This window comes from Gopherus flavomarginatus, chromosome 1 (assembly GCF_025201925.1).
Source record: "Gopherus flavomarginatus isolate rGopFla2 chromosome 1, rGopFla2.mat.asm, whole genome shotgun sequence".
Taxonomy (NCBI): domain Eukaryota; kingdom Metazoa; phylum Chordata; order Testudines; family Testudinidae; genus Gopherus; species Gopherus flavomarginatus.
In genome coordinates this window covers 141,656,912-141,945,269 of record NC_066617.1, presented here as the reverse complement: position 1 = coordinate 141,945,269, position 288,358 = coordinate 141,656,912, and the positions used below count along the sequence as shown (strand labels likewise).

General features: G+C 42.8%; 4 protein-coding genes across 10 annotated transcripts in view; 1 reads left to right on the top strand and 3 right to left on the bottom strand.

Moving 5' to 3' along the window:
- The window catches only part of PRMT8 (protein arginine methyltransferase 8), a 124,608-nt gene extending 103,511 nt beyond the window's left edge, over positions 1-21,097 (top strand). For 2 of the 3 annotated variants that reach the window (XM_050966211.1, XM_050966200.1), the window contains 3 exons: positions 9,920-10,070; positions 16,312-16,433; positions 18,661-21,097. In XM_050966211.1, the coding sequence (XP_050822168.1) occupies positions 9,920-10,070; positions 16,312-16,433; positions 18,661-18,744 (357 nt within the window). In that variant the 3' untranslated portion in view covers positions 18,745-21,097. Of the gene's footprint in view, positions 1-9,236; positions 9,305-9,919; positions 10,071-16,311; positions 16,434-18,660 lie in introns of all 3 variants that reach the window. The other variant, XM_050966207.1, reaches the window with a different exon arrangement.
- A 28,485-nt stretch (positions 21,098-49,582) lies between these two features.
- On the bottom strand, positions 49,583-144,818 carry CRACR2A (calcium release activated channel regulator 2A). 2 transcript variants are annotated; one of them, XM_050965312.1, is made up of 18 exons: positions 144,602-144,818; positions 125,206-125,436; positions 122,218-122,329; positions 119,200-119,371; positions 111,876-112,022; positions 101,507-101,597; positions 97,411-97,506; positions 81,742-81,929; positions 78,424-78,495; positions 76,657-76,702; positions 75,632-75,723; positions 73,610-73,940; positions 65,061-65,193; positions 63,537-63,618; positions 61,636-61,750; positions 59,018-59,119; positions 53,756-53,832; positions 49,583-52,442 (listed from the first exon to the last, which is right to left on the bottom strand). In XM_050965312.1, the coding sequence occupies exons 2-18, from the start codon at positions 125,404-125,406 to the stop codon at positions 52,352-52,354; spliced, it is 2,148 nt and encodes a 715-aa protein (XP_050821269.1). In that variant the 5' UTR covers positions 125,407-125,436; positions 144,602-144,818; the 3' UTR covers positions 49,583-52,351. The 2 variants fall into 2 exon arrangements, with proteins under 2 accessions (XP_050821269.1, XP_050821279.1); XM_050965322.1 differs by lacking the exon at positions 144,602-144,818 and adding an exon at positions 144,352-144,438.
- A 24,051-nt stretch (positions 144,819-168,869) lies between these two features.
- Positions 168,870-195,620, bottom strand: PARP11 (poly(ADP-ribose) polymerase family member 11). 4 transcript variants are annotated; one of them, XM_050966272.1, is made up of 10 exons: positions 195,516-195,620; positions 187,403-187,506; positions 184,529-184,657; positions 184,316-184,436; positions 182,872-182,947; positions 182,488-182,560; positions 182,273-182,403; positions 177,914-178,065; positions 176,944-177,423; positions 174,955-175,884 (listed from the first exon to the last, which is right to left on the bottom strand). In XM_050966272.1, exons 2-9 carry the CDS (start codon positions 187,415-187,417, stop codon positions 177,110-177,112), a joined length of 1,011 nt encoding a protein of 336 aa, XP_050822229.1. In that variant the 5' UTR covers positions 187,418-187,506; positions 195,516-195,620; the 3' UTR covers positions 174,955-175,884; positions 176,944-177,109. The 4 variants fall into 4 exon arrangements, with proteins under 4 accessions (XP_050822222.1, XP_050822229.1, XP_050822221.1 ...); XM_050966265.1 differs by lacking the exons at positions 174,955-175,884; positions 187,403-187,506 and adding an exon at positions 168,870-169,461; XM_050966264.1 differs by lacking the exon at positions 187,403-187,506.
- A 22,110-nt stretch (positions 195,621-217,730) lies between these two features.
- Positions 217,731-254,982, bottom strand: DYRK4 (dual specificity tyrosine phosphorylation regulated kinase 4). The gene is made up of 13 exons (XM_050936451.1): positions 254,878-254,982; positions 251,678-251,824; positions 248,896-249,037; positions 244,205-244,368; positions 243,651-243,787; positions 241,103-241,243; positions 236,563-236,701; positions 235,729-235,810; positions 233,314-233,486; positions 231,884-231,944; positions 230,177-230,306; positions 218,704-218,873; positions 217,731-218,179 (listed from the first exon to the last, which is right to left on the bottom strand). The coding sequence occupies exons 1-13, from the start codon at positions 254,980-254,982 to the stop codon at positions 217,920-217,922; spliced, it is 1,851 nt and encodes a 616-aa protein (XP_050792408.1). The 3' UTR covers positions 217,731-217,919.
- Between the last annotated feature and the right edge of the window lie 33,376 nt (positions 254,983-288,358).

The window sequence follows — 288,358 nt, the reverse complement described above, 5'->3', positions numbered from 1 at the left end:
GGTATCACAGCAAGTCCTGGTGCCTGTGGACGCCTGGACAATGCATCTGCATCTACATTGCTTCTCCCTGATCGATATTGAATGCTGAAGTCATAGCTAGCCAAAGCAGCCACCCATTTTTGCCCTGTAGCATCCAGTTTAGCACTTGTTAACACATAAGTCAGTGGGTTGTTGTCTGTCTACACCTGGAACTGAGCCCCATACAAGTAGTCTCGAAATTTCTCAGTGATGGCCCATTTCAAGGCCAAGAACTCCAGCTTGTGGGTGGGATAGCGGGTTTCACTATCAGACAGTCCTCGGCTGGCAAAGACTACAAGTTTACGCTTGCCTTCCACCTCCTGGTACAGTACTGCCCCCAGACCCTCCAAACTGGCATCAGTATGCAGGATAAATGGCTTGCTTGGGTCAGCAAATACTAGGACTGGGGCATGAGTTAGGCAAGTAATGATTGCTCGAAAAGCCCTTTCACATCTCTCATCCTACCGTGGCCCAAAGGGTTCGAAGGGGCCATAGTGTCTCTGCATGGAAGGCCTTTTATTCTTGGTCTTAGATTTGTCCTTGCTGGACTGATATCCCCTGGTAAGATCATTGAGGGGTTTTACAATTGTAGCATAGTTTTTCACAAACCTGCGGTAATAACCACTAAACCCAAGGAAGGTCTTGAGTTCTCTGTAGTTGCTTGGACGTGGCCATGTAGTGAGTGCTTCTATTTTATCAGGATCAGTACTCACACCCTCTTGGGACACGATGTGCCCCACATACTTCACCGAGGTCCTGCAGAACTGGCATTTGTCAATTGAAAGCTTCAAACCATAATCCTCCAGCCTATCAAGCACTTTAAGAAGTCTTTCTTCATGCTCCTCCAAAAGTTCTTCCAAACACAATCAGGTCATCCAAATAAACTAACACTTGCAGTAAATACATGTCTCCCACAACTTTCTCCATAAGATGTTGAAATGTGGCAGGTGCTCCAGAAATCCCTTGGGGCATGTGTTCGAACTGATAAAACCCTAATGGGCAGATGAAGGCTGTCTTCTTCTTATCTTCTTCACCCAGAGGGATCTGGTAGCATCCACTCCGAAGATCCAATACAGAGAACCACTGGCTTCCCAGCAAACAGTCTAAGGCATCTTGAACTCGAGGCATTGTGTACTGGTCAACCACAGTACGGTGGTTTAGGGTGCGGTAGTCAATACACATCCGGATTTTCCCATTTTTTTTACGGACCACCACAATGGGCGAGGCGTATGAGCTGAGGGACTCTGTAATGATGCCATTTGCAGCCAGCTCTTGAAGATGTTGTCGCACATCTTCCATCTCGGAGAGAGCAAGCCTCCTAGATCTCTCTCTGAAAGGTCGAGAGTCATGTAGTCTGATGTTGTGCTCTACTCCTTTTGCACATCCCACATCCCACTCATGCAATGAGAACACCTTGGATCTTTCACAAAGTTTCCTTCTTAGGCGATCTTTCCACTCCTCGGACAATGGTGAATCTCCAAAGTCAAACTTTGCTGGGTCTATTGTTGGCACTTGAGTCTCACACTGGGGTTTTACAATTGATTCAGGCTCAAAGAGGTCTGCTATCTTTTGTCCTTGCCTCACAACAACATTTCTACTTGTTTCATTAGCAATCAGTATAGTCACCTTTTCCTGGGCTTCAGCAGGTAGGGTTATGACTCCACTGGGGACCAGCACTCCTTCCGGGAGCTCTCCTTCAGCTGGCTGCTCTATCATTGCTAATGCCCCTTTACTGCCTTTCAGCCTGGTACTCATGACAAATACTTCTTGCTCCGTCCTTGCAGGCACTACTAAGGGGGTTGTACCCATGTACTTCAGTGCCCCAATCGGTAGCTCAGATGTCTCCGTTTTAGCGCTCTCAATTTTCCTATAGGCTTCAGCACAAAGCGTATGGATCATCAGGGTACTCAGGTACTGGTCCCCAGCCCGTTGTCTGCAGTAATCTGCGAGCACCTTGAAGAGGCTGGAGTTGGTCCCTATCAGCACAGACACATCAGAGGTCCCTTTCGGGTCAGGGCATATTAAGGCAGCGGTGTCCACCTCTTGCTTTACCTCAGCAACCTCCTCTGGGAATTCCAGGTGCACTATGACATACCCTTGATAGGGGTATTCATCCATGCTGAGGCCACACAGACCAATGCCAGTCAGTGGCTGTATGGGCAGGTGCCTAAGCATCTGTTGGTAGAATGACTGAAATATAATAGTCACTTGAGATCCAGTGTCAAGCACGGCTTTACACTCTGCCCCTTCAATCCTCACCATGACCTCTGCTCGAGGCCCTATCAGTCCTGCAGGGATCCCAACTGGATGGTCTCTTCTGGGGGAATCTTCAAATCCTCTAGGCCTAGGTGGTCTCTGTCCCCGGACCTTCTGGCAGCTACTGGATCTCTTCCAACTAATCCTCAGCTTTTCATACACTAAGGAGGGGTTCTCTTCCTTATGGCAGTTAGCAGCACTGTGCCCATCCTGACCACACCGGTAGCAAAAGAATTGTCCTTTCCCCATTCGGCGAGGTGGGACGGTGACTCTAGATACTGACTTCTCTATCATCACAGTCTGAGGTTCCTTATTCCTGGAAATCTTAGCTCGGTCAATGATGCTTTGCAGCTCAGCTATCCGTTCTGTCAGGACCTGCATTTGTTGGGCAAGTTCCTCTGTGGTGCTCACCATCAGTACACTGGCCATTGGCGGTGGCGTCGTGCTGGCTGGTTCCAATGTTTGGGCTTCCCAACACTCGCTGGCTGCCTGCCTTTCTTCTTCCCTGACCTCCTTTATCAGCTGGGAGTAACTTGGGGGATGTTCCTGCTGTTCTCTTAGTCGGAGATGAAGTAGGATTGGGTTCCGATACTGAGTCCCTCTTACAACTTGAGCCAGTCTGGTCTGATCCATCTGCTCAGCAGTCACTGCTCCCCTCATAACAGCTCTCTGAAGTAGTCTCTCCAGCCTCTGTATATAGGCTGAAATTTTCTCACCCCTTTGCTGTCGGGAATTAATGAATTTACAGTAACTGTCCTCAGGGCCCTCTACGCTCCCACAGGTATTATCAAGGGCCTCTAGGCAGTCCTTCACACTGACCTCAGGGTCAGTGAGCTTCAGGGTGTGAATTACATCTAATGCTGGGCCACTAAGGCTCTCTATTAGACATCGTCGCTTTTCTACATCGGGTACAGCCCACTCCCGCAGCATTTCAGTAGTATGCTCCGACCAGAGTTCAAACTCCTCTTCCCCATCAAATAACCTTAACTTACGACAAGAGTTTGACGTAGCATAGGCCAACACAATCTTTTCCAATATATGCCCCAGTGCTTTTGCCCAATCATAGGCTGAGTCTGCCGCCCCTGAGCTAGAGGCTGCAGGACTGGGGCCAAAAAAACCCGACATATTAGCCATTATACAAACAGTAGTTTCCTCAAAATATAAACATAATTATTTCCCAATACAGTGGAACACTCAACAGGTGCTTGCGAGGGGTACTGACCCAGGGATCCCGGATGAGCCCCCAAAAATGTAACCATTCTGCCCCTCTGAGTTGGCAGCAACAAGGGCTGGGTTCAGTATCCAGGGGTTCCGTTTCAGTAACACAATGCATAACCGGCTCGAGCCCCCACCCAGTGACCTGGGACACTCACATACCACACCCCCCTGGGCGCCTCTAGGAGGCAATACTTCCCCTCTCGCAAGCACGGAGTCTGAGTGTAGCAAAATCTTTTTAATAAAGGAAGGAATCAATGCGGCATCCCATTGGAGAAACACCACAAACAGAGTTATAACACAAACCATAAACAAAAACGCACCTCCAAGTACTTTTGGCACTGTCCTTTTTCCCCTTAGAGTTTTAAGTCCAATCACCCCAAAGTCCAACAACCCAAAAGTCTCTGGTCAATGCCACCCCAGAGTTCGAGAGTTTATCTGTAGAGGTCCCTCCCCCCAGCCTGGGTAGAAAGGGGCACCTTACGTGGTCCGGGGCCAACTGCCCTGCCTCTCCGTGGGTTCTGCTTCTGCCTTCTCCACGAACTGCTCCGCTTTACCAGCTGCTCCACTCTGCTCCTCCAGCCATCCTCCGAAACTGCTCCGCTCCACCAGCTGCTCTGCTCCATGAACTGCTCTGCAAACTGCTCGGCTCCGCTCGCTCTGTGGGCCGCTTCACCCGTCCCACAGCTACTCCGCTCCGCCAGCCGCTCTGCTGCCACCAGCTGTCCTGTGATCCGCTCCAGCCATCCCCGCAACTGCTCCACTCCACCAGCTGCTCTGTTCCACAGTATAACTTCAGGCTCCCCCACTAGTTAGCACAGTACTTTCAGCTCAGTTATTTCAGCTCTTTAGTGATTTCAACTCTTACTGACCTCAGCTCTTAGTGGGGGAGCCCCAGTGCTAGTGCACCATTAGCCTAAAGTGAGTTCAGCTCAGTAACCTGTATTTAGATTCTTGAGGGAATAAAAAAAAAAATCAACTCTGACATGCCACAGTGGAGAGGAGGGGGTGGAACTGGTGCTTCTGGCTCCACAAGGAGCCTACACCACCAAGCACAAATACTTGTCCCCAGCTTCTCTCAATTCACTGGGTTTTGGAACCCATGTCCCTTGTCTAGTAAATACCACCCAACTGAGGGTGAGTCATTTGTCACCAAGCAGTCCCACAGCTCGGCAGTCTGGGATAGGGTAGGCGTGCCTATGCAAATACAGTCTCTGAAATTCTTTCCACCAGATGTCAGGGTAGAGCTTATCCTGACTCTGCTTACATCAGTTTCTGCTTCCATGGCTCAGAAGTGGAAATCCTCCTACGTGCCTGGTACTGTATCTAAAGCTGCCCAGCTCCTCTAGTAGAGCCTCCCCTCCCTTACTTTTCATTTTAAATTCTAGTGGGATCCACATTTCTCCCTTGCTAGGCTTCAGATAGAGAGGTGCACTGTCCATTTAGTCCACCCAATTCTTTCTTTGGGGGCTGCAAGGTGATGTCACACTAGTATCCCTAACCCAGTCTGGGGATGTCTTCTGAAGGGGATATTTGGGCCAAAGCCTTCAACTCCTTGGGCATACTTGTTCCTCCATTCACAGTGCCACCCCACATTAGCAGTGAGCTCTCCATTCAAAGTAAGCTGCAGCATGACGTCTCAGCTACCTCACTCCTTCCACCTCCCTTTCCTGTTGATTGCTGCCAAGGGAATGCTGGGAAATGTAGTTCTTTCCCTGCTCCAGGGCTGGCTCTATAGTCAGGGAGCTAACGAAGGAACTACGGCTCCCAGGGCCCCCTGTTGGTTCTCAGCTCCATGCTGGATCCCTGCCACCCCTGCAGATGTGCTGCCCCGAGCACCTGCTTGCTTTGCTGGTGCCTAGAGCCGGCCCTGTACATAGTACAAGAACAGATGGTTGAATAGCTTGATTACCCTGGTACCACATAATGTGAGAGCTGCATGTTTGTTAGCCCAAATCTAAAACCTTTAACAAAAACTCATTGAAATCAACAGGGTGTAGAAAGACAGATTGAGTTCCTGGTCTTAAATTTGCTCCTATTCAAGTTTGTGCTATGCAAGCTAGTACTGGAGTAAGAAGGGAGTAAAAAGTTGCAACAAACCTGCTATTGTAAGGCTTTTCACTCCAATATTAGGTAGAATTTTCTACACTCCAGTCAATGCCTCTCCAGTTAGCTGCCCAGAGCGTTTGGATTAGCAGCATAGGGTAGGTGAGTCCCCACTGCATTACTAACTCAATTTCAGCAGCTCTCAGACTTCAACCCACATCCCCAGACAGGCCCGCTAGCTTGAGTTTAAAGCACCTCTTAGTTTGAGCTAGAGATCTATGTGCATGCACAGGAGTAGAGCTATGGGCACCACTTAACTTATACATTGAGTCAACACTGCAGTGAAGAAAAGCCCTTAGAAAGAAAGCGAACACCATTTCTATGAACTTTTCTAGAGTGGTCTTAAATTTAACTGCTTATATTCAAAATGGAAAGTGCAATAAACTCTGCATTCACCTAACATTACAAATGCTTCTTCCTTATATAACAGTTTCCTCTGAGAGAGTCCACCCACTTGCATCTGTCATGAGGACCATGCCTTCTGAGCAGCAGGCATCATGCATTCAGCAGGGGTTAGCCAATGCTTCTATATCATGATGCCAACTTTTCCCAAGCTAGTGCTAAAAATTTCCCAAATCTGGTGAAAAATTCCCAAATAAAGTTTTGTACAGCGCTTCTGTATCCTGGGAAAGTTCTCAAAACATTTTACTCACAAATTCCCAGCTTTTGGGAAACTTCCCAGGATATAGAAGCACTGGCAGTGGGAGGTAGAAGTGAAAGGAGAAACTGCTACCAGCCAGTGCTGCACCCTCTTTCCTTGGCCATGCCTCTTCTCTCCTGCAGAGCTGGTGGGGGAGGGCCCCAGAAGGAGCCACAGCTGCAGGCTCTTGCCTGCCCAGCAGGATGACACTGATGAGGGCCCTGCTGGCATGAGACTACAACTGCAGCCACTTCCTGTTATTGAGCCTATTTGGGAGGCCAGCATGGAGGCAGGGTTAACAGAGCACTGAGGCAGATGCACAAAGCACCCTCAAACTCTCCTTCTTTCCTCTCCACAGCCACCCAAAAGGTCAGGGGCTGAAAGTGGGGAGCGTGATTCCCACTCCTTCCCTTCTAATTATTCTCACACCATTCATGCACTCTTGAGGTGACTAGTGCCACTTGTGGCACAAACCAAATCTTCCAGCCTCCTGACTACAAGAACTGAGTGGGACACATAGCAGGGCAGGTTCCTTATGCCCATATTCCCCTCTGTGCTTCTCCAAAGGCCCCCATACTCAATCTGGTCCTAGGTAGTTAGCTGCTGTGTTTATCGGTCTTACTATTTCTCAACTTTACACTTTATTACAATTAAGGGCTCTATTTGGACCAGCCCTGTGCTCAATTATGCCCAATTTTTGCATAATTTAGAGAGAAATGTGGAGGAGCATGACTTTTCCATCTAATTTTATGCAGAATTAGCATTCAGCCACCTGGGATTTTGACTGAGAAGCAGAACACACATCTAGTATAGGAATGTGTGGCAGTTTAAATGGAGGTTAAGAACAGGAATTGAGTCAGTATAAAATTGTACAAATTAATCACTACCAAAAATGTTTTTAATCTCCTACTCTGCATGGCAAATTAAAGTATGGTTCTGCTCTGAAAAAATGACTAAAAATGGCACCTTTTTACCAGTATTTTTGTTCCCCACAGATTTCCAGAGACATTTTTACTAACTTTGCTGACAAAATAATTTTTTGTATTGCTTTTGATTCTGCTTCACTCTGCAGAGCCAATGCAGCTCAGAGAGGGGAAGCTAGATTCTAGACATTCAACAATAACAAAAAATATATGCTTAGTTCCAGTCAGTTACATCTGTGCAAATCCACTGAAGACAATGGAACTGCAGCTGTCTCTGAAGGCTCAATTTGGCTTGCAGAATCTTTGGCCAACATTTTGAAAAGTGATTAGTTGTTTTGAGTGCCTTATTTGTGCCTAAGTTTTTGGGTCGCCAACTGGAGATCCATTTTAGGGGTCTGATTTATACAGAGCAGGTGTTCACCACTCTTTGCAAATCAGACCCTTAAAGATGTCTCAGGTCAGACACTCAAAAATGGAGGCATCCAGAATCGCTACTTCTTTTTGGGTGAAAGCCATCAGTACTGGTGATAATGAGGGAGAAGGACATCGCAGGTGGGTTTGCAAGGATGGCAGTTAAAAAAATGTTTTTACTTGCAGATTAATCACATTTGAAAAGGTATTATTGAGACAATAAAAGCAGAACCTCTGCAATGCCTTTTACGCAGAATCACTTTTCAGAGAAGTACTGCACTTTAAAGCAGTCAGGCAGCTTTCATTTATACCAGTTATAAACATGTGACAGATAATTCAGTGTTTCCACATGGCAGATACTCAATGACCTTGGACGCAGAATACATTTTTCATATGGTTGAACTGTTCCTGAACAATATCTCAGGCCAAAACTAGAGCTCTGTTGTTAAAGATGCAGGCCATCTTACCCTATGTTTTCATCTTCTTGGAAAAACCTATGAATTGTGTGGTCAATGCAAAGAAATCCATTTCTGACTAATAGCTGAGTCTGTCTGTGTTTGTCTTACAAAGCTTCTCCTATACTATTGCAGATTCTTGACAAAATATAGAATTGTATTCTATATAAATGTGCAAGATTCTGATCTCCATTATACTGATATAAATCTGGAGTGATTCCGCTTCAGTCAATCCAATTACTCCAGGTTTACACTGATGTAATGGAGAAGAGAATCTAGCCCATATGTTTCCTTTTCAGACTTCAGTTGTGTAGAACAAACTTTATGTCTCAGAATGCATGAACAGTTTCTGTCTTTTTCTTTATTTTAATATTGAAATTGATTTTCCTCCTTTTGATATGAAGAGTATAATATATGGTGTATTGGACTCATTACCAAATAGTTGCGCCTGGCCACCAACAAAAGAGGAAGTGAAGGCAGATGTACTTACAGGGATATAATTAAAATCCACCATTTGAAATATAGGCTATCCCATACCATCAGATATAACCAATGGTATACCAAGCCTTGTATCCTGCCTCACACTATCCAGTATTTGATGCCTCTGAGAAAAACAATGAACATGCATAATACACCATCCCAACCAACTGTGCAATGCTGTACATGTGTGGGGAGAATTCATCCCAATTACTGAGGCAATCAGCTTATGCCCTGAAGCGTGAGATCTGATTTGAGCATCAACATGAGCACACTGTCTTGGAGACTGCATCTTTGTTATTGAATGCCACATTCAAGCCATATTAAGACTTACATAATTTTCTTCTGTGGTCTAAAAAAAATCCTCTGCCTAATATTTGGAATCTATTCTTTGATACAAGGTCAGAAAGCATGATCGGGGGAAGTGGGCCCATGTCACCTACTTTGCAGGTTCTACTTAGCTCTACACAGCTAATGCATATTCCCTTCTGTGACGAAGATCCAAGAGTGAAAAAAGATGCCCTTACGAATCAAAATTCACAGAAGAGGCCTTAGATATCAACAAATTTAACCATGTTACCAAGTAGAAATTAGAGGTAGCAAAGTCTACTCATCTTACTCACATCCCTGCCAATGCTGGGTTCTCCATTACACTGTGCCCAGACATGGCTAAAGCAAATACATTTAAAAATTCAGATGAATATTCATGGAATATTTTCTGCATTATTCACTCAGCTATATATCTGTGTGCAGTTCTTACAAGTGGTGAAAACTCCTTCCATCTCCTCTCAGGCCTGACCCAGGTAAACAGATGTGTTATGGCTTAATTTTCTTGCTCTCTCTGCTGCCAGCTTTCATGGCCCTGCCTCCTTTTTTAAAGTCCAAAGTCTGATTTCTTTCCAACCCCTAAGGCTTATGCCCACTCCTACAGTAATATTAACTGTCCTCTGCTGGTTATTGAGGATCCAATTCTGCCACCCTTTCTCATGCTGAGTAATAATTACATGAGAGAGTAAGGTTCTCACAATTGGGCCCTAAAGGCTCCCTCTTCTACTTTTCCTCTATATTTCAAAGCATATTTTCTTACCTTGTTTCTAACTATTGCAACCCCCCACGGCAAATTTTCTTTCACTGGTTGGCCTCTCCATTGTTCTCTGTTGAGCTTGTGAGTTAATTGGCTGGTTGCCTGTTGTAAGATCCCCCTTCCGGGTCATTTGCTGATTTTGTGGATGCTATTCTTCTCAAACATGCCATTGATTTCTTACAGAGCAATGGGCTGCTAGTAGCCTACATTACTGAGCAATAAATAAAATGTTTAAATACATCACTCAACGTGTAAAACAGATCTGCTCACCTAGTCTAGTCAAGACATACAGACTTCTGTTATGTAAATGGCTTATTCTTTTTCTTCAATGCAGGAAGTGGATATTTATACAGTGAAGACTGAAGAACTGGCATTTACATCTGCGTTCTGCCTCCAAATTCAGCGCAATGATTACATTCATGCCTTGGTCACCTATTTTAATATCGAATTTACAAAGTGCCACAAGAAAATGGGATTTTCAACAGGTACGCCATCTCCTTACTGCCACAGTTCCATTGTGTGATAATTCTGAAGGCGAGAATGTGAATCCTTTATTCACATTGATGAACAGATACTTACTGGAGTAGCTCTATTCTTGTGAACAACTGCTCGCCAAAGTGAGTAAGGAGTTCACAGTCTTGCCCTAGCCAGTATAACTTGTTTTTTAAAAAGAAAATCAAATAATTGACTGACTGTATTTAAAGGGACAGGATACCAAAATATCATTGGGCCAGATTGTCATTTGCACTGAGACACCATTATTCAGCTGTGGCAGGCCTTAAAGTGACTGTAACTTAGATCTTGACAGAAAATGCCACCCCACCAGAAAATTTTGACTTTTCAGTGAAAAATCCAAAAGCAAAATATTATGTTGAAAAGTTGAATTTGATTCTGAAATGCCAATGTGGTGTCTCATGGTAATTGTAGTTTGAGTGCCTCATGCACCCATTCTCCTCTATAATGTGAATTCTCAGGTCTGACTACATCTCCCATGATGTACCAGGGTTTCACACAGAAGGCGTGGCATCCCAGGAAAATGAAGTCTGGCTGCATAGCCTGAACCATAGTGGAGGATAGCTACATGAAGCTACTGAACTACGACTCCCATGAGGCACACCTCAGTGGCATACCCAAATCAAAATATTTTAATTTTCAACTGAACAATTTTTTTTGCTTTTTAGTTATTCATTTTTTGAAATACAATAAAAAATCAGACACTTGTAAAAAATTGTTTAGTCAAAAACCCAATTTTCTGTCAAAAATAGTTTTGACATAATTTTTTCAACATCCCTAATATAAATGTAATTTATAACCAGAGCAGAACAAAGGGGCCTTAGTGCAAATTAAAATGTGGCCCAATGATAATGGAGAGAGAGAGAGAGAGAGTGAGTGTGTGTGTGTGTGCGTGTGTGAGAGAGTGAGTGAGAGAGAGAAATTTGTATTAACTAGAGACACTGGTCCAACCCCTCAATTGGTGTACATTGGCAGAGAAACACAGATGTCAACAGAATTACACTTATTAGCCTCATTTAGGTATTTGGCACATCATTATTATATGTTTTTTAAAATGGGTGAATAGGCTGATATTTGCTTGATAGATCTGAGCATCAATGACTACATGCCTCCATCTATTCAGACACAGCACTCTCTTCAGCTCAGGGAGAACAGACGGTCAAATTACCTCAATCTTCTCTAAGGAACATTAGGGATGATTTGAACCCCCTGCACTCTTTCCCCACAGTGCATCTGTGCTGGGTCATCCCTCCTGCACCTGAACTCTGATTTTGTGAGCATTCATGGCCCGCCATACAATTTCTATTCCCAGATGTGGCTCTTGGGCCAAAAAGTATAAAGGTGCATATAGTGGCATATTCCCATCAGAGAAGGGGAATAAGCTCTCCTGACATAAGGCACATTTTTACTGGTATAATTACAACCACCCTCGGGGTTGTGGTGGTATATCCAATTCAGCTAAATAATATTAATTAAAAAAAAATCGTACCCCTAAGCAAAATGTTTATATTGGTACAAAATCTGTGAGCAGACCAGGTCTCAGCATCTTTCTCATGAGTTTGATTATGTTAATGTGATCTCAGTGAATGCATAATAATAATACTGGAAGAAACTCAGTTTGGCTTGTCACAGACTGTTGCATTTTTACTATGAAGAGCACACTGAACACATATCACTGTCTCCAGCAGACAACAATTTAAATTGACTCTTCTTAGCAGAAAGAGAGAAGCAGGCTGCTATGAACCAACTGACAGACATGCAAAAAGACTCCTGAATTCTTAAGTGTCTCTCATCTCTCTCTCTGGTCTTATTGACCCAGGCTCGCCAATAAACACAAAGACTCATTTACCAGAGAAAAACATTCTCTCTCTCTGTTTTCTTTTTATAAATAGCCCTTCTGGCATTTTCTGGTATTTTCAGCTTTCAGTGGAATGCCTTTGGGGTGTGTGTCTTAAATACAGTATCACATACAAGTCTTAAAAACATTTTTTATTGTGTTAAAAATATGCTTGAAAAATATTGCTATGGTTTATATGACTCACTTACTTTGGAAGATCATCTTTCACATTTCCACAGAGCCATTGGCCCTTCTCCTCTCATACCAAGGTAAATAAGGAATGATTGGATTGAAATCAACGGAATTATACTAGGTAAAACCAGTGTGACAGCAGAATCAGACCTCTTGATTACAATGCATAAAACACATTTACAAGCACAGTATTTCAGAGAGGCAACATCTGTAGATAATCTGTGTAAGAAAAGTAAGGAGTAGCAAAAGGGCATTTAGCACCATATACCAGCCTTTTGTTAATGTAGATTTTCACCTTACATTCCTGCTCATCCATGCTCTTTGCTCCCATCCTTTGGTTGGTAATTTATTCTCTGGATCTGATTCTCCTCTTGCACCAGTGTCGCTCCATTGACTTCAGTTACTCCAGATTTACATTGTAGTATGTGAGAAGAGAGAGATCTGTGGGACATGAGAGCTAATCGGAAGAAGCATGACATTGTATTTTAGTTCCATGGAAGTGAGAGGTTAAAATAGATATAATGATGGAGGAAGTTAGGATGTTTTTCAATAAGATTTGATTATTTTAATAGCCATGAGGCTAATGAGCTGGGAGGAAGAGGTGGGTCTTAAAATGGTACCATATCTGAATAGAGTCATGGGATTGGTTATTTTAGTGCCTAGGGGCCACAACTTGAGATGAGGGCCCCAGTGTGCTAGGTGTTACATAGGCATCTGAAGGTTTGTCTACAGAGCCCTGCAGTTCAGCCTATGAAGGTGTGAATAGCAGTGCACACCAAAGTGCAGCACTGTAACTCCCATGTGGACACTACATGTGTGAACTAAAAGGTTCAAAGAGGATTAGAGTAATGTGAAGCAAGAACTTTTTAGTTTGCAACCTGTCATAAACGGATAGTTAAGAGTTAATGGAACAGAAGTACTTCATATCTCTTTTGCCTGTAAAGGGTTAACAAGATCAGTAAGCCAGGCTGTCTCCTGACCACAGGACCAATCAGGGGACAGGATAATTTCAAATCTTGAGGGAGGGAAATTTTTGTGTGTGCTGTTAGTTTTTGGTTGTTGTTCACTCTGGGGGCTCAGAGGGACCAGACGTGCAACCAGGTTTCTCTCCAATCTCTCCGATACAGGCTCTTATAAGTTCAGAATAGTGAGTACTAGATAGATAAAGTGAGTTAGGCTTATGTTTGTTTTCTTTATTTGCAAATGTGTATTTGGCTCGGAGGAGTTCAAATTTGTATTTTGCTGAAAGGATTTTAATTTGTACTTGTATACTTAGGCTGGGAGTGTGTTCCCAGTGTCTATAGCTGAAAGACCCTGTAACATATTCCATCTTAAATTTACAAAGATAATTTTTACTGTTTTTTCTTTCTTTAATTAAAAGCTTTTCTTGTTTAAGAACCTGATTGTTTTTTATTCTGGTGAGACCCCAGGGGACTGGGTCTGGATCCACCAGGGAATTGGTGGGGAGAAAGGAGGGAAGGGAGAGAGAAAGGTTAATTTTCTCTCTGTGTTAGGATTACTTTCTCTCTCAAGGAGAGTCTGGGAGGGGGAGAGAGAAGGAGGGGGGAAGGTGGATTTTCCTCTCTGTTTAAGATTCAAGGAGTTTGAATCACAGTGATCTTCCAGGGTACCCAGGGAGGGGAAGCCTGGGAGAGGCAACGGTGAGGGAAAGGGTTTACTTTCCTTGTGTTAAGATCCAGAGGGACTGGGTCTTGGGGGTCCCCGGGCAAGGTTTTGGGGGGACCAGAATGTACCAGGCACTGGAATTCCTGGTTGGTGGCAGAGCTACAAGTACTAAACTGGTAATTAAGCTTAGAGAAATTCATGCTGGTACCCCAACTTTTGGATGCTAAGGTTCAGAGTGGAGAATTATACCGTGACACAACCGCAGGGTCCAGAGGGGGCAGTTATAGTGCAGCACTTTGGTGTACACTGCTATTCACACCCCTGTTGTCTGAATGGTGGGGGAGTGTAGACACAGCCTCACTGGAGTCTCTAGTTACTACTGTGATTGGGAGTAAATGACAAGTCTCTGCTGCAAAATTTGACAATGCAAATAGACAAGAAAAACAAAGTGAGAAAAAGGAAGTATTAATCCCCCAATTTTATAGATAGGAAACTGAGTCACAGAGACTCTGTTAAGTGACTTGCCCAAGAACCCAGATAGCTGTCCTAGTAAGGAATGTGTTCATGGAAATCATCAAGAAGTGTTGTACAAGGATATCATAGTTATGAATGCAAGCTTGGGAAATCAAAATATCTAGGCTAAAATTTTCAAAAGTATCCAAGTGATTTAGGAGCCTGAGTCTCATTTTCAAAACTGACTTAGGAGTCTAAATGTTTTTGAAATTCAGTGAGACTCAGGCTCTGAAGGTCCAGATTTGTGAAAGCAGTGGGAGTTAGGTGCTTAAATATATTTGAGGGTCTTGGCTTACCCAATTTTGAAAATTTTACTATTAGAGAGAGTAAAATGCAATAGGAAGAAATATTCAAATCCATCAGTATGGAAAAAGCCTAGAGAAGCCTAAAGGAAGGTCTGCTCCAAATCTCAAGGTAGTTAATAAGATCTGTTGAATTTAATGGATTTTGGATCAGGGCCTAGAGGTACAGCAAACTCCCTGAACTAGAAGAATGCAAGAAATAAAAAGGAGCCAATGCAGGTTCACAAGGAGCTTCTCAAAAGATCTGCAAATAAAATTTCAAAACCATACAGGAAATGCAAAAGGGGAACAGAAGACAAGCACATTCTGTTGAAGTTTTCGGGGGGAAGATATGGACATGAATAAAGGCCAGGTCCATCAATCCCTCAAAGCCAATGGAGTTCAAATGCAGCGGGTTTGCAAGGTCAGGCCTCTAGTGCTAGCCAAAGGAGCAAATGGGGAATAAGAAGTGTAGAAAGAAGATCCATCAGTAGATTAATGGGTAGAAAGAAGATCCATCAATACATTAGAAGGATTTGTGTGTGAAATTAATAAATCAAAATGGTTGAGATATTGAATCATCTTAAAAGATACCCTGTAATAGATAAGCTTTGGATCACATATCTGCATGTGGTCATTCAGTGTAAACTCCTCTGGGAACAGGAGAGAGGGTTACCCCAATCAGGATTACCCCCGTCATAGCTCTCTTTTGCGTTGAAAAATTGAACTTTTTGCTCAGAAATGATCTCTTGAGGTCCCTTCCAACCCTAATCTATGATACATGAATAACTATAGATTTCATGATACATGAATAACTAAACATTAAAGTGGATGTATAAGATGTATAAGAGACTGAGAGCCATTGATTTCAGTGATGTTACGCCAGCAGATAATTTGGGTCATAGTCTATCCACTTTACCCCTCAACTTGCCATTATTAGTTGGGTAGATTCTTATAGACATCATAGTTTTTAGGAACATGGAGAATTTAGAGACTATTGAAGATTGGATGGAAATGGTTTGCCCATCATGGGAAAATATTGAAGAATTGAACATTTTTTCCCCATCCAAAACTGGGACAAAGAGTCAAAAAGCTGAAAAATGTTCACAAAGCAAAAAACCAATTTTTTTTTGTTTCAATCTATTTAAATATTTTGTTGCAAAATTCAAAAGTTTTGGTCAACCATTTTTCATATTTTTTTAAACATAATTAACTTAAATTTCAAAACTAAAAGTATTTTCAAACCAGGAAATAAAAATTTGTCATTTAGATGTCATCAAAATGGGACATATTGACAATTTCAGACCCTCCCTCCCTCCCTTGCCTCTTGTTGAGGTGGACTAATTAAGCCAATGGGAGAGCGTTGTCCTGTTAGCATAGCGCATTTTCACCAGATGCACTGCAGCTGCACCAATGTAGCACAGTAGTGAAGATACGCCCTTAGACTCTGCATGCCTTAATTAATCCACCTGGAAAATTGTATAACGATACTTATCTTTCTTGTAAGTGCTCTGAGAGCTTTAAGTAAAAGGCACTATAAGTGAGGTCCAATTCACTTCTGATTAACACCAATGTAAATCTAGAGTAAGTCCGCTGAAGTCAATGAAATTACACTATGGTAAGTAGGAACCATACAAGTGTTATATTATCTGAGTTGAAATCTGCCATGAGAAGAGAATTTTTTCCAATATTTTCAAAGTCTAATGTATTCATAGAACAGACACAAATGCCTAATTCATATAAATGCCAACATCTGTTTTGTAGCCCCTGATGCTCCATATACCCACTGGAAGCAAACTGTCTTCTACTTAGAGGACTACCTAACTGTGAGAAGAGGTGAAGAAATCTATGGAACTATATCAATGAAACCAAATGCAAAAAATGTGGTAGGTTGGCTTCATTGGTTCTAACTTGGGGCTGTAATGCTAGATGTACCATACACAAGACTAAATAGAGTGAGCCTGTTAAAGGGTCTAAACTCATGATCAGTCACAGGAAGTCAATGAGCTCAAACTAGCTACAGGAATAAAGGGAAACACGAAGACTTTTTATCAATACATTAGAAGCAAGAGGAAGACCAAGGACAGGGTAGGCCCACTGCTCAGTGAGGAGGGAGAAACAGTAACAGGATATGGCAGAGATGCTTAATGACTTCTTTGTTTTGGTCTTACCTATCTCATAGAGCTGGAAGGGACCCTAAAAGGTTATTGAATCCAGCCCCCTTCCTTCACTAGCAGGACCAAGTATAGATTTTCCCCTGGATCCCCAAGTGACCCACTCAAGGGTTGAACTCACAATCTTGGCTTTAGCAGGCCAATGGTCTGAGGTAAACAGGATGAAGTTTAACAAAGACAAATGCAAAGTGCTCCACTTAGGAAGGAACAATCAGTTTCACACATACAGATTGAGAAGAGACTGTCTAGGAAGGAGTATGGCAGAAAGGGATCAAGGTTTATAGTGGACCACAAGCTAAATATGAGTCAGTGTGATGCTGTTGCAAAAAAAGCAAACATGATTCTGGGATGCATTAACAGGTGTGTTGTGAGCAAGACATGAGAAGTCATTCTTCTGCTCTACTCTGCACTGGTTAGGCCTCAGCTGGAATATTGTGTCCAGTTCTGGACACTGCATTTCAAGAAAGATGTGGAGAAATTGGAGAGGGTCTAGAGAAGACCAACAAAAATGATTAAATGTCTTGAGAACATGACCTATGAAGGAAGGCTGAAAGAATTGAGTTTGTTTAGTTTGGAAAAAATAGAAGACTGAGAGGGGACAGGATAACAGTTTTCAGGTATCTAAAAGGGTGTCATAAGGAGGAGGGAGAAAACTTGTTCACCTTAGCCTCTAAGGATAGAACAAGAAGCAATGGGCTTAAATTGCAGCAAGGGAGGTTTAGGTTGGACATTAGGAAAAATCTAACTGTCAGGGTGGTTAAACACTGGAATAAATTGCCTAGGGAGGCTGTGGAATCTCCATCTCTGGAAATATTTAAGAGCAGGTTAGATAAATGTCTATCAGGGATGGTCTAGATGGTATTTGGTCCTGCCATGAGAGTAGGGGACTGGACTCAGTGACCTTGCGAGGTCCCTTCCAGCCCTAGAATCTATGAAGTCTGTTCACAACCTCACTGAAACTGGATGCAAATAACTATGTTTATACAATGCAATGTTGCACTATTAAAATGGCAAAAAAATCAGGATTGGGGAAAAAAAGAAAGGTTCCAAATGCAGTGCTAAGTCAGTTGTACAGTGTATCTTGTATGTTTTATGGCTCTCACTTTGTGACATAAGCAGGAAGGCCATGTTTCTTCTGCCGTTGAAATCAGTGATAAAATTCCCATTGCTTTCAGTGGTGGATGATCAAGCATAATTACTTCAGTTATGCATTTTGGGCCATATTTTCAAAAGAACTGACATCTGGCAGCTCCCAATTGGGCACCTAGGTAAGGGGTTACACATTTTCATATGCACTCAGCTCGTGTATAGGTTCTGTTTGTCTCAATGGCAGCTGTTGGCTGATGAGTACTTTTGTAATTCTCCCATCTCAGCTGGGTGCTAAACTGGGACCTGAGTTTTGTTTGAAGAATCTAACCCCAGATGTGGATGCTGAACTCTGAAAATGTGACCCTCATAGCCTAATCCAAAAAAGAGCAAAGGGACTGGAAAGACTCCCATTGACTTCAGTGGGTGTTGGGCTACTACATGGTAGAGCAGGTCAAAAACTTTCCATCAAAACTATTTTTGATGGAAAATTGGAATTTCATTTGGAAGTGGATTAAGCTAAATTGGGGTAAAAACACTCCTATTCCAGACTAAGTGTCTCCACATAGGGGTTTATAACTGTTCTAGAATAATTATTCCAGAACAGCTATTTTGGTAAATTCCCAACAAGCCTATGAAGAAACCTCTGAGAAGAATGTACAAAGCTTCCACTGCTGTAGATTACCCAATGAATGCTGTTGGGCCATTTATTCTTACTTCATTGGTAAAAAGAACACTGTGTGCATGTCTTTCTGAGTCTGCACTCTTTCTTAGGCTGAGTAAAAATAATCAAATTTGCACACAAAACTACTTACTGTCTTACTTACATATTACGTCTAAATCTTCATTACAGCGTGACCTGGATTTCACAGTAGACTTGGATTTTAAAGGACAGCTGTGTGAAACATCTGTATCTAATGACTACAAAATGCGCTAGCAAAAGAACCTCTTGAGAGACAGAGAGAAGAAGAATTGCATCAAATCTTGATCCACTGCACTTCAAGCTAGAAACAATTGTTTGCAGGTCTATTACATTAGACCCTAGAAAATGTACTCTGGTGAAAGTTGGTAACCTGATCCTTCCTGTTGGTGCCACATGGAGATAGGATCCTGCTATGAATGTACAGTATACAGAATCATAACTTTTGTCAATTATATAGGCAAAATAAGCAAACAGTCTTCAGTACTCTGGTTAATTTTAGGAGGGCAGAAGATGCATAATCAAATTGTACTATTTACTGTGAATTTCTGGTTCTTCCAAGCTTTGCATGCTGCAGGCAGTTAGGACAATTACTTTAAAATAGAGGACCACTGAGACACATCATCATGATAGCATTACTGAGATCATAGTATAAATATATTATAAATATAAAACTATGTTGTACATCAGAAGGATTCTATTGCTTCATAATAGGAATTTGTGTTGTGATTAGTTTTTCCTTCCATTAAGCAACAATAGAAAGTTAGCTGTACTGGCTCTGATGTTAATCTAGCTAGGCATATGCTCCAGCTGTCATTCACTGCCCTTCACTGTAGCTTTGGGGAATATTGCATATTGATTATTAGTGTGAGCTAGAAGGTAAGAGAAAAGCAGCAGCTGTATTTTAGAGTATCAGTTAGAAAACATACATCTCTAACTTTCACTATTGATTTCTGTCCCATTCACAGATTGACATCTGTCAGTTATTTAGAAAACAAGTTTAACTTTTCATCATTTGGGAACATTTTGTGATGAATTGTTATAGCTGGATTTTGCATGAGACCTTCCTAAATTTGGCATACAGTATTTGAATGAGATGAGCGCAAAACATTTAAAATGGTAGATTAGTCATGCTTTGTTGGCCATGTCACATCTCAGTTTCTCTCTCAGCAACCATCTTAATAAAAAGTAATTTTAGTTCTGAATAAACAGGGGGTTGGTGTTTACTTTTTTGGTGGTGTTGGACAAGTCACTTTAAAGTGCAGATATTAGTCTCAAAAGTGCAGTGATTACCTTTGCTGAAATGGGGTAATGTTTATTTAAAAAAAATCTGTGGCTTCTGTATTATGAAGATGTCTGTAGCTTTTTTTCACCTTCCACTTATTTTACTTTAAATATATTCTGCTTATAGTTAAAATATTAACTGATTATATTCCTTGAGATGTATGTATCAATTTTTTTTTACTATATATAAATATTGGGCATTTACTCACATGTAATTTATTAAATTGTTGCATCATCATCTTCATCTGTATGTCTTCCAGCCACCAAAGGTATTAGGCACAAAAAGATGTTCTTGTCATATACTGGATAAAATTGACTAGTTTTCTGTCTGAGATACTTTCTTCATCAGCTGCAAATGAAACAGGCTAGAAGTTGTGAAAAGCTAACAGTGCTGAAGGTGTAAACTTGTCCGTAAGCTTTTCTTAGGTTCCTGTTTTGTCAGTGTAATGATTGACTGCTTTTAACCTTTTAGATATGTTTCTATTGTTTTTCACTTCATCTGAGAGATGTACAGTACTTCCATTTTCTTATGGTCTAAAGATTATGATCTTGGGATCATGGTACATGGTATCTATGTAGAATGAAATTAAACTGTAATTTGGCAGTAAAACAAATTGTTCACTCTGCAGTTAATTATGATTCCTTTAAAGCTATTTTTACTGTTTTCTTTGAGCCAGATGCTAATGTCTTTACTCACCCTGAATTGTATTATAACAGAGTGGCCTGCCTCTTTTAAGACCAAGTGGTTTGGGAAGCAGCCTGCCTGATTCTGGAGAGGAGTCCAAATCATCCGACTCATTTGGGCAGCATCAGGTGATTAGGTTTGATGAATCCTAGCTAGGAGATATAGATGTGGGTTTCAGCCCCATGAGGGAGCTTGGGACCAGGACAGAGCTGGAAGAACATTTCCTGTAACTGCAGCAGAGGACTGAGAGGCCCTGTGAACACCTGTAGCCTGGGTGGAGGCTTTGACTACTAAACTTCCCGAGATTAGGGGGTTGGCAACAGGACTGTCACTTTATGTTTTCACTCCACATTTCCTTTTTTTGTGTTGGACAATAAACAGAGCCCTGAGGCCAGGGCTATGAACTGATGTGGGTATGGCCAATTATTTTCCCCAGGTTGGTTATCGAGTCCACCAGCATGTGAAACCTTACTCCTCAGAGAGTCCTATCTGTTTAAGTGGGACTATTCATGGAGTCAGGTACTTCTGAAGGTGAGGAAAGAGATCAGAATCTGTCCCTGTTTCCCCAATGTATATTGGGATGCACCTACTGTTTCACAAGTGGTTACTGTGCTGACTACAATTGACCAGGAAAATATTTGCTCAAATTGTTTTACTTTGTGCATTTGACAGCCCTTTGGCCCAGATCCTCAAAGGAGTTTAGAGGCTTAACTCCCTTTGATTTCAATAGGAGTTAGGCACCTAAATACTTTTGAAGATTTGGGGCTGTGTGTATAGTCATTCGTGCCTGCTGTTTGTGGTGGGTTTTCAGACAGCAACATAAGAAGGAAAAACCTTTTTATAAAATAGGAAAACCACAAAAACTGACAGGAGAATTCACAAGCAGACATTGGACCCAAAACTATTTTATTATTCATTTTGAAATTGACTAGGATTCACGTTGTTGGTGTTGCTAATAACATTTTAATCCACTGATAAAAAATTTCTACGTTCATTGAATATGTGACAGTGTCATTTGGCAGAACATCTTGGAACAGAAATATCTGGGAAGACTTAATCATAGCCCTGCTATTAACCAGTGCTCAAAATGGAACATAAAAAGTGATGTATGCTCCCCTTTCAGCACACCTTCTTCAGCTAGCGCAGTGAAATGTGTGTCACTATTCAAGCATTGCTATGATAGGAAGGCTTGCTACTGCTCCTGCTTAAGTTGATGGCAAAATTATCATTCACTCTAACATCCCAAGATTAGGCCTTTAATGATTTTCTTATCTAGTAATGGCAAATGTCGAGAGGGTGATGGTCAGGATCCCACTAAACTGATCTGGACTACAGGTGTGCTCTTTTCCCCCAAAAGGCGTATTAAGAGTACCATACATTTATGGCCCAATTCTTCAGAATGCTGAGAACCTCCCAGGAAGTGCTGAGCATTCTCAACTCTCAAAGAATAAAAAGAAAGTTGAGAGCACCTAGCACTCTGCAAGTAGTGCTCATCGCTTTGGAAGCGACTGGGTTTTGCCTATGGCATCTTCCATCAGAGGGTCTTAGTGTGCTCTATAAACACCAATTAATTTACCTGTCCTATGAGGTTGGTATTATTGTTATTCCAATTATATTCAAAATTTCTAATATAAACAGAAGAATATGACGAACAGAGATTGGAGGGAGGACTGCCAGAAGAGGAAGGAGATATGGAAGAATGTGACCACAAGGACAAAGCAGAGGAAGAGACCAGCAAGTAGTGGCAAAATTGAACTGAGTTACAGACTTATTGTACTGGGGAATGAGAAGGAGAAACAGGCAGAGGATGGGTTGGCAAGGAAGAAAAGAAGAAGCCAGTCCTTGCAGGAGAGAGGAAGAAATGGAGACAGCCAGGGACCAGAGCCTAAGGAAAAATGAGGATAGGACTGCAAGAAAGAACATAAAACAGATTTATAGCAACGTCAGGAAGAGACAGGTCTGGGTGATCGGGGACTCCATATTCAAATGAATCAACAGGCCTGTCACCAGACCAGGTCCAGAGAACAGCAGAGTCTGCTGTCCGCCAGGAGCAAGGACACGAGATGTGGATGTGAGGCCAAAGAGGATCCTGATGGGGATGGGCAAAAATCCCCTGATTGTGCTGTATGTTGGGATGAATGACAGCCCTGCTGGATTCCCATTGGAATGGATCCAGGATGACTACACTCAGTTAGGTGAGATGCTTAAAGAAGTGGAAGCTCACATGATTTTCTGCAGAATACGCCCAGTGCCTAGAGAAGCTGGGCAAAGACATAACAAGATAATGGAAATGAATAGTTGGTTCAAGGATTGGTGCTATGAGGAAGGTTTGGGGATGAATGATCACTGGGAGACATTTAAGGAAAGAAGACTCTTCTTGACTGATCTACTCTACTTGACAGAGCTGTAAACAGGGAAGTTTCACTGGGAGTTCTGTTGGAGGAGCAGGTTTTTGTATATTGTATTTTGTAGTTTGTATGTGTGGAGGCTGATTGGGGCAGTGTGCTGGGAGAGAAGCTGAGCCCTGCTTAGAGGGTGGGGCTTATCTGCTTAGGGATCCTATAAAGGTAGCCAGCCAGTCAGGCAGCAGCATAGACAGCTGCAGCGGCACAGCAGCCAGCAAACATAACTGTAAACAGGGGAGTTTCACTGGGAGTTTACAGAGGGAGTTTGTGGGGGAGAGTTAGAGACCTAGGCAGAGGAACTGACAGCCTAGTGAAGAGAGAGTGGTTAGCGGTCTGCCAGTGTTCTGGTGCCTGTTGGGGGTTTGGTTTGGTTTGTGTTTCTTTGACTAACAGGTTTTACGTGGGAAGGCTATGACCGCTACAGAGGCAGCAGTGAAAGACACAATGAGGATGACTGGAAGTGGAGGCTGCGGCATGTACATGATCCTGGAGGAGGTACCTGAAAAGAGTTTCGTCTGCATGAAGCGCCGCCTGATAGAGCTAATGGAAGAAAAGATCTGAGGACTGGAGATGCAGGTGGAAACTCTGGTTGAGTTTAGAAGGGGGTTCAAGCAGATGATGGAGCAAAGACATGAGGAGGCTGAAGGGATAATATCAGACTTGCAGATGGAAGCAGGACCAAAGAATTCAGAGGGGAGACCGCTGGGAAAAGTGGACGATGGAAGCATGTGACTAAGGGAACCTGGCAGAGGAAAAGATGGGACAGTGAAGGAGAAATAAAGCTCAGGTTTGTGGAGTTGAAAAATGAAGAAGAGGCACATCAGGTGGTCGCTGAAGGTGAGAGGGCAAGGAAGAAGAGAAGAGCAGCTGGCCCTACAGGAAGAGGGGAAGAGTCAATGGAGACAACACCAAATATGAGCCCCAGGAGGATACAGGATGGGTTGTGGAGGATTGCAAGGGTGAATAGGAATCGAGAGGACTTGCAGCCAGTGGGAGCAGAGGGTAGACTGGAGAATCACACTGTTACCAGGAAAAGGCAGGTCTACGTGATTGGGGACTCCTTACTGAGAAGAATAGACAGGCCTGTAACTAGAGCTGATAGACAGGCCTGTAACTAGAGCTGATAGACAGGCCTGTAACTAGAGCTGATCGGGAGAACAGAAGGGTGTGCTGTCTGCCAGGTGCTAAGATATGGGATGTGGACCTGAGGCTGAAAAGGATCCTAACGGGAGCGGGAAAGAATCCGTTGATTGTCCCTCATATGGGAACGAATGATATGGCTAGATTCTTGCTGGAACGTATCAAGGAAGACTATGCCAGGCTGGGGAAGACGCTTAAGGAAATCGAGGCTCAAGTGATCTTCAGTGGGATTCTGCCTGTTCCTAGAGAAGGGCAACAAAGGTGTGACAAGATTATGACGATCAACAGATGGCTCAGGCAGTGGTGCTATAAGGAGAGATTTGGGATGTATGGCCACTGGGAAGCATTCATGGACAGAGGACTGTTCTCTCAGGATGGACTTCACCTGAGTAAGGAGGGAAATAGACTTCTAGGATGGAGGCTCGCCCAACTGATTAAGAGAGCTTTAAACTAGGAGATTGGGGGAGATGGTTGTGAGATGTCCAAGTAATCTCCACGCTGGAATTTAACACTGAGAGGGAAGAAAAAGTAAGAGGATACAGCCATGGGCAGAAGAATGGACATAAGGGGGAAGGGTAGTGTAGATACCAGTGTAATAGGTGATACTGGTGGTAGAATGTCTGTGCCTAACCGAATAAAGAAAGTCAGTGAAGCCAAAACGGCAAAAATTAAGATGTCTGTACACTAATGCGAGGAGCCTAGGTAACAAAATGGAGGAACTAGAGCTATTGGTGCAGGAAGTGAAACTGGATATTATAGGGATAACAAACATGGTGGAATAGTAGTCATGACTGGAGTACAGGTATTGAAGGCTATGTGCTGTTTAGGAAGGACAAAAATAAAGGCAAAGGTGGTGGAGTAGCATTGTATATCAATGATGAGGTTAACTGTAAATAAATTAGAAATGATGGAATAGATAAGACAGAGTCTATCTGGGCAAAAATCACATTGGGAAAGAAAGCTACTAGAGCCTTCCCTGAGATAGTGCTTGGGGTGTGCTACAGACTGCTGGGATCTGATTTGGATATGGATAGAGACCTCTAATGTTTTTAATGAAGTAAACACTAATGGGAAATGTGTGATCATGGGAGACTAACTTCCCAAATATAGACTGGAGGACAAGTGCTAGCAATAATAATAGGGCTCAGATTTTTCTGGATGTGATAGCTGATGGATTTCTTCACCAAGTAGTTGAAGAACCAAGGAGGAATGCCATTTTAGATTTAGTTTTGGTGAGTAGTGAGGACCTCATAGAAGAAATGGTTGTAGGGGACAACCTTGGTTCGAGTGATCATGAGCTAATTCAGTTCAAACTAGATGGAAGGATAAACAAAAATAGATCTGGGACTAGGGTTTGATTTCAAAAGGGCTAACTTTAAAGAATTAAGGAAATTAGTTAGGGAAGTGGATTGGACTGAAGAACTTGTGGATCTAAAGGCAGAGGAGGCCTGGAATTACTTCAAGTCAAAGTTGCAGAAACTATCAGAAGCCTGCATCCCAAGAAAGGGGAAAAAAATCATAGGCAGGAGTTGTAGACCAAGCATCTTGGAGAGGGGATTAAGAAAAAGCAGAAAGCCTACAAGGAGTGGAAGATGGGCGGGATTAGCAAGGAAAGCTACCTTATTGAGGTCAGAACATATAGGGATGAAGTGAGAAAGGCTAAAACCCATGTAGAGTTGGACCTTGCAAAGGGAATTAAAACCAATAGTAAAAGGTTCTATAGCCATATAAATAAGAAGAAAACAAAGAAAGAAAGAAGTGGGACTGCTAAACACTGAGGATGAAATGGAGGTTAAAGATAATCTAGGCATGGCCCAATATCTAAATAAATACTTTGCCTCGGTCTTTAATAAGGCTAATGAGGAGCTTAGGGATAATGGAAGGATGACAAATGGGAATGAGGATATGGAGGTGGATATTACCACATTTGAGGTAGAAGCCAAACTTGAACAGCTTAATAGGACAAAATCGGAGGGCCCAGATAATCTTCATCCAAGAATATTAAAGGAACTGGCACATGAAATTGCAAGCCCATTAGCAAGAATTTAATGAATCGGTAAACTCAGGGGTTGTACCATACGACTGGAGAATTGCTAACAGAGTTCCTATTTTTAAGAAAGGGAAAAAAAAAGGTGATCCGAGTAACTATAGGCCTGTTAGTTTGACATCTGTACTATGTAAGGTCTTGGAAAAATTTTTGAAGGAGAAAGTAGTTAAGGACATTGAGGTCAATGGTAATTGGGACAAAATACAACATGGTTTCACAAAAAGGTAGTTCATGCCAAACCAACCTGATTGCCTTCTTTGAGAAGGTAACAGATTTTTTTAAACAAAGGAAATGCAGTGGATCTAATTTACCTTGATGTGAGTAAGGTATTTGACACGGTTCCACGTGGGGAGTTATTAGTTAAATTGGAAAAGATGGAGATCAATATGAAAATTGAAAAGTGGATAAGGAACTGGTTAAAGGGGAGACTACAACGGGTCGTACTGAAAGGTGAACTGTCAGGCTGGAAGGAGGTTACTAATGGAATTCCTCAGGGATCAGTTTTGGGACCAATCTTATTTAACCTTTTTATTACTGACCTTGGCACAAAAAGCGGGAATGTATTAATAAAGTTTGCGGATGACACAAAGCTGGGAGGTATTGCTAACACAGAGAAGGACCGGGATATCATACAGGAAGATCTGGATGACCTTGTAAACTGGCATAATAGTAATAGGATGAAATTTAATAGTGAAAAGTGCAAGGTTATTATTAGGGATTAACAACAAGAATTTTAGTTATAAATTGAGGACGCATCAGTTGGAAGGAAAGGAGGAGGAGAAGGACCTCGGAGTATTGGTTGATCACAAGATGACTATGAGCCGCCAATGTGATATGGCCGTTAAAAAAGCTAATGCGGTTTTAGGATGCATCAGGAGAGGTATTTCCAGCAAAGATAAGGAGATGTTGGTACTGTTATATAAGGCACTGGTGAGACCTCATCTGGGATACTGTGTGCAGTTCTGGTCTCCCATGTTTAAGAAGGATGAATTCAAACTGGAACAGGTTCAGAGATGGACTGTTAGGATGATCCGAGGAATGGAAGACCTGGTCTTATGAAAGGAGACTCAAAGAGCTTGGCTTGTTTAGCCTAACCAAAAGAAGGTTCAGGGGGGATATGATTGCTCTTTATAAATATATCAGAGTGATTAATATTAGGGAGGGAGAGGAATTATTTAAGCTCAGTACCAATGTGGACACAGGAACAAATGGATATAAACTGGACACTAGGAATTTTAGACTTGAAATTAGATGAAGGTTTCTAACCATTAGAGGAGTGAAGTTCTGGAACAGCCTTCCAAGCGGAGTAGTGGGGGCAAAAGACATATCTGGCTTCAAGACTAAGCTTGATAAGTTTATGGAGGAAATGGTATGATGGGATAGCCTAATTTTGGCAATTAATTTGGCAATTGATCTTTGATTATCAGCAGGTAGGTATGCCCAATGGTCTGTGATGGGATGTTAGATGGGTTGGGATCTGAGTTACCACAGATAATTCTTTCCTGGGTGCTGGCTGGTGAGTCTTGCCCACATGCTCAGGGTTTAACTGATTGCTATATTTGGGGTCGGGAAGGAATTTTCCTCCAGGGCAGATTGGCAGAGGCCCTGGAGGTTTTTTGCTGATCATAATGGTCCCTTCTGACCTTAAAATCCATGAGTCTATGGGTTATTAATCTTCTGGGATAAAAGGTTGGCACAACTGATAAGAAGGTCTTTAAACTAGCAGATGAGGGGAGTAGTTTGGGAGAGACTTGTGAAATCTCCACACCTGGCTTCAATACACAGGTTCAGGAAAATCAGCTAAAGGAAGATACAGTAAGGGATAATGGAATACCACGAGCTAGAAAACTGGTTGAGGTCTGAGGGAAGCAACTGAAATTCTTGTACATGAATGCAAGGAATCTGGGTAATAAAATGGAGGAACTGGAACTACTGGAGGTCAAACCAGATATTGTAAGGATTACAGAAATGTGGTGGAATAGCATTCATGACTGGAATACAGGTAGTGAGGGGAATGTGCCCTTTAAGTGAAATAGAAATAAAAGTAAAGGTGATGGTGCAGTGTTGTACATCAATGAAGCAATAAACTGTAAAGAAATAAGTGATAGTATGCACAAAATAGAATCTGTTTGGGTCAAAATCACTTTGGGGAAGGATTAGAAAAGAAGTTCTGTTGGGATTGTATTAGGGGTTTGCTATAGATGTCCAGGTTGGACTTTGATGTGCTAGAGATCTCCTTAATATTATTAGAGAGATAAATAATTTTGAGAATTGGGTCATAATGGGAGACTAACTTCCTGAGCATAAATTGGAGCATAAAAACTACTGATGATAGGGCCCACTTATTTCTGGATGTGATAGATGACAGTTTTCTTTGTCAAATTGTTGAACCAACAAGAGGTGATACAGTTTTAGTCTTGGTTTTAGTTAGTGGTGAAGACATCATAGAAGAGATGGCCAGAGGAAATAACTTTTGATTGAGTGATCATGAGTTGATTCAGTTTAAATTAAATGGAAGGATAAGCTAAACCAGGTGATCAACTATGGTTTTTTATTTCAAAATGGCAGACTTTGGGAAATTAAGGGAATTAGTTAAAGTAAAAGCCCCAGGCTGTAGGCTGTGTTAAGGGCCCAAAAAAGCATACTAGGGCTGCAGAGGGGCAAACCAGGAATAGGCAGAGGCAGCTGGTCCAACCTCTCTTGCTGATGATTGGTTTACAGGCTGCCGTCTGCCTCAGTGAGCTGGGGCTAAATGGAGACTGGCAGTAGCCACTAAGGCAAGGTGGGGATAGGGGGTGTTCCCTTGGGAGAGGAGACCCAGAGTGAGGGGATACTGCAGAGGGCAGAACCCCTGGGCAAAGGGCACCAGGGTCTGGGAAGGACACGGGGCCAGTGGCAGGCGAGACACTGGCCTGCAGATGGTGCTCCGGGCTGGAAAGAGCTAATTCTCAGGATGACCAGCAGGGGCAGGGCAGGTGAGTCGTCGCCCCGCCACAGGCAGATTGAGCCAGGGGCTCCGAGGTAGCACCAAACAGTCTCTCTATCAGGGGCTGGGCTGGCTGGGTCTTGCTCACATGCTCAGGGTCTAACCGAACCCTCTACATAGGGTTGGGAAGGAATTTTTCCCCAGATCAGATTGCCAGTGACCCTGGAGTTTTTTTGACTTCCTCTGCAGCGTGGGGGTGCAGGTCACTTGCCAGGATTATCTGCGTATATCTCACTTAATCATTTCCCTGCCATTGCAGGGGCCTCAGGAGTCCCTCCTACTCTCTTCCTGGGGCACATAATTTAGTCTCCTGTGGGTCTCATTTACTTGGGCCACATTTTTGTTGGGTTTAGTGTGTGGGTCCTGGGTGGTGGTGTTGGCCTGTGATATTGAAGAGGTCAGACTAGATTATCTAGAGGCCCCTTCTGGCCTTAAACACTGACTGTGACATAATAGCAGGTACTTATTAAAAAAATAAAAACGCTACCAACCTGAACACTCCACTGCACATGCAATTCTCTTCCTGGGGAGAGGACGAAAGAAAGAACAAACCACATGTGAAATACGTTACTCATGCCACTTAATGCACTCAGAAACCAGACAATGAAGGTGATGACAGAACCCACACAGAATAGAATAGAAACTGAGACACAAAGGGATCAGGGGCCTGGTCTTGCAAGAGGCGAGGCACTTCCACTGAGATGGCAAACACCATGAACTCCTGCTGGTGTCAGAACTAAGCCCCAAGTAACGAGTACAAGGATGTGTATGATGTAGCAGAGAGTAGGATCCAGGTGTATTGCCTTCCAAAACTGTGCATTAAGCACTAACCACAAAGCCAACAATATTTAAATTCCCCGATAGAGCAAGAGTGTTTGTACTATATTTTGTCTCATACATAGAAAAAGAAGGGTCAAGAATTAGGAAGAGAGGAAAAGAAAGAAAGTAGAGCAGAGTATTAGAACAAAAGTTCATCCCATCTGGCTAACACTGATGAAATGCGAGTGGAGAGAGAGCAGCTCAACTCATTCTGAAATGGAGGCCAGGTCTAATGCCTCCATGATCATTACAATTAGATATAATGATAATTAATAACATTAATTACAACACAATTTCTTTATATGTAGCCTACACACAGGAGTGCGATTCTTTGTCATGCCCTTAAGAGGCACAGCACAAAACAGCAGCCCAGGGTAGGAGGAAGGTGTTGTAGTGGCTTTAAACCATCCCAATCCTGGGCAGTTTTGGGGATTGGAGAATCCCCTGTTGTAATTTAGACAGCACTGAAGATCTGTCTACATTATGGCAGCCGCTGTGAGTTTCTTTTCTAGAGCCTTTTTATACCACGCTGGCCTTTTAAGATGGTGCAAAGGGGCTCCAATGAGGATTGGGATCATACCCAAGATTTCAATGAGCTCTCATTATAGGGGAAGTTTTAACAGCCTGCATTATGTAATTGTTTTGTTATATTGTAATTATGGATGGGGCTGAGTCCCTGTGATTGGCATTATCAGTGTGGTCTATCTCAGGGCAGACTGCAAGAAATAGGGCAGACAATCCCCAGAGCTGGTGGTTTACTCTGTAATTAGATTCACCAAACCAGTAATAAGAGCTTCTGTAGCACCACACTGGTTAACCAGAAGCCAAACAGTCCCCTTTAAGCATTCCAGCCCTTGGCTCCCATCCAGGTTATTGAAAACCCTTTTCACCATTTGTGGAGGTTCTTTCTAATCCCAAAGGATCAGATGCATATCTCTGGGTGAGTGAATCTCAGATCTTACCAAAATATCATACTGTCAGCCAATCTTTAGTAACTAAGCAAAGATAAGAAAATAAGATTATAAATGGTTAATAGATCACATCCTTACAAATAATTGCGAAGTCCTTATATCAGATTTGTAGCAGTGATGGAATGGACTGTTGGCTTGTGACATCTCTAATAACTTCCGAAAGACTGGAAGGTCCTCAGTCCAAGATGCTCCTTTTAGTTGTAAATCCACAGTCCAGAGAATCAGAGCAGGAAAGAGGCAACATGGAGATGTTTAGGTGTCCTTTTATATCTTCTGCCATGTACGCAGAAATTTACTGTCCTAAACAAAAGTCCACAGCCCAAGTGAATGGAAAGTTATTAGCCAAAGATGGAGTCCAGGGTCACATGAGCATATCACATGTCCTTACATGGTTTGCTGAATCACAGGAGGTAGCCATTGTCTCCTCGCTGTGTGAAGCATCCACAGGAAGACCTAGTGGGTGGGATGAGTTTCTTCAATGGCCCATTGAGAGAGTGGAGTGTCCTTGATAGGCCATCCACACATAGCTGGGGGACATGGTCAGTGTTCATGTCATCCTCCCTGTCAGTACTCGGCCCAGGCCAGGGAAACTAATGATCCAACCAGCGGACCAAATTCAATGATGAATTCTGGTTACATGCCACCAGGGGCATGTTGCACCTATGCTAAGAAGAACATATAGCTGCCTAACCTTAATGTGAATTCTCTTGGGGGGGAGAGGTGTTACCCAGGAATACCACGCAGGTTTAAGATGCAAGTACGGAGCCAATTTTCATAACTTCAGATACAGAGATGATATATGCATAGAAACAGGATAAGCATGCTTAGCAAATCATAAATCTACCATTGACAACTTACATGACATACTTTGTCCAAGATTTGTTGCAACTGTATAGCAGTGGTAACAACAATCATACAAATGGTCATCTTTAATCATACAGCTTCACAATGGTATTGTTATGTAAAGATTGCTCAGTACAAAAAAGATCTTACACAAAGTACTATATTTCTCATTTCAAAATTAATGTGAACTCAGTCCAATTTACAACTCTAGATTTACTTGTAAATGCTCAAAATATTAATTCTTCACTCAGAGTGTGTTAAGATTAATGAGGACATTATATTCTCCATACATAAAGAAATCAAATCCCTGTTTTAACTACAAAGCTAAATTCTACCTTAACAAAAGAGTCACGATCAGCACTTCCACAATAGCATCATTTAAAAAAAGGTTTATTGTACCAAAGCTGACATTTTCACTCAGTACAAGTACATTTAATGATTTCACAGTTATTGCAGATTATCAGAGTATAATTTTCAGTAAGAATGTATAAATGTCATGGATTGTAGTTTCACTAGTACTACAGGTCTGATTCTAATCTCGCTTAAATTGGTGTAAGATAAAGTCAGTAGGGCCTGATTCTGATTTACACTAAGGCACCTTTTACAATTGTAAATCAGCTTTAAGGTAAATGAGAACAAGGCCCAATGGAGTTATATTGGTGTAAACCCGATGTGCCTGAGAGGAGAATCAGTCCTTGGCACATGAATCAATACACTCAATTATTGTCTATACTTGCATTGGAATTTTTTTCCATGATCAGAAATAAGGATGAACATATATTTCAATGGAGATGATCTAGCAATCAAAACAACTCAGTATTATGCTTACTATCAAAATACTCTACACCTTTAAAAAAACAACATGTTGGAAACTCTGGAAATTAATATTTAAAAGTTTGACAGTTCTCCCCTGCTGTATTATCTTTCATCATTCACTATCCTCCCACTTGCCTTATTCCATCCATCTGATCTTAATTTTGCTACCTTATTTTCTTCTGTAATGGAAATGTGCTGCTGGATGTAAATTGTTGATTTTATACATCTGTAACTTCTGCCAGGCGTTGTTGGCAGCAATAAAAGTTTGGTTCAACATCTAGTGGTTCCTCTTAAGAGCACAATGAAAATAATGTCTCAAGTCCCCACCCAGAAAACTGCTAAAACTAAATACATCCCCTCAGCACCCTTAATAGTCAAAACTTCCCCACTTGCAAGCACTGGGTCTTTTATGTGGGGGAGAAATTAATTCAGGAAAACACAGCACCAATGTCTCCAAAGTATGCCAATAATTAGTAAGTCACCCACCCCACAATATCTTGGGCAGTAGTCCTTTGCTTCAGTTTCCCCACCTTTTGTTGTGAAAATCCAATGGACAAATATCCCTTTAATATGCTACTACACCCTTCCTTTCACTGTACCCCACTTACAGATTGTTGTCAGATGTGAGCAAAGTCCCAAAGTCCAGGGGTGCATTAAAGTGGGTTCACCTCCAGTTCCCCAGGAGGAGGATGAGTATGCTTGGCTCCTGTGAAGAGATGCTTTGCAGCCATTTTCTCATTGCACCACTGGCACCTCTCATCATGCCACCTGGAGGAACTCAAATATGAAATTGCAGAACTACTAACTGAGGTATGTAACCTTCCATTTAAATTTGCTTCTGTACCAAATGACTGGATAGCTAATGGGCACCTTGTTTAAAAAATTGGTGTCCAAGAGGCGATCCTGGCAACTACAGGCCAAAAAGCCTAACTTCAGTACCCAGCAAATCATTTGAAACTACAGTAAAGAACAGAATTGTCAGACACATAGATGAACATGATTTGTTGGAGAAGAGTCAACACCATTTCTGTAAAGTGAAAACACGCCTCACCAATCTACTAGAATTCTTTGAGGGGTCGCACATATGGGAAAGGGTGATCCAGCGGATACAGTGTACTTGGAATTTTAGAAAGTCTTTGATAAGGTCACTCACCAAAGGCTCTTAAGCAAAATATGCAGTCATGGGATAAGAGGGAAGGTCCTATCATGGATCAGTAACAGGTTAAAAGATAGGAAACAAAAGGTAGGAATAAATGGTCAGTTTACAGAATGGAGAGCGGTAAATAGGGATCTGAACTGGGACCAGTGCTGTTCAACAAATTCATAACTGATCTGTAAAAAAGGGGTAAACAAGGAGGTGGCAAAGTTTTCAGACAATACAAAGTTACTCAGGATAGTGAAGTCCAAAGCTGACTGTGAGATCTCACAAAACTAAGTGACTGGACAACAAAATGGCAGATGAAATTCAATGTTGATAAATGCAAAGTAATGCACATTGGAAAACAATCCCAATTATACATACAAAATGTGAATAACTCTCTGAAATCATCCACTCAACGTTTCTGACTGCCACTGCACATTAACAGAATGTTACAAACCACTAGGAAAGGGCTAGCTAATAAGATGAATATCATAATGCCACTCTATAAATCCACAATACGCCCACATTTTGAATGCTGTGTGCAGTTCTGGTCGCCCCATCTCAAAAAAGATATATTAAAATTGGAAAAGGTGCAGAAAAAGGCAACAAAGATGATTAAGGGGAAAGATTAAAAAGACTGGGATTTTTAAGCTTGGAAAAGAGACAACTGAGGAGGAGTATTGTAGAGGTCTATAAAGTCATTAATGGTCTGGAGAAAGTGAATAAGGAGGAGTTATTTACTCCTTCACATAACACAAGGAGGAATGAAATTAATAGGCAACAGGTTTAAAACAAACAAAAGAAAGCACTTCTTCACACAGTGCACTGTCAGCCTGTGGAACTCCTTGCCAGGGGATGTTGTGAAGGCCAAAACAACAACAGGGTTCAATAAAGAACTAGATAAGTTTCTGGAAGATAGGTCCATCAACGGCTATTGGCCAGGAATGGCAGGGATGTAACCCCATGCTCAGGGTGTCCCTAGTCTGATTGCCAGAAGCTGGGAGTGGACAACAGGGAATGGATCGTGCAATAATTCTCCTCTTCTGTTCATTCTCTCTGAAGCACCTGGCATTGGCCACTGCCATAAGACAAGATACTGGGCTAGATGGACCATTCTTATGTTCTCTTGCTGCTGCTGCCACCACCATTACTTTTTGGCATCTCTCAACTCTTACTCTGCCTGTCCACTCTGGTCACATAGTGCATGAACACCTACCTCAGCTCTTAGAAATCACAGCTGTAAAATTGCTAGATAGTGGTTGCCTCTCACCACTAACTCTTTGGTCAGTCTTTCATCATAGTGATTACAATTCTAGGGACTTTCCTGGGTAGGAGGGAACCTCTCTGCTTCATTTTCTAAGCTATATTTCACCACAACACTATCTACTCTCCAGGTCTAAGGTTCTACTCTCCGGAACAGCTATTGGTGATTTCAGCTGTAATGATCACTGGGCCAAGAAAGGAACTCTCAGATGAGTCTATTGAACTCTATTTTTAAATTCTATAGAGAGGGTTTAAATAACATGTATAACCCTTAACTAAAATCCACATCAACAAACAGAAGCACCTGTCCCTGCTTTCTTTCACTTGGATTTGGGCTCATTACCCAGTGCTTTGAAGTTGAGGTATACATTATGGAGACCCCTCAATCAGGGCACATTACATACAGTTCTGCTTCTCTTTGGGCACATAATAGGGATAGCAACATTTCATTACTCATATATCCAAGATTGAAGTTAATTTTAACCCAAAGTGGCCAAAAATGATTACCCCAGCACAGTGGATGTTGCCTTTGCAAATGAGGTTTGTGAGGTCTTTTCCTTCTGCTCATCAATAGATGGCAGCAGATAGTTCACTGAGACCATTGGCTTACATACTTTATATCAAACATTTAGTAAGGATTATACAAATAATATAACCCCAGAGTTCAGTAATTAAGGCAGAGTTCTATGGACTCTCATATGTGGCAGAGCTCTGACCTTGCCCCTGGGGGTCCTGCACTTCTAGGCAGTTTATGCTAGCCTCAGTGGCTCACTGTGACCCTCCACATAGTCCTTCTCTCTCTAGGGCCAGGGTTACAGTCTATAGAGCCCTTTTCATTATAGGCCAGCAAGGAGGTTGGTGAGAGAACTCTCACAGTCTCTGTTGTCCCTGGGGCTTATTTCAGAACAGTTTAGCTTCCTGTCCTGACAGGGGCCTGACTTCCCCTCCCAGGAGATGTTCCTATAGTGGTGGGTTGAGGGGAACCCCGGCCCACCCTCCACTCTGGGTTCTGGCCCAGGGACCCTAATGGTAACAGCTGTTTCACTGCCAGAGTTGCTACATTTCCCTGCGCCACTTCCCCACAGCTGTCCTACTTCTCCCTTATCTTAGGGCTCCCTTACCAATGGTTTGAGGGTGTCTTCATTAACCACCCCTTTAGCCACACTTCCTCTCCTCTGGCTCTCTTCTGCCTGACTGGTGTGAGCCCTTTTTATAGTATCAGTGAGGCCTTAATTAGAGTCAGGTGGTCACATTAGCTTAATGGCCTCACCTGACTCTTTGCAGGTTAATTAGTCAGGTGTTCTCTTTAGCCTGGAGCAGCTCTTTCTCTGGTCAGTCAGGGAACAGAAAACTGCTAATCCAATGGCCAGTATATCTGCCTTCTTCTATACCCAACTGGCCTGGGTCTATCACACATAGTACATTGTGTTGGTGGAGTAGAAGAAAGTTGTTATGGGTGATCAATCTGTTTGGGGTATGAAATGTGTTGTTCATAAGTTGGTGTAGGTTTTGTACAAGTGTATGTAGTTTACTAATTTGTATATTTAACTATATCATACAATAACTAACCTGCTGTATATAGGTGTTGGGTATTTTCTTTTAATATGTAAGGTGAAATCCATATTAGTGTTATATTATATTAGATCCTTTGCACAGGAAGTATGATTTTATGTTTTTTTTCCTTCTGCATGTATTGTTTCAAATTTAGTGGACAAAGTCAATAATGAGTGAAATGGTGTAAGCTGGGTGAGGTAATATGATGATAAGTAGGAAGGAATAGGATGGATCCCTTAATGATTTCCAGACTTTGGAATATTTGAGTTTTTTAAAAGATGCATATTTTTTGTTCTGTAATATTTTTTCTTAGTTATCTGGTTCCCACTCAAACATACTTTCAACCTTAACTCTATTTTAACGAAGTTTGTGTATATGAATGTTCCCATTTCTTTCTTTGTAACCAAACATGAGTGTTTTAAGTTAAGTTGCCATATAAGAACAATTTAATTTGCTAAGTTCCTTCTGTGCTGTTACAGACATAAAGATGCCATAGAAGGGCAACTAGGGGGTTCCTCAGGACATAGGCATTTCTGCATAAGGTGAGGAAAGAGCATCACAGGGGCACAAGTGGCAAGGCTGAAGTGCGCTGCCTTCTAGCAGTCTTGAGCAAGTTCTTCTTCTGGCCAGTCCTGGTTCTGTGGGATGAACAAAGATGGCATAGGAGGCCACAGAAGCACAGCTGCATTCCTCCAGAAGTTAGCAGATCTATAGGGAGGGTGTGGTGATGAGAGTTATGCCTGGATCAAATAAGGAGGTACTGATGGTGAAGGGAAATGAAGGAGGAGAAAGGAAGTTTTTAACTACATGAATAATTTTAAGCACTCTGACCGGCATCCTTGAAAGTAAAATTTAGATGCCTATCCCATTGATAGGACCCTACCAAATTCACGGTCCATTTTGATCAATTTCACAGTCAAAGGGTTTTTTAATTGGTCAGTTTTGTGTTTTCAGATGTTTACCTCTGAAATTTCACAGTGTTGTAACCATGGGGGGGGGTCCCTTTTCTCGCAGCAGGGACTCACAGCTAGGAGCCCTCCAGCTGGGGCACTTCCAGCAGCAGAGGGAGATTGGACCCACATCCACAAGCCTCCTCCAGCTGCAGGAACCTTAGGGCTGTTGCCCAGCACTGGAGCTTCCTGTAGCAGGGGGTGGCATTTGAAGGTGGGTCTGATCTCCCCCCTCCTAACCCTCGAGAGTTGCCATGCAAAGGAAGGACAAGTCCTGTCCCTCCCCAGCTGGGGGGGGACTTGTAGCTAAGAGCCCCCTGGCTAGGGCACTCCCAGCAGCAAGGGGGAGATCAGATTTCATGGGGAAAGGCTTATTTCATGTTCTGTGACATGTTTTTCACAGTCATGAAATTGGTAGGGCCCTACCCATGGATTTGAATGGGAATTAAGAACCAGATCCTCAAAGGTATTATGACTCCTAACCTCCACCTGCTTTTCCCAGTCCTCACTTTTTCTCCTAAGGTCCACTGCACACAACCCTGCCCCCATATTAACCACCCATCTCCTTAGGCCCCTCTTCCATGTCTTTCTCTTTGTCTGATTTTTACCTAATTTTCCATAAAGACTGCACTTTGGAATGAGAAGTGGCATGAGAAATGTGAAGATAGAATTCTTTGGGGGAAGTTTGGAGGTGTAGTGGATATGTATGAAAATAGGATTTATGATGTAGAGATAGCTACAAGTGTAATTATGAGATGACTACGTCCGCTTCGCTGTGAAATCTTTAATTCTCAAAAAACACCCCATTTTGGGTCACATCTCCATGATTCTGTCTGGAATTGCCAGTCTATCACCTTTCTGGAGCACAAAATTAATTAAAATTGAGGCTGAGAAACTGATGACCTTTTTTTCAGTTGTGTTGTGGAAAGCAGCCATTACACCCTGTTCTGTCTTGGCAATTCAGTGCTGTACTTTCATCTCTGGCCCAGGTTCCACTTTCACTTATACCTGTGTGAATCAGGAGTCACTTCAGTGTAAAACTGGTATGAGCTCAGAAGCAAACCCTTAGGATTACCCTCTCCACTGTACTTTAATCACCAACTATACTTGACTCATCATTTTGTTGCAGAAATATGAAATGTCAGTCCAGAAAAAACACATGTAAGTCATTAGATTAACCATAATTTATCATGCTGATCACTGAGCAGAAATATTTTAACATCAAACAGTAGCATATTTTTCACATTTATTGGCATGACAGATCAGTGATTAACTAATGAGGCCTGATTAAAGCAAACTGCTATTTACTTCCATATTCAATGGATTATCCCATAATTGCTGTTATCACACCACCACCACAGCATCCCAGTGAAAGGAAACAAATCACTAGTTTTTTTTTAAACGGACATTTGCATTGTGCGATGCTGGGGTAGTGTGATGTGACATGTGGCACTGATACACCTCTGGGTCAACAATGTGCACTTGCAACATGACTCTGGGTTTTAAGTAGAAAAATGAGGTCTCTTATTTAGTACATGGGAGAGGCAGAAAGTGCAGCTGGTGTCCTCCACAAATCAGGATGAGAAGATCACTAACATGATGGAAAAGCTTCTCAGAATATGCAGCATATGTTCTAGAGAGAAAAGTTGGGAGAGGTAATATCTTTTACTGGACGTCTGTTGGTGAGAGAGATAAGCTTTTGAGCTTACACAGAGCTCCCCTTCAAGTATCTTCAGCATATCTTTTGACAGGCATATGTGTTTGGCTACCCAGACAGTAAGTCCAGTTGAGCCAATGAGATGCAATGAATCATCTGTCTGATATTTTCTGTGAGCTGTGTTGGATAACTGTGACTGGTCAGATATGTCACATGTTATTACTTCTGTTTTTTGATTGGACGAGTGCAGAGGCATTTCCAACATAAATGCTCACATGTATGAATGTAAAATTCATTTTTTTAGACTCAAAGAAAAAGAAAAGTAGCCAATCACTATAAATCATATTTTCCAATCCTTTAATTATTTTTGTAGCTCATCTCTGAACCTGCTCCAACTCACCAACATTCTTCTTGAATTGTAGACACAAGGCCTGGGCACAATATTTGGTAGCTGTTGCACTTGTGCCAAATACAGAGGTAAAATAACCTCTCTATTTGTACTCAAGATTGCCCTGTTTATGCATCCAAGGATTGCATTAGCCTTTTTGGTCACAGTGTCACCCTGGGAGCTCATATTCAGCTGATTATCCACCATGACATCCAACTCTTTTACAGAATAACCACTTCCCAGGATAGAGAACATAACATAAGAACATAAGAATGGCCATACTGGGTCAGACCAAAGGTCTATCCAGCCCAGTATCCTGTCTACCGACAGTGGCCAATGCCAGGTGCCCCAGAGGGAGTGAACCTAACAAGTAATGATCAAGTGATCTCTCTCCTGCCATCCATCACCACCCTCTGACAAATAGAGGCTAGGGACACCATTCCTTACCCATCCTGGCTAATAACCATTATTAGACTTAACCTCCATGAATTTATCTAGTTCTCTTTTAAACCCTGTTATAGTCCTAGCCTTCACAACCTCCTCAGGTAAGGAGTTCCACAGGTCGACTGTGCACTATGTGAAGAAGAACTTCCTTTTATTTGTTTTAAACCTGCTGCCCATTAATTTCATTTAGTGACCCCTAGTTCTTATATTATGGGAACAAGTAAATAACTTTTCTGTATTCACTTTCTCCACACCACTCATGATTTTATATGTCTCTATCATATCCCCTCTTAATCTCTTCTTTTCCAAGCTGAAAAGTCCTAGCCTCTTTAATATCTCCTCATATGGGACTCATTCCAAACCCCTAATCATTTTAGTTGCCCTTCTCTGAACCTTTTTCTAATGCCAATATATCTTTTTTGAGGCGAGGAGACCACATCTGTACACAGTATTCGAGATGTGGGCATACATGGATTTATATAAGGGCAATAAAATATTCTCCGTCTGATTTTCTATCCCTTTTTTAATGATTCCTAACATCCTGTTTGCTTTTTTGACCCCCGCTGCACACTGCGTGGACGTCTTCAGAGAACTATCCACGACGACTCCAAGATCTCTTTCCTGATTAGTTGTAGCTAAATTAGTCTGCTATCCCATAAGCATGACCTATGTTCTTTGATTCTAGATGTATGACATTCAGCCATATTAAAATGGCTATTCTTTGCTTACAGCAGTTTACCAGATTGCTCTTTGTTAGTGTCCTATCCTCTTTATTATTTTACCATTCCTCCAGCTGCAAACTTTGTGTCAGCTGCAAACTTTATCAGTATTGATTTTATGTTTTCTTCCAGGTCACTAATAAAAATGTTAAGGGCCCTGTGGGACCTCCCGCTAGAAAAAAAACCCATTTGATGATAGTTCTCCATTTACAATTATGTTCTGAGATTTCTCAATTAGCCAGTTTTTAATCCTGACTATGTTACTTTTGTATTGTTCTAGTTTCTTAATCAGTGTCGTGCAGTACCCAGTCAAGTGCCTTACAGAAATCTAAATATATCACATCAACACTATTACATTTATCAACCAAACTTGTAAACGTATCAAAAAAGAACAGGGACTATCTTTATTGTGTGTGCAGTACAGCACTGAGCATGTTGTTGATGCTGAACAAATACTACTACTAAATCGTGCCTTTGAAATTTCATTTCCCTTAGTATTGGTGCCAGTAATACTCAATCCCTGGAATGCTCAGGGGAAGCACTCTCCAAAAGGGGCATAAACATGACAGAAGTTAAGACATTTGAAAATCGGAGTGAATATTTGCAGGGTATTTTTTTGCACTATTCACCCAGCTCTAGCAAATCATCAGAGACCACTTGCTTTTACCAGAGGGCAGGGTTGCAGGACTGATATGGAATTTGAAACCTAAAAGGCAATATCCCCAAACTAAACTTGGTTTAGCCATAGATTTCAAAGTGCCTTACAAAGGAGGGTAAGTACCACTATCTCCATTTGACACAAGAGGAAACTGAGACTTTTAGAGTTCAAGTGATTTGCCCAATGGGAATAACATCCAGCTGGGAATAACATCCAGAACTGAAAGCCTGACCCCATTGAAATCAATGGCAAAATTCCCACTAACTTCAGTGGGGCCAAGAATTCACACTAGGTCTCTTCTTAGTTTGGTACTCTCTGCATCAACTTGCCCCCCGGTTATGTGCCGAACGGCTGTCACTGTGTAGAGTATGCCTGTCTGGGGATGTTACCCAACCCCTCAATGATCCAAAACCACCAGTCCTGACACCTGAGCTTAACAAATGTAGGGGCTGTTGTACATAGACCAGGTTGCAGAATGGAAGGATCCTCATAGTAATCATGCCCCCACCTATTTTGCTTGCAGGGCCCAATCCAGGAGGTGTGCTGAGAGGCAAACCCCTTACAAAAGACTGCCGGGGCACTGATACCCCCTTACCCTCAAATAGCATTCCTGGGACGTGCAAGGCCAATGTGCTGTCTAATTTTTTCCATCCATGTGTGGAATGAATTTTGTTATGTGCACCAATATTGAGATATGTGGGGATGTGCGCCACCAGTAGAAATAAAAAACCTGGAAAGAATATATATTTTTTAAAAGTTACCATGGGGATAATTACCCCAGCTAGGACAGGTTAGGCATTTTAGAACTCATTAGTCAAAGAATTAAATTTAAGCATAAGAGAGAAATAAAATTATGAAATGCAGAGACCAATCAAACAGCATTTCGAAGGAATAAAATTACAGAGAATATATGTGCATTGCAGGAAGTACCAAGAAGTAACACCACTATCACCACAAGTATGTGTTGGGAGGTGAGTGTGAAAGAGACTTGTGTGTGTGTGAGAGAGAGAGACACACACACACACAGATTGTGTGTGTGCTGGCTGCTGGGGAAGTCTATGAGAGACCGTGCACTGCCTCTTTAAGCTGCCAGCAGCTCTCCTGCTCCTGAGCCCTGTCTCTCCTTCCCTGTTCTGCAGAGCTGGGGTACATGGGTAGGAGGGAGGTGGGGGGAATGGGGACACCTGGACATCAACACCCCCTCTTTCTCCCCTCCCCCCCCTAGTCTGCATAGCAAGCAGGAAGGTCCTGGGAGCAGCTGGCCAGGGGCTCCAAAGCAGAGGGCAGGAGCAATGTGACAGCAGAGCAGCGAGGGGAGGGGCACCTGAACACACACCAACATGTGTGGCTCTGCTAAGGAAGTGCACGGCACTTGATTCACTCCTGGACGGCCGCACATCTGCACAGTGTAGAGGGAACACAATGCGAGACCCAGCTTCAAATCTTTCCCCTACCTGATTTGGAGCTGCGATTTCAACCCACATCTCAAGTGAGTGCCATTTGGCTATTGGCTATTGGGAGGAGGAAGGGGAGGAGCTCTCTCAGTCTTTCCTGTTTACATAAATATTTATTGGGCCAAAGAGCATGAGACTGACTCTATAGCCTGGTGTATAGCACGCTCACCCAGGAGGGACGCGACGCAAGGTCCAGTCCCTGCTTCAGTAAAATTGGAGTTAGACACCTACGTTTCTTTGAGGGAGGGGATTAGGCCCTACTTCTCTCCTCAGCATTTCCTACTGACTAGTCTAGGTGCCTTCCCACTCAGCTTCTAGCTTCTGTGAATCCCCCATTTAGGTGCCTAAAGCTATGTCTGCTTTTGGAGCCGGGGGTGTGCTTCCCAGCATGGGTAGATGTGCTCGCACTGGCTCTCATCTGAGCTAGCATGCTAAAAATGGTAGTGTAGCAGGGGCAATGAATCATAGAAGATCAGGGTTGGAAGGGACATCAGAAGGTCATCTAGTCCAACCCCTGCTCAAAGCAGGACCAATCCCCAGACAGATTTTTACCCCAGTTCCCTAAATGGCCCCCTCAAGGATTGAACTCACACAACCCTGGGTTTAGCAGGCCAGGTCTCAAACCACTGAGCTAGCCCTCCCTCAAGGAGGGCAAGCAATGGCACTGGCTATTTACCCAGAATACCATAGCTACACTACTGCTTTTTGCATGCTAGTTCTAAGGACCGGCAGTCCAAGTATGTCTCCTCGAGCTGGGAATCATGTCCCTAGCTCACAGTGTAAACATAGCCTAATCCCCCCATACAGTCTATAGGGAGTTTGGACACCTAACTCAGGGCTGTGAATTCCACCAGGAAGCAGGGTGCCTAGAAGTTAGGCATTGCAGCACCTATGTCCCCTTTTGAATCTAGCCCTACTGGTCTAAATAAGAGGCTGAATTTTTTTATTAAACCAGAATAATAGAGAATTGCGACAAAATTTAATGTAAGAGGCTAAATATATGCTAGAAAAGTATTGACTGTGGAAATAGCATGGGAGGTTTATCAAGTAGGGTTTATTAAGATACTTGACTAGTTATTAGAGAGTCGTTCCCCCAAAAGATTAACATCTTTCTAAAAAAAAACTTCAATAACCCCAGAGAAGACAATGGAGTAAAACTCAGGAGAACTGACACATTGTGAAGGAGGCACTAATTATCCATCACACATGATGAGATTTACTTTAACTTGATTGAGATAGTATTTCATATTGATCATTTCTGATTAGGGCCTCTCTTTTCCCCAAATTGGTTAAAATGCCATCCCTTGCCCCTGCTCTTGGAGCACCAAGGGCCCCACTAGTGGCCCAGGAAGGTGGTAAAGGAGGAAAGTAGAGGAGGGGTCTGGGTTTGCTCCTCACTCTGAGCCCAAGTCCCAGCCCCTCTCAACCCCCATGGATATTTAGAAGTCCCCCAGAATATTTAGAACAAATGGACTACTAGAAGCAAAAAGCAAGTTCAAGAAAGAATTGATGAGAGACCACTGCCAGCAGAAGAAAACAGAAGATGCTGTGATGATATTTTGGGAGGCAATCCAGACAACCACTGGGCTGCAACTTTGGGGTATCTCACTGTGTCTTGCTGCTGTACTCCCACTGTAGTCGCTCACAACAGCCTTCCAGCATCCAGATTACACCTTGAGCATCTGTGTGTAGCTGCAGCCTGCCAGCCACACCTCAGTCACTCTCTGGCTTCCACAAGCCTTAGTTATCAGTTGCAGAGAGACTTCAACACACTCTCAATATCAGACCTTCCCTAAAAATTTGTATTCTATATTACTGTGATACCAAGGAGCAGTGGGAGAGTGACAGAGGGGAAATATATAAACCCTAGGCTAATTAAGGTGTGGTTCCCTGTAGATTAGGCAGGGTGGCTACAGGTTAATTGGACTTCCCAGAACCCAATAGGTACAGGTTAATTGGAGCACCTGCAGTCAATTAAGGGCCTGTCAGGAACCTAATAACAACACCCCCACCCCCACCCCCACTTCCCGTTTCAGGCAGAAGAAGGAGAGAGGACTGGAGCTTGGAAGTGTGCTTTGAGATTTGAAAGACTAGAGAACCAAAGTAAGAAAGACCCTTCCTCAGCATCTAAGGACTGAACGTACCCCACCCCAGGTGGAAGAGGATAAGAACTCATGGGGGTTGAGAGGGGCTGGGACTTGGGCTCAGAGTGAGGAGCAAACCCAGACCCCTCCTCTGCTTTCCTCCTTTACCACCTTCCTGGGCCACTAGTGGGGCCCTTGGTGCTCCAAGAGCAGGGGCAAGGGATGGCATCTTAGCACCCTCAGCCAAGAAAAGCACAAGACCCACCATACTAACATTGGCCATCTTGTCACAACTACACTGTCCAGCCCTCTCCTGGACAGTTTAGATAACAAAGGTCTATTGTCCCTGACAGGGACAGTATAAAACAACTTGACACCTTAGCTGGAGTTACCCACACAGTTTGCACCATTGGATCAGTTTTGATTAAAGAATAAAGCAAGTTTATTTAACAAAAGCAGGAAGGATTTTAAGTGAGTACAAGTAATGAGTCATTAAAGTCAGAAATGATTACTAGAACAATAAAGATAAAAAGTTTCCTAAATGAACAAAACATAACAAACTAGAGCTGGCTCAAAGTGAAGGCTCCACAGGTTTACCCCTTTCAAATTAAGAGCTTATGATGATTTAACTTTAACTAAGCTGAAGTACTAGCTTTTAAAGTTTTCAAAACTGCAAGTACTCATTTCCATAAATTTTGTCATTTTAAAGATCAAAAGGGCATCTTTCCATTTTGTCTGAGATGAGTTTAGGAAGATGGTGCTAATCAGCTATATTTGCATATATCTACTTTGTAAAGCAGATTCCCACTTGTGCTGACGATGAAGTGGAACTCTTCATTAATGATCTCTGATGGAGTAATATTCTCCTGCCATAGGATTGGGCATATAAAAATATCACTTCCATAATTATTGTCACTGCAGTTAAAGTGATCCTCTTCATTTACAATATACATTATCGAGAGCAATCAATAACAAGTGCTTTCATACAGATTGAAATGACTCTCTCTACTTTTCATTTTGTCTGTCAATCACACTGTCTCCTGTCAATTAACCACAGTGTCACTGGGAAGTGATACAAGTTTAGCTGGGTCTTGCTTACTGTGCATTTGTGTAAATCAGGAATAGCTCCACTGATGCAATGGATTTACAGAAGTGATCATCAGAATCAGAGTCAATGAATCTAACACACACTTCTTCAGTGGAGTATCTCAGTCCTGAGATTCCAGCATCATTCAGATCCAGGGAACACAAGCTGCTGTTCATCCCTGGAGGATCTCTATTAAAATCAATTGTTACACCAGGGATGAATCTGGCACGCTGACTAGAAGTAAATGTCTGATGGAAGACAGAAAATAAATAGTACTTAACAAAATCCAGTAGCAGAAGTGTTCTGCAGAGGTCTGGAGTCAAGGACTCTGAATCAGCAATTCATTCACATCACATGATACTGTTATTACCCCCCAAAAAATTTGGCCTCCTGAATAGAAGTAGATACAGAGGCCCCATTACATCTATGCTCTGCTCCCCCTACTGTTTCCTGCTCCAGTACCAGAATATTGTCTTAGCCTTTAAAGCATTAGAGGAATAGCAGCAGGTTACCTTAGAGGCCACCCTCATCTGTGATCCTCTAAGACAACTCTGTTCTTCATGGAACCAGAAATTAGGGGCCTGATTCTGGAGCTACATAAGGGGAAAGCCAGTGTTGGTGAGATTAGAGTCAGGACCTAAAACCATCCTGCCAAGACAACAGAAACTGGATAAAAGACATTAAGTTCTGGTTACAGAAAGTAGGATGTGGGTGGCCATGCCCAGAAGTTGGAACAAGAATCAGCTGCCAGAAATAGGAGCCTAGGGTCAGGTTAAGCTTGAGTAAGACAAGGCAGGCACAGAAGCTAACACAGCCATAGGCAAATTCTTTGAGCAGCCAAATTCTTTGGCTGCTGCTGCTGGGCTTGAGAACTGGCCTGCTGCCTCTTCTCACCAATCAGGCAGGCTACTACAGACCAGCTGTGCTTGTTTGCTTGCCCAGAGACTGGCTCTGCAGCTGGCTGATTTCTGACATCTGAGTGCTGGGCTATGGAACTCTGAACCAGAGGAGAGCAGAATGTGCTTGAGTCTGAGGCATTGCTGCATTGGAGATTTATCCCTAGTGTAGCTGAAAGGCAAAGCCTTTCCTTGATCTGGTGACACTTACCCCAGTTTCAAGCTGGAGCAAGGAGCAGCTTTCCTTTCCAGAGCTGGGCACTGATGGCTGTCATTATGGCAAATCCTCAGTGGGAACAACCTTCAGAACCCAATGAAACGGTAATGTGTCCCCTCCCCACAGTAGCTGATGTCCAGAAAATGGTTCTATATATAAAGACACAACCCTGAGAAGCCAAGGGAATAGCCTGCCCTCATTTGGAATGTTGTGCTGCTCTTCTTCACTGTATCTCAGGCTTGGTCTACACGACGCGTTTAAACCGATTTTAGAAGCATTAAACCGATTTAACGCTGTACCCGTCCACACTACGAGGCCCTTTATATCGATATAAAGGGCTCTTTAAACCGGTTTCTGTACTCCTCCCCAACAAGAGGAGTAGCGCTAAAATCGGTATTACCATATCGGGTTAGGGTTAGTGTGGCTGCAAATCGACCTCCGGGCGGTATCCCACAGTGCACCACTGTGACTGCTCTGGACAGCAATCTCAACTCGGATGCAGTGGCCAGGTAAACAGGAAAAGCCCCGCGAACTTTTGAATTACATTTCCTGTTTGCCCAGCATGGAGCTCTGATCAGCATGGGTGGCGATGCAGTCCCAAATCCAAAAAGAGCTCCAGCACAGACCGTACAGGAGATACTGGATCTGATCGCTGTATGGGGAGACAAATCTGTTCTATCAAAGCTCCATTACAGAAGATGAAATGCCAAAGCATTTGAAAAAAAAATCTACAGGCTACACAGTGCTGCGTGACAAGCGTAAAGGGAAGTCAGAGACTCAAATGGACGCTCATGGAGGGAGGGAGGGGATACTGAGGACTCCAGCTATCCCACAGTCCCCAGCAGTCTCCAAAAAGTATTTGCATTCTTGGCTGAGCTCCCAATGCCTGTAGGTTCAAACACATTGTCCGGCGTGCTTCAGGGAATCGTCAATTTACTGCCCCCCCCCACGTGAAAGAAAAGGGAAAGAAATCGTTTCTTGACTTCTTTCAATGTCACCCTATGTCTACTGAATGCTGCTGGTAGACGCGATGCTGCAGTAGTGAAGAGCAGTATTGGCTCCTCTCCCTTTCCCGGTGGCAGATGGTGCAGTAGGACTGGTAACCGTCCTTCTTATCAACCCGTGAGTGCTCCTGGTTGGCTTCAGGTGAGGCTGGCTGGGGGCGCCTGGGCTCCATCAGCCCCCTCCCTTTCCTGTGTAAAGAAAAGATTCTGTCCTGCCTGGACTATCATAGCAGCGGCATTCTGGGCTCCTCTCCCCCGCACCGCTTAATGTCCTGCCTGGACTGTCACAGCACCGGGAGGCTGCCTCCCCCTCATTTTATCTCACTAACAAATCGCTGTTTCTTATTCCTGCATTCTTTATAACTTCATGACACAAATGGCAGGGACACTGCCACGGTAGCCCAGGAAGGTTGGGGGAGGAGGGAAGCAATAGGTGGGGTTGTTGCAGGGACACCCCCTGTGAATGGCATGTAGCTCATCATTTCTACGGGATCTGACACAGAGCAGCTGTGCTTTCTGAGACACTGGTTCTCTAGTACACTTGCCCTATATTCTAGTCAGGACTGACTCTATTTTTAGAAACCATAAAGGAGGGATTGACTCGGGGAATCATTCCCAGTTTTGCCTTTGCGCCCCCGGCCGATCTCAGCCAGGGGTACCCATGATAGCAGCAGACAGTACAGAAGGACAGATAACCATCATATCATTGCCAATTTACACCGGTAGCAGATGGTACAGAACAACTGGTAACCATCTCTGCTATCATGCAAAAGCAAATGAATGCTGCTGTGTAGCGCTGGAGTATCGCCTCGTCCGCGGCATCCAGTACACTTACGGTGACTGTAAAAAAAAAAAGCTGAACGGGCTCCATAGTTGCCTTGCTATGGCGTCTGCCAGGGCAATCCAGGCAAAAAGGGCGCGAAATGATTGTCTGCTGTTGCTTTCCCAGAGGAAGGAATGACTGACGACATTTACCCAGAACCACCCACGACAATGATTTTTGCCCCATCAGCCACTGGGCTCTCAACCCAGAATTCTAAGGGGCGGGGGAGACTGCGGGAACTATGGGATAGCTACGGAATAGCTACCCACAACGCAACGCTCCGGAAATCGAAGCTAGCCTGGGACCATGGACGCACACCGCCGAATTAATGTGCTTAGTGCGGCCGCATGCACTCGACTTTATACAATCTGTTTTATAAAACCGGTTTATGTAAAATCAGAATAATCCCGTAGTGTAGACATACCCTCAGTTGTTAAACACTGCAGTGGGGATTCTCAACCTGGGTGTCATAAACCCACCAGAGAGGGAAAGATTTGCAAGCAGGGGTTAGATGGTCATGGAACATATTGCCCATCTGACAGTACTAAATAGGAATTAGGTCCCATCTTGATGGAAGGAGAGGTTCTGGCTAGACCTAAGCTATTTGGGAGGGTATCAAAGTGGGTTCGCCGTATGGAGAAAGGGGTTGCTCTAAGGAAAAGTTTGCAAACTCCTGTTCTACAGTGACTGGCATCTAGAGGAATATTTTTGAGAGACACATGTTCAAACAGCATACTGAATTACTTTAAAGGTTTTATTCAAAAAATAAAATAAAGTAGCTACATATACAACTAGTGTTTAGCCTTTTGGTCTTTTATAAAAGCACAGTCTCTTATTTTTAATTAAATTGATTTCAAATCTATTTATTATTCAAGTTTAAAAAAACCCAAACTTTGGAAAGTTAGAAAATGGATTGAAAATATAATGTATAAATCATCTTTCTTTTTTTATAGCAACCAATCTTCAGTTTTCTTCTGTTCTATTGACAAAATAAACTGAGACAGGTTCTGCTTCTTCTGTGCAAGCTCATTCATATTTACAACAACTCTTGAAAGTACAGAAGTACCACTGTGTGCAATACAGAAGAACACCATCAGGAATTATTCAGATTCTTGCTGGAAGGCCAGCTCTGAAGTTGCTCATTTCATTCATATTCCACCAGGGTGTCCAAAGGGAAAAATGAATTCAGTGTGTTGTTCTAGGCCAAGATTTTATGATGGGTCCCTAAAGTTAGGCACCTACTCAGGCCTGCCAATGTGGGGGGCAAAGGGGCCAATTGCCCAGTGGCCCAGGCGATTTAAAAGCGCCTAGGGACCCCCAGGCTTCCTGCCCGCCCTCGTTCTGTGCCGCTCCTGGAAGTGGCTGGCACCTCCCTGCAGCCCCTGGGGAGGGGGTCCCTGCATGCTGCTGCCTCCACCCTGAGCACCGACTCTGCAGCTCCCACTGGCTGGGAACTGTGGCCAATGGGAGCTGCAGGGGTGGTGCCTGTGGGCAGCGGTGCGCAGAGACCCTCTAGTTCCCCTGCCTAGGAGCCACTGCCAGAGGGGTGTGCCAGTTGTTTTCAGGAACCGCCCCAGTAACCACCAACCCCCTGCCCCACTCCTGCACCCCAACCCCCTGCCCCAGCCTAGAGCCTGCACCCAAACTCCCTCCCAGAACCTGCCCCCCAACCCTCTGCCCCAGCCTAGAGCCCAAACCCAAACTATCTCCCAGAGACTGCACTCTGCAGTGCCTCCTGCACCCGAACCCCTTGCCCCAGCCCAGAGCCCGCACTCCACATCCAAACTCCCTCCCAGAGCTGATCCCTCCTCCCCTTCAGCACCAAAACTCCCTCCCACAGCCTGACCCCTCACTGCCTCCTACACCCAAACTTCCTGCCAGAACCTGCATCCCACACCCCTCCTGTACAACAACCCCCTGCTTCAGCCTGGTGAAAGTGAGTGAGGGTGGGGGAGAGTGAGAGACAGAGGGATGGGGGGATGGAGTGAGCAGGGCTGGGGCCTTGGAGAAGGGGCAGGACAGGGGCATGGCCTCAGGGAAAGGGCAGGGTAGGTGGCGGGGCAAGAGTCTTTGGGTTTGCGCGATTAGACAGTTGGCAACCCTACCAGTTGGGCATGTGAAAGCCCTGGGGGCTGTGCCGGAAGAGCACACTCAGCAGCACAGCTGGCAGTTCTCTGGGCACCAGTCAGTGCAAGCACAGCACCGCCAAATGTCAGGCAGACTGTGTCTGTGCAGGCATAGCTTGTGTGTGGGGGCCCATTGACTGTTCTTCCCGGAGCCCCAGACTTGCTGCCGGCAGGCCTGCACCTACATACAGGATGTGATTCTTCAAGTGTTGTGACCCCTGCAGCTCTGATTAAAGTCAAAGGGAGCTGCTGACTGCTCAGCACTTTTGAAAATCAGGGCATTTATTTAGGTGCATAGTGAGGATTTTTGTAAAAGCACCTAAGGAATTTAGGCACACAAATGCCCTTGGATTTTAGCGAGATCTGTGCTCCTAAGTCCCTGAGAAGCTTTTTGAAAATTTCTCCAAAAACATTGGTTTAACTTTAGGTAGACAGCTTCAAAAATTTTGGCCCTGGACTCTCTTATGCTAAACCTTCTGTGATGGAGCCTTGTGAGAGGGAGGAGTTGTGTCAGCCATAAGTCTGATACAACAGCCACCTGCCAGTGACATCTGAGAGCATGGCTTGCTGTATAGGCCATTTGTAAAACCCGCACTGGCATTGGTGGAAACCACAGGAATCACTGAGTCACGTAATGGCACCCCAGCGTGAGTTATGGGCCTACGATGAGGACCCATGTGCAAACAGTTTCACTAGTAATAAACATACTAGAGATGTGTAGTGTGGATCAGTTAATGTTACTCTGGGAATCCTGACTATTTTTTTCCTTCACTCTTGTATATTGACACTCAGAACCTTAACACAGAGTTTTACATTTTGTTGTTTGTGCTTAAAATTTAAATAATAATAATAATTTAACCCCACTCCCCTAAACCAGACACAACTAGAGAAGATCAACATGGAATCAAGATTTGAGGCTACAAGATTAGGGATCCAGTCCCGCAAACTCTAACCTTCTATGAGCGATCCCACTGAAGCCAACTGGACTACTCAAAAGGTAAGGGCTACTCAAGTAAGGGTGTCTATGGTCAGGCCCTATGAGAATTAGCTTCCTGTTCTAAGTAGATTTCTTATTCCTATTTCCTATTGGTATTGCGGTAGCATCTAGGAGCATAGTCATGGATTAGGGCCCCATGGTACTAAGTGATATAGAAACACATCACAGAAAGATGGCCCCTGCCTTGAAGTCTTTACAGTTTAAGTAATCCTAAGGCCTCCACCTTTGCAAAGAGTGAGAAGTGAGTGTGCATGAGGTTCTTAAAGGTTTTCTGCTGTTACATTCACAACGTAGCATAAGACGTAGTTTGAACATGAGGCAGATGTGTTGATGCACTGTAGTGTGACGTAAGATGTATGATTGTTGTCTAAATGTACCCTAGTCTTCTACAGTCTGATACAACAAGACTTTTTCTTTGAGTCTTGCAGCAGCTGAACAGTCTTTTCTTTCACTTTATCTTCTTGTTCCTTTAAAATCCTAGGAAAGAAGCAAAAAGAAACTACTCTCAGAAAAAGGCAATAATACCTACACGAAAAAAATCCACACCATCACAGTCGGACATGGCTAATTTGCACTGTGACTGGGAGATTAATTGAAAACAACAGAATTTTGTGAGTTAATGAGTAAGTGAGCACAGTTTATAAAACAAAAATCAAGGCTCTTGTATTGCAAAATCTATTTTGTTCATTTACTTGGAAAACTGCAGTTAAAGCTTATCATTGGCAACTTGTGAATATTTTTGTGACTCAAAGCAGCAAATCGTAAGCTGAGTGGGAGGGATAGCTCAGTGGTTTGAGCATTGGCCTGCTAAACTCAGGGTTATGAGTTTAATCTTTGAGGGGGGGCTGTTAGGGGGATGTGGGGTAAAATCAGTACTTAGTCCTGCTAGTGAAGGCAGGGGGCTATACTCAATGACCTTTCAGGGTCCCTTTCAGTTCTATGAGATAGCTATATCTCCATATATAAGAGTCCATTGCTGTTATTTGGGGAGTTTGTGTTATTCATTGTTTGCAGCCACTGGGTATTGGTCACAAAGTTCAAGAAATCCCCAAAGTTTCACCTGAAGGTTCCTGCCAGAAAATACAGCCTCTAATATCTGCCATTCATTATTAGTTTCGCTCCTGTTCAAAGTGTATTGGGGGAGCTTTACAAAAATGCCAGTAGGATTTAGGAGCACGTCACATTTAATTTCAGTGGGATTTGTGCTCCTGAATCCCTTAGGTACTTTTGAAAATATCCTCCTCAGTCTTTCAACCAGGTAGAAGAACTGAACTGGCATGGGGGTAGAAGCACACCCTGTACCCCATGAAGAGCATAGCAATGTCCATGGCTGTGTGCATTTCCCCAGCACTCCCATAGTCTGCCTTTGGGAGCCATCACTGGTGTTGCACCTCTACCCACATTCCTCCTCTCAGAAGCCCTTGTTTTGCAACTGACTCTGCATAGACGGGCCCTCTTGCCTGTGCAGAGCCTCACTGACTCCAGTGGAGCTCCATGTGGGCACTTCTGTCCACTTGGAGCTTCTTGCAGGATCAGCACTATTGACTATAACGGAAAAGGCACAAGACAGTATTCAGACAGCAAAAGGTTGGTTCTTATCAGAGACAATTAATTTAGCAAATAGAATCCATTCAGTCATCAATGATAGGGATCAATAAAGTTCACTTACAAATCTTCTTGCATTGAATTTTCTTCTTTTTGAGCCCTTTGTGGCCTTCATTTCACCTAGTTTGATTTTTTTACCCCTGCAATAGTCCATGTTTTAAAAAAGCAAAAGCTGTTTTCCTTACCTAGCCAAGTGAAGCACTGACTCCTGAGTATTATGACCGGAACAGGCACTGCATTCATAGAAAATTAAATTGTAATCCTAGATCAGACAGAGAGACCATTTCAGTCAACTTTGCATAATGTGCCAATCAAGCTTTACAAGGCACCACGGAAACATTGGGAGATAAAAGGGAATACACATTGGTCATTTGAGTCTCTCTGATTATGGGAAAAATTGGGAACCTGTGTTCTGGGGTAAACCTTAGACAATAAATAAAGATGTCACCAGAACAACAACACAACCAACATCCATTTCTTGTCAGACATGGAGTCCTTTGCAGTTTATGCAGTGGTTTTCTTTGAGCCCGTCTATTTTAGAGGTGTGTTTTTTCACTGTTTTATTTTCTACATTTTGATGAATGTCATGATTTTAATTTATTATACTGCACCTAGAGAGGCCTGATAAGAAAGAAAGATAGATGGATTAGTAATATTGGTTTAAATTTGTATTTTTGATAGCTGAAAAGCATGTAAAAGTTTGGACTATTAACGTGCTGAATAAGTGTTATGATGACTATACGTACACACACACACACACACACACACATGCACTGAGGCTATTTCTAGCTTATCTAGGGACAGTTGTTGAAATTTCCTGGTTAAATAGCTTAACAGTCACACAAATACAAATTTGACATCTATTATAAGCTCAGAGCAACACCCTTTGTTCTTCTATATAAGAATGCATTTAGACCTGTAAAAGAAAATCTAGCCAGCATGTGGATGATGCACATGAGCCTGACTGTGAGTGGCACTGGCCTTCCCTTGCTCTTCTACAGCACATCAGCATCTTGTATGAGGAGAAATCACACACATGATACTGACATGAATCAGAACTGATTTCTCAGCAAATGCCACATGGCAGAGCAAATCCTTAATTTGAGATAATGAGTTACACCTAACTGATGCTAATCATTCATCTTCATCACTTTGACAAACAGATCCTGCTCTTGATGACACATCCAACGAAGTGGGTATTCACCCACGAAAGCTCATGCTCCAAAACATCTGTTAGTCTATAAGGTGCCACAGGACTCTTTGCTGCTTTTACAGATCCAGACTAACACGGCTACCCCTCTGATGACTGATGACACAGTCAGTCCTGCAACAGAAGGAGCCATGCCTTTGAACTTTGAAGGGAAAATTCACTGACAGAATGTACAGTGGAAACCCTCAGTAGCAGAAGGTAAGTTATGTCTAATTAACCATCTGAGATGCATCCTACACTATCAAGGGTATTGGCTAATGAACGTATCGTGCCACTGACAATTATTTTTGAAAAATCATGGACAAATGAGGAGGCACCTAAAAAATGGGGAAAAAACAAATCAACAAACAAGGAGAGAAGAGAAGTGACTTTGGTGGTTACTGTCCTGTAAGTCTAATTGTGGAATAGCCTCCTGAAGTAACGAAGGCAGCAAAACCTTGTTTGTCTGAACTGTTTACTGATTAGGAGATCATGCCACAGTGAAACTCACTGAATGGAAATTTCTTTGTAAATCTACTAGAAAAGGCAAATGCACTTGTCTTTTCTCTATTTTGCTGATAGTAGTGGTGACAGATATGGCAATTTCCTGCAATGTCCCTGGGACAGCCTACTGAATTGAGTTCACATATGTTTGGGGTTCATTATACTAAAGGAAAGGTTTAGGTTTATTGTGGGCTGGGGTGGTCAAAGGCCTATATTGAACAATGTGTCAGACAAGAATGGATTTATGGGACAATACATGTGAAATGAATTTCCTGGGAAATATCTAGGGGGAAGTGAATGCAATTCCCCACCCCCTTTGCCTCTGGTTATGCAAAAAACAAACAAACAAACAAACAAAAAGTTAATAGAGAAGTGTTCTTTACCCTTTCCCACAATACTAAAACCCAGGGCCACCTCATGAAATTAATAGGCAGCAGGTTTAATGCAAACAAGAGGAATTACTTTTTCCACACAACAGATAATCAACCTGTGGAACTCATTGCCACAAGATATTGTGATGGCCAAAAGTATAACTGGGTTCAAAAAAAAGGATTGGAGAAGTTCATGGAGGTTAAGTCTATCGATGGCTATTAGACAAGATGGTCAGGAATGTATCTTCATGCTTGGGGTGACCCTAAAACTCTGACTACTAGATGTCAGGAGGGGAAACCAGGGGTGGATCTCTCCAAATTGCCCTGATCTGTGCATCCCACTGAAGCTGTGGTATCTGCTTCTGTCAGAGACAGGATGCTGGGCTAGAAGCATCACTGATCTCACACAGTATGGCTGTTCTTATGTTTTTAATGTGTTCACCTTATGACTAAAAGTGCTTGCTTAGAAAGAGCTGTGTGGTGACTTGTAACTGGCAGCAATTACAAATCTTCATAGCCTCTGAAGAGAGAGCAAAGTGCAGACAGTGGCCTTTTAAGCAGTCTGGCTTGCTGAGCATATCTCAGTATAGGCAGGGAACTAAGCAGTCTGAAAAAACCCCAGCCAGGAGTTAGTGAGACTTATCTGTGGCCAAGAGAGGGGATGGCTGGAAGCCTGAGTGTGAGAGCCCATGGAGGAGGAATACAGATGCAGTTGCTCTGATCTGGGACAGTAACTCTACTACCTTCTTAGAGAGCGCATTTTGGACACTATCAGATTTATATTAAACATGAGTACTTTTGCTTTGAGGCTATTGCTCCCATTCTGCAACGCTATGTCTGCATATCAGACGGTGTTGTTTAATGTTGGGGTGCTTGTTCTTTCATGTTGCTGATTAAGCTTTCTCAAGGTCTAGCTGCCCCCCCCCCCCAATCATTCCCACCAGGGCCTTCCCTATCCTTGTTGGACATGCTATCTCCCTTTATCCATTCCCTGAGGTATCGTACTGCATCCTCCAATCCTTTCAAGTGATGAGGATTTGATAGGACTTCCTTTGGTGTGCCAACATTGCAATGTTAGGCATCTTTAGGCATGCTAGAGGGGTTGCAGGAAGGCTGCCCTCCAGTGGGAATCTCCAGGAAGACTGGCTGATTTCTACACCACATTATCTAGCTAGTAAGACTCCATGCTGCTAACTACCAAAGTTTCATGAAGCAATGAGAGCTGCACTACGTGACCCACAGTACTTTAAATGTGATCCACCAACGTTCTTGAAAACCTACTGACAATGAGGCAGATCCTCTGCTGGTATAAATAGGCCTAGCTCCTTTGATGTTAATGAAGCTGGGCAGATTTACACCAGATGAGGATCTGACCCAGTGCAGTCTGAGTGCCCAAGGAGTAATTCATGTAAGTAAGCTACTCAAGTGGATTCGTTAATGGAGATGTCATATGTGGTTTCCTAGGAATTACATTGCCATTTAACAGTAATTAATATCCATTGAAATAAATTATTATAAGCTCAACAGGCAAATTGCTATAATTTAATTAAATCTCTGCAGCTTGTCAGATGACAAATTGTCACTGATCACTCCTTACTTTTGCTCCATCAAGCAATGTATTCTAATGAGTATTCATTCATTTGAATGTTATCATTTTTCATTTGACATTGTTCTACGTTACTTTTGTAAAGCATTTTATTTCCTTACATGCCATGTTACAGCTAATGACCAGGTGGGCTGCAAGTTCTGCATCTCAGCATGATTCATCTTCACTTTACTAGTTGCCCATTTTTAAAAAGAGCTAAATGACAAATAGCCGCCTACTCCCTCCATTTACCTTTCATGTGTCACTTGCTTTTTGCATAAGGCTACAGTAATAATACCTTGGAGTTTTTCCTAGAAAGTAATCTGCAGGGCCTGAAATTATACCTGCATTTGGATTCTTACACAAAAACCAAACCGATTTGCTAAATACAGAACCTTTTAGGTCCTGATAACATGGGAATTGAAGTCAATGGGAATTTTGTAACTCACTACAATAGGAGTAAGATCAGGCCCTAAATAAGAAAGCACCCTTCTTCATCTTATAAACACAAAATAAAAGCCATATAACAACACAAGACCTATATATGGCAATGTATTATTATCAGTCTGTGTATAGGTCAAAAGTAGCATATAGCCCCAACTCTTTAAATTATATTCACAGGGCCAAATATTGCTTTGTTATATTGGTGCAAATACAGAATAATTCCATTGACTTCATTGCATTTTGGACAAACTAGTAAATCCATTACCAATAAGTAATGAATAATGGGAAAATGTATTTGCAGACACATTCATGGAATCCGATATCTGATTTCATTCAGTCATATTTCTGCTCCTTTTAGTTCATTTTTCTCATGAAGATTTGGACAGCTGATTTCTATGTAGATGAATCTTTTGCAGGTATTATTTATATGAATTCATATTCACTACACATCTGAATGCAAAAATAATTTCTGTGTGTAAGCAAGTGCTTTTGTTATTTGCTAGTCCATTTAGGGTGCCCAGATAGGAAGTATGAAAAATCGGGACAGGGATGGGAGGCAATAGGTGCCTCTATAAGAAAAAGCCCGGAATATTGGGACTGTCCCTATAAAATTGGGACATCTGGTCATCCTAAGTCCACTGGTTCTCAAACTATGGCTCATGGATCACGGGTGGTTTGAAGAACACTTGTGGGTACTCCACAGAGAGCTGCTTCTTCTTGTTGTTTCCAGCTACTAAATCACAGTAAAAGAAGCTAAAAATACATAATTTTCTGACATGACTTTCCATGGAAGTAACTGCTGTAGATGTCACAGGGAAATTATGGGATTGTAAATGGAGGGAGGTGTCCACAAAACAATTTATTAAGAAATTGCCTATGCAATGAGGAGATAAAAAGAGAATCCCTAAGGAGATATACCATCATTCACTCTTCGGTGTTCATCATTCATTATTCTCCTGTTTAAAAGTTCATCATCCAGTCATGGATCAGAAACACCACCGTATGATTTAGGTGACCAACCACCCATTAATAATTATCAGTAGTTACAATTCACAGGGAAAACCACAGGCTGTAAGTTGTTCTGATAAATAATTTGACAAACAATTACAAATAATAACAAATGCAGGACATTTTTCAGGTAGTTCACTAAGAGACAAAATTAATCAAATAATTACTCATTAGAAATGATTCACCAAGATCGACTAATAAATATTAAAGTTTTTTTTCCCCTTCTAAAAGCGATTGCCCTCTTAAAAATAACAACTTGTATTTCTGAGTTTCTAGATATAATCTAACATCCATTAAACACTTTTATCTTTTAGTTTTATTACCGATTCCCTTCTCCATACTGTACCTTGGCTAGATGTTCTCCTAGTCCACGAGGGACTTCTCGTTCTTTTTCATTGTCGGTTTTATTACCCAGCAAAAGGACAGGTATATTCTCTCCAGTTGCCTCCTGCAGAGCAAAGAACAAAACACCATACTGCACACAATATGTCAACATCATTAAAATATTTTTTTAAATGATTACAGATGAAGCAGAGCCGAGACCCACCAGGTGCCAACATGAAAATGAAAATACTGAAGATGAATCAGGCAAGTAAAGTGTTATTTTATGAAGAACTATATCAGGCATCAGAATTGGAGAAAAGGAATAAAGGAGATATTCTGTGCTAGAAATGCATTACCATCCTTGACATTCCTTGAATAACAGAACAGCTCAGAAATCATTCAGACGTAAACAATTAAAAAAAAGAAAAAGAGAGAAAAATACTGTGCTACATAAAACCACAGGTATCTGACTCTACTCTTCCAATTAGATAAGCATGAAAACAACTCATTTGGATCCAATCATACCAATCAACATACATAATGTAAATGGAGATAATATATTTGATGAAATGTAATTCTGAAAAGTGGTAATATATGTTACCAAGTAAAACACTATCAGAATGAGTATATTACCAAAAGTACACCAGAGATTAAGTATGCACATTACCTGAGTTAAAGACAATGGATTTGGCCATATGTCTTGAACTCAGTGCTAGTTAACATCTCCCAAAATTAGTCAGTCAAGATGAATCAAATATGTAAAATATTGAAATTGAAAAGAAAACCATGTTTCCTTATCAAAACTAAAATTCTCTTCTAAAGCTATTTTTTAAAGTGCTGAATTGTTATAAATGTTGAATTGTTCAGAAAACATGTTAAATAAGGGCCTGATCTTGCAAATACTTAATATGAGTTTACTTCAATGCAACTACTGACAGTGGTCAGGGCTACTGACAGTGGTAAGTATTGAACAATTGGGGCCTAATAAGGTCAGATTAATGCAGGGGCTTTAGGGCTGCAGTGTAGACCCTCAGGCTAAGGGGAGACCCTGCAAAAATAAATCCCAATTTATATACAATTCAGTGGTCACCAACCAGTGGTCGATCCTGAAGCCTCTTCCAGTCAGTTGTGATCTCTGGGCCACTAAAAGTCCAATGGCGCAGTAGGGCTCAGGCAGGCAGCCTGCATGCCATGGCCCCACACTGCTCCCAGAAGTGGCTGGCTGCTGGCATATCTCTATGGCCCCTGGTGGGAGGGGCAAGAGGCTCCGTGTGCTGCCCCTGCCCCCAGCACCATGCCTGCAGCTCTCATTGGCCAGGAACCAGCCAATGGGAGCTGCAGGGGCAGCAGGCGCGGGCAGCACATGGAAACATGCTGTCCCTCTTCTCCCAGGGGACACAGATCTGCCAACAGCCAGCCGCTTCTGGGAGCGGCATGGGGCTATCACAGGCAGACCAGCAGCCTGCCTGAGCCCTGCTGCGCTACTGGCTGGGAGCTGCCTGTGGTAAGCCCATCCTTGCCCGAGCCTGCACCCCGCGCCCTCTTCTGCACCCCAATCCCCTGCCTCAGGTCAGAATCCCCTCCTGCACCAAAATCACTCCCAGAGCCCGTACCCCTCACCCTCTCTTGCATCCCAACACTCTGCCCCAGCCTGAAGCCCCCTTCTGCACCCAAAATCCCTCCCAGAAGAAACTCATATAACAGCTGTTTTAAGGTAAGAAGCAGGCTATTTTGAATTAACTTAACTATATTCTTAATGTAACCACAGAGTGGCTTTATGTTAATTAAAAGGCAAGTTTAGTATAGTGTTAATAGCCTTGATGCCATAATTGTGATCATTTTGTTTTAAATTAGGAAAAAGACTTGTATACAGGGGCCTATAAAATCTAATAGCCCTGGGCCCACAGGAGAGTTAATCTGGCCCTGGGGCCTAACTCTGAAGTACAGATACAGTGTTTCACATGTTAGCATACTGTGCTTACTGCCAGAAGATCTGAATAGACAATAGCATTTTTAAGTCGCAAAAAGCTCACTGGGGCAGGGGCTATGACTGGGTGTGGGCAGGGGGAGAAAAACAAGATGTTCCACAGAATTTTTTTCAGGAAGCTGAATCCTATAAAATAAACCAGTTTTACAGCATGTACAGTGGATACTGTTGATTTACATGAGCAACCTATTTAAAATCTCCTAACTTAAAGATGTAGCCGTTGCAAAACTGTTTCTTATGAATTACATCACTGCACTGAAGCATCTTTCAACTCCAATGACAATGATCAATGTATACTGATATGGGAAGCAGAGGAGTGCATGCTGGGAATTCTCTCCCTCAGATTAAGCCAGGTACCAGGAAAGATGGACATACATCCAATCAATGGTGGCCACTGAAGAGAGATTCTCCTTGCAATTTTAGAATGACTATTGTTTTCCTATAAAATGGAAGTAGGGCTTCTGTAAAAAGCTGGCTTGGGGGCTCTGTGAACTGAAGTCCTATATAAAGCAGAGTAATTGCTACAGCGCAAGAAGTGGTAGGAACTTACTTCCTCCTTTTTGACCTGCCTGTAACCCCCACCTGGAGGGAATGCCTCAAGAAGCTAGAGCATGTGGCCAGAGTAGTTTAGATTGAAAGCTACATCCTCTTACCTCAATGCTCACCAGCCATTGTTTGACAGCTGTGAATGTGTCTTTTGCTGTTATATCATACATCACAATGACACCATCGGCTTTTCTGAAAAACTGCTTGGTAATACTGCGGTACCTGCAAACAAGAATCTGTTTATAGCCCTTTGCCATAGAGCAGTAGCAATGTAACAATATGATTACAGCATAGTAGTCAGAAGCTGCACACCAACCCTTCAGTCCTGCAGCATTGAAGATTTATACACAAGGATGTAGATAGAACATTTGTATTCGTTTGAGCTCAGTTTGGGCCACAGATATGGGCATGTGGAGCCAAATACCTTCTTAAATCAGGGCCCAGTTCTGCATCCCTTATTCACATGTGTAATTCCCACTCACTCAAGTAGTCCTATCGAAGTCAATGGGATTACACACATGAGCTGTAACAACAGTACGTTGATAGCTCTTTTCATCTCTAGATCTTACAGTAATTTACAAAGGTGGTTAAGCTTATTACACTCATTTACAGATGCACAGTAAATGGAGGTATAGGTAGGTATAAGTGGCAAGTCAATGGCAGAGATGGAAAAAGAGCTCACCATGTTGTCATACTAAGGTTTATTCACATGAGTAAGAGCTGGAGGACCAAAGCTTCATTTACTTAGCTTAGGCCTGGTCTACACTAGTGTGTGGGGTCGATCTAAGAAATGCAACTTCAACTACGGGAATAGTGTAGCTGAAGTCGAAGTATCTTATTTCGACCTACCTCCCGTCCTCAGGGCGCAGGATTGACGGCCGCGGCTCCCCCTGTCGACTCCGCTACCACCGCTCGCCCTGGTGGAGTTCCAGAGTCGATGGGAGCACATTCTAGATGCGATATATCGATCCCCGATAAACTGATCGCTACCCTCCGATCCGGCGGGTAGTGTAGACATACCCTTACATATGAATTTACATTCAGAGGACACATTTCTGCTCTCTGACGAGCAGAGTGGATTTTCTTCCTACTTATTTTACACATGAAACCTCCATTGTTATCGCTGGGAATCCCATGCACTAGATGAGTGCAAAATTTGCAATAGAGTGCAGTGTAGATCTGAAGGGAAAATTGAGCTATACAGTGAAATACTGCGAGGGAACAAATCTAGTGCTTTGTGGATTTATCAGTCCCCTTTTTATCTACTCCTATAAAGTTCATTCTTTTTCTCCTTTAGTGGCAATCCCATGTATGGAATGCACAGTGTCAGTGACTAAAAGATCAAGTAAACAAAAATGTGCAGTAAGCGTTTTGAAAAATCCTGCTGCTGACCCTTTCCCTTGTCTTTCTGTTCTTGTACTACCAATGGTCGCACGTATGCTCTGACCCCTGCCTCGTGTCCTCCGAACCTCACCTTGTGTGTCATTTCAGGAATTCCTCACTCCTCTATGTGAAAAATTTTTCAGGCTTCAATTGAAAAAAAAACCCAACATTTCAATTTTCAGCAACTGAAAACTGCAATATTTTTTTCCAGACAAAATTAATGTTTTTCATTTTTCTTTTTTTGTCTTTCAATGAAAACATGAAACATTTAAATGGAAACAGGTATTTTGTGTGTGAATATTTCCTTTTTGTTAAAAAGTAATTTTCTGTTGAAAAAACCTTTCTGACAGAACATTTTCAACCAGCTCCACTCCTTAATAGCAGCTTATGGGACTATTTTTTTAAGAGTCTCTACAACAGGCTGGCAGGGTTTGCCTGAAACACCCCACCCTGTTAACCAATATTGATCCTTCTGGGAAAGGATCAAAGGCCTGCTCTCATTTTCATTGAACTAAATGAGAATACGCCCATTTCTCCCTACTTCTGGGGAGCAGGATTGAGCCCAAAGGCTGCACTTTTCTAAATGCACAGAGTAGGAGAGTAGAAAGTTAAGACATTTTCTCACCGTTCCTGCCCAGCAGTGTCCCAGAGCTGCAGGGCTACCTGGCTGGTATCCACTGTCACTGTTTTCACACTGTAATCTATACCTATAAACACAGCACAAGTTGTCTTAGGTTCATTCTGATGGTCTGATCAGGTTCATGGTAGTTTAAGATAATAGTGTCATGTTCAAACAAGCCACAAATATTGCTAACCTGTGTTCATTGGTTCAAAAGGCATGCAATAGATTCTGACCCTTAACAACAGGTTGATAATAAGAATAGGCAGAAGCTTTTATTTGCCATAGTTTTAAAGCAATAACATAAACATATTAAATGCAAATGTGTTAAATTAATTTAATTCACAAAAAGTCAGGATGAGTAAAATTTTCAAAAGAGCCCAAGTGATTTAGGATCCTAAGTCCCATTGAAAGTCAAGGTAATTTAGGCTGCTAAGCCATATAGGCACTTTTGAAAATATTGCCTAGTATGCTCAAATAAGTTCTCCCTAGCTTTGGTTTATACACTTTTTGGATATTTATAATGATACTTGCTCTAACCATTAGATTACACTGCCCCCTTCTGCAACATGCTTCTAAGATTTGCTCCTGCTAGACTGATGTCAATGAGAGTGTTGCTACTGAGTTTAATGGATCTGGTCCTAATGCCTTCAGCGAGTACTCAGAACATTCAGATGGATTGTAGAGGATGTTTCCACTACCAAAATCTAGTTTCATGGAAGTGGGTTTGAGTTGCATCTGGGTTTGTCAAGGTTTTGAATGACCAGCTGTTCTGCACAGTCTGCTCTATCAGTCTTATCAGCAGTTCTTATTTTTATAATGTTACTTTTGGCTTATCTGTATTTGCAGGCCAGCCAAATAACCCACTTCCTGGTGTGACTCACACAGATAATGACTTACTGTTGTGCGTTAGAGATTATATTTAAAAACTTGCCATCTAAGCTGCAGCTCCCAACATCGGTGCCTTCCTTCTAGAAGCCCCAGGAAATTATGCATATAGTCTGAAGGTCTGACTTGTAAGTGCAACAGTTACGAGCACAAGCTATCTTGGCTCCAGTTAAGCACCCAGCTTTGTAAATTTATCGCTAACATTTTTCTCTTTTGTGCTGTACAAAGCTTTTTTCCCTGGAAAATTAGGCAATTATGATTTCAGTGATGGTCATAAGGACATTTGACATTTGCTAAATCTTATTAATCTTTTGGGATGCAGTGTGATCTAGTGCCTCGGTTACTAGACGAGAAGCTGGAGACCCGAGGAAAAATCCTGGCTCCACTGAAATCAATGGGAATTTTGCCAATGACTTCAGTGAGCCAAGGATTTCATCACTGGGTTCTAATTTCAGTTCTGCAACTAATCTGCTCTGTGACCTCAGGTAATCCATCACTTCTCTGTCCCTTTGCTTCTCCTCTTTGGGACAAGGACTTTCTCTCACTATGTATTTGTACAGTACCTAGCACAACAGGGCCACAGCCTTGGTTGGAACCTCTAGGTACTACTGTAATCATCATCATAATGTTTCTTAAACTTACCTACGGTAGCAGATGTGTCTGGGGAAAAATGGCCTTCACAGAATCGCCTCAAAAATGAAGTCTTTCCCACACTTGAATTGCCCACAAAAACAATCTTGAATAAGCGATCAGGGGCAGAGTATATTCTCTCCTCCTTCAAACAAGCACAAAAGTTAGTTGACAATTTAAACTCTAACTTTGAACTCTGTTGCCCTTTCCAATTTGTAAAGACTTAAAGATGACCTGCAAAGAGGAAAAAATTGAGGCTGTATCCTTCCTTCTTGGTGACATATGAAATAACCTTAAGAGTTTTTTATCTGGTTGATTTTTTTTTAAGGAGTTTTGTTTGTTTTTTACCTTAATGACATTAGGAATGTCCAGTCTGGCCTTCTTTGGTTTTAGTGGAAGACTCTGTAGAGGTCTTAGCTGTGAATTGTGAGCCTTTTTGTCACATAACAGAAAGGGTGAAATATTGAATTTTTATCAAAGTTGTATTTTTCCCCCCAAGAATTTCTAGCATCTTTGAGCTCAATTTTTTGAGTCAATGTCATTTTATTTTTAGTCCAAAACAGAAAAAAATACAACACTCCTGCTGATTTTGTAAGCCCATGGCCTTAGCAAATCTGATTCCCAGCCAAATTTTGGGGTGCAAGCCCCATGTGAGCTGAAACAAAAAGGTTTGAATTTACCTCTGCAAGTCCAATCCAACAAGCTCTGCACAGCTCTGTCCAGAGCCTCCCCACACTAAACTTTATGCATATCATAGACTGTGTGTCTTTACCTCGAGAACGCAAGCAAATTTATAAGCTGTTTTATACTATTACCTGATTGTGCTCTCAGTTGTTATTGGTGTAGATCCAGGAGCTTCCTGATTTACACCAGTGTACAATTGGTATAAGTGAGAGGAGAATCAGGCCCAGTTAATTATGCAGTTAATCTTTGGCAGGGTGAAGGTGATAACCTCTTAGCTTCTCAAGTATGAGGGAATTTTCCATGCTTTGTAGATTAAATTGAGTAGGGATGCTGGAGAAGACTATTTCTGCTCTATTTTAGGTACACCTCTACCCCAATATAACACAACCCGATATAGCACGAATTCAGATATAACCTGGTAAAGCAGTGCTCTAGGGGGCGCGGCTGTGCACTCCAGTGGATCAAAACAAGTTCGATATAACGCAGTTTCACCTATAATGCAGTAACCTTTTTTGGCTCCCGAGGACAGATTTATTTCAGGGTAGAGGTTTACCTCATTATTCCAAAAGCCCTTCCCTTGTATTTTCAGCTGCAGTGGTTTAGGGAAAAATGGAGCAGCACCAGTGAGTTTGCAATGGGGGCCAGAACCATCCTGCTGCTCTAGGATAGAGGAGGCTGAAGGGGGAAGGCAAGGTGGGGAGCACAATATTAATTCTGTAGAAAAAGAGGCAGGGTGAATCCCCCTATAATGCAAAGTGAGCCCTCCAACATAAGCACAAGGGTGCTGGGGGCTGGCCCAGATCTTCCAGCAGGTAGCCTGCCTGGTGTTCCCGTCAATGCAAGGTAGAAATCCAGCCCACCAAATATTCTGTACTGCTACGAAGAAAATGGTGAATTGTCCTGGGAAAAAATAGTTGTATTTGTATTAGAGAAAAAGCCCTCCAATGTGCCCCTTAACTGTAAGAAATCCATTCACCGGGATCAACATTTGAAGCAAATATCTAGCTAGCTAGCTATCTTCATGTGTTAGAATAACAGCCATTGTTATCACTGTACTGAGATCTCTTATCGCATCGCTCCCTTATCCTTTTAGATTAAAAACTCAAACTGCATTGCACATTTAGGCTTTTAGCAATATGCACGCTTCTATGTATGTAAGGCAGCTTCTTACATCTGCTGAAAATCACCCTGAGCCTCTATCCTGTTTCCAACAGCAAGTATCATGGTGTGTGTGTGTGTGTAATCTGAGTGCTGGGAAATAACACACACACACACATACACACAGACAGCCGCCCACCCCAGCTTGGACTGGAAGGCCCTAAATTGCAACTCTATTAGGTCATAGCAATAGCTCAGTTAGCAGTTAGCCAGCGTCAAAAATCTTGTCCTCAGTGGACACACATAAATTGGCAGGGTTAACAGCCTGAGAGCATCACTGGGTCTTGGCTCAACCCACTGATTGCCCAGTCAGCCATTTCCCTATGAGATGCATCCGGCCCACTCACAAGGGAACCTACCTTTGTAATCAAACATATGGCTCCAATGCCACGTCCAAACCGAGCATAAAGATGAATACTTATGACAGGACCAAGCCATCCAACAGCTATTGCTAGTGATTCCAGCCATGCAAGCTGCAAAGAAGATGCAGCTGCTAATGCCTCAAGCTGTTTTTTGTTGAGCTCTTGGCTTCAGATGACTCCCTGCTGGATGCCCCCGAAGTCTAACTCTATGCCCTGAAAGGACCGAGCAATCTTCCTGTGGGCAAAATGTCTTCCCCCATCCTAATGTGGGAATCAGTCACTGCTTGGAAGCCTATGATTTGCAGAAAAAAGTTACAAACTCTCCCCAGATTATTAGATCTTGAATTGGAAAGGTACTTTGCCATATGCTATTGGAATATACATTTCTCTTAGGTCTCCAATATGGTCTCAGATTTTTATCTTGATGTTGTCATAAACAGATAGCTAAGGGTTAATGTCTCTTTCACCTGAAGCACCTGACCAGAGGACCAATCAGGAAACCGGATTTTTTCAACTTTGGGTGGAGGGAAGGTTGTGTCTAAGTCTTTGTTTTCTGCCTGCCTGCTTTCTCTGAGCTTTGGAGAAGCAGTTTCTACCTCCTAGTCTTCTGTTTCTAAGTGTAAGGACAAAGAGATCAGATAGTAAGTTCTATGGTTTCTTTTCTTTGGTATTTGCATGAATATAAGTGCTGGAGTGCTTTGATTTGTATTCTTTTTGAATAAGGCTGTTTATTCAATATTCTTTTAAGCAATTGACCCTGTGTTATATCATCTTAATACAGAGAGAACATTTGTATGTATTTTTCTTTCTTTTTATATAAAGCTTTCTTTTAAGACCTGTTGGAGTTTTTCTTTACTTCAGGGAAATTGAGTCTGTACTCACCAGGGAATTGGTGGGAGGAAGAAATCAAGGGGAGATCTGTGTGTTGGATTGCTAGCCTGATTTTGCATTCCCTCTGGGGGAATAGGAAAGTACTTTTTGTTTCCAGGATTGGGAACAGAGAGGGGGAGTCTCTCTGTGTAGTTTCACAGAGCTTGTGTCTGTGTATCTCTCCAGGAGCACCTGGAGGGGGGAAGGGAAAAAGGATTATTTCCCTTTGTTGTGAGACTCAAGGGATTTGGGTCTTGGGGTCCCCAGGGAAGGTTTTTCAGAGGGACCAGAGTGCCCCAAAACACTCTAATTTTTTGGGTGGTGGCAGCAAGTACCAGGTCCAAGCTGGTAACAGGAAACAACATTCAAACCTTGGAAGAACTGAACCTCCTCATACAAATGGAGCAGTTCTTGGATGGTGTTCCTGAAGACATCACACGGTACATACAAGATGGAAATCCCAAAGATATCGCTGAGGCGGGGGAGATTGGAGCCAAATGGATGGAACTGGCAGAAAGCAAGAAAGCTACTGTCAAGGGGAACGATTACCCCAGGGGGCACACAGACCATAAACCCTACAACCCATGACATAACCTTAGTCCCAGATTTGGACCTTAGCGTCCAAAATATGGGGGTTAGCATGAAAACCTCCAAGCTTAGTTACCAGCTTGGACCTGGTACTTGCTGCCACCACCCTGCACTCTGGTCCCTCTGAAAAACCCTCCCTGGGGACCCCAAGACCCAAATCCCTTGAGTCTCACAACAAAGGGAAATAATCCTTTTTCCCTTCCCCCCTCCAGGTGCTCCTGGAGAGATACACAGACACAAGCTCTGTGAAACTACACAGAGAGACTCCCCCTCTCTGTTCCCAATCCTGGAAACAAAAAGTACTTTCCTATTCCCCCAGAGGGAATGCAAAATCAGGCTAGCAATCCAACACACAGATCTCCCCTTGATTTCTTCCTCCCACCAATTCCCTGGTGAGTACAGACTCAATTTCCCTGAAGTAAAGAAAAACTCCAACAGGTCTTAAAAGAAAGCTTTATATAAAAAGAAAGAAAAATACATACAAATGTTCTCTCTGTATTAAGATGATATAACACAGGGTCAATTGCTTAAAAGAATATTGAATAAACAGCCTTATTCAAAAAGAATACAAATCAAAGCACTCCAGCACTTATATTCATGCAAATACCAAAGAAAAGAAACCATAGAACTTACTATCTGATCTCTTTGTCCTTACACTTAGAAACAGAAGACTAGAAGGTAGAAACTGCTTCTCCAAAGCTCAGAGAAAGCAGGCAGGCAGAAAACAAAGACTTAGACACAACCTTCCCTCCACCCAAAGTTGAAAAAATCCGGTTTCCTGATTGGTCCTCTGGTCAGGTGCTTCAGGTGAAAGAGATATTAACCCTTAGCTATCTGTTTATGACAGATGTCATGTGCTATTAATGACCTTCCTACACACAGCACACAACCAAAGTCATGTGTGTCGGTTTTTGGCAGATTTCATAGAAATGTGTGGGGCGGAAGGCATATACACAATGGACTTGATTTCATCTTGTTGGAGCAGAGGGGAGAATTGTACCTAACTGTGCCTGCCTGGCTTGCAGCTCCTTAGATGATTCACCAGAAGGAGTGCAGATGATGGGCTTTTGATTGGGAGCATAGTTTTAATCTCTAACTGAGTCCCCATTAAAGGTTGCCTCAGCACGTCCTTGGGCACCCTAGCTACAACATCCCAGCCAGTGTCACCCGCTTTGAAGATGGGCTGACCAGCTATGGGTCCTTCAGCAATGCGGAGGTTGCTGGCACGTTGCACTGCTTCAGTGCCCTCTCCGAGAAACTTTCCATCTGTGCTCGGGACATGATAACCTGGGAATGAAAAAGACTCATTCATTTCTAGAAGAGAACTGATTTACACAAGCTCTACCACCCTTCTGATAAGGGCTCTCAGAGTTGATTTAGAATGTCAGGTGATTAGGGAAACTTACTACCAGTGACCTGGAGCTCCTTGTACTCAGTGTGGAAAGGGCTGGGACCACAGAACATATCGTCATAACGGTGTTAGACTTCAGGAGAGCAAACGCTAGGGAATTAAAAACACCTAGGTCTCAATGCTCCCCTCCCCAAGGCAGAGTGGAGAACAGAAGGATTTCACTGTTGAACAGGGCAGGGGTGCCCTTAGGGGAGGGCTATATGACTATAAGGTATAATTCTGCCCCCATAACATAGTCACCTCTAGACCGTGCATGGCATTTACACCGAAGATTCACTGTATAGCATAATATGGGATGATCAACTGGAGAAGGAGGGGGACAGCCACTCTTCAAGGTGCGTCCCCCAGGGGACTCCTTGCAACTTACAATGCAGTGGCAGAAGCAATTCCAGAGGGCAGCTGTATGCACAGACAGTAGGCTGAAGGGGCCCTAACTGATGGAACAGCAATGCCCCCAGCCCTGCTGCCAGTGGGAAAAGCCAGAAGGGAAAGGGAGGTAGAGTCCTAGCTCGTGGCTGGCCGCTGCAGTTTAAATGCTTTGACTGTGCCATCTCTGAGGCTATGGAGAGGTCTCCCCAGGGAAGAATGGTAAGTTCCACTGCTTGGGAAATGTAAAGCTAAACTAGAAAAACAAACTTCAGGGCCAGATTGTGGCTGCTCTGAGTGAGTGTGCAAAGGGATAGGGGAAGCACTAAGAGCATCTAACCTGCCCCCCCCCCCAACACCTTATGCTTCACAGGCCGGCACTGGTCACACTCGCAACCTCTAGGCTTCACTCAGTACAGGGACTGCTCACTGCTAGCACCCTGCTTGGGGTGGTAATCACCTCAAAGAGAGCTGGAAGAAGACAGTTTCCTGGGCCCACACCCTCCAAACTTATCAGTGGGCTTGTTTGACTATACAGAGAAACATGTGTTGCAGCCTCTTATGAGATAAAGCAAAGGGCATGCGCCCTGCCCTGAACCATGCTTCCCAGGGAGCCTGCTGGGTGAGGATGCTCTGCGTGACCTCCAGTACTGGGGTTGTAGGGCTATAATGAGACAGTCCTTTACTGGAAGTGAGCTGGGTTAGTATATAAAAAGCACCAGTGGAGCAAAATTCATCCCTGGAGTGCTCATCAATAGCTGTTATTGATATTAGTGGATGCCAATGAACCCATGTGAGGGTAAAAAATTGTGGCACAGATATTCATTCTAGATCCTAGAACTCCCAGCTGAGGTTGGGGTTCCATTGGGCTAGGCACAGTACAAACACTCAGCACGAGGCAGTGCCTGCCCCAAAGATCTTACGCTGTAAATAGACAGGACTGACAAAGCTGTGGGAGGGAAAACAGAATCACAAAGAGGGGAAGTGACTTGCCCTAGAGCCATGGTTCTCATTCCGTGGCCTGTGGGCCACTGGCAGCCCAATCAGCACACAGCTACAGCCTATCCTCAGGGCCGTACAGGTAGTTAGATGCGGCCCACATAACACATTGTGGGCCGCAATGGTAAATAGTTAGGAATCATTGCCCTAGAATCACCCAGCAGGTCAGTCACACAGCTGGAAATAGAACCACAACCCTCTGAGTTCTACCCATGTGGCTGAGCTGCTAGACTGTGCTACTTCTTGAGTAAAATTACTGCCTCTCTCTTCTAAAATACAAAGACTTAAGAGAAATCCTGAGCAATCTCAATATTTTCATTTCCTAGTATCAATTTGTTTAAGAAACCAGCTAACAGATTTTCCAATTGTTATTTAATGTCACTAATAAGCTAATTCTCTGATTTAAGTCTTTATAACATCTCTACCCTGCTATAACGTGACCTGATATAACATGGGTTCGCATATAGTGTGGTAGCAGCGGGGCTCTGGTGGCACTTTAAAGGGTCTGGGTTCCGGCTGCTGCGGGGAGCCTCGGGCCCTTTAAATCACTGCTGGAGCTCTGCTACTGCTACTTCGGGTCTGTGGCAGTGGGACTCCACTGGCGATTTAAACGGCCTGGGGCTCCCTGCGGCCGGAGCCCTGGGCTCTTTAAATCACCGCTGCAGCCCTGCCAACGCTACCCCGATATAATGGTGTTTCACCTATAACGTGGTAGGGATTTTTGGCTCCCCACGACTGCGTTATATCGGGGTAGAGGTGTATGCACTTTATGAGAGCTAACTAGTCCTAGGACATTTTACTGTTAATTAAGTAGCTAGTGAGTTCAGTAACTTTCTTCTGAGAAGAGTCCACTTGATCATAAGTGAAGAAAAGGTCCAGCTGTCCAGACTAAGTAATACCCAGTAATTAGGATTCTTCTCTTTTGAGAAGAGTACAAAGTACCTTGTGACTATATCGCATTAATGATCTAAATAGTTTTGATCAGCTTTCCTTTTTTTTAATGGAAAGGTATTTCTCTATCTAGGTTATACTTTGTAACAAAGTGCGCCAATTATAACAGTTATTATGTAATCATGGCATCATTTTATGATTGTTTTAAAGATGTGCATAGTACCTGTTTCTTCTAGAAGTGCAAGCTATGTAATTAAGACTGGGTATACCTATTTTTCCATACCTTAATCTTTTTAATATATACTTCAGGAATCAAGCAATGGATGACACTTACTAGCTATACTAAAATTATCTAGTAAGCTAAAGGGAGTAAGAATGTGAGTAAGGTTTTTGACTGCAGAGTTGCCCTTTCCTGGATGTTATTTTATAAAGTCTGGACTGTGCACACAATTCAGTTTTCTGATAGGAATATTAATGTGAGAGTAGAGCTAGAAGAAGTTTCCTGAATTTTGATTTTTCAGTGAAAAAAATTGTTCGCATTTTGTCCCAAAAAGGCAGGACACATTTGTCGCATAAAGTTTTGCACACACACACAAAAAAATCCCCATCAGCTATAAAAACTTGTTCCAATCTAATCAAAATTTAAAATGTTGACCAAAAAAAGGACAAATTTGTCACGTACATGGTCACGAAAAGCTTCCTCTTTTTTATCCATCTCTACCCGTTAGTGGATCTTCTAGTCCCATTTCCCAGTATCATCATTAGGTCTTATATTTGGCTCTCGTCTCCACTTTGAACACATCCAGTGAGATTTTTCCATAAACACCTTTAGTACCTTGATTTGATGCTGACCTGATTGTGATCTCATAAAGATGTAAGAAATGGCCTCATGCGATTATACAAAATGTATAATTTAATTCACACAATTGTTCGGTTCCTCACTATCGTAATTCTTGGGTATATTTTCAGCTGATGCCTGGCTTCCCTGTTTTACACCTTCAAAATGAATTTTAGGCACAAATCTGCATTTAGGTACCTTATGCAATCAAGTAGCCAGAGGCCTAAGTAATCAGATTTGCATGAACAAAATCAGTTAGAGGTATCAAAATGTGCATCTAAATTGTATGAGTGGAACTTGTGTCTACAAAAGGGAAGCCAAATGATTGTGGCTTGTGACAGTAATTTATTACATGATACCCTCCACCTCTATTTAAGGTAAGTTGTCCCCTTACATTTGATTGTGTTTCTTTCCCTACTGGCTGCTCCCTGAGAGACAATGGTGTGTGGTCTAAAGATGTCACAATTTGCTTCTCATCCATTTCCTTTTCTGGGGAGACGTTGTCATTTTCTTCTGTCCACTTGCTGTACTGCTTCTCAGCTGGCATCTCAAGAAGCTGGGGTAAGGGATCTTCTTCAATGGAGATTATTCTCTGCAGTTGTTTTGTTTGAGTCATGCCCCCATTAGTACCATGGTCAGATTCTGAAGAAAGATATCCATTCAAACCAATAGAATTCCTCCTCCTCATTAAGTTATTGAAAACATCATCTTCTTCGGAGGACTGGCTAGATAAAGATCAGATATAAGTAGGTTACAAAATAACAGCAGGCCTAATTCTTCTCTTATTTACATTGCTGTAATTCCATCCAGTGGAGTTACTCCTGACTTAAATTAAAGTAACAGGCTGCACAATCAGATCCATTACACTATCTATTATGTAAAGCAGAGTTAGACTGTACAATCAATTGACTTTTGAAAAGTAAGTGAAACATCTATTATATAAGAGTGTTTGTATAAAATCAGTATAATACACATGTATCCCATACAGAAGGTAATATAGCAAATATTAATATTTTGACTGAAAATTCAGAGACGAATAACAGTGGATTTAGGCTCATCCTAAAATGGTGAGAGTAGAATGAACAAAACTTTCCATCTGTGACATAATTCTGGCTTGAACAGTATGGGCCAGATCCTCAACTGCTATAAATCAGCACTGAAATCTATGGAGCTATGCCCGTTTATGCTAGCTGCATGTCCATATTCTTTCAGACTTTTGCTGTGGTCCTTATCCCCAAGGTGACATTCTACTGCTCTTCCCAGGTTTTTTTCTTTGCCGAAAAGAAGCTTGTTAATATGACATGGAGGCCTTAATCCTGTTCCCATTTATTTCGTATTTATGATCACATAATTCAGATTTAAATTCTGCATGGTTTTATGTCTTCTATCTATCCCATGTTCTTATGCATCCCAGGTAGTCGGCTACTATCTGCAGTAAGGGGTGCTGTGGAGGTGCACTCCTCCAGCTGAAGTTCCTGAAGATATCATGCCACATTAATGCTGATCTAAGTAACACCAGGTACTGGACTGGCTTCTGCTGTTCCGACAATCTACCCATGCCCAAGCAGCACGGTCAGTGTATTAACTGTAGCTGAAGATCTGACCCTAGATTTCTAATTTTTTAAAAAGAGCTCTGTAACTGGGTTGTCTAGGCAGCCTGTCAGGGGATGACTCCGCTACTGCAGGTCCCTGATGATTGTGTCACCCCTCTCAGAGCTGGTGCCATGGTGCCTTCACCACCCCAGCTAAGGCACACTGGAGTCCTACCATTTCCAGTATGTTAGATGACAAAACAAAAAGTGACAAACAACAGTGAATTAAAAATCAGGTGCATCTGAAGATTTGTTAGCAGGACGCTACCCTTCTGCTCCAGGCTTGTCTTTGCATGTGCCTAGTCCCTTCATGCCCATCTTCCTGGGCCTAGTCATCCTATCCCCCACATGGTTTATCCACTTAGCAAGCTGCCTTATGCTCTTGACTACAGCCAGACTTGCCTTGTTGAGAGAAGTTGCAGAGCTCTGCTCTCCTTCCTGGTCAGTCCTCAACTGGACTAGATGTCCTTCTTTTAACTCACCTCTCCACACCTGACATTGGCCACAGACACAGAAAGGTAGGGTCAGCTGGATCACAGGCTCTCCTTAATCCTTTTGTAGCCAGTGTGTATTCTATCTACCTCATTAAGCTGCGTGTTGCCAGTGTGGGTCCTATCTGCCCTCATCACAGATACTCAGACGACATACTAATCGGCACCTTAGAGATCGATGCAATATCAATATTACACTTACAATTCCAAGCTTTAGTGGTTTCAAGAACAATCATGGTGAAATAAGCATTCTAAGCATCCAATAAGCACATCTTTTGTGCACTTTCCCTATAATTGTCAAACATATGCCAAATAGCAAAATTAAGTCCTTACCTCTTAAGTGATGCCTTTCCTTCTACATATTTGCCAATGATAGATCCTGTTCTTTGTTTCCAGTTGGCTTTTGGAGCATTTGTTTTACTTTTCTGGAGAAATATATTATTTATTTTATTAATTTACTCTTACTATTCATTATGGTTAATAAAACAGTCTATTTGTTGCTAGTGTTTAGACAATACAGTGATGAGAGCGACAGAAAGTAATTGATGGATTAGCAGAGAGGCAAATATTTCAAAATTTTGAGTGATAAATAAAAACATGGAAAATCCAGATTCTACAATAATTAATCTTCCTTATAGACCCAGTGGGCCAGACCATAAGCCAGTGTAAATCAGCAGAGTGCCACTGAAATAAATGAAACCAACAGAGCTATGCTGATTATACCAGCTGACAATCTGACTCAGCGTCACTCCTTCTTGTAGAGAAAGGAAACACAGATCACCTCTGCAAATGATTAGACATCATAATTCTGAATTATCTTTAGTACAGAAAAGGAAGCCATGATATCTCTCAGGTCCTGGGGACCTAGTCTCCTGCTGCAGGATACAAAGTCAATGGGATTGACTTGTATCCATTGGCAGGAGGATAGGACTCTTAGAATGCAATTATCTTTGTTCAGTACTCAGATACTGCACTGATGTATAAATGTTTAAAGAGATGACTATTGATTGGATAGATAAACACTTGAATTTTAATTGTTCCATTTGAAGATTATCTCATTCCCTCTTATTGTCTCCTTAGCTTTTTACAAGCTAGGTTCATTAGTATTCATTCCCTTCCCCCAAAATTGCTTGAGTTTTAGTAACCTAACAATTTGGCTTCCAGTGGCTTTTAGTTTTATTTAATAAGTACCTTTTGTTGCCATAAATCTTGCTTTTTAACCGGGAAGATGGCAGGTGTGGGAGGGAAGAGAATGACACAAGAATCTCTTCCCCCCCTTCGACATTCTGGTCCCCATATTTTAGACCATTCTGATCTCTGTTTGATAACTACTGAGTTATAAAATGGTATTTGTGTACCTGTAAAAACATGTCTCGTTCGTCTCTGAGATGTTTGTTCCTTTCTCTGTAAGGAAAGGAAACAAGTAAAAGAACCAGCAAACTATGGTAGAAATTTAGCATCTTTACTTTAATGTCTTTAATATATTTTTACATTGATATTTCTCCAAAGAATCATAGAAATGATAAGTCAACTAGTCTGGTCCTCTGCACTCAGGCAGGATTAAGTATTATCTAGACCATCCCTGTTTGTCTAACCTGTTCTTAAAAACCTCTAAAGCTGGAGATTCCACAACCTCCCCTCTCCTGAATTCTTTTTTCCCTTAGACTTGCTTCCCACTAGCTCTTACCTACCAAGTCTCTGCGTCTGATCAAATCTGCCTTCTTGAAGTGCATTATCTTTATTCTGCTGTTTTCATCTTTGACTTTAACTCATCTATATTATCATAAGGCCAGATCCCCAGCTGGTGTAATTCAGTGGGGACTACACTAATTTAGACCATCTGGTTCTCAATCTACAAATGTCAAAGCAAAAGCTTCTAACGTGGAAAAAATACCCATGAACAATATTTCTTCATTTACTCTAAATCAAGGGGTTTCAAACTTTTCCATAGTTCAGATCTTAATAGAGAGCTTGTTTGGGGCACGCCCTCCCAACCACAGCGGCATAGACCTTTCGCAACCATGTAACATCCCTGTGACAACTACCATGATTGCTCATGTAGAAGAGCAGTTTTAAGAAAATAACAAATGTGTTCAGCTTCTCTTAATGCGATTTAGCTGCTGGAAATAATGGAGAAGAGGCACGCCATGTGATAAGCCAGCTGTCTGCAGATCTAAGCCTCACCCACTCTGGATGGTACTCTGTCACTTTCTCATGGTGGATGGGTCACACAAAGACATTAATGGCTCTACTATTGCCGTGGTTCACAGAAAGACCCAGGTCAGCTAGCCAAAGCTCCAGCAGGCTCATCCACCTCTATCTGTGACCCAAACACCAATGGAGGGGGACAGAGTGCTGCTGTACATTGGCAAATGCACTGCAAACCAACAGTGGGTCTCAGGCTACGATTTGGGAGCCTCTGATGTAATTGAACATGAGTCCATCTGAAATATTTTTAAATGTACATTGGATGAAAGTCTGTTGCTCAAATGCACATATAATTAGCTCATATAAATTGAATAATCTAGTAACAAAAATGAGGTGATAATATTTATATTAGATACTATTTCACATTACAAAGGAATTAAACAGTACCCCAAACTAGCTTCAAATGCTGGCATTATACTAATATAAAAATGTTAGGCAGAAAATCAGCCATATATATTATATATATATTTAAACTAACAGTCTCTATTCTGAATGAACTACACTTGGTGCAGCAATGAAAGGCAAAAGGAGCTTTAAGCCGCCTTTGAATCGCCTGTATCCAAGGCCTGGCCCACTACAAAGTCAGGGCAGCCTCACAGCTGTTTTGATCTGCCCTTGGCTGAAACAGCCTCCTAGATATTATTCCATAGCACAGAACAGCCACAGTGCAGCATGCTCTGACAAAACCCCTGTCTTTCCTTGACAATCCCCCTATGGTGGGGGGCAGGGAGCTCTGACAGGACAGATGCTGTAAGAATATTCCACTCTCTCTAGGACACTGAGGAATTTCTATATGCTGGGATTAATCCCAAAATGACATTTCTGTTGGTTTGGGGTCATAGTTTATGAGCTTTAAAATAAACACACAGTTTTATAATGATAATGCAAGAAATCCTGCAAATGATAGTGTGTGTTACCTTAAGAAATCCAGCTGCTTAAGGAGTCCTGACTTCTCTCGCTGTAAAGTTTCTGTCACCCTGTATACCTCCCTATAACAGAAGGAAACAAAGAAATATCTGTCATGGACATTTTAACATAGTGGTTATAGGCTGCTTCCTACGACCCTTAGAGAATGCCACTTTAGGCTCAGTTTTGAAGTCCTTACTCTGGCCAAACTGTCACTAACGTCAACGGAGCTCAGCCACAGTAAGGACTGCATGATCAGGTTAGTCTAACTTTTTTTTTGTTAGGTTGGATTCTACCAGTAGTAACTAACAACCAAGGAGTTAGAAGGAGATTTTCCTTTTTAAGATTTTCATCCAGTCAGTTGACTACACGGTGATGTTGGAGCTGGCGTCTTTCAGATAAGACTTAAAATTAAGGCCCTAATTGCTTGTGGTCATTAAAGATCCCATGAAACTTTTCACAAGGCTAGAGGGGTTAGCCTTCCTATGCTGGCCAAGTTTCAATACAGGTAATGACATTTGGCTAACCCAGTTTTCCCTTATTGGATATATTATTCCTCTCCATTTCCTGACCTAAACTGTTGTGCAGCATTAAACACATGGAGATCCTCAGATGACATAAATCAGTATAACCCCACTGATTTCAATGGTGCTACATGGATTTACACCAGTTGAGGGCTTGGTCCATGTTGTTCTCTGCTTTTTAATGGTGTGTGAAGTGCTACCTGTGGGTGCCCTGAATAGTAGATCAGTTTTTAACAGCTCAGTTGTGCCTTATAGTCTCTGGCCTGCCCTGGAGGCAGTGCTGAGCCACACCATTGCAGGGAGAGCTGAGCATGATCGACTGCTAATTCCATAAAGTATTTTGGAACAGAAAGTACTTTACAAATTTAAAATCATCATCATCGTTCAGTAGTTTGACCACAAGTATGGAGAACAGCTGAGATACCACCGACCAATTTCCTGCCGGTTTCCTCACTTCCTTTGGAATCAGCCTGCAACTGATTGCAACACTGCCTTTGCTCTGTAGCTCACAAGTGAGCCCCTTCAAAGAGGAAATGGTCTTGGGGTGGAGGGAGAGGGAGATAGAAAGGGGAGAAGTACTGCCATTGTTCACTTCAAAACTATAAATGAAACATACAAATGTAAAAATGAGGCAGCATGAAAAACTCAGAGCTATGCCCTCAGCCGACAAAAGTCAGCTGAGGATTTGGCCCTTGTGTTTGAAATGGGCTTGGTTCTGGGTGGCTATAGTCAAAGGAATATTCCTCATATGTTCAAAACAGATAAAATTAGCAATAGCTATGCAGAGTTTGGGCCAATGGCCTTCTGAAGAGAGGAAGCATTATTTAGTCCAAGATGATGCATCTCCTTGAGAGGTGCTGAGTTCTCCAGTTCCCGGCACCAAGTTACATATCTGCAGCTGAAATGATTGGATTTCGGGGAGAAATAGTCATGAAACTTTTGCTAATTCTGAATCCAATTCAGGTTAGCAATGTGCACACTTTCTCTGATTGTTTTTCATGAATATTAGTGAGAGGTAAGACTCATTAGGAATAAATGCTCATGGAAAGAGAATTTGAGGCCTGTAGCTGGCCTTCATTTAGGGCCAGATTTTCAAGTGCTCAGGATCTGCAGTTGGGACCAGACTTTCAAAAAAGTACTCAGCACCCAGCTGCTCCTACTGTGACACTTAGGGTGTTTTAGGTACCCGTATGGAAGCTAAACTCTTGAAAATCTGGCCCTAGTGGTAAAAATCTGAACCCTTCTGAAAATTCCAGCATTAAGGTATAATTACTCCACCGCAGAGGGACAACACAAGACTTGTGTTTCACTTCAGTCCAATTTCCATCCCCTAAATATTTGGTCTGGCTGGAAAATGTTTTTCCCTGCAGAAAATTTTGAGTTTTATGCAAAAAATTGAAATCCAAAATATTTCAGCTGAAAAGAGAAATTCTGAAATACTGCCACAATATCTCCTGGGAACTGCAGTTCCAGTGCCTCATTCTTTCATTTTCCTCTATAGGCTGTGCTCTCTGGTTGGACTAAATTTTGCACGTTCCACCATGGTCTCCTCTCTTGATTAGGGAAGGTGGTGCATCATGGTAGTCCTATAGCCATGATGAATCATGAGAAATGTAATATGACCAAAAAATCCAACCAATAGAGGAGAATGGTCTCCTGAAGCAGACAAACTATAGTTCCCATGGGGAACCAAAAGGCATTTCTCAATTATATTTCAGCGGGGATATTTTGGTTTTCAGCCAAAAAAATACTTTTTGGCTTTCAGGTCTTCTGGTTTGTTTTACTGAAAAACTGAACTTTGTTTCAGAAAGCAGGCACTTTTCATGACAATTCTGCTTAATTGAAAAAGCCAATTTTCTGTTGAAAAATAGTTTCAGTGGAATTTTTTTCACCAGCTCTAATAAATATTCCTTTAAATGGACTTAAGTGTTGTACAGGCCTTGTTCTGCTCCTCTGGAGTCAAGAAAATCAAGAAACAAATGACAGTTTTGCCCACCTCTTCTTGTGCAGCTGGCATAGTTCAGGATCTGGTTCACTATGTTGTGGTGTGGTGTGCAATACTATTAACGTTGTCTATTTTAGTACATAGCACTAAGAATTTACTTCCTTAAAGCAAAATACAGGAAATATTTAAATAAACATGGTACAAAAAGTGGAAATGATTCTCTACCATTTTTTGTAGTCACTATATGTAGCTGGTGAAAAGAGTGAGTTCAAAACAGGTATAAAACTTTTGGCGTTTCGGTAGTGCTCTTACAATTCTCAATCACTGTTGGATGTCTGGCATTCAAAGCATTCTCATAAAAGCTCAACTGAACTGGTCGGGGCATCTCATCTGTATGGTCAACTTAAGAATATCCAAGGCCATATTGTATGGTTAGCTAAAGTCAAGCTCGTTCTTATGATGACTAATACAAATGATATAAAAACACACTGAAGTCAAACTTGACAGTATGTCAGTTGACCCCCAGCAACTGGGAAGCAACAGCCCACAACAGTGCAAGGTGGCAGCAGAGTTGTCATTAACCACTTTGAAGCAAGGTATATTAACACCTTATGTGAAAAATGTAAACGAGGTAAAGCAGGGATACAACAGCCTGCTATGGCTATGGACAATCTTGTTTGTCCCATATGTAACCAAGTTTGTAGTTCTTGCATTAGTCTGACCTCGCATACTACTCCATCAGCATCACATGCATTTTGGACAGGTGTTAAAGTCCCTCCACAAGGTGCTGTGCATGTGGAGAATCAGGCTTGCTGTCACTTCAAGCAAGCATACTGGAGCCACAGGCAGCTGTCACTTACATTTCTTTTTCTTCATGTAGTCTTGAAGCCTCTTCCTGGAGCGTCTGCAATTGTTGCTGGGCGACTATTAACTCCTGAGACGTTCGTTCCAGTTCCTGCAGCAGCTCTTGGTTTGTTAGCTTCAGCTTGGTGTTCTCCACTTTAGTCTCTTGTTTGTCATTGTGGAGTTCCTTACACTGACCCTCCAGCTAGAGGTGGTGGGAGGGGAAGAAAAGGGAAAAAAAAATGCCTCTGACTCACTGAGCTATTTTAGCTTGGCGTCAAGAAGGCTTTTAAATTTTAAAACCTAAATGAACCCATTTAAAATTATACTCATTCTCCAAAGTGGAGGCAACAAAAGAATGCACTGAATTTGATAAGAAGGTAACAGTAGCTCCTAGTGTGTATAAATGAGTCGCACAATGGTTCAACCTGCTACTGCCTGGATGAAACAGCAATGGTAAAGTAGGTTCGGAGAGTCAGGGTAGCAACTTTGTTTGGTCCATGGTTTTTTGAATGCAGCATGTATTTATTTTATGTTAGGAGATGGGACCTGTTACTTAATACATGTAATATCTACTTAGCAATATTGAGGGCTAGATTGTCAGTGTGCTCAGTAAGCTCTGACTGCAGCTGATGGGGGTTGGAAAAGGTTTGAAGAGGGTGATTATTGGACTTGTTCTATGCTGACCTTGGCCCTGCCTTAGTTTTTAGAACCACCTCAGAGGTGCTCTAAACCTGTTACTGCTTTTTCTCACCCCCTACACTAGGGCTTGAGGGGTTAGAATTACAGCTGACTACGCCAGCTCTTCACCACTGGGGACTCCCTCACACCAGGAGAATTCCCATCTGGGTTGATCTGGTCAATTTACGGCCCTTTTGTGCTGGTCCAGTGGTGCAAAAGGCCCCTAGTGTGGGAGAGCATCTAACTGTGGCAGCAGAGGAGGAGAAAGATGTTGGGAAAAGGGAAAATGAACTAAAATTATAGACAGCAAATTCCATCCAGAAATACATAAACGCTCTTCTTGTCTTGTGTTGTTAGCAAACAAGTTTTTTAAAGGACATCAAGTGCATTGTAAGCTTTAAAGTGATACTAGATCAATCTTTGAGACAGACACACAGAGAACGAAAGGACTGGAACACAAATTCTGTATGTCTCTGAATTTTTGTGCTCTTGGAAGACAGAGACTGACAGCTCCTGGGACAGAGTGGGCAGCTTTACCTACACAGCTCTGCCAATTAGTGCTAAATGATAATTGATTTTCCAGTTCCGTGGCTAAACCAAAAAAATCCAGAAATATTTGTTTCTATAGAATGAAACAATTCGCTTTCTGGATTTTTCTTTTCCTGGCTGAAATCTGCTGAATTTGACTTAAATTTAAGACCAGTTTTAGTTGACCTAAGACTATTTGTCCAGAAAATTTTGCCCAATTCATCTACCAACTTGTACCTCAGCCTGGAACACTTCTATTGTTCCAACCATGGGTCCCTGCTGAGTGTAAACAACTAGGCCAGGGTTTCTTCAGATGGCTCACAAACAATTCACCAGGAGTATCTATTACCTGACCATTGAAAGTTGAGCTACATTGTTTAGTTTTGATCACACAAGTTACAAGGCATTGTTTTCTCTCCCTGGGTGAATGAGGGAAACTTTTATAACTAAGCAAAGGCTTGAAGCTTTTGATACATTGGTACAGTAAATAGTGACATATTTTATAAATGCTTATAGACATATGCTAAAAGTCTAAATACTAAGATGTGTGAACTTGAGTGCCTGGTGTTAAATGAGGATTTTGATATAATAGGCATTACAGAAACTTGGTGGAATGCTGATAATCAGTGGGACATGGTAATACCAGGTGTGATAAAGTTCCTCCTCTACCTTGGGGAGTCCTGCACTTATTGGCTAGCCTCAGAGATCTTCCTGTGTTGGATCAGGAGTTGGGAGGTTTTGGGGGGGAACCCAGGCCTTCCCTTTACCTTGGGTTCCAGCCCAGGGTCCTGTGGACTGCAGCTGTCTAGAGTGCCTTCTGGAACAGTTACACGACAGCTACAAATCCCAGGGCTACTTCTCCATGGCCTCCTCCCAACCTTTGTCCTCACTACAGGACCTTCCTCCTGATGTCTGTTAATGCTTGTACTCCTCAGTCCTCCAGAAGCACGTCCTCTCACTCCCAGCTCCTTCCACACACCTCACTAACTGGAGTGAGAGCCTTTTGTCCTGATTAGCTTTAATTAATTCTAGTAACTTCCCAATTGGCTCCAGGTGTCCTAATTAGCCTGCCTGCCTTAATTAGTTCTAGAACATTCCTGAGGGTTCTGGAATAGTCCCTGTTACCTTACCCAGGGAAAAGGGATCTACTTAACCTGGAGCTAATGTATCTACCTTTGACCACTCTCTTGTAGCCATCTGGCCTGACCCTGTCACACAGGGCACACAGTATATAAGAATGACAGAGTACGTTGCACTAGTGGTGGAGAGGCACTATATGTGAAAGAAATAATATAGTCAAATATAGTAAAAATCTTAAATGAACCAAACTGTACCACAGAATCTCTATGAATAGAAGTTCCATGCTCAGATAAAAAACTATAGCAGTAGGAATAAACTACTGATCACCTGACCAGGATGGTGACTGTGAAATGCTCAGGGAGATTAGAGTGGCTACTAAAACAGAAAACCCAGTAATAATGGGGGATTTCAGCTATCCACAGATTGACTGGGTACATGTTATCTCAGGACAGGATGCAGAGAGAAATTTCTAGATGCCATTAATAACTGCTTCTTGGAGTAGCTAACTTGGAACTCCCAAGGGGAGAGGCAAGTCTTGATTTAGTCCTAAGTGGCGCAAAGGATCTGATCCAAAAGGTGAATATTGCTGAACTGCTTAGTAATAGCAGCTATAATATCATTAAATTTAACATTCTTGTTGGGGAGAAATGTCAGAGAAATCCATCACATGAGCATTTAACTTCAAAAATGGGAACTAAACAAAGTGAGGAAAGTCGTTAAATGGAAATTAAAAGGAATAGTCACAAGAGTGAAATGCCTGCAGCCTGCATGGAAACTATTTTTAAACATCATAATAAGGGCTAAAACTAAATATATGACAGTCCCTCCCCTGCAGTAAGAAGACAAAAAAAAAAATGCCTCCGTAGCTAAACAGAGTAAAAGAGGAGGTTAGAGATAAAAAGACCTCCTTTAAAAAGTAGATGTAATATCCTGCTGAGGAAAATAGAAAGGAGCATAAACTCTGGCAAAGTCAAGTGTAAAAGTTTAATTAGGCAGGCCAAAAAAGAATTTGAAGAATCACTAGCAAAAGCCACAAAAACTAAAGAGCAAAAGTTTTTGAAACACATCAGAAGCAGGAAACAATCAGTGGGGTCACTGAACAACTGAGGTGTTAAAGAAGCACTGAAGGAAGACAAGCCTATTGCAGAAAAGCTAAATGAATTCTTTGCATCGGTCTTCACTCAGAGTATGTGAAGGAGATTCTCCCACCATTTTTTTAGGTGACAAATCTGAGGAACTGTCTCAGATTGAGGTGTTAATAGAAGTAGTTTTGGAATAAATTGACAAATTAAACAGTACTAAGTCACCAGGACCAGATGGTATTCACCCAAGAGTTCTGAAGGAACTCAAATATGAAACTGCAAAACTACTAATTGTAGTATGTAACGTATCACTTAAATTAGCCTGCGCACCAGATGACTGGAGGATAGCTTATATAATGTTGATTTTTTACAAAAGGCTCCAGATGCTCTCCTGGCAATTATAGACTGGTAAGCCTAACTTCAGTACCAATTGAATCTATAGTAATGAACAGAAATATCCGACACATAGATGAAAACAATATGTTGGGGAAGAGCCAGCACAGCTTCTGTAAGGGAAAATATGCCTCACCAATCTATTAGAATTCTCAGAGAGGTCAACAAGTATGTGGACAAGAGTGATCCGGTTGATGCAGTTTGCCTAGATTTTCAGAAAGCCTTGGACAAGGTCCCTCACCAAAGGCTCTTAAGTAAAGTAAGCAGTCATAGGATAAGAGGGAAGGTCCTCTCCTGGACCAGTAACTGGTTAAAAGATAGGAAACAAAGGGTAGGGATAAATGACAGTTTCACAATGGAAAGAGATAAATAGTGGGGTATCCCAAGAATCTTTACTGGGACTAGTGCTGCTCAATATATTCATAAAGGATCTGAAAAGGGGGGTAAATAGTGAGGTGGCAAAGTTTGCAGACAATGCTAAATTATTCAAAATAGCTAAGCCTAAAGCTGACTGTGAAGAGTTACAAGGGGATTTCACTAAACTGAGTGAGCAACAAAATGGCAGATGATATTCAGAGTTAATAAGTGCAAAATAATGCACATTGGAAAAAAATAATCCCAAATATACATATCAAACAATGAGTTCTAAATTAGTTGTTACCACACAGGAAAGAGATCTTGGAGTCATTGTGGATAGTTCTCTGAAAACATCTGCTGATTATGCAGTGCCAGTGAGAAATAGCTAATAGAATGTTAGGAACCATGAGTAAAGAAGTATATAATAAAATAGAAAATATCATAATGGCACTACATAAATCCAAGGTATATTAGAATTGGAAAAGGCAACAAAAATTATTAGGGGTATGGAATGGCTTCCAGGTGAGGAGAGATTAAAAAGACTTGGACTACTGAACTTAGAAAAGACATGACTAAGGGGGTTATGACAGACATTTATAAAATGATGACTGGTATGGAGAAAGTGAATAAAGAAGTGTTATTTACCCCTTCATATAACACAAGGACCAAGGGTCACCTAATGAATCACAGAAATCTAGGACAGGACTAAGTATTATCTAGGCCTGTGGACTGGATCCATATTTAGTTTGTGATCCACTATAACTTCCAGATCCCTTTCTGCAGTACTCCTTCCTAAACAGTCATTTCCCATTTTGTATTTATGCAATTGATAATTTCTTCCTAAGTGTAGTAGTTTGCATTTGTCTTATTGAATTTCATCCTATTTATTTCACACCATGTCTCCTGTTTGTCAAGATCATTCAGAATTCTAATTCTGTCTTCCAATGTGCTTGTAACCCCACTCAGCTTGGTATAGTCTGAATGTTGTAAGAGTACTCCCTTTGTCATTTAAATAATTGATACTGATATTAATAAGACCCAGGACAGATCCCTACAGGAACCCACTTGATATGCTTTTTGAGGCAATCGTGAACCATTGATAACTACTCTCCAAGTACTTGTTTCCAGCCAGTTATGAACCCACTTTTAGTAGATTCATCTAGGCTGTATTTCTCTAATTTGTTTATAGGAAGGTCATGTGAGACAGTGTCAAAGTAGAAATAGCAATTAATAGGCAGCAGATTTAAAACGAACAGCAGCAAGTACATCTTCACACAACACACAGTCAACTGTGAAACTTATTGCCAGGTGATGTTATGAAGGCCAAAAATATAACAGGGCTCACAAAAAAATTAGATAAGTTCCTGGAGGATAGGTCCATCAATGGGTATTAGTCAAGATGGTCAGAGATACAACCACATGCTCTGAGTACCCCTAAACCTCTTGCACTGTTCTGTTCATTCCCTCTGAAGCACCTGGCACTACCAACTTTTGGAAGACAATACTGGGCTAGATGGACCATTGGTCTGACCCAGTATGGCCAGTCTTGTGTTCTTATGTTCTCTCAGGGAGAGGAGCAGTTTTGGCAGAGTTAGCAGAATAGCATGATATAGGAATTTTAGAAATGCTCATACCCTTTCTTTCCTGACACAGGTCCATTTCCACCTAGAAAAATTAGGCTTGTGTAAAAGGTATTATCTGGGTGAACAGCTGAAATTTATTTCCCTCCCTTCATATTCCCACCAAGTAATTGCACATGTGGTCCTATTTGTGGATGGTGCAGTCAGATCCTTGCCTTAATTAATTTCTTCTTTACCAGAGCTCTGGTGAGAAGTTAAAGGAACACCATTATCTTTCTATGGTGCATAGTGCTCTGTCCCATTCAAAATGCATCAAGAACCTGGATTTTCAGAAGTACTGAGCACTCACAGCTCCCACTGAAGTCAACAGCAACTCAGTTACTGTGAAAAATCAGGACCAAATACATTTCATTTGCTGGTTTGTCTTTTTCTGTTAGGGATACAGAACAGGGTATCTCTGCACTGTCAGTAATAAAATAATTGCATTTGCCTCTGAGCATGCAGTCCTGACTGTGGAGTGTCTGCTTGTCTGATTGTATTACTGGCTTTCTGCCAGGTGCTCAGATATTACAAGGCTGGGGACTGTGCAGCTATATAAATAGAATAGTTAGGGTTTTGGCATATGATTTTGGGTAGCCTGGCCCACAGCAGTGTCCTGTCCCACGTAAAATGTAACATTTCCAGTGCACATAGACTATCAGGGTTGAGAGGGACCTCAGGAGGTCATCTAGTCCAACTCCCTGCTCAAAGCAGGACCAATCCCCAGACAGATTTTTACCCCAGTTCTCTAAAGGGCCCCCTCAAGGATTGAGCTCACAACTCTGGGTTTAGCAGGCCAATGCTCAAACTACTGAGCTATCCCTCTTAGCACATGCACAAGAGTGCAAGTTTCAGATTTGCTTTCCATGAGATTCGTGCAAGTAAAGCAAGACTGTGTGACTGTTCACATCCCTGCACGGAAGGCAAGCACAAGGCCTATTCACCACGTCAATCAGAGGTGGCTTTACCAAGGGTATATGGATTCAACTGCACCCACAGGAATGATGAAACCCAGAGGCCAAACCCGAGTGGCGCTGTGACCTCATGTGCCAGGTCACAATGCCTGGAGTGGGGAGCTGGGCCCAGCCCTGCGAGACAGGAGCCACTGCTGTGGAGTGAAAGTGGAGCAGGCAGGGGGTGGGGAGAAAGCTCACTCTCTAGCCCCTCTTCCTCCCCGCCCCAGCATTCCTGCCACACTGGGCCAGGATTAGGAATCCAGTGCCAGGGCAAATGGTGCTGCTGAGAGTGATCAGTGCTCTGCTTGACTACGGTAGAGTGCACCCATTGAACTGGGAGGTTACATCTGTCCCTGACTGAAATCCCATGAAAGTGGGACTGGGTGAATTTCACCCAAAGAGCAAACCGGAAAGAGACATGAGCACAGCCCAAGCAAACTCACTGGCACATTCGCATGAATACTCACGGACAATGTTTTGCCATATTCACTCAGCTCTGCTTGTGAATTGAATCACAATCGGAATTGGCTCCTGTCTCATCAGAGGAAAGGCTACACACAGTGGTTCTCAACCTATTCACCAGTGTGGGCTGCCCTCCCACTTTTTACTGGCCACAAGGGTGAGTGATGAGGGAGAGGGGGCAGAGAGGGGTGAGTGGGGCAGGGGCCTTGTGGGGAAGAGGTGGTGCAGGAGTGGGGTCTCGGGGAAGGGGAATTGCGAGGGTCAGGGGCTCAAGAGAATGGGCAGCACAAGGGTGGGGCCTCAGGGAGAAGAGGCCATGTGAGGAAGGGATCTCAGTGAGAAGAGGCAGCATGAGGGCGGGGGCTCAGGGAGAGGGAGTGGTGTGGGGGGTGGTGCGTACGGGGAAGGGGCAGTGCAGGGGCAGTGTCTTTAAGGGAAGGAGTGGCCTGGGGGAAGAGGCCCCAGTTTGGGCTCCGGTAGCCCCCTACACTTTTAGGAAGCTTCTGTTGCTCCTGACTCTAAGTATATAAGAGCTATCATACTGGGTCTGTCCGTGGTCCACTTTACCCAGTGTCCTGTCTCTAACAGTGGCCTGTACTGGAGCTTCAGGGACAGCATACAGAACAAACCAATTATGAAGTGATCCACCCATCTTCCACTCCCTGCTTCTGGTGGTGAGAGGTTTAGAGTCATAACAAACAGGGTTATATTGTTAACCATCTTGGCGAATTCTATCCTCCATGAACTTATCCAGTCCTTTTTCGAAGCCAGGTATACTTTTGGCCCTCATAAGGCAATAAGTTCCACGGTTTAGTTATGCATTGTGTGAAAAACACATCTCACAAACTGCTTTGCACCATTTCAGAGACACAAAAGAGGGGTAAACCCACTATAACTGGCTGGTTAAACAGGGGCTTTGACTGCTTTGCATTACCAGAGCAGCAAAAAGAAGCCAGAATTCATCAGTGAATCTGGTCTAGAAACTTACTTTTTTAAAACTGAAATGTTAAAATTTGCAGAATATTGGAGAATGTGGAAAAAATTGCTGAAAGACTCCAAAATTGTGGAGTCCAAGGTCCCCCCCCCCACACCAGTAGTGGTCTCCCATCCTCGATGTTAAGGTACTTTTTTTTCTTTCAGGAGACAACATAAATAAGGCTGTGGTGCGGTGTTTAATGCCTGTTTTGCTTCAGTCTTTACATTGTGACCAGACAAGGGAGAAGGAACAACAAAAGGACAGGAACGCAAGCGAAACCAGGGAAAGAACAGGTTAAAGAATATTCAGATGAGTTAGATGTATTCAATTCAGCAGGGCCCAAAGACATATACCCCAGGACACCTAAGGAACTAGCTGAAGCATCTTGGAACAGTTAACGATGATTTTTGAGAACTCATGAAGGATTTGTGAGTCTCAGAGGACTGAAGAAGGACAAACATAGTACTTGTCTTTAAAAAGGGGAACAAAGAGGACCTGGGGAATTATGAACCAGTCTGCCTAACTTCGATACCTGAAATGATACTGGAACAAATTATTAAACAATCAATCTGTAACCACCTAGAGGATAACAGATAATATGTAATAGCCAACATGAATTTGTTATGAACAAATCATGCCAAAATCAACCTAATTTCCTTCTTTGACAGCGTTATTGGTCTAGTGGATGGGGGTGGGAAGCTGTAGACATGATATATCTTGATTTTAGTAAGGCTTTTGACACAGTTGCACATGACAGTCTCATAAGCAAACTAGTGCTTGAAAGACTGAACTCAAACAGTAGTTGTCAATGGTTCCCTATCAAACGTGGAAGATGTAACTAGTGGGATCCTGCAGAGGACAGTCCTGGCTCTGGTACTATTTGATATTTTCATTAATGACTTGGATAATGGAATGTACAGTATGCTTATAAAAGATGGGAAGGGTTGCTAGCACTGTGGAGGGCAGAATTATAATTCAAAATCACCTTGACAAATTAGAGAATTGTTCTGACTTCAGCAAGATAAATTCAATAAAGACAAATGCAAAGTACTACACTTAGACAGTAAACATCAAAAGCACAGCTACAATATGGGAAATAACTGGTTAGGCAGCAGTACGGCTGAAAAGGAGATCTGGTATGTAGGGGGTGTTATAGCAGATCACACACAGTCAGCAATGTGATGCAGTTCAGAAAAAGGCTAATATCATTCTGGGGTGTATTAACAAGAGTGTCATATATAAGACACAGGAGGTTACAGTCCCACTCTACTCAGATCAGTGAGGCCTGTGTCCATTTCTGAGCACCACACTTTGGGAAGGATGTGGACAAACTGGAGAGAGTGCAGAGGAGACTGACAAAAATGATAGACGGTTTAGAAAACCTGATCTGGGAGGGAAGGTTTAAAATGGCATGTTTAGTTTTGAGAAAGGAAGACTGAGGGGGAGCTGATAGTCTTTGCATATATTAAAGGCTGTTATAAAGAGGACGTTGATCAGGTGTTCTCCACATCTGCTGAAGGTAGGACAAGAAGTAATGGACTTAATCTGCAGCAGAAGGTTAGAGCAGGGATAGGCAACCTATGGCACACATGCCGAAGGCGGCACCCAAGCTGATTTTCAGTGGTACTCACACTACCCAGGTCCTGGCCACCAGTCCAGGGGGCTCTGCATTTTAATTTAATTTTAAATGAAGCTTTGTAAACCTTATTTACTTTACATATAACAATAGTTTAGTTATCTATTATAGACTTATAGAAAGAGACCTTCTAAAAATGTTAAAATGTATTACTGGCACGTGAAACCTTCAATTAGCGTGAATAAATGAAGACTCGGCACAGCACTTCTGAAAGGTTGCCAACCCCTGGGTTAGAGTTAGGTTTGATATTAGGAAAAACTTTGTAACTACAAGAGTAGTTAAGCCCTGGAACAGGCTTCCAAGGGAGGTTGTGGAATCCGCATCACTGGAAGTTTTCAAGAACAGGTTGGGCTAACACCTGTCAGGGATGCTCTAGGTTTACTTGTTCCTGCCTCAGTGCAAGGGGCTGGTCTACATGAGCTCTTGAGGTTCCTTCCAGCCCTACGTTTTTATGATTCTGTGTTTTAATGAGACAATTTTTTCATGCAAATTGTCTCCATACCAAAAGTTTGAGAATAGCAAAAGCTTCAAGCAGAGCTCAAGCATAGAGAATCTCAGTGCCAAAAGGCGAATATGTGAGGAAGTTATGACCATCTGAAAACAAAAGTTTGCAATGGTAATTGGTTTGGAAACTTAATTATAGCAAGTACTATGGAGCACCCACTATAATACTGTAGTAACACAGGTACGAATCTTGGACATGATGACTAGTGGGCATGGCACAACTGTGAGTACAGAGTGATTCAGTTCAAATTTTGCATGGTTGTAAATGGGTCAATTGGACATGATCAGACTGAGAAGTGAGTATGTCACAGAAATGTGTAGCTTTATGCTAACATGGTAACACAAATTATTTACATGACCCTGGCTAAGTGTTGGCCAGACATTGGACTAGAAACTTCTAATTAGGCAAGTTTTCCAGTTGGTGGAAGGAATTTTTGGGTCAGAGTATCAGCTGTTGTAAATCAGTGTAGGTCCAATGAAGTCAGGGTTCACTGGAGCTAAGAATCTGGTCCATCATAAATCCTGCTGTTACCCCATCTAAGACTTAACTGGAAGGCAAGATGAGACCTAGCTTAAGCAAATGTTGCAACCCTGCCCCACAAACAGTTCTCCTGTAATTGCCTCCCAAACACACACAGCGGCTGACATTTCCCTCCTTCTGAACTCAGAATCCCCTTCATTTCCTTCTTCCTCCCTAATCACAACCCCCTCTTCTTCCTTATCCAGCCCCAACTTACCCTCCTGTATGCCTAACCAGATCCACACATGCCTTCCCCTTCCCGGCCTAGACCTCCACCTAACCGTCCATCCAACCATGCCCCTCCACCCCCACAGGGCAGAAACTCAGCTACCCTTTATCCCAAGCACTGATCCCAGCTACCTTCTTCTCCCAGTGCAAGACTTCTGCTGAGCCATAGTACAGTACTGTGCTGCCCCTCCATATAAACACACATTATCCAGGCAGGCCCAGCGGTCTCTGTGCTGATCCCTGCTGCCTACTTTTTGAAATGCCAGCGTGCTATGGATTTGGGGGTATTACACATAACACGCCTGTCATAAACAGATAGTTAAGGGTTAATGTCTCTTTTACCTGTAAAGGGTTACAAGCAGTGAACCTGGACCACCTGACCAGAAGACCAATCAGAAGACAAGATACTTTCAAATCTCGGTGGAGGGAAGTCTTTGTTTTGTGTTGTTTGTTTGTCTGTTGTTCTCTCTGGGTTCTGAGAGTGACCAGACGTACCTACAGGCTCTCTAATTTTCTGTTCAAATAGTAAGTACAAGTAGAAAGGCGGTTTAGTCTTTTTGATTGTTTTCTTTATTTGCAAATGTGTATTTTGCTGGAAGGATTTTAATTTGTATTTGTGCTGGGGGGAAGGCTTCTTTCTAATGTCTATAAGCTGAAAGACCCTGTAACATTTACCATCTTGATTACAGAGACAACTTTTACTTTTTTCTTTCTTTTATTAGAAGCTTTTCTTTTCTAAGACCTGATTGATTTTTTCCCCTTGTTGAGGCTCAAGGGAATTGAGTCTGCACTCACCAGGGAATTGGTGGGAGATAGGGAGAGAGAAGGGAGGGGGGAAGGTGGAATTCCTCTGTTTTAGATTCACGGAGCTTGAATCTGTATTACCTCTTGGGGAGGGGAAAAGAGGAGGGGGGAAGGTGCATTCCCCTCTGTTTTAAGATTCAAGGAGTTTGAATCACAGTGATCTTCCAGGGTAACCCAGGGGGGTCCTCTGAGAAGGTTTTGGGGGAACCAGAGTGTACCAGGCACTGCAAGTCCTGGTTGGTGGCAGCACTACAAGATCTAAGCTGGTAATTAAGCTTAGGGGGATTCATGCTGGTACCCCATCTTTTGGATGCTAAGGTTCAGAGTGGGGGTTATACCATGACAACCCCTAAATTATGCAGGATGGGAGCATGCTGACAATTCAAGAAGGTGGCAGCTGGCAGAAGAGACTGAGCTGAAGAATCTGTTGGCTTGCAGTGGCTCACTGTCCCTGAACCATGATCTTGGACCTACATTTGAGAGGAGATAGGCCCCTCTGTATTTGCAGAGCCACACTCTGTTGGCCTCTGGGTTCCCTGTCAGCACAAATTTGGATCAGCATTTAATCCACCCTTGTCCATAGACAGCAGCTCTGACAAGTGATCCCTAAGGGAGCCTCCATCTGGCTGAGACAGTAGGAGCAGCCCGGAGCATTTCTTGGCTGGCAGTTTCTTTTCACATATTTTACAATTCCTCACACTACAGGAAAAAAAATGTCAGAACAACTTTGCCTAATTAATGCAGTTTGGAAAAGGGAATTTGCATTATTCTCAAGAGGTTCTTTCATAATCCAGCAAGGATGTTGTAATTAAATAAAGTTACCATCACTCATTCAAAAAATAAATGTAATTGGCAAAAAAGTCCATTTCAATTTAAGAGGAAGAGAGAAGGAATTTGACTTAGGCACAAATTAAACCCTGAGGGCTTGATCTGAATTACACTGATGCTGGTGTAAATCAGGAGCAACTCCACAAAATCATGGACAGTATAGCATTATAAAAACAGGTGTAAAAAAGAAGGAGAGTTGGGCCCCAAATGCTGAGCATGAGGAAAGAAATAAATGTGAACATTAAGCTCTGTACTGACTACCCTGAATTATGTTGTTGGGTGGAAAAATCTGAGTAGACTACTCAGCTGGAGAGCAGTCACATATTATAATTTAGGCTGGCAAAGGGCACCACTCAGCTGCTAATATGACAAAGGTTTCAACTGCAGTTTATTATCTGACTAAATATACCTTTCAGTGACAATAAAAATAAAAGAAGAAAATCCTGTCTATCCAGGGCTGGTTTCAACAGCATGCCCATAAAAATAAAAGAGGCATTTGGATTTTATAGTAGTGAATAAATCCTGTCCTTCAACAGCCTGGTTCTTGGCCTGGTATGTGTGTGTATAAAACTGTCATTTCAGGTTCCTCAGTTAGTTGTTGGGGTCAAAATCATGACGTCCTTACTCAGATAAAACTTCCACTGAAGTCACTGTAAATTTTGTCTCAGTAAGCAAGGATTAAAATCCAAGTATAAAGATTTCAAGTTTGCCCAGGCTCTTACACCAAATGGTTTAGAAGACAAATATATAGATGAAGACACAGCTAAAGGCTTTCGAAGAACAACCTTTGTGTAACTCATTGATAATGGATGTCTAAATCTACTTGAAAAGCAAAAGATAGCAAAGATTAAAATAAAACCATTATAAAATGATGAGTAATAATATCCTACATATGTAGTCAGTTGCATCCTGAAAGAACCCAAAATGCTTTATAAGCCTACACACACAGAGAGAGAGAAACTGTTCATTTAAACCACTGCTGAAATACAATTAACTCTTGGGTGGTATGTGGCAGATATTTAGCATGCAGCACTGCACAAGAGGCTTCAACAGGCAATGGAGAAAAATACTATGATTTATAGTAATAGGATATGTTTACATTTCAAAGAAAAACCTGTGGCAGCAAGTCTCAAAGCCCAGGTCAATTGACTCGGGGCTGCGGGGCAAAAAACAGCAGTGTAGACATTCCGAGCCTGGTTTTGGATGCTGGGCTCCAACCTGAGTGGGAATATTTACACTCCTGTTTATAATGCTGCAGCCCAAGACCCGTGAGAGTCAATTGACCCAGGCTCTGAGACTCGGCGTTGCAGGTTTTTCTTGGCAGTGTAGACTTATCCACAGGTAATTACCATCAGTTGGCTGTTTGGTGACATATGAAATAGAATGATTGTCTTAGTTCAGTTCCCTAGGGGGCAGGTCTCCACATAACACATAAAAATGCGCTATCACAACTAGCAAACTAAAAACCCAGTTATCTGTCTGGTACCCAGGTGCAACTCCCATTGACTTCAATGGGAGTGGGATCAACTCCTTAGAGGAGAATCCAAACTCTGCATAACCAGTGGAGACTGAACTTCTTTCACTCCTCACTAGAACGGACCTTCAGGTTAGCACTGCCAGAGAGAGATGGTTATATTTACTCTGTAGTTAAATAGAGGAGATTTATCTCCAGAGCTGTCAGTCTCAGGCCTTTCACCAGCAGTGAATTCACTTTTTAAATTGTATTAAATCCGCCCCCCTGGATATAGCTTGCAGGGATTTATGGCAATTTTACAGAATAAAAGTACTGTGCTTCCCCAGACTGTGGAACAAATTACAGCAGGCACTGATATGGAAACATGACAGGCTGATGAGAACTGTGAGCATCATTGCATTCTCACCTATGTGTGTTTAAATCGGGGCTCTCCAGTGGAGATACGCTGCCATAAAACTGACATGTGACTGAAAAGAATCAGGTCCAGTGGGTTTAGAAGAGACTATTTAAAGTTTATGGCACTGATTCTCCAGTACAGTCCAGGAGCACTTGGAGCAATCTGGAGTGGAGGTGTGCACCGATAGCTTTAAGATACCATAGCAGTCTCCAGATCGCATGCCATCCAGGCACTAGAGTAATCTCTGCAATTAAAGCAGCAGGAATCTGTTACAGCTGCACAGCACTCATCTAACATAGTGGAAAATCAGGCCCATTGTTTTTATGATGCCTTATGAGAGAAATCACTTACTTTAGAAAGCAGAGGACAATGGGTAAATTTTTCAAAAGCACATACATAAGTGACCTGGGAGCCTAAATCCTATTTTCAAAAGTGATTTAGGGGCCTACCTCCATGACATTTAGGTTGCTAAGGGAGATTTTTAAAGGCTTTTAGACAGATAGGTGGCATCTTTTAAAACTCTACTAAATGTTTATCTGCCTAGGTCACTTTTGAAATTGAGAGATGGATGCTTTTGAAAGTTTTATCCTGTATGTTTATATAACATAGCACATATTAATATTGTTTTATCTCTTTATAAGGAGATATATATGCTGTTCAATACAAAAATCAGTAAAGAGAATATATAAATTACGACATGATCCACCGGTTAGATGTTGAAGCTAGACAACTTCAGATTGGAAATAAGGTGTAAATTGCTAACAGTGAGCATAATTAACCACTGGAACAATTTACCAAGGTCATGGTGGATTCTGCATCACTACCATTTTTACATCAAGACCGGATGTCTTTCTAGAATATACGCTCTAGGAATTAGTTTGGGGAAGTTCTACAACCTGTGTTATACAGGAAGTCAGATTAGTTTATCTCAATGGTGGCTTGTGGCCTTGGAATCTATGAGCCTCTATGAATTTATAAAGGACTTCAGTGTGGAACTGCAGCTTTCATGGTGACCAATCACTTCAAATGGTTTTTATTTTAAAAAAATTCTCTGAGTTGAAATATTGCTAAATATATGAAGGAAAGAAGAGAAACTATGAAGGAAAATCACAGGGGCAAATCAAAATTATCTACAGTTCTCTGCATAATGCTGTTAAGTACCCTTTTCTGTTTTTGAACCAGTTGTTCCAGCTCCTGTTCTTTTGAAATGAGTTTATGTTCCAGCACTTGACTGCGGGACTGAAACCGCTCTGTATCCTGCAAAATCAAAAGACATGAACATTAAGCAAAAAGGCAGGGTCTTCATCATCAGGGCAGCATGGTCCAGATGACAGGGCATAGGACTAAGAGTCAGACTTGGAAATAAGAGGTAGATTTTTAACAGTGAGGGTTACTAACCAATGGAACAGGTTACCTAAGGATGTGGTGAATTCTCCATCACTTAGGAGGCCAGACCCTCAGCTGATGTAAATTGGCATAGCTCCATTGACCTCAATGACTGAAGTTAGTACATCTATGCTGCATTACACCAGCTCAGTTTCTGACCCACATAGGAGGTAACATTTTCAAAAGTGCTTAAGGGACTTATCTTAAGCCCCATTTTCAAAAGTGATTTAGGCACATCTGAGCCTATGTCTGTGAGACTTAGGAGTCTATGTCACTTTTGAAAATGGGTCTAAAATTGCTAAATTGCTTTCACATGTTTGAAAAGTTTACCCTGGATGTCTTTCTAAAGGATTTCCTGTAGTTCAGCCACAAGTTACTGGGCTCAATACAGGTATTACTGAGTGAAATTCTATGGCCTTTCTTATGCAGGTTATCACAAATGGTGCCTTCTAGCTTTAAAATCTATCACTTGCAATCAGGAGCAACTCTGCAGAAGTTAACAGAAGTGGTGTAAAATTGATGTAAGTGAGAAGAGAGTTAGGCCCTGGGTGTTTACAGACCTCTCAGTTGCTGCAGTGGCCAGGGTGGCTCTAGGGATTTTGCCGCCCGAAGCACGGCAGGCAGGCTGCCTCCAGCGATTTGCCTGCCGAGGAAGCCACGGGACCAGCGGACCCTCCGCAGGCAAGCTGCCGAAGGCAGCCTGCCTACCGCCCTTGCGGAACCAGCAGAGCGTGCTGGGGCCTGGAGCCACCCCTGGCACTGGCCCCACAAGCAGTTGGTTACCAAAATAGTCTATAACAGCATTTGAATATATGAGAACCCCTCCTTCTCTCATTAGGAATTACTCCTTGCGACAGAATCTCAGATGGTGTAAACAGAGGAGGATTAGGGGTTTGTGGTGCCCTGGGCCAAAGGAATTGGGGACCCCTCCCCATCCCTTCCACCTGCAATCCTCCCCCAACTAGTGGCAGATTAATCACTGGGCCAACAGGCCAGTGCCCCGGGGCCCTGGGCATTTGGAGGTCCCTGAAAATGGGTGCCCCCATGCCCAGACCTGCTGCTGAGAAGCGGTGGAAGCCCCCACACCCTGACCCCGCTCTCTGCAGTAGTGCTGGGGAGGGATGAGGAGGGTGTGGGGGGACCTGCAAGCTTGCTTTCGCCCAGGGCCCAACAAACCCCATATCCGCCGCTGCCCTCAGCGCTCCTGCGGGGAGTGGGGTCGGGACATGGAGACTTCCCCCATGGGGGCAGGATCGCTGGGTGGGAGGAGGGAGTGGGGCAAGCTCCTGTGCCCTGACCCTGCTCCTTGGCAAGAGTACTGGATGGGTGGGTGGAGTAGGTCTGGGTGTGGGGGTGCCCATTTTTCGGGACCCCCCCATTGGCCAGGGCCACTGGGCACAAGCCCCATTGGCCCAGTGGCTAATCCACCACTGGGTGTAAATTATCAGAGCTCTAGTGGCTAAGAATCTGCTCCCTTAGTTCTTCAGGAAAATTCCTTTAGAGAGCGATCAAACCTCCCTCAAGGGGGTGGGGGCAGGAACACTGAAATGTTCCCCCACTACTCCTCTCACTCCTAACAATACATTTAATGAGGCAATTTAATATACATTAACTGGCTTATTATTCAGAAAAATACATATCCAAATGAATAAGACATAATAACCATTCCTCTAACACAGTCCTTAATCAGCAGGGTACCAAACGTCTTAAATAGCAACAGTTTGTACTTATTTGCCTTCTTAACCATTTCTTTTTATGTATTTTTCAAACGCTATGCTCCTCCCGAGACAGGCAATTATTTTCTTCTTCACATGGCATCCGGACGTCTCTGCATTCTGTAGGGCCTTTGTGAACTTTTGCTTTAGGGACAGAACTTAAAACTCCAAACACCAAAAAATAAATTAGTCACATGGAGAAATAACACTTCTTGAGTGTCTGTGGCTGCTGACTAACTTTTAAAGAGCTAAATTGAGGTTTACTTGGCAACCTACAAAGACCTGTGATAGGGATTAATAATGGAATTGCTTATGCTACCTTAATGATAAAGTTAATTACCTGTTATTGGTAATATAGGTTCTTATAGGTTAGAATCTTAACATCTTATTTTTGGATCTACAGTATAATTTAAATAGTGGCACTCCTTTTATTGGAGCATACAAACCAATCTCTTGCATATCAACCTTCATTATAAAAGACAAAGCATTTTACAACTTTTCAAATGCTATACAACTCTATACAAGGAGATCATCTGACCCAACATTGAGATTCACCCAGCTCTGGAGTGGAACACAGCTGCTCTGTAAAGATCTAATCCAATACTCAATGAAGTCAGTGGAAAGATTCCCACTGTTGATAGTGGGACCTAACTGTGCAAAATTCACACTAAACAACAGTTTAGAGCAGGAAGTAAAGACAAATGTATCCAGTTGAGACTACAGGGCAACTTTTAGACAATGTGTGACATACATGGCATTGCTCTGTATTTCTGAATACTGTGTTCGCCAGATTATTGGGATGTTTACTGTATTGGTTTAATCCAATAGGGATCTGTATGGAAAAAAAAAAGCAGGAAGTGAAACAATTGCTGAAGATAAAATACTAGGGGTTAGGAGACAATGCTGGATAGGAAAAGCCTGGACACCAGAACATCAGAGGGACTATGGCAGTTTAAAAAGAGACTCTCTCTGCAAGGGTGGGAGTGGGGTGCTGTTTAATAGTTGTTGAGGAGCTCTTCAGCGAGGAACCAGGCTGTGACACCAGCACCCATTGGGGTGTCTGAAGAAACTAGGCCCGCGTAGATTATCATCAGGGATGGTGAGCCTCTAGGTACGATAGATGTGTGTGTGGACTTTTTGTTGCTTTAAAATCCTTTTTCTCTTATGCTTTGTTCCTATTGAGGTAAATACTTTGGTTTCAGATGTCTGTCTGGTCACTCTTTTCACTTCTGGCCACAGATTCCCAAACAGAAGGTCGGCAGGTAATGAACCCACTTGGACTTGCTGGGTGAGCACAGCAGATACATAGGGCAATGTAGGACTCAGTCTAAGAGTGCGAGAATGATGGAATTCCACCCCAGGATAGGTAAAGTCCTGAGACCTGTCACCTGAAGAGGTTCACTCAGAGAGAGCAGGAAGGGGACAGAGGTGCTCTGTAAGAATGACACCAGAGAAATTGTTCAAGAAGGAATTTGGCCAGAACATTGAGACTAGTGCTGCTGTGAAAAGTTCCAGGGGATCTTTTATGATAACAAGTGGTCAGGACTTTGATTTTAAAACCCATGTAAAAGATGGCACCTCCACCAGCAAAGTGGGCTATGGGTTTGGTAGTTGTTCTGAAGGCAGGGCCGGCTCCAGGCACCAGTGCAGGAAGCAGGTGCTTGGGGCAGCCAATGGAAAAGGGCGGCATGTCTGGGTCTTTGGCGGGAATTCGGCAGCAGGTCCTTCAGTCCCTCTCGGAGGAAAGGACTGGCTGCCAAATTGCCGCCAAAGAATGAAGTGGCAGCAGTAGAGCTGCCACTGAAGTACCGCCAATCACGGCTTTATCTTTTCTTTTTTCCTTCACCGCTTGTGGCGGCAAAAAAACTGGAGCCGGTCCTGTCCGTAGGAATAACACCACCTCCTGAGTGCAGTTTGTGGGTGCGCCTTGGTCTCCCATCCAAGTAATCAGCCAGCCTGAGCCTGCAATCTGATGAGATCACTGGGTGAGGTAGTAAGTGAAATTACATTTTATCTTATATTTCTCTGTAGACTGCCATTTTGGGGGCTTTCTTTTGCTCTCACACTGGCTGAAATCAATGGAGTTACACTGGTGTAAAAACTAGTGGGAGAGCAGAATTAGGCCTTCCATATCTATAATAAAGAGACACAGTCACCTTCAAGAGAAACTGCTCTTTCTCATTTTTGATCTGCTGCTCCATTTCCTCATAGAGATGTTGAATTTCTTCATCATAAGCAGCAATTTTCCTAATAAGAGATAAAAGCACACGGAGCGGGTCTTTGTAGCATTATTTCAAGTAAAAGACTGACAATTTACCAGCTTAGCATCACATTTCTGTTTTTGCACAAGACTCAAGGGAATGATCCCAAGAGCAGAAAAAAGTATGTACATACAGCAGGGTCACAGATAAAAACCAAATTGTTCCCCATGGGGGAGAGCAGTAACTGCACTAAAGCTAATAAGGCTGTTTATTTGATGTTTTAAAATTGCCAGCACAATATATGGTGGCTGTTTATCAGGCACTCTTAATAACTGTGAAACCTAAAGCTTAAGGAAGGGAGAGCCTAGACGTGACACTAATAACAACAATGAAAATACTGGAAACATTTCTAAATTAGAGCTGGTCAAGTAGGAATGAAAGTGATTTGTGAGTATTTTCAAATTGCAGCTTTGCTCTACTGTTATTTATGAGACTGCATTATTCATGGGTATTCTTACAACGGATGATTTATTTCTGAAACCATTAATGCATCCCAAAAGTTTCAGCATAAAGAATGACTTGTCTGAAAGTTCATATGCTACTGTGTCTTTATGTGTCTTTCTCTATTCTGACACTTGTTACACACTTGTTTAAAGTTTTAGTCACCCAGTCAGGGAACAGTTTAAGAGCACTTTGCACAAGTGCACACGACTACACAAAGAACAAGGGATTGTATAATCAAGCCCACTTTTTTGGATTGAGATTGAAACAGCTGGTGTAGGCATCTAACAGGATTGAGACTGAAACAGCTGCAGTTTGGCACCTGGCCTGGACAGAGCTTGTGTAGACAATTAGAGAGACTTCGCTAGCTTTTGGATGGGTGGGGCGAGACTAAAAATATATTTTTTGAAATGACCAGCAATTGAAAATTCATTTCTCAGCACATTCAGAGGATTTTTAGTAGAGTCTCTGTGACATCACTGAACATTCTCCCCACATGTTCTGGTGAGAATGGTGAGTAACAGGTTGTTACTCAGGCAATTTGCAGAGTCTAACTGTCCCAGAAATCCTCAAAAGTCTTCAAATCAGGAACAGAAGGAAAAATAGGGGGTACAGAAAAAATCACTGTATGATTTGGGAATTTCCCTGTGAGTTTTCTTATATTCTGCAAATTCTCCTCTGAGTTACAAATAGCAAATCAGGAACAACTCCAGTCAAACTAACTGATATAAGAATCAGGTCATTTTTTCCCCTCCAAATGTTCACAATGCCTGTCATTTATAACTTGCATTTTTCATCCCCAGTGTGTAGTCTCAGAATTGACTCTAGTGATAAATGAATGTTGCGCTATATTGACACAAGAAAACAAAATTCCTTATGGCTGATTCTCCACTGCCTTGCACTTTGCATGGTCATTTACATCTATGCCAAATGAGTTCAAGCTGTGTGTGAAATGCAGATCCCCTATGGAGGCTGCTAATCCCCACCCTCCCTCATAATGCAAGTAAATAGTGAGGAAAATAAGGGGACATTTTATGCTTCCTTACTCCCTGTCATAGGTGCACAGTCAGATTTACATACTGGCCCAAAATATCTAAGGCACTCTATTCTAAGAAAACAATAATCCATAGAGCAAATTCAGAGCTTCCTTGAGTGGGTGGAATTCCATGAAACCATACAAGACTTGATAATCATTTAACAAGATAGCACATGAATGCCAAGATCACATCTGTAAATGCTGTATTTGCCCAATAATATGTCACACTGAGCAGTTAGGCTGGTTATATAATGAAATACCCTATTACGGTGTATATAAAGAATACAGTAGTCAATGTTGCCATGAGAACCATAACTGAATTTTCTTGCTTGTTCAGGTTAAAAGGAACAACTTGAATATTGAATTCATACACTATTGTTTTTAGCATTGGATTTTCTCTAACTTGCGTTTGCAAGGGCAGAACAGGGCTATAATCTGAACATGACATTTGAGAGACATTTTAATATCATGTTTGTTTGTTGTCTGCTTAGCATACGACCAGGGGGATGACATCTGCAGGCTAAACACACCCAAAGTTTTAATTATTGGTTTAGTCTCCATTCTTAAAGCTGGTCAAATAATAATAAGAAGATAATTTATCATCATTATTTAAAGCATAACATAATCATGAATAATTTATCCCACAAGCAGTGGGAAAAAATTATCAGATAAATTATTTGCTAAATATTTGTCAACCATCTGCAGAGATGGTAGAATAATGGAAAGAAATTATAACAAAGTGATATATTTAGTAAAAAAAAAAGCCAAAATTCATCATCAACCAACAACAAAAACCCCAATTCACCCTGAATAATTTGACCAGCTTTAACTGTCATATAATTCCAACACTAGTGCTGTAGTGCTGCTTTGTCTTTACTAATGTTTTTGTTTTGTTTTTTTGTTATAACAAATTTACCAAACTAGATCATAACTCTGGTTAGGATAGCTAAGGTGACATTTTCTGGTTATTATGTTCTGGTAGTGAGGTTAATGCATACATGGGATGGTTTCATTTCTGCCTATTATTTTAGATGCAGTATTTGAATTTTGTCCACCATTGTTTACACAGACATTTGGTCAGAACAGCCGATACTTCAAATGAAAATTGGTTAGTGTGTTGGGTACTTTATGGGCTGATCCTACCAGGTTCCAAATGTCCTCAGCCTTCTTTGAAGTCAGGCTCTGCTACTGACTTGCTTTTGTAACCTTGGGAAAAACCACTTCACCTCTCTAGGTGACATTCACAAAATGACTATGCCCAACATTTAGGAACCATTGCCATTCGCAAAACCCCCACTCAGCTGCCACCTAACCTGGTAGATGCCTAGGTTTCCAAATGTAAAGTCCCCCAAGATGCTTAAATTTCAGCAGTTGGGCATGTGCACAGTGCTAAGTAGAGTGGTGTGCCTATATCTTAACATCACCTCCCCAGATATGGGCTATAGGGTGTTCTGGAGAAGGCCTATCTTAATGTCTCCTGTTGAAGTGGTGCCGCTCTGTATAAATAATATTCCCTGGGCCAGAGAAAGAGTGAGAATGACTCTCTAGCTCAGTGAGTAGGGCACTCTCATGTGATGTGAAAAATCCAAAATCGGCAATCCCAGCTTCACATCAGGCACATGGTAGAACTGAACCTGGGTCTCCCACACTGAACCCTAACCACTGGGTTAAAGGTTATAATGTGGGGAAGGAGGGACTACACCTTCTTCTACCTCCTCCTCAGTGTTTCCTTGAAGAATTGCTGACTTGATTGAGGGCTTGTCTACACTACCTTGTGGGGTCGATACGCAACTTCAGCTACGTGAATAGCGTAGCTGAAATCGAAGTACTTAGATCTACTTACTGCAGTGTCTTCACTGCAATAAGGCGACAGCTGATGCTCTCCCGTCGACTTTGCTTGCGCTTCTTGTTCTGGTGGAGTACCAGAGTCAACAGGGAGTGCTCAGCGGTCGATCTATCGCATCTATACTAGATGCAATATATCGACCCCTGCTGGATCGATAGCTGCCCACTGATGTGGTGGATAGTTAGACACTTAACTCCAGGAGAGGGTTCACAGCTGTGAATCCCAAGTGAAGGGAGATGCCTCCTTCTGGCCTGAAATTAGATGCAGGGAAGCTGGAACAATTTGTATAGTGGGGGTGCTGAGAGTCATTGAACTAAACTGTAAACCCTGTATATGATGGAAACCACTTCAGGCCAGGACGTGCTGTAGCACCCCCAACATTCTGAGTTGCTAGCTTTTCTGAACCTCTCTTTTAGTTACCTAATGCTCTAACTCGGGGTTGTGAATTCCAGTAAGCAGCAGAACACCTAAATCTCCTCTGTGAATCCTACCCTGAATGCTCATGTTTCTCCTCCCACCCTTTGTCTGTCTGTCTTGTATGTCTAGACCAGGGGTCTCAAACTCAAATGACGATGAGGGCCACATGAGGGCTAGTTCATTGGCCCAAGCGCTGCATCACTGACACACACACCCCTCGCTGCCCCCAGCCCTGCCCCCACTCCACCCCTTCCATGAGGCCCTGCCTCTTCCCATCCTTTCCCTGCCCCCATTCCAACCCCTTCCCTGAAGTCCCCACCCAACTCCGCCCCTTCCTTGCCCCCAGAGGGTGCATGAGGGGTGTGGCGGGGGCTCAGAGTAGGGAGTTAAAGTGCAGCAGAAAGAAGGTTGAGGTGCAGGCAGCAGGCTCAGGGTGCAGAAGGGGTGTGGGATGCAGCAGGGGGCTCAGGGCAGGGGGTTGCGGTGTAGGAGGGGTGTGGGATGCAGCAGGAGGCTTAGGGCAGGGGGTTGAGGTTCAGGCAGGGGGCTCAGGGCAGGGAGTTGGGGTGAAGCAAGGGGTTGGGGTGCAGGCAGGGGGCTCAGGGCAGGGGATTTGGGTGCAGAAGGGGTGTGGAATGCAGCAGGGGGCTCAGGGCACGGGGTTGGGGTGTGGGATGCAGCAGGGGGCTCATGGCACAGGCTCAGGGCAGAGGGTTGGGGAGCAGCAGGGGGTTGAAGTTCAGGCAGGGGGCTCAGGGCAGGGGACTGGGGTGCAGAAAGGATGTGGGATACAGCACAGGGCTCAGGGCACAGGATTGGGGTGTGGGGTGCAGCAGGGGGCTCAGGGCAGGGAGTTGAGGTGCAGGCAGGGGGCTCAGGAGGGCTTCAGGCTCCGGGGTGGCAGCGGTGCACACCGGGGCCAGGGCAGACTGCTAGCCCCGGCGCTGGCCCCACTCCGGGAAGTAGCTGGAACCATATCCCTGTGTCCCTCCCTTCCCAGGGGCCGCAGGGCTCCGCACGCTGCTTGCCGGGCCTCCAGGTACCTCCCCCGAAGCTCCCATTGGCCACGGTTCCCTGTTCCCCGCAGCTCCCATTGGCCGGGACTTGATGCCAACTGCTTCAGGAAGCAGCGTGGGGCTTGAGGAGGGCAATCCTGCGGCTGTAGTTTGCCTAGCCGCATGTGGAGCACGGGCCGCGTGTTTGAGACCCTTGGTCTAGATTGTAAGCTCTTTGGAACAGAGAATGGTCCAAACATTATGTGTTTGTATACATTCACAAGTACAATGGAGGGCCCAGTCTCAGCTGAAGTGCTGCTGTTCAATCCAGGTGCTACTGTAATACAAATTAATAGAAAAAGTTGATATTTGCATTAAAGTACAGTACCAACTTTGTGCACAACACTATGGCGGCTGTGAAAGCCTGGACTCCAGTCAAGTTTATAAACCTTGAAGGAACTCCTGAATAGATTATAAAAGGTACCAAAAATTCCACTGAGATTATGAACTCTTCAAGGACCTATGTGGCATTTAATAACACAAATATATTTTGTCTTTTCAAACCAGCAAGATACAAGTACATGAACAGCTAAAGGGATAAACCCCCTCAAAACATCACTGTATTGTCCAAAACGTCACGGTATGATTTAAAAATAATTCCCACCAAGTATTCAGAAGCCAGAAATTCTAAATTAAGATAACATTTAAAAGAAAAATGTTGGAAAGTGAGTGAGTTAGCAAACACTGGGAATACAGAACATCAAATACTGTGTAAATGCCAAAAGCGTGAGTTTTGGATTTGACCAGCTTGTTTCATGTGTTGGGCTATTACTACAAGTGGCTATCCCAGGTGTGAGGCTACCAGCCCAGCTATCTCTTTGAATAGAGAAGACATACATATAATGTTTGGTTTAATATAGTCTTGCGGGGTAAATCTTTTCTAGTATTGTATAAATAAAAAAAAAATTACATAAAGAGCAGGAAGTCAAACTAGGTGATTATAAGGTCTCCTCTGGTTTTGAAATCTATGAAATGAACATCACACATTCATTAGGGAGAAACTCCAATGAAAAAAACATTTTGGGTTACAATGCTACCAATCTGATTTATTTTCTTTACGGTAATTCAGTTTTCCTAAAGCAGCCAGGAAAAGCAAGCCATCTGTCTTCAAACTGTGATGGTATTTAGTTTGGAAAGACTAACCAGACTTGCTTTGTGTGTGCTCATCTGAAAATTCAGGCCAAAACAGTTTACTTTCTGTTCAGAAACCTTTGATGGAGTTGTCTGATTAAACGATAACCCTAATAGAATGTGAGTTTGTGCTCCAGTAATGATCTAGAAGTGATGACAGAAAAATATTGATGCAAACCATTATCATTTATCTAAAACCAATAGCTAGCAAATACAGAAAGGTTCAATTTAGATGAAACTATAGACATTAAGTGGAGCAAAATCTCTCATTCTGGTTATATTTGGCATGATTAGTTGAAAAACAGATGTGATAAATCTGTATGTTTCTATGGTTCATTTCTTCAGAGGACATCAATACTAAGATCTGGAACTATGTCAATATTAGCCAGTCAAATCACATATGCAAATGTATTCTTCTTAATTTGCTCCTCAGAGACCAGTAATAGGTTTTTTTCCCCCAGGACCACAAACTTTGTTTACTCTTTAAAGGGTTAGAGATTTTTTTTTTATTTTATTTTTAAACATGCTATGTATAAGAAATTCATGATTAGATCAGATCTACTTTTGGGATATTAACATGCATCTAAACAAAAGCCATATGGATGAACACAGTTCTCAGTGAAATCCATGAGGTTACATAGGTGCACAAGTAGAATTTGTGCCAATATGGGCTCATTACACTAACTGAACATAAAAATCACATACAAAAAACTACATTAAAAAAGATAAGTTGGAAAAGTCAGGGAATGCTAACGTTAATATTGCCTGTTCAATCTTAACTCTGCCCCTTGGTACATATACAGAATGATACAGTCTTTAACTACATGACCACACAGTAGTTTTTCTTCAGGATCCCTGCCCCATTCAGTGCAATAGATGGGATGGTGCTTAGCAATGAGTCAAATGTTCAAAAGTTAAATTTAACCTTATTATGCAGACTGTGGCCTCATGCCTCATACTCTGCAAACCATCCAGCACCAGCACTAAGGGGATTGGCAATCTATCTATCAGGGATCAATTTATTGTGTGTAGGGCAGACGTGATAAATTGATCCCTGATCGCTCTCCCGTCGACTGCTAAACTCCAGCTTGGTGAGAGGCAAAAGCAAAGTTGATGGGGGAGCCGCGGCCATTGATCCCGCGCCGCGAGGATGCGAAGTAAGTAATTCTAAGTCCATCTAAGATACATTGACTTCAGCTACACTATTCGTGTAGCTGAAGTTGCATATCTTAGATCAATCCCCCACCAGTGTAGACTAGGCCTGAATCAGGCAAGTCTCCCAGATTAAAAAGTGTATGATTGTGTAATTAAAAAGACTGTATCATAATGTATTCACACCCAGAGCAGGGGGAAGGATCTGTTTGAGTAAAGGTTTTATGAGGTACTTGGACATTTCCTGAATTTTGAGTGCTTCATTTTGCAACCTTAAGGTTATTTTAATATATATATTTTTATGGAATTTCCTGGGAGTTGGTTTTTAAGAGAAAATAAAACAAAGAATTTCCATCATGTGCAACTATTTGCTAGACAGCAGCAGAATGATCTGTTCAGTCCTATACACTATATATGTTTTTAGATATCACATGAAATGAAGCAGGGCTCTTTTGGAACTCAGCGTCCTTCTTTACACACCATCACAGATCATAATCCGCAGCAGGGACTTGGCCAGAATTGTTCTAAGGAGAGGGCCCACAGCTCTCCCTCCCCTGCCTCTATCAAGCCTTTCCCACTGCACCCAGCCCCAGACACTCCACTACTGCTACCCACACCCAACCGCACACTCTTCCCCCCACATTGCTCTGCACCCAGCTTCAAACTCTGCTCCCTCTACTTAGCTCTGAGCTCTTCCCACCCCACATCCAGCCCCGAGCTTTTTCCCAGAGAAGTGATCAGGCTGAAGAGCATCATCCCCACCATGGGTTAGGCAGTTCTGGGAGCTCCAGACCCCATCCCGCCTCCTGTGTCTCCAATTCCCCTGGAAGCACCAAAAGCTGGATCCAATCCTCTCCCCATCCTGCAGACTAGGGGGTTCCTGGTGCCCCTGCTCTGCTTCTCCTGGAGTGTCAGGCACCATGGCTGCTGTAAGGACTGCAAAGATGGAGGTCGAAGCAGGTGCATGGGGTCACAGTGCCACTCATATCTGGACCTGTTGCTCCTCTGTTCTGAGGGGTTGTGTGTAACTGGGCCAAATTTCAGTGTGTAGCATTGTGACCCAGCACATGGGATTGTAACACCACTCAAATTTGACATGGCCTCCCCTCCATCCTGATGTGGGGTGGCTGGGCCAAATTTGAATAAGTGGCATTGTGACCTGGTGCGTGAAGCTGCAGTGCCATTCAAATTTGGCCTGACCTCCCCTCTATCATGACAGAGGGGTATCTGGGTCAAATTTCCAGTTCCCATCAGTGGCCAAGGGGCAGAGAGTGGGCCTGGGTCCCCTGCCTGCACACCTTGTGGTGCCCTTGATCCAGGTACACCTTCATATAAAAAATGATATTCCACTCAACTTACTTACGTATTCACAGTTCCAAAACACTGTTAAAAGATTACCTACTCAATGGAAATTTCCATTCAGGTTACACACCATGCAGGCATAGTGTCAATGCAATGTACATGGCAGTTCACTGACACCAGTGTGCATGCTTGCAATATGCTCTTTCTCTTTTGACCAAAGGGCAACTGATTTTCACCAGCATATACAAAGACACTCCTGGAAGAGGGGAATACATGCCTGTCAAATTTCAGGTTCGCATCATGGGATGGGGTGTTCTTCCACCACACATACACTTTCCTGGAAAGGGTTAATGCAGAGTGAGAAGGGGGAATAATTAGCCCAACAAGTCACAGCTCAGGAGAATCAGGTGGCCAAGGAATTCCCTAACTGAGTGAGGGAGCCCAGCTGAGAAGGAAGGAGCTGGGCTGGGACTATAAAGACAGGAAATTGGAAGCAGAAGAGGGCTGCTGGGAAAAGTTGCAGTCACTCTTTGGAAGAAGGAAGGAGTGTTTGGAGGCTACAGGGACAGATAGCCCGCAGTTGTTCCCTGGGAGAGGGGAGTAAGGAGACTGGCAAACCCAGAGAGGATGGAGTGCCAGATGGTAGGAAAGGGCTCAGGGAAAGCCAGTAAGGTCCAAGAGGGAACCTTTACTGCTGGCTAGAGGGTCCCTGAACCAGAACGTGAAGTGGATGGTGATCCTGGGTTCCCCTGCTAGCCACTGAGGGAATGGCACCATAGGGCAGTGAAGGAGAAGACTGTCTGAGACTGCTGATGTGGAGAGACACTTAGAAAGACTTTGGTATCCTGGAAGGGGGAAGCACACAGAGTGACCTGGCTGAAGGGCTAAGTCATGAAGAGGCAGCAGCAGCATGTGCAGCGAGAGGGGAGCCACTGACCCAGAGAGACAGGCAGAGAGATGGTGTGCAACTGTGGGAAGGGGCATTGACCTGGCTAGCTATTCCCCAGCATGCCCAGGAGAAGGTGCCATCCTAGCCGTGAGTGGAACATCCCATCACACACCACATTCCCCTAAGGCACAAGAGCTGTCTCTTATTTCACTCTCTTTGTTCTCAAAAATGACTATATCATTTCTGCTCAAACTTTCCAGGAAAACACACTCCTATGCTGGGAATAAATTGGTTAAATTTCAGCCTGAAAGGTAAAAGCTTGCCAAAGTTATAAGCATCTCAAAATTACATTTCATAATGAAAACATATGTGGAACTTTAACTGTAAGCATTACTATGTGCTCCATTTGTTTTATGTATGACTTTACTCTTCCAGAATTTTAATTGAGTATAAAGGCTGGTCTGCATTTTCATCATACTGGGCCAGGTTCACTGGAACTTTTTGATTGCTTTGTGCTGCTCCATCATCATAAAGCAGCTGTAAATCAATGTAACCAGCAAGTTAAACTGGGTTTACAGCTGTTTTGCATGGCGTGCTGCAAAGCAGCCAGAGTGTACCAGTGAATCTGATACATTATGTTCTTGTAATCATACTTTTTTATGCTGGCTGTCTGGGAATGGCCACCATAATTGTAGCTGTAGTTTGCTAAAACCAGAACGAAATAATAGACATTTGTGAAAGAATTTCAGACAAGACAATTAGTGAATAGGAAAGGAAGAGCTAAATTCAGCCAATTAGTTCTGTGTTACAAATAATTTGACCAGTTCTAGTGATGACTGGCTAATGTTTGCTTTAAAATATCTCTGATCAGTAGATAATCTTCAATTCCCCAGCAAGCTGATTCGTTGATGAAACCCCTGTTGGATTCTGATGGCAAATAGCACATAATACATCCAAAGCACTACAGAAAGAACACAACAAACAGATGTACCAACTTTTTCAGGGCACACTCCAATTCATTCTTTTCATTATCGGCTTCTTGGAGCTGGGAGAAAACTCTGACCAAGAACTCTTCAAAACTGGAAAGTAAATGAGGTTCATCTTTTCTCAGCTGCGACCAAAGTTGTCTTATACTGCTCTCGCTGAGGGATGAAAAGAAGAGAGAATAAAGTATGTTAGGAGATAAGATTTTTCAGGATGGAGTAAATGTTTGCAGCAGCCTAGTAACACAAAGAAAATTTCAGCAGCTCATTGGTCAGAACGTGAGGCTTGTCATCCGCATGGGCTATTTATACAGGTCCTGATTGTGACTGGCCCTTGTGCAGGTGCCCAGGATGGGATGGTTGGAGGCAGATGCAGAGGGATTCTTTCCATCATTTGTCTTGGCAAAGGGCCTTATTGTAATCTCCATCCTTGTGCATGGGGGAGCTCCATGCACCCCAGGGCACATCTCATCCTACAGGGGGCAGGAAATGGAGAAGGTGGGGGGCATAAATCTTTATCCTCTGCATAGGCCTACAGAGCAAACCGGGGTACTTAGAGAGGACTTCGCCACCTGTGCATTCCCCAGTTCACCAGGAAGCTTGGGAGGCGGGGAATGGACTGTATCATCTATTTATCTGCCCCTTTCCCCCATCACAACTAGTCTGAGCATGATATACGTAAATAAACAAAATGCCACACTTAAAGTATGGACTCTCAATACATGTGACTTCTTTAATGAACATATGGAACAATATTCAGTTCTTTTCAGTTATAACAACGGGACAATACCTGTCAAGAATGTGGGGTAGGGTAGATATTAAAATCCTGTTTTCCATGCAGGGCCCTTTTAGTGCAAGAAGATTCTGTCTGCCCATTGTGGAATAGTGTATGTGAGCGATTTCCAGATGTCTGTTACAGAGTAACACACTTTGCACTATCTAGGCCTGATACTCAGCTGCCTGGTATCTGCTGTACTCATTTACACCTGCATAAAGGGAATATAAATGGGGGTAAAACACCACCACTGTGATTTGGTAGCATTTTACACCCACTTTGCATAGTGCAGGGCTGTGGAGCATCAAGCCTTCTCCCTCACATGTTCATGGAGAGTTGCATTTATTCCTTCTTTGTTCTCTACTTACCTTATTCTGAAATAAAAGTCATGCTGATGGGAATTACGTGTTTTGCTCATTAGGCTTAATTTCCAAAGCTATCTATGTATCTAAAGAAGCACATGGGCATCTAATCTGACAATTTAAGTGGATTAGGCAAACTGTAAAGGCAACAAGGAAGAGAAACAGTACAGAATATCTATCTATAGAGGATTACATTGGAAAGGAATAACAAGCAACTAACAGTTACACATGAAAAACTACTAGGGTAGAGTGTATTATATTTATAATTAAAAGACACATTTGTTTCTATGGAATAATTTGGAGACTTTTGTGGAATGAGTTAGTTCAAATTTGAGGGGCCAGCCCATAAAAAGTATTGGATCCCTACTGAAAACCTGTACTAAAATGCCCAGGGATCAAAACTGAGCCTACATGTCAATAGGGACCATGGCTCATTTTAAACATCCTCCTGAGATCAGAACACCGAGCCAGATTACAGTTCTGAATGAATCATGAAGAACATTCACTTCTACATCCAGCCACCGTTTGTAAGCAGAATCACACACACACCTAGGGCCTGATCCTGTGAGGGGCTGAGCATCTCCAGCTACAGTGGGAATTGAGTGCATTTAGCACCTTAAGAGAGATGTTTACCCTCTGGGAGAATCAGGTCCCTGAAGACCTGAAGCTCAGCTTGAACTCAAGGTGTTCAAAGAAACATATAATCCTACCAATTTAGTCTGGAGAGCTAAAATAGGACTTTGCCATAAGGTTTCCTATATTATCCAGTCCAAAATAGCAAATTATTAGGCCAAAATTGCTTCCTTTAATCTCTGATAAAGACAGATTTCATTCACACTCAGTGATATACTTAGTCCACCAGGAGAACCTATGGAGTCAAACTAGACCTAATTAGCTTAGGCCAGTTCCCATTAATCCCTTTCCCCATTCAATTAGAAATCTCTTACCCTAACTTAGTACAAACCAAAGACATTGGGCCAGATTCTGATCTCAGATGGACTAGTGTAAATCAGAAGTAATTTCACTGAATCCTACTCTGTGAAAGTGTGGTTTCTGACCAATTTTTCATATCACTTATTAAGTGCAGGTAAATAGCATTGTAAGAATCTGGAATCTCTCCTGTTCAGCCTCACATCATAGGATTTGCCATACCAGATCAGATCTTTGTTCCATCTAGTCTGGGATTCTCTTTCTATCTGAGGACAACATCTGATGCTTCAAAGGAAAGTGAAAAACCTGCAGGGCAAATGGGAAGAAAATATCTCCTGCCCCTGTAAATTACATTATGAAGAATGGAATTAGATTATTTATCTGTGATGCTGCTTATATGACACTATTACCATAGGATCTGAACACCTCACAAACATTGAATATATTTATCCTCACAACACCTCTTTGAAGTGAGGAAGTCCTATTATTCTTTGGAGGCACTGAAAGACTGAGGGCTAGAGGCACAAGAATCTTAGGCCTGGTGATGCTGAGCATTGCCTAACATCTAGGTGCTAGAAAATCACTGAGATTCACAAAGCCTCAGTTAGGTGCCTTGGCTCTCTATACAATGAATGGAGAGAGATAGACACCTCAGAATGGGATTCACGGAAGTCAGCATAGAATCATAGAAGATTAGGGTTGGAAGAGACCTCAGGAGGTCTAGTCCAATCCCCTGATCAAAGCAGGACCAACACCAACTAAATCACCCCAGCCAGGGCTTTGTCAAGCTGGGCCTTAAAAAACTCTAAGGATGGAGATTCCACCACCTCCCTAGGTAACCCATTCCAGTACTTCACCACCCTCCTAGTGAAAAAGTTTTTCCTGATATCCAACCTAGACCTTCTCCACTTCAACTTGAGATCATTGGTCCTTGTTCTGTCATCTGCCACGACTGAAAACAGCCTAGCTCCATCCTCTTTGGAACTCCCCTTCAGGTAGTTGAAGGCTGCTATCAAATCCCACCTCACTCTTCTCTTCTGCAGACTAAATAAGCCCAGTTCCCTCAGCCTCTCCTCATAAGTCATGTGACTCAGCTCCCTGATCATTTTCATTGCCCTCTGCTGGACTCTCTCTAATTTGTCCATATCCTTTCTGTAGTGGGGTGGGGGGGGTCCCAAACTGGATGCAATACTCCAGATGTGACCTCACGATTGCCAAATAGAGGGGAATAATCACTTCCCTTGATCTGCTGGCAATGCTCCTACTAATGCATGGTTGGTGGCTCCTTGCCTAAAATAGCTAATGGCAGATGGCAAGCTGAGGGGTGTGTGCAAAGCCCTTCTTAGTTAAGCCGTGCCTATCAAATTGATAAACTAAACAGTAATAAGTCACTGGGACCAGATGGTTTTCACCCAAGAGTTCTGAAAGAATTCAAATGTGAAATTGCAGAACTACTAGCTGTGGCTTGTAACTTATCATTTAAATCAGCTTCTTTATCAGATGACTGGAGGATAGCTAATGTGATGCCAATTTTTAAAAAGGGCTCCAAAGGTGATCCCAGCAATTACAGGCTGGTAGCCTGACTTCAGTACCAGGGAAACTGGTTGAAACTATAGTAAAGAACAAAATTGTCAGACACATAGATCAACATAATTTGTATGGGAAGAGTCAACATGTTTTTTGTTTTCTATTAGAATTCTTTGAGGAGGTCAACAAGCATGTGAACAAGGGGGATCCAGAGGATATAGTGTACTTAGATTTTTCAGAAAGCCTTGGACAAGGTCCCTAACCAAAGGCTCTTAAGCAAAGTAAGCTGTCATGGGATAAGTGGGAAGGTCCTTTCATGGATCAGTAACTGGCTAAAAGATAGGAAACAAAGGGTAGGAATAAATGAGCAGTTTTCGGAATGGAGGGAGGTAAATAGTATTTTCCCCACTTCCCCCGGGTCTGTACTGGGACCAGTCCTGTTCAACATATTCATAAATGAGCTTGGAAAAAAGGGTAAACAGTGAGTTGGCAACATTTGCTGCTGATTCCCTGCGATCTGAGGGGGAGAATGGATTTGAACAGAGACCTGCCACTTCTCAGATGAATACTCCAACCATCAGTCTATGAGTTTTCCCTCGGTCTCTCCTGTTGAAGCTGTTCCACTGTGGATAAATGATGAGACTTATTGGTCAGAAGAGAAAGCGCAAGCAAGCATGAGGATGAATCGGTAGCCCAGTGGTCAGAACATTCCTCTGAGAGGTGGAAGATCCAGTGCCCCTGCTTCAGTGACACTTTTAAATTGTTTATACTCAATGGAACAGCTTCATCTGGAGAGACTGAGCAAGGTCCACATCAGAATACCCTACAGTCAGTGGTTACAACAGTCATGTGGCCTGAGAAGCAGCAGATCCCAGTTCAAATCCCTCCCCCTTCAGATGGCGGGGGGACTTGAACCCATATTCTCCCACATCCCAGTTGAGTATGCTAACCTTTAGGTGCCTACAGTGTTTGGGGCAGCTGAGCAGCAGTTTCGTGAATCCCTGTGGGGCCTGATTCTGGGATACAGGTGCCTAAAATGGTAGGTAGGCACCTACGTCCTTTTGTGACTCTAGCCTGAAGGGATTTGCCCAGGTCACACAGGATGTCTGTGGCAGAGCAAGGAATCCCAAGTTCCAGGCTCGTGTCCCAGGGGACCACGCTCTGTCATCCCTATTATCTTACCTTTCATAGCTACAAATGTTAACTCTGTTACAAGCTCTGGCTCCTATATCTTCTGACCCTCTTCATTTCTAATCTTAGTTATTAGGTCTTCTCTAAATGCATGCGTCATTCAGAGCATTACTGGAATCCCTAGACTGTGATATAAAACCTCTTAGACTGTTTACACAAGGAAGGGTCAGAGCTTCCTTTTGTAATGGACTCCACAGAAACTATATCTAATTAGTGGTTGCAGAAGATTTATCATTAGGCTAGAGAAGAGATATATGTTTTATTACTACTAATGCAGGACCTGATCCAGCTCTGATGGCAATCAGTGGAGAGACTCCCACTGCTTCCAATGGGAGTTGGACAGGGGGCAAACTCATTTGAAGCCTTTTTCATTGAAAGTCAATGAGACGTAGGCTCCGAAGTGCCAACTTGGGCTCCTAAGTCGCTTAGGCACTTGAAAACTTTATCCTTGGTCTTCTGCTTCACTGATTATGTTTGATCAGCTTAGTTCCAGGGTGAGACTGTTTCAAAATTGAAGCATTTCATTTTCAGAAATCTCCGGTTTTAAAACCAAAACATGTTTTATTTAAAAACAATTCTGCCAAAAATGAAACATTGGATCATTGAAAAACACAACAGGATCAAAGATTTGCCAAAATTCCTGTGAATTTCTTATTCTGTTTTTCTGACCTGCTCTATTTTGCATGCACATTAAAGGCTCCATCCTGGACAGTGCAGGTTGGGAGTGTTGCTTGTATAAATTCAAGGTAAAAAGTGATGAGAATGACAGGAAACGCAGGGGAATCTGTTCTTGCAGTAATGAAAGGCCTGCTGCACAGCTGCCAACCTACTCCTGCCTATGACAGGGAGCAGGATTTAGAGAGGATAGCTAAGAACCTCTGTAGTATGAAGAGGATCACTTAAGGCCACATCCTGTGAGACTTGCCCATTCTCCACCCACACCCTGTCTCCTTTCTCCTGTGCTCATGCAAATCAGACCACGAGCATGCAGAGAGCTTTTGTTGCTCTACGTATAATTAATTACATTACAGTGAAGTGCTCAACCATACATGTGCACTAGCATAACCTCCATTCCCACTTGAACTAGAATATAAGCTTGTTTACCACTTCTGCACACCAGGAAGGATCAAAGCCCTAGAGGAGCAGAGACGACCACATTGTAAATTAATATTCTGAACTTTACCTTAGAATTGAGTATCTAGGGACTGAGCCAAAGCCCACTGAACTCAACAGAAAGCCTCCCATTACTGACTTTAGTGGACTTTGACCCACATGCCACGCTGCTCACTGATCACAACTAGGGAGGCTCTTGAATGTCCAGCATATTGTTTCAGTCAATTTTCTGCACATCATTCCATTAGCTTATAAATATATCTTGTAGATAACCTTGTCTCAATTATATGCAACACAGAACCGGGCAGTATGAAACACAAAACCCTTCACAATTATTCTAACTCTTAACAAATGAAAGCAAGGCACAGCCTATTTGTGTAAGCTCGGACAGGAAACTGGTCTTTCAGTGAATAAACAAGTCAAAGCTAAGGTCCGTTTTCTTGCCCTCTGCACAATTTCTTTACATCTTGTTTCCCCCACAGATAGGAGCTTTCAGAGATCACTAAACTCACAGTTTGTGTTTGAAATGTCCCACAGGAACATGTAAGACCTGATGGCTATTTTAACAACCAGCATGTCCCTGGAATAGCCTTACTGTGCAGAATGTATCTAATATTTACTGGATAATGCCGGGTAAAACAAACATACTAATTCAAAAATAGTTTGGAGAGATCAGATTTAAATATTAGATGTAAAAAGAAGAAAAAAAAATCCCGGCATTCAGCATTCTGACAACTTGATATTTTAGAGTAGTCATTTTATTTCATTGACAAATGTCGCACAAACATAAATTGAAAGCCCCTTTGTTCTGTGTTTGTAGAACACCTAGCACACAGGGGGCCTGGTCCCTCGCTGGAGATTCTGGGCGCTACTGCAATGTAAATTATTAATGATTAATCATTAATAACTATACCGTTATGAAAGGGAACAAGTGATTTGTTACTCTTAATTGATACAAAGGCAATTTAAGCATACTTTGCCAAAGGAATGCTCTCTAAGGATTCTTTATTTGCAAATAATGTCATTTTTGGATACACAGATAGCATATTAATATTACCGTACATATTTTCAGAACGTGTGCCACATCAGTGCTTCATTTGTGTTGCTCTCACATGGCACAAATGCATGTGACTATGAGAGTTTAACTGTGTTGTCCTCATGGGGCACAAATGTGGGGCGCTCGGGGTGTTTTTTTAATTTCATCACTTGCAGCAGCCGAGGAAATGAATATGAGATCGCTACATCACAAGGGGCCCTAATTCTGATCTCTCACTGCAGTTAGTCAAAAGCATCTCCACTGAAGTCAGTGGTGACACACTACTGCACAGTGGGTGTAAATGGGAGGAGAATCAGGCCCAGGGTTTTCTAACAAGTGTAGAGCTCAATCATAAAAGATTATGAATTGTACATTGTCGATACTGCAGCTTGTATGACTTACTCTTCTAAGATCTTGTTCGTTCCAAGCCGGTCCATCAGATCTGAGAACTGCCGGTCCTCATCTTCATCGTCAGCTTTAGCATAGCTCTCTTCCCACTTAGACTGATAGACATTTTCATTGTCAGACTCATGCCTTTCATTCATAGAGGCCACCTGCCCATACAAAAACTGACCTAAAATTTAAAGATGTACATCATTTAAAAAATCTGTTTATAGAGTAATTAGAAGTCATTACAAGAACGAGTGACTTTTATTAGCAGTCTCTCCCAGGCTGTCTCTACACTCAGAGCTGAGGGTGTGATTTCCAGCTCATGCAGACGTACTGACACTAGCTGTCATTGAACTAGAGCATTAAAAATAGTCGTGTAGCTGGAGTAGCAAGGGTAGTGGCTAGGGTGATCAGATGTCCCATTTTTAAAGTGACAGTCCTGTTTTTTGGGACTTTTTCTTACATAGGTACCTATTACCCCCCACCCCCTGTCCTGTTTTTTCACAGTTGCTATTTGGTAACCCTAGTAGCGGCAAGTTGCTGCATGGGTTAGCAGCACCAAGTATGTACCCACCAGGTTCAGGCAGGGTTGTTCTCTGTGCGGCTAGCCCATGCCACCTCTTGTCACTGCTACATTAATGCCAGCTCAATGAGAGCTAGCCAGTGCTTAATTTGTGCCGGGACTTGCCACAGCTGAGCCCCAGCTCTGCCTGGCAGTTCATAGCCCCGGCACTTCTGGGCTTTCCGTGTCAGTTAAGAAAGTAAAAAAATTGCTTGAGCCAGGGACCTCTTTCATTACAAATTAGGCACTGGAGTTAGCGCAAGTACGTCTACATGAGCTGGCAATCACACTCTCACCTCCAATTGTAGACATTCCCCAAGATTGAACTTCACAATAAACAGAGCTTGGTAGGAAGGAAAACGCTAGTTTTCTCATTTTGCAAAGGGAATGTGGCCTATCAACTAGAGCAAGAGATCTGGAGTCAGGGCTCCTGGGTTTTACTCCTGGGTTGGCCCCTAATTCACCATTTAACCCTGGATAAGCCACACAGGCCAAAAATTTCAAATTTACAGGCCTAGATTTAGGCACTCAAACTAATAAGTGTTCTGACTTCCAGAGGAACTGAGCATCCTCAATTCCCTTTGATTTCAATGTGAGTTTGTCGAAGGACTGAATAAAAATGGAAAGATCTAGCATAATAAAATAAATAAATAATAGGTATTAATAATAATACATTTATGTGATATTTTAATATTTTACGTTTTCAGCGTGTTATCAGATCTTGGCCTACCATGGATCCCCAGCTGAGCCCCTAATGTACTTGTCAATCAAAATTAGATGTTCATTGAGCTGCCTTTTCCGCATTCAACTTTACATATTTGCAAAAATCTGTCGACATAAGGGAGCTCCTTCTATCTACTCAGGACTTTTCTGTACCTGTCTTGAATTACATACATTTCTAGAATCTCGTGCCTGTTGCTGGTGCAGAAACACAGCATAATTGGAGCATCATGATGGCCAAACGATTATTGAAATATTCACAGTGGATCAGATTGTTAGCTGTAAATTGATGCTGGTTTATGCCAGCTAAGAATCTGGCCCAGTGCATGTGTTTACAAACAGCAGGCCATATTCTGGTCTTGGATTCAGACATATTTGAGTATATGGGAGCCATGTACATCTGAGAAGAAAATTTGACCCTGAAACTGTCTGCAAAATACATAGTATCTACAGTATTTTCATCACAGAACTGGATAGCTTCGTTTGTCTCTCCCTCCAGTCTATCCAAACCACTGCCCTGAAGACCTTTCTTCTCTTTGGCTGCTCTACTGATAGCACCTCACTCTTCAAATCAATCTCAGCAGCTCCCTTTTCCATTTGACATCATGTTAAACTTCTCATCTTCGTCTTCATGGCCCTTCAGAACTCTGCCCCTTCACTCTCTCTTACTCCAACTGGCCCTCTGACTCCCTGCACTCTTCCCAAACCTCCCTCCTACCAGCCCTTTTTTGTGTATTTCTCCCAGTCTTGGCTTCATGTCTTTTTCCATGCCAACCCTGAGTGCTTGGAACCCTACCCTCTTTCTCACAAATCAGTCACCCTCCCTCTTGCCTTCAATGATGTTTTTCCATTGATTTCAATGGGAGCCTGAGCAAGCCTCAGGCCTGTCCTGTAAACACACTTCTTCCCCCAAAGTATTTCAGCACTCGTCTCCTAAAAGTAGAGTTGGTTAAAAAATGAGGATGTTTTCTGCTGAAAATTTTGATTTTTTTTTCCCCCTTGAAATACAAAAACCAAAATATTTTGATTCAGAAATGTTGTCGTTGTATCTCAAGGGACTTTGTAATACAGGTTCCTCATGCTCCCGTTATCCGCTGCAGGTCAGGCTCCCTGGTCATACTATATTTCCTAGGATATGCTATGATGATATCAGGATACACCTTCTTGGAGAGGTAGGCAGTGGTTCCATGGGAGTTTTTGGCCATGGTGCATCATTAGAGATGCAATCCAGCCAGGGAGTCCAGGCCATAAAGGAGAATGGGAACATGAGGCATCCAAACTACAGCTCCCTTGAAGCACTGTGGCAAACTTCTCAAATCAAAATATTTTGGGTTTTGGCCATTCATTTTTTTTTGGTGAAAAATCAAAATTTTCCATGGAAAGCAGACACTTGTGAAAAATGTTGTTTAGTGGAAAATCTGATTTTCTCTTGAAAACCAGTTTAGATGGAAATTTTTTGACCAGACCTACTGACAAGGCGTCCCCTAGAACTCCTTTTCTGGTGCCATGAAACCTCTCTGAAGCAACTAATCAAGAGACTGACAAAAATGAATTGCATAATGGAGGAGGTCTTCTAATAAAGGTGGACCAGAACTGTGCTCAAGTATGTCAAGGTAGCCTTTTGTGCAGGGTTCACTGCACACATCAGAACTACACTACGGGTTCTTTAAGGAACCAAGTCTCTTTACCTCTCTATGAAGTACTGAACATGGATGGAGATATACACAGATTTGCATTCCAAAACTCACTTAATCCTGTCGTGAACTCCTCAGGTGTAAGTGAACCGTTGCCATCTGCATCCAGAGTATCAAAAACTTTCTCCAGCTCCTCCAGGCTAAGAGGTAGCTCACCATGAAGTCTCTGAAATGACAAGCCATGCCTCCATTACACTATTTATTATAAAAGTGGTTAGTGGAAGAGAAGAATCTGAAGAGCAAGACAAGAACATCAGTAATTTAGAATGACAGAACTCTAAATTTCCTGCAAAATGGAAATTCCTCTTGCCCCGCCCTCTCAAATATCCATTTTGAAAAGTTTGAAATGAAACATTTCAATTTTTTCTAAATACGACATATCAGTGTCTACAATTTTATTCATTTTATGTTACTATTTTTTATTAATTTATTTTACTTCTCTATTTTATCATTTTAAATGTTATTTTTATTTTATTATTGAAATTTATTTATATATATATATATATAACATTTGTACATTATTTTCTAGGGTAATTTAATTTTTATTATCATAAACAAAAAGTATTTTATATTACAGTTTCTTTTTCAAGGTGCCTCCTCTTTTACTTGGAAATTGAGCAAATTTGATATGGAATCAGTGAGACAAAAATGGATCAGAACAATTTTAAAGTCATTTCAAAATAAGAGTGACATAATGAGATATAAATTAATCTTTAGTACATGTTACTGCAAGAGTCTGATATCACAGATGTAGAGTTGTGTTCAGGGATGAATAGATTATGGGAGTCAAAAAAGAAGTTGTAATTAAAGAACTAGCAAGAGCAGGACTCCCCTCATCTGAATGGGTGTAGTGGTTACCCAGTGTTAAAGGATAAACAAGGCTAGCTCTGCTCTGTATATTTGGATGGGAGGGATATTGAGGAGATTCCCATTGACTTCAGTGGAGCAATATAAGGCTCTAGTTTGTCTTCAGCCCACAAAGGACCTACTGCCATACTCAGAGTCTCTTTCCAGGCAGTTTTATTTTACAAACATAGGTTTAAAAACCCCAAACCATGAAAACAGTTCCTCGGCCCACCGTGGGCTATAGCTCCTAGGGGATTTTCCCTTTGCTTCTCTCAGTCCTTCCTGCTTCAGAGCCAACTGCAGGATTCTCCTATGCTCTTTTAATTGAGCACCAGCTCTCTGGACTTTCTCCTTGGAGACCCTTTTCCCCAGATCCATGTGCTGCCCCTTCCTCCTAACTGGCCAAGCTGGGAGCACTTGTTCTACCACAGGGGAACTGGACCTGCCTCATTTAAAGGGATCAGCCACTCTGTGACAAGCAGGCTCCGAGTATCTGAGCGAACACTAATGGAGAAAACTGTAACTTTCCAATTTGCTGGCCTCTCTATTTTTTTAATTCTCAATTTTTGAGCTCAGGTAGAATATAAAGTCAAAGGGAAAGACTTGATCCCATCTCAATTTTACACTAGTGAAACTGCATTGATTTCAGTGACATTACTCCTGATTTACATAGTGGTTTAGTGAGAGGAGAATCAGGCCCGGTGTTTTCAAAAAGGATGTTTTTTGTAGTTTCACCTTTAATCCGCTCAGCTATAAACAAAATAAGCATAATGCAATGCCACTTCAAGGGGTTTCATGTCACTAGTCCCAGTGCTCTTTATATCTATTTTTAAATGAATTGGAGATTTACTCATATATAAAGCTCATCACGCATGTTAAACAGCTCCTGAAAGAGCTGTTTCATGTTGTGAAATCAAAGACAAAATTACATTCTTCTCTTTGCAACTCAAACAAGTTCTCTATCACCCTTCTCAGAAGCTCGCAGCAAATATGAGTTACATTTCCTCTGTAAGTGTAGACCTCAGACCTGAATGGGAATAAATATCTTTTACCCTCCTTGTAGCAACAGACATTAAAGTTCAAAAATATGTGAGAGTTCCCTTGTACTAAAAATTAAATCCTATTTTCTTTTTATCTTTTTAATCCATATACATAAATCAAACAAAATGGTGATCTAGGAAGATGCCTAATGGTCCAAACATTCAAACATTTACTACCAGGAATAACACACTTACTACTGTGATTTCAATGACTTCAGTGGGACTACACAGTGTAGTACGCACTACAACTAACAGTAAATGTTTACTCTAACATTTTTTTTAAACTTTGCAGTCAGTAAAACAAGTAATTTGAAAAAACAAAAAAATCCATAAACACACACAGCAGAAAACCTGCAACTGGCAATAACCTGAGCATTGATTTGTTTGGTTTTTTCAGAATGGATAATTCTCAGTGTGTTGGGTACTTTTTACTATTACAATAAACAGCTTTGTATGTGAAGGTGTTAAATCCTCCAAAAAATGTATTTAAGACATTTCCACTGTCACTACTTTCTACTGCTCCTAAATTCTATTTAATCCATTGGCACTGAAGTAAAAAATTAATGAATTCACCCAACGAGTGCTCTGAATGTACAACATGAATAGCTGCAGAGTGGGCTGTTGTTGTTTTCCACAACACACCTGATAGAATATCTCGCTGAACATTTTCACGGCATGGGCCTGATCCTGTTCTTGGCAGAGTCAATGGCATTTTGCCAATTGACTTCAGTGGGATCAGAATTAGGCCCCTTTACTTTTACAATTATTTCCAAAAAACATTGATTTAATAAGCACAATGTGAACATATCAAAATAACACAGAATACTCTTTTGTTTGCGTAAGTATATTTAGAAATATGTTTTGACTGAGGTTTTGTACCATTTTATTGGTTGGGGAAAGCAGAGTGAATGGCCTGGAATGGCATTTGTTGACAAAATCTGTAAGAGAAAATAGATGGACTAAACACATTTCTCATTCTGCTGTAAATCAGAAGTAAGCCCAGTGAAGTCAGTGGAATTACACCAGGTTAAGTGAAAAGTGAAATCAACTGCTTTGAATTTTATAAATTTTACATTTCCTTTGAGCTTCCATTTTACGAGTGGGTTTGTATATGGTAAAACTATTGTATTGCATCATTTCACCAATTTTGCTTTACCTGCATATCACGCCGAGTGATGAAGCCTTTGCCCTCCACATCACAGATCTGAAAGAACCCCAACATGGCTAGTTGTTGCCCTGGGTCCCGTTCTGTCCTGCTTGACTCTGTATCTCCTAGTGGCCCAGGACTGGCACAGTCCCCTTTTATTCTGTCCGTTGCCACAGGTCTGGTCACAGAAGTATTTTGGGATGCTGCCATCTCATTTACTCATAAACTCTGGTCCAAAACCTGTATGCGGAAGGTAAGAAAGAGAGCATATCAGAGCCTCTCAATGATGCTTTCCATCATCTCTTAGCAACGACCTCTTTAATTAGCCACGGAAGCCTAGGAGAAGAAAAAAGCTTTTTGAAAATGCCCACCATGATCTATTCCATTAATAGACCACACTAGAGCACACGGAAAATGGGACGGTGAACGAGGAAGGGAAAAAGATCTATAACTGAAAGGAATCTCAACACAAAATCAGCCTGCTTAATGAGCAATGTAGACAACTAATTAATATGAACAACAAGAAAATGCAAAGTATGGGCAAATTAAAAAAAAGGAAAAGAACAATTTATACTCACTACAAGTACTCACTTGGCATTCTTTCTGCTTAATTATCTACTGCCAAGACTCATAGTTTGCATGTAATCCCTTAAGCTTTTGGAATATGGAATATTCTTATGCAAAGTAATGAAGACTGATAGAAGTCGATGAACCAGTTTTTTTTAAAGGAAATAAATGGAGCTGAGAGAGAACAAGAAAAAGTACATTTGGAATTTTGAAATGTATATTTAGGCTGCCCCTTACAGCATGTGTTTTTGAATATTCACTGGAACAGTAAGAACAATTATACAGTCCATTTTCTTGGCATGTTTGAGTTGATATTTTGAATAGTACCCAAACCCTTTTCCTAGCAGTGTTTGGAAAAATATATCTTATGCTACCCATAAGAAAATATTCTTCATCAAAAGTTTGGAGATATATGGTTTTTCTTTTAATTTATTCTGAGTGGTCTGATATAAACAATATTGGATTTTGTTTTCCTTTTCCTACCTAAACCAATTTAAATTATGCTTCACAGAGCATCAGTGCAAAGAGAAGAGGATTTGCAAAAGATAAGATTTTTCTTAAAATGTTATGCCTGTGGCTCAGACATAGTTTTATTTCCTTCTTGTGAAGTTTCTTTCCATATTTTGGTCTGTTAAAGAGAATAGGTCTGATCACACACTGGTATAAATCAGGAGTAACTTCATTGAACTTAGTGCAATTACTCCAATGTAAAACCAGCGTGGATAAGAGGGGATCAGTCCCCTTCTTCTATTATAGCGAAGTATAACAGTGGACTGTACTTGGGATTGAAAGTGAAATCCAGAAAAACCTGCAGCTTGTCCATTCCACAGTGCCTGCCTCCCAAGGCTATGTCTACACTGGCAATTGAACGACAAAAGATTTGTCTTTCAGAGGTGTTAACCCCGCTCTCCCCTGAAAGACAAAGGTTTTGCTGATGACAGGCGCCAGTGTGAACAGCGCTTTGTTGGCAGCAAACGCTGCTTGTTGGGGGTGGAGGTTTTTTGTCGGCAGGAGACCCGACAAACAGCGACTTTTAGCAGCACGGCTGTGGTGACACAGCCGTGCTGCTAAAAGCTGTGTAGTGTAGACATAGACTTAGTGGAACAGGTCTGAGGCCATGGCTACACTGGTGCTTTACAGAGCTGCAACTTTCACGCTCAGGGGTGTGAAAAAAACACCCCCCTGAGCGCTGCAAGATACAGCGCTGTAAAGCCTCAGTGTAATCAGCGCCGCAGTGCTGGGAGAGCGGCTCCCAGCGCTGCAAGCTACACCTGTAGAGGATGTGGAGTACGTGCAGCGCTGGGAGACCTCTCTCCCAGTGCTGGCGCTGCGACCACACTTGAAACTTCAAAGCGCTGCCATGGCAGCGCTTTGAAGTGCAAGTGTAGCCATACCCTTAGAGAGCGTGTAACATATATTCTTGTTAGCCTGCACTGGCTTCCCATTTAGTTCTAGTTCTGGTTCTGAGTATTTGTCCTGATCACTAAGGGCCAGATTTACAAAGATATTTAGGCACCTAAAGTTGCAGATTGGTGCCTAATGGGATTTTCAAACATGTCTAAGCAGATTGAGTGCCTAACTCACATTGATTTCAATCTGGTCTAGGATTTACGTGCCTAAGCTATTCAGGTGCTTTTAAAAAAATGTAGGCACTTGAGTACCCTTGAAAATCTAGTTTCTAAGGCCCTTAATGGCCTAGGCTGGCACAATCTTGGAAACAACTTCTCTGCTGGGGCAGCTTCAATCCCTGCAGGACATTAGAGCTGACAGCTCAACGGCTCAAACTGGCTCAAACTCTCAGCAGCCAAAATCAATGTTTTCTTCACATGAGGCTCCAGGCTACAACCCACCCTACCAAGAGAGACAGAATGAGGAGTTATACCACATTCAGGGCACTCCCCAAAACTAAACTTTTTCCTGAGACAGTACCGAAGGGACAGAGTGGAAGAAGACCCAGTGGGGTTCTTCTGCAAGACAGTAACTGGTGGCTAAAACAGGGTCTGAGAGGAAGAGTTTGGTCTCACTTTGGAGAGAACTCGTTCAGTGTTCAAGCATAAAAAGAGAGAGAGCTGAGACAGTGTAACATCCCGGCTGTGTTCTCTCTCCACAGGGACTGGCCTCTCCCACCAAGCACTTCCTGAGAGCAGAGCTTTCTAATTTTCTAGATGTAATCACATGATAATTCCCCCTACTGGGAAACTATTTATCAGAGCTCATTTTGAGTCCTAATAATGTAACAAAGCCTAGATATTACAGTAATAGGAGCTTTACAAATGCAGAGATTGATTCCTGAGAATGCATATTGTCCAAGGGTGGGCAAACTTTTTGGCCCGAGAGCCACATCTGGGTGGGAAAATTGTATGCAGGGCCATGAATGTAGGGCTGAGGCAGGGGGTTGGGGTGTGGGAGGGAGTCTGGGGTGTGGGAGTGGGTGTGGTGTTCAGGAAGGGGGTCAAGGCAAGGGGTTGGGGTGCAGGAGAGTGGGGTGTGGCATGGGGCGTGCGGAGTGTGGGAAAGGGCTCAGGGCAGGGAGTTGGAGTGCAGAAGGGCTGTGGCAGAGGGCTAGGGGCTCAGGGCAAGGGGTTGGAGTGTGGGGTGCAGGAGGGGTTCAGGGTGAGGGTTCTGGCCTGGTGCTGCTTACCTCGAGGAGCTCCAGAGTGGCAGCAGTGTGCAGCAGTGCTAAGGCAGGCTCCCTGCCTGCCTTGGCCCTGCACTGCTCCTGGAAGTGGCCAGCATGTCCAGCAGTGGCTCCTGGGGTTGGCTTGGGGCAGGCGGCTCCGACACATGCTGCCCTCACTTGTGGGTGCCACCTCCGAAGCTCTCATTAGCCGTAGTTCCCCAATCTAGGCCAATGAGAGCTGCAGGGGGTTGTGCCTGCAGGTGAGGGCAGTGCACGGAGCCCTCTGCCCCCTCCCAACATTCCCCAAGAGGCTGCAGAGTCATGGTGCCGGCTGCTTCCGGGAGTTGTGCGGGGCCAGGGCAGGCAGGAAGCCTGCCTTAGCCCCGCTGCACCACGGGGCTGGCAATCCCATGGGCCGGATTGAAAGCGAGGCTGGATCCGGCCCGTGGGCCATAGTTTGCCCTCCTCCGATATAGCCTGTAAGAACGAGGTAGTATTCCTTTCTGTAGTTTGTGAGCCCTCTAGCAGTGCTAACTGTCTTCTGTGTTTCTGAATACAGCAGAACCTCAGAGTTACAAACACCAGAGTTACGAACTGACCAGACAACCACTCACCTTGTTTGGAACCAGAAGTATGCAATCAGGCAGCAGAAAAAAGCAAATACAGTACAGTACTGTGTTAAACATAAACTACTAAAAAAAATTAAGAGAAAGTTTAAAAAAAAGATTTGACTAGGTAAGGAAGCTGTTTCTGTGCTTGTTGCATTTTTAAAAGCAGCATTTTTAAAAGAAGCATTTTTCTTCTGCATAGTAAAGTTTCAAAGCTGTATTAAATCAATGTTCAGTTGTAAATTTTTGAAAGAACAGTCATAACACTTTGTTCAGAGTTATGAACTTTTCAGCGTTACGAACAACCTCCATCCCCAAGGTGTTCTTATCTCTGAGGTTCTACTGTAACCAGAACTCTGCCAAAGCAGCACTGTGTGTAAGTTACTAAATCATACCTACTGTATTTGGTTAGTAAACGTGTATATTTGGACTCCATTGTGCCTGTGTGTTGTTTCTTTAAAAAGCAGAATACACAGCAACACAACACAGAAAGGTAAAAGCCTCAGAAGACAGGGATCTTGCACCAATAAGGTCTTTGGTCTTTTTGTTCTATGTTCATACAGTGCCTAGCATGGGGGTTCTCAAACTGGGGGTCAGGACCTCTCAGTGGGGTCACAAGGTTATTACATGGGGGGTCACGAGCTGTCAGCCTCCACCCCAAACCCCACTTTGCCTCCAGCATTAATAATGGTATTAAATATATTTTAAAAAGTGTTTTTAATTTATGTGGGGGGCTCACACTCAGAGGCTTGCGAAAGGGGTCACCAGTACAAAAGTTTGAGAACCACTGGCTTAGCACAATGGGGCCCTAGTCCATGAATGGGCATTACAGTAATATTGGCACTACGCTAATACCGGCACTACATTGCCACTTTTGGCATTATGGTAATACAAATGATAAATGATAATAATACTGAGAGGCAAGATTACATAAAGGGACAGAGAGGAAGCCACTGATAAATGATCAGAGGGAATGGGCAGGGAAGTAAGAAAACCAAAGCTCATAGGGTATATTGTAGAAGTCCATGGAGGTTTTCTTTTTGAACTGGACCCTTGAATGAACTGGCGGAGTTGGAGGACTGATGCGGTGCTGTGTCCTTCTGTGAGAAGGAAGGCAGCAGAATTTTGCCCCTGCTGAAGTCTGAAGATGTGGGATTTGGAGAGGTGACAGTGAAGGGAGCTACAATAGCCAAGAAATGAAAATTTAATAGTATATCATGTATAGAATCTGGGCTGGATTGGCCTCTCACACTGACTTTACACTGCTGAAACTCCATGGGCTACAATGGAACTATACTGGATTTATGACAGTGTAAGGGAGATCAAAATTAGGTCAGCTGGGTTCAAACTGTGCTCTCAGTAACCTTGATGTAGATCGGATGTAACTCCACAAAAGTAACTAGAGCTACACCTGTGTAAAACTGGTCTAAATGAGATCCCATTCTGGCCCATGGGATATAGATTTAATCAAACTGTCCGTTACTATGAACCGTAATGATTTCTCAAAGAGCCACAACTGCAGAAATAGTCCAAGCTGAGCACCACAGCAAAAAGCTTCAATGCCTGTGTATTTTATAACGTTCTTTAGACTCACTCTAAAAGGAGAATACTTTAATAAAACTTAATAGTCAATGGTATATGAAGCAATAGAAATATGGGAACAGATAAAGCACTGCTGCAATAAAAAGATGCCTTTCATTGTTTGATAATAATATTTACCTTTTGGCATAGGAGAACTGATGATTTAAAAACACTCTACCTTACTTTCAAAATATGCCTGCACCATGAAACAAAATGATTTGCATCACTGGAGACCCACCTTCCATAACTATCATGTACACTAGCTATGTAGCAAGCAAAAGTCACATGGCTTCTCCAAGCCAGCCAGCAGAAAATGAAATTAGAGGCTGCATTAAATTCCTTGATATATAGAGCTGCCTTCACATCTAGTCCTGTTCATCTGAATTCCTATAGTGTGCTAATACCTTGCAAACACTGATAATAGCTGAGATGAAAAATTGTAGTTTGCTGCATTGTTATTGGATGGCTAATTTAATTAGTCCAAGGTCACTTCTAAATAATAAAATGGATCCATCCAAGCATCCATCCATTAAAGAAAACTAATTGTCTGCTGACAAATTCAGTTGTCTCCTTCCCTGACTTCAATAGATCAGCACAGACCTGACTTTCCACTCCAACCCTGCAGCAAGCATTGAGTTACACAGCATCAACTGGTGTAAATATCATCAGCTGGCTTAGCTCCATTGAATGCAATGGAACTACACCAGCTGAGGTTTCTCACAAGCTGTTGAATCCTGAGACATTTAGGGACAAGTTTTCAGAAGTGCTGAACACTCAGAGCTGAAATCCTTAGTGTTTAAGGCCAGAAGGGGTCATTGTGATCATTTAGTCTGACCTCATGCATAACGCAGGCCCAAGAATTTCACAGTATTCTTAAGTCTAAGGATTCAAAAATCATGAGACTGCCTCAAAAATAATGGGATTTTTAAAAATAATTAATGAGGACTTCTTTTTATTTATTTGCATTCTGGTTTCTGAGTCTTTATGGCTCATAAAGGTCATATTTTCAAGTTTTTTCTCTGAAATCATGAGGGTTAAACCCCACTTTTTAAAAAAAATGAAAGCTGAGATTTTCATGTAATTTCTTCATTACAGCAGGTGGTGCTTTAAAAAAAAACTTCCCAATATCACAAGACTTGTGATAAAGTCTTGGCAATGCTGCCTTCATTCGAGTAATAAGCTGATAATTCCTGTTTGTGTTTGAGTGTATCTTTTAGAATAATCTCCAATCTTAATTTTCACTGATCTGACTGAAATTCATGGGAGCTGTGGGTGCACAGTATCTGAAAAAATAAGCCCAGGAACCCTAAAGAACCTCAGTGGTTCAGGAGCCAAATTAGCGATCATTACCCATAAAGAGCCACAGTAGTATGAATTCACTGTTTCATTTACTACAGTACTGTATTTACATATTTAAACAGTATGACAGGAGAAATATTTAGTGTATATATATTATTCTCACAGCAAAATGAGTGACCAAGAATTATTATTTTATCAATTACAATTGGCTAATAACATAGTAAACCATGCTGATTGGTTAATAATTAAATTACACAGTATTTTAATGCCATGTGCTGCAAAGAACCTCATGAGACACATTAAAGAGCCACTTGTGTGACCCTCAGTCTGAGTATCACTGATCTAAAGGATTTGCTTAGAAAATAACCTGAATAGCAAAAAAAAAACCAGGATTTTTTTCTTTATTTCTCCCCTCTGAATACTGTGCCTCTATTACAGAGATTAAGCAGCATATCCCTCTTATATCATAACATATAAAGTGTTGAATATGCCAGATCAGCATACTAGGAGACCAATATCTTGTTTATGCACGGGATATGTATGGCATGGGCAGCATCAGTGCTAGCTTCTCTGACACTGCCCACTGAAATGCTTCATCCCTGGCATGGAGAATAAGCGTCTCTAGGGCTATGTGTGTATTGAAATCACAGGGTGTGATTGACGCTCAAGTAGATGTACCCAAGATAGCCAAGGTGCTGTAGCACAGCAGTTGTGGCAACGCCTACGTCAGCACCCATGAGTAAATACCCAGGGCACTAGGCGGTTTGTACAGGAGTATAGGAATGAAAGGGTAGTTCAGTCTCCATGGCTCTTTTAATGCTTTAATGCCTTTCTGTTGAGAGAACTCACAAATGTGCTAGCCGTGGTGGTAGATTGTGGTTTGTGATTATATGCCCACAGGGAGCACAACCAAGAGCCACCCAACTCATTTCAAACATTCCGCCAAAGAGCCATCAGATGGAAAAAACTGTCAGCCACTACTTGCAACTATGTTTGTTTTTATAAATGCTGGTGCATTAACAGTGGTGACATTAGCAGGTACAGCATTATTCCTTTCATTAACATCTTTTCAAAACAGAAAATGTTCTTTCAAAAACCAGTGATCACAAGGAATACTATGTAAATAGGGCCAGAAGATCAGGGACGGCTCTAGACATTTTGCAGCCCAAAGCATGGCGGCATTCCGCGGGGGCCCCTCTGCCGGTCGCCGGGAGGGCGGCAGGCGACTCTGGTGGACCTCCCGCAGGCATGCCTGTGGAGGGTCCACTTGTTCCGCAGTCTGCTGGTCCCGCGTCTTTGGTGGACCTCCCGCAGGCATGCCTGCGGGAGGTCCACCGGAGCCGCCTGCCGCCCTCCCATGCCTGCGGGAGGTCCACCAAAGACGCGGGACCAGCAGACCGCGGAACAAGTGGACCTTCCACAGGCACGCCTGCGGGAGGTCCACCAGAGTCGCCTGCCGCCCTCCCGGCGACCAGCAAGAGTGCCCCCTGCGGCATGCCACCCCAAGCATGAATTTGGCGTGCTGGGGCCTGGAGCCGCCCCTGCAGAAGATCAAGACAGCAGAAGAGCAGACTTCCAAGCAAAGTGAAACAACCTCCAGCTGTCTGAATTTAATGTCAGAATGTGTTTATGTTTCACTGTGCCAAAGTGTGAAGGCAAATGTGAATCCTCAGAATGTGATGCCACATTAGTGAAAGATATAACATTCAGTTTATGCCCTGACTGGAATAGATTGGGTCATATTGATCAGTATGGTACGTTACTGAAACTTAGCTTTAGTAATAGATTATCTCTGATTTAAACAGTTATTGGCAAAGGTTTAGATAAAATAGACGACTTTCAAAAAAAACCCAAACACCTTTTCAATTATTTCCATACTGATTTCAGAATGATTTGATACATTGGGTGATCTTCAGCTGATGAAAATTGGCATAGCTCCATTGACTAGACCTAGATGAATGAAATGCCAATTATTTTTCAAGGAAAATTTTGAAAACGTGGTTTCTTTTTGCAAAGGTTTCCACGGATTTTTGAAGCTTTTAACAAAATCCAGGAACCAACAAATTTTTGGTGTTTGAAAATCAAAAACTGATTTTTCAGTTTTTTGAAATTCAAAATGTTTTTGGTTTCCATTTTTTCATTGAAAAAAATGTAACCTAAAGGAAAGTTTTCATGCAAATTAAATTTTTCATTTTGGTTAAAAATCCATTTTAATAATAAAAATTTTCAGTGAAATATATCTGCCAGCCTTTTCATAGCCTTCAGTGGAGCTGCACCAATTAACTACATCTGTGGAGCTGATCCATGCACATTAATTGTGTCAGTCTGTGACCTGTTATAAGCATTTCTCAGGTTATTTGGTGCTTCAGCTGTAGATACTGTTCATTCAAAAAATACTTCACACTTCAGTTTTCTTATGTTTAGAGTTGCTGCAGTTAAGAGCCTGATTCTCCATACTTTTGCTCTTGGAAGTGATCTTTCTCATGCAAGTCACCCCATTGAAGTAAGTGGAACAGATTATATGGGAAAGGACTACATGGGTGAGGATTAGACCTCTAAGGGTATGTCTACAATGAAATGTAAGCCCAGGGTTACTGGAACTTGAGGTATCAAACCCTGGGTTTGTTAACCTAGGTCTTGAACGTCTACACTCATATATAATCCCAGGTTAGGAATTTTTGAAACCTGTCTCCCAACCTGGGGGTCCAGCATCTATACTGCATTAGATTGACCCAGGTCAACACCCCCCCATCCCCATAACTGAGACTTCCTAGCACCCTCCCAAACAGTGACTGTGCCAGCTCTTTGTTTGTGGTGCAGTGTGGGAAAACTTGACTGTCCACCAAACTTGACTGTCCAGAGGACAAAGAAAGTCCACCCATGGGGCTGTGGAATACTTTTGGCAGATCCCCAGAGCATAAGTGTGGTAGGGCTTTGTCTATACTGCACAGCAATAGGGCTTGAAACCTTGGGTCTCCCGCTTGACTCAGGCTCGGACCCTCTAACCCTGTGAGGTCCTGGGATCCTGGGTCCAAGCCCTGGGTTAGAGCAACTCATGTCTAAAGAGAAGAAGGGTTAGGATTGAGCCTGAGTTTTAACCCTAGGTTTATGTTGCAGTGTATACATACCCTAGGACAGTGTTTTCCAAACTTGGGATGCTGCTTGTTTAGGGAAAGCCCCTGGTGAGCTGGGCTCGTTTGTTTACTTGCCGCCTCCGCAAATCTGGCCAATCACGGCTCCCACTGGCTGCGGTTCGCTGCTCCAGGCCAATAGGAGCTGCTGGAAGTGGCGCGGGCTGAGGGACGTACTGGTCGCTGCTTCCAGCAGCTCCCATTGGTGTGGAGCAGCGAACTGTGGCCAGTGGGAGCCGCGATCGGCTGGACCTGCAGACGCGACAGGTAAACAAATCGGCCGGGCCCGCCAGGGGCTTTCTCTACAGAAGTAGCGTCCCGAGTTTGGGAAACACTGCACTAGGATATGTCTACAATGCCGCTGGGAGTGCACATCCCAGCACAGAGAGACAGATAGACAATGCTAGTGTTGCTCAAGCCACTGTGCTAAAAATAGCATTGTAGCTGGGGGTAGCACAAGCTGTAGCACAGGTACTGTGGTCCGGATGGGTTTGTACTCAGGTGGCCAGTCTGAGCCTCCACCCTTGCTACCCATCAGCTATGCTGCTACTTTTAAGGACTAGCTCAAGTCCTACTAGTGTGTGTATGTGTCTGCTTAACCTGGGAAGCATGCTCCCAGCTGCAGTGTAGATTAGGGTTGCCAACCCTCCAGGATCATCCTGGAGTGTCCAGGAATTAAAGGTTATGTCATGTGATGAAACCTCCAGGAATCTGACCAACTAAAATTGGCAACCTTAGGGTAGATTATACCCTCTGTTTGTTACAGTTGGTTTCCCCTTTTATACAATACACCATGCATCTTTACTGTCTTCTTCACACAGGAACATGAGGTATAAAAAAAGACCTCAACACTGTTTGTTCTGTGTGGCTTGGCTATTCCAAACAAGGCATGGGAAATGTATACACGCAGATCCACTTATCTGTATTTGATTAGCAGGTTGTGTGTGCTTCTGGTTCCTGGTCAGACCTGCAGAAACATATCCTGGTATCACAAGGAACTAGGAATGTATTGCTATGGTTTCTGAATGGGCGTTTAATTAATCACTATTTGCAAGTGGAAATATAATCCTAAATTCCCTCTCCATGAGATAGTCAAAGGTAATAAAAACTAGTTCTCCACAAGTTCCATAGCAGGCTGACCTGTGCCTGTGAATGAGGAGAACTGAACTAGGAACAGTTCACCTCACCGTTACTTCCAGGGATCAAAATTTAATATATCACCCTGTCCTGGGAAGTGAGGAGCGGAGAAAGGAGGAGGGGGATTATTTACATGCTCTAGGGAAGAGGCACATGTGCTCTGGCATGCTCATATATTAAAGTGTATTGGTTTATAACCTGGCCAGTCCCTGCCTGGAGCTTATCCATTCTCACCCGGGGTTAGAAAGAGTTGGTCTCATGACTAGCTGCATAGGAGAGCACATGCTGACCCTTCTGCAGTGTGCTACAATGGGATAAGACCCACTTCAGCGATGCAGCCCCATACCAGCTTTGACCCAATGTGGTGGCTTGATGGAATAACCCAGGCCTATGTAATGAAATAAAACATATGCCCTCTCTTTAGTGGTCACTGCATATTTACTCCCCGTGCCTGGAAAGACTCTGAGCAAGTCACTGATGTGCAGGAAACACATAATGTTAATTTCAGCCTAACCACAGTGTGGGATCTCTTGCTGAATGATTTCAGTGCTTGCAACACTGAAAGACAGTAGAATATGAATTAAAAAACCAATATATACTTTTTTTTTAAAAAGTACTGGTAGGGGAAAGACTGAAATATAAGGATAATATCTAGATACTGCTCTGCTGAATGTCCCTTTTTTAATGCAATTCCATAAAGTAGTTTGATTTTCCTTTAACATTAGTTTTATACCTGTGTAATTTCATTGACTTCACTGCAGTTACTCCTTATTTTCATTAGTGCAAACAACAGTAGAATCAGGCTTAATATTAATACATTTGATAACAGTACTTTTTGCCATTCTCTGTTTCCTTTGAATACATGGGGCAGAATCCTTTCCCCCTATCCCCATCAAAGTCCTATTGACTTCAGTGGAGCCAGGATTTCAGTCTGATATACAGTCATAGACATGACAAGGTGGAAAATACCTTAAGTCTTTTGGTCCATCTCCCTCCACTTAGTGCAGGATTATTGACAGTCATAATTTTGCAAAAATAAAAGTTACTTCCTTCTCCATGACTATCTGACACGCTTGTCAGGCACGTCAGCATATGATGTTACTCATAGAACTGACAAGTAAATATCACTCCACCTTTTGGTCAGACAATCAAGACAACCACTAAAATTAACTCTTAGCAGAGCTTTTGTCATATTCTATTTTACACTCTGTTAGGTCTATTGAAGCTATCATAATTAAGATCTAACTTATTTTTACCTGAGCTTTGTTAAAAAAAATAAACAAGAGAAAGAGAATAAAGTGAATTTGATCCTAAAAAAGATGTTGGACTGACAGCTCAAGAGGCTAACTGATTCTGTTTGTCAAAGGAACAAGTGCAACAGCAGGATTAACATGTCCTCTTCCCTAATGTGATTCATCCCTGACCTGGAGAGACCTCCTGTAGGACTGAAAAGGGAGTTTGGTCACAACAGACCATTAAAGCCTTATATCCAGATTTTCAAAAGAGCTCAGTGCCCATTTAGGTCCCAAGCTGAATTGGCCAGCTGTTTAAACGTGCTCAGCTCCTACTGAGAACAATGAATTTGTTGCCATGCACTTTTGAAACCCTGGTGACTTAAACTCAGTGGCTTAATGGAGACCGACCAATTCTGAAAACCTGGACCCTTGTCTCTGAAGAGGCTGGTAACAGAGTTACTATCACGGGGTGGTGGCTTTCTTGTGTGGTGTTAACTCCTGACCACTAGGAAATGGACTGGGACTGCTAGCTGTAAACAGTTCAGAAACACTCAGTCACCCAACTGAAATCCTAATTCATATTACAGCGGCCACTGAATATTGTGCTGCATGGTGTAGGTGGCTGCTAGCAAACATGTCTTTTGATCAATGGACAATCACAGATCTTGTTGTCGAGCATGCTGTCTGCCTTTCAGGCTAAATGGAAGAAGCAATTAAGCTCCTTTATGGAATAAAATAGCTGAAGTAACAGAAGCCACCAAGGCACTGGGTCACTTGGGAAGGCCCGAGCAAGAACTAGCTCAGGGAGAATGAGAGGTTTCCCTGAGACTGACTGCAAATGCAGGGGCTGGAGCATTGATTGGTGTGTTTGTGTGTGTCAGAAACAGGAAGTGACCAGAAAGCCAGGAGAAAGACAGAGAAGTACTGATGACTGTAGCCCTGGGTGGAAGCCAAAAGAAAGAGCTTCTTTAGGGGCACAAGAATGGTTGGAATGACTTTGAAACAAAGAAACCATTTCCTGTTTGTTTCTATTATGTTTAGGGGAAACAGAACTTTTTTGTACGTCTTTGTAAGTAAGCGGGTTTGAACCCAAGAAAGACTTGACCCCTTATCAATTTCCCCTCATAATGGAAACAACCCAGCAAGGCCCCCCAAACTGCCCAAGGGGCAACAACATCTATCAGATGGTAACAATATTAATTAACTACCAATCTGGACCACATTCAGATGAACAATCTTGTGGTGAAAGGCTGCATATCCTAGCACTAGTTCCTAAAATACTCAGTCCCCATTGCTCAGTATCTTAACTTTATCTAAGATATAGTTTGCATTTTCTTGTCTGATACAGAAGTCTGTAATACATTTCTAGCAGCTCAGCACTTCTTGGCGCTTGAGTTGATTAAAGATGGTTAAAGCTTTATTCTGGAAGATGATCAATAGAGGTGCTCCCAAGTGTCAGAGTTCAGCAGTGCATGCATTTTCACATCTTTCCCTGAGGAAATGTTAATGATCAAGACGTTTCTAAAAAATATTAAAAAATCTTGCCTATTGTATATAATTCTTCACTTCGTTTTCAGGCCTCTGTCTCTGATCTTGTTTATAAACATTGCCTTGTTTGAGTGTTTAAATATCATGAAAGAATTTGGTCCCAATTTTTCATTAAAACTGACACTGGAGACAGGCAGAAGATGAAAAATTATTCACACCTGGAAAAAAACCTTACAATGAGAATAGAAAACATTAATTTAGCTGACTAGTTACTGGAATGGGGAAGTTGCACCACACGTAACCCTGTGCCATCAGATACACAGTGGAGGGCAAATTATTTACTTCTTTATAAAACATAGTGAACTGAAGAAAGATTCTAAATGAGGATTTCAGCTAGTGGGCCAAATACTCTGCTGATGTAACTCCATTGACATCCATGGAGTTATACCAGTGGATAATTTGGGCCAGAGTGTGTATTTGGTGTAAACTATCTAGCTGGTTTCAGGCTCAGAGTAGATAGCTGGGCACACTTCTCCACTTGGTTTTGGATTGGGATTGGGAAAGTCTAGGTGAAGACTACAGCTTTGTGATGGCCTGACTTTCACCTCTTTGACTTTGAAGTCAGAACACACCTTTGCCTGACCTTGGAGGGCCTGTTTTATTGTCTACCAGGTATAGTACTGCATGTGAGTCATTTTTAGTTGTCTCCAAGGTATAGTACTGTACAGTCAGTGGACTGCTTAATGATGGCCTGTCCTTAGGTATCCATAATGTCTCCTAAACATCCTCACAGGTCAGCTGCACATACAGAGGCCCTATAACAAATGAAACACGTGTGGCTGAAATATTGATCACTGCACTGAGAACAACTGACTGTCACATATTATTACTAGGCAGACAGTAGCATCCAGAGGTCCAACCAAGATTAGAGTCCCATTGTACAGTCCTGCACAAATGTATTGCCACAGATTTTACAATCTAAAGATGACAAGATGTAACAACTGGGTGTAAAAAATGATTTGTAGAATCAAGGCAGGGAAGATAAAGAAAACTGTTAGCAGAACAAGTGTTATGTAGGCCTGCAGTTGGCAGTTTTCTGAAGGTATCCAGGTCAGAATGGGCCTGGAGGAAGGATTTGAAGGACAGAGTATCTTATGGATTTGTGTGAGGAGGGTGCTCTGGTCAATATGGTATTGCATGAAAACATGTAAAGTTTCTTTTGGGAGAAGCAGACAAATAAGGGATCAAAGCTGGCATAGTTTGTGGAGCAACAGGGTCAGGGCAACATGATAATATTCCATAGCAGACAAATATAGAGGAACAAAGTTTGGAAGGGTCTTAAAAAGGAAAAAAACAGAATTTGTATTTTATGTGGTTGAGAACTGGAACCAGGTGGAGAGACTCAAAGTGAGGGGAAAGTGACATGGGGAAAAAAATAGAAATAGAAGGCTATTTTAGCAGAAACCTTGTGAATGGACCTGAGCAAAATACGTAGGTAGGGTGGAAGAGGAGGCGAGGTCACATTGGATCTTCTCAATCTTCTTTTTGAAAAAGTTCACAATATCCTAGGGGTGGGAGGATGGGCATATGAAAGAGTCAAAGGCCTTGAATAAGTATCTGGGATTGCAGGCGTTGGATTCAGTTAGGGTGGAGAAGTGAAGTTGCCTGACCAGGAGGATGGCAAAAATGAAGGAAGAAAGAATGATTTTACAGTGGAGAAACTCTGGGAAGACATGAGATTTTCTCCAGAGATCACAGAGGAAGCAGTGTTTAACGAAAAAGAGGACAAGTGAGAGGCCATTTTAGCAAGTGGGAGAATTGATCTGGGGCTGAATCTCAAACAAGGCAGTGACAGCGAGGAGATGGGAGACTGAGAGATTAGGCAAGATTGCGATGTGGCCTCTGAGGCTGCACTGAAAATGATGGAGAGCGGTTTTGAGTAGAGGCACAGGGGCAGCCAGGTGTCAAAACCAGAAAGGAAGGTGGATGAAGAGGAATCAGAAAAATGGCAGTTAATGACTACCTGGAGGAGAAGAGAGGAATAGAGTTGGATGGAGAAGCAACGAGGGAAGAGAGTAATGGAGAGAGAGTAATTGGAATCTGCAGGAGCAGGAGAAGAGAGCTTATAAAAACCTGGGGCATGGCTGTCGTGGAAGTAAAGAAGATTTTCTTCTCTATTAGTAGTGTTTGCAAAATGTCATCCAGGGGGATTGTTCTGGGTGATGTACAATCTGGCCAGAATTGGCTGCTGTTGCCTGGAAACACAGTGAAATATTAAGTTTTGTATCTTCTTTGTGGATAAAATTAATCAGATTTGTCCTGGAATGGCTGTTTCCAAGGGGGCAGATCTGTGTCTGGAGACAGCCTCATCATCTCTAGCTGAGTTTCAACCAGATTTTCCTCACACTGGACCTATGCACTGAGGGACTTTCCAGTTGCTACCTGTGAGTGGGACCCATGCCTTTCATAGCTGGTTAAATCAAGCAGAGTGGCACTAGGTCTGTTGTTGGATGAAACCATTAGCAGCCTCTGAGGGCAGGTCAGGGTGTCAACTTCCCTAGTGACTTATGCACCCTTCTGAAGGGGGTGAGCGGCCCTTCGAGAAGAATTCTGCATTCATTCAACCTGCCAACTTTTTTTGCCACACCTACATGCCACTGCTACTGATGATGTCCTTCTCCATTAACATGATGTAAAAAGGTCCCTCAGGCTTTGCAAGGAATTGACTGAAGCCTTTAAGAAGAACACCCATATCTTGTCCCCCTTTCACACCAACACACTGGGTTGTGTTGTCTCCAACAGAACCTTGCCTGACCGCCTGCTCCACTGCAACCACCTGGCAGGCCTGCAAATTGGAGGGCACATTAAGTTTTTGAGATTCTGGATCCAGCCTCTGATATATTTCAGTTCATGAAGCAGCCACATGGCATTCTCTGCTTATCTTTACAAAGCATTATTAGATGGATTCTTCCTGAAAACAGAACCTAAGAGTTTAGCCTATTATCAGTATTATGAAATGCGATCTCCTTGGTTATGTCTGTTATTCAGGTTTAACTAGGCTGTTTTTACAATCAAAACAAAATTTAAAAAAAGGTCAGAAGTCCCCAACCACTGTGTAGTGCCAGGGAAAAAGCTACACTGGGACCACATGGAGGGGAAGACTAGCTAAGCAGCATGTTCTTCACTTCTCCATGTAGCTACCATTCCTCCACTCAGCAAAACGTAAGAGAAAATGTCAGTGGGGCCAGAGTGGGAGGCGAAAAGCCAGAGAAAAGCCTCAGAAAGTTGCTTGCTCACCTTGCAAACTGAAAATAAGCCACAAGAAAAGTCTGCAGATAGTACTTCTTGATGCATTAAGTCCTGCTGTTTCCTATCATTCTCCACCCCAGAGCCACAAAAGGAGTGGCCTCTGCCCAAGATCAGTACACTTCTTTCATTGGTGACTAAAGTCAGTAGTGAACTCAGACACCCAGAGATGAAAGACTCATGAATGACCATTATTACCACGACCAACGAACATCAGCACCTATTCAGTTGCCAGCAATTTGCATATATCATTACCAAGACTGTAAGCTCTTCCAGGCAGGGATGCTATGTATGGGGCCTTGCTCTTGAAATATTGATGGAAGGGTGATTTTTTTTTTATTTGCTTAGTTTTTTGCTTTGATCCTAAGCTGTTTTCGGAAGATAGACCTTTAATTTATACCCTTTAAATAGCCTGCAGTTAAAAAATAGCAATTACACTACTGAGGGCTATGGGGCAAGTCCCCTGTAACCCAAACCTCCCATTATCTGAGGGTTTCAGACATCTCCTGAGACCTCTGAATAGCTGGAGTTTACCTGTATTGTAGAACAGAATAATTTAATCTACTTCAAATGGGACAAACTCCGCTACTAAAGTGAAAGTAACTCACAGTCTACTGAAATAGATGATAACATTGTTAACCACAAAAAACTATGTTAAACTAATAAAAAAGATGAAAGTGTGTCTTTAGATGAAAGACCCATTGGAGATTAAAAATACTGATAAGGACAGTTACAGAGGGGTCAGATCATTGACTGGACTGAGAAATAATTTGAACTTCATTTTAAACAGCCAAAATCTGACCTATTGATGTTGCAGTGAGAAGCAACTCATATTTTGATGGTAAATGGTGTCTTCCTATATCTTAACTGTACAGTCACAAAAACATTCAAAATTCCTATCTGCTCCATTCAAAAGACTGAGGCAACCAGAAGGAAATCTTACTTTAGGACAGTGCCATACCAATGATACAGGAGGGCAACTCTGGCACCAAAATGTTAAGGGACTAGACAAATACCTTTTTGCAAGCATCAGTGTTAGCATTGCTGTTGGTTTCATTGAGTACTCTGCTGGTCAGCTACTATACTTAACACAATAATTAGCCTGTAATCTAAGTTAATGTCTCTTCCATTAGCAGAAGGTGCACTGAGAAAAATAGCTACACAATCCTAAAACCCACTTCATCAGATGCATTTTCCACTGCATGCATCTGATAAGGTGGGCTTTAGCCCACAAAAGCTTATGCACAAATAAATTGGTTAGTTTCTAAGGTGCCACAAGGAGTCCTCATTCTTTTTGCTGATACAGACTAACACGGCTACCATTCTGAATCCTAAAACTAAATCAGCAAAGAAAGGCACAGAATAGTGATTTCACTATGACCATATTTATCTGGAGCTTAGCATGACAGAAACATTTGGCTCATAAATAAAACCAATTAAACAACAATATTAGTCACAGTGTTGTTGGTACACACACTTACAAAATATCCTTTATCCAGAAAGCGCCGAAAAGCATTTTGCAGACCATTATAATAGTATTTTGCTCTTACATGGAGTTTTTCATCCAAGTATCTCACAAAACTTTTCAACAGTATTAGTATTACTGTTTTACAGCTAGGAAAGGTGGAGCACAGACAGATTAAGTGAGTTGCCCACAGTTTTATGGTGAATCAGAGGCAAAGCCTAGAACAGAATGAAGTCTGCCAGTCCTCCTCTAAACACTAGATAGTATTGCCTCATGATATGAAAGTTAGACAGCACTGTCTAGTGATTAGAGTCCTGACTAGGAAATATATGTGTATGCACATACAAAACACACACACACACACAGAGATATGTACACACACACAGAGTGGTTAAGTAGATTGAAACAGCATGCCGAACTATCATCATAACAGCCAAGAAACAGGGAGTTTGGGAGAAACATCCCTCCACCCCCACCTCTGTTAGGGGGTGAACAGGAAACTCTTCCTCTGCTTCTAGCACCCTCTCTCTCCCTCGCAACACACAGACTACGCACACACAATTTAAACCCTGAGCATGTGTTTTATACATGTGTGTATGCACACATACACATACACAGTTCTCCAATATAGTAGTCTCCTGGGTGACACACAGCCCCTGTTTAACAGCCCGCAGCCACACCACACAGCAGATTAGGATAGGAAACGGCTGTCACTCACTCTCTCATCCTTAGCCCCTAGCAGAATCTCTTGATGCCAGGTCAGCCAGCTGCCAGGCCCCACTGCAGTGGTGCCATCCTTAGCAGGGCAGTGCCTAAACAACACTGCTGTCTAAAAAGCCTGTCCCCACAGAATTCAGTCACCACCGGAAGCATGCTGGCTGCTGCATTGCAACACACTGAGAAGAGAGGAAGAGGAGCTACTTATTGAGACACTGCACCCTTCCTTCAACACTTGTTTAAGTTGTTACCTGGTATTTCTTTCTGCAAACAACTTTGTTCCAGGGGATGTTTCCTCTGCAGTCCCCCTGGCTACTTTCACCCAGCTGCTGGGCTGCTGTTACTTCTCTGTCCACAGATGTCCATGCAAAGGGGCAGTGCAGGTCCCAAATGGCCTTTCCCAGCCAGCTGTGGCTGAAGAGGGAGGAAGAGAGCGGACAGCTCAACACATCTCAGACTTGGCTGAGGCATCTGTGGCATAATCAGGTGGAAAGGAGGCTGCAATGAAGTCTAGGGGCGGGACTGGAGCAAGTCTAACCCGTTCTACCTCTTCTTCCCCACGGCACCCACACCCACCCCTCCTTTTAGTATGTGCATGTGGTTTTGCAGCAGGATTGGTTTCATTTTATGTGCTGCTCTTCAGGGCTCCAGCGTGAGACAGCTCTGTCAAGCCCTGACAGCTTGAAGGAGGGAGCAAAATCCCTCCTCCTAAGGGGGAGCCACTGAAAGAAGCCCTCAAGCCTATATTCATTGCCTTCCCTCTCAAACCCTTTCTTAAGGGGATTGATTCCCTTCAGGTATTTTTAGCTCTGGGCTGTTTAGTGCCGCAAATGTTCTACTTGGTGCCCTGTTTAGGGTCCCAAATGGACGATTCAGAGTCCCATTTAGTTCTCCAAAAGGTGTATGCAGAGGCCCCTTTAGTGCCCCAACTGTACTATTTAGTGGCCTGCTTAGTGCTGAAGGGTATATTCAGGACCTTGCTTACTGCTTTGTGGATGTCATTGTACCCTTCTGCCAGGTGGAGCCGGCAGCAACCAGGGCTGGGTTCAATACCTAGGGGTTCCTTTTCAACAATACAACACAGAACCGGCTCGAGCCCCAACCTAGTAACCTGGGAAAATTACACACCACCCCTGGGCGCCTCTGAGAGGCAATACTTCCCCACTTACAAGCACAGTCTGAGAGTAGAAAAGAAACTTTTAATGAACGGACGGAAGTCACCCGCCATTAATTAGGGAAAATGCCACAAGTGGCATTCATCTGATGGCACATGGATAGGTGTGGTGCAACTTCCCCGTTCCAGTAACGAGTCAGCTAAATTAATGTTTTCTGTTCTGACTGTAGGTATTTTTCCAGGTGTGAATAATTTTTCATCTTCTGCCTGTCTCCAATGTCAGTTTTAATGAAAAATTGGGACCAAATTCTTTCATGATATTTAAACACTCAAACAAGGCAATGTTGATAAGCAAGATCAGAGACAGAGGCCTGAAAATGAAGTGAAGAATTATATACAATAGGACACCCATGCCAGCGTGCGTGGGGCAGTACCTTCCGCCTCATATTCTTGAGTTCTACAGCCAAAGTTTCCTTTTCAGTGCCCCTCTCTGCTCTCTCACCGTCCCCCACTCACAGTGATTGTCCTTGGTCAGTGGGGACCCAGGGTTCAGAGGTGCATCTGTGTGAGTTCACCTCCCACTTGGGGAAGAAGGCACCTTGCTTGCACTTGCTGTGGCTGGCTGCCCTGCCAGCCGCTGTTGCTCACCACCTAGCCACCCTGTCAGCCACTGCGCCTCTCTGCTGGCTGCTCCGCCAGCCACGGTTCCTCTCTGCTGGCAGCCCCACCAGCTGTGGTTCCTCATTGCCTCACAAGCCACTCATTCTGCTCTTCGCCTCGCTAGCCTTTCCAGCTGTCAGTCACCTTCTGCTGCCACCTGCCTCTCTGCTGCGACCTCTGCACATCAGTCTCCATGTCTACACTGGCAGAGTTACAGCACCAGCAGTTACAGCATCGCTCAGAGAGCGCAGAAGGAAAACCACTGTTGTGTGTTCACACTGACAGCTGCCTGTGCAATAGCGTGTTCACACTTGTAGCACTTGCAGTGCTATTCAGAGCGGTGCACTCTGAGCAGCTATCCCACAGAGCACTTCTTTCTCTTTTGCTGCTAAGACTTGTGGGAAGGCCAGGGGCAGCTCTAGACATTTCACCACCCCAAGCGGGGCGGCATGCCGCGGGGGGTCCACTGGCACCCTGCGGGAGGTCCACTGAAGCCGCGGGACCAGCGGACCCTCTGCAGGGATGCCTGCGGGAGGTCCTCCGGAGCTGCCTGCCGCCTTCCCCGTGACCGGCAGAGCACCCCCATGGCATGCCACCCCAAGCACTTGCTTGGTGTGCTGGGGCCTGGAGCTGCCCCTGGGGAAGGCAGAGGGAGTTGTGGGGCATCCTGGGTCCTGTCCCAATGCCCTGTGATGCATTGCTTTGCATCCCAGAAATCCCTGTGCTTCCGTCCACATTTGGCACCATCTTTCAACAGTTTGTGTACTGCGCACCCCGCCTCTTCGGTCTGCAGGAGTGGATCCGGAACTGTTGACCAGTACGCTGCTCGCTCCAATTAACACATCATAAATGGCAGTGGAGTTAAGGCAAGAGGAGTGTAACATTGATCTACATGTGGCATTCATGGAGGTGCTGACCACAGTGGAATGCCACTTTTGGCCTCGAGAAACAAGCACTGAGTGCTGGGATCACATCATGATGCATGTCTGGGATGATGAGCAGTGGTTGCAGAACTTTTGGATGAGGAAAGCCACTTTCATGAGACTATTTGATGAGCTTGCCCCAGCCCTGCAGCACAAGGACACAAGAATGAGAGTTGTACTCCCGTTGGAGAAGTGCGTGGTGATTGCACTGTGAAAGCTGGCTATGCCAGACTGATACTGATCGGTCACTAACCATTTCGGTGTGAGAAAGACAACCGTTAGATTCGGGTTGACGGAAATGTGCAGGGCCATTAATTGCATCCTGCTCCAGGGCTGCCCGGGGCGGGGAGGCAGAAGTGGGACAATTTGCCCCAGGCCCTGGGCCCTACAGGCGCCCTGTGAGCCACTCTGGGTTTTCGGCGGCACTTCAGTGGAGGGCCCTTCCCTCACTCTGGGTCTTCAGCAGTGGGTCCTTCAGTGCAGCGGAAGACTCAGAGCGAGTGAAGGGCCCGCCACTGAAGTGCTGCCGAAGCCTCGGAGCGCCGCCCGGTGAGTACAAGCACTGCCGCAAGCGGCGGAAAAAGAAAAATAAGAAAAAAGCCGCAATCAAGGGCCAGCTCTACTGCCGCCGCTTCATTCTTCAGTGGCAATTTGGCGGCCGGTCCTTCCCTCTCAGAGGGACCCAACATTGAATTGCTGCCAAAGACCCAGCCCTGCCCCAGGCCCCCTGAATCCTCTGGGCCGCCCTGTCCTACTCCGAAAGACCATGACTCTGGGCAACGTGAATGACATTCTGAATGGCTTTGCACAAATGGGCTTCTCTAACTGCGGTGGAACAATAGATGGCACACACATTCCAATTCTGGCAGCAGACCAACTAGCCACTGAGTACATTAATTGCAAGGGGTATTTCTCTATGGTTCTCCAAGCGCTTGTAGATCACTGTGAGCTTTTCACAGACTTTAACACAGACTGGTCTGGAAAGGTGCATGACACACGCATCTTTCAGAACACTGGCCTGTTCAGGAAGCTGCAAGCAGGGACTTTCTTCCTGGAACGGAAGGCACCACAGGGGAAGTCAAAATGCCCATTGTGATCCTGGGAGACCCCGCTTACCCCTTAATGCCGCGGCTTATGAAGATATATACAGGGCAACTTGACAGCAGCAAGGAGTGGTTCAACAACAGGCTGAGCAAGTGCAGAATGACTGTTGAGTGTGCTTTTGGCCATTTAAAGGTCTGCTGCTGCTGCCTCTATGGGAAGCTGGATCTGGCCGATGACAATATTCCTATGCTTATATCTACATGCTGTATGCTCCATAATATTTGTGAAGGGAAAGGTGAAAGTTTCACTCAGGACTGGACTGCAAATGCTCAGCACCTGGAGGCTGAGTTTGAATAGCCAGAGACCAAGGCTATTAAAGGGGCACAGTGTGGCACTATAAGGATCAGAGATGCCTAGAGGCAGCAATTTGAAGCTGAAAGCCACTAATATTTGTTGCTGTGCTCGGGAGTACAGTGCTTGTAATGCTAGGAGGTGATTGTGATTGGTGCAGACGATGCCATATGAAGGTTTACCATAATTGTCTGTTGCTTTTCAGGTCTCTGTTTGCTTTCAATTAATAAAATAAAGATTGCTTTCAAACCAACACAATTCTTTTATTAAAAACAACAACTGGAGGAGAGAGTCAAATGAAAAAAAATATCAGCAGTGAGGGGGATGGAGGAAGGGAAGGTCCCAGGAGGAGGTGGGGTCCCAGGCCAGCTAAAGATTTGTGTATGTCCAGGGTTCATATCCAACCTTCTTCTTTGGAGTACAGTGCAGCAGGTACTGTACTTCAGAGGGACGGGTGTTGAGTGCAGTGAGCATAGGTGCCGACTCCGTGGGTGCTCTGGGGCTGGAGCACCCACAGGGAAAAATTAATGGGTGCTCTGCACCCGCCAGCAGCTAAGCTCCCCCCTCCTCAAATCCTTCTCATCCCCTCAAGCGTGCGGCATCCCCACTCCTCCCCCTCCCTCCCAGCGCTTCCTGCCCCTCTCCGCCTAGCAGCTGTTTGGCGGTACTTAGGACTTTCTAGGAAGGAAGGGAGGAGCAGGGACGTGGTGCGCTCGGGAAGGAGGCCGAGAAGAGGCAGGGCAGAGGCGGGACTTTGGGGAAGGGGTGGAATGGGGGTGGGGTGAGGGCGATGCAGGGTCGGAAAGAGGCGGGGCCAGGGGTGGAGGGTTGAGCACCCACTGGGCAGAGGGGAAGTCGGCACCTATGGCAGTGGGTACTGGGAGTCTGCAGTGCTGGACTGTGATGGGGGAGGAGTGGAATGCCACGGCTACAGACTGGAGCCAGGAGGTTGATAAGAGTGTGTTGGAGGTGTCTGGGGTGTGCATGGCAAAGAGTTTAGCGAAAGCAGCTGCAGGGGAGGGCGGGTGCAGAACTGCACAGTTTGAAGAGCTAGTAGCGCCTGGAGCGTGTCTGCTTGGTGCTCTATAACATTTAAGCACTTCATTCTGGCATGCCACATTCTCTTTTCAGTCCCTCTTCTCACTGTCCTGCCACTCCTTCGATTCTTGTTTCCTGGCCGCAGAGCGCATCATAACATCACACAGAAAGTCCTCCTTAGTTCTTCTTGGCTGCTTGCTAATTCTGCACAGCCATTCAGGCGCCAGTAACAAAGAGGGAGGCTGGGCTCCCAAGGTCATCTCTGTGAAGCCAAAATGCAACATTTTACAGAAACAATATTGTTTGCAACACACAGACCTCTGATTCAGGGATTTAAAGCACAGCCAGTACTCACACACCTGTCACTAACTGGCTGACCCCAGGCAAGCACACATGAGCCACAAGACCCCCAGAATGGTGAGTAGCCACAGGGGCAGGAGAAATCACTCTTCTCAGACCCTGCTGTACATTGGACATGTGGCTTTTGGGGAGAGCCAGTACTGTAGGGGGGTCTTGATGATCATTCCTGTCCCACACTTTCCCCAGGCTGTGTTCCTCATGGAAGATATTGCGCTGCTGAGGGTGAGCAGAGAATTAAGGGAGGGTCTTCTCCAAGACTGTGGTTTCTGCTCTGGCCCTTATGCAGCTCTCCTGTGTGCAGCAATGATCCATCCAGCCGTTCCCCTCCCACCTCCACCCCCCACATGATGGCACAGTAGTGCGGGAAAGTTACTGTTAATGGGGCAAGAAACAAAGCAGCTCTGCCAAAGAACCTGAGGAAGCAGATTGCCCAGTATCTCCATGACAGTTTCCTAGACATCTCTGAAGCAGATTCCCATGAAGTGAGGAAGTCAATCAACACCCTGTTCTACTGCTCAGATTACGCATGTGGTGAGACACAAGCCTGCTTTCTGCAACTCTCCTGCCCGTAACAACTTGCTTCAGTGATTCCCAAAATCAAATCCACTTACCATGGGCCTTCTCTCCTGTTTGCGCTTTGCCAAGCTCAAACAGCTGTGACTGGCTAGCCTCCTCAGGGGTAGAAAAAAGCTCCTGGATGACCTCTGAGTCATCCTCTGCCTCTGGGTCCCCCTCCCCCTTCACATCTGCATTCAAGATTTCCTCCTCCTGGCTCAGTCCACTCTTGACTAGCATGCTAGCCACTGAAGTATCCATAATGGTCTTCACAGTGGAGGTTGAGTTGCCACTGAGTATCATGTCCAGCTCTTTGTAGAACTGGCAGCTCATGGGTGCAGCGTGTCTTGGCCCCTTTCTGTCATGCATCGTGAAATCTGTCCATAGGTATCATAATTCCTATGGCTGGAGTGCAGCTGGGACTGGACAGCCTCCTCTCCCCCAATGTTGATGAGGTCCAGAAGCTCGGCATGGCTCCAAGTGGGGAATTGCCTGGTGTGTGGAGCAGGCATGGCCACCTGGAAAAATGTACTGAGACCACTGCACGCATCATCGAGCGAACAGGAAGGGAACTTTCAAAATTCCAAAGGAATTTATGGGATGCGGATGATGGTTGGTCACCTGTAGGCAGGGCAGTAGAGTTCAAACCGATGACCAGAAAGGCGAAAACAGGCATTGTGGGACACCTCCCAGAGGCCAGTCGTAGCACTGTAATTGGCCAGGGTGTCTACATTTGCACCGCAGTGCTGTACCCCCAGTGCAGAAAGCTGTACACCTCTCAGTGGGGTGGTTTTTTTACAGCACTGCAACTGTGCAGTTTCTGTGCACTAAGTGGCTTGGCAGTGTGTACACCTTGGCAATTACAATACAGAAAGCTGCTTTACTGTGCAGAAACTTGCCAGTGTAGACAGGGCCTTAGTAATTTTCAGCTCTTTGCAGGCTGGGCAGAAACATAGCCCCATCTCAAGTGATTTCAGCTCTCTTTTGAATATTTTAACATAACAAAGAGGATCTTAATGAAGCCTATTGAGCTCTTTCTTTGAATAGTAGGGAAGAACAGGTTAAACCAGACTGCATAGGCCCTTGTGAATTAGCTCACCCATTCACACCCTGGCTGGAACACCTGTCCCCTCCCTCCTTTACTTTCACAGAGCTCTGGCATTCAAGCCCCTGGCTTTCAGCTGAGGATGACCCCCTCATTTGGGACAGGTTAAACACAATCCTGCTGCTGTTTCCCTGTATTCATACAATAATGACAACATTGGTAACAGTATTTCACTACCCTGCATTCAGTACTACAGTGATTTGTAACCCAAAACCAGCCAAAGTTGATTATTTTGAGCAACACACTGCTCTATCTGCTGTATATCTAAGCAGAGTAGGTGTGTTCATGTAAATACAGTTTGGTCCTGAAGTCTCCCTCCGCCCTGCCCAGCTAGCTGTCAGGGACGAATTCATTCAAACCCTGCTTACATCACTGCTTACACTGATATCCAAACCAAAGAGGAGAGGATCTCTTTGGAGCTGGGAGAGCAGTAACCGTGGGGATGGTTTTCTAAGTCCCTGGGACCCATGCCACGGCTGCTGCCTCTGCCCCTGCTGTTCCCTTCCCTGCCTCATTGCTCCCTGCTTGCTCAGCTCTAAGCCTGTCCCTACAAAGTGCTGGGTGACCAGTGGAGGAGGGATCATGCTCCCTGTGGCTTCTCCTGGCCCTTCCCTAGCTTCTAGGCTGTGCTCTCCCTCCCCCACAGCTGCTACATCTGCCACTCCCTGGGCTGCTACTGCATCTCTCAGTCCTGGGATCTGCTCCACTCCTCCATGGACACAGGCACCAGCCACTCCCTGTACGCTGATGTACGCTGTACACTGATGGGCAGGTCCATAGCTCTGAGTTTCACAGAGATATTATGACCTTTCATCTGATTTCTCTCAGTTTCACAGAGATATTAGTTAGCACTTTCACACACTGCAGCAGTCACTCCAAATCTAGCAATTCATACATGAAGAGCTTAGTAGGTGAACTCTTATGGTCAACCATGATTTCTGCCATGACAACCTTCAAACGCAAGAGCGATGCTCAAAAGCACATGCTGTAGCAGGCCCATGAAAAAAGAAGATCAGAAAAGTGCAAGTGGCCTACAAAGTTTCTTGAAACATGCAAAGTTCGACTCTGTTCCTGTTGCACAATCCATGGACGATTCTGCTATTCACACTTCTGAGCCTTCCTTAGCTGGTGAGGACATTGATTTGGGTTTGTCGGGTTTGCTGGGTGCCAGAGGATGATTCTGGCACAGAGCTCAGCTTGGTGTTTAATTGCTTGGTGGCGAAATCTCTGAATCTAGGACAGAAGATTGCCTGTTAGTTGCTAGTGCAATTGTTATGACATGGACGCTAAAAGCAGTTCAGTTTTTGAAAGCGTGGGGAAGAATTTTGACTATGACAAACAGATCCAGCTACTAGGCCACAAGAGCTGATTGTGTTGATCTTTTGTGGATGGAATATGGTCCAATTGTTAATTTAAAACAAGATGTTTCACCTAATGAATGCAAAGGAAGGCAAGTATTAAATCGCAGTTCTTTGTCCAAACTCCTAATGGGGGATTATACCATTGATCTTGATTGATGTACACTTTGATTTTTGCTTCCTTGTTCTGTTTCATTTCTTTTCTTTTTCAGTCAAATGCCTCATCTTCCTTTGCTAAGTGTAAAACTGAAGTTCATGAAGGTTATATTCTTTAGCACATGAATATACCAATACAAATATTTAAAGCAACACAAGGAGGCAATCACTCGATGGGTGGAACTTGTCGAATGATTGAAAAAGAGTTTCACAATGGACAAAGATATGCAAACCTGCTATCAGAGGCAGAAGGACATGTGGCATAATATTTTGTGTCATCGAGGCTATTTTGCTGTACTTAGATGAGAAGTGTTTAGCTTTGTGAGGTTCAGACAAGAAATTAGATAGCCCTTGTAATAACAAATGTTGGGGCTCACTTGACTTGCTTGCAAGGTATGATATCATGTGGAAACTATTAAGGCCAGTACCACAAAGCTTCTTATCAAACCGAATTTAAAATGAATCATTTTAAATTCGGTTTGATAAGAAGCTTTGTGGTACTGGCAGTTATAGCAGACTATTTTTTGTAAAAGTATGAAAGCTAAATACTTCTCTATTATGTTTGATTGCACTCCAGACCTTTACCAAGTGGGACAAATGTCTCAGGTGTTAAGGTATGTTGAGGTTTTGAAAGACAGTATAACACTGCCTGCAGTGACTCCAGAGCCTATGTACCAACTGCAGGGCAGACTGCTACGAAGTAGGGCACAAACCCCAAATTGCTTGTAAGTTCTATACTTAGATTTCACCAACCAAGTATCAAGTGTAAACCCCTCAGGCACTATAATAACTTAATAATGGAGTCACAGACTGTACTCCTATCTCGCCACCCAGATGAGCGTATCTTTGTGATAGATAGTCCCTTACACCAAGAACCAGAGCAATATTCGGGTTACTCACAGTCCCAAAAATCAGTCACTTACCCCAGGTCAATTGCACCTTAGATCTCACATCGAAGACAGCATTTGTAGCCAGTCTGATAATGAAATACATGAAGATTCATTAAGCAGGAAAAGGAAACAAGAGAGTGTTTTACAAGGTTAAAGCAGATAAACACAGATACACAAATGAGTTACAATCTTAATTTTCAAGACGTAATAGAAACTTCTACATTCAGCAAGTTCTATATGTCCTTTAAGGCTAACTCAGGTTAAGCAGCTGGGGAATCTTTTGCTTATACCTAGAAATCTCCCCTTCCAGAACCCAAGCTGCATAGAGACCCTTAGTTCTTTTTCTTTGGGGTTTTTATCCCTGTCATAACATTTCTTCCCAGATCGCATAGACTCATAGACTCTAGGACTGGAAGGGACCTCAAGAGATCATCGAGTCCAGTCCCCTGCCCTCATGGCAGGACCAAATACTGTCTAGACCATCCCTAATAGACATTTATCTAACCTACTCTTAAATATCTCCAGAGATGGAGATTCCACAACTTCCCTAGGCAATCTATTCCAGTGTTTAACTACCCTGACAGTTAGGAACTTTTTCCTAATGTCCAATCTAAATATCCCTTGCTGCAGTTTAAGACCATTGCTTCTTGTTCTATCATTGGAGGCTAAGGTGAACAAGTTTTCTCCCACCTCCTGATGACACCCTTTTAGATACCTGAAAACTGCTATCATGTCCCCTCTCAGTCTTCTCTTTTCCAAACTAAACAATCCCAATTCCTTCAGCCTTCCTTCATAGGTCATGTTTTCAAGACCTTTAATCATTCTTGTTGCTCTTCTCTGGATCCTCTCCAATTTCTCCACATCTTTCTTGAAATGCGGTGCCCAGAACTGGACACAATACTCCAGTTGAGGCCTAACCAGCGCAGAGTAAAGCGGAAGAATGACTTCTCGTGTCTTGTTTACAACACACCTGTTAATGCATCCCAGAATCATGTTTGCTTTTTTTGCAACAGTATCACACTGTTGACTCATATTAAGCTTGTGGTCCACTATGACCCCTAGATCTCTTTCTCCAATACTCCTTCCTAGACAGTCTCTTCCCATTCTGTATGTGTGAAACTGATTGTTCCTTCCTAGGTGGAGCACTTTGCATTTATCTTTATTGAACTTCATCCTGTTTACCTCAGACCATTTCTCCAATTTGTCCAGATCATTTTGAATTTTGACCCTGTCCTCCAAAGCAGTTGCAATCCCTCCCAGTTTGGTATCGTCCGCAAACTTAATAAGCGTACTTTCTATGCCAACATCTAAATCGTTGATGAAGCTATTGAACAGAACCGGTCCCAAAACAGACCCCTGCGGAACTCCACTCGTTATACCTTTCCAGCAGGATTGGGAGCCATTAACAACTACTCTCTGAGTATGGTTATCCAGCCAGTTATGCACCCACCTTATAGTAGCCCCATCTAAACTGTACTTTCCTAGCTTATCTATAAGAATATCATGCGAGACTGTATCAAATGCCTTACTAAAGTCTAGATATATCACATCCACTGCTTCTCCCTTATCCACAAGGCTCGTTATCCTATCAAAGAACGCTATCAGATTAGTTTGACACGATTTGTTCTTTACAAATCCATGCTAGCTATTCCCTATCACCTTACCACCTTCCAAGTGTTTGCAGATGATTTCTTTGATTACCTGCTCCATTATCTTCCTTGGCACAGAAGTTAAACTAACTGGTCTGTAGTTTCCTGGATTGTTTTTATTTCCCTTTTTATAGATGGGCACTATATTTGCCCCTTTCCAGTCTTCTGGAATCTCCCTCGTCTCCCATGATTTCCCAAAGATAATAGCTAGAGGCTCAGATACCTCTTCTATTAACTCCTTGAGTATTCTAGGATGCATTTCATCAGGCCCTGGTGACTTGCAGGCATCTAACTTTTCTAAGTGATTTTTTACTTGCTCTTTCCTTATTTTCTCTTCTAAACCTACCCTCTTCCCGTAAGCATTCACTATATTAGACATTCCTTCAGACTTCTCAGTGAAGACCGAAACAAAGAAGTCATTAAGCATCTCTGCCATTTCCAAGTCTCCCATTACTGTTTCCCCCTCCTCATTGAGCAGTGGGCCTACCCTGTCCTTAGTCTTCCTCTTGCTTCTAATGTATTGATAAAAAGTCTTCTTGTTTCCCTTTATTCCCATAGCTAGTTTGAGTTCATTTTGTGCCTTTGCTTTTCTAATCTTGCCTCTGCATTCCTGTGTTATTTGCCTATATTCATCCTTCGTGATCTGACCTAGTTTCCATTTTTTATATGACGCCTTTTTATTTTGTAGGTCACGCAAGATCTCAAGGGTAAGCCAAGGTGGTCTTTTGCCACATTTTCTATCTTTCCTAACCTTAGCGTCCAAAATATGGGTGTTAGCATGAAAACCTCCAAGCTTAGTTACCAGCTTGGACCTGGTATTGCTACCACCAGCTAGGAATTATACAGTGTCTAGCTCACTGTGGTCTCCCCAAAACCTTCCCTGGGGGACCCCCAGACTCAGATGCCTTGAGTCTTACAACAAAGGGAAATAACCCCCTCCCCTTGTTTCCTTGTTACTTCCTCCCAGGCTCCCCTTCCTGGACGACCCTAGGAGATTCCCTGCTTCCAGTCCTGGAAACACAAGTACTGAGAGATCTAATCTCTCTTCCCCCTCACTCAGAGGGTATGCAAAGTCAGGCTTAGTAAATCTAACACAAAGAGATTTTCCCCCTGACTTCTTCCTTCCACCAATTCCCTGGTGAGCTGCAGACTCAATTCCCTGGAGTCCCCACTAAAGAAAAACTCCAACAGGTCTTAAAAAGAAAGCTTTATATAAAAAGAATGAAAAAGGACATAAAAGGGTCTCTGTATCAAGGTGACAATATACAGGGTCAATTGCTTAAAGGAAAAAAATGAATAAACAGCCTTATCCAAAAAGAATACAATTTAAACCATTTCAGCAACTACACACATGTAAATTAAAAAAAAACAATATAAACCTATTGTCTTACTATTCTTGTGATTACAACTTGGAAACAGAAGATTAGAAAGCCTGGAGATAGAAAAATCACTCTCAGAGCCGAGAGGGCACAGACCCAAGACAAAGAACAACGAACTCACACCCAAAACTTCCCTCCACCCAGATTTGAAAAAGTCTTGTTTCCTGATTGGTCCTCTTGTCAGGTGTTTCAGGTTACTGTGTGTTAACCCTTTTATAGGTGAAAGAGACATTAACCCTTAGCTATCTGTTTATGACAATCCCCCTTCTGCCAAGTGCTCTGAGCAGCAAGATCAGATGATGGGAGGAATCTACTTGCCTGGCTCATCTTCATGGGACCGGGCAGGGAGATCAGAATACCAGATGTCTTTTGTCCTCTTTAATGTCCCACAATTGTTCATCTGGGGTTGATGGACCTTTTATTCAGGCAGGTCATAACAACATCTGTTGCATATCAGCACTTAACACTAGTTAATATCTCTCTCCTGTCTGGTCATTTACATAGTCACAGAGGCTCACAATATAACTGCTCAAATATTACCTTACACTATGGAATACAGCCATAACCTTAAACTCATATAGGCTAGATTCCACTAGAAAGCTGACTTTTCCTCCACATCATCATATAAAGGAATTTGCCAATACCCTCAAGTCAAATCCAGAGTACTTATGAACTTTGCACCCCTCTAAGAGTTCCAGTAGGTCCTCTATCTGGGGAGATGGGTAAGGATCAAGCTGGGTGATGGCATTTGTGAAGGAACCCCAGCCTTGAGCTGTGACCACCCTGCTCTAAGCAATTTGTCCTGAAATGATACTCTCAGTAGTGTCCCGCCATAGGCTGCTTCATTACACAGGCTCTAGCTCTTCTCCTTTCCTTGGTACCTGCTCAAAACTTATGAGGAAAGCTCTCAGCTTTTGATCTTGGGCTTTCCTTTTAAAGGATAATCCCTTCTGCAAACGCAAATGTTCAAGGGTTTTTTTCTCTCAAGACTGTCACATGACTTTGATTCCCTCATTGTGCCTATCTTTAGCTTTTAAAATGCTCAATGTCAAGATTAATCTTTAACAGCACTGGCGTTATGATCTATACAATTGATTGACTGGTAGTATGTGAATCCTGACACCTAAACCAGTGTAATGATGCCTGCAGTGGCTCAGGAGTGAGAATACCAATCTCAGAGCAGATTGTTAAGAAGCATAACATAAACCACAAATTGCTTGTGAGTTCTACATTAAGATTTCATCAACTAAGTATCTAGTGCAAACTTCTCAGGCTCTACATAACAGCCTAACCATGGAGTCACAGAAAGTCCCCTTCAGTGCTCCAATATATGTCACCACCCAGGTGAGTGTACCATTGTGATAGATCAGCCCATAGACCAAGAATCACAGCAATATTCAGGTCACTCTCAGTCCCAAAAGATCAGTCATTTACCCCAGGTCAATTGCACCTTAGATCTCACACCAAAGACTATGTTTGTGGCCAAACCTATAATAAACTACATGAAAATGTATTAAATAGGAAAAAGAAATAAAGTTATTTACAAGGTTAAAACAGGTAAACAGATGACTTATGATTTTAATTTTCAAAAGATAGAAGCTTCTATATTCAGCAAGCCTTATATGTCCTTTAGGGCTAAGCATCTGGGGACCTCTTGCTTATGCCTAGAAACCTTGCCCTCCAGAATCCAAGCTGCATAGTGATCCCCAGTTCCTTTTTGGGGAAAGAGGGGGTGTTATCCCCATGTTGCCAGGTGCTCTGAGCTGCAAGCTCAGCTGACCAGAGGAATCCACTTGCATGGCTCATCTGCTCTCCCCTCTTTCTCCATTGAAGAACAACAAATATATTTTGCCCTTTTTAATGTCCCACAATAGTCCATCTAATGTTAGTGGACCTTTCCTGTTGGGGATGACATAACACCTTTTGTTACAGATCAGCATTTCACGCTAATTAATGTGTCTTTCCTATCTGCTGTTTTACATAATCACAGCGGCTCACAAGACAACTGCTCAAATATTACCTCACACTATAGGACATAGATGTTACAAGTGAGATTAATACATGCAGTAACACACAAGCATTCAGCAAGCTCTAAACACATCCTTATAATTCTAATACCTGTTTTAACAATACTAACACACAGGAAGGCCAGACTGACTCCAGCTCTGCATTTGTCAGTGTTCAGTTGCGACATGAGGACTTCAACATGAGCTGGCATCTGGTTCTGCCGGCATCACAGATGGTGCAAAAGTAGTTTAGTGCTTTGCAGTGGAGTTTATTGATATCCATACCAAACCAGGGCAGGGAATTCTAGAAGCTATTTTAGAGAAGCTGAAAAAGGACAGGTTAGTTATGCCTGATTGCAGGGGACAAAGCTATGACAACAGAGCTAACATGGCTGCTGCATACAAAGGTATTCAAAATCATATTCAGCAGGTGAATTAATATGCCTTGTCATCCCACGTGCTGCCCACTCACTAAATCTTGTAAGAGAAACTGCTGCAATGGTTGTTCCCCAAGTTGTTCTATTCTTCTGAATTGTTCAGAGATCGTATACCCAGTTTTCCACTTCCACTAGTTGGTTGAATACGTTGAAGCAAATCAGCATTACATTAAAATGCCAAAGCACAAAAAGATGATCAGCAAGGGTAGAGACAATCTATCCACTACGAAATCAGGGTGAACATGTTTTTGATGCTTTAAGTGAGATTTAAGGCATCACACAATCTTCTGTCACTGCCTAAGTTGAAAGCTGATAACTTGGCAAACAAACATTTCAGAGTTTTTCTTTTTTCCCCTTGTTTTGGCTGAGATGTGGTATACTATCTTATCAAAAATTAACGTAAGCAAAAAATCGCAGACTCCGCATCTTGCCATTCAAACAGCTCGTGGTTAAGTTGATGCTCTTCTAAACACTTTATTGGAATTAGTCATCTGGGTTTGTTATATGTAAGGAAGCTGCTGCTTCACAGGCTGAAACAATTGGAATATCCATGCAGTTCAAAGAGAAATGATCTTGGAGGAGGAAAGAAATGCCAGGCAAACTTGCAAGGGACAAAAGGACATCAGATCCTGAATGCACTATCTGAGACACAGTGGTAACACACTTGGATGTTAGGATATGTAAGTACAATGGAGGCAAAGGAAGGTTTGCTTTTTTGATGAGTGGGTGTCATGATCCACAAGCCTTGAACCCAGGTCTAGAGGAAGAGCCATATTTCAACCCTCTGCTTGACAGTCTGCTAACAACTGATGACCCAGGAAGCCCAGCCCCAGTTTAAGGCTGCCCTCTGACATCCTACTGGTGGAGTCTAAGAGCAGTCAACTGGGGCCACTGACCATACTTAAGCCAGCAAAAAGAACAGGGCACTATCTGAACAGCTGGGATACCTCCTACTCTGGACTATGAGCCTTGTGCTTCCTGCTCCTGCAGTTACTGGAAAGTCAGTGACAACAACTTCCATGTCCTTACAGTATTCACAGAAAGGAGGACACAGAGGAACCAGAAACAGTATCCTCCCCCCATGAGATCTGTTTGTAGCTAGCTGCCAGGGTCAAGGCACAGCAGACGCCAAGGGAGACACAGAGGGAAGTCACTGAAAAAAACAATTTCCCCCCCTTTCATATATAGTTGAAGGCTGGGATTCTCAAAGGAAGCTATGGGAGTCAGACCTCCAAATCCCATTGAAATTCAGTAGGAGTGGAGCATTTAACTTCCCTCACCTCCTTTGAATATCCCAGCCTAAAAGACTGAATAAAGAGTTTAATGTTTAAAAAATGCTTCTGCTCTGAAAAGTGAATCCTTAATGGGCATCAAGAGGCTCAGTATTTATTCTCTCAGCAACTCCTTATCGTGTGCTCATTTTTCAAGAAAAACTAACTACCAAGCCTGTAAACTCTTTGAGATCTGAGAGCCAAGTTGGTGATGCCCGAGCCAGGAAGAACTTGACATTAAAGGTTCTGCAGTCACAACTCTGTTTATGACACACACGCCAGAAGAGAGCCCAACTCCCTTTCCCCTAGCTGCACTGGCTAATAGGAATGAGTAGCCATAAAAATTTCTCTTAATCGGTGAAGTCAGAGGCTATGAAGCTAACTGCAAAAAGGAGGAAGAGGTCTGCTGAATGAGAAGGGGCCATTTTTACATAAGCACTGTTGAAAATAGTCACACATTTTAATATTAAACACAAAGTGTGGGATTTTCGAAAGCGCTCTGCATTGGCCTAACTCTGCTCCCACTGAAGTCATGGGTAAAAACTCCATTGTCTTCTACCAGACCCACGCTAGGCCAATGCTGAGGTTTTTTGAAAATCCCACCCTGAAAACCTGAACCAATTGCCTAAACAGTGGAGCTTGCTTCTGACTGCACTAATATTAATGCAAGTTGGAAGCTGGCTGACTGTCTCTTCCTCTGGGTAATGACAATCCCAGAGCCACAAACAGTAGCAGGTTTCAGGAGAGAGCGGACTGCAGTACTCCGCTCAAGAATGCCAAGTGCAATAAAAAAAATTCCTTAAATAAAGACTCACCACATTCACAGTTTATTCATTGTGACAGCTGCTTATCTTAATCTTGAGAACCATCATAGGGCTGAGCTGCAAGAGTGCAGCTTTTTCTTTAAGCGTTAGGTTGTTAAGTAAGCCATCTGCTTTAGCTTTCCATGCTGATGCACCTCTTTTAATTGCCTATGAAAGCCCGGGGAACTGGACAGCAAGGCCAAGTCTTGGATTACCATGATAATTCCTTTCACACCATTATAAACGTTGATATCTTATCACTCTGAAGCCTGCTCTGGACAAATAGAACTTTGTTTTGTTTGTTTAATTACAAGCTAGGGAGGAGCACAATACAAGACCCTGGGTCTTCGCAGCCTCTTTGGACTTTGGGACAGTTTATTCACTTGCAATCCAGATCCAAATACAAATGACCCTCTCTCTTTATTAAGCCCCTGATCCAAAGCTCCTTGAATGCAATAGTTGTCTTTGCATTTAATCCAGTGGGTTTGAATCATGCCCTAGTCCCTCCCCAACCTCAAAAAGAGGGAAGAGCTATTTAAAAAATGTAATAAGGGACTCCTGAAAAACTTCCTCAGCTTAGCCTGCAATTTACACAGTGATGCATAAGGTTACAGAGAGCCAGGGGTGTGACTGAGAAAATGGTTTTGTTTGCATAAAAATAACCACCTAGGGAGGCAACACTCCTGGGAAAACAAATGTTTCTATCGTTTATGAAAACTATGCTGAAAACTTTGTTCAGCCCAATGCCCTAGGGGTGTGCCTGGAACTGGAGAAGGAAGGGATGAAGACTTTGTAGGGAATATTTTTGAAGGTGCTCCTCATCCATTGCAATATTTGAGAGGAGAGAGACAGAACTCCATTTGGTGCAATATGGTTCATTCCAAAGGCAAAAGATTGGCTCCTGAGAAGTATTTGTAGGAACCCACGTGAAAAGTAATCTGGTGGGTGTGATGTAACAGTATCCAGACAGGAGGCAAACTCCTCCATCACAGGCAGATAAATTATGCTGAAGCTTTCCCCTCAATGCAATAGCAACATTTTAACAGAGGTCCCCCCACAAGAGTACCCACTAATACAGTGGCTCTCAACCTTTCCAGATTACTGTACCCCTTTCAGGAGTCTGATTTGTCTTGTGTACCCCTAAGTTTCACCTCACCTTACAAAATCAGACATAAAAATACAAACGCGTCACTGCACACTATTACTGAAAAGTATCAGGGGGGTAGCCGTGTTAGTTTGGATCTGTAAAAGCAGCAAAGAATCCTGTGGCACCTTATAGACTAACAGACATTTTGGAGCATGAGCTTTCGTGGGTGAATACCCACTTCATCAGATGCATGTCACATGCATCTAACGAAGTGGGTATTCACCCACGAAAGCTCATGCTCCAAAATGTCTGTTAGTCTATAAGGTGCCACTGGATTCTTTGCTGCTATTACTGAAAATCTACTCCCTTTCTCATTTTTACCACATAATTATAAAATACATCAATTGGAATGTAAATATTATACTTTCATTCAGTGTATTGTATAACGAACAATATAAAAAAGTGATTGTCTGTATGAAATGTTAGTTTGTACTGACTTTGCTAGTGCTTTTTATGTCGCCTGTTGTAAAAATAGGCAAATAGCTAGATGAGTTGATGTAACCCCTGAAAGACTTCTGCGTACCCCCAGGGGTACGCATACTCCTGGTTGAGAACCTCTGCCCTAGAACATCACAGCTCTAAAGGATGTGTTTACAATCCTGACTGCAAAAGTGAGGCTTGGCCTCACCTCAATTCCTCCATCTCTATCTAGAACAAATTATGCCCGAAAATGTGGTTTTAATATTTTACTTTTAATTATGACCTTATTAAGGAAGCATAAGATCCTATCAGTTTTGAGTTGGATATTAATAGAGAGTTATCTTATTAGTTAACACAAAGAAGTCAGAGAAGTATTTTTAGCATTAGGCTTCTTATTTTACTGTTTCAGTTAATCACCTTTTTGTCATTCATTATGCCCTTACTTACAACAGTCAATTAATTTCACAGCAAATAACAAAACATCTGACAATAAAAGTTTAGCACTTTTTATCGTTGCAATAGCAATGTACCAGTATCATTATCCCCATTTTATAGGTGAGGAAACCAAAGTACAGGGAGACATGACTTGCCTAAGAGCACCCAGCAAACTTATAGAGGAGCTAGGAAGCCAACCCAAGTCTCCTAAATCCTAGTTTAGGGATTACACCACTAGGCTATATTGCCACTTAACATACCTTCTCTACTGATTTTTGCAATTGCTCTCTTCCTCACACTCCTATAACAGTTCAGAATTGTTCAATAGTCTCTAGAAGGAGTAATAACCTACAACGTACATTTATGGGGCAAAAGCAGTTGCCAAGGCTTACCTGCATTCACTAAAGGTGATTCCATGTCTAAAAGTCACCAGCTAGGAACTGTTTCAATATAATGCCTAAAGAAAACATTTACATTTATCTTAAAAGCAAAGGAAAAATTATCAGTCAAACCATATTGTTCCAAGTGCATTAGCAAACAGGGAAAGCTGTTTAGGTTTGCCATGTGATGCAGTAGTTAGATTTTTGTAAAGCCAAAGTTTAAATATTAATAAAGGTGGGTTTGTTTTTTTTACAGATTTGTCTATGATCTTTGGCTTTGTTTTGCTTGAATTTAGATATTCCCTTGCAGTTATTACAATCCCATCATTGGATCATTGGGCTAGGGGATTTGTAAAAGATCCTGCGAGAGCAAGATGTTCAGATCCTAGCGAAATTCAATGGGAATTGTGTGCTACCTCCTTGAAAATGTTATCCTAGGAAAGTGTTTTTTACATGGGGAAAAGCCCACAGTAGTTCATGTACACTATCTGCTCCACACTAACTGCTCATGTAGATACTGACTGTGCAAACAGGTACTTCCACATAGCAAAAAAGAAACCAAGCAGCAGCAAGTCAGAGCCTGGGTCAACTGACTTGGGCTTGTGTATTGTGGCTAAAAATAGCAGCGTTAGAGCTTCCTGCTTGGGCTGGAGCTCAGGCTCTGAGACCCACCCTCCTCACCAGGTTTCAGAGCAGCAATGCTTAACACTGCTATTTTTAGCTGTAAAGCGCATGCTTCCCTGAGCCCAAGTCTCTGGTGACCCAGGCTCTGAAAGTTGCTGACACTCTTTTTTTCTTTTGACGTGCAGACATACCTTAAGAGTGCCTTTGTGTGCAACGGCTTAGTGCGCATGGGCAGTGCATTAAGCTACATCACCAAAGGACATACAGAGGGTATGTCCACACTACCCGCTGGATCGATGGGTAGCGATAGATCTATCGGGGATTGATTTATCGCGTCTCATCTAGACACGATAAATCGATCCCTGCCACACTCCGCATTGACTCCAGAACTCCACCAGGGTGAGAGGCGGAAGCGGAGTCAACGGGGGAGCCGCAGCCGTTGATCCCGCGCCATGAGGACGGAAGGTAAGTCGAACTAAGATATGTCGACTTCAGCTATGCTATTCTTGTAGCTGAAGTTCCGTATCTTAGACTGACCCCCCCACCGCCAGTGTAGACCAGCCCAGAGTGTGCAGTAAGAGCATGCACAGGGGGAGTTGTTAAGCGCTTTGGCCTGCCTGTTAGTTTGATGGCTCTTTGTTTACCTTACATGTAAATATACTTTAATTATTCTCTGCCTGTGATCAAACTGGTCAGACAAGTAAATAAGCATTCCTTTGTCTAAGAACAAACCTGTTTCACCTCCTTTGTCTGACATTCTGTTTGGGGTCTGTAAACAGAAAGTAGCCATAATTTCACATAACAGTGTTGTTATATACCTTTCACAGTGGCAGTAATGACCAGTGTAGTGTTTAGTTTTCAAATGATGTGACACCTTTTAAATGAGTATCCTGACAACAGTGTATTGGGGCAATAACTATATCAGGCCTTATGTGCGTTACAAAATGGTGTGCCCTCTGCCAGTTGGTACAGAGGGACTTGCAGGGTCAGTGTTATTAGTAACATTGAAGGAATTCAATATATGGCGTTCTATAATGAGTGTCCCCTTATACTGTCCAACATGTAATATGAATGATCAGTTTGGTGATGAATATTCATTGATCACCCCTGTCCAAAGTCAAAACCTTCCCATAATCCATTTCTATTTGTTGGGTAGGTAACAGAGATTATCAGGACTGGCAAATACTTACACTGGCCAAGGTTTTCCAAAAGTGACTAGTGCTGAGCACCCACCTTCTGAAAATCAGGCCCCTTTAGGATTGCTCCGTTTGGACACACCAAAGTTGAGGCACCCAAAAATCACTAGTTACTTTTTTAAAACTTGACCAACATCTTCCACTTGCTTTTGATTAAACTCAGTGTGTGCAGTACAAAAAGAACAGGTCAAGTTCCTAAATGTGTCATGATGTTTATATATAAACAGAGTAGAGAACACCCTCTTGTTGCTCATGTTCGTATTCCTATCATATCCATTAACATTTTTGCTTTAGATTATTCAGAAGTTAAACAAGCTAGGGCTGGTTTTCAGAAATAGTGAGTGCTATCAGTTCCCATCAACTAACTAGAGTGCTCAGAACTTCTGGAAATGGGGTCAGATACGTCAATGTTTCAGTGCTACTGAAAATGGTAGCAGTAGGATTTAGTATGATCTATAGGATATGATCACAAGTGGTGAACCAGAACTTAAAGGGCCAAATCTGGAGATGATATATGAGGATGAGTGTAAGTTACCTATTGGTAACAGTGCGAGAGTCCACAGTAGTAAGTCTGAAGTAGCCTAAGCAGGCACAACACACTGGTCCTTTCTGTCCCTGCAATGTGTACATTACATCAAATTAGATTCCCTCTAGCCTCACCTGAGAATTTGGCCCACAGTTTTCAGTGTTTTGTACAAAGAAGATATTCTCCAGTGAGATCATGCCACCTAGTGTTTGTTCATTTAATCAATTACACAGAACAACCGCAGTTTGCTTAACATCTGAATAGATACCGGCAAAAATGGAAGGAAAAGGGGGCAGTCACCCTGCAGCAAAGTGGCTACATTCTGGGGACCAAACACTTTTAACCACATTTGAGAAGTTGCTACGGAGCAAGCTGGAACAAACGGTTTAATTTCTAAGACATGTACAATTTTGATTGAAAAATCTGCTGATGAGAAAACAACCCAGATGAAAAGATGGGAGAGGGATTTGGACAAAGAAGTTGATCTGAATGAATGGGTCTACACATGGGAAGGGGATATACATCTTCAATTTGTATAGCTCATGAGGAAAAATTTTATAAGTTGCTGTACAGATGGCATTTGACTCATTAAGAGCTATCATATTTTTGCTACATGGGAGTCCCTTTGTTGGAGGGGTTGCAGGGAGAGGGGAACATACTTGCACACGTGGTGGTTGTGTCCAAGCATTAGACTGTTTGGGAGAAAATTATTAAAGAGATTTATCTTATAACAAAATGCCTTCTTCCTAGAGATCCTCTTACCGGCTTACTTAATGCTCCAGTAAAGGATCTACATTTTAAAAAGGGCTAATTAAAACTAATGTAAAAAATCAGCCACGATTAACCGCACTGTTAAACAATAATAGAATACCATTTATTTAAATATTTTTGGATGTTTTCTACATTTTTAAATATATTGATTTCAATTACAACATAGATACGAAGTGTACAGTGCTTATTTTATGTTTATTTTTATTACAAATATTTGCACTTCAAAAAACAAAATAGTATTTTTCAATTCACTTCATACAAGTACTGTAGTGCAATCTCATCATGAAAGTTGAACTTACAAATGTATAATTATGTACAAAAAAACCTGCATTCAAAAATAAAAATGTAAAACTTTACAGCCTACAAAGCCACTCAGTTCTACTTCTTGTTCAGCCAATCGCTAATACAAACAAGTTTGTTTACATTTGCAGGCATAATGCTGCCCTATTCTGGTTTACAATGGCACCTGAAAGTGAGAACAGGCATTCTTATGGCACTGTTGTACCCGGCGTCGCAAGATATTTACGTTTCAGATGCACTAAAGATTCGTATGTCCCTTCATGCTTCAAGCACCATTCCAAAGAACATGCGTCCATGCTGATGATGGGTTCTGCTTGATAACAATCCAAGGCAGTGCAGACTGTCGCATGTTCATTTTCATCATCTGAGCCAGATGCCACCAGCAGGTTGATTTTCTTTTTTGGTGGTTCGGGTTCTGTAGTTTCTGCATCGGAGTATTGCTCTTTTAAGACTTCTGAAAGCATGCTCCACACCTCATCCCTCTCAGATTTTGGAAGGCACTTCAGATTCTTAAACCTTGGGTTGAGCATTGTAGCTATCTTTAGAAATCTCACATTGGGACCTTCTTTGCATTTTGCCAAATATGCAGTGAAAGTGTTCTTAAAATGAACATTTACTGGGTCATCATCCAAGGCAGCTATAACATGAAATATATGGCAGAATGTGGGTAAAACAGAGAAGGGGACATACAATTCTCCCCTAGGACTTCAGTCACAAATTTAATTAACGCATTTTTTTAATGAGCAACATCAGAATGGAAACATGTCCTCCTGAATGGTGGCTGAAGCATGAAGGGGCACATAAAAACTTTGCAATGCCAGCTACAAAAGTGCCATGCAAATGCCTGTTTTCACTTTCTGGTGACATTGTAAATAAGACTGCAGCAGTATCATCCATAAATGTAAACATGTTTGTTTGTCTTAGTGATTGGCTGAACAGGTAGGAGGACTGAGTGGACTTGTAGGCTCTAAAGTTTTACATTGTTTTGTTTTCGAGTGACGTTATGGAACAAAAAACATAACTCTGTAAGTTGCACTTTCACAACAAAGATTACACTACAGTACTTATATAAGGTGAATTAAAAACTACTATTTCTTCTATCATTTTTACAGTGCAAATATTTGTAACAAAAATAATATACACTTTGATTTCAAGTATAACGCAGAATACAATATATATGAAAATGTAGAAAGAACATCCAAAACATTTAATAAATTTCAATTGATATTCTATTAACAGTGCAATTAAAACTGCAATCACAATTTTTTTAACCACAATTAATTTTTTTGAGTTAATTGCCTGAGTTAACTGCAATTGACAGCCCTTATTTTAAACCAGACAAATTAATTTTTTTGTTAGCAGTTGTACTTTATATTGCCTATTGGAAATTTTTTTGACTTCTATGGAATTATGGTATAGCCAGCAAGGCAGAATCGTTAGCCAGGTTCTTTGAATATTAATTTGATCCTGAATAAGTAATATACAATGCAGTATGTTCATATTTTATTGTAACTTTGCCTTGATAAAGTTTGTTTTTTTCCAAGTTGTGATTTGGAGATTTTTGGGGTACGTATGTTTAATTAGGTTGCACTGAAACTATTAAATAATACCAGAAACACTCTTAAAATCAATCAGTCTTTAATGTACAAAAAATAAATAACCATGAAAAAGATTCAATACACTGGATTTGGATTAGAAAGTGTTTTGTTCTTTTTAAAAAAACATTGTATTGTAATTAGTCAAAACTGGCACAAGATTGTGGAGTTAATTAGGACTATTGCATAAACTGGCACTTCTTTTCAGAATCATAAAGAGCATGGATTAACATACAGTGTAAGTTTGTGCAAATCAACAGCTTAAAAATCAGGACCTTTAAAGTGTGCTTTATCTTGTGTCCCTTCCTAAAGCTATGGTCTTTTGTCTCACACCATCTAAGGCTCAGTACCCCAAAGCTGTTCCTCAACGTACATTTACGCTTCTGGGTGCTCGAAAACACTGCTTGCTCCCACTTGAGTTTTTCAAAGCAAAATGACATTAACCATCTGATCTACTGTGGCTTATTTATTCCCCCTCTTAATGCTAAAAAAAGCTGAATGTTCCCTCTTTGTATGTCACTTAGTTTGTTAGTCATTTCTTCCATGCTGCTCTGATCCCCTTCTCTTCGGGCCCAATGAGACTCCCTCTGAAGTTAACCAAAAGACTCCCACTGGGAGCTGAAAAAAAATTACATACATTTTCATATTCATGTCTCACACCGTATCTCTCTCTAGTACTTACCTACCTTATAGGACCTTAAGTAAGGTTGTCAGTCAATGTTTGTAAAGTGGTTTGAGGCCTTTAAATGAAAGGTGCTATAAGATATTTCAGGGAGATACTGTCTCTACAATGCAGTGTATTTATTAAAGGGCTTATGGGTCAGAGGGAAACTGACAATCTTACCAACTTGTTTGGTAAGATACTTTTTCAAAACAGCAGGAGGAAGTTCATTATATTGGGGTCTGTTATTAATCATATTTATTACATGTGTGCCTAAGGACTAACCTAGTTATTGCACTGTACAACCACGGAAGCTAAATATTTAAGCTCTGAACACTATTTTCTCCAAACAGTGTCATGCATAGGTGAGTAAAACTGGCCTGTCTGAAAGCAGAAATATTTGGAAGAATATTATCCTGATTGCTCTGACTTCCCGAACATAAACCAGAACTTTTCTCAGCAGCATTGACTGGTCAGTTATGACAAGGTGATAACATGGGTATTGCAATTGTCATAGGCATGTTGCCCAGCTCAGAATTCATACCCCAGGGTGAGTGAGGATAAGATCGCTTTCACTGTTCCCAGTTTTGGGCTGCTGCAGGGGCCCAACAGGCAACCAGTGTAATTTAGACTGTGTATGTGCACGCAGTTATGGCAACCTAACCCTGGGCTGCCCAGGGACACCAGTGCCGCCCAGAAGCTACACAATGTTGTGTGTTTTGGCCCTGCCCCCAACACACCTCTTACATGAGGGCTTGCAAGGAGGTCTATCACTGTCTTCCTCAGTTCCTGCCCTGGGAGAACTCTCTGCCAGTCAGATCAAAGGCCTTTAGAGTCTCTTTACACTACTCTGAGCCCTTTAGCTGACACAGAGGGGTCAGAGAGGGAGTGTGACCCACATCAGGCTTCCTGGCTCTCAGTGCAGTGACCATCTCCAGCAGAGCGCATTGAGTAGGAGCTGAGCATTCAGGAAGCCTGCACAGAAGGTGGGTTTGGAGTCACTTATTTTCTTTACACTCCTCACCCCATCTTTAATTTACTTTCACATCCACCATTCAAAGCTTTGTTTCTTCAGTTTTTCTTCTCCACTTAGTCTTCCCCTCACTCTTTACCCCACACGTGTAGCTTTGGGTCACATTTCTTTCAGTAAACTTTCTTCAATGTCAAAACTCAGTCTGGAGCCACTGCTTAAAGGGAAAAAAAGTAATTACGTTGACACGCAGACAGCACTTTAGCTCTTCAAAGGGTTAAGTATTAATACAAACACTGATAACTTTGTTTTTTGCATTTATAAACATTTAAGGCAGCCACATTACATGACAAAGCTTTTTAAAAGTCACTCTCGCTGGTTAATAAGTACTGACCTTGACATAAAACATACCCCATGTTCTCTTTCTGGAACATGTCTAGTTGAGTCTCAAAACTCTGCTGGGGTCTTAAGAGTACTTCCTGAGACTATTCCTAGTTGATGATCAAAATTAGATGATTTCTGAACAATTTGCCAGCTGTTCAATTATTGCCAAGATCACCTGAAGACCTAAATACCCTTCTCACAATAATGCAGTTGGTGCCTGTATTTTTGTTTTGTACAATGGTGTGTGGTGCTAGGAACTACACTTTAGACAATCCTTGATCCAAAGAGCTTATAAACTAACAGACAAGAGACACAAAACATGGAGGGAAACAGACATAGAAGTGAAGTGACTTGTCCAAGGTTACATATCACATCAATGGCAGGTACTGGAACTAAGCCCTATCTCCTAGTTCAAATCCAGGTCTCTCTACAGAGCCAAACTTCATTCTCTATTTATTCTGGCTTGTTTAACTTGTTTAAAGTCTCTAATCTTTTTAAAATAAAAAGTTTAATAGAAAATTAGTCCAAAAGAGTTGTTTGCCTGGTGACAGTATTGTTGATAGAGATACAAGGTGCTCCTCACAATCAGCACATGCATTTAAGACGTGTATTAGCCAGCAAGACCATCTGGCATTTTGAATCTCATTGTTCAACTTTTATTTGCTGAACCATCTGACCACTGCTGCAGCCTGTACTTAAAAATGCAGGCCTTTTTACTTTGTCTTTTAGATGAAGAGTAGCCAAGTCCTATAAATGGCATGTGAATTGAGTGGAATTTACTCTCTGTTGTAACCTAAGAAAATCAGGATGCCAAGAACTTAATTCTTATTTTTGCTGCTCAAAGAATAGCCTTGGAATCCCTCCCTGACTTCCAAGGTGGTGCCTCTGGAAGGGAAGAGGGATGAACAGATGTATCTTTAACTATATTCCAATGGAGAAGATGAAAAGAAATCCACTTCCTCCAGGAGTACAGCTACCCTTCTGGGTGTGCTGTAGCATTCCTGCACCCTTTCTACCTGTATAGGGGAAGTAGATGGCACAGATGTCTCAACAGCTGTATGTGGTACTGCAATTTCAGTGACCGAAGGCCTAGCTCATACTGCTGACATATGAGCTAGTCAGGTAGACTCTGGTACTGGGCTCAGATAGGTCACTTGGTGTCAAATAGGGCAAAGCCACTGAAAGGGACAGTAACAAGGTGCTTGGTACAAAGATTGCTGAAGAGTCACAGCCAGAGGAAAGGGAGTGAGCAGATTTAACTGGTACCACAGGCATTCTTTATAGACAGTATCAAGGTGCCAGAGGAACCTATCTTAGCCCCGCCAGCTGAAGAGCTTGAGATGAGTCTAATAAATGTGAACTTGTGTCTCTGTTTAGAGGCTCCTCAAAGAGGGAGACCTATGTCTCATCTTGTATCCTTCCTATCCCTTTCTGAAGAAGTACACCACAGGGGTTTCAGCCATCTCAGCCCTGGAGCTGGGGGTGGAATCACAGCTCATCGGGGCATGAACTGAGGAGGAGTAGCAGGAGGATTGAGTCTTAGCTACATCCTTCTCCTTATCGGAGAAGGCTTTCATAGAGAACTCCAGAAAAAAAAAAAAACCTCTTGTTAGGAAGACATCCCATGTCTTCTGAGTCCACTTAGAAAAAGAAGAGCAGATGGATCATTGGTCAGAAACATATATCTTTTGCCTAAATAGAAATGGCACTTTGAATGCGCATCCTTGAGTGACACAGACGTATCACAGGGGAGCAGGTCTTAAATCTTGAACCTTTAGTGTTGCCAATAACAACTCAAGTCCCAGAGAACCAGTGGGTGGAGAGGACGAAACAGATAAGGCTTAAAAAAGGCAAAAACGTTTTTTAAAGCCAACTACCTAAAAACTGTATTAACTAATGACTAGCACTAGCAACAACAGAGTCTCAGAGAAGCTGGTGGATACTGCAGGGCTCCATTTCACTGCCATGGGTGGTAAAAAGGGACTGAGGGAGACTTGGGTCTGCTCCATCGTTTGTGCCCTCAGGTGGAATGACACGAGGACATCTAGGATGCAGTTGCAGCCCCAATAGACACCACTCCCTAAAATAACCCAATCTTGGCCACATGCACATTAAGAGAGGTACCCAGATGGCCAATTACATGAAGACCACCATCAGGTACTGGCAACAATTTTATTCCTTGTGAATAAACTTCATTCATGGAGACCGATTAAGCACACTTCAGCACACCTTCTGGCATGTGGTTTACTGGTATCTTTTAAAAAGGGACTGCAAGCCAACTTTCCCCAAAATGGAATCTGTCCTGACCTCGCTGTGAAGTGTAATGCTGGATTTAAAATATCTAGTTCCAATAAGCACTCAGTAAATGTCTCACTCAGACACATTCTGTCAAGCTGTAGAAACTGCCATGGCCCCTACAACATGGGCGTTAAGGCCTTTCTCTACCGAAATGCTTGCTTGCAAGCAACAAGTCTGAAAACAAACGTCAATTTGTACAGAACACCTCCGGAATGAGATAGGTCCAAGGGAGAATTTTTCTCCCATACACAATATTGGTGCCTTTTAGAAAGACTGAGATCTATCTAGGTAATGGAGCACATAGCACTGTCCTGCAAAATGGCTGCTATAGGAAGGTCTGATATCTGGAGAAGCAAGCCAGCAGCAAGATGGAAAGGATCATGACAAAGTCAGATACTTGGGGCAAGAATATCCAAAAAAGACCTTAAAATCTCTGGCTGAGTCCTTCAAACCATCACTTATAAGAGCTTCTCTGCTTTGCTCCACAACTGAGATATTAAACAGCTTGTAGGAGCTCTCCTGATAAATCAAAAATTGAATATCTAGTTATAATACAAAAGATTGGAAAGGCACATGGTGGAGAATCAACAAACGGTGGAGTCCCCGCTAGAAAGAGACCGAATATCCTCTTGTTTGTTTTTCTCTCTAGACCAACTGACACTATAATCTCCTTTCTTTATCCAAATGGGTTCTAATACTGGTTGCTTTCTCCATAGTAGCTGAGTGCCTCCTAAGAATAACAACATCAATGATCTTTCTCTCCCTCTTCTCCTCTTTATTTTGCCAGAAAGGGGTAAGTTTAGCAGGTTGTTGCTTGTTTAAAATGTCATTACTACTGAATTTGAAGAGAAGGAGTGTTGTCATGAGCAAGGATGATGTTCTGTAAAAGCTTGGGAAAAGAGGTGCGGGATTTACATCATAGCTCTGAATGCTATGAACATAGTTGCCATTTTTATTTCATCTGACAGCAAGCCCCACCATCCTCAACACAGGTTGGATGCAAGGAGTTATCCACTTTAGTTGATCATTTCCTCACTTCTTATAAGTGAGGAGAAGAACCCAAAAGAGACAGAAATGCCCACTCAGCCTGCCATGTGACAACCAGTATTGGGGACATACTGAATCAGTTGCCTCAATGCCATAGTGTTGGTTGTCAAGGAAAGAGTCTAGGTACAGGAGGGCCTTGCCAGAGGAGATACAGTATAAATCTCTAGATGTCACCTCTGAACACTGATGGCTGAAACTGGACTTGGTAAGGACACACTATGAAAAACCACAAAATAGAATCTCTCGGTGGCTACAGTTATTCCAATCAAATGAAAAAATACACCAACTTCCTCCTTGTAATTTATCTGATTTAGAACTAAGAACTACCATTCAACTTTTTTAAAGCCCGAGACGTTGCATAGTAGCTGTCTACATGGTGTAAACAGCTTCAGTATCAAGAGTTATCAATACAGATGAAGACGATTGTACCAGGGAAGTTGATAGAGTGGACACTAGATGAAAAGCTGAAACCACCCTCCATGGCACTCTGGACCGGTGAGATTAAGGTTTTTCCACTCAATTCCCTTGAGTCTAAATAGAAAATAAGGCACAGAGTGGACAAGCTATAGAGGCGTAAGTAAACACAAGCAGGGTAAACATAAATCATATTGATCTTTTGAAGATATTGTATGCATGCCAAACATACATACCTTTTAAAAAACAGATTTGTTGGTTACTTTTAGCCACAACAGCCCAGTAAGACTTGAGGAAAATAGTTACTGGATTTTGGAAATTAGTGAGTGAACAAACAAAAGGGTACAACTTTTTTTTATTTTGACTTCTTATAATTTCATAATGTCCAAGTACATGTATTGTAGAATATTTTATAAAAATAAAGAGAACTTAGTCTGAGGACACCCTACTGCATTTGCTAGTAAATCTCTGATGAGAAGTCGGCAGGGTTCACTACAACCTAAGGGCGATTCCCTCTGCTTGTGTACACATACTCATACCGGGATGGCTTAGCCATTCCTCCATGGCTGCTACCCATGCTATTACAGCTACACTATTTATACTCACGCTAGCTCAAGTATGCGTACATGAGCAGGGGACTCACACCCCTAGCTCACAGTGTAGATGTTGCCTTATTGTGTGTGCATGCATGTGTGTATTACAAGGCTTGTGGATCAGTGAAGGTTTACCGTTCTGTAGCACCAATCACTGGTTATCATTGCAATAACACCCAGAAATCCCACTCAGGAGACCCATTGTGCTAGGTACTGTACAAGCACAAAGGAAGCCACAGTCCCTGTCCTGAGCAGCTGAAGAAGATAAGTTGAGGAAAAAAGTTTCCAAGAAATTTCAACCACCACAAACAACCAACACGTGGTGTGACTGCAAGAATCCATGAACAGACACAGAAAAAGGACTTAGGGAGGAGGGGATAAATGTCTCTGTTAGCTGGGTCATAATGCCAAGCTGTGCACGTGCAGTAGTATGCTCCCTCCCATGCCAGAAAACTAACACAACTTTGAGTATATCTAAGGTCTGTGTGACAGGGCAAGAATCCAAGAGCAGGGATCCAAAGAGGCAGTCTCATGAGGGAGAGCCACTGTGTTTTTACTCATTTAACACCTCACTTCCCCTTCTTCAGGAGTTTAGGTCTCTCTGATCTTTCTTCTGGTCCCTCTTCTCCTCCCCAATCAGATTCTACCTGGTAAAAACAGGCCATACTCTGCATCTATGCAAATGGAAAGAAAACTTGGTTTACATAAAATCAGCACACACTTTTTACTAAAACCAGTCATGAAACACAGGGAAAAATTAAGGGATGGAATTTTTAGAAGCCCTTCATTTTGGTTTAATTCTTGTTTCCATTGAATTCAATAGAGTATTATCATCAACTTCAATGGAAGTAGAGTCATGTCAACACTGAGTGCATCTCAAAATTCCAGCCAAGCTATAGAAAGACAGCAGCACACAAACAGAAGCCAGCTATATACACATATGTTTTCGGGCGGGGAGGGGAGGGAAGAGAGATGACAAAAAACACATTTTACTATTAAATAACAATTTTCTAGATCACATAAGAGATCCTAGCACAGGACTCTAGGGCTAAATACCTACCTAATTACTGACCACAACTGCTGTCAGGTATATTATTCTGTCACAACCAGACTTCAACTTATAGGTTGCACAGCATTATTGCAAGGTTGCTTGAAGCAGTATCAGACCTAGATTTAGTCCTAGCAGCAGGTTCGGGGGGGAATAGCTCAGTGGTTTGGGCACTGGCCTGCTAAACCCAGGGTTGTGAGTTCAATCCTTGAGGGGACCATGTAGGGATCTGGGGCAAAAACCTGCCTGGGGATTGATCCTGCTTTGAGCAGTGGGTTGGACTAGATGACCTCCTGAGGTCCCTTCCAACCTTGATACTCTATGATTCCAGACCTTTGCTCTCCCTAGATGGATTGTTCTGTAGATTTAAACTCCAATCTACAAATAATACATGCTACAATATACCAATAACTATTAAGCCCCCCACATTTTGTAAAATTATAAATAAAATCTTTATAAAAGATTATTCATCTGTACACATACTGTATCATATGCATAAATATATATTTTACACATGGATAATACATATGTATTGTTTTTTAAAATGTATAGCAGTAAGAATTCTTTGAAGACATTAAATATCCAATTTAATTAAGGCTCACTAAGCCATGTTAAAAATTTTTATAAACCCTAAATGTGAAAAGCATCAACGTTTATTTACAGGATCAACAGATGGACAACCAACCTTAAGCCAAAAGGATTTTCCAGATGTAAGCCAGATTTTCTTTCATATCTCCATCTCTGTTCACCACAATGTATTTAAAAAAAATTGTAAGTTATATTTCCTTCACAAAGACATAGTGCCCATCCATCACAACCAACCTAATATTCAGTTTGGCTCCTTGCAAAACTTAACAGAACTCTATTAAATATTCAGGGTAGATTTGGTTGGTATCAAAGATAACAAAGATCTTTGGATTCCAAGTACTATCCACGCAGCTGTCGAATAAGTTCACAAAGCTCCCATCTTTTGAAGGAGGTCTCATGTATTTGGAATCTCCAATGACATAGTCTCCAGTTAAAACACGAGCAAGAAACATAACTTTATACGTTCTGAGCACATGATGTTGCAGACTGACACCATGGATTTGAAAAGTGTCTCCATGCTTCATATCGTCTTTGCAGAAACGACTGGAGTACGATGCATCTCTTGCAAAATAGGTCCCTTAAAAAACAAACAGCAAAATTATACCTGATGACAACAGTCTCATTATGAAATCAAAACGGTGTAAGATCTGAATCAGGCCATATATCTCAGTTTTATATTCATAATCAACCCAGCAAAATTATACTAGTGCTGTGCTTCTCAAGCTTTTTCAGTGTGAGCCACATTGTAGTAGGGAGATTGTCCCATGACCAGCTTACCCTTCTGCCACTGGACTATCATTTTCCCCCACCCCACTGGATAACATCCAACTGTGGCAACTACAGGAATTGCTTACTTAACACATTTTAGCTGTCTTTTTCTCACATTTAGCAGGAAGAAGAGAGACAGATTAAACAATTCTCCACAGACCACCAGCAAATGCCCTACAGATCACAGTATGGTAAATGCATTTGTGGGACACCATTATATGTTTAGAGAGGGAAGAGCAAAATAAGTGTATTAATCAAAAATTACATGGAGTGGTATTAAAGGAGTCATTACTGCTTACCTTTTCCATACACAGCAGCATGCATACCATTTATTCTCCAGTCAAAGTTATGAATGCATATTGCTTCTACAAATTCATTGCTGGTACCATGAAATAACATTTGTTCATTAATAGTAGGGACACCTCTTCTCTTCTTTAGCTGAGATTTTTTCCTACAAAAAAAAAAAAAAAAAAAAAAAGCATAGCATTACAAAAGCTTTTGTAATCAAACTGGAATTGCACAGAAACTGAGAGGAGAAATGATACTGCAACAGCTGAATTTGAGAGAAGTGACAAAAGTTGATTCTGCTCCTCAAATACAGCTCAAAGTTCTACCATCTAAGTAGCCAGCCAGCCAGTAGCTATAAAATCCCTCTCAGTGGCTGTTCTCTAATTGCTCTACCTGTAAAGGGTTAAAAAGTCTCTCTGCTATGCATAGGTAAAAGGAAATAAGAGGGCACCTGGCCAAAAGAGCCAATGGGAAGGCTAGAACTTTTTATTGAAATAAGACTGCCATTTGTCTGTCTGTGGTTGTTCTCTCAAGGAGAGGCAAACAGGGCAGCAACTATCCTGTAAGAAGCTTGGGGCCAGGTATGAAAATAGGGTGACCAGATAGCAAGTGTGAAAATTGGGACGAGGAGCAAGTAATAAGAGCCCATATAAAAAAAAGTCCCAAATATCAGGACTGTCCCTACAAAATCAGGATATCTGGTCACCCTATATGAAAAATCATCGGTATCATACCTAGAAACTACTTATTTGAAACCCTAGATATGTAAGTAGATCAGGAAATGTCTAGGAAGATGCAACTAGGTTTATCTCTTTATGACTTCGTGGACTCCTCTGTGATAACCCCAGATGCTTTTGTTTTGCTTGTAACCTTTAAGCTGGACCTCAGGAAACTATTCCTGAAGGTAGTTGCTCTTTTTAAATCTAGCAATGGCCTAAGTTTCCAGATGTATTTTCTTCATTTTGTTTTTTAATAAAATTTACCTTTTTTAAAGAACAGAATTGGATTTTTGGTTCCTAAGAGGTTTGTGCACGTCATTTAATTAGCTGGTGGCAACAGCTGATTTCCTCTGTTTTTCTTTCTCAGCTTTTCCCCGGTAGGGGGGTGAAAGGGCTTGAGGGTACCCCACAGAAAGGAATTCCCAGGTGCATCTTCCTGGGTTCTGAAAGGTGTTTTGCACTTGGGTGGTGGCAGCATCTACCCATCCAAGGTCAGAGAAAAGCTGTAACCTTGGGAGTTTAATACAAGCCTGGGGCGGCCAGTATTAATTTTCAGAATCCTTGCGGGCTCCACCTCTGCACTCGAAGTGCCAGAGTGGGAAATCAGCCTCAACAGTTCCCCCCCATCCCCGCCCCGCACGCAGCTCCCCTGCCACTGCATGAGGCGGGGAACCCCCCACCACAGCTCCTAGCTCCACAGGGCAGCGAGGGACCCCTCCCAGCCACTGGGTAATGAAGTCCCTGCAGTTCCCAGCTGCTTCAGGGTGGGAGGGAGAGCAGGGTACTGGACTCTCCTCCCTCCTCATTTTTGTCAGCGATGATTTTAGTAAAAGTCAGGGACAGGTCACGGCTTCCGTGACTTTTTGTTTATTGCCCATGACCTCTCCATGACTTTTACTAAAAATATCCATGACAAAATCAGCACCTTAGGGATGAGGTTCATTTGCTCCAAATGACTGGGTCAGACACACAAATACATTATTTCACTCCAGAAAACAGCTGAGCCTCTGAGACCATTGCCAGCCATCCTTGTGACTTTGATACAAATCTTTAGGTTCCCGCCCCCCGTGGAAAAATAAGGGCAAGCAGTTTCTGGACTAAGAATATTCCCCTCATGCCTTTATACTCCATTGTGCATGGAATTTTAATACTGTATATTACTTTGCAATTAACATACACAGTAATATTGCAATACTGTTATTGCGTGCAGTATGATTATTACAGATTCCCATTTCTGAGTTCATGTTTCCAAAAATGGGGTAGTGGGAACTCCATAGCTTTGGAGTTCTTAAAGCACACACTTCGTTGTGCAGTGGTACCTGCTGCCCACCAATTCCTTTTTTCAGCAAAAAGGTAGAAAATCAAAGAGAACACAAATCTGCACTGCGAACTCAGAAGTCAGTGGGGATCTAGTATCATTTCTTGATATTATTATTCATAGAAGTATGCCACAAATTGAAAAACTTCAGAGATACCTCTATAGAAATCCACTTTAAAGCAATAAATTGTTATAACAGGGACACTGTTAGATATACAAACTTCAAAGTAGCAAGACTGTTACAAAAGCACCAATCAAAGCAAATAAACTTTTTAATTGTATAATGTATTTATATACTTAAATACATTCCATACCAACACATTAAGAGAAGGCTAAAGTTGCAAAAATTAATCACTCATAAGCCAGGAAATGAGAAAATTAAGACTCAATATGCAATCTTAAGACACCTCTCTCTGTAAATATTCACTATAAGCGTGCAATTACATGATCACAAGGTATTTCTCAAATACAATATATCATACAATTTCATCTACAGCATAGCACCTTTTAAGCCCATGTAACACCTTAATATTTTTTTCATTTTTTACTTATTGATTTTATTGTCATAATGGTCCAATATATCTTGATGCTGACTTTTTATAAGTTCCCTTTCTAGAAAGGTAGGTATTGACATTTCCAAGGGCAACCGTATGATACATAATGTTTCTGAAATGCAAATATTAAATAAAGACTGATCAGAGAAGAGGTGCGAACAAAACTCAAGAACTCCTAACTCACCCTGCCCCATACAATATTTAGTGAGAAAGAAAGCAGGAACACTCAAGCCAGCAATGGCTTCTGCAGTACTGACAGACTAAACTTGGATTTGCTGCATAGAGCTGGATCCAACACAGACACTTCACCCTACACTAAAATTCATAAAGAGAAGATGGTAAGGTGAGAAACTTGACAAATCGGGAGTATTTGTTTTGAGTCACTAGACATGCAACGAATACAACTCTGTGAAGGCTCATTTTACAATGAGTCTGTTGTGACCCATTCACTCCATCATAACAATATCTTGGGGTCCACCACACACAATTTCTGAGAACAATAACTGTAGTCACCTCTACCAGCCAGCTCACATAGACAGGATTAGAAGAGAGTCCAATGTCAACCTTCATGACTAAGTAGCTATGCCTGTGGTCTTCCTTTCCATATGTTGATGAGGGAGCTCGCTGAAGTTGCCATACATTCTTTACCAGTTGGATGATTATTTACTGTTCAAAGATCTGATATGTTAAAAATGACCATGAAACTGTGGTCAAGTCTGGTACCATATTGTCCATCGGGAAAAATTATGTTTCTAGCAACATGGGCTAGGGACATTCAGCTATTCAATCCCTTTAATAACCACGGAGGAATTCACATGAAACCATTCATACAACCATTCAAAATTAGAAACATTTTTCAATGTCAATTTCTCCAAGAGACTAAAAACTGCAGAGACACAGTTTCTCCGTTTCAGAAAAATACAACTTTTGATAAAGCCTTTCAAAATCTTTTTGTTTTTTTAAATAATTGAAAAATAACTGCAAAGTTAAATTCAGATTTGGATGTGCACTTCTTCAAAAGTTCAAAGGCATCTGGACCCATCTCTAGAAAAAAGATACATTATGGGAATATTAAGACTAAACAGTAAATGGCAAAGGCTGTGAATACCAATCTACAATTCGTGCGGTTGTGCTTTTTCCTCTACATCAAAGACAGTGTATTTTTCACAACTGGTAAATCAGGAAATTAAAAACTGTTTAATCAATTTAAAGTGCATTTCTAGTCTGAAAAGGGATTTTGCAAAAATGGTACCTTCTTACCCCAAAAATCTGCTGCATGTGCATATTGAGTTGTACCTGCTAACCTTAGTGACCAAAATAAAAATTTGATCTTTGAAACAAAGATTGTTTTACATGCCTTTAAAAAATAATTTCTTCTTTAGTTTAAATTTAAATATAAAACCTTTGAAATTGCATATCAAATTTCAGCCCAAAAGAAACTTTTACTGCAACAGTGCTTTTCAATTTTCTCATTGCTTTTCAAGTTTTAAGCAGTTTGTGATCTTTAGCTTACGGTTGTTACAGAAGTATCATTAAATTCCAAATCCATAAAATAAATCAGGATTTTTAATAGGAATGCTGATATGTGACTATAAACACAAGAGCAGGACCAATTAGGGAAAAGAGGAAAGAGACCAGATGCAGAAAGGGTGCAGACACACATAAGTATTCCGACAGTTTTATAATTAGATGCAATTAACTATTTCTGCTGCATGCCTTTAAAAGAGATGTATTCTATTAGCAGACCTAGTACAATGTTTGTTTTAGAAATAATCTCACCTGCAAAAAAACTCCCACAAGTCTAGATTCTGAATTCTCTGAATTCTTTTAATTCGGTTGCTATCCATTGTTTTCCCAAAGAGACTAGAAACTTCATTATATTCATTTGTTTGCTTTTGCAAAGGAATAAGCTGGAAAAAGAGAGGTTAGTATAGTTTCATTGAAGTCCATTGGTCTTTCATCATATGTCTGTTCCATGTCATAATAGTTCTTACCTGATATGGTTCCTCTGTATTTACATTCTCCCAGTGTGAAGGCATTGGGATAGCCTCATTTTCACAGATATAACTTCAAACACAAAAATATAAGTTAAAACAATCACACCCAAGAGTTGAAGCTTTTCTTTTCCCCCAATAGGATTCCTACTAATCTATAATTTGAGACATCGCTTGGGTCCTGAATGGGAATTCAAGCTGTGAGTAGTTATTTTTAACGGGCAAGGAGAGATTTCCTCCTCCTTCGCTTTCCCGCTCCAATCTGTGTCCCCAGATTTAATTTGAGGAGGGTAAAAAATAATGAAGAAATTTTAAAATGTTTCTAGTTCATCTTAATAGAGGAATGATGAATTAAACCAACAATGAACCACCTTTAATTCTTACCTGAAAGCACTGATAGAAAAGGGAGCTCGCTTTATTGGACGCTGTTTTCCAGTAGTCAGATTGGTTTGTTTCATCACTGTATATAAAATGAAACTTAAGTGAGTACCAGACACATTCAATCTACAGAAATGTAAAGTGTTTGGACATAGCACAGGATCCAGAAAATGATATTTTTAGAGTTGCCAAATAGGAATTATTGTCTCAAGTGTTGAGAGAAGCATTTAAAAAATATTATTCTTCAACACTACTACTACTAAAATGCACAAACACTAGCAGAGCTCCCACATACCATGGTAACTAGTACTAAATAAGTACCATACTTAAGACAGACAGGACATATTCACTTGTAGTGAAATCCTCGCATATTTAAGCCAATGACAAAACTCACATTGATTTTAATAAGGCCAGGATTACACTGTAGACTTCTGCATCTAAATGCTAATTTTAATGCAGTGCAGAAGCTAACATCTTTGTACCACAAAGTTAATAATATGGTGAAAATTATGTTATGCTTAACAGCTGCCTTTAGCATTTTTAAGCAAAGATTCAAGATTTAAATTTAGTTTACAAAATCCATTTTAAGAGTAAACTCTAAAGAAGCTATTTGAAAAAGTATTTAACAAAATACAAAATTCTGCATGAATGTACATATTTTCATACAGTCCACCACTGTATTACCCTACAACTGTAGACTAAGATTAAAATACAGAGACTGCTATCCACAAAATGGAACACCCACATCACGTGAGCATGACAGGTCTTTGGTCAGTTTAATATGAAAACACAAATGAAACTATAAGCGCAATATTTGAAATACTCAGAATAAGATGCTATTACATCGCAACTTTCTACATAAGTAAAATGTATTTAAAATTAACTACATAGTAACTACACTGGAAACCATCAGTAACCTGTGATAAAGAGTCCATACAATATGAATATATGAGATCTTTACATAAAGTCATTTTCTAGAAAATGATATCTGATACTCTGATGAACATATCAGAGTTGGATTGTTGAAGTATCTGCCAGCTGAATTATATTGTCACTTTATCAGCATTACTTATATAGAGTTTGTGAAGACAGAAAATCGTTTTCTACAACGCTTGCTGCTTGAATATTTAGAAGAAAAACTTTTGGTGTTCTCATTTCTCTGAGTATATGGTACAGCACCACTTATATCTCACGTGAGAGGAGACAGGACAAACACCAGTGTTACTGAACAGGGTATGCTACTTACAGTACCAAAGCTAGAAGGCTGAACCACGTAACTGTCTCTATATGAATGTACATTTGACATTTTATGAAGGCCTTCCCAATTGTGCTTTTTTGCACTACAATAAAAGAGATAATTGAGGCCAACAGCAAGTAAAATGTACCGGTCAACTCTTGTCATTAGAAACCTACAAATAGATAAATATTTCATTGTTAGAGAAAGACATACCTGAAAAGTCTAACTTGTAGTTAAATTTTGCAGTAGTAAAAGAAACAGAGCCTTCCGGGTTCATTTTGAAGCTCCTTTCAATGTCTTCACTGCTAACTGAACACTGAGTGTTTGAATCAGTCTTCAACACAAACCAGAAAGGACAAGTTTAAATACAGTACATTTGACAGTGTGGAAGTTATTATAGATAATATAATCCCATGGTTTAAATACCTGAAACATATGCCATTTGCCACATTCAGCCAAGTAAAACCAGCCCCATTGGGTATCAGTTGTATCCATCTCCTCCTCAGGAATCTCCATCTTTGGAGAGAATTCTTCTGATGCTCTTTGAAGCACTTCCTGAAACAGTCACAAAAAGTATCTTCTGTGATAACCCATTATTTATAGAAATCTGTTATTTCAGAAACACTAGTTTGTCTTGATTTTTTAAAAATTAATATACAACTCTTATTTGAAAAAAAAAAAAAAAGCTGACTTTTAAAAAGTTACTATATGGGACAAGAAAGGCAGGTACAATACTCTGGAGACCAGGCTCCCTTAGACATTTCCTCATTCTTCTGTCTGTCCAGTTTAGTAAACAGTACCCCATAAACTGGCTTAAACGCTTCCCATTCAGGCCTTTCTCAGATGCCTGAAAAAAACATACAGGCCTTCAGAATGCCCACAAGGACAAAAGACTCAGGCTGTGCCCAAACAAGGAAAGACAGTGAGTGAGTTCCAGAGTTGAAAGCCCTACCAGCAACCCCATTCCAGTTATACCTGGGTACTGCTAGCTCAAGCACCTCCACAGATCTCACCTGCTACACTACCAGACAAGGGGAGGGAAACTTTCTTCAGAAACTAGGACCCAAACCATTTAGAACCTTTTGATTAAAACCAAGCTCTTAAATTTCATTGGGCAACAGACAGAATCAAACCCAAACCATACAGGACAGGTGTAATATATTCCCTCTAAGAAGCATTGCTGAACAAGCAACTGGATGAATAAACACCCAAGATTTAAAATATTATATTATATAAATATAATTTTTCAAGACTTCAATTTATATTTTTATGTAAATTAAATAGAGATTTAAAAAAAATAAACCTATTTAAATCTGCAATTATGACAACCTATGATAAGGCATAAAGTTTAAACTTACTAAAATATAACTATAATAATTTAAATTAAATTAAATATATTAAGCAGTATGTTAGCTGCCAAGTTTCAAAGAATGTCATACTACTAAACTAGCAGAACTCACTAACTAAGCACCTGGAACCAGAGTTTGTTGAAGTGCTAAATTAGCTTTTAACAGCAGTAACCTCTTTTGCAGGTACAGAGAAAATATTTTCTTACTTTCAATTTAATCAACTAATTCAGTTCAATGACTAGTTCATTCACAGTTAAGGAGCCAATGGCAGTTGACAAATCAGGAAAACTTGTTTTTTTCTCCCACTCTGTGAATAAAAGTTAAGTGTGAGAGGATGAGATCTACTAGTTCTAAAACCCTAAAGGACATGTTGACCAGAAACAATCTGATCAATCCACTAACTACAAACAATACTGCCTTTGTTTTAGTTTTAGATGCAAAACATGCTTTGATAAATGTTTTTTTCCCCTATCTATTCAGCACATTAAGGTAGTTTTATTTAACTCATAAATAATTTTAAAATGCTGCTTTTGTGCATTTTAATTGACTCAATTTCCATTCAAATAGAGATTGATGCAAATTAAAAGTAAATGAACTAGCAAATAAGAAATGTATCATTCACCATTTTCTAACATAATATAAATATAAAAATTAAGAATCTGAATAAATATCAATTAAGCTATATAAATTGCCTAAGTAAATGTGTATAGATACAAGATATCCTTCCAGTTAGCAAAAAACAGTATTACATTTGGGGTAAAGGCTGTATTTAGTGGCAGTAGTTATCAACCAATGCGAATCAACCTTTCTTCAGGAAAATAACTAAAACGTATAAACACAAATCAAGATTAAAACTGATTATTTAAATCAAGGTTTCAGTCTTTCTGATTTAAATCAATCTACACTGACAAGCAAGGTGAAGATTTTAAATAGTCTCCAAAATTTAGCCCCACCAGGAGGCTGGTTAAAGTAATCTAATCTTGAGGCACAGATAGCAGCAGCAGAGTCCAAAGAAAAGGTCACAACCTTCTAGCCAAGCACACACAAAGTAGTACTGCTTCTGGTCACAGCTGCTACTTGGGCACCCAAACGCATATGGAGTTCTATCAACACCCTCAGACTGTGAACACGTTATCATGAACGGTGAACACTTTCCTACTGAGGGACATGTAATCATCAGATTATTGTTCCAACTGTTTTTAAATCAGCCAACAGGCATCTCCCTGGTCTTGTCTGAAGTTAAGGTTGAATTCCAGCTTTAATTTTAACAACCTCTTTTTCAGTTGAACCTAATCTGTTAAACTATTTTTAAAAATATATATGGGGAGGAAGGGTTGGGGTGAACCTGAAGGAAGGAGGATGGGCCAAACACAACACAAGCTGTTTTTTTATTGGGGCGGGGCGGGGGATTAAGGAAGGAGGAAAAGGAGAACAGAACACATTTTCTCTATACAGCTCTATCATAAATGTTGTACTTGGGTAACTCTAAAACGGATGAGGCTAGACATGTCAAATTTGGACTGGTTTGTACCACAGATGTCATTAGATAAGTTGAAAGAAAACTAATTCAGTACTCTTGAATTTAGGTATATTTACAGTTAGCATTTTTGTATATATTTGAACTTTTCTGTTTTATTTGCAAACAATTTGAAAGACATCTTAGTCTGCTAGATATGCCAGTAAAATTTGTAAGTCTCCAAACAATAGTACTTACAACATCTGTTAGGGAATCTGGGGACAAGAACATATAGTCCTAATTTCTTTCACTGCAACAGAATCAGCGCTTCGTCTCCAGTATAACACAAGTGTTATTCTAATCATTAAGTGTAGTTATAGAGAGATGTCAGTAAGAGACTTTAAAAGTCTTGTTAGCATAAAAAAGAACAAACAGTCATAGGAATTGACAACTTAATTTGATGATGTGGAATAAGATTGAAAGAATCTGTTTTACCATTAATCCAAACATTGTACTCAAGCACCAACCACTGGCAGAGCATTCATCCTACTTTGCAGAAATCATCAACGAGAGGACTTGCGAAGGCTGAAAATCTGGAACTGAACCACACAACATTAACTGTCACACCCTTCCCTAACAGAATCCTTCAGACACAATGACATGCTTGGAAGTCCTTACAAACATTTAACCCACTGCATGCGAAAGCTAGTGAAAAGTAACTGCAAAATTTATAAATAATAAATGCATCCTTCAGAGAAGAGAATATACCATCCTCCCTGAAAAATGCAATAGCCCATCCAGTGTTTCAGATGACCTTCCCAAACTCCTATTTCTATGCAAAAATATTTAAATACTAGTGCCAACCAAACTCCAAAATCACATGACCATGGTTAACATCTTGAATGCCTCACAATCAATTCTCAGGTCACAGCACAGAGATAAAATCCTTAGTGGTGGTTTAAAAAACCCCAAACTTTTGCACCGCAATGGATGAAGGCTACAACTCAATAAAGACTCATTAACTTTCAACACAGTTGTAAATCCAGTTGTATATCTCATTTTCTAAGATATAACCAGGATGTCACAATGCTTGCAAGATGAAGTATAGCTGACTCAGATTAAATCAGAGCAAAATCAAGAAATACTGGTTGAAAGGGGAATATCCTCTGAGGAACTTGCTGTCATCCTATTTCATAGCCCTGGCCTACACTACGAGTGTAGGTCGCATTTCGCAGCATTAGACTGATTTAACCCTGCACCCGTCCACACAACAAAGCCATTTTTATCGACTTAAAGGGCTCTTAAAATCAATTTCTGTACTCCTCCCCGATGAGGGGATTAGCACTGAAATTGACATCGCCGCGTCGAATTTGGGGTAGTGTGGATGCAATTCAAAGATATTGGCCTCCAGGAGCTATCCCAGAGTTCTTCATTGTGACTGCTCTGGACAGCACTCTCAGCTCAGATGCACTGGCCAGGTAGACAGGAAAAGGCCGGCGAACTTCTGAATTTCATTTCCTGTTTGGCCAGCGTGGCAAGCTGATCAGCACAGGTAACTGTGCAGACCTCATCAGCAGAGGTGACCATGGAGTCCCAGAATCGCAAAAGAGCTCCAGCATGGACCGAACAGGAGGTACTGGATCTGATCACTGTATGGGGAGATGAATCTGTGCTATCAGAACTCCGTTCCAAAAGACGAAATGCCAAAATATTTGAAAAAATCTCTAAGGACATGAAGGACAGAGGCTATAACAGGGACCCGCAGCAGTGCCGCATGAAACTTTAGGAGCTGAGGCAAATGGCTGCTCTAGGTCAGACCCCCAGACATGCCGCTTCTATGATGAGCTGCATGCAATTCTAAGGGGTGCCCCCACCACTACTCCACCTCTGTTCGTGGACTCCACGCAACAGGGATGAGGATTTTGGGGACGAAGAAGATGATGATGAGGAGGAGGGTAGTGCACAGCAGGCAAATGGAGAAACAGTTCTTCCAGCCAGCCAGGAACTGTTTATCACCCTGGAGCCAATACCCTCCCAACCCTCCCAAGGCAGGCTCCCGGACCTTGAAGGCAGAGACAGCACCTCTGGTGAGTGTACCTTTGTAAATACAATACATGGTTTAAAAGCCAGCATGTTCAATGATTAATTTGTCCTGAAGACTTGGGATGCATTCAAGGACAGTACAGCTACTGTGATGCATTCAAGCAACATCCGTTCTTTATCTCTCCATGTTATCCTCAGGAGAGTGATATCATGCATGGTCACCTGGTTGAAACGGGAATTTTATTAAGGGGGTATTCAGAGGTGGCCGTTCCTGCTGGGCTATGTGCCTGTGGCTGAAAAGAAATCATCCTCGCTGTTAGCCACGTGGTGGGGGGAGGGGTGAAGCGATCATCCCAGAGAATTTGGTGTGTGTGTGTGGGGGGGAGGGGGAGTCAGTTGGGTTTGTGCTCCATGTTAACCCAAAAACTGGCAGGCCCTCAATATAAGAGGCAAAATACGACCTTGTACCGAAAGCACATGTGCTATCTAATGTTAACAGCTTGGTTCACCGTGAAAGAGTCTATCCTTTGTCCTCTAAAATGTGTCTTTTTAAAGAATTCTTCCCCTTTTTTTTCCTCCTGCAGCTGCAAATGTTTCAATGCTCCCCCTATCATCTCCATCCCAGAGGCTAGTGCAGATAAGGCACACACACAAAAAAACCAAAACGCACTCGTGATGAAATGTTCTCTGAGCTCATGCAGTCCTCCCGCACTGAAAGAGCTCAGCAGAATAAATGGAGGCCAACAATGGCAGAGTCCAGGAAAGCAGAAAATGAACATGAGGAGAGGAGGGACAAGCAAGAGGAGAGGTGGCAGCAGCATGATGATAGGAGGCAGGATGCAATGCTGAGGCGACTGGAGGATCAAACTGATATGCTCCAGCATATGGTTGAGCTGCAGGAAAGGCAGCAGGAGCATAGAGTGCTGCTGCAGACCTGTGTAACTGCCTGCCCTCCTCCCCAAGTTCCATAGCCTCCTCACTCCGATGCCCAAGAACGCGGGGGGGAGGGTCCGGGCACACAACCACTCCACCCCAGAGGACGGCCCAAGAAACAGAAGGCTGGCATTCAATAAGTTTTGAAGTGCAGTGTGGCCTTGTCCCTCCCTCCTCCATCATCCCACCTGGTGCTTCCTTCCTCCCCCACCCCTCCCAGGCTACCTTGGCAGTTATCCCCCTATTTGTGTGATGAATTAATAAAGAATGCATGATTTTGAAACAAAAATGACTTTATTGCCTCTGCAAGTGGTGATCGAAGCGGGAGGGAGGGTGGTTGGCTTACAGGGAAACGGAGTGAACCAAGGGGGCGGGTTTTCATCAAGGAGAAACAATCAGAATCCTCACACTGCAGTCTGCTCAGTCATGAAACTGTTTTTCAAAGCCTCTCTGATGCGCAGCGTACCCTGCTGTGCTTTTAACCACCCTGGTGTCTGGCTGCTTGTAATCAGCAGCCAGGCGATTTGCCTCAATCTCCCACCCCGCCATAAACATCTCCCCCTTACTCTCACAGAGATTGTGGAGCGCACACCAAGCAGCAATAACGGGAATATTGGTTTCATTGTGGTCTAACCGAGTCAGTAAACTGTGCCAAATGCACATTCTACCACCATTCTGCACTTGCTCAGCCTATAGTTTAACTGCTCCTTACTATTGTCCAAGGTGCCTGTGTATGGCTTAATGAGCCATGGCATTAAGGGGTAGGCTGGGTCCCCAAGGATAACTCTAGGCATTTCAACATCCCCAACAGTTATTTTCTGGTCTGGGAAGTAAGTCTCTTCCTGCAGCTGTTCAAAAAGACCAGAGTTCCTGAAGATGCGAGCGTCATGTAACTTTCCCAGCCATCCCACGTTGATGTTGGTGAAACGTCCCTTGTGATCCACCAGTGCTTATAGCACCATTGAAAAGTACCCCTTGTGGTTTATGTACTGGCTGCCAAGGTGGTCCGGTCCCAAGATAGGGATATGCATTCCGTCTATCGCCCCACCACAGTTAGGGAATCCCATTGCAGCAAAGCCATCCACTATGACCTGCACATTTCCCTGAGTCACTACCCTTGATAGCAGCAGCTCAGTGATTGCATTGGCTACTTGGATGACAGCAGCCCCACAGTAGATTTTCCCACTCCAAATTGATTCCTGACTGACCAGCAGCTGTTTGGTGTTGCAAGCTTCCAGAGGGCTAACATCACTCCCTTCTCAACCGTGAGGGCTGCTCTCATCTTGGTATTCTTGCGCTTCAGGGTAGGGGAAAGCAATTCACAAACTTCCATGAAAGTGCCCTTACGCATGCGAAAGTTTCACAGCAACTTGGAATCGTCCCACACCTGCAACACTATGTGGTCCCAGCAGTCTGGGCTTGTTTCCCAGGCCCAGAATCGGCGTTCCACGGCATGAGCCTACCCCATTGCCACCAGGATGTCCAAATTGCCGGAGCCCGTACTTTGACAGAAGTCTGTGTCAATGTTCTCATCACTCATCAACACACTGCCGTCACCTCCTCATCTGCTTTTGCAGGTTCTGAACATATTGCAGGATAATGCGCGAGGTGTTTACAATGCTCAAAATTGCCACGGTGAACTGAGCAGGCTCCATACTTGCCGTGGTATGGAGTCTGCAGGAGAGCACCCGCAAAAATGTTTTTGTCCCATCAGGCATTGGGAGCTCAACCCAGAATTCCAATGGGCAGCGGAGACTGCGGGAACTGTGGGATAGCTACCCACAGTGCAACGCTCCAAAAGTCAACACTAGCCTTGGTACTGTGGACGCACTACGCCGATTTCATGCGCTTAGTGGGGACACATACAATCGACTGTATAAAATTGCTTCCTAAAAAATCGACTTCTATAAATTCCACCTAATTTCGTACTGTAGACATACCCACAGGGTAAGTCTACATTACAATATAAGCTCGTGCTTGAGCCTGGGCTCAAGGCTAACCCTTCCTGCATCTAAACTGTAATTGTGCAAACCCAAGGCTCAGACTCATGGTCCCAGGACCCTGCAGGGCTGGAGCCAGGGTCCGAGCCCTACTGCTTTGCAGTATAGATGCAGCCCTGCTTGACTCAAGGCCTGGGAGTCATCCGAAAGTATTCCACTATTCCATGGGACAACTTCCTTAGTCCTCTCTATCCCAACAATCTGCAATCCACTCTAATGAAAACTGCAGCAGTTCAGGTCAGCGTTAATCCACTCTGTTCTGATCACCGATCTGCAAGCACACTATCAGAGAGCATCCTTAGTTTGCAATGGAGAGTGAACCGATCAAGCCTTTTGCAAAGCGAGCTGCTTCTTGGTAAGGTACTGGGTAGGCAGTAATGTATTTCCACTTTGCACCTCAGTCCTGTGGCTCTAATAGCCACATTTCAGTTGTGTGGCACTAGGGATTGTGGGATATGCTTACTTTGACTCAGGTCTGTGCACTGCAGTGTGGACCCTAGAGCACCTAAATTCAAACATGAGTCAGAAAATTCTTAACCTAGGGTTAAAATACAATGTAGACACTCAAGCCTGACTCGAGTCCCACTAATCCTGGGTTTACATTGCAATGTAGACATATCCACAGAGGGCATCTCCACAGCCCCCTCATTTGTCAACATGGTATGAAGTCTCTGGGTCCTGCATGATTCATCATTGATGCTAAATCACCAAGTAACATTGGTGGTAAAGGCAAGTCTTCTCTTTCAGTTTGGTCACAGTGATATGAATTTGTTACTTACAGATTGGATTACTGTAATCCACTTTATCTGGGAGCTAACATGAAAAGAATGCCTTCCCCGAATTCTTTACAATGCAGCTGCTCACCTCCTCACTGGGATGGACAATTTTACGTACACCATCACTGTCCTCCCAGCACATTTCCAGTTTTGGATCAAGGCCTTGGCACTGCTCTTAAAGGTCATTACTGGACTAGAAACCAGCTACAGTTGTGATCACATCTCCATCCATGCCCCATCAAGACAGCTGCACATCTCTGGGACAATGCAGCTCACAAGATGAATTGCAGAAATATAGCGCTCTCATCTGAGAGTTATAGAAAGATCTCCAAGAGGAATTCAGACTAACCTGGAGCTTAACCACCTAGATCTGCCTCTTTGCGAAAGCTTTCCCATGAAAATTAGTTAAATAACCAAATCAATAGTCCAGCTGTCCCCTGGTCACCATGGTATATGGACTGTCTTTGTTTGCATAGCACCAAGCACAATGGGATTCATATCTTGGGCTCCTGACAGCTATCGCAATATAAATAGATAATAATAACAACAGTCTGACCTTTTCTTAGGGAATGGGTTACACGGGAAGAATCCTATTTTGAAGGAAGAATGGGAGAGCGTAGTACGAGGGAGGGTTTCTCAAAAGATCTGTAGAAGCAATTTTGAATTGAGGTGGGTTGTTTTGGTCAGTGCACTGGGGATGCATAAGGCACATGAGCTAAAGTCAGAAGATATAAAAAAAATCCCTAGGAAGATTCAAAAAATAAATAAATAAAATAAGCAAAAGACTCAAAAACTAACAGTAAAACATTTTTTAACTACACCAGAAGCAGGAAGTCTGCCAAACAATCAGGGAGCCACTGGAAGAAAGAGGTGCTAACAGGGCACTCAAGGATAAAGCCATCATGGAGACACAATGAATTATTTGCACTGGTCGTCACTGCAGAGGATGTGAAGGAGATCTCCACACCTGAGCCATTCTTTTTAGGTGACAAATCCAAGGAACTGTCCCAGAATGAGGTGTCAACAGAAGAAGTTTTGGAGCAAATAGATAAGTTAAACAATAAGAAGTCACCAGGACTAGATGGTATTCACCCAAGAGTTCTGCAGCAACTCAAATATGAAAAAGCAGGATTGTGGTATGTAATCTATCACTGATAGCTTCTGTACCAGATGACGGGAGGATAGCCATGTGACACCAATTTTTTTTTAAGGCTCCAGAGGCAATCCTGGAAATTACAGGCTTGTAAGCCTAACTTCAGCACCAGGCAACTGGTTGAAACTAAAGAAAGAACAAAATGATCAGACACATAGATGAACACGATTTTTTTCAGAAGAGTCAACACGGCTTGTGTAAAGAGAAATCATGCCTCACCAATCTAATTAGAATTCTTTGAGGGGTGATTCAGTGGATACAGTGTACTTGGACTTTGAGAAAATCTTTGACAAGGTCCCTCACCAAAGACTCTTCAGCAAGCAGTCATGGGATAACAGGGAAGGTCCTCTCAAAGATCAGTAATGGGTTAAAAGACAGGAAACAAAGGGTAGGAATAAATGGTCAGTTTTCAAGATGGAGAGGGGTAAATAGTGGCATCTCCTAGGGACCTGTAGTAGGACCAGTGTTGTTCAACATATTTATAATTAATCTGGGAAAAGGGGTAAACAGTGAGATGGCAAAATTTGCAGATGACACTAAGTTACTCAGGCTAGTTAAGTACAAAACAGACTTCAAAGAGCTACAAAGGGATCTCACAAGACTGAGTGACTGGGCAAAAACAATATGGCTGATTAAATTCAGTGTTGATAAATGCAAAGTAACGGACATTGAAAAAATATAATCCCAACTATACATATTACATGATGGGATCTAAATTAGCTATTACTACTCAAGAAAGATCTTGGAGTCAGTGTGGATAGTTCTCCAAAAACATCCTCTGAATTCACAGCAGAGTTAAAAAGTGAACAACATGTTGGGAATCATTAGGAAAGGGATAGATAAAACAGAAATTATCATAATGCTACTATATAAATCCATGGTAAGTCCATATGCAGTTCTTGTCACCCCATTTCAAAAAAGCTATATTAGTATTGGAAAAGGTACAGAGAAGGACAACAAAAAGGATTAAGGGTATGGAACATCTTCCATATGTGGCAAGATTAAAAAGACTGGGACTGTTCAGTCTGAACTAAGGGGGATATGATAAATCTATAAAATCATGAATGGTGTGGAGAAAGTAAATAAGGAAATGTTATTTACCCTTCACAGAACACAAGAACCAGGGGTCACCCAACGACATTAATGGGCAGCAGATTTAAAACAAACAAAAAGAAGTATTTCTTCATGCAAAGCACAACCTGTGGCACTTGTTGTCAGGGGCTGTTGCAGGAGGCCAAATATATAACAAGGGTCAAAAAAGAACAGTGAGTGGAGGACAAGGGATGGATCAGGCCATAATTGCCCATTGGCATTGGTCACTGTGGGAATACAGGACACTGGGTTAGATGGACCATTGGTCTGACCCAGTTCTCAGTCCCCCCTTGCAGCTCCCCCTACGTGCAGGGAGTATCACTTCCTGCCCTTTGCCGGCCTGGCAGCGCTGACTGGGGGGGCCGGACGGGGGTGTGTGTAAAACCCCTCCCCGCAGGCAGAAAAACAGACACTCTCCCCCAAACAGCGCCCGCCCCGCAGCCCGCCCCGGGTCTGCCCCGCACCGCCCGCAGCTAGGGGAGTGGGACCAACTCAGTGGCCGGGGCGTTCCCCCCCCCCCCGGGCCGGGGGGGCCTGCGGCTGCTGTCGCGGGGCCGCGAGCGAGTCCCCAGCGAGGGCCGGGCGGGACGCGCCGCCCCCTTCGAACTCACCGCCTCGGCCGCTCCCCACATGCTGCCGGCCTCAGGCCGGGGCCAGGCCCCGGCGCTCCACTACGTCACCGCCCTAAGCTGGGCGCTTCCTTCCGCCAACGTCAACAGCGGTGGGGGCGGAGCTACAGCCACAGATGCTAAAGGAGAGGGGCGGGGTCACAGTAGGGGGAGGGGCGGGTCATATGCAAATTAAAGTTGTGATGGGCGGGGCTTTGTGGGAAAGGCCACACCCCCACCTGCCTGCCTAACAAACAACCTGACTGACCTCCCGCCCCCCATCCCTCTCACCCCGTCACCCCTGCCCCACAACCCCCCCATCCCTCTCACCCCGGGGTCCGTCGCCCCTGCCCCACAACCCCTCTGCATCCCTCTCACCCTGTGAGCCACAGCCCCTGCCCCACAACCCCCCCATACCTCTCACCCCGGGACCCATCGCCCCACGATCCCCCATTCCTCTCACCCTGGGGCCCGTCGCCTCTGCCCCAGGACTCCCCTGCATCCCTCTCACCCTGTGACCCATAGCCCCTGCCCCACAACCCCCCTGCATCCCTCTCACCCCGGGGCCCGTCGCCCCTGCCCCACAACCCCTCTGCATCCCTCTCACCCTGTGAGCCACAGCCCCTGCCCCACAACCCCCCTGCATCCCTCTCACCCCGTCACCCCTGCCCCACAACCCCCCCATCCCTCTCACCCCGGGACCCATCGCCCCACGATCCTCCATTCCTCTCACCCTGGGGTCCGTCGCCTCTGCCCCAGGACTCCCCTGCATCCCTCTCACTCCGTGACCCATAGCCCCTGCCCCACAACCCCCCTGCATCCCTCTCACCCCGGGGCCCGTCGCCCCTGCCCCACAACCCCTCTGCATCCCTCTCACCCTGTGACCCATAGCCCCTGCCCCACAACCCCCCTGCATCCCTCTCACTCCAGGGCCCGTCGCCCCTGCCCCACAACCCCTCTGCATCCCTCTCACCCTGTGACCCATAGCCCCTGCCCCACAACCCCCCTGCATCCCTCTCACCCCGGGGCCTGTCGCCCCTGCCCCACAACCCCTCTGCATCCCTCTCACCCTGGGGCCTGTCACCCCTGCCCCACGACCCCCACTCATCCCTCTCACCCTGGGGCCAGTCGCTCCTACTTCATGACCCCCCCCATCCTTCTTGTCCTGTGGCCTGCTGCCCCTGCCACACAACCCCCACTCATCCCTCTCACCCTCGGGCCCATCGCCTCTACTCCATGATCCCCCCATCCCTCTCACCCTGGGTCCTGTTGCCCCTTCCCCACGACCCCTCCATTCCTCTCACCCTGGGGCCTGTAGCCCCTGTCCCACAATCCCCGGCCATCCCTCTCACCCTGGGGCCCGTCGCCCCGCCCCATGACTCCCCATCCCTCTCACCCAGAGGCCTGTCACCCCTGCCCCACGATCCCCCTGCATCCCTCTTACCCTAGGCCTGGTGCCTGAAGGGGTTCCTATGTGTGTCTCATCTGACAAATTTCTGGTGCTAGTGGAGCCCTTAAATTGCTTTGCTTGAGATGTGCCAATGGGCAGTTTCATGGGATTGTCTTACCACACAATTGTGGGAAAACATTTATCTGCAGGATGGAGTTGCCACATAAAAGAAGGCTTTTTATCTTTACCTACTGCCTCCCGGATCAAGAGTGTTAATGTGGGTAAATGGTGAAAAGTCACTGTGACAATGGGCGCTTACTTGGCAGATCTCCGTGTGTGTGTTCTGAGTCAAATCTGCTAAGTTTGTCGACTAAGGCTATGTCTACACTAGAGAGTTTATAGCAACACAGCTCTACCGATGCAGCTGCACTGCTGTAAGATCTCTCATGCAGCTGCTCTATCTCCCGTCAACATAATTAAACCACCCCCAACAAGAGGTAGTAGCTATGTTGGTGAGAGAAGATCTCCTGCTGACACAGCGCTGTGCACACTACCACTTCTGCCAGCATATCTTATGTCACACAGCTGTGTGTTTTTTTCACACTCGAGTGACATAAATTTTGCCAACATAAGTGGTAGTATAGACATGGACAAAAAAGATCTTGCTACTTCTTACTCCTGTTTCCCCTGTAGAGCCACTGCAGCTTGGGAAAAAGGAGCTGGATTCATTCTGCCTCATGCATTGACCACTGCCTTGTTAACAAATGTTAAATGCAGAACTTTTATTGTTGGAGATGCTTGAGCAGGAAGAAAAACCTATCTTGACTCACATTTCCCATATGAATCTGGAAGGACAGCAGCTAGACAATCCATCTCTGTGCTTATAAATTCAGCAGATTTACTCTAGAGTCATGGAGACACAATAAACCTGGAACAGTTTTATATCACTTTTTAGAATCACTTTTCAAAGCAGCACTATTCTTTAATATTCTATGTGGTAGATCTTAATCTGTGTGTTTCAACAAAGCTCAAAGTGATCCAACTGATGCAGCTGTTTTTTGCTTCAAGACTCAGATCTTCTTTTGTTATTTACTACATGAAGGATGTTACTCAAGTTTTCCTGCACAAAATTGTTTTTGGTAGTAGATACAATATATATAGTAGCAGGGCAAATAAGGCACAATATATTAAGAACATAAGAACATAAGAACGGCCGTACCGGATCCGACCAAAGGTCCATCTAGCCCAGTATCTGTCTACCGACAGTGGCCAATGTCAGGTGCCTCAGAGGGAGTGAAGCTAACAGGCAATGATCAAGTGATCTCTCTCCTGCCATCCATCTCCATCCTCTGATGAACAGAGGCTAGGGACACCATTCTTTACCCTTCCTGGCTAATAGCCATTTATGGACTTAGCCACCAAGAATTTATCCAGTTCTCTTTTAAACATTGTTATAGTCCCAGCCTTCACAACCTCCTCAGGTAAGGAGTTCCAGAAGTTGACTGTGCGTTGTGTGAAGAACTTATTTTTATTTGTTTTAAACCTGCTACCTATTAATTTCATTTGGTGACCCCTAGTTCTTGTATTATGGGAATAAGTAAATAACTTTTCCTTATCCACTTTCTCAACATCACTCATGATTTTATATACCTCTATCATATCCCCCTTAGTCTCCTCTTTTCCAAGCTGAAGAGGTCTAGTCTCTTTAATCTTTCCTCACATGGGACCTTCTCCAAACCCCTAATCATTTTAGTTGCCCTTTTCTGAACCTTTTCTAGTGCTAGAATATCTTTTTTGAGGTGAGGAGACCACATCTGTACACAGTATTCTAGATGTGGGCGTACCATGGATTTATATAAGGGCAATAATATATTCTCAGTCTTATTCTCTATCCCCTTTTTAATGATTCCTAACATGTTGTTTGCTTTTTTGACCGCCTCTGCATACTGGGTGGACATCTTCAGAGAACTATCCATGATGATGCCAAGATCTTTTTCCTGACTCGTTGTAGCTAAATTAGCTTCCATCATATTGTATGTATAGTTGGGGTTATTTTTTCCAATGTGCATCACTTTACATTTATCCACATTAAATTTCATTTGCCATTTTGTTGCCCAATCACTTAGTTTTGTGAGATCTTTTTGAAGTTCTTCACAATCTGCTTTGGTCTTAACTATCTTGAGTAGTTTAGTATCATCTGCAAACTTTGCCATCTCACTGTTTACCCCTTTCTCCAGATCATTTATGAATAAATTGAATAGGATTGGTCCTAGGACTGACCCTTGGGGAACACCACTAGTTACCCCTCTCCATTCTGAGAATTTACCATTAATTCCTACCCTTTGTTCCCTGTCTTTTAGCCAGTTCTCAATCCATGAAAGGACCTTCCCTTTTATCCCATGACAGCTTAATTTACGTAAGAGCCTTTGGTGAGGGACCTTGTCAAAGGCTTTCTGGAAATCTAAGTACACTATGTCCACTGGATCCCCCTTGTCCACATGTTTGTTGACCCTTTCAAAGAACTCTAATACATTGGTAAGACACGATTTCCCTTTACAGAGACCATGTTGACTATTGCTCAACAGTTTATGTTTTTCTATGTGTCTGACAATTTTATTCTTAACTATTGTTTCAACTATTGTTCTTAACTATTTGCCCGGTACCGATGTTAGACTTTCCAGTCTGTAATTGCCGGGATCACCTCTAGAGCCCTTTTTAAATATTGGCGTTACATTAGCTAACTTCCAGTCATTGGGTACTGAAGCCAATTTAAAGGACAGGTTACAAACCTTAGTTAATAGTTCTGCAACTTCACATTTGAGTTCTTTCAGAACTCTTGGGTGAATGCCATCTGGTCCCGGTGACATGTTAATGTTGAGTTTATCAATTAATTCCAAAACCTCTTCTAGTGACACTTCAATCTGTGACAGTTCCTCAGATTTGTCACCTACAAAAGCCAGTTCAGGTTTGGGAATCTCTCTAACATCCTCAGCCCTGAAGACTGAAGCAAAGAATCCATTTAGTTTCTCCGCAATGATTTTATCATCTTTAAGCACACCTTTTGTATTTTGATCGTCAAGGGGCCCCACTGGTTGTTTTACAGGCTTCCTCCTTCTGATGTACTTAAAAAACATTTTGTTATTACCTTTGGAGTTTTGGGCTAGCCTTTCTTCAAACTCCTCTTTGGCTTTTCTTATTACACTCTTGCACTTAAGCTGGCAGTGTTTGTGCTCCTTTCTATTTGCCTCACTAGGATTTGACTTCCACTTTTTAAAGGAAGTCTTTTTATCTCTGTCATAACCTTAGTCCCAGATTTGGACCTTAGCGTCCAAAATATGGGGGTTAGCATGAAAACCTCCAAGCTTAGTTACCAGCTTGGACCTGGTACTTGCTGCCACCACCCAAAAAATTAGAGTGTTTTGGGGCACTCTGGTCCCCCTGAAAAACCTTCCCTGGGGACCCCAAGACCCAAATCCCTTGAGTCTCACAACAAAGGGAAATAATCCTTTTTCCCTTCCCCCCTCCAGGTGCTCCTGGAGAGATACACAGACACAAGCTCTGTGAAACTACACAGAGTGACTCCCCCTCTCCGTTCCCAATCCTGGAAACCAAAAGCACTTTCCTATTCCCCCAGAGGGAATGCAAAATCAGGCTAGCAAATCCAACACACAGATCGCCCCCTGATTTCTTCCTCCCACCAATTCCCTGGTGAGTACAGACTCAATTTCCCTGAAGTAAAGAAAAATTCCAACAGGTCTCAAAAGAAAGCTTTATATAAAAAGAAAGAAAAATACATACAAATGGTCTCTCTGTATTAAGATGATACAATACAGGGTCAATTGCTTAAAAGAATATTGAATAAACAGCCTTATTCAAAAAGAATACAAATCAAAGCACTCCAGCACTTATATTCATGCAAATACCAAAGAAAAGAAACCATATAACTTACTAGCTGATCTCTTTGTCCTTACATTTAGAAACAGAAGACTAGAAAGTAGAAACTACTTCTCCAAAGCTCAGAGAAAGCAGGCTGACAGAAAACAAAAACTCAGACACAAAACTCCCTCCACCCAGAGTTGAAAAAATCCGGTTTCCTGATTGGTCCTCTGGTCAGGTGCTTCAGGTGAAAGAGACATTAACCCTTAGCTATCTGTTTATGACAATCTCTCACTGCTTCTTTTACATGGTTGTTAAGCCACGGTGGCTCTTTTTTAGTTCTTTTACTGTGTTTCTTAATTTGGGGCATACATTGAAGATGGGCCTCTATTATGGTGTCTTTAAAGAGGGCCCATGCAACTTGCAGGGATTTCACTTTAGTCACTGCACCTTTTAACTTTTGTTTAACTAACCCCCTCATTTTTGTATAGTTCCCCCTTTTGAAATTAAACGCCACAGTGTTGGGCTGTTGAGGTGTTCTTCCCGCCACAGGGATGTTGAATGTTATTGTATTATGGTCATTATTTCCAAGCGGTCCTGCTATAGTTGCCTTTTGGACCAGCTCCTGCGCTCCACTCAGGATTAAATCTAGAGTTGCCTCTCCCCTTGTGGGTTCCCGAACCAGCTGCTCCATGAAGCAGTCATTTAAAGTATAGAGAAATTTCATCTCTGCATTTCATCCTGAAGTGAAATGTTTCCAGTCAATATGGGATAATTGAAATCTCCCACTATTATTGGGTTCTTAATTTTGATAGCCTCTCTAATTTTCCTTAGCATTTCATCATCTCTATTACTGTCCTGGTCAGGTGGTCAATAATAGATCCCTAATGTTATATTTTTATTAGAGCATGACATTTCTATCCATAGCGATTCTATGGAACATGTGGATTCGCTTTAGATTTTTACTTCATTTGAATTTACATTTTCTTTCACATATAGTGCCACTCCTCCCTCTGCAAGACCTGTTCTGTCCTTCCGATATATTTTGTACCCCAGAATGATTGTGTCCCATTGATTGCTCTCAGTCCACCAGGTTTCTGTGATGCCTATTATATCAATATCCTCCTTTATCACAAGGCACTCTAGTTCACCCATCTTATTATTTAGACTTCTAGCATTTGAGTACAAGCACTTTAAAAACTTGTCCTTGTTTATTTGTCTGCCCTTTTCTGATGTGCCAGATTCTTTTTTATGTGACTGTTTATCATCTGATCCGTCCCTTACATTATCCTCTTCTGTCCTTTGTTCCTGACTATAACCTGGAGATTCCGTATCAGACTCTCCCCTAAGAGAAGTCTGTATCCGATTCACATGCTCCTCTGCAGCAGTCAGCTTTCCCCCAGCTCCTGGTTTAAAAACTGCTCTACAACCTTTTTAATGTTTAGTGCCAGCAGCCTGGTTCCACTTTGATTTAGGAGGAGCCCATCTCTCCTGTTCAGGCTCCTCCCATCCCAAAAGTTTCCCCAGTTCCTAATGAATGTAAACCCCTCCTCTCTACACCGTCTCATCCATGCATTGAGACTCTGAAGCTCTGCCTGCCTACCTGGCCCTGCGTGTTCCTCTAAGGCCTGGGCTCCTGGCTTCTTGCAGGGAGCCTGGCTGCTGCCTGGAGGCTCCCAGCTCCCTGTTCCCCACCGATAGAACAAGAGTTGTGTGGACAGGGCCACCAGGGAAGGAGGGGAGGAGCAAGTGGGGCAATTTGCCCCAGCCCCAGGCCCGCAGGGGCCCCCACAAGAGTTTATCGGTGCCCCTGGAGCGGGGTCCTTCACTCGCTCCAGGGGCCCCGGAAAACTCTTGCAGGGCCGGGACCCCCAGAGCTTCTTCTGCTCTGGGTCTTCGGCAGCGGGGAGTCCTTCCGCTCCGGGGCGGAAGGACTCCCTGCCGCCGAATTACCATCGAAGCGGGACCGGCCACCGAAGTGCCAGGTCTTCGGCAGTAAATTGGCGGCAGGGGGCCCCCACCGCGGGTCTTCGAGGCACTTCGGCGGTGGGTCCCGGAGTGGAAGGACCCCCCCGCAGCCAAATTACCGCCAAAGCGGGGGACCCCCACTGTCAAAGACCCTAGGCCCCCTGAATCCTCTGTGGGGGCCAGGACTGAAGTGTCTTTATCATGAATAATAATGCTTAGCACTTTACACATTCAATGCACTTAAACTTTAAATAATTAATTCCCACAACACACTTAAACTTAAACATTAAACATTAAATAATTAATTCCCACAACACACGTGACATTCTTGCATGGATCACAGTACTGAAATTGTAGAATGACTTTGTCTAGCAGTTAGGCATTCCTTCATTCTCTCCCTGGAAAACACTGTAAATCTTCAGTGTCTCTGTGTCTGCCACCTGCAGCAGTATGGTGGATTTCATTCGGATATTTCTACAAGGAAAATATGGAAACAGTACTACCACCTTACTTGTCTGTTTCTGTGCCAGTCTCAAGTATTCAAGTGGCTTCATCAGGTCCATTTTTGCCAAAGATTCTATTTTCTTCTGACCCCCTATAATAAATACTTGACACACAGTACTATTGTTAAGAGACTGGTCTTTATTTCCTGGCATTAGCATTAGTGTTACAAATGCTTATCACCCCTATTGCATGACAGAGGTCAGTATCCACTGATGCCTGTGGCAAATGTTACACTCATGGTTTTCCAGACAGAGTTCACAGTTTTATTCTCTGAAGAATCACAGTAAAAGGAGAAATGACAGCAGAAAAATTCATGAGAAGAATGCTCTTTCTTCAGCTTTCTTGTGCTTTGTTGTGAGAGCTTCTCATCTGCAATCCCAGAGGAGCACTAACTAGCCTCAGTCTTTCTTTCTGATGTGGGGAAAGGGCATCTAACACTGGTTACTCCTGGGGGTAGTCTGCGCCACTGCATGCATGCAGAATTCATGTTCCCTGCAGATTTCTTTGCTTCCCCATAAAAAACTGATTTTCTGATGGGAAAGCAAAGGGAGCAACAAAAGTGTTCACATGTTCCTCCCCAGCAGTGCAGGGGCATTGTTTTGGGTGCTCAGAACAACTGGCAGAGAGGTAAATCACTGCGGGGTGGAGGGGGCTAGAATGCACTGGCCGATGGCTCCTACCCTGTGCCAGGCTCAGCTACTAGTCTTGGCTGGGCTGCAGCGGGGGGGAGGAGGACAGGACTTCAGAATATGCTAAAATAACCCCGAAGCAGCCTGATGAACCATCCAGACCCCCACCCTGCTCAGCCACAACCAGCTGCCCCTGGATCTTCACCCCACCAAGACTCAGATCCCCTCGCTGAGCCCACCACACCCAGACTTCCTGCTGAGCCCTAACCCCCCTGCAGAGTCCATTGCCCCTGCACCCAGAATCCCCCAATGAGCCCCTGTGCATACAGATTCCCACCCACACCTGACCCCTCTTTAAGCTAATCACACTCAGATTGCCCCACACAGAACCTTCTCACCCCACACTGGATCACACCACACTGAGGCCCCTCACACTTGGATCTTGCTGGGCTGAGCCTACCTGCCCACTCCTGTTTTTTCTGGGGGTGCTTTTGGGGCAGGGCTGGCCCTTGTACTGTGTCAGGTCAGGTGCAGCCTCACTGCTGAATCCCTGACCTGGGGGGGTGGAGGGGAGGTTGCAGGGTGATCTCCCAGCTCCATGCAGCCAGTGACCTATGCGTCCCATTGCCACACTGGAGCCTCCACATTTAGTTATTGACAAAATTTGCAGAATTTTGCAGTTTTAAAATATTGTGCACAGAATTTTAATTTTTTTGGCACTGTATTCCCTCAGGAATAATCTCTTGTGAACAAAAAAAAAAAGGTGGTTCTTTGCCCCACTGCATGTTTTATTCAGTCATGCAATGCACAAAAGGAAACCACAACACCCGCCTCCCCAAACAGAAGCAGCACCCAGAGGCTGCCCATAGGCAATGAACTGCAGCCCTCCCTCCCACACCGAGAAGCACAAGGGGAGGATACCAGGCCGGGGCTCACAGCTCCCTGCCGGCCTTGGGGAGTTAGGATGTGGGAGAAGGTTCCAACCTGGGACAGCGGGTTGGGGTGGGGGTGCAGAGTCTGGGAGGGAGTTAGGGTTCAGGGTGCAGGCTCTGGCCGGTTGGTGCTTACCTCAGGCAGCTCCTGGTTGGTGGCGCAGCAGGGCTAAGGCAGGATCCCTGCCTGCCCTGACTCCACGCAGCTCCTGGAAGTGGCTGGCATGTCCAGCTCCTAAGCACAGAGGTGATCAGGTGGCTCTGCGCCTGCAGGTTCTGCACCCACAGCTTCACCCACAGCAGCACTGGGGGCAGGGGCAGCACACAGTGCTTCCCTGATTGCCCCTGTGCCTAGAGGCTGCATGTGCCAGCTGCTTCCGGGAGCTGCGCAGAGCCAGGGCAGGTTGGGAGACTGCCTTAGCCCCGCCAACTGGACTTTTAACGGCCTGGTCAGCAGAACTGACTGAGTCGCCAACGTCCCTTTTCAACCACGTGTTCTGGTGGAAAACTGATTGCCTGTCAGTCCTAAACCCCAGGGCCTGGCTCCCTGTGCCCAGGGATGGATGGACTCAGCTGTGGGCAGCAGAGCGGATAGCAGGCAGAAGGGTAGGATCGCCCACATGGTGCCCGGGCATTTGGTGCCATGAACAGAGCAGCGATGAAGCAGCTGGCTGAGGGTGTGGCAGGCTCTTTGTCAAATACCTGCCCCAGAAAGGTCACCTGAGGCTGCCCATGATGGAGATGGGAGATTTCACAGCCCTAAGCATTGTGAAATTAACCCGGAGGCGCATTGCTCTCCTCTGCCATGTTCCCGCTCGCTGGCATGGCTGGGAAATCCATGGCCTCAAGTGCCCACAGCTCTCCTTCCCCAGAGGCAGCTGTCAGTCTGCACCTTTCCCCAGCCACCTGGGCCTTGCCTTGGGGGAGGAGGTAGCAGTAGCAGTAGCAGTAGCCCTGGGAGTGGGTTGAGGTTTAATGGGTTAGGGCAGAGGAGGCTGGGAGCTAGGACTCCTGGGTTCCAGGAGAGAAGTGGGATCAGGTGGATTAGAGCATGGAGGGTTGGGTTTCAGGGCTCCTGGATTCTCTTCCTGCCAGTATTTCTTGTGCACAGAACAGAGGCCACCTCTTTGGCCCATCACATGTTTTATTCAGTCAATGCACAAAAGGAAACTGCAATCCCCAGCCCTCCCTCCCCCCCACCCCCAAAAGAAGCAGCAGCTAGTTTCTCCAGGGGGAGGCTCACTGCAGCCCATATGAGCAGAAGGGGATGACGCTGAGCTCCTGGATGACTTTACTGGCCTTAGAAGCTGGATAGCACTTGGCCCGGGTTAACATTTCCACCACACTCTTGGCATACTTTTTCACCCCCACTCTCAGGGTGCAGGCTCCAGGGGAGCCACACCCAGCCGCAGCTTTCGGCATAGTGATGTCACCTGGATCGGGGGAGAGAGGTGTGATTGGGGGATCCCACATCCTCACCCAACTCCCATGATGTTTGTCACACACTTCTCTCCCAGCAGGACTGCACCTGGCCGTGGGAGGTGGGTCTAGCGATTAAAGCAGAGGGACTAGGCACCAGGATTCCTGGGTTTTATTGATGCCCCAGAGTGGAGGGGCATGGAGTCTAGTGGATAGAGTGGGGTAGGGTGACCAGATGTCCCGATTTTATAGGGACAGTCCCAATTTTTGGGTCTTTTTCTTATATAGGATCCTATTACCCCCCATCCTCTGTCCCGATTTGTCACACTTGCTGTCTGGTCACCCTAGAGTGGGGGAGTGCTGAGACCTAGTACTTCTGGATTCTATTCCCTGCTATGTGAGGGAAGTGGGGTCCAGTAGTTAGGGGCCTAAATTCCTGGGTTGTGTTCCTGGCTCAAGGAGGGTCTAATGGGTCAGAGGAGGGTGGGGCTGGGAGCCATGACTCTGGGTATCTACCTGCTTGAGGCTGTATGCTCCAGACCCCTCCCAGATCTGGTGGAATTGTCCATTGTTAATGTCCCAGTGATCTCAACACAATGATCCTCGGCGCCGGTGCAGGGTAAGGGCTCCATGTCCTTGCAGCGATCTGCCCTCACGACGTAGCATGATGGACACTGCCTGCCATTGGGGACAAGGCTCACAGTTGGCACAGAGAACAGCCAGAGACACACAGTCAGCCAGGCATGGGGAGTCACCAGTTGCTGGGCTCGATCCCAGCACTGAGAGTGGGGTCTAGTGGTTAGAGTGGGAGGGCTGGGAGCCAGAACTCCTTGGTTCCATCGCTGGTTCTGGGACGAGAATGGGGTCTAGTAGTTGGAGTGGGGGCAGGATCTGGGAGCCAGGACTCCTGACTTCTCTCCATGCAGGTGTGGTCCGAGTAGGGGGTCTAGGTTTGCAGCAGACACACACCTGGGATGGCCCCAGTGTTGCAGCCATCAGTGTCACAGTAGGCGATGTTCACCCGCACGGTGATATTGAGAGGAAAGGCACTGTAAAGGGACCAGGCTCATAGCTCTCGGGTGACAGGCAGGACTTAGCTGCTAAGGGAAATGGAGAATCACCTCTTAGCTCCCCAGTATTCCCACAGCTTCTCCATCCACCCCCTTTGTATCTACCTATCCCAACCCCATATAATTGCATTTACCACTCCCCTGACAGAATCCTCTCTTCTATCCTATCCAGTACCCCAAGTCACCCACTGCAATTCCCCCTGCTCCTCCCATCCCTCATCTATTACATTATCTTCCCAGACTGAGTAGACCAGCTCCAGGGGAGGAGAGTGGGGTCTAGTGGCTAGAGCAAGGGGGCTAGGCACCAGGACTCCTGGGTTCTGTCCCTGCATCTGGGAGGACAATTTCATCTACACTTAATAGGAATCTTGTTGAACCCTCCCAAGTGGGCATAGAGCTGCAGGGTGCCAGAGCACAATTTCTCTTTGGACTCACACACCTCACATAACAGGGTGCTCCCTGGGAACTGGGAAAATCCCTCCTCAATGCAACCCCCAGCTCCTCACACCTCCCCAGGCAGTGCCCAAGGGATAAATACCACCAGGAACCAAGTGGTGGCAATATGGTAGTTCCTACCACTAATGCCTCCTCACTGAATGTGTGGGCAGGTAGATATTAGAGAAATTCCATGTGTTTTTGCAACTATTCTGTCCGATTCCATTCAACTCAATGTATGGGGAAAGACATCTTGCTAGCTGATTATTTGTATCTTCTTCAAAGCCACAGACACATTTGTTTGCTGCCTGTCTCTGGCTAGAGTAAATTTTCAACTGCAGAGCTGGCTATAACTTGCGTGTGCAAACAACCACCACATGACTTTATAAACAGCAAAACAGAATTATGCTTCTTTAGAGAGGGGTTTCTGCCTGGTTTTTGGGCAAACCTTTCATCTGCTCCCCTTTCAGACTTGCTGTTTGGGGACTCTGCCTCCCAGAGTAACATTACCTCAGCCATGAGCGAGTTCCTGGCCCACTTTTTGTCTGTGATTGTGTCAATTATCTTCTTCGGAATCTGATTTATGATTGTTAACCATTTCCATATACGGCTTTACGTCACCCTCATGTATGCTAAGAAATCTGGGCTGGCTGAAGAGATCCCATGATTGTTAACTCTTTCCTATTCAGATTTTGGGAGAGTCTGAATTCATTAAATGCTTTTCATTCATTAAATAAACATAATTTTTAATTGAAGGAAGAAAGAAAACAATTGGTCCACTTTGAGTTTTCTCAGAGCTTTGATCTGGAAACATCACTTCAACCTCAGAACCCCTTCTTCCTGACTTTGCCATCACTCTAGGTGGTAGGAAGGTAATATTATCCCCATCTAATAAGTAGGGAAACTGAGGCACAAAGAGGCTCTAAGTCAGAACCAAGAATACCTCTCAGGAGTCCTGATTCCCAGCCCATTCTAATACACTAGACCACCCTCCCCTCCCAGACCTGGGGATAGAACCCAGGAGTCCTCGCAGATAGCTCAGTGCGAGATGGGTAGGCTAACATTTCCAAGCATGATTACGGGTGGAGAGGGGTGGGAGACGATTTTCCTGGAGCCTAAGAATTTTACGTGATTTCCAAACTTTTCCGGCTCCTTGTCACACACGGAGGAGGAACTAGAAGGACAGATGGACTCACATCCCGCCTCCATCATCCAGTGTGACCCACAGCCCACTAGATAGGGCCCTTGTGTGGGATGTGGAAGTCCCAGGGTCAAACCCCTGCTCCCCAAGTCAGCCGGGAGAGACATTGCCCTAGGTTTTCCTCTCACTGGTTTTAGCCACAAATTCCATTCTGACCCGAGAATCTGCCATTGAAAGAGGCATGCTCCCCAGGTGAATTCCCGCCCCCTCCAGGGTCCCGGCTCCTTGTGTCCAGAGATGGATGGACTCACCTGTGGTCAGGAGAGCAGACAGTAGGCAGACGGCCAGGGTTACCCACATGGTGCCCAGGTGTTTGCTGCCGTGAACAGAGCAGTGATGAAGTAGCTGGCTCTGGGTGTGGCAGGCAGGTTGGCAAATACCTGCCCTGGAGAAGTCACCCAAGGCTGCCCCATGGGGCAGATGGGAGATTTCACAGCCCTGAGCATTGCAAAATCAACTCTGAGTCACATTTTTCCCCTGCAGCACATTCCCACCCACCTGCATGGCTGGATGAGCTGCGACCTCAGGTATCATAGACTCATAGACTCATAGACTCATAGGTCAGAAGGGACCAATCTGATCATCTAGTCTGACCTCCTGCACAAGGCAGGCCACAGAACCCCACCCATCCAATTTTATACAACCCCTATCCCAGGACCGAGTTTTTGAAATCCTCAAAAATGGTTTGAAGACCTCAAGCTGCAGAGACACCACCAGCAAGCGACCCGTGCCCCATGCTGCAGGGGAAGGCGAAAAACCTCCAGGGCACCTGCCAATCCGCCCTGGAGGAAAATTCCTTCCCGACCCCAAATATGGCGATCAGCTAAACCCTGAGCATGTGGGCAAGAGTCACCAGCCAGCACCCAAGAAGGAGTTCTCCGCAGCAACTCAGTACCCATCGTATGCAACATCTCCCCGCAGACCATTGAGCAGACCTGTCTGGTGGTAATTCAAGATCAATTGCCCAAATTAACGATCCTATCATAACATCCCCTCCATATACTTATCAAGCTTTGTCTTAAAGCCAGGAAAGTCTTTTGCCCCTACTACTTCCCTCGGAAGGCTATTCCAGAACTTCACTCCCCTAATGGTCAGAAACCTTCGTCTAATTTCAAGCCTAAACTTCCTAATATCCAGTTTATACCCATTCGTCCTCGTGGTTACATTAGTACTAAACTTAAATAATTCCTCTCCCTCCCTAACGTTAACCCCCTTGATATATTTATATAGGGCGAGCATATCCCCCCTCAGCCTTCTTTTGGCCAGGCTAAACAAGCCAAGCTCTTTGAGTCTCCTTTCATAAGGCAGTTTTTCCATTCCTCGGATCATCCTCGTAGCCCGTCTCTGAACCTGTTCCAGTTTGAATTCATCCTTCTTGAACATGGGACACCAGAACTGCACACAGTATTCCAGATGGGGTCTCACCAACGCCGTATACAACGGTACTAACACCTCCTTATCCTTGCAGGAAATACCCCGCCTGATGCATCCCAAAATCGCATTTGCTTTTTTAACAGCCGTATCACATTGGCGACTCATAGTCATCCTGCTATCAACCAGTACCCCAAGGTCCTTCTCTTCTTCCGTCGCTTCCAACTGATGCGCCCCCAACGTATATCCAAAATTCTTATTATTAGTTCCTAAATGCATGACCTTGCACTTTTCACTATTGTATTTCATCCTATTTCTATTACTCCAGTTTACAAGGTGGTTCAGATCTTCTTGAATAGCATCCCTGTCCTTCTCCGTGTTAGCAATACCCCCCAGCTTCGTGTCATCCGCGAACTTTATTAGCACATTCCCGCTCTTTGTGCCAAGGTCAGTAATAAAAAGGTTAAATAAGATCGGTCCCAAAACCGATCCTTGAGGGACTCCACTGGTGACCTCCTTCCAGTCCGACAGTTCACCTTTCAATACGACCCTCTGGAGTCTCCCCTTTAACCAGTTCCTTATCCACCTTACAACTTTCATATTCACTCCCAGCTTTTCCAATTTAACTAACAGCTCCCCGTGCGGAACCGTGTCGAACGCCTTACTGAAATCTAGGTAAATTATATCTACCGCATTTCCTTTATCTAAGTAATCCGTCACCTTCTCAAAGAAGGAGATCAGATTGGTTTGGCACGATCTACCTTTAGTAAATCCGTGTTGCAATTCGTCACAATTACCATTGACCTCTATGTCCTTAACTACTTTCTCTCTTAAAATTTTTTCCAAGACCTTACATACTACAGACGTCAAGCTAACAGGCCTATAATTACCCGGATCACTCTTTTTCCCTTTCTTAAAAATAGGAACTACATTAGCAATCCTCCAGTCATACGGCACAACACCCGAGATTATCGATCGCTTAAAAATTCTCGCTAACGGGCTCGCAATTTCACGCGCCAGTTCCTTTAATATCCTCGGGTGGAGATTGTCCGGGCCCTCCGACTTCGACCCATCGAGCTGTTCAAGTACGGCCTCTACCTCAGTTGCAGTAATATCCACTTCCATATCCACATTCCCGTTTATCATCCCTCCATCATCGCAAGGTTCCTCACTAGTCTTATTAAAAACCGAGGCAAAGTACTTGTTTAGATGTTGGGCCATGCCTAGGTTATCCTTAACCTCCATTCCATCCTCAGTGTATAGCGGCCCCACTTCTTCTTTCTTTGTTTTCTTCTTATTTATGTGGCTGTAGAACCTTTTACTATTGGTTTTGATTCCCTTTGCAAGTTCCAGTTCAATGCGGCTTTTAGCCTTCCTCACCTTATCCCTACATGTTCTGACCTCAGCAAGGTAGCTTTCTTTACTGATCCTGCCTTCCTTCCACTCCCTGTAAGCTTTCCGCTTTTGTCTAATCCCCTCTCTGAGTTGCTTGCTCATCCAGTTTGGCCTGCAACTCCTGCCCATGGTATCCACAGCCCTCCTCCCCCAGGGGAGCTCTGCCAGCCCACACCTCTCCCCAGCCACCTGGACCTTGCCTTCAGGGAGGAGACAGCAGTAAAGGCAGGTTTAGTGGGTTGAGGTTTAGTGAGTTAGAGCAGGGGAGGCTGGGTTTCAGGACTCCTGGGTTCTCTTCCGGCCAGCGGTGAACTTTGCTCCTACAACAGCAAAGGGAACATTTTCTAATTCAGGGCTATGCATGCTGCTTATGCATCACACCCTGCCGCTGCTAGCTTGTGAAGTAAGTACCAGATTCTAGATACAAACAGAGACCTTCCCGATGTTACATTGTGCTCAGACTACTAAACTGGCTAGAATACTATTTTGCGGGGAGCAACTGCTCTAATATTGTTAAACAAAGAATCTGAAGAATTGCAGTAAATAATACACCTCTCAAAATTCAAATGTGAAACCACTTCCAACACTAGATGGCCTCAGAGCATAGGCAGTGAGTTATATGGGCCTGTGGTGCCTGTGCTCCACCAATATTCAGGAACATGGGCCCGGTTCCAAGCAATGTTGGGCTTACATTTTCAGAGCCTCCTGTCTATAGGACGGACTGGGGCAACTTCCCGGGCTCTGCCCTTTGGGGGCCCCGTGCTTTGGGGTGCCCCCACACTTCTGGAGGACACGGGATCCAGGACGGACTGTGGGGTTAGTGGGGGGGCCTGGCACCAGCAGCAGAGAGCGATCAGGCCCCAGCTTGCCCCACTCTGCCCTGCCCCTGATCTGCCCCCGCCTCCACTCTGCCCTTCCCCCAGCTACTGCCCTCACCCCTCCTCTTTCCAGATTTTGCCCCCTACTCCGAGTGACACTGGGAGCCAGCAGGGCAGGGCAGAGCAGAATGGCGAGGGCTGGGGCCGGGCTGCTCGCTGCTGCTGGCACCAGGCCCCCCGCTAACCCCTGAAGGCTGCCCTGGACCCCGCATCCCCCTGAAGCGCAGGGCATACCAAAGTGCAGGGACCGAGGCAGTTGCCCCGGTCTGTCCTATGGACAGGATGGCTCTGCTTGGACCCATTCTGGGCAGAGGCGGCTCTATGTTTTTGCTGCCCCAAGCACGGCAGTCAGGCGGTCTTCAGCGATGTTTCTGTGGGTGATCTGATTGTCCCGTGCCTTCGGCAACCTCCGCCAAATTGCCGCCGAAGCCATGGGACCAACGGACCTCCTGTAGAAACAGATAACTCCCGCACTCACGGCGACCAGCATGCCGCCCCCTGCAGCTTGCCGCCCTAGACACGCACTTGCTGTGCTGGTGCCTGGAGCTGCCCCTGACTCTGGGCACCACCAAAAATTATACAAATCTGGCACCCGTGTCTCAGAGTATTAAATGAGGATCTAACAACCAGGGTGCTACGGCATAAATGACTGCTTCTTTTGTTATTTTAAGAATGTAGTGTTTTAAGAATATTACATGAGTAACATGACAATATATTTAGCAACATTAAGTAAATTATACACAATTTAATTTAAGATCAAGTAGGAGAGAGAACAGGGAGTCAGAGTCAGAATTCCTAGGTTTTATTCGTGGCTCTGGCATTGACTTGCTGTGTGACTTTGGATAATTATTAGGGCTGTCAAGCGATTTAAAAAATGAATTGTGATTAATCGTGTGATTAATCGCATTGTTAAACAATAATAGAATATTTTAAAAAACATTTTTGGATGTTTTCTACATTTGCAAATATATTGATTTCAATTAAAACACAGAATACAAAGTGTGCAGTGCTCATGTTATATTTATTTTTATTACAAATATTTGCACTATAAAAAACGAAAGAAATAGTATTTTTCAGTTCACCTAATACAAGTACTGTAGTGCAATCTCTTTATTATGAAAGTTGAACTTACAAATGTAGAATCATGTAAAAAAAAACTGCATCTAAGAATAAAACAATGTCAAACTTTAGAGTCTACAAGTCCACTCAATCTTATTTTTTGTTCAGCCAATCGCTCAGACAAACAAGTTTGTTTGCATTTGCAGAATATAATGCTGCCCACATCTTGTTCAAAATGTCACCTGAAAGTGACATCAGTTGTTCTCATAGCACTGTTGTAGCTGGCGTCACAAGATATTTACATGCCAGATGTGCTAAAGATTCATATACCCTTTCACGCTTCAACCACCGTTCCAGAGGACTTGCGTCCATGGTGATGACGGGTTCTGTTCAATAGCAATCCAAAGCAGTACAGACTAATGCATCTTCATTTTCATCATCTGAGTCAGATGCTACCAGCAGAAGGTTGATTTTCTGTTTTGGTGGTTTGGGTTCTGTAGTTTTTGAATCGGAGTGTTGCTCTTTTAAGACTTTTAAGACTTCTGAAAGCATGCGCCACACCTCAATCCTCTCAGGTTTTGGAAGGCACTTCAGATTCTAAAATCTTGGGTTGAGTGCTGTAGCTAGCTTCAGAAATCTCACAGTGGTACCTTCTTTGCGTTTTGTCAGATCTGCAGCAAAAATGTTCTTAAAATGAACATGTGCTGAGTCATCATCCGAGACTGCTATAACATGAAATATATGGCAGAATGCAGGTAAAATAGAGCCAGAGACATACAATTCTCCCCCATGGAGTTTGGTCACAAATTTAATTAATGCATTATTTTTTCAACAAGCTTCTTCAGAATGGAAGCATGTCTTTTGGAATGATACCTGAAGCATGAAGGGGCATATGAATGTTTAGCGTATCTGGCACATAAACACTTTGCAATGCCAACTACAAAAGTGCCATGCGAATGCCTGTTCTCAGTTTCTGGTGACATTGTAAATAAGAAGTGGGCAGCATTATGTCCTGTAAATGTAAACAAACTTTTTGTCTTAGCGATGGGCTGAATGAGAAGTAGGACTGAATGGAAATTGTAGGCTGTAAAGTTTTGCATTGTTTTGTTTTTGAGTGCATTTATGTAACAAAAAAAATCTACATTGGTAAGTTGCACTTTCACAATAAAGAGATTGCACTACAGTAATTGTATGAGGTGTATTCCTTACGTTTATCGTTTTACAGTGCAAATATTTGTAATAAAAATAAAAATAATATAAAGTGAGCACTGTACACTTTGTATTCTGTGTTGCATCTGAAATCAATATATTTGAAAATGTAGAAAAACATCCAAAAATATTTAATACATTTCAATTGGTATTCTATCATTTAACATTGTGATTAAAACTGTGATTAACAGTGATTCATTTTTTTAATTGCGATTAAATTTTTTAGTTAATCACGTGAATTAACTGATTAATCGACAGCCCTAATAATAATACTTATGCAGCCTAATGGGGGGTGTTGTGGTGCTTAATTTATATCTGCAAAATGCCTTTAGTTCTTGAGTACAAGGTGCTACAAAAGGGCACAGTGTATTATTTACAGACAACAGGTTCCATAATGCATTTTTAAAGAAAGAACTATAAAAAAGGAAAGATAATGTACATTTAATCCTATAGGGATAAAGGTCTGTAAATTGGGCTTCTCAAACTGTGGGTCCTTCAGGTGTTCTTTTGGCTTGCAACAACTTGTCACTTTGCCTGTTCTTAGGTAGAATGAGCAGAGCACTGACCACAGGTGTGCTCTGTATTTTGGAGACTCCTTTTACTGCATGAAGAACAGGAGGGCTACATGTACATGATAGGCCTCACCCACTCTTTTCTGTTCAGCAGGAGAACTTGAGAGCAGTGGAGGCACCTGAAGGGAAGAGCTGATTGATTGCCTCTCTAGGGATTTATACCCAATGTTCATCACTGTTGTCTCTGAGCATGAATCTGATCCTTAACTAAAAGAGACACTGTCTGGCGAGAGTGAAGGAGCTGACCATGGTTAAGATGGATGTGAAGGCTGATGACTTAACATGAAAAATGTGGAAACAAGGAAGGGAAAATAAGAAACAAATATGGAGCCATGCAACTATACTCAAATACCATCAACATAGACTCTGCCTCTGATCAGTGAGAGGATGGTTAGACTGAATTCCAGTGTCAGATGATTTTCTATGTCACATCATTCTCAGCACTGAGAACGCTCTTGAGATATTCGACAGCAGGTTTACTGAGATACCAGTCTATGTGCCAGAGGATATAATAAAGCTACTGGAAGATGTTCTCTGCAAATCAGATCATCTAGAGAATGTGTCCGTAGTTTCATTCTGGGAACTCCAGTGCAGTCAAGAATGGCTGCAGTCTCAATTTGATCCAAACTGGAGCAAACAAATACACAAGTGTGTACCTCTGAGAGGAGAACAGATATTTTAGATGAGAGTAATCTAAGCATCTATGTCAGTAAGCACAATAGCTAGGGAGAATGAATAATAATCAAATTCAAACAGCCTGAATTCCCCCTCTGCCATTCAATTACAGTTCTGAAGGTGGTGATAGTCTGTTTTTCAATGTTTGATTACAGGGATGTTTCAGGCAGTAATCTTGTGAGAACTATCAGGAGCGTCCGACAGGTAATCAGCATTTCAGTTGGATACTCAGGGGGTTCCCATAGTTTCCAGTGTCAAGCAGGAACCTGATGGTATGTAAAGCGTACCTCAAACAGTTCCCGTTGCTGAGCTCTGTGCTCTCTCTATCTCTGACATCCAATTTATACTCTTGCCTTCATGCCTTTGCTGGCTCTTAGCAGTTCCTTGCACCCTTGCCCTTAGCACAAACATCTTCTAAGATACATGATATAGACATACTGTAGCTTCCAGAAGAGTTTATCCAGGAGAGGGATAGTTTAGTGGTTTGAGCATTAGCCTGCTAAATCCAGAGTTGTGAGTTCAATCCTTAAGGGGCCCATTTAGGGATCTAGGGCAAAAATCACTACTTGGTCCTGCTAGTGAAGGCAGGGGACTAGACTCAATAACCTTTCAAGGTCCCTTCCAGTTCTAAGAGATAGGTACATCTCCAACTATTAGCTATTTAACACTTCTGTGAGGTCATTGATACAGTCAACCCTCTATTCTGTAGGACATCTCATCCGGTACAGAGCCTCTGGGAAGTCACTAATACAGTCACCCTGTATCCTACAGGACAGTTTGCCTGGCTTGGTCCTTTGTGAGGTCATTGATGTGATCATTCCTATGTCCTGCAGGACTTTTTCCCTGCCAGTAGAACCTATGTGTGATACTGTGACTCCAGTAACCCACCCAATTGCTCTTCTGCTCTGGAAACACTGTGTGATCACTGAGATGGTATTCCCTGTATCCTGCAGGACAACTCCCTTATTATTCTTATTTGTAACACCTATAGCCTCAGTCAGAGATAAGATCCCCATTGTGCTGGGTGCTGTACAGACATGTCAAAAGCTAGGCTAATGACTGGGGCTGGCAGTCATATAAATCTGCTTTTGTAATGAATTAAGTCAGCCTCCCTTTGAGGGCTCATTCACCTGGACATTGACTCTCTCTCTCATCCACCCTTCTGGTTTATTATAAAAAAGGAATGAGATCCCTGTAAAAGGCTTGTTAGCCTTCTCTCCTGTTGCCTTTTATAAATACCAGGCCTGCAGTCTTCACCTCGCTATAGAACTTAACTTGGGTTTCTAACTCTGTTCAGAGGTGCTGTCAATGGCCCATATCTGACTCTCTCTTCTCAGAATGGGAGACACTATGAGTTTGATTCTCCTCTCATTTCCACTAGTATAAATCCACTAACCTGTGTAGAATTATTTCTGATTTATATTGGTTTAAATGGGATGAGATTCAGAGCCTATGATCTCTGTGATTCTTCTAGGCTTTTAACTCCCCAGAAACAGGAGTCCTTAAATGCAAGTGCCCAGTATAATATCAAGAATAAGTCTCTATCCACTTCTAGAGTCTCCTTTTTATTAAAAATATTGCTGTGGGTTGTGAAGAATCTCTGATCACAACACGAATGTTGGTAACGTTCAGGAACGTTCAATGCACATTCTGCTTTGGTTACCTGGACTAATCTAGGTTAAAAATGTCTACAAATGTGCACAGCCCATGTGTGGAGAGTTACAATTTAAAATGATGTTCTTGAATATTGTACAGTTAAATGGTTACCTACAAAACATACTAGGCAGGTATAGAAACCAGACCAGTAGCTGCCTGTGCAGAATGTTACTTAATTGGTGGTAAGAACATTGAATTTTTGTGAAGAGCTGTTTCACTGCTGTGTCCTGCTTTGTCTCTTTTGATAGCTTTTTCCACTGAGTTTTCCAGATCTTCCTCTGGAATAACCTGTTTGGTTGTGTTCTGCACTTTATTTTCCATTGTGTCTGAGGAAGATGCATTGAGAGTTAGTCTTTCACTTGCAGCAGTAGGATTTTCAGTCATTTCACATTTTGCTTTATCAACCATATCTTGACAGGTGTTTTCTTCTGTACGAAATAAAATAAGATAAAATGACAGTGTGAAACTGTAATGTGTCCGCAGGCCCACATTAAATTTGCAAAGCGCCAATCAATTATTTCCTCAGCATTTCAAAGGAGCAGAACCACCCAAACCCCATGCATTTTTTTTCTGCCCTAAGAACTAAAGTGCATTGTGGACGGATTGTAGATGCTGTCTCTGATTATTTTTCTACCAACATAACTGTATTAAGGCTCTTTCTGCATGAACCTATGGGACTTTAATTGTTATATTTACCTTGTTGGGCTGCAGATAAACCACATGACCCACAGGGTAACCAGGAAAGAAGTAGTGTGGCCAATGGAGGATGCTGTGGCTGTGGGTATGGCCAATGCTTCTATGGAGCATTCCACCATTTTACATTACTTCATCCTTTCTTTTTAACAAAGCAATTTGCTCAAACATGAAGGCCTCTAGAAATCATAACTGCCAACACATACAAGAGATGAACATTATTAAGAATAAAGAACTTCAAGTATTCAGACTACTGCACCTCCTTGTCCAGGCAGTGTGTGTTTATGTACATTCTGCTTCTTCTCTAGTGTGAAGAAAGAGCTTTCACTTGCAGAGTCAGGATTTTGTTTTGATTTATGTATTCTTGGTTCCTGGATCCATACGTGCTGCATTGCTTCATCTGGAGTCATACGAAGGGCAGGTTCCCACCTTAAAATATAAAAACGATAAATAATTATTGAACAGTTTTTTTATAATACTAAAATTGAAAAATACATTAAACTTAGGTTAGGCCAGAAAATACTTTCATTGTCTTCAGGAGTATTGAGCCACTAAGACATTTTTCAAATTGACAAAAAGTAAAAAAAACCTGTTTGACTTTATCCATACTCCCATTTGCCAAAACCCTTTTTCTGCTTTCTGCACATTTGCCTGAGTTACTAATCAAATTCTGTGCAGTATCAAACAGCCAAATTCTTACCACAGATCCTCACATGCAGATCACCATATTATCAGAGGATTCATTTTGTATATGTGCCCAAGAGCCTTAAAATCCTAAAATGACATTAGCTCCAAAAAAAGGTGTTAGAATTGAGCAGCAGTTGCAATCCACTTGCAGATAGGTATTTCCTCAATTAGTTGCACCTCATACAAACTGTGTCAGCTTCCATTCTTCTGACTAGCCTAATGTCAAAACTGTCCATGGTGTTCATTAGAACTTCACAGAGCCATTGTAAGAAAGATACTGGGCCACTACACTGGAATGTTAAAGGGATGTTCCTCATTAAGGGAAAGATTTTTCTTGTAACTAGATCACCGTTTAAAACAACATAACTGCAAGTTGATATTTACAGAAGAGCAACTCTACAAACAGAGAAGTAAATCCTGAAGCTGTTTTTGAGGGTTTCTTCAGGAAAGTAATAATAACTGGTAACAAGGATCCTGCACAGGTGCTGAACATGGTCCAGAATTCCAACCTGATATAGTGCATAGATAACAGTAAAACAGGCAAGGGAGCTGATACTGCTGTCACTTACATGGGTGAAAATCAGGAGTAACTCCTCTGGAGCCAATTTACATCAATGTAAGTGAGAGCAAAATCTGGTTCATTGTTTTCAAAATTCAATCCTTTGCTGGTTCAAGTTTTTTATTTTGGCTGGTGAATAAAACATTGTTAGTGTGATTATGAACATCCATCATTCTGGTGAAAAGCAGGTGAGTATTTTGTGTGTAGGCTGGTAAATCTTCATAACAGTTTTGCAGCAGGACACTACTAAATCCACCTTCCTAGCGTCTTTTGTTAGTCTCCACCACTTCTATTTTTCTAGGTAAAAGATCACACTACACACCAGCATGTCTGTGAGGTGCAATCCAGGGACGTGCTCAGCATTCTCAACTCTCAAGAGTTTTGCTTCTTCTGCCTCAGTTTGATTCATAACAGGTCACCTTTACTTTGTGATAACAGGGACACACTGGCAATGTGCTGGAAAGTCAAGTGCTGCACTTCAGTTGCAAATGAACATACAGGGTTGTTGCTGTTTTTTCAGAAAAAAGAACGGAAGATAGCCATGATATTTGCTGGTACTTATTTATCATTTGCATGGCACCCACAATGTGCAAGACAGTTACTGTCAGGCATGAAGAGAAGGTTTCTATCCTCAAAGGAGACCTTGTGGCACCTTAGAGACTAACGAATTTATTTGGGCATAAGCCTTTGTGGGCTAAAACCCGGTTTTAGCCCATGAAAGCTTATGCCCAAATAAATTTGTTAGTCTCTAAGGAACCACAAGGTCTTCTCATTGTTTTTGCTGATACAGATTAACACAGCTACCATTCTGAAACCTGTCCTCAAAGGGCTTATGATCTAGATAACCTACCAAAGTTGTATCTTCCTTGAAGATTAACAGAAATTGTTGGCTATTTGCATTCACCAGCAATGAAAAACTTGCAGCTGATCAGTGTCAGTTAAGAGAACAACCTGGACCAGGGGAACCTAGAGGCAGGACTGGCTCTAGACACCAGCAAAGCAGGCAGGTGCTTGGGGTGGCATATTTGCAGGGGCGGCAGGGAACCAACAGGGGGCTCTGGGAGCTGTAGTTCCTTGATTAGCTCCCTGCCTATAGAACCAGCCCTGGAGCAGGGAAAGAACTACATTTCCCAGCATTCCCTTGGCAGCAATCAATGGGAAAGGTAGGGGGAGGAAGCGAGGTAGCTGAGACCTCATGCTGCAGCTTACTGTGAATGGAGAGCTCACTGCTAGAGCAGGGTGGCACTGTGAACAGGGGAACAAATATGCCCAAGGAGTAGAAGGTTTTGGCCCAGATATCCCCTTCAGAAGAGATCCCCAGACTGGATTAGGGATACTGGTGTGACATCACCTTGCAGCCCCCAAAGAAAGAATAGGGTGGACTAAATGGACAGTGCCCCTCTCTATCTGAAGCCTAGCAAGGGAGGTACCTGGATCCCACTAGAATTTTAAATGAAAAGTAAGGGAGGGGAGGCTGTGCTAGAGGAGCTGGGCGGCTTTAGATACAGTACCAGGCATGTAGGAGGATTTCCACTTCTGAGCCATGGAAGCAGAAATTGACTTTTCCTTTCCAGATTTAGCTAATATTCAGAAAGGGAATCTAGCACCTGCCTTCCAGATTTGAACACCTCAAAATTCAGGATTGCTCAAGCTCTATTTGGACAGCTGTTACTTCATTTCTCCCAGATCAAATATACTGATCCACTGTAACTTGCTGTAGAAAAAGTAGGATAAAATTGAACAAAAAATGCTTCCCAGTGGTTATTAGGACTGGAATTCCTATTTTCAACAGCCATTGCATTTTTTTTAAAAAAAGTTTTATTTGTTTAAAAGGAAGACAGTGATATTGCATTGGCAAATTCCCCATAGAAAGAAAGAGTGGAACAAAAGAATAATAAAGGCACCTCAACTTTTCCTCATTTATGTAGGACAGTCTTATAATATGCATCCAGGTATCCTCCAATCACACAAGCTGAAAATTGTTCCACTTTACTGCAGCTCTGTAACCATATGGGAACCAATCCTGTCTGTGTTCTGTGCACATCCAAAATTCCTGCTGAATGACCTAACCCTGGGAGTGAGTTACCAGTGACCCAGGGCTGGGGCGGCAGGAGGGTGTGGGTGTGAAGGGGGGCAAGAGCTGGGGCAGCAGGGGGTGTGAGGGGGGAGAGCCCAGGGCTGGGGCAGGGGGAAGCACAAGGCTGGGGTGAGGGGCAGAGAAATTTTTTTGCTTGGGGCAGCAAAAAGCTTAGAGCCGGCCCTGCCTCTGGTCGATAGGAATCTAGTCGAATAACTGGCATGAAAAAAATGCTGTTGAATAATTTTTGAAAACTTTCCATCTACAGTGGCCCAGAACAATGTTTCATTTTTTCATAAATAGAAGTAGTAAAAAGAAAAAAATACCCCCAGGGCAAAAGGCAAAGACTTGTCAGGGATTAAAAAATTGTTAGGTGGAAGGAACAAGAGTTGTATTAAATGACTGATTTTCATAACAAAGAGAGGTTAATAGGTGGTTGCCCCAGGAGTGGGATACAGGCCAGGGTGATTTACTATTATTATTTAACATGTTTCTTACAACAGTGCCTAAGGACCAACCAAGAATGGGACCCCATTGTGCTAAGCATACAGAATAGTAGATGGTCCCTGCCCCAAAGAGCTTACAATCTAAATAGAGAAGACAGACACAGGAAGTAGAGCTTTATAAACATTTACTAATTAATCCTTTCATCACCCCAATGAGTTAAGAAAGTCAGTATTAGTATTACCAATTTAAAGACAGGGAAAACTAATGTGCAGAGAGATTTTGTGCCAGGGTCTACTTGCACTGTGGAGAAATCACACATTTTTTGCAGGTTGATCACAGAATAAGTAGCAAATTTTGAGATGCATTCATATAGTATATTCCATGCCACCCTTACTTCTACATTACTGCTAGCTGCAGTGCTGGCTTCAGAGCGGGGCATCTGAATAGCAGCCGCCTCTTTCCGGCCACCCAGGTCTGAAGGCAGTGCAGAAGTAAGGGTGGACAATATTGCAACGCCCCCTACAATAGGCTTGCAATCCCTCTTTGGGTCAGGACCCCCAGTTTGAGAAACGCTCTGTACTTTTGTATACTCTTACTCTACAGTATAGTGTAAAAGTACACAAAAGACCAGATTTCATGGGGGAGACCAGATTTCTCAGTCCATGACAGATTTTTATGGCTACGAATTTAGTAGACCTTTAGTTATGTGTCTTGCCCAATCTGTACTGTACTTCATACTAAATACAATAGAGTGTTTAAAAGAAAAAAGAACTTAGGAGCTTCTGACTCCTGGTTCGATCTCTCCCTAGGCATGTGTGTCCCTAGCCCCCACACTGTCAACAGGACAGACTTATTATTCCCACATACATTAACATTATTATTGCACCCCACCATATTTCTGTCCAGAGGGAGTGTTGTACAAGTGGGACTACTCTTTGAGACACAGATAGCTAAGACTGAAAATGTTCAAGGAAGAGCTAGAAAGATCGTGAGACGTAACAGAAGGACATAGATATGAAAGAGTATAGATGTGGAGTGAATTTTGAAAATGCAAAAGCCAGAGGGGATTTGACTGTGATATTGAAGCTTCGAAGCACAGAGTAATAACTGATCAGTTCCTCTTATAATATGAGAACAAGGAGTCACTCAGTGAAATGAATTGGTATGTATTCTGAATACAGTTAAAAGCAAGCACTTTTCACAACATGTACTCAGTTTGCACCATTCTCTACCACAGAAGTTCACAGAGTCAAAGACTGAAGTTGTTTAATGAAGTGGGTTTAATGAACTGGATAATAAATAAATGAGCAATTATTTACACTATGAAAATTGATGCTCATGCTCATGCTCTGATTGCCAAAGGGCTCAGAAAAGAATTTTCTTCCTCTCATACAGCCCTGTGCAATTGCCACAGTTCATTATGGATGATTTTAAACTTCCTCTGCAACTTCAGCTAGTGGCCATTGTTGCAGATAGGGTATTGGAATTGGTGGATCAACACGTTATTCACTGTGACAAATTCTATGTTGTTTATTTTGGGTGCCCAGAATTGTGTACCAAATTTTAATAAGGGGTCTGATTTACAGGAGCTGCTCAGAAACCAGAGCTTCCAGGAAGTTCCACTGATGTCCCAGGGAAGCTGTAAGTACTCTGCACATCTAAAAACCAAGCTACTTATTTAAATATGGATTTTGGTTCCTAACTTTGGGTATTCAAGTGTGAAAATTTTGGTCCTCACCAGGTGAGGCACTATTCATCATTTTGTCTTGCACTGAATCAGGCTTCTCAAGAAGTACAGATCAGTGCATGTTCAATTATAGGGATTCCTCTAATATATTCATTTGGGATTCATATTTTTCCCCATTAAAGATCTTTGTTCTCCTTGCTGCCAGTGCAGCTACTTTATCACAAGCAATTCTGTGCCCATAATGATGTGCAGTGCTCACCCAAGACTTGATCCTGTAAGGTGCTGAGTGCAGCCTGCGAGATGCAGAACACCATAAATTCCCAATGAAGTTAACATGAGTTTAAAGTACTTAGCACCTCAGAGGTAGTGCTTAGCACCTTGGAAAATCAGGACCTGACTCACTCCCCACAGCAAATCAGACTACCTCTGCAACGCTCCCAGGGTACTTTAGCATGAAGGTAGAGAATCTTAAATTTGCTCCAAAAAAGAACAATTACTTTCCTAACAGTAACTGTGGCTCTTCAAGATGTTTTGTGCACATGGATTCCACTTTTGGTATGCATGTGCCCCACACATGCAAGATTGCAGTCATTTGGCCAGCAGTGTCTGCTGGCGGTGTGCCTTCACCCTAGAAGTCCTTGCACCCCTCCCCACCTGAGGACATAAAGGGCAGAGAGCAGGCCCTTAGTTCCTTTGCCAGTACAGAATTCCAGAGGAATAAGGACTCTCTAGTAGCAAGGATGGAGGGTAGGTTGTGGGATCCATGATTACGAAGCACCTTGAGGAACCAGAGTTACCATAAAGTAAATATCCTTTCTTCGTCGGTTTTTGTCCACATGGATCCCAGTCTTGATGTCTAACAAGTAATTGATTGTTTGCTCAGAGATGGGTGCTAGGAGTCCTACTGGAACAAGGATTATAGGTCAGCCCTACCAAAGTGGAAATCCAACCTGGAAGCCTCTACCAAAAAATAGCATCTTGTATAAACATGGGCTGAGCTCCATGTAGCTACCCTACACATTTTGGAAATAGGGACATTCCTCAAACAGGCAGCTGAGGCTGCCTGAGTTCTAGCACAATGATCTCAAACATAGCTAGGTGGATCTACTCTGGTTAACTCATAATATAGCCTTGTGCACCTGGGAACCCACATAGATAACCTTATGAGGATACCATCTGATTCTTAAACCTATCAGCAAAGGACACTAACAGTCTAGAAGAGGAGTGGGCAAACTTTTTGGCCCGCGGGCCACATTCGGGTATGGAAATTGTATGGTGGGCCATGAATGCTCACAAAATTGGGGGTGAGGGTGAGGCTTCCGGCTGGGGGTGTGGGTTCTGGGGTGGGGCCAGAAATGAGGAGTTCAGGGTGTGGGAGGGGCCTCCGGGCTCAGGCAGGGATGCAGGTGGAGAGTGAGGGCTCCGGCTGGGGGTACGGGCTCTGGGGTGCAGGAGGGTGCAGAGCCTTCTGGCTGCCCCTATGTGTAGGAGCCAGAGGGGGGACATGCCACTGCTTCCAGGAGCTGTGCAGAGCAAGCCCCTGACCCTGCTCCCCGGCTGGAGCTCGAGGGCCAGATTAAAACATCTGAAGGGCTGGATGCGGCCCCGGGCCATAGTTTGTCCACTCCTGGTCTAGACGTATTCCTGAATGATTTTGTCCTGCTAAGTGTGACAAAATCAGACCTGACAGTTCTGGAGGGTGGTTGAAGGCAGGTATATCAGTCTTAGAATGGTTAAAAAGCCCTTTTTGTACCAAACTGAAAGAGATTACCTCAGATTAATTATGGACACTTGAGTCTAATTAAAGGCAGCCTGTGGCTTTTAAAAATCTCTTCTAGTGAGCAGGAAAAGGGAAGAAGGATGAGAGGCAAGCTGCAGAAGGGCTGTGCATAGTGAGGGGAAAAGGCTTTTCTTAGGCTACGTCTTCACTACCCACCGAGCAATCGATTGCTCGGGGATCGATATATCGCATCTCATCTAGAAGCGATATATCGATCCCTGAATGCACTTATATCGATTCCGGAACTCCACCAACCCGAATGGAGTTGCAGAGTCGACATGGGGAGCCGCGGACATCGATCCCGCACCATGAGGACGGTGAGTAATTCGATCTTAGATACTTCGACTTCAGCTACGTTATTCACGTAGCTGAAGTTGCGTATCTGAGATTGATTTTCCCCTGCAGTGTAGACCAGCCCTTAGGTAAAGAGCTGCTTTTTTCCTTTAAGGGGAAATCTTGTGGTTATTTCTGGTTGGGGAGAGGGCTTTTGTTCCCAGCATAGATGGGTCCACAGTGGTTTAGAGAGGGTAGCTGCTGATCTGTAGCCCACATAAGAAGAGGCGGTACTCCACCTAGAGTTAGGAAATGTATTTTGTGTGTATGCGTGTGTGCATGCATGTGTGCGTGCGCGTGTGTAAAGAAGCCCTCAGGCAAACCCTGTAAATATTGTAAATAAACCAACATGAAGTATTCAACCTCTAGAGTGGAACTGATTTACCCCAGGCCCCCTCAAAGCCAGAGGGAGAAATACAGCCCTGATGTGATGAAAGAGGTGCGTTGTCACATAAGATAATGAGATAATGCTTGTAGTACATCAAGTGTTTGAAGTTTTGCTTCCCTCGGGGTTAAGTGAGACTTGGGAGGGAAAAAGACTGGCAGGTGAATGAATTGGTTTGTATGGAACTCTGAAACAACTCTGGGCAGGAATTTGGGATGAGGCCTGAGAGTAACCCTGTCCTTATGAAACATGATATAAGGGATTCACCATGAGGGCCTGCATCTCCTCTACTATTCAAGCTGAGGTAATGACTACTAAAAAGGCAGTCTTCATTGACACGTGGTATAGGGAACAGGTTGTTAAGGTATCAAAAAGGGGTCCTATTAACCCTGTTAATACTATACTGAGGTCCCAAGAGGGAGGAGGCTACTGAAGTGGGAGGAAAACATGAGTTAGGCCCTTAAAGAATTTTGCCATTGCAGGGTGAGAAAAAAGTGTGGCCCTGAATAAGAGAAATAATGTGCAGATTTCACTGTTAGACAGACCCTTATGGAACTAAAAGAAAGTCCAGATGGTTCCAGGGTTAGTAAGTTGTCAAGGGTGTTGTCCAGGGAGACAGCTGGTGCTGAGATGCCCAAACAGAAAATCTCTTTCAATCAGCTTTATAAGTTATTGTGGTTGAGGCTTTTCTGTTTTGGAGCAGAATGTTCTGAGCTTCTGTTGAACAGCTTCTTTTGGTGGACATCAACCAACCAGCATCCAGGCTGTCAAGTGTAATGACACTGGGTCCAGGAGTAGGATTTGAGCATTGTTCTGACGGAGGTATTGTCAGCATTGTCAGACAGAGCAGGTAAGGTGACTGGGAGCTGCAATGAGATGTTCCCCAGATCCAAATACCAGAATTGCCTGGCCCATGCTGGGGCTGTAATCATCATCCATTCTAGATATTGTTTCCCCATTCCTCAGGACCCTCGGGATCATGCAGATCAGCAGGAAGGCATGCGTCAGTCTCAGTGCCCAGGGAATAAGAAAGGCATCTGACAGGGGAGGGAGGAAGGATGAGCAGGAGATGAGTCTCTACTATGTCCCAGTGGAGAAGATGAAAAGGAATATACCTCCTTAAGTGGGGGGTGGATTCCCCACTTTTAGGGTGCTTCTGCATCCTTTGTATATGAGTAGGGGAAGTAGATGGCACAGATGTATCAACCGCTGAATGCTGTACTGTGATCTGGGTGACCAAAAGACTAGTTAGCACTGCTGATGTTGTACAAGCCAATAAGAGGGATTCTGATACCTGGCCCAAAGACAGGGCACTCAGTGACAAATAAGCCATAGGAGCCAAAAGGGACAGGACCAAAGGGCTGGGTGCCAATGTGCTGGGTATAGAGATTACTGAGGAGCCACTGGTGGAGGAAGGATTTAGCCTGTAGTGCAGGCAGTCTTTTTATAGCTGGTACTAAGGTGGCAGAGATACCCGCTGTAGGCTGCTATCCTGCTGTAGAGCTAGAGACAAGACTAATACATGTCAACTTGGGTCTCAGTTCTGAGGGTCCCAGGGAGGGAGACTTATGCTTCTTCCTATCCCTTTGTGAAGAAGTCAGCATGTGGACTGAAGCTGACTACTGAGGTCTCTTATTGGGGGTAGCCGTGTAGTCTGTATCCGTTGGGATCTGTAAGGGTTAAGTAGAGACCTGGGAGCTGCTGGTGTGATGGTAAGGTATTAGGGAGTAAAGTCACAGGCAGGCACCATTTTTTTGCTTGATAAATAAGTGTCATCCCTTGCCCTCCCCTTCAGCTTGTTGGAGATAGATAAGCTCGCAGCTGCATAAGGAATGTGGGGATCGAAAGATACTTTTTGTGTGAAGCAGTATTATTTCTCCCTCCCTTCCATTCCCAGCTACATAAATGAGCCCTTGCTCATGGCCCCTTCCTCCTTCCCCTAAGAATTGCTAACCAGGAGATTTGTGGCAACAGATTGTTGCAAAGAAATGTATTTTCAAGGTAAAAATGCCAGTGTGATATGCATAATGCTGTGCACAATAGATAGAGGTGGGTTTACTAACAGAATGGGTGTTTTTATTACTTAATAAGGGGTTTTGGGGTGTTGTAATGGATGTAGGCATGTACATACTAATTTAAACAAAAAGAATGTGCTTACTGGACAACTGGGTCCAGGGGAACAAGTATCACAATAAAGAATCCTGTACTCACATCCACCTCTGGGTGAACCTGCTCCTTCTTCTAACAGTATCCACAAAAACAACAAGGAGACCGATAGCACCTTAAAGACTAACAGATTTATTTGGGCATAAACTTTCATGGGTAAAAAACAACTTCTTCAGATGCAACCACTGAAGAAGTGAGGTTTTTTACCAATGAAAGTTTATGCCCAAATAAATCTGTTAGTTTTTAAGGTGCCACTGGTCTCCTTGTTGTTTTTGAGGTCTGTTAGACATTTCTGCCCTGGAGCTTGAGATGAATCACAGTTCATTGGGGCACTAGCTGAGAGGGACTGAGCCTTAGTTACAACTTTCTCTGTATCTGACAGGGCTTTCAAGGAGACCTCCAGATGAAATAGCTTTAGACGTGCACAGTGTATCCCTAGCCTTCTCAGTCCACTTGGAAAAAGAGCAGCAGGTGGAGCACTGGTCAAAGATATGCCTTTGCATTTGCCTAACGAAAAAAAAAAGCTCTTAATGACCACAGGAGGGGCATGTCTTAAACCCCGGAGATTGAGCTTCCATCATAACAGTTAAAGTTCTGGTAGTTGGGGGAGAGAAGCATAGACTCACTCTCAGAGCCCACTATCTATGAAAAATTCCTAAGAAGTTTCTTGAAAAGCCAAGGGGCAAAGTAAAAGTTAACTAACTACCCAACACTATGCTAACTAACCACTAACACTAACGGCAACAGAGTCACAGAGAAGCAGGAGGACACTGCAGGGGTTCCAACTCACTCTCACTGATGGTAAGCAGGAACTGAAGAATGGTTGGGCTGGGACTATTCCATCCTTTATAGGGTGGGAGAAGTGCAAGGACATTTAGTGTGCAGGCTTGTCCCCAACAGGCACTGGTGGCCAAAAGAATAAAGTTTTGCAGACATAAAACTCACGCCCAACAAGAGTGGGATTTATGTGGACAAAAACTCAAAGAAGAACCAAGTATTTGACATGACACATTCTATGCTGGCCTCTTCCAGGGTACACCATAGACGTGGTAGTCCAGAACCACAGATCAATGCCCAAAGTCACTCTCATTAAAGTGAAAGGAAAGACTCCTATCTGCTGCAATGGGACTTGGATTGTTACAGTAGTTGTTGAATACAAAACTGAGCATTGATCTAGGGAGGTGTACAGTGTGATTCCACTCTGACACCACCCATGTTACCTATATTTAACTTTACCTTAAATCAGAGTGAGGTGGTTAATTACTGGGTAAATGAGGAAGGATACTTTTGGGTTTGTACTGGATTCAGGAGCAGGAGATCTGGGTTTTATTTCTGGCTCTGTTACAGACTTCCTGTGTGACCTTGGGGAAATCACTTAAATCTGTGTGTGTGTTTGTTTTCCCTTCTGTAAGCCGTGAATAATACTTTCTTGTTGTGAGACTAAAGTTCATTAATGTTTGTGAGGCACTCAAATGCTCCAAGGATAGGCCTGTAAAATAAACATTGGTGAAAAAATGGAGATACAAAAATCTTTAAAGCCCTAAGAGAAATAAAGCAGGGACTTAAAGTCAAACAAGTCTGCAGAAAATAAAGAAGTAAAAAGTAACTTACATTAGGCAGCCTCTCAGAAAATCCAGGAAAGCGGCATCATGGGTTTTTAATACTGTACTTAGATCCTTGGAGTCTGGGTGTCTTTTTTTCCCCCTGCTGTTTGTTATAGTTCTAGGAAAACCTCTGGAATCTTTTAAAAACAAAATAGCTTTTATGTCATGTAAATATTTTGCACAATAACGATTTAGTCGTAGTCATGATGTTGCCCTTCAGCAGTGTGAACTTTATAGAGTCCTACAAGGAGATTTAAATCCACAAGGAAAATGACTTATAGTTACATAACAACTTTCATCCAAAAGGACCCCAAAGTTCTTCACAAACTTAAACCCACTGACCTGCATCTACCTCTCGTGAAACATGACAACTGTTTAACAACACAGAAATGCACTACACAGCTGTTTAGGACAGGAAGTGAAGAATGCCATGACCCATTGAAACTTGTTGAATCGTAGGTAGGTTGAACATAATTACCCAGTTGACATTTAGCTAGAACACAATGAGCCCTACTCAGGGCCAGGCCTGTGAGGTGGCAGTGAGAATTCTCTCTTTCTCAGGTGCTTGGCTGGTTGGTTCTTGCTCATATGCTCAGGGTCTGAGCACAATAGGTGGGGATGGGAAGGAATTTTCTTGCAGGTCAGATTGGCAGGGACCCTGGGGGTTTTCTGCTTCCTCTGCAGCATGCAGGTACAGGTCACTTTCCAAGATTATCTTGGTATATCTCCCTTAATCATTTTCTTCTCATTGCAAGGACCTTGGTCCCTCCTAGTCTCTGCCTGTGGCATATAACAGTCTATTCTCCTGAGGGCTGTAATTCTTTGGTCTCATTTTGGTTGTTTGGTTTAGCGTGAAGGTGCTGGTGACCTGTGATACACAGGAGGCCACACTAGATGATCTGGTGGTCTCTTCTGGGCTTAAACTCTGACTCCTTATTTAGGGTAAAATCTTTACTGAAGTCAGTGGGGAAAAAGGTGTGAATAAGAGGTCCTGAACAGCGTCTTATGAGAGGAATGAAATGAGTTTTCCCATATTACATCCATCCCACCACTACATGGCTTCATAGACGCCGACTTCCCTGCTTTCCCCTGGGTGCTCGACCCCCACCTCCACTCCACCCCATCCATCAGGCCCTGCCTTGCCCCGCTCTCATTCCAACCTTTCCCCAAAGTCCCCGCCCCCCCTCTGCTCCTATTCCACCCCTTCCCCAAATCCCCACCTGGCCCCGCCTCTTCCCTGCCTCCTCCCCTGAGTGCGCCACATTCCTGTTCCTCCCGTCCACCTCCCGGAGCTTGCTGTTTTCTCATTGCTAAAACCATGAAAGGAAACACCACCACTTAGGAAACAAATCTGTATTAAGTGCACTTTACTAGAACTGATTATACTCTCATCCTGAAAAATATGCAGAGTAAACTGATAACACAGTTCAGCATTCAATCAGTATAATTTCAGATAGCTCTGCTAGAGGGATTACACACACAGCAGGGCAAGCCATGCATAGGCTCCGACTCAGTGGGTACTCCAGGGCTGCAGCACTCACAGGGAAAAATTAGTGGGTGCTCTGCACCCACTGGCAGCCAAACTCCTCTCATCCCACCCCTCCCTTGAGCGTGCCACGTCCCCATTCCTCTGCCTATCTCCCAGCGTTTCCCAGCCACCCACCAAATAGCTGTGGAAGTGATACAATAAAGAAAGATAATCACAGGTGCTTACCAAAGAATGTTCGTCTTCTTGATGCAGTCTGAATAAAATCAGCTGGCGGAAGACCCAATATCTTCAAGACAGAAAATTAATACGAGGAGTTATTCAGTATTTCTTCAACATCTCTAGCAGCCTTGGCTAAAGATGGATGTGCTGTTCCTCCTCCTATTTACATGTGTCAATTTACAGTAAAATGTCTCAAGAGGGGTAGCTGTGTTAGTCTGTATCCACAAAAACAATGAAGAGTTCGGTGGCACCTTAAAGACTAACAGATTTATTTGGGCATAAGCTTTTGTGAGTAAAAAACCCACTTCTTCAGATGCATGGAGTGAAATGTCTACAACTCTCTCTAACACATCCTTATTTTAATGTGCATCTCACTGTAATACAGTATCTAAGGTCCATATACAGAACCAAGGGATCCATTATAATTGGTTGAAAATGGACTTCACACTTTCCATTTTAAGCTGTCTTCTCACAGGAGATAAATTTTGGTGGTTGTCGTCTTCCATAAAGAATGCTGCCAGGCTAGTTTGCTCTGTTATTAATGGAGGTCTTACTTAAACAGATTTGTTTTCACAGTTGGGCTCATTCTGATCTGACTAATAGCATCTACAACACCTACGGCCCTCTGTTGAAACAGCTCTTTCCCCAACCCTGGAAGTTTTCCCCGGGGTCTCTGAAGAACAGCACTCCTGTTGATTGATGTAGATGCTGTGGGAGACTGCAGAGAGGGACCGTACAGCAGCTTTGCACCTGCTAATTCAGGGCTTGCCCTGGATTGGAAATCAGACACGGAGCTAGCATAGGATGCTGGGCAGCAAAGTGATATGCTCTCATTAGTCAGACTTGCCTAGAAGACTGATTGCAACACGTTGTACCTGATCTAATTTTTGCCTCATGTTCACAGCTGGCCCCAGGTACATTACACGGCAGTGCAAACAAAGACAACAAATGTATTAGAAGGAGAAAAATTAAAATATTCTATTTTGCTTTGCTTCCCCCTTAGACTAAAGCATACTTCTTTGGTCAGAACTGCTCCATACAATTCTGATCAGAATACAATGTGCTCCCCATAAAGACAGAAACAGCGCAGTGACTGAACAAATCAACAACCTTCACCACAGGGAGCTGATTTGCCACACAAAGAGGAGGCAGCAGCTTCACATTCTGCCTCTTCCTTCTCACTGGGTCCCTTGGCTGTGATAAGCTTCCCTCTCACAGGCCACTCAGCTCCAAAAAATGTTTGTCTCTTCATTCTGTTGCTGGGAGTGCAGTTTAGCAAACTGCAGCCAACCTGTCATTCGAAAACTCATGTCCCTGGGGAAGGAACTGTTCAAACAATTCATCAAATTACAAAATGCTTTGTTTCCAAGACATGCATGTAAGGAATGGAGGAAACAGCACCTTGATGTCATGACTAAAAAAATCCCAGAAGTTACCTCCATGATGCAGGCAAGTTGCTCTACTTCATTCTCTCCTGGAAAAAGGGGATAGCCTGTGTAAAGTTCAGCCATGATGCATCCCAGGCTCCACATATCAATAGGAGTAGCATATGGGTGACCAAGAATCACTTCGGGGGAGCGATAAAATCGGCTCTGAACATACGTATACACTGCATTAGGAAAGAAAATCAGACACTAAGGAACATAGTGTTATCAGGGCAGCAATTCACATTAGAGAACCACAGACATTAGAAAAGACAAATACATATTATTTCCCTGATAAGCCAGAGAGGGATTGTTCCCTAGTACATGTTTCTAATAGTTCATCCAGTTGCATATTGAATTGCATGTGATGGGTCTTTTGGGAACTATTTCACAGAGCAGTAGATCTTGCTCTTAGGAAATGTTTCCTGATATTATTCAGCAAAATATCCTTAGTTCATTCCCTTACATGCAATTATACCCCTTGAACCAGTCTGAACAATTCTTCCCACTCTATAGGCCCCAGTCCTGCAATAGGATTTTCCAGCACAAAGCACTCCACACCTTCAGAGACCTATTTGGCAAAATTCTGGCCTCACTGAAGTCAATGGCAAAACTCACATTGACTTCAATAGGGTCTGAATTTCATCCAATGTCTTAATTGGGACTCTACACATGTGCAGGACCTGTGCTAACAGGTCACATTCCAGGATTAGGACCATAGTGAGTAAACTAACCTCTTTTAATTGGTATTCAGCCAAACCAAATATAATGATGGTACATTACCTCTGTCACTTTTCCCTCCTACATCAATTCCACTAGCCTGTTGGACCCTTTTATTTATTTGTTTGTTCGTTTAATGCCCTCTAGTTCAACACCTTTCTGGGAGCAAGGTGCTCAGCAACATAAGCAGTATTCTAGGTGCAGTTTCTCCAAAAGTGCATGGGAAGGGACGACACATGGCATGTTTCTTTGTATGCTTGACCAATATCACACCATTGGGGTTTTGTTGTTGTTGTGCCATATCATACTATGAACTAATATCTAACTTTGTCTTCTACTACCTGCCCTTAGGTATCTTTCAGTTACTGCTTCCCAGGTGTCTAAAAAAACTTCTTATTTAAGCTAACAGGAGACTAATCATGCTCCACATTTCTTCCACTGAATTTCTCTGTTTCAAATTATTCTTCTCCAGATACATTCCAGGGTGAATCTCTTATTGTTTTGTACCCAAACATCAGAAAGCCTAAAATGATTAATCTCTCTTTCAAAAGCAGATTGTATAAATCTAATTGATTAAAACTCAACTTAAGAACATAGAACATAAGAATGGCCCTACTGGGTCAGGCCAAAGGTCCATCTAGTCCAATATTTAAAAGTTGCCAGTGCCAGGTGCCCCAGAGGGAATGAACAGAATGGGCAATCATCAAGTAATCCATCCCCTGTCGCTCATTCCCAGCTTCTGGCAAACAGAGGCTAGAGACACAATTTCTTCCCCTCCTGGCTAATAGCCATTGATGGACCTATCCTCCATGAATTTATCTAGTCCTTTTTTGAACCCCGTTATGGTCTTGGCCTTCACAACATCCTCTGGCAAGGGGTTCCACAGGTTGACTGTGCATTGTGTGAAATCTAGAGAAATTCCAAAATCTAGAGCAGGGTGCTTGGCTGAATTCGTATTTATTGTCTGAGTGGAGAAACATGTTTAATGGAAGAAAGAGAAGAACATAGAACATGATTTGTTTTTTCCATGCTTAGTGAAAATGTTGTATAGATTTCTCCCACTTAACAAGTGCTACAGCCTTCCTCACATTTATATCACTCTTGAATGACATGTTTATTCTTAGTGTTGTGAGTTCTTCATCATCAATTCAGCTATAAGACACATTTTATGTTTAATTTCTTGTTTGTTGGTTTTGTTTGGTTTATTCGCTGTACATTCTGTTTAAACCTTATCAAGAAAAAATATTTTAAAAATCTCTTTAAAATGGCTGTATAATCTCCAGTGCCCTGAGATGTTTTCATTCCATCGCAACTCAGGGAAAGAATACTTTCTGGTTAAAAAATGCATGAATTGTAACTTAACTAACTAATAAAAAAGGATCTCAGGGTCTTATCCTGTCAACTCCCACTGAAGAGAGTAAGTTTTATTGAAGTCAGTGGGGCTATTCACTTGGATCCATTTCAACTCCCTACACCTGCTAAGAGCAATTTCTATATCATCATCAAAGGTGGTAGATCAGTCTCAGCAGTGTGGGGGAAAGTGCTGGTAGGTGACACAAGGAGAACCCCATTGGCTTACTAGTTCAATAGATGCAAATGATGGGCATGTGTCATTGTATTAGCTCAATGAAATAAACATTTTTTCCAGTTTTTAAAAATTAAGAAATCTAATTAAGAAAATTACATCAACTTGACTTTTCTGCAAACCTCTTTGGTGTTCATAGCAGCTTGATCCAAAGTCAATAACTTTAACTGAATTTTGACCTTTGTGGTATAGCAATATGTTCTCCTAAAGAGGAAAAATAAAAAGGAGGAAAGACAATAACACCCCAGTAGGTTAGTGAACTCTTTGGTAAAAGTAACATATAATATGATGAGGTTAAGCTTAACTCTGTAATAGTTATATACATTGCTTTATCTTGCCTGTTCATACACTTTACTAATACTGGAGGGCAATCATGCCCAATTATTTGAAATAAAGCAAAACTCCAAATAAAAGTTATGAGAGAGACAGAGTAAGAGGAGGAAATAGGGCCCCCCCTTGGGGCCAGGGCCCCTATGCTTTTAGGGTCTGCAGCTCTGAGGCAACCCCACCATTTCAGGGCTTCCAACTTCTCTGCCATGAAGCTAGGAGTCCCAAAGTCCCAGAAACCCCTTCTCTAACTGGGGCTTGGCTCCTGGATCCACAACAGGAGCCTGGAAGCCCTGAGAACCTTGGCTCAAGCCAAGGCTCTCAGGGCTTTCATGGTCCCTGCTGCAGAGCTGGGATCCTGGACCAGCCACCCTGAGTACAAACATACCCAGACTCTGTGAGTATGTACTTGGCACTGCTACACTACAATTTTTAGTGAGCTAGCATGAGTGTGTCTACTTGAACTGGAAATAACACCCTCCAGCTACAAGAATCCTTAGAGGAATCATAGGTTCTACCTATCACTGTTGAGTTTTAAAGATCCTTTCAGAAGTTCTCTATCCATGAAAGACAAGATGCACCTTACAAGAACTGTACAAAGTGGCTTATAATGAGATGACAGTACTCACAGGTTTCAAGTCACAGTGGATAATTTTTTCCCGGTAGAGCATTTGTAAACATCTCAGCACACACTGAGTGAATCGTCGAATCAAAGACAAACTAAAACCTTGGAACTTGTTCTTTTTGATCAACTGATACAAATTTATTCTGTGGGATGAGAGACAGAAAGACTAGGGCACTTTGGGTTTATGGTGTGAATGGTTTAAAGCACATTAGAAAGCCTCTTGTTTTTTTCCCATATGTGAGAAAGGAATCACCCAGAATAAAACAACATGTATGTTTTCCTTCTTGGGAATGTTATGTTGCATATAATAAGCATAAATACCTCCTTGATCCTCCAGATCTAATGGGTAAGTAATGACGGTGGGACACATTAATTTATTGAACCAGGTGTCACAAATCCATTGCTTTTCACCATGTAGAATAGTGTTCTCATTGGGGAATAAGAGATAGAAAGGTTTGGTCCAGTTCCCATTCTTTATAATTGACCTTTGACTTGGCATCTTCCATAAATCCTCTGTATCTCAGTGCCTGTGGTCAGATGCTCAAGGGAAATCATTCTTCATAAAAATACCTGTATAGATTCTATTGCTCTTATACTGTCCTCATCACTATAGTATGAGCACCTTTCAATGGTGTATTAAGTGACATGACTAACTTCTGCCACGTGTGGTTTGATGGGACAGGGAAGGGCAAAATAATTAAACAAACATAAGACAGAAAAAGAGGCTTCCCTTACTAGCTGTTTCCTTCAACCTTCCTCAGCAAGGCATGGTCACCATCAGGCAATGCCATGACCAGAACGAAGGTGGGAAGTGCAATGGTACTGCTGCAGTAGGGCTGATAAATAAGAATTAGGATGATGCTGTTCACTAGAGCACTGAAAAGCTCAGCAATGTCGATGTATATCGGGTCATGCGGGTAAACTTTTCTCCCATTTCACTTTGCACAGGTTTGTACTTGTGTGAGTTTCACTTTGAGTTATGGGTTCATAAAACTCAAATGGGGGAGGGATAGCTCAGTGGGTTGAGCATTGGTCTGCTAAGCCCCAAGTTGTGAGTTCAATCCTTGAGGGGGCCATTTGGGGAACCACGGTAAAAATCTAGGGATTGGTCCTGCTTTGAGCAGGGGGTTGGACTAGATGACCTCTTGAGGTCCCTTCCAACCCTAGTATTCTATGAAAGCAGCCCTTACCCCAAAATGCTATGGTTTGCTTTTGGGACAAAACACCAAATTCTCCATTGCCTCCTGAAATCACAAACTGCTCCAGTGTTGCTGGAAGCTCAACTCAGGTTTACTCAAAAAATTGCTCATGAACTTGGGCCAGCTTTCAGGTTTGCAGTGAAATCTGTTTTACCTGGTTGTAGTTTTGCACTGTCTTCATTTCTAGATATCTACAATGATGGCCCCCATTCTCATAGTATCTGGGCACCTCACAATCTCAAATTTATCCCCACAACACCGCCAAGGGAAGTGCTATTATCTCCACTTTACAAATGGGAATTCAGGTACTGAGAGGCAAAGTGACATGCCCAAGGTCACAGAGGAAGTCTGTAGCAGAACTTGGGCCAGCTTTCAGGTTTGCAGTGAAATCTGTTTTACCTGGTTGTAGTTTTGCACTGTCTTCATTTCTAGATATCTACAATGATGGCCCCTATTATCATAGTATCTGGGCACCTCACAATCTCAAATTTATCCCCACAACACCGCCAAGGGAAGTGCTATTATCTCCATTTTACAAATGGGAATTCAGGTACTGAGAGGCAAAGTGACATGCCCAAGGTCACAGAGGAAGTCTGTAGCAGAGCAGAAAATTGAACCCAGATGTCTTAAGTCCCACACTAGTGCACTAACCACTGGCTTACCCCTCTTTTCTATAGATGTGCCTTTCAATCGAGGACCCCTAAGTAGCAATGATAAAGCAACTCTCTTCTGAGGCAGGTAACTATGATTATAATTACTATTTCACAGTTTGGGAAACTGAGGCATAGGAGTAGGAGAAGGGCCTGGCAGTGAACTAAAATGGCAGCCTTGCTAGTAGGTGTCAAAGGTTTACCATCAGCATGTAAATTTTGTAGAACGTTGAGACACAATTTTCAGAATAACTGATAGATCTTAGGTTTAGATTCTTTCCTGTATGCCGGAGACACATTGATGTGGCATGTGTGGATGGGGCTGTGTTGCCATTGGAATCCCAGAAATAATTCTGGCTGAGTTAGGCAGATTTCTCCTCATAGGTTGTGGGCCATAGTAGTAGCTCCATCACTGTTGGAGATGGTGGAGCATGGTTCCGGCTACGCATCTGACCAGCTGTGCCGAGGACACAGCTATTGCCCTGCCCTCACTCAGACAGCTGGGACCTATACAGGCACTAGCAGGGAGATGATGCTAAGCTCCCCAATGGAATTCTGACCAGTTACTGAGCATAGGTGAAAGACTGTGTATGTAGGAGGAAGAAATTTTCACCTCCCTCTCTTGCACATCCACGCAAGGCAGGGGCAGAGTCTAGCCATTAGAAAACAAACTAGCTAGTACATGATGTTTTCATTCTGTAGGAAACAACATTAATCAATCAAGTTATTGTTTTATTAATAATTTAAATTACCATTGGACCAATAAGGCAAAAATATGCTTTTATGTTATGGACAGAGGTTCCAGGTCTCTTTTAAGTGGGGGTGAATGCGCTGGATAGCCAGAAGCTGTTTTCCTCTCAGTTTCCCACAGTGACTTTCTGACATCCCAGGCTTCTGCCTTTACTGGACCCAAGAGGCCTTTGATTACATCATGTTAATCTGCACATATGTCAGAGTTCACATTTTCACATGTATCAGTATGAGCTGGATGTGACATTGAGTTTAGGTCAGAGACAGGGATCAAATCTAATAATTTGCTGGATCTTCAGGATGCTGAGCACACTAGAATGAATGGGAAGAAAAGCCTGCTACAGCTATACACAGTTGGGGGAAATATTTTTTTAGAAAACAGAAAGCTAAGCAATTGCTTGAACTCCCATTTGATTACAAGAAATGTGAAGAATAAAAATGTCCATGATTTCTCCAAACTTTCTCCTATAAAGTACATTCACAAAACAATCACAATTGTTGTATTTTTAACTTCTGATGTACAGTATCTTTATAAACAGCTGAAATAATGGAATAATCATTTTAAAACACACCTCGCATTCCAGATATTGGTTATCATGTTTGTCAGACAATACATGCAATTATAAAGGTCAAGTTCACTTGCTGGTTCCTATATTTTTCTATCATCTCCACCTGCTTACTATTGAGGGAATCATGGGATTTTTTCAGCTCAGTATCCTATGGGAGTCTGTCACGGCTTGTTTTCCTTTGCTAACAATTACAATGCTGTGCACTATTTATATAACATTAGACTGATATTAGGACAAACCTAAACTATATGTTCTTTAGGGGGAGGCCCTTAAAGAGGGAGGGATAGCTCAGTACTTTGAGCATTGGCCTACTAAACCTAGGGCTGTGAATTCAATCCCTGAGGGGGCCACTTAAGGATCTGGGGCAAAAAATCAGTATTTAGTCCTGCTAGTGAAGGCAGGGGGCTGGACTTGATGACTTTTCAGGGTCCCTTGCAGTTTTAAGAGATAGGTATATCTCCATATATTATCAGGAGTTTTCAAGGGAAACAAAAGAGGGCAGATCAGCATAACAAACTCTAAAGTTCACCAACCCCTACATTCACTTTTTAATTTTTTTCCATTTCATTCCATCAGCTAAAGAAATGTAACACACACAGAACAAAAATTATGCACCAGATTGTCCCTGGTTCTAATAATGGTGCACATGGTGTGTATGCATGTGTGTGGTGTGGGAACTCTAATAAGGAGCCTTTTCCAATCTGCCCGTGAGCACCAAGATCTAAGGTCAATCCCAGGCTCTGTGCTGAGAGATTGCTTCTTCTTCGCACCATTCAGGGATGCAAATTGCCCCCCAAAAGGGTGGGGAGAGGCCTCAGCACATCTTACTGGATGGTGCATCAGGTATGCTCCCTCTATGTTTTGGGGAGCTAGGGGAAGGATTGTGCCTCTTGGGACAAGGAAGTATCCCTCTCAGAACTGTGGCTAAGTAGCACAATCTGGCCCTATAAGTAAACAGATCAGCTGTGTCCTTTCTACATTCTCAGGCCATTTTTCTCTACTTTGTTCCCCATCCTTTTTCCAGGGCTCTTGATACTGGGCGGGGAGAGGAAATGATGTGCAAATTAACACAGATGTCTGTAAACTAAACACTACATGGTGTGAACCAGAAAAAACCCAACCGACCAACTCAAAAATGAGGTTGCCAGTTTTGGTTGGATGTACTCTTGGAGATTTCATCACATGACATAATCTTTAATTAAAGATTAATCTTTAATTCCTGGAGACTCCAGGACAATCCTGAAGGGTTGGCAACCCTACTCAAAAACTCTAAAAAGAAAGAAAATAACAGCCAAATTATCTTCATAACATGTATGGGTCTGCAATCCTATATAATTTGGTCATGATATATGTAGAAGAATATATATGTGCCTTACCCTAGCAGTTCAAAAGAAATGCAGAAGTGATTGCGAAAGTAAAAGCATTCCTTCATATGGACAACATTGTGAGTATTGTCTTTGTCCTTCTTCCGAAGAGCATCGAGAATCTTCACTTCTACCAAAGCCTGATTGTGAAATCTACATGCACAGGACAAAGTCACATGATATGGTGAGGACCTGATTAATTTAATCTAATTGTAAATGGAATACTATAACCAATATGATCTTGCTACTAAACAAATGGCTCTCATTAAAGAATCAGTAGTGACTGGTAATTACCACACAGTGGAATCTGAGCTACAAGAGTTATTTCCTAGTCTAAATAGAGAGAAATACTGTGTGGTAATTATTGGCAAATGCTGACTTCACAATGCTAACCACTATCTATTCTGGTTATTTTGAACCTGGCTGGCAAAATAATTGAATGAAAAAATGTTTCAAACAATACATGTTTGAGCATCTAGGGTTTAATCTTGGCCTCAGTGAAGTCAATGGGAATCTTTTTGAGCATTGGCCTGCTAAACCGAGGTTGTGAGTTCAATCTTTGAGGGGGCCATTTAGAGTAAAAATCTGTCTGGGGATTGGTCCTGCTTTGAGCAGAGGATTGGACTAGATGACCTCCTGAGGTCCCTTCCAACTCTGATATTCTATGATTCTTTCCATTTACTTCAACAGAGCCAAGATTTCACCCCAAGAGTAGCAAGGTCTTCAGTTTTCTATAGTATCTGTACAAGAGGCTCACTGAAGCAAGAAGAAAGCATGCAATGAAAGGGCCTATTAATCTCCTGCTTAAGATAATAGCACAACTCCCACTGACTCCAATGCTGCTGGATCAGGCCCAAAGAATTTTAGTAGTAACATTTCTCTGGGCCTGATCCAACAGCACTGCTTAGTAGAACAAGCCTGGCCATTAGTTAGAGGGAAAGAAAAATTGTAGGACTATACTGTAAAATTTCCTATGCCAAAGCCAGCTATTGGTCCTCCTAATGCTGTATGCCGTCTCCAACAATGGGTCATTGCTTGATGCTTCATAGGAAGCATCAAGCAATGCTTGATGTCCCGCACATATTTTCTAACTATGCAACATTATATCATGTTGGAAGAGGGGGGAATTTCTCAGCCTCTGAAGATGCTCTGCTTTGCCCTCACATAGGCATGGATATTCCCTGTACATTTTATACATTTCTGTATCAACAGCTAAACCCTTTAAAATCACACTATGCTGTTTGCCTGGATGATTTCCTGTGGCTCGTATTTCACGAAACTGACTCTACACTGGGAAAATAAAGTGCTCCCTTTTTGTCAGTTTTAAACTTGCTACCTTTGGATTGTGCTCTCTTGTTCTTATGCTACGAGGAGGAATGAATAAAAGCACCGTCCCGGTTTTCCGCATATCATTCCTTTTATTACATTTTCCTCTTCTTATTCTTCTCCTCTCCAAACTAATAGTTATAAGGTTTTTAATCTCTTTTACAAATAAGTCTGCCATTCCTATGCTTTTTCTGCACTTCTGGATTTTTCCAGACTAAAAGGGCTAATCTACACTACAAAGGCTTTGCCAATACAGCTATACCAGTATAGCTATCCTGGCAGAGCCCCCAAGTGGAACTCAGCTTATACCAGCAAAAGGAGTTCTTTTGTTGGTATAGTTAAACCCCCTACCCACATGACATAAACTATACTGGCCAAAGGACTCTTTTGCTGGTAGAGCTAAATCTACACAGGTGACGGGGAGGGTTTGCCAGCATAGCTAAGTTGGTCAGGGATGTGTTTTTTTAATACTGCTGACTGACATAGCTATACCGACAAAACTTTGTAGTGTAGTCCTGGTTTAAGGATTTGTGTACCTGGGAAAAAAGCCTAGAATAGTTAGTATGGAACAGCTATTCTGCACTAGTTCCTTGTGTGAACATTCTTATTCCACACTAAAGTGCCTTTTTGTGGTTTAGGTTAATTCACTTTGAAGTGGATTAAGATAAACTGCAAAAAGGCATTCTTTGTGCAGAATAAGAATGCCCACATGGGGAGGTGGTGCAGAATAGCTATTGTGCTTTAAATTCACATCCTAACTCTTTCACACTAACTTCCCCATGTAAACAAGCCCTAAGCATTGGATAACTCTATAACAAAGCTCTTTGGGAGCCCAATATTGGAATAAAATGCAGTTTTGCAAGTCAGGATAGAAGTGAATTGGCAGAGTTATGAAGTGGGGGGAATATAACTGGAATTGTCGGGTATGCAGTTGGTCAGAAATGAGGTGCATTGGCCAAGCTACGTGCAGGGAACTTGCACCACTCCCACCCACATCACGCCTGACTCTGCCAAGATGTAGCATCCTTCCAATTTTATTGCCAAGAAACACATGCAAAATTTTTAAAAGCATTTATAAAAATGGAATAAGCAAGCATCCTTTTTCTTACAGCATACACAGATCATTACTTGTAAATCATCCCTAATAATGCAGGGGATGATTATTCTCATGCATAGAAAAGTAACAGCCTATCAAACACTTCTTTAACCTCTTGAAGTCATGCCATTGCTATACCTTTTCTTGTTCCTTATTATTTTCACTGCCACTAGTTCATTGGTTTTATGATCCAAACATTTTGCTACTTGTCCAAATGACCCTTTCCCAATGACCTCTAGCACTTCGTAGCGGTATGCGATATGGTCATGTAGGACCTGCAGTAGACAAGGAAACAAAATGCAAGGTTCTGGTGCCAGCACAAATTCAAGATTCATATTCTAGAGTGGTGTATATGTCTGTGAATTCACTGCTCATGAAAGGTGCTGGACTGGCAAAACCTGAAGTCTTTTGCCCACAGGACAAGTTGAGAGAGCCACAGAAGTGCACTTGCAGAAGTGGTACAAGCCCTCAACTAATGCACCTTGTGTCAAGGGAAGGTGGGTCTCCATTCAGAGTTACTCTTTTGAGATTCAAACAGGTTGTCAATAGTGATCGGTTTGCAATGTGGACATTTAACTGCTAGCAAGTCATCTTAGACCTTCATTTATCTCATCTAGACCATCTAGCAGTGGACAAATAGTCACTGCAAATATTGTTGCCCAGAATACCGGTACCATGATTTTCCTTCTTACCTTTATGTAAGTGCCGTGTTCGTCATCATAACAATTATTATTCTGTGTTTCAGGTAACCCTTCAATCTTTTTAGCTTCCAGCCCAAGAAACCACAGCTCTGCATAGTTGAGAATTTCTTCTTGCTCATAAACTGTTAATTGGTTTCTAAAATATTTCAAGGCTTCTACATTGAAAAAAAAAAACAGTGAAAATGTGGAATACCTTGATCACGCAATTCAATTGTGATTCTTACAGTAAAAGTTTTCTTTAAATGTAAAGTGATTAATTGTTATTTTTATTCTGCCCTATCAGCTGTGTTCTTTTCTTGACTCTGCCTTGCTGTTCGATCCTTTGCAAATCATTTATTCTTTTAGAACCAGACTTCTAAAGACATTTAGGTGCCTGGTAGAATTGTCAAAAGCACCTATGTGTCTAACTCCCATTGATCTCAATGGGATTTAAGAGCCTAGATGCTTTTGAAAATCCCAGTAGGTGCTTATCTGATTCTTTAGGCACCTAAATATCTCCTTTAAAAATTGGGCCCTTAATGCCTTGGTTTGCCTACCTGTAAAATGGCTTTATGTACTTCCCATGAGCAAGGTTCAGCTAAGTAAAGTTTGCAAAGTATTTGTTGCTCCTTGGAAATATGATGTTAAGTGCAAACTGCTAAATGTATTAATTAGAAAGAAGTTGTGCATGAGCTGAGGAAAGAAGTCAGCCCTATCCCCTGTATTTCTAAGCAAATTTCTTGATTACGCACTAGAGCCCCCATTCTGATGTCACATTGTGAGGTCACTGACATCATTTGCAGCTGGAGGATTAGTCTGCCTGGCCTGGAGCATGATGAAGCAGTGTGCTCCACAGAAGGGCTCTATGGATTTAGCCCGGGTGCTCTGGGAAGTATCTGGGAGACCTGCTAATACTTCTTCTTGGGTGGCCAAGGAAGGAAGAGAGCCGCAGCTGTCACTGCTGCCTGATCTTCCTTTTTGGCCTTAACTACTTAATCTGCCCCCACAGTTAAATAGGCAGATGTTTGGTTAGTGTGATTGGTTCCCATTTTTGAACCGTGGGTACATTAAGTGTCCGGATGCACCTGTGGGTGGAAAATGTGGGTGGCCAACGTGTGTCCACAGAGTGGCTGGTCTTTGGAAGTTTGTCTTCATTTGCACACTCCTTATTCTATCTGTAGGGCTTTGATTTTTTGGTTTTAACTCATAAATAGCAATAAAACACCCCAATACAAATAAATACATAAATAATATAATGTAATATAAATGAAATTGATGTTTATCCAATAAACCCTGGAAAAACACCAGAAATGGTTACTTGTATCTAAGGGCTTGTCTATATGGAGCAGTAATGCGGACTACGGGGGTGTGATTTTTGAAGTGCACAAATGTGTTGAGCACTAATTAGTCGGTGCAGATCCTGCTGGTACACACTAAGGGCACTTTAATGAAGTATCATTAGAAACAGTGCTCTGTTAAAGAGCATTAGGGAGCATTACAAAGATATTACTTATTGCAATATATACTACTGTAACGAGTAAAGTAAATAATATACATTACTCATTACAGTATATACAAAAAGAAAGTCCCAAAAGCCATCTACATAAAACTCAAAAATTGGTAACAATAACTCCCTTCTCCCAAACAAAATTAATAAACCCTGAAAAACAGAAGCCCAGCGATCTGTTATGTTGTAAGAAGGTACTGTAATACTGCTTTGTGTTATGCTTTAGCTTCTTTATTAGGGGCAGAAATTTCAAATCCACACAGCACTGGCCTAATTCTACTCCATGGAGCTCAATGGTATAACTTACATTGACTTCAGAGTGAGCAGACCAAGGCCAAAGCTGAGCAGTTTTGAAGATCCCAGCCTGAATTTCTAAAAAAAGCATCTTTCAGAGTTGTTCCTAGGCATATTTACAATAGCACATTGACTAAAGTCAGATGCTTTCACCTCCTAAAAATAGCTAAATGCATAGTCCAACAGTCTTCCATCCCTCAGGCAAAGGACTCAGAAAACAAATGGATTTAGTCCTTATAATGATTAAGCCTAGCATCAGTCCTCTAGTGCAGTGGTCTCCAAACTTTTTTGATCGCACACCCCATCAGTAAAAAAAATTTTGAGCACGCACCCCCTGCTCCTGGCCAAACTGTCGAAGCAAAAGAAAAAAAAAAGCCAAACTGTCAAGGGAGGGTGGGGGGGAAAGAAGCGCTGCTCCGGCTGTGCTCCTCCTGCCACGCACCCAGAAGGATCCTCTTGTTTAGTTTAAAAAAAACCAGCAAAATCTTAAGAATTTACAGCGGCTTTTTGTAATTTCTTAAATTTATCTAATTAATTTTAATCAAAATTTGAATACAAAACTATCATACTGATGTTTATTGAGGATTAGATACTGATCCCCTTACTCAGCTCTTATGTTTTGTAGCATCACTGATTGCAATGGGACTGTTCTTAGAGTGAAGTGATAAGCAACATGAGTGAGGGTGTCAAAATTTGGACATGGTAGCTTTCGTTTTAACCATATCATTAACAAAATGACAACAGAACAGATTTATGATGAATAGTTTACTTCTGAAATTCACCATTTTGTACTATCGAGTAGAATTTATTCTTAGCAGCCCTGTTCCTTTCTCAGGTATTTCCTTTATGGGGTTTGAATCTAAATATACTGCATGATGTGGCAATAAATTGTCAGCACTGCAGAAATGTAGTCCAAATGTAGCCGAACTGCCGAGGAAGGGGAAAAGAAAAAAAAAGCCACTTGGACTCCCGGCCAAACTGCCGAAGGGAAAAAAACAAAGCGGTGCTGCACTGGCGGCACTTCTGCCGCGCACTCTGAAGGATCCTCTAGCACACCCCCTAGGGTGCACGCACCCCACTTTGGAGACCACTGCTCTAGTGCTACAGAAGAACTCTGTTGAACTGTCAAACCAATGGGCTGTTTTAGCTGTCTTAATTTTGCCTGCATATTGGTCTGAAGCCAGCTTTATTACTTTAAGTAAAATTCTCAGCAATTGAAGGGGGAAGGGATAGCTCAGTGGTTTGAGCATTGGCCCCCTAAAGCCAGGGTTGTGAGTTCAGTCCTTGAGGGGGCCATTGGGGGTTGGTTCTGCTTTGAGCAGGGGGTTGGACAAGATGATATCTTGAGGTCCCTTCCAACCCTAATAATCTATGAAGAGCCTAGAATTGTTCCTGTCCCCTTGTGTCAAGTCAATTTGTTTAAAAAGTTTACTTCAGCAAGTCTAAACTTAAGGAAAGCAGAAGGTGAAAGACTATAGCTTACCTACCCTATTCATTCAAAATCACTGGTACCAGTGCCTTTGAATAAAAGGGAATACAGGTTCATATTTTTCTATTGACAACTGCACATGGAATTTTACTGTAAAGAGGCTGAGCTTCTCCTTGAAAAAACAGGGCAATTTCAGTCCCCATGTCTTGTACGTTTATGTTGTGCCATATATGACAGACTTCCTGAACCTGAGGAAATCATAATATCAGAGCTGAGATCTGCCATTCTGATCAGAAGGGAGAATTTACTGTTAGTCATCATATACTGTAAAAGCAGCAAAGAGTCCTGTGGCACCTTATAGACTAACAGACGTATTGGAGCATGAGCTATCGTGGGTGAATACCCACTTCATCAGATGCATGTAGTGGAAATTTCCAGGGGCAGGTACTCTGATTCTTGACCTCATATACTGGACAGTCAGTTTTGTTTATGACTATCTGTTTGTATATTTTAATGGATCTATCACCAGGCTATAATTATTGTCTAGTAGTATCTAGGCACTGTTTATATAACAAAGGTTCAGCAGTGAGTTCAGTTCAGTGTGGGGATGTATTTGCTTTACCATGCCCTTATTTTTATTTAGTTACTGATGATTGATTTCCAGAAGAATATTGTCCTTCTGCCACTCCCTTGTTAGGGGGAATATTTTTGTAAAGAGATTAAACTAGCAGCCACAGCCAAGTGAATTTTTTTTTGTAAATGGTTTATTTGCCAAAAAATGCATTTGTCACTCAAATGGAATTATTCACAAATAAGGGTAGAATTCAGAGAATAATTTTAGCCAAATAAAAAAATGTAAAAATAGATTTTTTTGAAAAAGTTGAAACTGTTTCTTTTGACATTTTCAAAATGAAACATTTTGACTTTTCATTTCAAAGTGACATTTCATTAGAAACCTGTTAAAAATAATTGTAAAGGTTAACAAATACCTGAAAAAATAATGAGACCCTGGGCACATACTCAGGGAGGCTAGAGCGTGCTTCAGCTCACACTGCCAATTCTATTTTTAGTGTGCTGGCTCAATGAGAGCAGTGCAAGTAAGTATGTCTTCTGAAGGTGGGAATCACACTCCCAGTTCCAAGTGACTTGCCTTCACACAACAAGGTCACACATGTCATGGTTTCTTTGCAGGGACTGGACTAGATGACGTCTCGAGGTCCCTTGCAGTCTTACGGTTCTGTGACTGATTCTATGATCCTCTTGTCACTTATTTATTTGCACTAATCTATTTGTTCCACATTTTGTTTAATATCAACAGTTAAATTATATTTAAAAATCCTTTAATGCATCCCTTTCTCCATCCCCTCCCCAAGAAAGGCATTTCAGTGAACTCTAACAGCAATTCACCTTCTTAGTGAGCGCTCTTTGTTACATCATTCTCTCTAGCATGCATTGTTTCTGCTCATATTGTACCTGGAGCTGTCAGAGGCAACTTGAGACTGGTGTTGGTTCCTTCTATTTCAGGCCCATTGGGCTGGACTCTAGTAGCACCTTCAGGCAGGTTTTCTGCAAGGTTAAATCTGGAAACATGTGGCTGGCCTCGAGATCTGTTTTCCTGCCAAACAACAAAGATTTTCATATTGCTTTCTTGTATTTTCACTCGTTTTCAGCTCATCCCTATAGTTACAGAAAAACTGCTGCTTGTAGCCCACTCAGAAGTAAGCTGTGGACGCTTTGGATTAGGGATTTTAAAGTTTAAAGTCAACCTGTGGAACTCTTTGCCAGAGGATCTTGTGAAGACCAAGACTGTAACAGGGTTCAAAAGAGAACTAAATAAATTCAAGGAGGTTAGGTCCACCAATGGCTATTAGCCAGGACAAGCAGGACAGGTGTCCCTAGCCTTTGTTTGCCAAAAGCTGAGATTGGGTGACAGGGCATGGATCACTTGATGATTGCCTGTTCTGTTCATTCCCTCTGGGGCACTTGGCATTGGCCACTGTCCAAAGACAGGATACTGGGTAAGATGGACCTTTGGTTTGACCCAGTATGGCTATTCTTATATTCTAAAGTTAATTTAGGGCTGAAAAAAAAGCCTGGAAGCCTTGGAGACTACAGTCCTCCATTTATCCACAGAACAGGTACAGCTTGGGCAACAACAGTGGAAACTTCCCTTATAATGTGCCTTCATTCTGACTTGGAGAGAGACACCTTTAAGGGAAAAGGGGGAATTCAGTTTACATGTCTATTCAATACCTGGGGCTCAATTATCAGCTGGTGTGAACTGTCATAGCTCCATTGACTTCAATTAAGCTATGACAATTTACACAAGTTGAGGATCTGGCCCTGGTCTTTCTGCTGAGGAGGTTGACAAGATGATCTAAGAGATGTTTTCCATTTCTGACTTCCGTGATTCCAGGAGTCAAAGTGTGCCTCTTTACTTCTAAACAGGTTTAGAAAAAAACAAAACAAAAGAACACTGGCTCAAACCTCCATCCTAACAGGGGCCCTGATTTACCAAAGCATTTAAACATGATTTGTATATTGGAAGTTTTACAGTAAAATTTCTAAGCCTTGCTTTAGGAAGGAGTCTGGCCTCTATGTATCTTCTTATAACAATGGCTTTTAAGTGTTTTCTTAAAACACAAGACAATCTCCCCAAACCCTTAGATTAGTAAATGAACCTGTTCACAGAAGATGCTAGGGAAGAGACTAGAAATTCTTAGAGTTGAAACGTAAGAACTGACTGCAATGGACTTGAGCACGTGTCTGTGCGGGAATGTTTGGCTGCATCAGGCCACGAAATTTAACATTTTTGATAGTTCGAATCATTTCAGGTAAGCAGCCTCTCTACCCCATTCTGTATGCTGTTGTGAGTCCTAGAGCTCCACTCAACCCTTATGCAAACATTTCTAAACAGGTTATACAACCCATGGCAGTGTCTCAGTAAACCTCTACCTAACAAGCTGCTGTTTATAAAGCTTGCATTCCATGGCATCTCAGGCAAAATGCATTCTGGGGTTATTCTGATCCAGAAACATAGGCGCCAACTTCCTCTCTACCCGGGGGGGGGAGGGTGCTTGACCCCTCCCTCTGCCCCAGGTCCTGCCCCCACTCCACACCTTCCCCCAAGTCCCCACCCCCATCCCACCTCTTCCCATCCTCACTCCACCCCAGCCTCACCCCTACTCCATCCCTTCCCTCAAGTCCCCACCCCCACCCTGCCTCTTCCCACCCCTGCCCTGCCTCTTCCCCACCTCTTTCCGCCCCCTCCTCTGAGCACGCCCCATCCCTGCTCCTCCCCTTCCCTTCCAGCACCTCCTGCACGCAGCAGAACAGCCAGGAGGGAGGAGGAAAAGTTGATCAGTGAGGCTGCTGGCAGCAGGGAGGAGTTGGGGGGAGGGGTGGAGCTGGCTGCTAAGCACCCATCAATTTTTTTTTGTGGGTGCTCCAGCCCTGGAGCACCCAGGGAGTCAGCACCTATGTCCAGAAATACTTCTAGCCTATAAGATCTGAAGATAGACCAGAACAAGGACCAGTAGAACCTGCCAAATCTGCAGAGACTCCACCATAGATTTGTTACAGTAACATCGCAGATAGGAAGGAAAAAGGATCAACATGGTAGACATAAAGAATGTGAGTCACCTCTTCAGATCAGAGATCTGATTTATTGAAGAAAAAGGACAGGAATTTAGAGAGCAGGGATCAGAGAAGGACAGAGCAGTTGGGAAGAATGAGGAAGAGAGAAGGAACTGGCTGGATTTTTAAATGCCAACACTGAAGATGACTTCAAAAGGTTGAAGTAACTTTGGATAATCATCAAAACTTATAGGGATATCCCAAATTAGCTGCCACACCGTTTAGGTATTCACCCATCACTAATTCTTTTTTTTTTCTTAAACTGAAGCTGTGCTAGTGAAAATAGAAACTGAAAAAAAAATCTTCAGTAAATTATATCTATCTCCACATATACAAACATCCAGATAGGTCACTAATCAGATTCGCTAAAATTCCATTAGCTCCATTAGAAACACATTGGTTAACATGAAACAAAAGTGTCTAACAATCAGATAGACAAGGTCAGTGAGATAATATCTTCAGGGCCTGAAGAAGAGCTCTATGTGGCTCAAAAGCTGGTCTCTCTCACCAATAGAAATTGGTCAAATAAAAGATATTGCCTCACCCACCTTGTCTCTCTGCTATCCTGGGACAGACATGTCTACAACTATACTCCATATAAAAATGACCTTTAATTCACCTGAAGCAATAGGTTCACATTCGACAGGTTCTTTGTTATGTGAGGAAGGCTGCTGTCTTGTGGATGAGGTCTGGTGGCATTTACAATGAAATTGTTCTTCGTTTGGCCTTCCAGATGAGGGAGTGAACTGACACTGCTATTGAATTTCTGCAGTTAAATAAATAAAAATTACATGGCAAGTTGGTAAAGATTTTTTTTTAAAAAAACAGCTTAGTTTGAAGGAGTGACCTCTATAGCTTTTCTAAGCTTTTAAAATTGATTTGTCAAAAACATATAAAAATGTACATGACCACAATTATCAATAGATGAACAGATACATTAAAACAGCAGCACTAGCTTCCACTATAAATTCATGTCATGAGTTTCTTAAGAACTACCTAATTTTAGTTTCTCGTAACTTTTCTTTTAAATTTCATCTTCTGAATTGAAATTTTGCTATATATTTTCAGCCAAAATGTTATATTTTTTCTGGAAGACCTGAGCAAAATTCAGTCAGTAATTTCTGAGTTAAGGGTAGAAAAAAAATCCTGGCTCTAACCACCAGACTTTCGAGTCATTCTTATGCTTGTAAAAGCAGCAAAGAGTCCTGTGGCACCTTATAGACTAACAGACGTATTGGAGCATGAGCTTTCATGGGTGAATACCCACTGTGCTCGCTCTCGCTCTCCATTCTCCCTCCCTCTCCCACCGCCAATGACATCAGAATGGCTTTCTAGCCTGGTGGTTAGAACACTCATCTTGGAGGTGGGAGGATCCAATCTCCCCACTCTAATGACTTTCTCATTATTTATCCAGAGTGCAATACCTTCAAAAGGAGAGAGCGCGGAAGCCTCACTTCTGACTATCCCAGTGGCTAGAGCAGGGGTTCTCAAACTGGGGGTCACGACCCCTCAGGGAGTCACGAGGTTATTACTTGGGGGGTCGCAAGCTGTCAGCCTCCATGCTCCCTGCTTGCCTCCAGCATTAATAATGGTGTTAAACATATTTAAAAATGTTTTTAATTTATAAAGGGGTTTGCACTCAGAGGCTTGCTATGTGAAAGGGGTCACTAGTACAAAAGTTTGAGAACCACTGGGCTAGAGCACTGTCATAAACAGATAGCTAAGGGTTAATGTCTCTTACACCTGGAAAGAAGTAACCTGAAACACCTGACCAGAGGACCAATCAGGAAACAAGACTTTTTCAAATCTGGGTGGAGGGAAGTTTGTGTGTGAGTCCTTTGTCTTGTGTCTTGTGCCTGTCTCTCTCTCGGCTATGAGAGGATTTCTGTTTCCTGCCTTTCTAATCTTCTGTTTCCCAGTTGTAAGTACAAAAAGATAGGTTTGTTTTTTTGTATTTACATGTGTGTAGTTGCTGGAGTGCTTTGAATTGTATTCTTTTTGAATAAGGCTGTTTATTCATATTTCTTTTAAGCAATTGACCCTGTATTTGTCACCTTAATACAGAGAGACCATTTTTATGTATTTTTTTTCTTTTTACATAAAGCTTTCTTTTTAAGACCTGTTGGAGTTTTTCTTTAGTGGAGAACTCCAGGGAATTGAGTCTGTGCTCACCAGGGAATTGGTGGGAGGAAGAAGTCAGGGGGAAATCTGTGTGTGTTAGATTTACTAGCCTGACTTTGCATACCCTCTGGGCAAAGAGGGAAGTACTTCTGTTTCCAGGACTGGAAATAGAGAGGGTGGAATCCCTCTGTTTAGACTCACGGAGCTTGCTTCTGTGTATCTCTCCAGGAACCCAGGGAGGAAACACGTGGAGGGGGGAAGGGAAATGGTTTATTTCCCTTTGTTGTGAGACTCAAGGGATTTGGGTCTTGGGGTCCCCAGGGAAGGTTTTTGGGGGGACCAGAGTGCCCCAAAACACTCTAATTTTTTGGGTGGTGGCAGCTTTACCAGGTCCAAGCTGGTAACTAAGCTTGGAGGTTTTCATGCTAACCCCCATATTTTGGACGCTAAGGTCCAAATCTGAGACTAGGTTATGACAAGCACCCACCTAAGATGTGGTAGATTCCTGTTCAAATCCCTTATCCCCCTCCAAGTGGAGGAGGAACTTGAACCTGGGTCTCCCATATCCCAGGTGAGTACCTAAATCACTGGGCTAAAAGCTATGAGGGAGGTTGAGGTCCCTCCTCCCCAGTTTTGTGTGAACTCACCTGAGGGTCCCGATCCAGTAGGCAGTCTCTGAGCATGCCTACAGGATTGGACCTAATTCGTGACTTAAGCAGCCAAATGCCTATCTTCCCCTGGTTTGTGAACTGCTGTGACATTTAGGCGGGGGGCTAAGTGTCTTGAACCCTAGAAGGAGGCAACGGTGCAAATGCCCAGGGGCCAAAATATAGGCACCGAGTGAGTTTAGGCGCCTACAGGGTTCCATAAGAGTTGTGTATCGCACTGGGAGTTAGGTGCCTAAAAAGGGGCTTAGGTGCCTAATGCCTTTTGTACATCCAGGTCTAGGTCCTTTTGTTATTTGCAAAACACTGCTGCATCACAAGTGCTTTAAACTCAGTTATTGATGTGTGTGGTAATAACTTTTGTGACTGGTGGGAGCTACCATATTTGGCATCCAAGTGGTTTGCACCCAATCTGATATCTGCAAAGAATGCTGTCAGTGAAGAAACCTTCCTCTTGTAGACAGATTTGAGTGTAAAAATAGGTTCTGATCCTGAAAGAGATGCCTGTGTGCTATCAATAGTAGGATCAGGACCATAGATTCTGTATTCAAAGTTTTATACACCTGTAGAATGTCAAAACTCTGAAGAAGGAGAGAGTCTGGTTCCTATGGCGCTTATAATGACAAGGGGTTTTTCTTGTATTTTCTTAAAAAACTCAAACCAAGCTTCTGAGATGAATATGTTGTCCCTTTCACAGAAAATACTATGGAAGAGATTGGAAATTCTTAAGAGTTGAAACTCATAGAGTTTCCCATGAGAACATACGGGGCAGGGAGAGGATGTTTGTCTCCCAGTGTGCAGCAGACATAGCTCAAAATACTACTGAATGACTAGTGGAACCACAGACTGCTCACAGGTGCTAGACACAAAATTTCACAGCTGCATGGGGAGGGAAGGTGAGGAAGAAAAGGACTATTTGTCTCGCCCCCCCCCCATTGTGGGAAATCATCTACTTAGATTTATTATATGTGAGGTGCTCTCCTGGAAAACAAGCAGCAGGACATTCTTTAACATTGATGGAAGATTCACGTACCTGACGGAAGACTTTGCTGGATCCCAGATGATTGCTCTCTTGAGCTGGCAGTTGAGACTGAGAAAATGAATCTACTTGGGAAGACTGAAAAAGATGGTTTGACATTTTGTTCAATAAAATGATTCAGAAAGGTTACATTACAATGTTTTAGTGTCATCAGCACTATTAGTACTAAATTGCTTACAATAATTGTATCTATAGTAAAAATGTAATGAGGGCATGTACTGCTCCATTTATTCAGACGTATAAAATACCATCCATTAGTCATTTAGAAAATAGCACAGCTATTTAGATTACCAGTCACTGCATTTTGAAAAAAACAGCCTGTAAGGTGCTAAGCAGCTAATAGTTTTTCATTTTCTGATGGGACTTTCAGCAGTCGTTTTATCAAAATAACATTAAATACTTTTGTTGTAAACATCTGTTTAACAACAGATTTAAAAGTGTAGGTTATGAGGCCAGATTCTGGTCTTAGTTACACTGATGTAAAGCAGGAGTCATTCTCTTGACATCAGTGGAGTTTCTGGTATAAATGAGACAAGATTCTAGCCCGTCACCTCCCTGTGGCGCAATGCCTCCCAGCACTGGAAATGCAGCGACAACATGCCTGTTACTGGATTCAGCAGTGGGGTGCAGCTTATTTCCCCTTGAGTGGTTGATATATGGGGGAGGGGCAGCCAAATAATTGTTCTTATACCATCTCCTTTTGTCTCCTCTCTCTTTAAAACTTTCTCCTTCTTTTCACTTCACCATATTTAATGGCAAGTTGATCCCATTTGATGGAAGTGGAACAGGGGGTCTAAATATATGTCAATAGGCTGAATCTCCAGTAACTACTTGTGCTCAGCTGCACAAAGGCACTTTCTTAATGCACTATTTTTTATTCGTGTGACCAACAAATGGGTACTATCTTCCCTAATGTTCCACACAAAATACTCGGAGAGCTGCAAACTGGGTGAAATTCAACAAAAAGCCCAAGTAAATGACCTTTGTGTGATGGAGCAACGTAGGGTCAGGGAGTAATGGAATTCACTCAACAATCCAGATGGGCTGGAATAGGGACTGGGATCCATGCAGCCCTCGCCCCGCCCCCCAACAAAGGATTTTTTCCCCACTGGATTTGTATAGCAGCAGACTTATCAGCCATAGTCCCATTGTTGCACCAGCTCACTCTTCTTGCTGGGATCAGAGTCTCGTTTTCCCACATAATCACACAACACAGTTGCTCACCCAGCAGGAAACGAGCACAACAAGTTTTCTGCCACAGGAGGCTTTCCAGAGCTTCTATGTTACTGCGTGAACTTCTCCCATAAAAAAACAATGTTACAACATGGAGAGAATGGCCACATATCCTACAGCAACTGTGGTTCTTCAAAATGTTGTCATCAATGTGGCTCCGACTGTAGGGTGCAGGTGTGCCTTGTGTGTTAGATTGGATTCTTTTGAATAGCAGTGTCTGTCGGGGCTATGCATGCACCATGTGCCTCCGTGTGCTCCCATATGAGGGCATAAAGGCATGGCTGACCCTCTCTCATTTCTTTCACAATTCAAAGCTCATGTTGCTGTGGACGTTGAAGAGCAGGGATGGAGAGCATGTAGTGGGGCCCACACAGAGTACAACATCTCAAAGAAGCACAGTGACTGTAGCGTATGTAACCATTCTTTCTTCTTCCACACTGTGTCAGTGTGGATCCCACTGTGACAGTAGGCAGTATCCCCTCTGGATGCTGGGAATGAGGACTGTGTCATAAACAGATGGTTACGGGTTAATGTCTCTTTTACCTGTAAAGGGTTAAGAAGCTCAGTGAACCTGGCTGACACCTGACCAGAGGATCAATAGGGGGACAAGATACTTTCAAATCTTGGTGGAGGGAAGTCTTTGTTTGTGTTTTTTGTTTGGCTCGTTGTTCGCTCTCGGGACTGAGAGGAACGGGACATCATTCCAGGTTCTCCAATATTTCTGAATCAGTCTTTCATGTTTCAAAATAGTAAGTAATAGCCAGGCAAGGCAGATTAGTCTTATGTTTGTTTTTCTCAACTGGTAAATGTGTCTTTTTGCTGGAAGGATTTTTACCTCTGTTTGCTGTAACTTTGAATCTCAGGCTGGTGGGGGGGAAGTCCCTCTAGTCTATATGAATCTGAATACCCTGTAAGCATTTACCATCCTGATTTTACAGAGATAATTTTTATTTTTTATTTCTTTAATTAAAAGCTTTCTTTTTTAAGAACCTGAGTGATTTCTTTTTCTTGTTTTAAGACCCAAGGGGATTGGGTCTGAACTCATCAGGGATTGGTGGGGGGAAAAGGAGGAAGGGAATGGTTAATTCCTCTTTGTTTTAAGATCCAAGGAGTTTGGATCTGTATAGCTTCCCAAGGCAACCCAGGGAGGGGAAAGGCTGCGGGGAAAGGAGGAGGGATGGTTTATTTCTCCTTGTTTTAAGTCCCAAGGGGTTCGGGTCTTGGGTTCCCCAGGGAAGGTTTTGGGGGAACAGGAAGTGTGCCAAACACTATATTTTTGGCTGGTGGCAGCATTATCAGATCTAAGCTAGGAATTAAGCTCAGAAGGGTCCATGCAGGTCCCCACTTTTTGGACGCTAAAGTTCAAAGTGGGGAAAAAAACCTTGACAGACTGCCAGCTGTATTAGTCAAATAATGATTGAAGTATTGTCCACTGGAATTTGGCATCAGGCCAGCCGCCATATCAAGGGCATAATGCTTGACAAAAGTCAATGGATTGCTTTATGTTGCTGCTTTATGGATTTTAGATCTTCTACTCCAGGATGAAGACAGTGGTCAACAACTATTGTGCAGGAGACAAAACTTTCTCCAGGGTCAGTCCAATGAATTCCCCCAGGAACTAAGAACCATCACAAATCTCACCACCCTCTTCTCCAAGTACAAGGTGCATTTCTTTGATCTTGCCCCTTTCTAACATAAATACAGAGCAACATATATATTAAAACAAAACAAAACAAAAACCCTACCAAAACAAGAAATGCCACTGCACAGAGTTCTCTCCCTGAGGAGAGGATAAGAAAATGAACATCACATGGGACTAACTTGCCATATAAATAATGAAGTGAAAGGAGGGAGTGCTATATCGATATACATTTCAAAAGCCTAAAAAGTTAAAGGCGTTTATAAACACTTTCACTGTCTACCATGAAACAGTGATAGATAGGGGATTCAGGGCTAATATTAAATAGAGACCTTGGTTTTACCCTGTTGCTTAGCAAACACCTAAAAGCATCTATTTGTATTGAAAGTTTATTGATTAAATACACCCACAGAAACCCACAGGAAATTAAAACAAGCATTTATACAGACACTATGATTGAGTGATTATGCAAAACAAACTTCAGATTTTATTAAAGTCTCTTTCCTTTTGGAGTTAAAGTATCGGAGTCTTTTAGTTTAAGAACAACTTTTCATTGATGAAAAGGAAATGGTTAATTTTGTTCTTAGTCCTGATGTGCAGGGCATTCACAGACACAAGGTAAGGAGAGAAAGGAGAGAAAAGATGGGTGAAACATGGCTTTTGTTGATGTTTTTGGAACACGGGACTGCTAGTTAGTTACAAGTGGATGCTTTGGCTGGAAAGTTTACCAAGACACTTGCTGCTTGGACCTTGATTAGTTACAATCTGGTGAGGACCATCATCTAGTTGGATCCTTTCTCTTTAGACAAAGCAGGTTTGGATGAGTGCAGTATATCTGACTTCAGGATTCGAAAATTCAAGAGAGCGAGACAGGATAGGAGGAAAGAAATGGAAGGTAGAAAGTCACACAACAAGGGAAGGGATTACTGTACAGGATCTTACATGCTTTTGTTGTGCTGGCAATTAGATATCCTCACTGCTGGGCGGAGGACTGGATGTCACGATAATGGGATAACTTCCAGCACTCACAAGTGAAAACAAAATTCCTTAAAGAAGAGCAAGCCCAGCCATCCTTCCTCTTAGGAAGAACGTTGTTTAGATATATCAAGATGAATTGAGTTACCAACTGCTGGTAAGTCAGGACATGAGCTGGGGGATGATGATTCTTTTTTTCATTGTCTTTTTAAGGAAACCAAAAAGGGGTAAAAGCAGGGCAGATTTTGTCCTCATTATTTTGTCCATCAATTAAATCTGTTTCCGTGAGGCCAAAGTTGACATAGGTAATTTTTTTCTGTTTACCAAGTATGATCTCAACACAGTCCTTGACTTATATTAGTAGGCCACATTGTTTGGACTAATACAATTTCTCGGTCTGGTTTTCTTGCACATTCATCATTGTAAACAGCTTGACCTATTTTTCACATTTATTGTAACATTTTATGAACTTTTACATACTTTTTATAGTTTAGCTTAGAGTAACTTAGTAGGTCCAATAATCACAACAGGAGTATCTAAGTGCCTCCTCATAGTGCACAAGGAGTCCCAGTCTGGAGAAAAGTTAGAAGACATAGTGCAGGAACTTTGTGGTCTCCTCTGGGATTTGCCCCTGATCAGCCAACCATCCAGGCATAAGTAGATATTAATTCCCTTTCTCTTTAAGTGTGCATCCACCACTGCCAGGCATTTTACAAATACTCTTGCCAGGGGGAGTCCAAAAGGCAGGCCCCTGGGTTAGTAATGGTTGGGCCCCCCTGTGAATCTTAGAATGTTCCTGTGGGTTATTTGGAAGTACACATACTGCAAGGTCCGAGCCATGAACCAGTCCTGAGTTTGAAGAGATGGAATGATGGAGGTAAGTGTTACGATCCTGAACCTGAGATGATGTATGGATCTGATGAATCTTCTTAGGTCTAGGATAGGATGAAGACCCTCTTTCACCTTCAAAATCAGAAAATACAGGGAGTAGAAACCTTTTCCCCCTGAACTGTGGTGACACCTTCTCTGTGGCTCCCCAGTGAGGCGACTTCTGCTTGTAACAGGCTCTTGTGAGCAGGGCTTTGGAGTGGAGCCCAGAGCTAGAGCATGGAGCAGCTCTGGAGCAGAGGAGCTGCAGGTTTTTACTAGGAGCCGGAGCAGAGCCAGAGCACAGCTCTAAAGCCCTGCTTGTGAGAAGGGTCCCTGAAGGGTGGTAGGTAAACAGTAGGGTTAAAGAGTGGAACTGAATGAGATAGCCATGGGTGAAGATTTCCAACACGCATCCATCCAATGCTGGAATGGGGTAAGGCAGCTTTCAAAGGTGGTGCTTTCTGGCCTGGATTTGGTGTGGCTCCAAAGAGTCCTGTCAAATTAGTTGCTATGCCATAGGAGTAGGATGCATCACTGAGGAGGAAGAAGCCTGGAGACTCCTCTTGTACATCATCTTCTTGGCATGGTACTCAGGTTACATGGAGTGATAACATGGCACCTGTTATCATGACTGGGTTGAGGACAGCATGGCTTGAGATATAGGGCTGGTGTGTAAATCCCCAAAGAGTGCAAGATGGCCTTTCAGTCTTTTAGAGAGTGCTGTCAGCTCACTTGCTAAATAATTCACTGCCCTCAGAGGACAGGTCCTTGATCACTACATGTACCTCCCTAGGGATGCCTGATGATCAGAGCCAGGATACTCAATGTATAGTCACTGCCACGCCATAGATCTCGCCTCAGTGTTAGAGGTGCCCATTGCCACCTGTGTAGCCATCCTGGCCTCCAACTGGCCTTCCTTCATTGTTCTCCTGAGTCCTCCCACCCCGTTTGTCATGTGGGAATTTCCAGAGAAAGGGCATCACTGTATACTAGGTTAAAAAGTTCCATTTGTCCAGGAAGGCCTGGCAATTTGCAACAGTGAGTTGTAATGAGACAGAGGAGTAAGATTTTCTCCCAAGTAGTTTGACCCTTTTTGCATCCTTCTCCTTAGGGGTACTCTTGTTTGATTTAGATTTCTCCTGTATCAGTGAAATGACTACAGACTCTATGTTATGGTGGGCACAGAAGTACTTTAACCCAGACTGAGGGACCTGGTATTGTTCTCTACCCATTCTGCGCTTGGTGACAGATGCTTCATGGCCAGCATTTGTCACAGACCCTTAGCTAGGTCACACAGCGCCTCATTTATAGGGAGGGTGATTCTGATTGGACCAAGAGTTTTCAGGATGTCAAACAACTTATCAGATTTCTCTGATATGACCCGTGTTTCTAGTTCCAAAGTCTCAGCAATTCTTTTAAACAGCTCTTGGAACGCCTCAAAATAACCTCATGCTGATATCAGTGCTGAGTACACCGCCTCATTGGGCAACAAAGATGACAGGACTTTGGTGGTGAAACATTTTTTATTTCAGAAAGAGGAGAAAGCTACTAGGGGAGAGGCTGGTCTAGATTTGATTTTGATGACTAGGGAGGAACTGGTTGAGAATCTGAAAGTGGAAGGCAGCTTGGGTGCAAGTGATCATGAAATGGTAGAGTTTATGATTCTAAGGAATGGTAGGAGGAAGAATAGCAAAATAAAGACAATTTCAAGAAGGCAGACTTTAGCAAACTCAGGAAGTTGGTAGGTATGATTCCATGGGAAACAAGTCTAAGGGAAACAACAATTGGAGATAGTTGGCAGTTTTTCAAAGAGACATTATTAAGAGCACAAGAGCAAACTATCCCACTGCATAGGAAAAGATAGGAAGTATGGCAAGAGACAACCCTGGCTTAACCAGGAGCTCTTCAATGATCTAAAAATAAAACAAGAGTCCTACAAAAAGTGGAAATTAGGTCAAATTGCAAAGGATGAATATAAATAAATAACACAAGTATGTAGGAAAAAAATTAGAAAGGCACAAAACGAGATCAAACTAGCTAAAGACATAAAGGAGAACAAGAAAACATTCTACAAATACATTAGAAGCAAGAGGAAGACAAAGGACAGGATAGGTCCATTATTCAATGACAGGGGGTGGAATAATAACAGAAAATGTGGAAATGGCAGAGGTACTTAATGACTTCTTTCTTTTGGTTTTCACCAAGAAGGTTGGTGGTGATTGGACGTCTAACATAGTGAATGTCAATGAAAATGAGGTAGGATCAGAGGCTAAAATAGGGAAAGAACAAGTTAAAAATTACTTAGACAAGTTAGATGTCTTCAAGTCACCAGGACCAGATGAAATTCATCCTAGAATACTCAAGGAACTGACTGAGGAGATATATGAGCCATTAGAAATTATCTTTGAAAAGTCATGGAAGATGAGAGAGATTCTAGAAGACTGGAAAAGGACAAATATAGTACAATCTATACAAGGGAAATAAGGACAACCCAGGGAATTACAGACCAGTCAGTTTAACTTCTGTATCCAGAAAGATAATGGAGCAAATAATGACACAATCAATTTGCAAACATCTAGAAGATGATAGCTTTCTTTGACAGGGTAACAAGCCTTGTGGATGGAGGGGAAGCGGTAGACATGGTATATCTTGACTTTAGTAAACCTTTTGATATTTTCTCGTGTGACCTTCTCATAAACAAATGAGGGAAATGTAGCCTAGATGGAGTTACTATAAGGTGGGAGAAAAAATGGTTGAAAAACCATTCCCAGAGAGTAGTTACCAGTGGTTCACAGTCATGCTGGAAGGGCAAAATGAGTAGAGTCCCACAGGGATCTGTTCTGGGTCCTGTTCTGTTCAATATCTTCATCAATGATTTAGATAATGGCATAGACAGTACACTTATACAGTTTGCAGAGAATACCAGGCTAGGAGAGATTGCAAGTGCTTTGGAGGATAGGATTAAAATTCAAAATTATTTGGACAAACTGGAGAAGTGGTCTGAAGTAAACAGGATGAAATACAATAAGGACAAATGCAAAGTACTCTGTTTAGGAAGGAACAATGAGATGCACACATACAAAATGGGAAATGACTTCCTTGGAAAGAGTACTGTGGAAAAGGATCTGGGGGTCGTAGTGGACCATAACATGACCAAGACCATGAGTCAATAGGGTAACACTGTTACAAAAAAAACAAACATCATTCTGGGATGGATTAGCAGGAGTGTTGTAAGCAAGACACGAGAAGTAATTCTGCTCTACTCCACTCTGATTAGGCCTCAACTGAAGTATTGTGTCCAGTTCTGGATGCCACATTTCAGGAAAGATGTAGATAAATAGGAGAAAGTTCAGAGAAGAGCAACAAAGTGATAAAAGGTCTAGAAAACATGACCTATGAGGGAAGATTGAAAAAATTGGGTTTGTTTAGTCTGGATAAGAGAAGACTGAGAGGGCACATGAAATCAGTTTCCAAGTACATAAAAGGTTGTTACAAGGAGGAGGGAGAAAAATTGTTCTTCTTAACCTCTGGGAATAGGACAAGAAGCAAATGGGCTTCAATTGTAGCAAAGGAGGTTTAGGTTGGACATTAGGAAAAACTTTGAAACTGCTAGAGTGGTTAAGCGCTGGAATAAATTGCCTACAGGGGTTATGGAATCTCCATCATTGAAGATTTTTAAGAGCAGATTAGACAAACACCAGTCAGTGATGGTCTAGATAATACTTAGTCCTGCCATGAGTGCAGGGGACTGGACTTGATGACCTCTTGAGCTTCCTTCCACTTCTATGATTCTATGACATTGTTATTCTGCCTCCAGGTCTAGCTCTTCCTGCTAATCTGGCATAGGCAGTCGGGTCAAAGAAGCTGGTGGAGAGAGTAATCTCCTGCTCTTCCTTGAATGCACTATCAAATGGCTCCTAGAGGCCTGTGAGGTATGGCTGGCTTGTTTGATATTGGCTAATCCAATGCCATTCCTGCCATACAAATAGCTGAGCCCTATAAAGAAAGCAGACAGCCCTTTCAGTGATGTCCACCACAGATCTCAGAGGAGAGTGTTTTCCACTAAAAAGTGGTGAGAATGTACATTGCAGGGATGGAGAAGAATAGACCTCGTTAACGGGCAGTGCCAAGGGATTGGTACCAGGGCTTGCACCGTGTTTCAGAATAAATGGTGGACCTGGTTTTTCCTCGCAGCTTATTTTCGGCTGTAAGCATTGATAGGAATATGATGAGGCATGCAGTACATGAATGTCTCTGAGAAACACTGCTATTCAAAAGAATCCAATCTTAAGAACATGATGGGCACAAGCACCTTACAGTGGGATATAGACTGACACACAGTCAAAGAGGAATAATTTATTTTCAATTTTGCATACTCCTGACTCAGTGAAAAAATTAAACATTTATTAACTCATCAAAATTCTTGGGATAACCCAAACCAATTCTTGGTAGAAAAAGATCATAATTATAGAAAACATCTTAACTACCATATTTTGTGACCTATTAGTCAATCCATGAGTTTACTGTAAAAGCAAGATTTTAAAGAAAGAAGTCAAAATAGGAGAGAGAAACAGAGATGTAGCAGAACCTCACATATCAACAGTTCTCTAATCTTCAAGCTATTCAAGCTGCACAAAAATGGCATTTTTCCTAGTTTTTAGTGAAGATTTAATAGCAGGGTGTGTAGTGAAGTCTCATATCACCGAATCTTCTTTGGTTTTACAAATACACCGTGACACATTTACTAACACATTATGAAGTATTCTCATACATAATTAAATCAAAACAAGAACTATCAAAAATAAGTGAACAAGCAATTCGACTGTAAGAGCCAGAATTTGAATTTGGAGTTAATGAAAGTAAGATAGTAAGGGCAACAACAATTGGCTAAGTGTTGGCACATGCACTTTAAAGCCAACATGCAGCAACCACTATTATACATAGAATCATGGAAATATAGGGCTGAAATGGACCTTGACAAGTCATCAAGTCCAGCCTCCTGTGCTGCGGCAGGACCAAATAAACCCAAAGCAACTCTGAGAGGTGTTTGTCCAACCTGTTCTTAGAACCTCCCAGTGATGGGGATTCTACAACCTCCTTTGGAAACCTATTCCAGAGCGTAACTTCCCTTATAGTTAGAAAACTTTGCCTAATATCTAACAGAAATTTTCCTTGCTGCAGAGTAAGCCCATTACTTCTTGTCCTACCTTCTGTGGACATGGAGATCAATTGATCTCTGTCCTCTTTGAAACAGCCCTTAACATAACTGAATGCTGTTATCAGGTCCACTCCTCAGTCATCTTTTCTCAAAACTAAACATGCCAAGTTTTTTCAATCTTTCCTCATAAATCAGGATTTCAAAGCTTTTATAATTTTTGTTGCTCTCCTCTGGACTCGCTCCACTTTGTCCACATCTTTCCTAAAGTGCGGCATCCAGAACTGGACACCACTGGAGCTGAGGCCTCACCGATGCCAAGCGGAGCTGGACAATTAACTCCTTCCCATGCCTTACATGTGACACTCACCCCAGAATGACATTAGCCTTTTTCACAACTGCATTACACTGTTGACAATGTGTGATCCACTATAACCCCGAAATCCTATTCCCCAAGACTACCACCTAGCTAGCTATTTCCCATTTTTTAGTTGTGCATTTGACTTTTCCTTCCTAAATGTAGTACTTTCCATTTGTCTTTATTAAATGTCATCATGTTGAATTCAGACCAATTCTCCAATTTGTCATGGTTGTTTTGAAGTCTAATCTTGTCCTTCAAAGAGGTTGCAACCCCTCCCAACTTGGTTTCATCTTCAAACTTTATACGCATTGTCTCCATTACCCAAGTCATTAATGGAAATATTAAACATTCCCAGACCCACGACTGATCCCTGCAGGACCCCATTAGATATGCCGTCCCAGCTTGACAGCAAACCATTGATACCTACTCTTTTAATACGGTCTTTCAACCAGTTATGTGCTTACCTTATAATAATTTTATTTAGACTGCATTTCCCTAGTTTGCTTATGACAATATCACATGGGACTGTGTCAAAAACCCTACTAAAATCAAGATATACCATGTCTACTGCTTCCCCCCATCTACTAGTGCAGTAACTCTGTCAAAGAAGGAAATTAGGCTGTTTTGGGGTGATTTGTTTTTGACAAATCTATGCTGGCTATTCCTTATAACCATTATCCACTAGGTGCTTACAAATTGATTGTTTAATAATTTGTTTCAGTATCTTTTCAGGTATCGAAGTTAGGTACACTCATCTATAAATTCCCCAGGTCCTCTTTATTCCCCTTTTTAAAAGATAGGTACTGTGTTTGCCTTTCTCCAGTCCTCTGGGACACACATGTCCTCCAGGAGTTCTCAAAGATAATTGCTAACAGTTCCAAGACCACATCAGGTAGTTCATTAAGCACTCTAGAATGAATTTCCTCAGACTCTGCTGACTTCAATGGTTCTGACTTATCTAACTATTCTTTAACCTGTTCTTTCACTATTTTGGCTTGCGTTCCTCCCCCCTTGTATATAATATTAATTGTGTTTAGTATCTAGTTACCTTTAACCTTTTTAGTGAAGACTGAAGTAAAATAGGCATTAAACACCTCAGCCTTCCAGATGTCATCAAGTTCTTAGCTCTACTCAACAATTCTTAGCTTCCATTACTCCCGTTCCTACTCCCTTGGTGTCACTTCAGTTCTACTCTGCTATTTTAGTACTAAGCCACAATGCAGCTCTATTATTGAACTTCAGTCCCAACCCATACCCCTCCTGCTATTCCAGCCCTTTCAAATCAAATCTTATTGATTTTCATCTAGCCACATTCAGTTACCTAAAGAGGGTTATGGTGCTGTCCACCATCTGCACCAATAACACGAGACTCATGTACTGATTACTCACTCCTTTGATAAAAAATTAACAGCAATTGCAACGTAATTGTACATAGTCTAAAAGACAGGCTTATTCTCATTAACTCATATAATTTAGTACTGTTTTAAGCAGAATAATGAAATTTCTGCAAGCACAATAATTAAAATGCAAGTCAATTCTAGTACAAAAAACCCTGAACATACTAGAATTATACAGCTCATATAAAATATACAGCTGCATCAAATACATAATCCATTTTCTCCTTTTTTAAATGGGTGTTTTATCCACTAAGGCCTCTATCAAAGCCGAATGAAGACTGTAAGAATACACAGAGCCAACATAATACAGAAAATATCAAATCCAGCAATGCATTCAAAATTAGGACAAATGCACTGCCACTCGTTCACTCAAAATGCAGCAGGAATACAAAAATTTCTCCTACCTTGTCAGTTATTTGTGGCAGCAAAATTGTTAGAGCTGCTAACTGCCTGACAGATTCTTCATTCCATTTCAAAAAGGATTTTAGAAAATCCACCTTCATCTAGTCAGGGCATGTAAAGATCAGTTTCATCTACATACCACACCTGATCTGAAATGGATAAGCCTTCTGATTGGCTTCAGATTTAAATTTTCTTTCTAAAATGTGCCAACAGTGACTATTAGCTGCTGCAGAATTCTTTCAGGGGCCACCTATTCCATTTCTCCACCTCCCACTAGACCAAACATAATTCTCCATATTTATTATGGCAAGGAAACAGTAACAGGAAGGGCAAATAGAAAAGAATTAACTGTTATATTTGCTTTCCAACTTTGTTCTTCACTGAATAATCATCTAGAGCCTGTGACACTGAAAAGCGGTTGTACCTGAGTAATTTATTTGTAAAATTTTCAGTCACAGAGAGCTTTCTTCACCAAGACTGCCTGCCTGGATGATGATTGTCAATTAGTACATTCAGAATGGTCTTTCCAATTTGGCATTGTACTTTGTTTACCGAGGACCAAATTGTTGCATTTAATTAGTGTTACAAGCTGGGAATGGTGCAGCCTGCTTCTTCCAGTGCAAGATGGGAAGAGGATAGACCATGGTCCCATCTCTTGTCTGCCCCCTTGGGCTGACATGAACCCTTGTGGGTTCGCTGAGGGAGGAGTTTCTGCACTCCGCCCAGAGAAGAGGTTGTAATTGTGAGTGTCTCTTGATGCGCTGTGAAATGGGGAAGGATCCGTACACACTCCCCCTCCCTCAACACTCCCAAGTAATGGCCTTTCCCAGTATGACTCTGATTCTGTAAACAAAATAGAATGAACTGGTTCTTGCTTAGAAATCAATGACTAAATCAACGTACATAAAACCCAATCTCTCATTCGCAGTGAGTACAGTTAACAATTCCTGCCCTACACTCGCCACCATTTCAATTGTTTAGCTAATGGGGACCCATCTCTACTAACACCAATTGAGAATTTTCAAAATATTGAACTCCAGCTTTTTGCATCTAATAATCCATTGCAAAACTATACACTGCATATGTGAGATCACATATTCTCTTCAGTTGTTTAAAAACTCACCCTTTCTTTCTCTGCATCCTATTTTGACTCTTGTCAAATTTAGGGCCCAATCCAATTCTCATTGACTTCTGTGTGAGTTACATCTGTCTATTAGGATGTGTTGTCTTTTTGTTCTTCTTTCTGTAAAGTGCTGTGCATATTTATAGTGCTATATAATAAAAATAATGAATAATAATACTCCTTTTCTATGTGCAGGTTGTTGCCATTGTCCCCTGGGCACCTGGATTCCTGGGAGCTAAAGAAGTACCTTACAGAACTAAAAGGCCAAGAATTATTAAAGAAGAACAGCACTTCTTGTATCAAAACTAGCCATCCTTCCAGGGCCAGCTCTAGGCACCAGCAAACTAAGCATGTGCTTGGGGTGGCACATTTTCAGGGGTGGCATTCCAGCAATTTTTTTTTTTTAGTGCTTCGGGCGGCAAAAGCCTAGAGCCAGCCCTGGCAGCAGCAGCACGTCGTGAACGGGGGGTGCCCTGGAGCCACTGTGGTTCGCACCGTGGGGGAGCAGCACCTGCACCTTGTGGCTGGGCTGGGCAGGCTCTGAGTGGGGGACACTCAGGCTGGGGGCTGCCCCGCGGGGCACACAGAGCCGTCTGCAGGTGCCGCAGGGTGGCTGCCCCCCAGTGTTGCAGCCAGGGCTGGGCGAAGCAGGTCCAGCCACTCAGAATCATCATCATCATCAGCGGGGTCATAGAGGGCAGGGCGTTGCCGGGCAGGGCCCATGCCCTGCTCTCTGGGGCTCCGCTCCCTCTGGGGCTGCTGTGCCCTGGCTCCTCAGCCTCCTGCTGGGCCCGTCCCCTGGCTCTTCCCTCCCGGGTCCAGGCTGGTTCTGGAGGCCGGAGCCCCGGCTGGAGGGACCGTGGGCTGAGGCATGGCCCGGGAGGCCCACTGCTTACCCCGAGCCTGCCAGCGCCAGACCGGCAGGAGGCAAGTGGGGAGTGGGCAGAGTAAGCAGTGGTGAGGGGGAGCCCAGGGCTGGGGCAGCAGGGGGTGCAGGTGGGGAGGGAGAGCCCAGTATTGGGGCGGCAGGGGGTGTGGGTGGGGGAGGGCATTGGTGGGGGAGGGTGAGAGCCCAGGACTGGGGTGGGGGGCAGCCAAAAATGTTTTTGCTTGGGGCGGCAAAATACCTAGAGCTGGCCCTGCATCCTTCCTTTACTCTTTAGCAAATAATGATGCAGTTTTTTATGTATGCACAAATTCCACCTCACCCCATTACTCTTTATTTAGAGGACATAACACATAGCATCAGTCCAAAAGACCACAGGAACAGTCAGGTATCACCTGTAATAATATTAGGGGTTGGTCTTTCAAACTTAAAATACGCAGTCATCTACAACAGTTACTCTTCTGAACAGCTATCATCTTTACCAATCCGCCCCAAATTATTTTCTGACAACACAGTCAAAGAACAAGCTCATGTCTTTCCATATTCTCAGAGGTCTAAGCAATTCCCGTGGCAGGTACTATCCTTGATGTTCACTGTTGTATACACAGCTCTATCAGGTGCCCCCTGGGAACAAAGCTCTCACACTAAGCTATAGGCATACCTCTCTTCTGTTTCTTCCATCTCTCCTGCCAACAAAATCCCCACCAATATAAAATTCTCATTCAAAGGGGACACATCTCCCTAATTTACACTCCAATTTGAACATGTGCTGTCATTATAGTAATCCAATTTCAACACCAGTGAGAATACACAGAGAATCCAAATAGCAGGCTTCAAAGAAAATGGTAAAAAGACACAACAGGTGGGTCTAACTTCAAACCTGCACACACAAATGTGTGCACACAAACAAGCACGCTTATATGTACATTAACACATTGAGTATTTAGACTCCAAATCGCATCTCTCCCTGGTGTACCAAGGATTTACATGAGTAACTTCCATTAAGGCTACTCAGTAAAGAAATTAGCTCAGCATTTATTTTAATAGTGAAAAATTCAGTTTTGATATTGGCTGGCACCTGTGCAGTACCCCTCCTGATGTGAAATAGGTTGTGAGCCTCAGAGAAAAAGGTCTGTATACATGTAATGTATTTTTAACATTAGGGTAAATACTATTTATCCCCCCTCACAGCTGTTATTTGCAAGAACATTTTTTTATAAGCCACCATTTTGTTTGTGACCTACAATACCAGGCACATCAGGCAGGGCAAGTGATCAAAAAATATCACATGTTGATTTCCTCCCAGTTTGTTTGGAGCACATTACTTAGTGTCATTGGAACAATTTATAATACATCTCTACAGGTCTCCACAGCATCAAAAGCCTCACCTTCCCCTCCCAAATTTTGACCCTTAACATGTCCATACTTTGACAGGACTCTCAAGGGGCTGTTTAGGAAGAAGTGAACAATAAAGGATTTGGACATGCCTTTCAACTGTCTCTCATTATAAATGATGTCTCCTGTGGTATTATCTTGATTTACCACATAAACCCTCTTGTTTTTCACATTTTATTATTTTACATTATTCTTGACAGAACACACAATTTTCTGATGTATATGTGGTATTTCTCCAGTGGACAAAGTCATTCCCTAGATAGATTCTTCAATCAAACTTGAAAAGACACAAGTCACCAAATGTACAGCAGATTTTTTGACCACCAAATGGGTCCTGTCAAGACTGCTCTTCCCTTCCTCAGTAGCGAATGTCATGACACTTACCATGAAGAGCTATACTTAGAGGATAGCAGGTGACAGGCACCTGCTTGAAATAAAACTGATTCTCACACAAGCTTCATTAAAGTAAAAAGTTGTTTCCAGAAAGAGCAAACTATAAACTATCAACAGATTTTTAAATAAATGTTTTACTGATACTTCAATGAGATTCACCACTGCAATATCGGAGCACCTATTCTTGTGTAGTGTTATTATTCCCCATTTACTAATGAGGAAACTGAGGCACAGAGAAGTTATATCTCTTGCCCAGATCACATAAGGAGTCTGTGAAATAACAAAAATAAAGCCATGTTTCCTGATTCCTTGGACTGTGCCTTAACCACAAGCTCATCCTTCATCCCCTGAAATTGTCCTCAAAAGATACCTGTCAGAAACAGGACAATAGTAAGAAAACAACATTACTGATGCAGTGACAGTAACACAGTACAGAACATAAGTGGAACATGTAAGAAACTGCCATCTGCCATTGGAGAAATGCTACGTACAAGTACAAATAATTGCCTGTCCTCCAAGTGGACGTGATCAGCCTCTATTAGATGTTTGCAGTGTTGCTGTAGCTGCATTGGTCCCAGGATATTAAAGTGACATAGTGGGTGAGTTAATACCCTTTTTTGGACCAACTTCTGTGGATGAGAGAGACAAACTTTTGAGCTAGAATTAGATAGATAGATAGATAGAATATTACAAACTAACCAACAGTGTAGCATTACTTTTCAAAACTAGAAGCTACAGCAGTCTTGGCTAACAGTGCATCTGTAGAGGCACGTCTCTATTCATTCACATTTAGTAGAAGTGTTTGTGAAGGACCAAATGGAAACAATGAAAATCTTTTCTTGTGAAGTACTTTCCCTCTCAACCCAGCGGATTCATGTGCTCCTTATAGAGTATATTTATGACCTTCCTTCAGGCTCAGAGCACATGTAAAAACCTAACCTATGACAGTAGCACATTTTGTGTGGGCCTTACATCTGATATTTCTTTGGACAACTTTCAGACACTTTGAAATCTTATGTTTTATTCAGATCTAATTTATTATACCTTCTTATATCCAAATTGTGAAGACATCCATCAGCCTCACTGGAGGCAAAGGGTTGTCGGAAGGACAAGCTCTTGATTCTAATGGGATTTAGTGGGGTATGTGTGAACAAAAGATGATACTGAAGATAGGATAGCATTGTGCTTACTGAAAAGTAAAAAAGGGGGCTTGTAAGCAAGGGCTGTTAGTTCATAGAATCACAGAATATTAGGGTTGGAAGATGTCCGGAGGTCATCTAGCCTAATCCCCTGCTCAAAGCAGGACCAACACCAACTAAATCATCCCAGCCAGGGCTTTGTCAAGCCAGACCTTAAAAAACTCTAAGGATGGAGATTCCACCACCTCCCTAGGTAACCCATTCCAATGCTTCACCACCCTCCTAGTGAAATAGTGTTTCCTAATATCTAACCTAGACCTTGCCCTTGGTGAATCCATGTTGACTGTTCCTGATCACCTTCCTCTCCTCCAAGTGCTTCAAAATGGTTTCCTTGAGGACCTGCTCCATGATTTTGCCAGGGACTGAAGTGAGGCTGACTGGTCTGTAGTTCTCAGGGTTTTCTTTCTTCCCTTTTTAAAATATGGGCACCATATTTGCTCATAGTTCAGAAACTCAGAGAGTAGAAATAATTACTACCAAAAAAAGTGATCTATAGGTTAAAAATGCAAATAGGACTTCCATCTTAGACTCAAAGGGAAGATTGTACAGAGCCTGAAATATGAGATTCAGCCTCCAGGTAGGACCACCTAGAGGTAATGTAAGTTTTTATGTCACTCATTTTGTATCCTTCTCTGAAATTTTGAGCCCAGTTGATCACAGTCCTGACCTTTGCGCAGTCATTAACTCCAGTGCAGAGTGAATATGAAATGCTTCCATTCTTTTGAAAGCATTTTACACCCACTTTGTACTTCTTTTGCAGTGTGTAAATGATTGCATGAGGTGTTGACTAGCAATGAATCAGGCCCATCGGCACCAACTGGACCACAGCAAGCTGAGAGATGGATGTGATCACTGCTGTATTGTAATGCTGCCACTGCCATTATACTCAGACCACAGTGTGAAGCAGAGAAGGTTAAAAACAAAGCTCCTCATAGAGTGTCATGAGCCTAGCTGCTAGAGAATACAGGCAATGCTTTTAAAACTACTGCTATCCTATTAGCTGTAATAGAATATGTGAACAAGAATGTTAAATCCACTTCTTAGCCCAAACAAAAATATAAATAAATGGTAATTTAGGGCTTTTGAAGGGGAGCCATGAATTCTAAGATTTACCTCAACAAAAACAAAAAACAAAATCCAAAACAAAATGCTGTCAATAAATCCCAGCTACTTTGAAAAAGAATTGCCAGCCACTAGATTTCCGAATACTTGCCCAGCTATGTTCTAGAGTGCCAGCAGATGGGTTGGATATGACAAAATAAAAGCAAAGTTTGTAAAACTTAAACTATTTGCCAATAACCCATTCCTATAGAACTTACTCACAATGCCTGCTACAACTAGAAGTCGCTTCTACTCCTACTGAACAACAGTAATAAATTAATAATATTTATCAATTCAAGAACATTTTTCATCTGTCGAGCCTGAAGAACTTTATTAAGGCTGATAAGTATCATTATTCCCATTTTACATATGAAGAAACTGAGACACAGAAAGGCCACAATTTTCAAAAGCTTGGGTATGTACCTCTAACCATCTGGGTGCCCAGCAAGGGGCTCAAATGGGAGCTGGCAACTAGTGGATTTTCCAAACTGGAATATGGCTGTTCCAGTATTTTTGAGAGCCCAGCACCTTGATCATTCCACGAATGGGTGAAGAGCCTGGTCTGGAGAAACAGTGCACAAACAGCATTCTCAAAAGCATCAAGGTATTCTCAAGAACTGTTCCAGGCCCTCAAAAATTAGTAGTTCCTGAGGCAGGAGTGTGCCAGGAGGCAAAAGTTAAAGAAATGTCCAGTGAGAGACAGGCAGTGGAAGGGGACTGGGGGAGTTGGTTTGAGTAGAATGGAGAGTAGGGGCTGCAGTGCAGCATCTGACTATGCTGTGGAGATGTGGGAATGCAGGGGAAAGAGACGGCAGGCAAGAGAGGCCAAAAGGAAAAGGCACCCTTCACCCTCCTGACAAGATCTACGAGCCTTAAAAGAACTTCCTTCCCCTCACGGAGGCACAAGTTCATACAGAGGCACAGTTACTCTTGAAGCCAAATATCACCTTTGTAATGAGTTGAAGGGGGAGCTAGAGAGGCTGACCCAGTGAAGCCAAATCCTCTCTGTCCTAGTCAGGTTCGCCATTGTATTCACCATCCTTCCACCATATCCTTACACAGGGCCATCACAGACTCTGCCAACCTCAGCCAGTCAGCTGCTTCTGTATGCCTAGATGACTTCCTAAAATGCTCAATTGTGCAGAATTAATGACAACAGGCCTGACTGACCACTGAATTACTTCAGTGGAGGTACACACTGGCATAAAACTTGAGCTGGCACTGGTGAATGAGGCCCCACATTAGTTTCCTTCTAGACAGCCAGAAAGTCAATACAACTATAAAAAGTTATATTTAAAAGTTAAACACTTAAGATATCATTTTTAAAGGCATACCATTTGATTTCAGACTGCTTTCACACATTGGGGTTTCTATACTTCCCCTTTACTTCTCCCTCCAATACAATATTAGATGAAGCTGTCAAAACATTTTCTTAGCCACAAACTCTTTGTGAAAGCCACAAGAACAATTTGAAATGATCTTGCAGGACCCTGCACTGATTGGGAACCTGAAAAATCAATAATTTATCTACAGCTTAAGCAGAACCCCTTTGAAATAATCTTTATTTAAAGATGCAAACCTTGCCTGAGCTTCCAACATTAACAGTGTGAATACTTTTCTTAAATATTTGGCTCTTCTCAATTTCCCCTTTCCTCAATCTATATGAAATATGTGTAACAATTAACCCATTAAAAAAGACATACAGAACTGACTGTACACAGTACAAATGATAAAACTGTCTTCTTCCCCTCTTCTGTCATTTATTGTCTATTCCATACAATAGCTATATCAAAACATAATGCAAACACATGTATTGTAGAATAAAAGATAAACAAATGCCACTGCTGTTACCTTAGGCTGTATTCTTCTGTTTCTTCTCATTTGTAAACAACACTCATTGAAGAAGCTGAGATCACAACAGTTTTTGCCACTCCCTTCTCCCCCCATACTGGCAATTCTCCATGTTTTAAACCTGTCTCCATGACATTTTTCACTTTTAACATTTAAATCCCATACCATCATTTGCCTAATCCAAATCTGTCAAGCAGGCCCATCCCTACAACTAATAATTTGACCACTTTTACAGCAGAGTTCTTTGGTATCAATTATATATTCCTTTACTACAGTTCCTCAGCAGTGCCATGAACCAAGTATCCAACACAACTGTGAACATTAGCATATTTGCTGAGGTGCTAGGAAGTCTTTGAGGATTTAGTGCCAGCACAACATGTTCATCAATTAGGCTCAGCATGATTGCAAAATTGTCCCTCGAGATGCAAGGTGCATCAATTTCTTTCCATTTTTTTTTAAAAAGCATCCTTAGCTTTGGCTCTACTGCTGTAAACAAAAACTCCTTGATTCATAGTTTCAAATAATTTATCACCTCCCTCCAGCATCCCATCTATCACTTCCCACTTGCCCTTAAAACAGAAAATTGAAATGACTGCTTTTCAGTAGTCCCGCTTCTGCTTATGGTTTAATCTTCCACCAGCCTTGACAGCCTTTTAGGCTTTCCATTAGCAAAACAAATGCTTGCAGAGAGCAAGCAGCTTAGGTTTGGAATACTAAGGAAACAGACTTCAGTGATCTTTTTAGCAAATCTCTGAGATCTATTTTTATATTCTCAGCAGGATCCAGCAGGGAATAACTATCAGTCTCAGTTCATCTTGTCCCTGTATTTTCCTTCTGAAGATGATAATAGCAAATTTTATAAGGTGACAATGCATGGACAAGGTCTTTTTAAAACAAAACCAAAAAAAGGGTAACATCAACACAAATAATGTGACTCTGAGCTCATTTCTAGGTTAGATTAAAAACAAAATATCCAAGTCACATGGACAGTCTTTGTGAAATGTTGAAATTGGAGCTGTCAAAATATTCCATTCAAAACTTTATTTTTTTCAACAAAAAATGGCCTTTTGTCAAAAACGAAAATTTTCATAGAATATTTTTTTCAAATGTTCTGCTCTTTTGATGAAAAAATGAAACCCCCAAAACAAGAAAGTTGTTTGTTTTGTTTTCCCCCCCTTGTCTTTCCCCGTCTTACTTCCCCCTTTTGCAATGGAAAAAAATCAAAGAAAGGGGAGTGGGGAAGGAAAAAAAGAAAAGTGGTGAGAATAGGGAGTGAAAGGAGGGAAAATCCAAAATCTGAAAACCAAAAAATTACTATTTACTATTATAAAAAATTGAAGTATTCCAAGAAAATTAATTTTTTCAACATTTTTTCCATAAAACAAATTTAGAATTTTTTTGACAGGTGGAATCTCAAACCACGCAAAACATTTTAGAGGATTAGAAATCTAATTCCTTTACATTACTGAAAAGTTACTAATGAAAAATAACAAATGCAATGATGTAAGCTATAAGGTCCAAAATAAAGACCAGATTCCTCCTATCAATGCACATGTTGCTCCAGTTGAAGTCAGTGGGTGCTCTGTGCCACAAAAAGTAGTATTTGGGGTTTGGAAGAGGTCAGGAAAACAGCTGGGAAAAATGGGGAAAAAATGAATGATCCAAAAAGATATAACGCCTGTCCCAATAAGGATCTAAGTATTTCATTGTAAAGACACCATTGAAATAAGTATTTGAGTTGACAGGCAGTTTGATAGAATTTTTGCTGTTGAGATTGTCTCAAGCTTGAGACAGCCTTGAGTTTGAGAACATTCTGAGCCTGTAGCTGACCTAGAAAATGTTGAGACAGCCAGCAGGCCTCAGTTAAGGAAAGCTGTTGTCTAGGAGGTCTGAGTTAATGACATCTGTGTCTAAGAGGCAATAATCCAGAAGCCTTCAGATGAAAGAAACTAAGACTTGCAAAAGCAGAACAGAAGAACACAAAGTTTCTTTTTGCCTATTTATCATCAGAACTTGACAGAGGAAACTGCTCTGCCTCTGCCAGAATGAGCTGTGATATGATTCCCTCACACAGGACAATGATGAAGATAACTGTTTGGCTATCTGTTTAAAGTCCTCTCTAGCCAACTCCAGATAGAACCATGAGGATTCTCCAGAGTTGAGTATAGTAAAGAAAAACCTCTGGGATGTGCACATAGTTGTGGTAAGAATGTTGGCAGGACAGTAGACTCACTAAAGTGGAATTCTATCACTATCTTGGAGAAGAATCTTGGATGACTGTAACACCATATTTAGTATAAGATGGATCAATCAATAGGGCTTGAAGCAAACTGACTCTATGCAGGCCCTCTCAGAGCTCCAGAGAGCCCGGGCCACTTTCAGCTTTTGAGGCTCCTAGCCATAATAAAAATAACAAATGATGACACATGGTCTAATCTTGTGCCATCAGAACCAATATATTTTTATTGATATTTATGAACATTTTAAACTCTTTAATATGACAATATCTATACCAGTTAACAAAAAAAAAATTATGTCTTTTACCAAATCGCATCTCTTATTTGCTTAAATTTGCAGCTCTAAGCTGAGAGAGTGTGTCACATTTTGGTGAGATACAGACATGCATAAAAAATAAATTCTGAAACTTATCAAATGCCAAAAAATTAATAAGTATCAAAATTTGAGATTCCCTTTGAGCTTGAGGCCCAGACCAAATAGCCCTCCTGGCCCCCACCTCTGATTGGCCCTGACACTATGAGCTTAATTCACTAACACCAGGAGATTAACCTGCCACGAAAGAAATCTGAACTCACACCTACTAGGTGGTTCAAAAGGAGCTTTTGACAGTCTGAGTCGGTTCACATTAATTTTCCATGACACAAAACATTTCTTAGTGGGATGTTTCAAAAGTGTCAAGTTCTTTATGAATCTGACAACAAGATGCTGCTGAAACTCTGGTGTACCTTGGGTACGTCTACACTACGGGATAATTCCGATTTTACATAAACTGGTTTTATAAAACAGATTGTATAAAGTCGATTGCACACGGCCACACTACGCACATTAATTCGGCGGTGTGCGTCCATGGTCCGAGGCTAGCGTCGATTTCCGGAGCGTTGCACTGTGGGTAGCTATCCCATAGCTATCCCATAGTTCCCGTAGTCTCCCCCGCCCCTTGGAATTCTGGGTTGAGAGCTCAGTGGCTGATGGGGCAAAAATCATTGTCGCGGGTGGTTCTGGGTACATGTCGTCAGTCATTCCTTCCTCCGGGAAAGCAACGGCAGACAATCATTTCGCGCCCTTTTCCCCTGGATTGTCCTGGCAGACGCTATAGCACGGCAGCCATGGAGCCCGTTCTGCATTTTTTTTTTACAGTCACCGTACCGTATGTGTACTGGATGCTGCAGACAGAGGCGATACTCCAGCGCTACACAGCAGCTTTCATTTGCTTTTGCATGATAGCAGAGATGGTTACCAGTTGTTCTGTACCGTCTGCTGCCAGGGTAATTTGGCAATGAGATGACGGTTATGTGTCCTTCTGTGCTGTCTGCTGCTATCATGGGTGCCCCTGGCTGAGATTGGCCAGGGGCGCAAAAGCAAAACTGGAAATGACTCCCTGAGTCAATCCCTCCTTTATGGTTTCTAAAAATAGAGTCAGCCCTGCCTAGAATTTGGGGTAAGTGTACTAGAGAAGCAGTGTATCAGAGAGCACAGCTGCTCCGTGTCAGATCCCGCAGAAATGATGAGCTACATGCCATTCACGGGGGATGCCCCTGCAACAACCCCACCCGTTGCTTCCCTCCTCCCCCAACCTTCCTGGGCTACCACGGCAGTGTCCCCCCCTTTGTGTCATGAAGTTATAAAGAATGCAGGAATAAGAAACAGTGACTTGTTAGTGAGATAAAATGAGGGGGAGGCAGCCTCCCAGTGCTATGACAGTCCAGGCAGGACATTAAGCAGTGCGGAGGAGAGGAGCCCAGCATCCCACTGCTATGATAGTCCAGGCAGGACAGAATCTTTTCTTTACACAGGAAAGGGAGGGGGCTGATGGAGCTCAGCCCCCAGTTGCTATGATGAGGACAGTTACCAGCCATTCTGTCCCATCTACTGGGAATGACCAGGAATCATTCCTATTTTTACCCAGGCGCCCCCAGCCGACCTCACCTGAGGCAAGCCAAGAGCACTCATGGGCTGATGGTGACGACGGATATCAGTCATATTGTACCGTCTGCCACCAGGGAGGGGAGAGGAGCGGATACTGCTCTTCACTGCTGCAGCATCGCGTCTACCAGCAGCATTCAGTAGACATAGGGTGACATTAAAAAAAGTCAAGAAACAATTTCTTTCCCTGTAATTTGACGAGCTATTCCCTGAACCACACCGGACAATGTGTTTGACCCTACAGGCATTGGGAGCTCAGCCAAGAATGTAAATACTTTTCGGAGACTGCTGTGGACTGTGGGATAGCTGGAGTCCTCAGTACCGCCTCCCTTCCTCCATGAGCGTCTGTTTGAGTCTCTGGCTTCTCATTACGCTTGTCACTCAGCACTGTGTAGCCTGTAGATTTTTTTTTCAAACGCTTTGGCATTTCGTCTTCTGTAATGGAGCTCTGATAGAACAGATTTGTTTCCCCATACAGCGATCAGATTCAGTATCTCCCGTACGGTCCATGTTGGAGCTCTTTTTGGATTTGGGACTGCATTGCCACCTGTGCTGATCAGAGCTCCACGCTGGGCAAACAGGAAATGAAAATCAAAATTTCGCGGGGCTTTTCCTGTTTACCTGGCCACTGCATCCGAGCTGAGATTGCTGTCCAGAGTGGTCACTGTGGTGCACTGCGGGATACCGCCCGGAGGCCAATACCGTCGATTTGCGGCCACACTAACCCTAATCCGATATGGTAATACCGATTTTAGTGCTACTCCTCTCGTTGGGGAGGAGTACAGAAACCGATATAAAGAGCCCTTTATATCGATATAAAGGGCCTCGTAGTGTGGACGGGTACAGCGTTAAATCGGTTTAACGCTGCTAAAATCGGTTTAAATGCATAGTGTAGACCAGGTTTGACTACCTCATGATAGGTTGTAACATCTGTCAAATGAACCCAGATGGAATTAATCTATAGTTTCAGACTATTGATCAAAATGGTTAAATAGATTTTTTGGGGGGGGCGGTAAGTCAAAGAGTCTACATGGACTTCTACCATACCAGAAACTCTATCATATGACAATGACATAACATCATATTTTGCTGTAACTGAAATCATTCCCAATAGGAAAATAATGGGAGCTGCTGGGTGGTGAGCACTTCTGAAAATCCTACCACTTCATTGCCTAATGGGAACTGACATGTTTTGAAAATCTAACATAGTGTGACTTGCCCATGGTCACACAGCAAATTAGAGCCAGAGTTGGGAACAGAATCCAGAGCTCCTGACTCCCAGTCAGCTCCATCCCTAAGGCCAATGTTTTCCAAACTTTTGAAAGCTGAGCCACCCCTTCAGGAAATCTATGCCGCTTGTCACTCTGTAACCAAATGTTGGTAGGACAAACCATGCCCTAGTAGGGCTGAGAAACTGTGGCTATACTGCGGATCCCAGGAACTCTAAGGGACTGCTTTCAAACTAGAGTATCTACCTTATGCCTAGCCAGAATATGGAAAGTTTTAAAGGGGTGCTGTCAGTTTAAATTGTATATACTTTAAACAAACATCTTTCTATTATTATATTATCACCTTAGTTTATTAAATATGAAATATTTTTAAAATTCAATTTACATATCACTGCTTATTCTCTGTTTCTTTTTGCATTTACCCCTAGGTGGAAAATAAAAAGAAATTAAGTCAGTGTCATATTTGTTTCTGGTAATTTTCACTTGCACATTGTTAAGGTCCAGTCTAAAACTCACTGAAATCTATGGAAGAACTCCCACTGACGTCAATAGATTTGGATCAGGCCCTCAGTACTGCAATGTTTGTGTTTCAAATACTGCAGAGGAGAGCTTATTTGTTTAAAATACAAGATTTCATTAGATTAAAAAATGACATACATTTTCTATTGGTCTTTGGTTTTATAAAAAAAATTGTGTTTAGACAATTTAAAATTTGGGACAAATTTCAGTTGATTATGTCCTTTTAAGCTATGTATAATCTCAGAGAACCAGATTCTGCTCTAAATCACACCTGTGTAAATCCACAATATCTTCACTAAAGCCAAATGAGTTACTCTGGATTTAAACCAATGTAACTGAAAGTAGAATTGGCCCACTGATTTCCCATTCTCTCTAACCTTCTCAAGTAGGTACTTCTGATTTGTCTGCAGCAAGATTCCTTTTTTGATTTTGTATATCGGGTAATTGTCTTCATTGATATAAGACTTTATCTGATTCTGTCTTTGGACTGCAGGTGTCTGGTCTAGTAGAGACTGTAATGAGAACAGATCACACTATTTTGTACCTGTATCTCTATGCATATATTTCTAAATTATTAAATGAACAAAAACACGTTGTTTTACTTTTGAGGGAATGTGCTTCTTCTGTATGGATAAGCGACAGAAGTAAGGCTCTTATGGTTGGTCATGTATCCAGTGAATTATTGTGTATAGCTGTTATAATTTCATTGCTTACCAAGGATACTTGAATACAGTCTGTCTCACTTGATGGGTTTTGATCTGTTTTTCCTTTGCATACTGAATGACACACATCTCCCCTAGGAGTCCTTCCTGTTGGATGGAATATCAATACAGAGGGCACTAAATTCATTAGAACAACGTGAAATAATAGTGCACTCAAGTTACACAGGGAATTATATCAAACTCATTTCTCTGGTAGGTGGGTAGCTATATGTACTCATGTCTAAAAGCAGTAACCAGGGGATTTTATTACTATATAACTGTTCTTCCTCAACCAGTTCCCTGACTACTGTCTGCTAGTCCCTCTTGTCCAGTCATGTCTCAAATGAGGTTGTAAGTGCTTCCGGGCAGAGACTGCATCTTTTTATTTATACTGTAAAACACCTAGCACACTTTTGGGTGATGCAAAAACAATTAATAAAATAATTATAATTAACAAAATAATAGTGGTAGGGTTCGTAAAAATACATGGTGGAATAAGGAATGCACACACAAGTAATTCAGATACATTCAGTGTATTATGGCCTATATTGCATTTGATTTGCTGTCCAAGTTTCTTGAGTTTTTATTTAATTTCACTTATTATGATTGATTGGAGTTATTATGTATTCTCTGAATTACAGTGGCACTTTTGCTAGGTGCTATATTGACATTAAGCAAATACAAAAGTCCCTGCCCCAGAAAACTTACAATCTCACGTACAAATGTAAGGATGAGGCAAACAGAAGGGTGGGATGGGGAGGATGATGAGGTAATAATGAAACAATTAAGTTTTTCACAGTAAGACGCAATCACATCTTACCACATGCATAGTCATGGTTGATTGGTAGGGTTTTGTAGCAAGAAGCATTTCGAGAAAGTTACTGAATGATCAGATTTAACAATAGAGATAACATTTTCAAAATAGTCCAGCTAAGCTACAAATGTAAAGCTTGAGCAAAGTAGATAATTAAGCACCAATTCATAGTGAACAACAGGAAACTGCAAAGTACACATGCAAAAACCTGAAAATGTTAATCTTTCATATCCTATTAAAACTCCAGAACTGGAGGAAATCAAGATTCAACCAGCAAAACAAATCAGGGATTGCATTTCTTGGCAATCGTATCATGTCTGGTATGGCCATATGAGGTGCAAGATATATGGCAAATGTAGTTTAAATTAATGGACAGATACAATAGTCAGATTTGAATATGCAGTTGGACTGTCTAATTATTATTAGGAAATAGAATGTATATGTAAAGAAAAATAAAGACAGCTATACCTATATCTTTTTTGTTTATATCTAAAACTAAGTTCGATGGGGGAAGTAACATGCTTATATAATGCAAGTTTGATATAAACAAACGTAGAGCAACACAGAGAGGCCCAAGAAGACTTAGCAATTTTGGACTCATTGAGTAATTTAAACAGCTAAGGAAAGGAGTGGAGGAAACAATAATTTGGGATATTTTCACCTATATTTAGTTTTTTAAAATATTCCCTATAATGCATTAAAAATTATTTTAAAAGCACTGGCCGATCCCAGATCCAGCTTTTCCGTGACTTTTGAATCTAGCAGTTTCAGCTTTAGCTTCGTCCAAAGCCTCTGTATCTCATACTTCTGATCTAGAGATGAAGCCACTGTCAGCTCCAAGCTAAATGACAATGAATAACAATAGAGAGACAAGATGGGTGAGGTGATATATTTTATTGGACCAACTTCTGTTGGTGAGAGAGACAAGGTTCTGAGACACTCAGAGCTCTTCTTCCTGTCTGGGAAAGACACTCAGGGCTTGCCTACACTTAAAACCCTATAGTGGCACAGCTGCACCACTGTAGTGCTTCAGTGTAGACACTACCTACGCTGATGGGGGAGGGGTTTCTTCAGTCAGAGTAGGTAATCCATCTCCCGAAGAGGTGGTAGCTAGGTTGACAGAAGAAATGTTCCATCAACCTAGTGCTGTCTACATGGGGATTTTGTTTGGCTAAGTAAGTATGCCACTCAGGAGTGTGGATTTTTTACACTCCTGACTGACATAGTTAAACCAACCTAATTTCCTAGTGTAGGCCAGGCTGAGAATGTCAGAGCTAAATACACAGTGGAACAGATTGTTTAGCATAAATAGTTAACACATGTTCTGAGGGATCATTCAAGGCGAAGTGGCCTGTTAACACCTCTACAATCATAGGAAAAAGAAAAGGGGGGGGGGAATTAGGGAGTAGCTCTATGTAGCTTGAAAAGTTGTCTCTTTCACCAACAGAATTTAGTCCAGTAATAGATATTACCTTACTCATCTTGTTGCTCCAATATCCTGGAACCAACACAGCTACAACATCACTGCAAACAATGAATAGCAGTGATCCTTAATAACGTTAAGTATCAGAGGGGTAGCCGTGTTAGTCTGGATCTGTAAAAGCAGCAAAGAATCCTGTGGCACCTTATAGACTAACAGACGTTTTGGAAAATGAGCTTTCGTGGGTGAATACCCACTTCCTCAGATGCATGTAGTGGAAATTTCCAGGGGCAGGTATATATATGCTAGCAAGCAAGCTAGAGATAACGAGGTCAGTTCAATCAGGGAGGATGAGGCCCTGTTCTAGCAGTTGAGGTGTGAAAACCAAGAGAGGAGAAACTGGTTCTGTAGTTGGCAAGCCATTCACAGTCTTTGTTCAATCCTGAGCTGATGGTGTCAAATTTGCAGATGAACTGAAGCTCAGCAGTTTCTCTTTGAAGTCTGGTCCTTTTTGAAGTTTTTTTGCTGCAGGATGGCCACCTTAAGGTCTGCTATAGTGTGGCCAGGGAGGTTGAAGTGCTCTCCTACAGGTTTTTGTATATTGCCATTCCTAATGTCTGATTTGTGTCCATTTATCCTTTTCCGTAGAGACTGTCCAGTTTGGCCGATGTACATAGCAGAGGGGCATTGCTGGCATATGATGGCGTATATTACATTGGTGGATGTGCAGGTGAATGAACCAGTGATGGTGTGGATGATCTGGTTAGGTCCTGTGATGGTGTCACTGGTGTAGATATGTGGGCAGAGTTGGCATCGAGGTTTGTTGCATGGATTGGTTCCTGAGCTAGAGTTATTATGGTGCGGTGTGAAGTTACTGGTGAGAATATGTTCCAGGTTGGCAGGTTGTCTGTGGGCAAGGACTGGCCTGCCACCCAAGGCCTGTGAAAGTGTGGGATCATTGTCCAGGATGGGTTGTAGATCCTTGATGATGCGTTGGAGGAGTTTTAGCTGGGGGCTGTATGTGATGGCCAGTGGAGTCCTGTTGGTTTCTTTCTTGGGTTTGTCTTGCAGTAGGAGGCTTCTGGGTACACGTCTGGCTCTGTTGATCTGTTTCCTTATTTCCTCGTGCGGGTATTGTAGTTTTGAGAATGCTTGGTGGAGATTTTGTAGGTGTTGGTCTCTGTCTGAGGGGTTAGAGCAGATGCGGTTGTACCTCAGTGCTTGGCTGTAGACAATGGATCGTGTGATGTGTCCGGGATGGAAGCTGGAGGCATGAAGGTAGGCATAGCGGCCGGTAGATTTTCAATATAGGGTGGTGTTAATGTGACCATCACTTATTTGCACCGTGGTGTCAAGAAAGTGGACCTCCCGTGTAGATTGGTCCAGGCTGAGGTTGATGGTGGGGTGGAAGCTGTTGAAATCGTGGTGGAATTTTTCCAGAGTCTCCTTCCCATGGGTCCAGATGATGAAGATGTCATCAATGTAGCGTAGGTAGAGAAGGGGCGTGAGTGGACGAGAGCTGAGGAAGCATTCTTCCAGGTCGGCCATAAAGATATTGGCATATTGTGGGGCCATGCGGGTGCCCATAGCAGTGCCACTGATCTGGAGATATATATTGTCATCAAATTTGAAATAGTTGTGTGTAAGTATAAAGGCACAGAGCTCAGCCGCCAGTTGTGCTGTGGCATCATCAGGGATAGTGTTCCTGACAGCTTGTATTCCATCTGTGTGTGGGATGTTTGTGTAGAGAGCCTCTACATCCATGGTGGCTAGGATGGTGTTTTCTGGGAGGTGACCAATGCATTGTAGTTTCCTCAGGAAATCAGTGGTGACACGGAGATAGCTGGGAGTGCTGGTGGCATAGGGTCTGAATAGAGAGTCCATATATCCAGACAGTCCTTCAGTGAGAGTGCCAATGCCCGAAATGATGGGGTGTACAGGATTTCCGGGTTTGTGGATCTTGGGTAGTAGATAGAATAACCCTGGTCGGGGCTCTAGGGGTATGTTGATTTCTTCTGGTGTTAGTGTAGGGAGTGTCCTGAGTAGATGCTGTAGTTTCTTAGTGTATTCCTCAGTGGGATCTGAGGGAAGTGGCCTGTAGAATTTGGTATTGGAGAGTTGTCTGGCAGCCTCCTTTTGGTAGTCAGACCTGTTCATGATGACAACGGCACCTCCTTTATCAGCCTCTTTGATGATAATGTCAGGGTGGTTTCTGAGGCTGTGGATGGCATTGCGTTCTGCATGACTTAGGTTGTGAGGCAAGCGATGTTGTTGTTCCACGATTTCTGCCTGTGCACGCTGGCGGAAGCATTCAATGTATAGGTCCAGACTGTCATTTCGACCCTCAGGAGGAGTCCATGTGGAGTTCACTCAGGAGGAGTCCATGTGGAGTTCACTTTCACAGGCCTTGGGTGGCAGGCCAGTCCTTGCCCACAGACAACCTGCCAACCTGAAACATATTCTCACCAGTAACTGCACACCGCACCATAATAACTCTAGCTCAGGAACCAATCCATGCAATAAACCTCAATGCCAACTCTGCCCACATATCTACACCAGCGACACCATCACAGGACCTAACCAGATCATCCACACCATCACTGGTTCATTCACCTGCACATCCACCAATGTAATATACACCATCATATGCCAGCAATGCCCCTCTGCTATGTACATCAGCCAAACTGGACAGTCTCTACGGAAAAGGATAAATGGACACAAATCAGACATTAGGAATGGCAATATACAAAAACCTGTAGGAGAGCACTTCAACCTCCCTGGCCACACTATAGCAGACCTTAAGGTGGCCATCCTGCAGCAAAAAAACTTCAAAAAGGACCAGACTTCAAAGAGAAACTGCTGAGCTTCAGTTCATCTGCAAATTTGACACCATCAGCTCAGGATTGAACAAAGACTGTGAATGGCTTGCCAACTACAGAACCAGTTTCTCCTCTCTTGGTTTTCACACCTCAACTGCTAGAACAGGGCCTCATCCTCCCTGATTGAACTGACCTCGTTATCTCTAGCTTGCTTGCTAGCATATATATACCTGCCCCTGGAAATTTCCACTACATGCATCTGAGGAAGTGGGTATTCACCCACGAAAGCTCATGCTCCAAAACGTCTGTTAGTCTATAAGGTGCCACAGGATTCTTTGCTGCTTTTAATAATGTTATGTTCTGTGCCCATTCAAGATCAATGCGTTTCCTCCTGGGCCACTCCCTTTAAAGGAATATTGCTTAGTTAAGAGACACATAATTAAAAATCAAACAGAAAGCTTCAACTGTGTCAAAAGTACCAGAATAAATATTCTGTGTCATAAAATTACTATCTGCACTTAGGGCCTTTTCTTTATTGTGGATCTTTTCCATGGGTGGATGGATGTGTACTCTGACTGTTATACTGCCTTCTCTTGTTCAAGGAGTAGGTTAGTATGGACTGGGGTAGGTGACTGTCACTGCCTCTTGGGGTGGTCTCTTCAGGACCCTCAGCATCTCCTGACTGATCATCCTTAGTTTGCTCTCAGTCAGGTCAGTTCCTGGACCCCCACCTTAAGTTAAGCCTGTCAGTCCTTCACTTTTTGGGCTTGCAGTCTCTTTCAGTCTCCTGACTGTTTTCTTGGAGGCAGCCTGGTGGTCGGCTGTAGCCACCTTGCTGTCCCAGACCCTTCTGACTCCCTTTCCCTCTCTGTACTCTTGCCTTTATAACCTCTATCCATGCTTGGCAGCTCTGCCTACATGGGGGTGTGATCAAGCTGCTTGCCTGTAAACAGGACAGACTCTCCTCTCCCCTCTATGTTCAATATGGGGTTTGTAGACCCAATTACAGTGACATTCCAGTAAGTGCCCATCAAGGTTTCTTATTCTGAGCATACAAAGAAAAAAAAATCACAAAAATGAGCCATGCAATGGAAATGTATGATGGAGGTTAAGCTGCACCCACAGATGTGAAAAGGAAAAAGTAGTCTGACTTCTCTCTCATTCCTTTTTTTCCTGCCTCGGAAATCACCAAGTGACAGTATGGTGACATAGTCAAATACTTTGGTTTGGTTTTAAAGAACTGAATAATTTTGTGACCAAATTTTGTGGCAATACAAGCTAAAAGTTAAGCAAAGGGAAGCTCCCACACTTCCAGGACTGCACAATTTGCCAAGAGTGTCATGGGGGGAATTGGTCACTTTCCTTGGAAGTGTAATTTATTAACCACTGCCAAGGGTAGAAAGCAGAGCAGATGGATTAGTAATCTGATATGGAAAATTCTATGTTCCTAACTCTTCTGTGTCTAGAAGAACATGTTTACAGTAAAGTACACTTTTCCACAGAGTTATATTCCCCAGTCACTATGAAACTGCTTACCTTGAGAGGAAAACTTAAGAAAGCAAGGGATAGAATTTTCTCAGTAACTGGGTCACTATGGAACTCACTTGCAGAGATTAGAAGTACCACAAATCTCACCACTTGCAGAACAAAGCATAAAACATGTTTTACCAACTAAAGAAGAAGATTCAGTAGGCTGCCTCAGGGGAAGAAAGAAGTAAATGACTGTACGTGGGCTTTTGTACTGTGGTGATAATTTTTGTTAGGTTCTCCCACACTATGGTGAGACCTACTGATTAGGTTTTTTTCTTAAAATTAAAAATATATCAAGGCAT

What these genes read in the sequence shown, in the direction of transcription:
- CRACR2A (XM_050965312.1), bottom strand. Translation starts at nt 125,406, where the DNA reads ATGGCAGCATCCCAAAATACTTCTGTGACCAGACCTGTGGCAACGGAC. An exon ending in AAGCAGCTGGATTTCTTAAG is followed by an intron (nt 76,703 to 78,423) that starts GTAACACACACT and finishes CTTTCCTTACAG; the next exon opens with AGAAAGGAACAAACATCTCA. An exon ending in TCAGTGCTTCACTTGGCTAG is followed by an intron (nt 52,443 to 53,755) that starts GTAAGGAAAACA and finishes CTTCTTTCCTAG; the next exon opens with GATTTTAAAGGAACAAGAAG.
- PARP11 (XM_050966265.1), bottom strand. Translation starts at nt 195,536, where the DNA reads ATGTGGGGAGCGGCCGAGGCG. An exon ending in TTGTGGGAGTTTTTTTGCAG is followed by an intron (nt 178,066 to 182,272) that starts GTGAGATTATTT and finishes TTTTTTTTGTAG; the next exon opens with GAAAAAATCTCAGCTAAAGA. An exon ending in TGCTGCTGTGTATGGAAAAG is followed by an intron (nt 177,424 to 177,913) that starts GTAAGCAGTAAT and finishes TTGTTTTTTAAG; the next exon opens with GGACCTATTTTGCAAGAGAT.
- DYRK4 (XM_050936451.1), bottom strand. Translation starts at nt 254,982, where the DNA reads ATGTCAAACCATCTTTTTCAGTCTTCCCAAGTAGATTCATTTTCTCAG. An exon ending in TCCACTGTGACTTGAAACCT is followed by an intron (nt 235,811 to 236,562) that starts GTGAGTACTGTC and finishes TTTCCTCTTTAG; the next exon opens with GAGAACATATTGCTATACCA. An exon ending in CTGCTATGAACACCAAAGAG is followed by an intron (nt 233,487 to 235,728) that starts GTTTGCAGAAAA and finishes TTCCTAATGCAG; the next exon opens with TGTATACGTATGTTCAGAGC.